The sequence below is a fragment of the Xenopus laevis genome, chromosome 8S (genome assembly GCF_017654675.1).
Source record: "Xenopus laevis strain J_2021 chromosome 8S, Xenopus_laevis_v10.1, whole genome shotgun sequence".
Classification (NCBI taxonomy): domain Eukaryota; kingdom Metazoa; phylum Chordata; class Amphibia; order Anura; family Pipidae; genus Xenopus; species Xenopus laevis.
Window position 1 is genome coordinate 66,394,665 of NC_054386.1, and position 215,621 is coordinate 66,610,285.

A 215,621-nucleotide genomic window follows, 5' to 3' on the forward strand; every position below is an offset into this window, starting at 1 on the left:
GGCAAATGACCATTGGCATTTACAGCAGAATGTCACGACTGGCACCCAATACCAGAACAAGTGCCAAGGACCCTGGTCTCGGCTCGGCTTCACCAGTAGTGTGACCACCTTTGGGCTTCGGGAGGAGCACTCAGTTTAATTGGGTGCCACCTGGACTTAACAAGGGGTACAAGGCGAGGTGTTCTGGCTGGCAAAGGGGCACGACCGGATAGCAAGAGTCTTAGGGCAGAAGGTCAAGGACAAGGCGTCTGGTGGAAACAGAACAGACCGGATCAGGACAGGCAGATAACAGAATCGTCAGGCAGGCAAGGGGTCAAAACCAGATAATCAGACAGACTGGATAAGGCAGGAGGATGGTCAGACAGGCTGGATCGAGGCTGGCGGATATCAGAATCGTCAGGCAGGCAAGCGTCGAACCAGGTTGTCAATCAAGCGGTTAAGCAGGAAGAGTTGTTGTAGGCAGGCAAGGGTCAGGATACAGAATGCAGAATAGTCAGGAACAGGCAGGATCAAACACGGATAATCAGTCAGGATAGCAATTCAGGAACAGGTAGCACAAAGCTCAGGAAACCACAGGAAAAGATCCTATAACGGGCACTGGCTACAGGTCTGAATGGGCCTTAAATATAGTCAAAGTTTGGTTTACTTGTTGTTGCATTTGAAGCATTAGACAATTTTTTCTGCCTCTGCGTAAGAAGCCTACCCTGGTGGTCTAGTGGGCAGCGGGGTCCACACCGCTTCCTCGGCGTGGATGCCTGCTGCGCTGCTCCTGTCCTCCCCTTGCCGGCGCCATCTTTGATTCCTAGGGCACGCACGGCGCGCCTCTTAAAGGTACAGGCGCGCTGTATCTTTAAGAGGCGCACAGGCGCGCCCTAGGAATCAAAGATGTCGCCGGCAAGGGGAGGACAGGACGGCGCAGCGGGCGTCCATGCTGAGGACGCGGTGTGGACCCCACTGCCCACTAGACCACCAGGGTAGGCTTCTTACACAGAGGCAGAAAAAATTGTCTAATGCTTAAATGCAACAACAAGTAAACCAAACACCCATTGCCTTAGAACTATAAGTTTTTATGGTCTCACTCCCATTAGAGATGGCATATGGGGAGATTTTAGGCATTTTGACACCCACATGTGTTGATTGGGGGTCAGGGCTGCCATCAGAAACCCATTTTCAGGTGATACCCTGTATAAGTGTAATATCTAGGTATCTGTATCCAATTACTGGTAATACTGAGTTTATTTGAATATATGTTCAGTGCCTCTCAACAGGCTGCAGTCCCTGTGTACAATTGCAGAAATTTCAAATGTTTAGAAAGTAATACCCAGAGAGCACAATGTATCTTATACAATCAAAGTGTATTTATTGCAGGAATGTAATGCCAAGTTGCCTTAAATTACCCCCCCATTCCTGCTTGTCACACAGATGCCATTTGGAACAGTTTCATGACAAGCAGCTCCCCAAGCAATTACATTGGTAGGCAGTGGGGCAATTTTGGGAGCGATGGCCCCACTACCCAAGCTACTCTAAATGATGAGTGACAAAACACCCGAAATTGCCCTTTGTATCATCTTAATATGCCCCCCTGTTCCCCGTGTATGGATCTGCTGCACTTACCTCTGAATCCAGAAATGAAATAACGGTCATCAAAAAAGCCATTAAATCACCTTCCTTGCAGCTTTCAGCCAATCAGAGCTGAGCTGGGAGTGATGTCACCGAGATAAGGCATGATATCCCAGTAACTGACAGCCAATCGCATACATATCAAACTTGCACATTCTGAAACAACACTAATAAACTATAAATATAAGCAGCTTTAGAACCAGGGCCCCCATCAGATCTCCTGGGACCCCTGACTGGACCCCGACCCCATTTAATGATGGCCCTGCTTAGATCTCTGTCTGTAACTGAACTACAGCTCAGCTACTAGTTATCATGGGGACAGCTGGGTAGTTTAGCAATGGCTAGAGACATACAGAGATCTCTGAGGCAGTAACGGGTGCCCCCACTGAGGGGGTACAGGGGGTTCTGCATTTAGTGTAGGAAGTGTAACTTTAGTACCAAATGTCACATATAAAACAAAAAGTTTGATCCTGTTGTGGCACTTCCACATATTCCTGCACTAACAGGGAGGATGCTGGTAGTTGTATGCTCCAGTATCTGAAATAACATTTTTTCTATCATATTCTTGCATACTAGTTTAGTTATTACCACATTTGACTTTACATGTCTAGCGGAAGGCTGTGCCCTTACTTATTTTGTCAGGGTCAGGCTGGGGCTCCGGGGCCCACCAGGATTACTGTCTCAGGTCCCTGCCCCTGCCGTACCGCCCCCCCAGTGTTAGCAGCTGTCAGTGAGCTTTGGAGAGACACATAGGTACAGAGGTTGAACACTGCACGGGTCTGTTCTGAAGCACTCACTGAAGCACTTAGATACTCATGTCTAGAGAGAGTCGCTGACTAAAGGTGGCCATACACTATTAAAGGTCGCCAAACGAGTGAACCTTAACCCGATATGCCCACTAACGGCTGGGTGATATCAGGTTAATCCGAACATTCGGCCCTGGGGCCGAACGAGCAGATTACAATGCTGTGAATGGGCACCGACGGGTCACAGGACCGCATCAACTAGCCGATACGATCCTGGACCAAAGAAAAAAAATCAAACTTGCTCGATCTATATTTGCCCAATTTTTGGCCTGATACCGTTGGGAGTCCGCACACATGGGCAGATATGATGCCGAATCGGTCTAAAGGACCCATAACAGCAGCTTTAATCTGGCCGTGTTTGGCCAATTTAACTCAGAGTTGGAGAGCTGAAAAGCAGGAAGTTGGGTTCTGTTCTATTCTGTTCGACATCCAATCACTCCAGCCTTTATACATTACATTTTTGGCTAACTATATTGAAAACATTTTTAGTGTTTTAATTTTACACTGAACTGTTTCTTAAATATATATGCTCACAATATTACCCCCAAAGCTGTCTGAAAGAAAAGAAACAGACATTTGAACTGCAGATGCTTAAAAAAAAAAAAGCTTAGGTGCTTTAGGTCATCCATGTGAAGCTGACTTCTGGTTCAGCACACAGAGGAATTCAAGCGGCCGTCACCTTTCACATTCTGTTATGAAGCACTTTGGAAGTCAGATTGAAGCTCAAGATTTAAAAAGAAAACCAAAGGGGAGACTAAGCCTGACTTATGTAGAAGTTTGGGGGGAATTAAGTGTTAAGCTAAATTGGTGTTACTGGTCCTTTAAAAAGGTTTAGGGGCAACGATCCTCTCCTTAAATAGAAGCCCCTCTCATGACCGTTATCCCATGTTCTATTACGTGACTGGACGCTCCATATTTTCCGTCAGCTCATGAAACACCAAGGCAACAGTTTCTATACAATTTATTGTTCCCAAGTTGTCCATGACATTATTCTCCATTAAGGGAGACTTTCAGTGCATGGCGGAAAAGCAAAGCTGTTTATGGTTAATGAATATAATATTATTATAGCTGTGTCAGTATGTCTTGCCTTTCATTTTTATCTTGCTATTTTTGCACCGTAATTGTGTGATAGTAATGGTAAAAAAAAACCCAGCTCCAACAACAACAATATTGTAGCTGCATTTGGGTGTCTAAATATTGAATAGAGTCTACCTGACATTAATCCACTGTGATCCCCGTCACCCCACAGAAATTCAGAGGCAGTGATCCCTTCAATCCCTACAAACATCCAGCGACACAATGAACTGCCCCAAAACCTGAGGTAGAGGTTACAACCTGTGCTAAACCTACAATACAAGTTGGCAAACCTGGGAATTTAGTTTAGGGTTGCCACCTTTTCCCCAAAAAAATTCCGGATGGTGGGGGCGGGTACAAAAGGGGGCGTGACATGACATCAAAGGGGGCTGGGTTATGCCACAAAGGGGCGGGCCACGGCGCGGCCAGGACAAGAACCGAAGGACAAGGTAAGTTTTACAAGGGATTGGGGGCTGGCTGAGGGGGTCTTTTTAAGGGTATTACAAATTTACCGGCAGCTACATTGCCGGTAAATTTGTAATACCGGCCCCGGCCTTGGCAGGTGTTTTACCGGCTAGGCCGGTAAAATACCGGCCGGGAGGCAACCTTAATTTAGTTGCAGGTCCTGTCAAGAGTCCCCAGCCCGCCACTAGAACCCATTAACACTTTCCCATGTTTGAATTTGCCTCTCAGGAATAGGTAAGCCGCAGTGGAGCGGTCAAATGGTAGGATCACATGACCGTGATGTCAGCTCCTTTCCTAGGATAAAAACTAGCCGCTACCATTAGCCCAGAAGCAGAATGTGCCACTTGCCTTAACTTGTGATACTTTTACCTACTCGCCCCCCCCCAAAAATTGTCACGCCCATTATTCTGCCACTTTATTTCAAGAGCCCGAATCAAAACTAAAGCAAACGCTGCATTTATGAGCACTTATATTTATGAATATCTTTAAAACCACTGCATTTCTTGTTGCACGGCGTGTAAAAAAGAAAAAGCTGGTTTCATGGGCGCAAATGACTATGATCCGCTAAGTAAAACGCTCTATGGCGCAGTGGAAGCTGCTTAAAACCAGACGCTGACAGCATCCCACTATAAATACAACTCTCTCTCTCACACACGACTGCTAAATTGTATGGCCATAGTGAAATTAAAAAAAAAACTACAACTCCCATAATGCCGGTGACAAAATTGCTCTTTTGGACCAATGAGAAGTTCGGAGTGTGACAAAGCCCTGCCCATTAATCTGGTCACATGATGCTGTCTGGTCCGACCCCCTTCGGAGAGGTAAGCGGCGGCTACAGAACTTCCTGTCAGGCTCGGCGGCCTTGGAGGCGGATCTGTCCCGCTTAGGTAGGCAGAAGAACGGTGCTGGGTCGGGAGGGAGGAATTGGGTTTGTTAGTTAAACTTGAGGCTAATTTGTCTGTACGCACAGAGTACAGTTGTAAGGAATCCAGGCAGAGCAGCGAGGTGTGTCCGTCAGAGCTGACTGCTGGGGCCGCACCTGTCTCATCCCGGGTACCCTCTTCCCTATCGGTGTTAGATTTCTGCCTCAGCTGCGTCTGTCCGGAGCAGGGAATGGGGCAAGTCAGCAGGACATAAATAGAAACGTAAACAGTTCATTTGGCTGGCTATAGGGGCTAGTAACCCTGCTAGTCTGCCCATAAATGTCCTGTACTTCATGCTTTTTTATCTTGTGGGGGTTCTCTCTGTATAGTCTTGTATATTCCTTCACCGGTGTGTTATAACCACAACTGTATTGTGTGTGTGTGTGATTCCTTGCTTGTATCACCAGTGCTCCACTATTGCTTTATATTATATGTATATCTCTTACTATGGTCATATGGTGTCCCAGTGGAGCTTACAGTCTACATCATATATGCATGAGCCAGTTGGTCTGTTTGTATGTTTTTGGAGTGTTGAAGAAAACCCATAATGATGTCGTTTTTATTTCACAATGACACTGTTTATGCTGCAAATAATTTAATATACCATGCAAGGCTTCCTTCCTAAACCAACAATTATATTTATTTTAGTTTGAATACTGATGTGTAGGCAGCCATCTCGGGTCATTTTGACTGGACATGTGCTTTCAGAAAAAGCCAGCACTTCGGGATGGTACTGCTTTCAGACAGGCTGTTGTTTCTCCTACTCAATGTAACTGGAGTCACAGTGGGACATGGATTTTTACTATTGAGTGCTGTTCTTATATCTACCAGAGAGCTGTTCAGTGGCATAACTGTGTGTTACTGGGCCCCACATCAAATTAATTTAAGAGCCCCACAATATATCCAGAGGTTGCCCTGTTTTGCCAATATATATTGAAATTGCTAATTAATTAGGGCCTCATGGGGCCCCTGTATATCCTGGGCCTCCGCAGGGTCTTCTTCCTCTGTAGTTAAGCCCCTGGACCTGTTATCTGGTTACATTCCCATTGTTCTGCTGATGGGCTGCTGGGGGCAGCGGGCTGATATCACTCTAACTTGGAGTGCAGCAGTAAAGAGTGACTGAAGTTTATCAGATCACAAGTCACATTACACCTGGGAAACTAACTATGTCTAGCCTCATGTCAGATTTCAAATTGAAATATTTCTTGAAAAATTGATTTCAGTGCAGAAGTCTGCTGGAGCAGCACTATTAACTGATGCATCCCTGCCTTCCCCCTTCACAGTCTTACCCCAGAATTCTGCCCCCTCTTGAAATAGTGACCGCACATGTAGAGTGAGAGCAGCGGAGCTCACAGGCGCCATCTTCTGTATTCTTCCTCCCCTTCGGCAATTTCCGTCTCTTTCGGCGCATGTGCAGTTGTCGCGAACCCAGAAGATTGCTCCAACTGCACATTCGCCATTACGCTCCCTTCACAAAAATTACAGAAGAGAAGAAGATGGCCCCCTTGAGCTCCGCTGCGTTTGCTCTGCATGTGCGGTCCCAATTTCAAGAGGGAACAGAATCCTCAGGGAGGGGGGCCAATATCGGGGGGGCCAGTGGTGACTTAACATCACTGGGGGGTGATTTAGTTCTCCTTTAAGGTTCAGTATTTCCTACTGTTTCTGACTGGTGCGGTCTGAGGAGGGATAAGGACTAGGCAATTTCTGTCCATACATTTGGTTTACCTTTCAGTAGTATTTTCTGTATGAACAAAAGCTTCCCATCGTGGGTAACATGAAGAATGAACTGTAGAATTGTCCCGGGATAAAAGTTCCCAGGTCTAGTAACTTATAAGAAATAATTAAACCGCTCTGGGTTACTATACCATGACAAAAAAATGTAACCCAGTTATTCATCAAAACCCTTTTATTATTATTATTATTATTATTATTATTATTATTATTATTGTGTGTTTATTTGAATATGAAGAGATGATGACTCACACCTTAAGATTCTTCAGCGATTGTCATGATTTTCATTTACAGAACTTAATTATTCATTCTTAACACTTTCACAAATAATGACATACATTTTGGTGTGCTTCTGACACAGAATATGTTCTAGAACAAGTGCTTCTTGCTCTTTTGTAATAACCGCAGCTAATATGTCTCATCCGGCTGTTTCTGCACTTCATACTACCACGCTTGGCTGAGCTCAGCCATTTTATCTGATATTATTCTTTTTTTTCGTGGCCTTGTTGTTTTTCTGGGCAACTTTGGACATCATTTGCGCATGGGGCAAAGATTCTTCCAGCGAGCACCACAGAATGATAGTTTTTCTGATTCTTCTTTCTTCTCGCGGCTGTGCATGCTCAGTAGAACGAAAAACCGCCTATTTGGCTCTACTGCACATGTGTCTGCCCCTGGAAATTTGAAGAAAGAAGAAGCAGGAAGAAGATTGCTCTGATTTGCTTGCTGGAAGATTTTTGGGCCTTATAAGACCGGCCCAAGGTGTCGGGTAAGTAAATATGATCACTTGTACGTGCCTAACTTTTGGCCCCACCAAGTAAAAAGGACTTTCCTTCTCCTATAAGGGGAAACTAGGGGACTTGCCCAAACTATAACATGCACATTTTTGTTCTAAACAGTGTTCTTCTGGCATTCACCATATTCAGACTTGTCTTATACATGGGGTAGTGTGTTTCATTCCTCCAGAGAACAGATTTTATTGGTGCTGACAGTTGCATGCTCAGCCAATGCTTGGCATAATGCATGGTGATAGACTTTTGTACAGCTGCTCACCTACTGAAGCCCATATTGTTAAGTAAATGATGAATATTTCTTGTACCCGATTGCTTACATAGACCATCTGGAATGTGTATGTGTTCCAGCTGAGGAGATAAGATTGTTTTTGGTGCTACAACCTTTAGCATTTGTGCAGGCTACTTCTTTGCAACAGTTGCTCCTAGACATTTCCACATAACAATTGCTTTATATTCAGTTAATGCAGCAGCTCTAGCTGACTTTAGCAAGGGTGGATCCTTTGCCACTGGTGCCACTGAGCTTGTCAGTACAACCCATTCTACAGCTAATGTATGTTGCTGGAGATTACATGGCTTTGCATTTAATTGAGCTTTGGGTATATCTTAAATAGTCAATTTCACTAATTAGAAGCATGTGCAGGAACTAGTGTCCTAAAGTAGGGATAATGCAAATCATTTTGCGTGATTCCTGTCTACTTATTCTGTCTTGATGTCTTTTACAACTTTGAGTAAAGAATTAACCAGGTTTTTGTTTTTTTAATTGAAAGCTTTTCATAGCCATAGAGTTTTGCTCACACAGTTACACATCCACGCTTACAAAATTGTAAGAATGTATAATCAATAAAAAGCATTTCTACAGTTACAAGATATCTTGTGTGTGTACGTTTCGTTAGCACATATGGGGTTCAACCAGAGCACAGTATACAGGTTAAATGAGGTCTAAAAGCCATTGGTGGTGGATTAACTGCATTATGAGGGAAAACAAATCTATTGCTGCTGCCACTTGCATTACAAGGTTTTGTGGCATGCTGTTTTCACCTAATGTCCCTTCCATTTGTTTTGTGTGTGTAGTACAACCTTTAATTAAAACTTTAGAGAACTTTAGTATCAGTTCATTTATGCGACATTCTCAGTTTCTGTATGTGTGGGAACAGAAAGAGAAATGGTTTTGGTACCTGTCTGTAAGTGTTTTTGTTTAAATTGTAGTCATTTTGGTCTGTGCGACAGGTAGGGTCCAGATACAACCCTCTGGTAAAAAGGTTTGGGGGGGCAGTTGGAGCCCAGGAAATTGTGTTGCCATTTCCACAATTATACTTTGCTCAGGAAGTATATTTTATGTTTAGAAGAGATTAGCACACAATTGCTACCTGTTTAGAAATGTTTTTAAATGTTCTGTGGGACTAGAGCAGCGTGGTTTTCTGTTTAGTTTAGTTGAAGGCCCCATTTATGGCCCAGCATTTTTAAGTTAAGTTGAAAAAAGACACACGTCCATCAAGTTCAACTTTTATTATTTAAAGTTTGTTTTTATTAACAATTTTCAATATACATACAAAAGTACAGAAAAAGAAAAGTAAAAGATTGTCTTACTACAGGTCATATATCATGTTCAGAGAGTTTCAATTCAGCACTATTTAGAAGATTATTTACATTTAATTTACAGTATACACATCAGCACTAGACAATAAACGGGATTGTAATTACGGGGCAATTGTTTCTGGCAGCTTAAACCTGGGGCCCCATATAGCTTGAAATTTATCCTGACACCCTCAAGCCATATAAACTGCCTTCTGGTGAGGGAGTATTTCATTTATCAATACCTTCCACCAGCCCAGTGTAGGGGGACTTGTGTCTTTCCAAATTAGTAATATAGTTTTTTTTGTGCGTAGAACAGCATTTGTAACAAAAATAGCCTCTGGTATCTGGGGAAGGTGTGAGGCTCAGTATATCCCATTAAGCAGAGCTCAGGGGAGTGTATATTTGGTAATGCGAACCTGGTATGGATAAAATTTTTGTAAGTCAGGTTTCCTTAGATAGCAATCAAGAGTACATTGGCTTAAGTCTAAAGGCCAGACCTGAAACTGGGCCTGAAAGGCATTACATAGTTGCAAAAATCAAACATCATTCGGGATGGAAGTTGATGCTCCATTCTCGGAGTTTGAAAGGGTTCAAGTTGCCCGTTCTCCACTATTTGTGTGAAGTATTTAATCCCCATAGAAGCCCAAATCTCCGACTCTGTAACCATTCAATCATTGTACAGAGAGTACATGCACAGCACCAAGTGTTCAAAAGGGGCACATTTATTAACATTAGAAACAAACATCCCGGTGATGTTACCCATAGCAACCAATCAGATCTTTGCTTTTGTTTTCTAACTTATGGGAACTGTTAAAATCTAATGACTGGTTGCTATAGGCAACATCATCAATGATGTTTGTCTCTACGGTGAGTGATATCTGTCCCTCAGATATCACTCACTGTAAACAACACCACCTTTCATTCCACCACACAGGCACGCTGCCTAGGAGTTATCTTAGACTCACATCTGTCTTTTTCACCACACATTCAAACACTTGCAAAATCTTGCCGTATTCAACTGCGCAACATTGCTCGAATACGACCATATCTCAGAATCAACTAAAACACTGATTCAGTCTCTCATCATCTCCCACCTTGGTTACTGCAACTTACTCTTTACAGGTATTCCAACAAGTCACCTTTCACAACTCCAATCTGTTCTAAACGCGGCCGCTAGCATCTAGCACGCCGCTCAACATCAGCTGCTCCCATATGCATGTCCCTTCACTGGCTCCCAATCTCTTCTAGAATCAAATTACTTACACTCACATTCAAGGCCCTTAATAATGAAAACCCTCCCTATATTTCATCTCTAATCTCCAAATACTCTACTTCACGAAACCTTCGCCCTGCTTCTGATCTTCGCCTCACTTCTCCTCTGATCACTTCTGCCCATTCTCGTCTACAAGACTTCTCTCGGGCTTCTGCTTTTCTCTGGAACTCTCTGCCACAAGCTGTCAGACTTTCTCCTTCTTTCCAAACTTTCAAGCGCTCCTTAAAGACCCATCTGTTTAAAGAGGCTTATTCGATGTACCTTAAATAATCATTGCTGTATCAAAAATGACAAAATGTTTATATAATCGTAATGTCTCAATTGTACCCTAACCTTTTAGTTTGTAAACTCTAATCTCTAGGTCCTTCTAACCCTATTGTATTCTGTAATCCGTGTTTGTTATCCACCATTTATTCCCTGTTTGCTATAACTGCAGTAAAGCACTGCGTATCTTGACAGCGCTATATAAATAAATGATGATGATGATGATGATGTTTGTCTCCAGTGTTAAACAATATGCCCCTAAGTCTCAGCCTAACTGACCATTTAAAGGGAAAATATACTTATTTTTAACATAAAATACAGGCATCTGATTCAGTGTAAAAATAAAGGATTTTGGCAAATTCTGAAAACTGCAGAAAGTGTATTCAGGCAAATTCTGCATTTGGTTTGTCCATAATTCACAGGATGCTACATACTAATATTGGAGGGTTCACCAGAGTCAAAATTGTCAAAACTGTGATATATCTAACACAGGTCTTTGTTACTTAACAAAAGTTACCCTGTTTTTTTCCATTTTATTTTTTCAATATCTCTTTTTAATGGAGTGTTATCGGTCACAAGGTTTGCTCTCCATGCAGCAGTGTAGTAAATGTAAGTCGAACATTCAGGTAAAAGGTTAGTTGATCCTGCTATATTTCTCGTAAGGCACTTGTTCTGACCCAGTGCATAGAATTTTAGCCATAAAACAAATAGGGTTACTTTTTTTTTTTTGCCATTAGGGAAGTAGACAATAAATACCAAGAAATACACTTCCCCTCATATGCTTAGAATAGGGCCCTGCCTTTTTTCAGAACTAATTTCTTCCCTCCAAATCTGCACTTATTTATTCAATATTTCATCCTTATGTTGATCATAAGTTAAATGGTCAGTAATTTCAAAAATGAAAGGGCACCATGCGCATTTAATCATCCTGTGCTGTTACTCAATACTTAAATCTAAAGCAACACACAATTTATATTATCACCCTTGTCTGGCTTTAATCATCCTGTGCTGTTACTCAATACTTAAATCTAAAGCAACACACAATTTATATTATCACCCTTGTCTGGCTAAATGCTAAAATTAGCTTATTTGCACCTATGTTGGCCCACTAGGGCTGTAGGACCCTAAATATACTGTATATTTTTAAGGAAATGATTTATTTAGGTGAAACAGTGTATTACATAGAAGCTGTTTTATGAGATGTAGTTTATAGTACGGTTGCCACCAGTACAGTTTTCACCCAGATAGCCTGGTATTTGGAACGACAGGACATTGAAGTTAATGGCGTGGCCAATCATGCTTGCTAAGTCATAACCCCGCCCCCTCAACATCATTTGTCTGTCCCGACGTCACCCGGACCCTGTTCAAGGTTGATCTACCAAAAAGGTGGCAGCCCTATTTTATAGAGACCTGCAATGTTCAGGGGTACAATTTGGTGGAAGAGTTTATATGCCAAGGACTTTCCCACACCAGTCAGTAGAACTGAAGAAGCTGCTCGGATGAGTAGTGAAACGTCTTCAATGATTACTCCGCAAGTCCAGTTGTTTTAGAATTACTTTAACTAGCTGTACCATGACCTGGATGAATGAAAATCTTCATATTCACATGAAAAAAGACCCCATCTGACTTTATCTGATTCAACATTACAGCTATGTGGGATCAGATTTTGTAGAATCCTACAAAATCTCGTGCAGTTGCGTGGTGATGCATGGCGAGATCAGATAAAATGTGACCCACAAAATCTGATCAAAATCTCCTGTGTAGTTTAGCCCATATAGTAGGAAACATTTCTTTTATAAGACTATACTGATGATATCAAAAACTGTTTGTAAATTGCTAGAGACAGATATTAACAAGTGTATGTCAAGTATTTTCAGTTTTTTTGTGTTACTGTTCCTTTAACCGTTTTTATGATTATTGTATTCCTTTAATATAAATCTGTGGACAGAGCCTTTCATAACCATACTTCATTATAGGCAGAGGTCTGCCATATCAATAGCACTCCATGCCAGAATAGGAGGGTGGCACAAAAGAAGGCATTACAGTTGAAAGTTGCATTTGAAATTGAATAAAAAGGGATGCTGATCAAAATGTAAAGATGATATAAACTTTCTAGCCAAAGCTCATATAGCAAAAATACTGCCCGTATAAATAGTCCATACCTTTTTTCCCCTTGATTTTCTTCTCTAATAAAAACATTTTCATGTTAAAGAAATCAGGTTCATTGCTCTCTTATAAAAATATTGGAGAACAAAAAAAAAATCAAGTTTTTACAGTACAAAAATGAACTGTAATCTATTAAAAGCATCCTTATCAGGTAATTTTGTGCCACCCCCCCCATCTACAGCTGGCTGGAAGAAGTTAATGGAAACCAGCTTTAGTGTAAGGATTAAAGTCTGATGGATTAAATTTAAAAATGACCTACATAATCACAAAGCAGAATATATGTGGGTATTTATGGATGTGTGTGTGTGTGTGTGTGTGTGTGTGTGTGTGTATATATATATATATATATATATATATATATATATATATATATATATATATATATATATATATAATTTTTTTTTTTCCGCATGTATGAGAATGTAGGATGCCCAATGTGAAACTCTGAACAAATTTTGCAGAGTCCTGTCCTGCTCACCTTGCCTCGCATTGGTAATGTGATGTCACAACTAGCACAGTCACCATGGTAACTGGTGACATCAGTTCATACATATATATGCATAGATTAATAATTGTAAAGGGACTTACATTTTGTGGTATCATATTTCCACTAATTGATTTTGCATCTGTTGCATTTGCAATTTTTGCAATTTTATTTCTAGCCATGCTGGGAACAATTGGATTTCAGCAAGTGTAAGTAATGGAAACGGATTCTCAAAGCCTGATGTGGGGGGTCCGATTTAACAAATGACACCCCGTGCCATTGATTTGCAAGTATGCATTGCATCCACAACTGTCGGTTGTATAGCCATCTGCTTTTCAAGCCTAGTGTTTAGATATGCCAGTGTCTGCAACCTACCCACTTGTGTTTGCCACAGCCTGTTCAGACACAGTTGTTCAGACATTTGTCAGGTTTTAGGCAAATAAATCATGGTTCTAATTGGTAGACCTGTATAAATAACAGTTATGGGATTTAGCAGAAGGCACTTGAGGGACTGGGGGAAAACAGCCTGTTATAATTGCAGCAGAAACAATGGATTGTTCACTAGAAGAGTGCTTAAAATATTAATAGAGAGTCCAGTATAAAACAAACGGTATACTTTATCTGTAAAATCCGCAGCAATCATGCAGGTGGCTTGGTATTTTTACCAGTGCTTCTGGGGATGGTGGGAGATTTATTCCTCTGTTTTATAGGTGCCAGCAAATCGTTCTGCACAAGCAGCTTACAGCAAAAGGAAAGTTAGGACAAGCCACACTTTATGCCTTTTATATTTCATTTCATGTCTGCTGCTCTTTTTGGGTTTCCCTAGAGGAGCATAAAGTTCTTAGCAGTTGGCAGATGGCACTGTATATATAGTGAGCTGCAATTATTTGCAGCCCAGGATTCTTTCGTCTTCCCCTAGGAGATTAGCAAAACTAAATCCTAATCGGCTGGTTAAACTTTTAGAACAATCATTTTAATTAAAGCTAGCTTGTTATCTTCAAGATTGCACCTCTATTTGTGAAAATGTAGGTTTTAGGGTTCAGAACCAGTTCTGCCTACCCCAAGGATTCAACCTGAGCCTACATTTACAGCATCCTGGGATCTCGTGGTTTTCTGATTTAAAAACGTGCTTCAACTAATATAACCGAGGCTACCTTCAATTTGTGTGCTGGAATTGAGAGGAAAATATATTTAAAATGCTTTTTTTATTTCATGTGGTAGACAATGCAGTGTTCAGCAGTATACCCCATGGGGCAAATTTACTTACCTTCGAAAATCCGCCAGCGTTGGCTTTATGCACATCGCAACACTTCGCCAGATGTAAATTCGCCTGGACAACGCTAATTCACGAAGATCCAAAGTTGTGCACAGGGTACCGAACACTTGCAAAATTGCGCTGGCGATAATACGATCAGCAGGTCGAAGTTACACTAGCGTTGGCTAATTTGCATACGGCGTGCAGTTAAAATACGTATGTTGGACGTATATGTTGTAGCAAATACATTACACTACACAAGGCCAGGGAACCTTAATAAAATAGAGGTGTTATATTGCCCTACACATGTGCCCACTGTATAGTTTATGTGCCATATGTAAGGAAATGTAGGGGGGGAGCCAGGTACCCTAAAAAAAGTACGCATTTTTGAAGGCTATCACTATGAAAAAAGTGAGACGCCAGTGTTTTTTGGGACTTAGAAAAATTTTCAACAATTTCAAGTAAGTCCTATCTACTCCATTGCACTGCGCCTGGTCTGAGGAGGCAAGTCTGGCGATAGAGGTAACGGTCAGTAAAATCAAAAACGTAGTGAATTTGCATAGTAACACACTTTTGCCAGAGCGAAAATTCGCCTGGCATTAGAGTGCGAATTTGCGCCACAGTCTATCTCCTTCGCTAGTGAAATTAAACCAGCGACCGTTAGTAAATAGGCAAAGTGCCGAAATGACGTCAGATTAGTTAGCCACTTCGCCCTTTAGTAAATTTCCCCCCATGAGTTCAATGCTAGGGCTTGTGTAGAATGTACTTTTTGCCTATTGTTTTGATCATTAAAATCTGTTTTTGTTGTTGAGCTAAACAGGATAAAAGGAGATTAAAGCTACTTCGTTTAGTCCTTGCAAGTTAATTATATCACCACTGTACAGATATTCTTGCATAATTGACTTCTGCTTACAAAACAGTCTCAACAAATAGTAAATGATGGAAGTCGTATACTTGTATAATTATCTACCTCTCAAAGACCAAATAGTTTACTGTAAAAGTGGGCTTCTTCGAGCCTCACTACATAGCGTGTGATTTACTTGCCTGTTATGATTTTCCGTGGCAGAGCTATTGGAAGTGTCCACACTAGGCAGAGTTTTCCCGTGCTTTGCTCTTGGAAGTTACAACAGGCAGACCTTTCATATGTTTAAATTCTGAGGTTTGGGTCATCCTACTGTAATATGCATTCTATGCATTGGTGGACTATGCTTAAGTCTGAACACCAACCTTGTATCCATATGAATGTTCTTTTTTTACATTTATAGAAACAACCTGAAAATAACCATTTTATCTTTGAGCCAAGGCTACTGCCAGGTTTTGTTGACCTGTAAAGCTCCCATAGTTATACTGGCATGCCTAGCGCAGTGGTTTATTTTCCATTATATGCATTACCTTCCTCTCTGCACAGCCATTGTCCCTTTTATTTGACATGTCATGGCCAGTCCACTGAGTTTTCTAGCAGAGCTTTGCAAGGTTACAAATCTTTTCTTGCAGTACATTATATTTCTTTTTTAATGGTCACTTGCCAGAAAGACACAAATTTGATTTTCCTCTTCCCGCAAACACACGCTTGTTCCATTTGAACTTCTCCTGTTATTGCTTATGCAGTTAGCCTGTTATACTCCATTGCGCTGCTGTTATCAATGTGCCATAGGGAATTCTTGAATCTTAAATTTGTTCTCTCAAGTCTAGGGGAGTTTTGAAATCAAATTATATCCATTTGTACTCTGTCTGGAATGATAAACTGTTTTTTAATAAGCCCCGGGCTGTTTTTTCATCTTACTGAAACATTGCTGTCTTGACATCATATTTGTGACACTGTCAGAATGATTGTGCTATGTTTGTGTAGTTTGTTTTCCTTGAGATGCAACAATAATATTTTGTGTGAGTGTTTGCATGTGATCTTAAAACAAGAAATAATGTTTTCATATTCTTACTAGCAGTCCTTTCATTTACACTCTCCCTATTTAGGGATGATATTTGCCAAGGTGTAAATTTTCATTTATATTCTTTACAGTGCTAAGGAATATGCTGACTCTTTGTATAGTAGTACATTCTATAGTAATGATATAAATGTTTTGTTGCTAGTCCCAATAATTTATTTCTTTGTTTGTTTTACAGCAATAATGGCCACGTCCTCCACGCCAAAGTATAATTCAAATTCATTAGAAAATTCTGTCCGAAGGGTAAGTTTTCTTTGCAGTGTGTGTTTACTTTTGTCTTTGTTGCGCCCATTCTTTCAATAATCTTTCTCAGACTAAAGCTGGCCATAGACATTAAGATTTTTAAAAGTTCTTTTTGTTATCATAGGACCAAACTTATTCTGAAATGGAAAACTGTGGGTAGCGTCCTGCTTGGACTTGGACAATGGATACATTTCACTGTTAACAATGAAAAGTTTTCTAACCTGACCGATCGATTTTCTGATTGATGTCGGATAAAAAATTGTTAGATTCACGATCATTCGGTGCCTACTAACCTCACGATAATGTCGGATAACACTAAAAATCAGTCGAATCTATCCCAATGTCTATGACCGACGTTAGTTTTTCCGCATATGTTTTACCACCGGTGATTCACCGTTTGCAAAGCATCTCTAGAAGCTTTGTCGCCAGCAGTAGAGGAGATTTGTCCTGAACAACTAATTTCATTGTGTCATTGTCCTAAAGTTTGTTTTTGCTGCTCATGCATCCGTTTGCTGATCCCTTTAGCAGGGATGGTAATTGTTTGAAAAGTCATTGCATTTCTTTATTTCGCATAATAAAAGTTGGTAGCCTGTATGGAACAAACCACTAGCCTGCTTTAGAAATCTACCCAAATATCATTCTAATATCTATCAGACAAGACTAAAAATTCCCTCAATTGAAGACTGTTGCTGCAGTTCTCTCCCAGCAGGCCTCCCTAGACCCCTTATTCTGATTATATGCCTGGATTGCCCCATAATATTGGTAGCCAAATCAAGTCAATACTGTAGCCTAAGGTGGGGAAAGCTTCCTTTTAAAGAAACTCTTACAAATAATGCATACAGTAGTATACTAATTAATTGTTTGTGTTTTGTTTTTGTAATGAGTAAACTTTTCTTGTGCACAGCTCTGCTCCACTGAAATTTCAGTTGCAGACTGGGTGCTATGGTCCCTCCTACCCTAGCAATAGAACCAGTGGTTTGTAAGTCAGGACAGCCTCAAAAGAAATAAAATCATCAGCCTTACAGGGTCACAAGGCCAATAAATAACAACCAGCATTTTACACTGGAAGATGGAGCAGGCAAAATGTCACATCCCATATTCCAAACCCAGAACAAACACCAAGGCTCATGTAACGGCTCATGCTTCTTACTATGACAGCCACCTTTCACATTGGGAAGGGCCCTTCACTACTCGGATGCCACCAGGTCTTAAAGTGAGAGAACCAAGGCAAGGGTTATGTGCCGGCAGGGGAACCGGAATGTGTGTCAGGAAGGATAGGGAAAGAGAAAGCGGTTTTGTAGGACAGACTGGGGTTAATACTAATTCAAAGCAGTGCGGTATCGGTAACCAGAAGCGTAGTCAAGGCCAGGGTCAAGCCAATCTGTAATCGCAGTACAAAGAGGAATAGTTTGTATCATGCAAAGGTCCGTACAGGTGGCGAATCAGCAGAGGTCAGGTACAGGCAAGGGTCAAGAACAAGAAATCAAACTATAAGCACACAAGGAACTATCTCACAATAGACTTATGTTGGGTGATGAGAATTCAGTTGTGGTGCCTTTAAATATCCTAATTTCTCACCAAATATGATGGCGTCATGTGGTGTGCCAAAAATAAAAGGATGTGTGCATCAAATGGAATAAGAAGATGGAAGTGGGCTTCCCCGACGGTCCACTAGACCACCAGCTATTCTTACACAAAATAGGAAGCCATATAACTCCAAAAATAAATCAGCATTGCAGTATAGCTTGACTTGTGAAATTGCTAGGGCCATAATGCATACATTCCATATTTTCCACATGAGTTGGTGCCCTTAAAGTGGTTCTCACATCTTGGAAATTTTATATTTTGTTAGTTTGACTTAAATATCTTACATTTTAAAATGTAAATCTTACGTTAAAATTTTTTAAATGAAAAGAAAACACATTTTTATTACCCGACCATGCTGGCTCTTGTTGACTTTAAGTGAATATTGCCCCTTTAAGTGAAGAAAACCTAAATTTAAAGTACTTGGCTAGAAAAATGAGAAGGAAAAATATGCAGGGAATCTGTTTGCCTGTTTTATGTCTTGGTCATGTTGCTTGCTACACAAACAGTGCTTCTGTTGCTCAGTAACCAGGCTGTCTACAGTCTGTTGAGAAAATCAATTTATTGTGTGTCTTGGGGGCCCCCTGAGAGTACATACTCACATAGTGAGTACTTTGTTACATGGCTCTCCACAGTTTAGTTTTTAGAATTATTGTTCTCTTATTGGAAGAAATAAATATTTTCTTAAACGACTGAGCAGACCATGTTGACGCGCACCTTTAGTATAGTTCTTTGAACACTATCTTCAGCAACTGGTTTTATAAGTAACTAAAGGTAAAAGGGGTGTAATTGAGACCAGCTTTTCATCTTCTTTCCCTCAATTAGAATAGGCAAGCTATCATTTGTGTTTTTTAACATCTCTAATACTCTAATACAATTTGAGATTTATTCAGTGGTAGGAAAGCTTTTCGAAGGGTTAATGAAGGATAAGATACTGGACTTCATTGCAAATCATAATACTATAAGTTTGTGCAAGCATGGTTTTATGTGTAATATATCTTGCCAGACTAACTTAATTTCTTTTTATAAGAAGGTAAGCAGGAACCTCGATTCTGTGATGGCATTGGATGTGATTTACTTAGACTTTGTTAAAGCACTTGATACAGTGCCACACAGAAGCTACTGATTAAATTAAGGAATGTTGACCTGGAACATAGTATTTGTACCTGGATAGAGAACTGGCTAAAAAATGAGAGATTACAAAGATTGTTGTATCCTGGAAAACAGGGCAGCAAACTGGAAAATGAGGGTCAGTGTTGATAAATGCAAGGTTATGCACTTTGGCAGAAATAATATAAATGCAAGGTATACACTAAATGGCAGTGTGTTGGCATTTTCCTTAACTGAGAAGGATCTAGGGTTTTTGTGTGGATAACAAGCTGTCTAATTCCAGGCAGTATCATTCTGTGGCTACTAAAGCAAATAAAGTGTCTTTCTTAAAAAAAGGCATAAATTCAAGGGATGAAAACATATTTGTGCCTCTTTATAGGTCCCTGGTAAAGCATCAAGTATGGAGTATGCAGAGATGTGCAACTAAACTGGTTAGGCAGATGGGAACCTTAAATTATGAGGGTAGACTCTCATGGTTGAAGTTGTTTTCTCTGGAAAAAAGAGGCTTGTGAGGGGACATAATTACAATTTACAAGTACATTATTATTCTAGACAAATAGCAGGGGACATTTTTTTTTTTTTTTTAAAGCTTTTATTTTTGCATTAACAATAAAACAAAGCATACATTGGGAAAGAAATTAAAAAGAAAAGAAAAAAAGGAGGGGGGAAAATAAAAGGTAGGGGGAGGGGGAATTGGTGGTAGGGCCACCTGTTGGGCAGTCCAGGAGACATATCATGCCAAAAGAGCTAGTCCATGTCTGTAGTAGTGTCCTGACAAGTGGTCCAGGGATTCCAAATTTTAGCAAATTTTTCTGGGCAACCTCTACTCAGATAGGTCAGTCGGTACATAGGAAGGGCCTCATTAACCAATTTCTTCCACAATGGTACTGTAGGGGGGTCCCTGAGCTTCCACTTTAGTGCAATAACCTTCCGTGCATAAAAGAGTAGTAAACGGAACATTTGTCGTGCAGCTTGTTGCGGAATTAAATGGTCTAAATGACCTAGTAGAAAAATTTCAGGCACCAGAACCGGAGGAAAGTCCAGATAGGTTTGTAAATATAAGGCAAGGTTCTTCCAGTAAGCATTGATAACCGTACAGGACCAAAAAGCATGCATAAAGGTACCTGGTACTAGACCACACTTATAACACAAATTATCTGGGATCAATCTCATATGGAACAAGCGTACTGGGGTAAAATACAACCTATGAATCATTTTATGCTGTATAAGCCTATCCCCGCTACTAATCACCGTGGAAACAAAGGTCGAAGTGATGTCATCCCAATCATCTAAGTCTAAGGTAGGGATATCTTGGGCCCATTTACCATAACATTTTGCATACGGGTTACCTCTTTGAGAATTTAACAGATTATACACATTAGACAGTCGTTTCTTCTTTTCAGGTACCTTAAGCAAAGCTTCCAAGGCTGGGGTTTCCAGTAAAGGTGCATCAGAGAATTGGGCATTCAAAGCATGTCGAACCTGGAGATACCTGTAGAACATAGTACGTGGTAACTGAAATTCTTGGGACAAGTCAGTAAATGACTTAAGTGTCTGGTTGTGATACAATTGGCCCAAATATTTGATGTTATAGGTCGCCCATAATTGCGGATCCGGTATCGTTCTTAAGTGTGGCAGGGATGGATTCAGCCACAATGGCATATTGGGTGATACTTGTGGGTTGGTGGGTTTACGTAAAGCTGAAGCCTTTTTCCAAGCAAGTATGCCTGTACGAAATGTGGAAAGTGGCCATCCGTTTTGAGAGATGCCACGGAAGGGCAGATTAGCCAGTGACTCAAAGGAACCCGCCACCGCAGCAGCAGTAATGCTAGCAGTGTCCTCAGCTGAAGGGTTGAGCCACCCTGCCACATGAGTAAGTTGAGATGCTAGATAGTAGATAAAAAAGTGAGGCAGAGCCAGACCCCCAAGTGCCTCAGGTGCAGTTAGCGATGCTAGTTTAATTCGAGGTTGTTTGTTTGCCCAAATAAATGATCCAACCTTGAAAACAGTGCTGCCGGCATAACAGTAGGTGCATTCTGGAACATATACAACAACTTAGGAAGGATAATCATTTTTATCATTAACCCTGCCTATCAGATTAAGTGGGAGTGGGGACCATAGAGAGAATTTGTTACCAGTATCGGCTACTACGGGGTCTACGTTTAGGGCGGTATATCGGGAGAGGTCCGGATGAATGACTATACCTAGGTATTTGAAGTGATCTACCTGCATTAATGCCTGGGCCTGAAGTAGAGGTCGCTGCAGGGATGTACCCAGGTGTAAAAGTGTGGATTTGGACCAGTTAACTGTGAGACCCGATGCTTTCCCAAACTGGTCAACAACCTGAAGCATTCTATCAAGTGAGTGGCGTGTATCTTGTAAATAGATTAGGGTATCGTCAGCATATAGAGAAATGTTCTCTTCCAATGCCTCTACTTTCCAACCACGAATACCCGGGTCATCACGAATCAGGCCAGCTAATGGTTCTATGGCGATAGCAAATAAATATGGGGACAAGGGACAGCCCTGCCTCGTACCTCTGCTCAGCTTCAAGGAGGGGGATATCCTACGGTTAGTTTGAATTCGAGCTGTGGGATTGGTATATAATAGTTTAATCCAATTGAGGAAATTGGGTCCAAAGCCCATGTGTTCCATAGTTGCCCAGAGGAAGTCCCAGTGTAGTGAGTCAAAGGCTTTCCTGATGTCTAAAGCGACAACTGCTCCATGATTTTTGGTTAGGGCTAAATACTCCATATTAGTGTAGAGCCTACGTATGTTGATGGATGTGGCCTTCCCGGGCATAAACCCAGTTTGGTCTGGATGAATCAACGTCTCTATTACTCGTACTAATCGCAGCGCTAGAATTTTAGCTAATATCTTGTTATCGCATGTGAGTAAGGAGATAGGCCTATAGGCAGCACAATCCTCAACATCCCCGCCAGGTTTTGGGATTAGGACAATTAATGCTTCCTGGGTCGTTGGTGGGAGGTGACCTTTAAGAAGAGCCTCTTGGTACATGTTTAGCAACCTGGTTGCCATACTATCCAGTTGGGTTTTGTACAGCTCAATAGGAATCCCGTCTAGCCCTGGGGTCTTTCCAGAAGGGAATGCAGAAATTGCTACCTTGATCTCTTCTAAAGAGATAGGACTTTCCAGTAATTGTTGTTCAGTAGCGGATAGATTGGAAAGTTTAGCATTGCTAAGAATTTGCAGCGGGCAAGTATCATGGGTGGGAAGTGCTGGGTTATAGAGTTGAGTATAGAATTCTCTAAAGGCATCGTTGATACCTGTAGGGGAGTCAACGAGATTGCCATTGGCTTGCCGAACCCTAGGGATAACTGTTATCGGTTTTTGTTCTCTGGAGAGGTACGCTAAGAGTTTGCCAGCTTTATTGCCTTTCTCAAACACGACCTGCGAGGTACATAATAACTTTTTTTTGGTTTTGTCAAGAATGTGAAGTTGGAGATCTCTTTGGGCTTGGGCAACCTTAGCATAAACGGCAGGGGATGGAGCTGTCGTGAATTGAGCTTGCGCTGCTGCGACCTCTGCATTCAGATTATTCAGTTCTGTATCTAACTGGCGTCTATACACCGCTATGTTGCCAATAAAGGATCCCCTAAGACAGGCTTTTGAGGCCTCCCAAACAATTAGAGGGTCTGCGGAGTTTACATTCTCCAACCAGTAACTCTCCTGATCTTGTGCCACCCTATCAGACACTTCAGGCACAGTAAGCCACTTAGGATTGAGGCGCCACATAGGCGTAGCACAGTCATGATCTGACCTGATGGATATGGAAAGTGGGGCATGGTCTGAAATACCCCCCGGTAAGTAAACGGGCATTAGTAATTTTGGCTTGCAGAATTGGCGATGCCAGTGCTAAATCTATTCGCGATGCCGTCTTATGGGTGGCTGAATGGCAAGAGTATGCTCGTCCTACCGGATGGGCCTGCCTCCAGATGTCGACAAAGTTATAAGCGTGACACCAATTAAGCAAGGGGGTCGAGCCTGGGTTACCTGGGGGGCAACGGTCTATCTCAGGATTCAAAACCATATTGAGATCACCCATCAGCAGTGTGGGGGCTGGAGCCATATTCAATAATTTCCCCATGACCTCATCAAGTATGGCGATGTCGGCCGGTGGGGGCAAATACACACAAACCAAATTAAGCAACTGCTGTTGCATTGAGCATTGCACAACAATATATCTACCAAGTCGATCAGTATGTAACTCTACTATAGTGAGATTCGTTTTTTTACTCACTAGAATTGCCACTCCTCTAGAGTAATTTGAAAGCTCAGTGTGATACACTCTAGCAACCCACGCTTTTTTCAAAGCTAGAATACGGCCACCTGTAAGATGCGTGTGGGGTGTGGGCGGTACTTTTTGAGATATTGGAATACCAGGCCCCTTTTAATCTTGGAATTGAGGCCTCTGGTATTCCAAGAAATTACATCGATCGACTCCATATCGTGAATTTGGGAAGATAAACAGGTATACGTAAGGTAACATGCTTAACCCTAGGCGGCCCAATGGGGAAGGGTGGGGGTGGGGAAAATAAAAGAAAACATACAATTCTAGTAAAATACACTCGCATTATATAACAATACACAAATCAAACAATAACCCTCCCTCCCTGTCTATCCTTAAAACTAGGTAGACCTATTACCCGTAAATACCAACTGTGGGGTGTAGTCCAAGCCCCGGAAGATCAAGTATTGCGTCTTCTAGATCCTGAGAAGACTCCGCCAACGGACTCTGCATAATGAGCCCATATATAGTGAAATCGCCCAATAAATGGCGTTGTAGTGACCTCGATAGGAAGCCAAAAAAATGGGGACAAACCATCATTGATTAGTGCCCAGGGCTGTTGCGTGGGTTCGGCTGGTGTTTACCGTCAAGCCAGGATGCAGCCTCCTCTGGAGGATTGAAAAAGTAGGACTGAGTGCCATCCACGATCTTGAGCTTGGCCGGATATAAGACAGCATACTTGTACTGTAAATCCCGCAGACGTTTCTTGACAGCAATAAAAGTGCTCCTTTTCTTTTGTAAAGCCGTGGAGTAGTCTGGGAACAACATAATTTTGGCCCCGTCATGTTGTATTTCAGCCTTGTGTTGTGCCGCATTCAGTATGGCATCTCTATCCCGGAAATTTAGCAGACGTAGCAGGAAGGGCCGCGGTGGGGCACCAGGTCGAGGGGTTCTCCCCGGCACACGATGAGCCCGTTCCACCACGAAGTGGTGCGACAGGATGTCAGGCCCAAATTTGTCACGGAGCCATGGTTCAATAAAAATCACCGGATTATCACCTTCAGCTCGTTCAGGTAAGCCAACAATCCGAATGTTATTGCGGCGCTGTCGGTTTTCGTAATCCTCAAGGAGCTCTGCTTGTTGCTTAATTTGCTGCGTCAGGCTGCTGAGTTGGGCTGGAATTGGGCCTTGTACGTCCTCCATGATGGAGGTCCGGTTCTCCATTTCCCTCTGCCTTTCGCGGATCGCTTGGACATCTGCACGCAGCAGCGAGAAGTCTACCTTCAGCTCCTCAATTTGGGTAGAGAGGGCAGCTCGGGATTCGGCAATAGCCGCCAGGAGTATTTGGAGTCCTGGGTCTGGTTGCTGCAACTCGGGCGGGTCTGCGTCACCATCATCACTGGTAGGCCGCGGTGGAGTGCCACTGGGTTGATCACCTTTTTTGGCAAAGTGTTCAATAGTTTTCTGCTTCGGTCCAGATTTCCCCATGCTCAGAACGTTCAGGAGACCGAGGATAGTCCCAGACCGTCGATTCAGAAGGGCTCAGGATGATATCAGGAGAAATTATGGCGGAGCTCACAGTCCCCCAGCAGGGGACATTTTTACCCGTAAAGAGGATCACCACACCAGAGACCACCCCTTCAGACTAGAGGAAAAGAACTTTCATTTGAAGCAGCATTGCTGGTTTTTCACATATATATATGGTTTTTTCCAGTAAAACCTAAGATTTCAGCTTTCAAAATATACTAGAATTTTGTGTAATTCCACTTCTGTAATCCCACTTCTGTAATCCCATATTGGTTTACATATATAGGTTTGCCATAATACAAAAACATTTATCAGAAATATAATTTATTTTATGTATGAGAACACAGCAGATTTGGAAAGTGCTATGTCTCCTGAACATGCCAATACCAAATATATATAGTTTTATGTAGATCAAAATTTACAGCATGTTATCTCACACATACTATTAGTTACCAAGATAAAACACCCTAAATATGAAAGCCTGGGTAGACTCCAAAATCTACCTTGTGCATACTTATTTGATGGCTTACATTTACACTAATTTATAACCACTGCCAGTTTTATGCGTGATAAAAGCTACAAAAAATTATGGTGACCCTAAAAACCAATATATTTTTGGAAAGTAAACATTCTGACCGATCCAATAAATGGGTAATTGTCTTTCTACTCCAAACTACACAACTGAGAAGCTACGCTTAAGGCAGCTGTTTTTATGACATTTCTGAAAATCGCCTAAAAATATTACAATTGGTCACATTTATCTCCCCTAATTTCTTACATACAATTGGAAAACACCCTAAATATTGATGCTATTGGTCTACTGAACAGTTTGATGCCGAATATATATATATATATATATATATATATATATATATATATATATATATATATATATATATATATATATATATATATATATATATATATATATATATATATATATATATATACACTAAAGCAGCTGGCAATGAGGACTCCAATTGAAAAACATGCACAATAATTTTTACGCTGCCGACTGTGTATTACGTGCTGTAAGAACCCCTAACTATAGAAAGGCCCCCAGAAAACCATATATTTTTGGAAAGTACACCTTCTGATGAATCCAACAAAGATAAAGACTTCTTTCTACACCAAACTACCAAACTGCAAAGATTTTCTAAACGTAGAGGTTTTTACAATACAAAGAAAAATCAACCTATACATAAATGTTAGAGGTCTACTGAATAGTTTGATTCCCAAAATGCAAAGATTTAGCAAAAGTATGTGGTATGTACGGACCCCAAATCAAAAACTTGCATATAAATTTTCACAACTGCCAACTCAGCTGCTGAAAACAGAGCCCCCTGACTGTGCATTATGTGCCGTAAGACCACTTAATGTACAAAGACCCCAAGAAAATATATTTTTTGAAAGTACATATTCTGACGAATCAAACAAGGGAAGTACACCTTACCATACTAAAGCCTAGAACAGCATAGCTATACTAAATATACATAAGGAAAAATAATGCATGGATAAAATTGAAAGAAAACGACAAAAAATGTACAAATCAATGAAATAATAAAATAACTGATCCAACAGCATAATTTGTGGCCAAAATATATGATGCAATAGTCACGCTGCCAAAATAAAAATTTTTAGGGGGTAAACAAAACACAAAATGGTAAAACGAATAAGTTAAAAAAACCCTCTTTGTGAGTTTTTTTGTGTATACACGTGTGTGCACTTCTAAAAGTTGTGTGACAAGCGTGTAAGTGTGTTTATAAGTGTGCAAAATAAAAAAGCAAAAGAAAGAAGTCTTTACTAAAATGTGTGTGTAAGAGTGTAAATAACCTGCAGTTGTTATATTTCTGGCTGTAAACAGGGTGTTCACATGATGTATATAATTTGTTTGCAGTCTCCAGGAGATGGCATTAACCATGAACAAAACGATGAAATATCACGTCTACCAGGAGAGACCTTAATTACCGGTAACTGGTTTTTTTTTTTTATTAAAATGCAAACTAAAAATACTGTCCTCAACATAAAACTTTACTTTCATTTTAACAGTCACATAGCTACAAGAAACAGCAGCCCTGTTATGTGGTGACATTTTTTTATACATGTAGAATAGTAGCCTCAAGACACCTATGGCAAATATATTAAATGCAATGGCAGGTTATATAAAGTTCTAGTGAGCAGAACTGCTCAGAGCTGTGACTACTCCTTCCAGCCACTAGTCTAGCAGTAGTAGCTGGTTAAATGGTAAAATGACTGTTCTGAGGAAATTGTTGACATAATGAGTACCGTATATACTCGAGTATAAGCCGACCCGAGTATAAGCCGTGGTACCTAATTTTACCTACGAAAACTGGGAAAACTTATTGACTCGAGTATAAGCCTAGACACAACTACAGCCCTGTCTCCCAGCAGCGCACATTCCACCAAAGCGACCCCCCCCAGCGATCAACCGGACTTCTTTGCAATGTTGATGGCGCAATGTTGATGGCGACAGAGAATTTCCAAACGGATTACTGTGTGCATTGTCCCACTACCATGTGCAGAGGGTGCTGTGTGATACTGTCATCACTGTTAATCTTTCGTATAACCAACAGAGGGCGCACTGTTATTCTTTCATATAACCAACAGATGGCACTGTGTGATATTACAGTCACTGTTATTCTTTCATATAACCAACAGAGGGCGCACTGTTATTCTTTCATATAACCAACAGAGGGTGCTGTGTGATATTGCAGTCACTGTTATTCTTTCATATAACCAACAGAGGGCGCACTGTTATTCTTTCATATAACCAACAGAGGGTGCTGTGTAATATTGCAGTCACTGTTATTCTTTGATATAACCAACAGATGGCGCTGTGTGATATTGCAGTCACTGTTATTCTTTCATATTACCAACAGAGGGTGCACTGTTATTCTTTCATATAACCAACAGAGGGTGCTGTGTGATATTGCAGTCTCTCCCCAAGCGAACTGTTGGTATAGGAATGATTAAAAGTGACTGCAATCTCAGCTACTGCCCGCTGACCCAAGTATAAGCCGAGGTAGACTTTTTCAGCACATTTTGGATGCTGAAAAACTCGGCTTATACTCTAGTATATACGGTAAGCAGTCTAATGCTGCCCCACCTCATTCTCCCAAATATTTGCCATGAACTTGTACAACTTTTTGACCTACACTAATACATTGAGAGCAGTGTGCTCCTGTTACCAAAGAGCGGTAAGGATAGGTTTAGGGGTGTTGTCTTAGCATTTTAAAAAAAAAAAAAAGTTTGGGTGAGGTAGGATCCTAGACCTACAGTTTATCTTGAAATTTATTTTATCTTTAAATTATTTTTAGTAGCACAAGTTTTACATGGGGCCTTGTGGAACAACTGGAATTGTGGCTAGTAGATATCTGCAGGGCGAGCCAAATCTGTGTCTAAACAAGTATTTATAACCACAGTTACAATGTCCTGCAGAAAGGCTGTGATGATGGCTGATTATATCAGAACCTTGGGCCCTGAATTGTAAATGGATTTCTGTCTAGCCAAGGACTTTCCGTTGTTATTATTGACCTATTTGATTTGCATATGCATAGTCTTTTGAAATATAAAGTGATAGGTCTCAGTGAGAAGTATTGGTTTTTGTGTTTAACCTTTATTTGCTTTTTGGCAGACAAAGAAGTAATCTACATGTGTCCATTTTATGGTCCTGTCAAGGGGAGAATATATGTTACAAATTATAAACTGTACTTCAAAGGTGAGGAGATGGTAAGTTAAGATTTTGGGTATTTTGTTATCTGAAAAAGTAATGTCTCCACTTAAAAATATTGACTTTGTATTCTGTATTTTATCATGATGCCTGGTGGCAACTGAACAGTTTGAAAGCTAGGCAAGCTGTAGTGTCACCGTTTACTCATATCGGCTTATTTTCAGAATAGGCATTGTGACGAATTCCAGGTTTTAAAAGTTACTTTACTTCTAACCTTTGCCTTCTCTGCACATCGCCTTGTCACATTCACAACTGCAAGACTTCTCTCAAGTTTCTGTATGTCTCTGGAACTCGCTGCTAACAACAGACTATTTCCTTTCTCTAAACATTTGCCTGTTTAGAGAAGTGTATTTAGCCTACCCTTATTAAGCAGAATTCAACTTAAGACAATGTCAAAGAATCAACAGTTCATTTCAAGATCCTTATGTCTCAATTGTTCCTCAACCTTTAGATTGTAAACTCTAGGCAGGGCCCTTTGATCCCATTCTTATACTGTTACCGCTGTTACACCACTAATTCATTTGATTTAGACATAATTCTACTATATACTGAGGGAATAACGATATTCATATGCTTTGCTTTATATTATTTATTAATTTTTCTTCTATTATTTTAGGAGCCACTGATAACTTTCGCTGTTCCACTTGGTGTCATTGCAAGGATAGAGAAGATGGGGGGTGCATCAAGTAGAGGAGAAAATTCATATGGTCTGGATATAACCTGCAAAGTAAGCTTTAAACAGTTCACTCCTTAATATTCATTCACTTTGGTGATTTCATACAAGAACAATTGCTGAGAAACAAACACAGTTACTAAACTCTTAGTAAACTATCCTTGTCTTTGAAATACATAATTAAGTTTACTGTAAGTCATTAAATCCAGTATACAGATAGGAAGCATATTTAGAAAAATTCCAAACTTCAAAGAAATGTTTATTTTTTTTGTTTGTTATTTTTAAATGTGAAGTTTTTGAAAAAGCGACTAAAGTGCTCTGCTGCTAGCTAGTTATTATTTAACTGATTATTATTTAATAGAACCCCTGTTTGATGGCTGTAAAATGTTTCTACTTAGGATATGAGGAATTTGAGATTTGCTCTGAAACAAGAAGTGCACAGTAGAAAACAGATATTTGAAGATCTTACAAAGTATGCCTTTCCCCTGTCACATGGCTTGGTAAGCAAATGCAAAATGGTAAACTGTTTGCCTTAGTTGTCTTAAGGACACTGTTTTATTTGCACTCTATATGGTTTTTTTAACCCTTGCTACACAATCTTATACAGTCATATGAAAACGTTTGGGAACCCCCTTTTAATTCTTTGGTGTTTTGTTTATCATTGGGTGAGCTTTCAAAGTAACCACTTCCTTTTAATCTATAACGTGCCTTATGGAAACAGTAGTATTTCAGCAGTGGCATGAAGTTTATTAGATTAATAGAAAATATGCAATATGCATCATAACAAAATTAAACATGTGCATAAATTCTGGCACCCCAACCGAGATATTACATCAATACTTAGTTGAGCCTCCTTTTGCAAACGTAACAGCCTCTAGACGGCTCCTATAACCTTTGATGAGTGTCTGGATGGCTGTTTTTTTGACCATTCGTCCATACAAAATTTCTCAGTTCAGTTAAATTTGATGGCTGCCGAGCATGGACATACAAATTAGCAACATTACAAGGGTAGCCCAATTTTTGCACAGGCAGTTTTTCACATTTGATTTAATTCCATACAACTGAATACTGCTTCACTAAAAATGGTTGTACAGAAAACACCCCAGTACTCAGATGTTCCTGGGAAATTAAATAAATACCATTATGTTTTTTGTTGAAAGTTTAGGAAATTATTTTGCAGGGTGAGAGGGGTTCCCAAACTTTTTCATATGTATTTGCTTTGGTTTCCACCTGCAGCAGACTGATTAAATATAATTATTGATTGGTTTATATGGGTTACTGCACTATTATTAATAATACAGGTATGGGACCTGCTACTCAGAATGCACAAGACCTGGTGTTTTCTGGATAATGGATCTTCATACCTTCAGTCTACTAGAAAATCATGTAAACATTAAATAAACCCACAAGGATGGTTTTGCTTCCAATAAGGATTAATTATATCTTGGTTTGGATCAAATAAAAGGTATGTTTGTTACAGAGAAAAAGAAAATCAACTTAAAAAATTATGATTTGGATAAAATGGTGTCTATGGGACAACCTTGATGTAATTTGGAGATTTATGGATAAAGGGTTTACTGATAATGGATCGCATATGTCTACTGTGTTATTTAAGACTTGTGTGTTTAAATTGTAGAAGCTTAGTTTTTAGGCCATACATGAATATACAACCTTTAACTGTGAATTATAACTCCGCATATAAAAGAACAGAAAAGCACCATTCAATCTAGTGGATATTCTAACAAGTCATGTTGAACTGTTTTAACCTGAATGCACCATTGTAACCCGCTGTATCTGTGTATCTAGATATCTTCAGATTCAGTTCTTTGCACTAATTTAGCAAGGAGATGCTTAATAAAATTGTAGAGTAGAACAGAAAAAATGTGCAAAGGTTAACTACTACAATGCTCAGTTTATGAGAAACCTGTAATTTTATGTAAACTGAACTATTACACAGTTCTGCATAAGCCTTTCTCAAATTGTATCCGGTAATAAAATAGTATGATAATTGTGTCAGTCAGAAAGCCAAGTAATATTTTCCTTTGGAAGGTGAATTTACTTTTTGTTTGGATGGCCTTTCATTTATATATAAACAGTGACTGCAGTGATTTTTTCCCCAGAAGAAGACATATAACCTTTAAGACATTGTTTAAAAAATGATGTTGATTTTCCATAATCTTCTTCAGCCTTTATCTCTCTTTCTACATTGGTTAATGTTAATGCTTATGTCATGCTGGACAGCTCCTTAGAAGCAATTAAACACTGATGAAATTGTTTTGAAGGCAAGCCAACAATTTTAGCCCAAGATCAGATAGCTTAGTTATTGTTACTTGCATGCCATTCAGTTAGTCTCGCAGCCACATAGAGTAGCACGAATGCAAAAGATTACAAATAAATATCTTTAGTGCGCCAATGTTTTATGTCACAAAAACTCTATACATTAAATGAGATCTAAAGTCCTTAGATTTGGGCTGCTGCTTTCCACATTCAACAGTTCTGTGCAACAGGTAAATGTTTCCCTTCCTTACCTTTAAGCATCAGAACCATCTTATCCCATGTTCTCTCTGGTTCACATTATTCGTAAATTCAGTCAGATTAAGGTATTTGTATGATTGGGTAAAAAAGTTTCAGATTTACGTTCACACATTTTGAATTTTTCTGACGTCAGAACGCGCCATACTCCCTACTGAAATTTAAAGATATTAGAAGTCACCTCAGAGTTATGTGACCTGTATAGTCACATAACTCCTACTCCTCTGTGAAATAATATCTTTATAAATTACAGTAGGGGGTACTTTATCCGAGAGAGAGAATGAATAATGTACCCCCTACTGTAATTTATAAAGATATTATGTCACCGTATGTGACCATATAAAAGCATGAGGCCGAAGGCTGCGTGCTTTTATACAGGTCACATAACTCGAGGTGACTTATAATATCTTTATAAATTTCAGTAGGGGGTACATAATGCATTATAATCTACATTTTGTGTGAAATGTCGGGAGGGGGGGTCGGCATTTAATTCGAACATGGCAGTGTTAAATTCGGACACGCGGCGTCAAATTCGGGGGCGGGGGACCCCTTTTATAAACGCGCTTTCTGACATCCTTATTATCCTTAATAAGGATATAATTTACAGTCTGGTCCCATAGGTGTAGATAACACCCCTTCTACAGTCTCCTTTCCATTGCTGGGTTGAAAGACTTATTGACAATTTCAATGTTTTTGGAAGCGGTGTCAGAACATGATTTCTGGCAGCAACATGGTTTATTTGTATGCGTTGGCAGCTGCACAAAAAGCACAACATGACTGCACAATACCAAGTATTGGTTGGACGGGTGTACGGTTTGCTGCTATTGGACCCAGGAACAGATGAAAGTGGAGTGATTCATTACTCTTCACAAACTGACAGTTTGATGGACAATTTTGGATGCCAAGAGAGGCTACTGGCCTAAATATATAATGCTGACTGTAGTTTGCTGAAGGAGAAATAATGGTCTGGGACTCGTTATCATTACTTCTGGTTAGGGCCCCTGTTTCCAGGAAAAGTAAAGTCGCATAAAATCATATATTTGATAATACTGTGCTTTTTGCTTTAAGATTGAATTGCAGGACATGCAGTTGTATCGTATAAATACTTTTGGTAATATGGTGTGCTTGTGTGTGTGACGGTTATTGTCATGCAGATTCATAGCTTTGCTGAATTCATAAGGACGGTACATGGTACAACTGCAGGGAATACCCTTTTTCAGCTCCTGGTGTTTAACTTGCTCCAGATTTGTAGAATTCACAGAAGTGTTTTCATGTACATTTCACAAAGCAGAATGTGCTGCACTGGTAATTCTCTCCTTTGCCACTTTTTCCTTTTATATATTGGTTATTTCCATCTATTTTGCTGTTAATTATATGATTACCAATCATGTCTCTATGATGTACAGTATTAAATACAGAATGGCAACATAAGTGCTCCTTTTAGGCAAGGTTTGGGGACTGTACTTACTTCAGCAGACTGCACTGAATTCTGTTTGAGTCAGCATTATAGACACTCCTAAATAAACAGCACTGCAGTGTCGACCAAAATAATATTGCAGAGGTGTGTGGTGTTGTCTTTTTCTGTAAGGAAAGCAACAAATCTGTTTAAAGGGGCCCGTCACCCCAAAAAAATATTCCTATTTTATCATGTTAGGCAAGCAAAATGAACGTCAACTACACTGTATAAATTATTTGAAACTTGTTTCCTTTGTTCTGGGAACTAATAGTTATAGCAAGCAGGCAGGAGCCATTTTGTGGACACTTATTAAGGCAAGCCTTGCATCATCTCAGAATCTTGTTTGTGCACCAGAATGGGGGACCCGATGTCCATCCCCATTCACTGGATACACAATTAAATGGTTAAGAGACATGGGGGAATGTGGGGAGAGCAGTGACATCTAGGAAGTGCTGAATGGAAAGGCATACAGGAGGGGCAGACAATATTTGATTGACAGCTGAGATTTTTAATTGAGTTTACAACAGCTATGAATGCTTTAATAAAAAAAAAGAATTTGGATTTCATGTTTAACTTAAAGGACTTTTATTAAATAGCTTTTTATGTCTGGGTGACAGGACAAGAGGTTGACGAGAGCAATTAAGAACATTAATTTTATAAGCTGAGTTTCCATGTTCTGTAATTTTTCTTGCTGTAATTGTGAGGGGTTATTTTGAGATGAATCTTGCTATTACTTCTAGCTGCATCAAAATATAAAACGAGCACACAATTAGCAGTTTGGTAGATATTCATGATAGTTTCACTTGTACAACAAACTGGATTGTTGAAGGTTTTGCCTGCACATAAAAAAGGTCAGCTGTTGGGGGTCAGAACCAGAAAATCAAATTGGCATAAAGTTTAACTATTTTTTTTCTTTGTTTAAAAAAAAATTATGGTGAGCCAAGACCTGTGGTTTTTTTTCTCTGCCAGTATATTTCAGCCAGCATTCAATACCTCTTTGTGCCATCTAATGAATAAAGGGTTTTGTGCGCCATTGGTCCAAGTGTACACTTTTTTTCCCTCACTTATATAAAGAGAATAATTAATTTGGGATATATGTATTAACTGGGCATAATTTATGATATTTTATTCCGGTAATTCTCTTGATAAAGGTGGTTTGATTCTATCCTTTGTGTTTATAATAGAATTTTCCCTTTGCATCCTCTTTCTAATACATCAGCTTGTAAATCTTATTCTTCAGCCTGAACTCTTCACCTAGACTCATAACTGTTTTTTTTTTATTATTGTTATTGTCTGGCGGAACAGAAAGGCTTGCATACTATGGGATGAACAAAATATATAATTAAAGATTTTAGTATAATCACAGCAGTGCCTTGGTCTCCAGACTTTACTAAAAATGATATTGGCCAATTTACTGAAATACTAATACCCCGAACAAACTGTTTATGAAACGCTCCAAGTATTCATATTTCCCTAAATCTCAGGATTTCTCTGTGTAATGTGTAATATGTAGTTGTGCTTGAAAGTTTGTGAACCCTTCATAATTTTCTATATTTTTATATGAATGTGATCTAAAACATCATCTGTTATTCAGAGTCCTAAAAAACTAATTCAGTGATTGATATGACCCCCTTGTGCAGCAATAACAAAAAGTAAACATTTGCAGTAACTGTTGATCACTCCTGCACATCATATTTTAACCCATTACTCCCATACAGAACAGCTTCAGCTTTTGGATGTTGGTGGGTTTCCTCCTGTTTTAAAGTAACACAAATATAATGTAATGTTGCACTGCATTGGTAAAAACTCTTTGGATAACCGGTTTCTGGAAAACAGATCTCATTTTATTTTATGGTCTGGAAGTGTAGAAAGACAGGATTGTTACTTTGCATAAAGCTTACTACTGATAAAAAGCAAATGGGGATTTTTATAGCTCCACATGCCCACCAAGGCCCTCATTGTTGGTCCTGATTTGTTGCCTGGAACCAATAGTCTAAAGTAAGAGAAAAGAATAACTGTTGTGTTTAAGTGTTTGTGCAGTGAAAGTGGCAGGCATTTTGTTGAATAGAAGGTTGGTGATTTATAACCCAGAGAACAGATGAAGCCAGCCAGTCAGAAACAGAAAATCCTTTGTAAGCAAGGATCGGGGCTGTTTGCAGGTGTTCCTTCAATGCTTTCTTTTGTTTTCAGTCTAGGCTGTGCAGTGATGGGCTCTCGCTGAATACGTACCATACATCTTAACTATGCCGGCGCTCTCGGGTGCTTGCATTTTTGATCATCTGCTGTAATCATTACTTATGCGTAATTACTGGTGTGGATTTGAAAAAAATAAGACAAGCTCCAATAATGATAATGAGGGCTGAGCATACAGTACATTTCAGACAACTGTAAAGAAAAGCTTTTAAGGAAAGGAGTTGTGTAATGTATTCTCCTGGACATTGTATACACAGGGTCTGTTTAAATACAGGTATAGGATCTGTTATCTGGAAAAACGTTATCCAGAATGCCTGAATTACGGAAATGCCGTCCTCCATAGATTCCATTTTATCCAAATAATCACTTTTTTTTTTTTTTAATTATTCCCTTTTTCTCTGTAATAATAAAACAATACCTTGTACTTGATCCAAAGTAATTAATCTTTGTTGGAATCAAAACCAGTCTATTGGGTTTATTTAATGTTTACATGATTTTCTAGTAAACTTAAGCTGGCCATAGACGCAAAGATCTGATCGTACGAATTGAGGATTCGTACGATTTTCGGACCGTGTATGCAGTCCCGGCATTTTTCGTCCGGCGGAGATCAGTCGATCGGACAGGTAAAAAGATATCTGTCGGCTGCCGATAATATCTCTGCATGTATTGCCGATCGTACGATTTTCAGAGGAAGACTGTCACTAGCTTTTGTCGGACATAACTGTTGTACGATTGCCGTCAGGGGCAGAACATCGGCTGATCTGTTCTTTTGTAATTTATTTGATCGGAATGGTTAGTGGCAGGTCAGGAGATGGGGAAGTCCGATCGTACGATAATTCGTAAGATCGGATCTTTGTGTCTATGGCCAGCTTTAAGGTATGAAAATTACAGAAAGATCAGTTATCTGGAAAACCCCAGGTCCTGAGCATTCTGGATAACAGGTCCCACACCTGTACATCACACAAGTACCCTTGTTTACAACCTTTATTTTACTTTTTTTTTTTTATAAAAAATTGTAATGCTAACAATCCATGATATTGAAGTATCCCAAAATGAGCCACCATTCATGCAGACATGCTACGTTACATTTGCCAGTGAGCGGACAAAGGTCTTTTTTTCTCCCACGCTTCCTTTTAGAGGCCCATTCTGAAGTTCAGTTAGGGTTGGATTTGGCCAAAATACCTGATCCTTGAAGCTCAGCCCCGGAGTGCCCATACTTTACTAACAACAATTCCTTATGTAACCGCAACATAATAAATATCTAAATGAAAAGCATGAAATAGGAAGGGGATTTAGACAAGCTGTTTGTTGACACTGACTTGAGCTCTACTGATCACCGGCTAAAAGTCTACTGCTAGATCCCGATCTTCCTTTTGGACACCCCTGGCTTAAGATCACTGTAACACAGGGTTGTTTCTGGCACTTTATTTAAGCCAAATACATGGTATTAAAATGCCAATAACAACCCCCTGTAACCTAAAGCTAAAATGACAAACAACAAATGTTCGTGTCAGTGCTTGTCTGGCAATAGCTGCCTGAATCACACACATGATTTTCAGCCTATTGGCCCAAAGGCAGAACAATTACAAACTCTGATTTGGTAACATACATTCCTGCCTAAGGAAAGTGCCAGATGGGATGTTTGTAACCCACACTTATTGTCCTACAGCGCAGGCCGAAAACGCTGTAAACTACATACCTATTAGGATTCAAGTAAATCTCTGGTTGCAAACCATCTGCATCAAATAGCTTTACGATGCAACTACGTGATGCAGAAGTTTGAACCTTGGCAGTGTCAGGCAAACTGCACAGACATACTGTTCTGTGTTTGGCGAGCTTGAGATGGGGTGTGTTGTTCACTGGAAATTTGATCTCCCACAGGAAAAAAAACTTCTCAAAATACATTTCCACCTGTGTGAATTTAGCCACTTAAAACAATTTACATGCAGCAAATTGCCATAATTACACAAATGTCAATGAAGGCATTTTTGCTTGCTGTGTGAGGGTGCCATTACCCTTATCAATATTTCTCATTCAGGAGATATGCACAAGTGCAATACTTGAGACTCCTTATGGCAAACAGAACAGTTTCTTTAGATTTCAGGGCTTGGTGCAGCGGCCCAAAGGAGAAAATATCAGGCACTCATAGATCCCACAAACAGGCTTGTAAAAAGACACAGAATTTCATTTTAGGCCACAAAGTAAATTAATATATAGCCTTACGCGTTTCGTGCCTGTGGGCACTTAATCATAGGTTTGGTGCAGTCGGCTCCTCTGATTTAAATATCTCTAATGATAATGATTTATAAGAAGGGGGGCACTGAATAAAGATACAACCATGTTTAAAAGAGACAAAAGTTGAGAATGAAAAATTCTGTGATGGTCACCAACCATACCTTAATGGTTAAATGGTTAATGGTAAATACATTGGAATCTCACTTTTACTTTATTTTAGAGACCAGGATAAAAATATTGTAAACTGTGGGAAAATCTACATTTTGGGAATTTAATATCAATTTATGAGACCTTTAATAGTGTAAAAGGAAGGTAAGATGTAGAATATATATGTAAAACTAAGATTTCACAGTATACCGTCAAGTTTGCTAAGAAAACGATAAAGCTCATTGATAAACTCAAAAGGAAACTTGCTCTATGCATTGAACACTTCTTTGGTAAATGAGCCCTTGTGTCCTTGTGATTCATACTGCTTTCTTATTTGTTTAAGATGAATATTATGGAAATAGCGGTAAGCCAAATTATGTAATATTGTTCTAGTATATTATTCATAATGAACATATTCAGCATTCCTCTAGTAAAAAATATCTAACATTCAGCATTCCAAGTAGTAAAATAAAAAAATAAAACAGGATATTTAAGCTAGACTTGAGTGCCCAGTGCAACTTCAGTGCGCCTACAGCAAATTCATATCTGCAGAGCAGGGTTTTGACTTGATTTATGTTCTTACCCTCCAGCTTTTTTTCGCCTTTCAAAATGAGGAGAAATTTCCAGAGAATGGCTGGGCAGTGTATGATGCAATGACTGAGTTCCGCAGACAGGTATGTCAGCCAAATGATTATTATTATTATTAGACACAGTAACGCTTGGTAAGACATGAACAGCCTTTGTTTATTACATTTCCCCCTTCAGTGCTCATTTAATCAGCTGTGCAATAGAGGACAAGTGTACAACTAAAATAATTTCATTTTCATTATAGCATGTGTAATCTCTTGATAATATTCTTGGATTATCAAATACAGGCTGCTGGATAATGAGGCATATGGAGTTGAGTTTAGTTTATTTTCTCTGCTCCCACCAATCACTTTTTGGTTTAGTATTGCTGCATCAAAACACTGCATGTTACATGGCACTCATCTCTGCTAAATGTTTTAGGAGTTTGCCTTTCTCCTATTTGTGTGGAGGGAATTCTACTTCTCCTATTTGTGTGGAGGGAATTCTATTTGTGTGGAGGGAATTCTACTTCTGCATAGCAGATAGAGCAGGATAAGTAGAACAGTATCACTACAGTGACACTACTTATGTTACCACCTTTGCATTAATCTGCCAGTGAAGTTCAATAGACACTTTAGGGTAGGACCAGATGATATGGATTCTCTGCAGGAGGGGAATCCACTGCCCGGCTACTCCGCATCTCTTCTGCAGGCAGGGTGGATTTCGGTGCAATATGTCGCTTTTCGGGCCAAAGTCCCCTATGTCTGCCTGTACCAAAGTGGAGACAATGTTTCCAGATGCAGAGCAGGAGCAGTGGGGAGAGAGTTCTCTGCTTGCGTTTCTCCCAGATGCCCAGGTACCTTTGCTGAAATACCTAGCAGGAAAACCTTTGGGAAATAAATCTCCTACAATGCAGTTATCATCTACAGTAACCTATGAAGTAGAGTCCTGCATCAGGTCGGGTACCCGGGGAATACCTGCAAAGTTGTCAGGTTTCGGGCAAAATATCCCTAATTCCATGGCCGTGTGGGTAGTTCCACAGGTAAAACGGCTGGGTACCCGACAAAGGTGTGGGCTTGATCTTTTTTTTTTGTGAAGATTTTGCTGGTCCAATGTGACATCACTTCCGGTTTCACGTGTCCTCCCGGGTCAGAAGGTTAGTTGGCCTATTGTGGGTTGGGTAGCGGATCAGTGGGGAAATTGTGGTTTGCGGGTCGCAGGTATGGGTATCGGAAAATAAACCAGGACTCTACTACGAAGCTTGCAAGGAGTGTGTGCGACGTACAGGTATAGGACCTGTTATCCAGAATGCTCGGGTTTTCTGGATAATGAATCTTTCCATAATGCTTTAGAAATTCATGTAAACATTAAATTAATCCAATAAACTGGTTTTGTTTATAATAAGGATTATTTATATCTACATTTGGATCAAGTACAAGGTACTGTTTTATTATTACCGAGAAAAATGAAATCTTTTTTAAAAAATTGGATTATTTGGATAAAATGAGTCTATAGGAGACAGCCTTTCCATAATTTGGAGCTTTCTGGATATCAATTTTCTGGATAACAGATCCCATATGTATATAAAGTTAGGCATGTATTGGGCATTAACATTAAGGATGGTAATAAACCTGCAAAGCTATATCTCACTGAGGGTTTACAAAACAGGCAATAGGAATAGGAATGAAATCTAAACAAGAGGTTGGATAGAGGTGAATATATATTACAAGCACCCTGGTATTTGGCAGGTCTGGAATGAGATTCAGAATAGTCCCTATCTTTTCAGTTCTACAGAGGCCCAAACAGCACCTCACAAATCTTCTAAATATGGCATTTTCTAAGGATACTCCTGAACTGTCACCTGTACTTGCCACCCCGCAGAGAATATGGGCACTGGCCCGCAAGGTGGTCACCAAAAGCAATCCTAAACCCTCACCAAATGCTCCACAATGGAGGAACTCCAATTTCCAACACCTTTGCCATCTCCTAGATTTGCAGTACTGGCCAGGAATAGGGGCCCGCCACTTAAAGGATTTGCTAGTAAATGACACTTCCTCACTCTGGACCAACTTCGGGATAGACTGAATCAGCCCAGGATCCAGATATATCGATACTTTCAGCTGCAACACGCTTTTACAGCCCAATTTGAGTCCCAAACTGTTACCACCATGCTCCCAGTTTATGAAAGTAGATTATGGGATCCTAATCCCAAAAAGATGATATCTGACCACTATAAATCCCTACTCCCCAGCCTACATAACCTTTTTGAGAAGACACAAACTAAGTGGACTAAGATATTCCTCTTCTTAATGATGAGATGTGGGCAGAGGTAGTAGAAGCAGTGTATGAATATCTGATTTCTACGAAGGACAAAATAGTCCAATATTGGATAATGCATAGGACATACATCACCCCAGTAAGGCTCAAAGCAATGGTTACCAACCCAAATGCCACGTGTCCTAAATGTCATTCCCCGGACACCGGGTTCTTTCATGTAATATAGAAATGCCCACTAGTATACCAGTTCTGGTCTAAAGTGGAGGAGTATATTGAAAGCCAAGTATTATTACCGGCCCCGGAGGTGTGCTTATTAGGTCTGGTAGAGGATTTAGTTTCCCTAAATAAAACCAGGACTCTACTAAAAACCCTGTACTTCTATGCTAAGAAACTAGTAGCAATGAAGTGGATGAGCCCCCAGTCACCAACCACTCAACAGTGGGTACAGCTAATAAATAGCAAACTACCAGTTATTAACATGACATATATATAGCTATGCAATGTCTCATTTTACAGCAGCCCCTCTGGCATTTGCCAGAATCCACAGATTGCCAGTCCGGCCGTGGCATATTGTACTAGGCTTTTTAACTACATCACTAATATAGATGCTACACATGGTAAAACTGGTGCACAACAATGAATGAAGTGGAGAATACAAAACAGAATTTTCGGATACAAAGACTACTGTATTTTCCAACTATGAACAAAGAGGGGTAAGAAATCCTCTCACATTTATTTACAGAACCTGCTTCTCACTGGTTTCTCAGCAAAGCACTAGGTGTGAAGCAGCAAGTGATTATTGCTGGTTATATCTAGCTGGCATAAAAACATGGATATTATACAAGTAGCTTTTATGTCAGTCCTCAGGGATTCCCAGACAGATAAATGGTATCTCTACATAAATTCAGGAGGTTCACAAAAATAAATAAGCCTATGCTTATCTCCTAATAACACATGAGCCCAATGTGATTCCACAGATTATGATTATATTGTATTACTAATTATATACATTAGTCTCCACAGAATTTTTTTTTAAACTTACTGCCTTGAGGACCCCACATGTAGACAGACATTGGCTTTTACCTTTGTCAGCTTGGCACATGTAGGGCTCAAAATATTTGCGTTCCAACAACAATATCTGATCCCTTCTCATTCAAATATCAGGCCAGCAATGCTTGTGTCTGGCTGTGGATAGAGTGGGGCTCATTTATCAACACTGGGCAAATTTGCCCCTGGGCAGTTACCTATAGCAACCAATCAGTGATTAGCTTTTTAAAGCCAGCTGCAAGTACAACAATGAATGCAGCAATCTGATTGGTTGCCATGGGTTACTGCCCATGGGCAAATTTGGACAGTTGATAAATGACCCTGTGCGTGATTGTTGACTCTATATGTAACATGGATTTATTTTTAGTAAAGTACAATTACATAGCTATAAACTTTCATGGTGTCAAAATCACATTCATTAAATGCAGTTTGTCCTAGTTGAGACAATGTGTAACATCGCAGCATGGGGTTTATCAGCATTTAGCAGCCTCAGCTGTTCCCTGGAAATGGAATGGAAACTAGAGCCATTGCATTTTAGGAAAGTGGAATTGTTACGACTATAGAATGACTGCACATTTGACAGCCATTTATGCTTTCAGGAGATCCTTTGCCTTAGATGCTAACTGCCATGTTGTTTATCCTGGGTGCTTTTCCCAGAGGAAAGTTGTGGCTGCACTGACTAATCTCCTGATGTTATATTGGCCTAAAGTTTAAACTAAAGTTTAACTAAAGAAGTAGAAATGTTGTACATTATGTTTTGGGCTTTTGTACCAGCCCAAGGCAGGGAAGATCTGTGTCTCCAAAGATGCCCCGGTAGCTTCCCATCTTCTTTTCTGCTGATTCACTGCACATGCTCTGTGCTGCTGTCACTTACTGAGCTTAGAGAATGACTTAAAATATATAGTACAAATACAATATAAATGTCACAATATAAGATTGATTAGTAATTAATACAGATAACTACTACATGGCAGCACAGAAACCAGTGCAATTAGCATCAGATTCTAATTATAAGCTTTGTAACATCAGCTTATATCACAGGCCAACCTCATTTTTTGCTTGATAATTTATGACGACCCCTAAGCTTAGCTTCTCAACAGCTGCTCAGAGCCCACTGAGCATGTGAGTGTCGCAGACACTTTCCAACATGGTGACACCCTGAGACAAGTTTGGATCATTGCTGCTATTAAGAATCTGAAACTTTAGGCTGGTGTGATAATTTCAGTATATAAAATGACATATTTAGCCATATTAATTTTAATGATTTATTTCTCCTTTAAGTACAATACATTCACTCTCTTTTGAGCATATTCAGTTAGAGATTTTGAGGCTGAGGACAATTGAGAATGTAGGCTCATTAGTCTAGCCCCACTCTCTGCAAGGTTTTGGTATTGCTATATTCTGCATGAAACCAATTTCTAAGACCCGAACCCGCGACCCGAACCGCAACCCGCATATTTACCCGCTTTGATCCAGTACCCAACCCGGGCCCGCAACTGCCTTATGCGCAACTCGACCCGCAACCCGCCGACCACCATCAAACAGGAAGTGATGGTGCTGCAAACAGGAAGTGACGTCATCAAAAGTGGGCACAGACAGTTTTGTAAAACTTTAAAAGGAGTAAAATATGGACAATATTACATAAGAAATTTAGATAAGATCCGCAACCTGACCTGCGACTCCGCAAACATGCGGGTATACCCGCACCTGAAAATCCTCCCCTCATTCTGCAGGGTGTCTGCTTTTGTTGCGGGTAACCCACGCGTACCCGACCAGCTGCGGGACTCTACCATGTTTAAGTTCCCTGTGATGCACACAAACTGTTTTGAAACAAAGTAGCTATGGTTTCAATAGCCCAGCAGAGTATTTGTATTTTTCTCTTCTTCCCATGCAACCCAATAACTAATACTTTGTTCCTTTACAGAGCCTTTATACCACCTTAATCTCTTAATCAGTACTCACAGAGCACTACGTTATATCAAATGATTTTCCAATTCCATCCTTGTACTATGAGAGACCATTTCCAGGCAGCTTGCCCAGGTTGAGTCAGCCTGTTAGTGTAACAGCTGCCATGCCAATGACCAATCAGCCTATCTTACATAGTTAATCGTTGTGCAATTAACAAGATTACAACCATTTCTTGTGTAGAAAAAGCCTTTATATATCATCACTTGGCTTTTTTGTGCTTGGCGTGTCGTTCCTCTTTGGTTAATGTTTCCAACCACAATAGTTGTTCTTCTGGGATTTTATCACCACCAAGTGGCCTTATACCCACAGTGCATGTTTTACAGAGAAACAGAACATTGGAATAGGCATTTATTTTTCTTTTTTTAACTCTGTTCCCAAGGGCTTGCCTAATGATCAGTGGAGAATAACATTTATTAATAGGAATTATGAGCTTTGTGATACCTATCCTCCACTATTAGTGGTTCCATACAGCGCTTCTGAAGAGGATCTTAAAAGAGTTGCTGCTTTCAGGTCTAGGAACAGGATTCCGGTAAGTGTTTTGAAGGGTCCAGAAAAACAAAATCTCTTCTGTTGTCCCCAAAAGTTAAACTATGCCCTTTTAAATATCAAGTCTATGTTTATTTTAAGTTTTTTAAACACTTAACAAAACTAGGGATGCACCGAATCCACGATTCGGCCAGGATTCTGCCTTTTTCAGCAGGATTCGGACGAATCTTTCTGGCCGAACCGAATCCCAATTTGCATATGCAAATTAGGGACGGGGAGGGAAATCACGTGACTTTTTGTCACAAAAATAAGTAAAAAATGATTTCCCTTTCTCACCCCTAATTTACATATGCAAATTTGGATTCGGTTCGGTATTCAGCCATATCTTTAGAGAAGGATTCGGGGGTTCGGCTGAATCCAAAATAATGGATTCGGTGCATCCCTAAACAAAACATATTGTAATTTCATTGATGCAGAGTCTTATTACATTATACATATGTATGCCTATTAATGAATAATTGTTTAGTAAAGTGATTACCTTACTGGTGTCGGAGGGCCTGACAAATAATTGGAATTTTTCACTAGGTCCTGGGAGGTAGAGCTAATGAGGTGCCACCTACACAGTGTGAGACTTGGTGAAAATCAAGTTGAGATTTGAAAGGAGGCAGTGTTCTACAGGTTGGCACAGTGTTACCACTGCCGTATAAAGAACAGTTTCGTTCAGCTGTGTTGCCAGTCTTGCTCACAAATATGCCAAACTACACTTGTAAGGTCACATGAGCCAGTTAACAAACAGAGTTCTGTCTATTTCTTCCACACTTATTCCTTTTACAGTTAGAGTTGTAGTATTTCTGGTCAGGTAATCTTTGAGGCAGCACACAGACCATCACAAAATCGTGGTTCAAAGCAAGAGATGTAAAAGGGCAATATTTACTTACCAGTTTGATAAGATTCTTTAATATGCCACTTAATATGACATAAACTATCCGTTTCTCAAGTATTCATTTTGGGAGTATAGTTTTTCTTTAAACCTCCAATGCTAGGGCTTGAGTTTGCTCCTCTCACCCTCCCTTTTCCCCTTCCCTCCCTGCTGTAATCTGAGCCCAGAGCTATGAGTGAGCAGGGAGAGACTCGGACAGGAAGTGGTCACACCAAGCTAATATGGTAGCTGCTATCCTAAACAAACCGAGAGCTTCTAGAGCTGTTTACTCAGGTATGGTAAAGAATTCTACAGAACAGATATAGTGTTATAGCTTGCACTATGATGGCTAATCTATATGCAATAAACTGCTTTGGTAGCTTTCTTTCTCCTTTAAGAAACTTGCTGCCTGGATTTCTTTACAACAGAACTTAATCATCTCCTTCAGGTTTTGTCTTGGCTGCATCCAGAGAATCAATCTGCCATTATGCGTTGCAGTCAGCCTCTTGTGGGTATGAGTGGCAAACGTAATAAAGATGATGAGAGGTATCTGGATATTATCAGGGAAACAAATGGCCAAACATCCAAGTTGACGATCTACGATGCCAGGCCTAATGTTAACGCTGTAGCAAATAAGGTAAGCTGATTGTAGTTTAGCATTTGTGAATCTGAAAGCTTATTTATAATGTATCAAAATGATTTTTTTATAGGCTTTAACTGGTACCATAAGTCTAAACATACCATGTTTATTATATAATGTATTTGTATAATCCACTTTCTTTAAATTTGAAGCTGCTCAACCATTGAGAGGCATTCTTAAGCTGGCAATAGATGTAAAGCTTTTTAAAAGATCCAATCATTATCGTAAGACCACGATTATCTCTAAATGATCATTTATATGTACGATGTGTCCATCAACTAAAAAGACCATTTTAAGCGATATGGCCAGGAAAACTGAAGGGTAACTGCCTGCTTGGCCCTGCAAACATAGATAGATTGCACTGGGAACAATAAAGATTTTTTAACCTAGTCGATCAATTTTCTGACAGATGTCGGACGAAAAATCGTAAGATGTACGATCGTTTGAATCCCACTAACTTCACGATAATTTGACGAATTGGTCGAACTTCGCTAAAATCGGTCGTTCGGCAAAGAAAAATCTTTGCGTCTATGGGGACCTTTAGTTATAAAGGAATGGCTACAGAACTCACATTCGTCATCATCACTTTATCAAGCTATGCAATCTATCCTAAATGTAGTCATCATTTGTATTCCTTTTGGATTGAGGGTGAAAGCTAGAAATGAAATGGTAGTGGTTGAGCGATAGTAATAATATACGTAGCTGATGTAGTTGTATTGTCTTGTAGGCCACTGGAGGAGGATATGAGAACGAGGATGCCTACCCTAATGCAGAACTAGTTTTCCTTGATATTCATAACATCCATGTCATGAGAGAATCCCTAAAAAAACTCAAAGATATCGTCTATCCAAATGTAGAGGAATCGCATTGGCTTTCAAGTTTAGAATCAACCCACTGGTTAGAACATATCAAGGTAAGTAAAATCGTTAAATTGTGAATGCTAGAGTAGAATGCAAATTGAAAAGCTGCTGAATAAAAAGCTAAATAACTCAAAATCCTTTGATAATGCAAATTATCTCAGAATATCATTCTCTACATCATACTAAAAGTTCAAAGGTGAACAACCCCTTTAAGGGAGCATATTTATCAAGGGTCGAATTTCGAATTGAAAAAACGTCGAAATTTGTATTCAAAAAGACCAACCGAAATTTAGTCCGTTTTTTTTTTTTGTGTGCGAATAGGTCAGTTTCCGAATTCGAATCGTATGACTCAAAGGAATATCGCATTCAATCGAATTTGATTCAAAGTTTTTCCCAAAAAAAGTAAATTTTTCAAAGTCCACCAATTGAATGGGTTCTATGAGGTCCCCCTTAGGCTAAAACAGCAATTTGGCAGGTTTAACATGGTGAATGGTCAAAGTGAAATTATTAGAGACCATACATGATGAATTTCAATATTCGAATTTTCTAATTTCTTTCAAGTATGAATCGAATTTGGACTATTCCCTAGTCGAAGTACACAAACAATAGCTTGAAATTCGAATTTTTTATTTTTTTATTCGAAAATTCACCTCAACCTTTGATAAATCTGCCCCTAAATGAACAACATGTTATTATGTATAAGGGAAGGTAGGGCAGTGGTTAGCATTGTTGCCTTGCAGCTTCAATACCAACCAAGTAACTATCTACAAGTTTACATGTTCTCTCTGTCTCTGCTTGGGTTTTGTCTGGGGGCTTAGATATTTTCCCACACTTAAACTTTGACCATAATGTGTATTATTGAGATCTTAGATTGTAAACTGTACTAATGCAGAGATGTGCAATGATGTACAATCTTTGTAAAGTGCTTTGGATTATATCAAATGCTGCTTTCTTTGTTGGATACTTGGATAACCAAAACACTGGAGGTGTACAAACTGGAAAATGGCAAAAAGAAGAGCATAACTTTATAGGAAATAACTGGAAACTTTATCAAGGGAAAGTATTTTCAGTACTCATCCCTTCATACAACTTCTGTTTCTGGAATTGACATTAAGAGCACAGTTGGCAGATGTTTCAACAGCAATAAAAATACAAGATTTTTATGATGACTATCTTCAAAGTAACAAAGCACTTAAAGGGGTAGTTCACCGTTAAGGAAACTGTTATTATGTTATAGAACGGCCAATTCTAAGCAACTTTTCAATTGTTTTTCATTGTTTATTTAATTTAGTTTTATAGTTATTTACTTTTTCTTCTGGCAGCTTCACTGACTCCCTTCTAAAAAACAAATGCTCTGCAAGGCTACAAGTGCATTGTTATTGTTACTTTTTATTACCGATCCCTCTATTCAGACTCTCTCATATTCATATTCCAGTCTCTTATTCAAATCAATGCATGGTTGCTAGGGTAATTCGGACCATATTTACCAGATTTCTTAAAATGCAAATTGAAGAGCTGCTGAATAAAAAGCTAAATAACTCAAAAACCTTCAATAATAAAAAATGAAAACCAATTGCAAATTGTCTCAGAATATCACTCTCTACATCAGGGGTCAGCAACCTTTACTATCAAAAGAGCCATTTTGCCCCCCTCTTGCCCTGAAGAGAAATAGTCTGAAGCTGCAAAACATAACACGGCTTATAAACTTTTAGAAGTTTTAACCTTTTTTTAATTGTAACTGTTACAACAACAGAATACAACAAACAGAAGTGCAGTGTGTATGTGTAGGCATACTTAGAAATAAATTAAACACTAAATAGCCCTATTAAATGCTAGTGTTCTCATCTGTTTAATGTAACTTTTGTTTCTGAAGCTGATCTTCCCTCTCTTGTCTTGAGTATGTGACCGCGGTAAGGACCAAGTAAGCACCTGCTTGCGGCTTCCTGAGTGTGCGACCGCGGTTAGCTAACCATGGTCGCACACTCAAGAAGCCTCCATCAAGTGCGAGGGCTGTATAGACAACATGACAGGCAAAGCGGTAAGACTGAGCCGCAGCAAGCACGATGAAGAGCCGCATGAGGCTCCAGAGCCGTGGGTTGCCTACCCCTGCTCTACATCATACTAAATGTTATCTCAAAGTTGAACAACCCCTTTAAAGAGCCTATAATCTATAATTTGGTATTTTGTTTTTTTCTTGCTTTTATGAAAGGGGGTATAAGTGATCTAGATGGTCTAAATCTGCTATCTTTGGGACGTGGCTGGGCCTTAACTGAGAAACATTCTATAACTAGGGCAGCAATGTCAGTATGAGTATTTCCTTATATCTATACAAAGTACTATTCAACTAGAACTGTAAGGTTTTAAGGCTGTGCAAAGAGATGTATGCTGCCTGTTTAATGTCTGTTCTTCTACTCTTGTTTGCAAAGAGGATTTATTTTCTATGGCCCGATATGAATGGGAACAGGGTTTATACTAGGCCACTTCTGAGTTTCTCAGTTGAGCTCACCAAATACATTCTCCAATTTTAGGATTTCTCTGAACATTAAACTCTGTTTTCCTGGTAATGGATGTATGGTCTGATTAAAGCAGTGTCCATAAAAGCAGGGTCTCATAATGCCAAATGATATCACTTGATAACCTATGAATTGCCATTGTCTCAAATTCAAAATTATTCTAACTTCTATTTGTTCCATTCTTGTCCCTCTACTTCCACTAGTAAGCCCTTCCCTTCATTTTTCTGTACTATTCCATGCTAAATTTGATATATTTCTGTTTTTCTTTATTCACTTTGAAAAAACTATGTATTTCTTCATGTACTGTATGTCAAATAACAGAATAGTGTGATTATTTTCGATGACTAACTGTATAATGCAAGCCTTTTAGATGTATGCACAGTTATTTTTTCGGTTGTTATCCTGTTTATGTCCTACCAATGCATCTCAGTCTCTTCTTCTGTTTCTTGATGTTGTCTCTTTTTTTCTTTTCATTAATTTGGTTTAACTTTTTCCATTCTAAATGAAGACTGTTGCCCATCCACTCCTGTCTCTGCTAGAAGAAAAAGCCATTAGTTTGCTCTCTGTAAGAAAAATCAGGCAAAAATATTTCTTCATTCTAACAATGTTTTTGTTCTGCCAGCTTGTCTTGACAGGGGCAATCCAGGTGGCAGATAAGGTGGCGTCTGGGAAGAGTTCTGTTGTAGTGCACTGCAGTGATGGGTGGGATCGAACAGCACAGCTTACATCATTGGCCATGCTCATGTTGGACAGCTACTACAGAACTATTGTTGGCTTTGAAGTTCTGGTGCAGAAGGAGTGGATTAGTTTTGGACACAAGTTTTCATCAGTAAGTATTGCCTTTTGTGTTTGTCTTTCACATAGGAAGGCCGGTCAAACACAATGATTAGTTAAAGCGTTTTTATAGAATCAGATAAGACACTTTAGGTGGCCATACAGGGGTAGATTTTGTTGGGCAAAACAACATATCTTCGCACAATCCAATAAATGGATGGATGATTCTATAGTTCCAACAAAATCATCATGACCATCGATCGGACTGGTCTAGAAATTTTCATTGTGAAACGATGAAATCTTCAGTTTGAAGCAAGGGTAGAGAATAACAAGCACATTTACAACTTCTATATGGAGCATTCCTTGATTGCTGGCTAAAGGGGCTATACATGGACCAACACATACAATATCATACAAAGCAGTGGCTCCTCTTTACATCCTTTATGGCAATCAACATTAAATTTCTGTCAAGACCAAAAATCCTCAGTCCATAAAATGATTGGTCTAAACCATCCTCCAACTGGCAATACATGCCCAGGTGTTTGGGAAGTATAGTTGGTACTGTCTGCCCAAATATCTGCATGCGTCTCCTGCTGTAGTGTCTGATTTTGTTCATCTGCTGGACAAGGGAATGTGTTTTTATAGTGGTTGTAAATTCTTATGTGCATGCACAATGCTTTAATAAATTACATTATATTGGGTAATAGGAGGGTCATTTTCTTATCCAACTTTCAAAAATCTATGTACATATTTACCCTTTAAAAAAAAAAGTGTGTGCATTTTAAAGTATATGGATGGAATGTAATTCTGTTGTTTGTCAGTTCTTTTTGTTGGCAGCTATTACACTTGTAAAACATCTTCTATTAAAGAGATTGAACCTAGTTACCATCCTCCATTATGATACTGTATATATTGTGCTCTAACCATTTCAGAGAATAGGACACGGTGATAAGAATCACGCGGATGCCGACAGATCGCCTATCTTCCTTCAGTTTATTGATTGTGTTTGGCAGATGTCAAAGCAGGTAAAAAACTTTTAAGTTAAGATGTGTATATATTTAGCTTTCCTACCAATTTTTGAGTGTGTAGAAGCAAAATAACTATATAGAATTATTTTGTGTGTTTTTAGCCTTCTCCTCTCACCCGTTATGTGACCAATTTTATTTCTAGTTTCCAACAGCGTTTGAATTCAACGAGCATTTTTTGATCACAATATTGGATCACCTTTATAGCTGCCGGTTTGGAACTTTCTTGTACAATTGTGAAACCATCAGAGATAAAGAAGTAAGTAAGAATAATGTAGTATTTACAGAATAGTTTGCTTGTTAGTGGAGACAAATGAGCTTTTTCAACATTGTCTGACTCAAATTCACTCACCTCCCCAATTGGAACTGGATACTTGAGGCATTCAGTAGATCAGTAGCACCTGGAAAGGAACAAGAAAAAAAACCTGACCAGCAATAAGAACCATAAAGGTCCAGCTGATTTCCGCTCACGTGAATGGAAAGGCAATTTGGAGCTTTTGCTTCCAAAGAGATGGCACATAAAGCAAATAGCCTTTAAAAATCAAAATATATTACCTACCAGCTGCTTAGAAGAGGATCATCATCATTTATTTATATAGCGCCGACAAGATACACAGGATTTATATAGTAACATTTCTTGTAATGCTTTATGGTTGACAGCTTTGACATTGTGTTGCGCTCATTATTGTGATACTCCCTGTGATGTATATGTATAAGTATTCCCTACTGTTCATTTTAAGTATATGACACTGATGAGTTTTGTCACCAGCCTTAATGCATTTACACAGGTAGTAGAAACCACAGACTTCCAGGATAAGTGCGTTCTAGTGTATTCTAGTATTAGGATGAACTGGCTGTTTGAAGTTAGATGATCAATCAGTTTGTGGGCTCCATCATTTATACTGGTCATAGAATTCAAAATGTTCTGTTGTCCATCCTGCAGTTGCCTAAACACCCAGCCTTGCTGAAAGGAGGATTTTTTAATTCATCAGCAGTTGCAGGATGTCAAAATGGACGTCCCTCTCTCAATGGGGGGATACTGTTTTCATTTTAAAACACTATTGATGTCACAGTAATGAGGGATCACTGCTGTGAGAGCCTAATGTCCTGTATTCTTAACACACTAGAAACCCATTTCTGATTTGACATTATTCAACTATGTGCCTCGATCACACCACATCAGCGATTTGCTTTTTCTTCCATGCAGAAAGTGAGAGAAAAAACACCGTCTTTGTGGTCTTTGATAAGCAGCGAAAAATCAAAATACACAAATCCTTTCTACACCAAGGAGCTGAATCGGGTATTATATCCTGTTGCTAGTATGCGTCACCTGGAACTTTGGGTGAATTACTATATTAGATGGAATCCAAGGATCAGGCAGCAAGTAAGTTGGTCATCTCCCTGTCTCTGTGAGCAGCTGTATCCAAAAGAATAACATAGACGAGCTGTGTTTATTGGGAGCAGCTATTAGCAAGGCATCTTATTGCATGTCTTTTATGGATCCCGGCCAATATATTTGCTCATTCTAAACAGTGGGCCAAGATCTTAAACAGAGTGTTACATGTTGCAGAGCAGAGGCCCTAATGAAGATCATTGTGCAATAACCCACATGCAGTTTGGATTACAAACATTAAACAAACCATTAAGTATTAATGTTAAATGTGTGCAATGACTCAAAACACTAGCCTATTAATCAAGAGACCAGCCATTCCTGGGAGGTGCCACAAACATGCTTTATTAAGAAGTGGCACCGTTTGTATAACGCAACACTAGTTCTTCTTTGTGCTACAGGCAAAGCCACCCATTGACTAGCTTTTGGATTAATAATAGGGATGCACCGAATCCACTATTTTGGATTCGGCCGAACCCCCCAATCCTTCGCAAAAGATTCGGCTGAATCGAATCCTAATTTGATTATGCAAATTAGGGCTGGGAAGGGGAAACATTTTTTACTTCCTGGTTTTGTGACAAAAAGTAATGCGATTTCCCTCCCCGCCCCTAATTTGCATATGCAAATTAGGAATTGGATCGGCCGGGTACAAAGATTTGGCCGAATCTGAATCCTGCTGAAAAAGGCCGAATCCCGAACCGAATCCTGGATTCGGTGCATCCCTAATTAATAATATTCCACCAATCAGCTGCTTTCTGTAGTTTAGCAATTTATACACAAGTGTGCTAGCATTATAAAAAAAAATTTGTATTTAGGAAACATGAAAAAAGAAATTTTGAATCTTGTATATTCAAAGGTAGTACAAGTCATTTGTTTAATATACAAAACCACATTGTTCTTTCTCCCTGTTTTGCTAATTTCTTGTAGCAGCCAAACCCTGTGGAGCAGCGTTACATGGAGTTGCTAGCTTTGAGAGATGACTACGTCAGGAGACTCGAGGAGCTCCAAATCAGTAATTCACCAAAGATTAACCGCTCCACCACCTCACCTTCTTCCCCATCACAGATGATGCCCCAAGTGCAGACACCATTTTGATCAAAGTCTGGTTCCTTTTTAATGTAAAGTCACTATTTTTATGAAAGGCCATTTTGAATGATTCCCCCCCCCCCCACTGAGTCTTTGTTTCGCCTGGTTGAAATGAAATGTGCCTTCTTAAGAGTATTGTATTAACATTTGGGAATATCTGCTTTTTTTTTAATATAATGACCTTTTGAAGAACAAGATGTAGGAAGGATGCCATTGTTTTGCACCCAATCATGTTGGAGGTCAGAGTTGGTGGAAGAGGCTCTTCTTGTATTAATTGCTTGATGTTTCAGTGTAAGGTTGAGGTCCCTGTTCAATGAACAGATTGGATTTACCTCTGCAAGGTGCTTTAATATTTTTATTCCATTGTCTGATGCCTATGCCATCCTTTTTTTAAAATAGCAGTTTCTCCCGGAGGAGTCGCATTGTGCTTGATCGGTATTACATTTCTGGTGCTGCTCACACAAAGCCCCTGATGTGCAGTGTCCGCTTACATTTAATTTCCCATTTGCCATTTTGGATGAAATGAAGCCACCCGTAGAGCAGTGCAGAGCAGATTTTAATCAACCTTGTGTCCATAGCCCATTTATTTTAATACTTAAATATTGTAATCAATATTGTAATCAAACTTTTGACTGAAGAGCGCTGTCAAACTAAGAACACTAAAGCGCTTGTAACCTTTTAACTCCCAATACGATCAGATTTGTGGGTTTAGGCACAGTTGTTGGCCGTCCACTTAATGGCTTCATGTCTTTGTTTATGGTATAAACTGCCTTGGTGTTAAGTGGACAAATGACCGTATAACACAGAGCCTTTGTACAGATGCTTAAGCCCCTCAAAATTTTGTCTGTTACAGTCATTAAAAATAGTACATATCTTCAGGGAAAATACGGCCTCATAATTCATTCTAAACAAAAACTCCAGAGATGCATCATTTGTCTTTTTTCTGAAATTGTGTTCAGTCACATAGGTGAAAGATCCAAAGGGTTGGGAGGATAGACCACACATTGCAACAAACATTGCAACAAACATTGTTCCTGTAGCTGTCCCTTTATTGTCCCTGTATTGTGGTGTCCTACAGATCAGGCACGGCACAAGCTTAGCAGCACTGGCCTTTATTTGTAATAATGCTACTGCCATGGTGTCTGTAAGAGCCAAAGCTTTGTTGTGGAACATTTAATACCCTGGATGGCAACGTATCCTGAGCCTAGAGATTTAAATATTATATGGAAAGTCAAGAAGATGGTTTCATGGTTCACACTAGTCAGCAGCAGATTGTATTTTAAAGGAGAACTACATCTTAACTAAAGAAGTAGGCTAGAAATATTTTACATTATGTTTTGGGTATCTATATCAGCCCTAGGGAACCAGAGCCCTTTAGCAGTAAAAATCTGTGCCCCCAAATATGTCCCAGTTCACACTAGTCAGCAGCAGTTTGTATTTTAAAGGAGAACTAAAGCTTAGCTAAAGAAGTAGACTAGAAATGTTATACATTATGTTTTGGGCTTCTGTACCAGCCCAAGGCAACCACAGCCCTTTAGCAGTAAAGAGCTGTGTCTCCAAAGATGCCCCAGTAGCTCCCCATCTTCTTTTCTGTTGAATTACTGCACATGTTCTGTGCTACTGTCACTTACTGAGATTAGGGACCCACTCACAATATACAGTACACATCGAATATAAATGTCACAATATAAGGCTGATTAGTAATTAATACAGATAATTACTAAGTTTCAGCACAGAAACCATAGCAGTTAACATCAGAATTTAATAATGCGCATTGTAGCATCAGCTTATACTGTATCACAGGCCAGTCTCATTTTATGCTTGATAATTTGCGATGACCCCTAAGCTTAGCTTCTCGATAGCTGCTCAGAGACTATTGAGCATGAGAGTCGCAGACACTTTCTAAGATGGTGACCCCATGTGACAAGTTTGAAGTCGAGAAGCTGAAACTTCAGGCTGGTGCAATAACTTCAGTATATTAAATATGGCATTTTTAGCCATGTTCTTTTTTTAGGGTTGAGTTCTCCTTTAAAGCTGATATATAACAGTGAGTAGTAGCATAATAGGTGCATTTTGCTGCTGGCAATAACCATCTCATAGAAACTGTATATTTAAATAAAATTACACCTTCTGCTGTGTTTTTAATATTTCACCAAGTCGATTTCCACTTGATGTATTTCATCATTCACATAATTCCTTGCACTCACACAGACATTTTATCCAAATAATCCACATTTTTAAAAATGATTTCCTTTTTCTTTGCAATAATAAAACAGTAGCTTGTACTTGATCTAAACTAAGAAATGGCTAATCCTTATTGGAAGCAAAATCAGCCTATTGGGTTGATTTAATGTTTACATGATTTTATAATAGACTTAAGGTATAAAGAATAGCCTTGTCGCACTGCAGCTCAGTAGTGATGTGCTGGTCGACAAAAATTGACCCACACCAGGCCGGCACCTCCATTTATAGATCTGCATCCACCCCCTCTGATATTACGAAAGGGGACTGGGCAGGTGTGTGCCAATACACGGAGGCTACTGGAGCTGAAAGGTCGTGGGCAGTAGAGTGACACGCAAGATGTGTGTGGAAGCCAGCCTGAACCCACAGGTATCTGGCCGGCCCTCACATCACAACAACTAGGTTTTGTTATCTTCTTTGTGGGTTATAACCCACTAAGAGGCCTAGGGGTTGGTAAAATGGTTGTGGTCAGCTTGAGAGTGACTGCTTATAGGAGAACTAAAATTTAGCTAAAGAAGTAGCTAGAAATGTTGTACATTATGTTTTGGGCTGCTGTACCAGCCCAAGGCAACCACAGTTCTTTAGCAGTAAAGATCTGTGTCTCCAAAGATGCCCCAGTAGCTCCCCATCTTCTTTTCTGCTGATTCACTGCACATGCTCTGTGCTGCTGTCACTTACTGAGTTTAGGGACCCACTCACAATATACTGTACACATGGAATAGAAATGTCACAATATAAGGATTAGTAATTAATACAGATAATTACTACATGGCAGCACAAACCCCAGTGCAATTAGCATCAGAATTTAATAATTAGTCCTGTAGCATCAGCTGATATTACAGATAAACCTAATTTTTCTGCTTGATAATTTGTAACAACCCCTAAGCTTAGCTTCTCAACCGCTTCTCAGAGCCCACTGAGTATGTGAGTGTCACAGGCGTCATGTTACAAAATGGTGACCCCCTGTGACAGGGTTGAAGTCCCAGATCATTGCTGCTATTGAGAAGCTGAAACTTTAGACTGGTGCAATAAGTTCAGTATATTAATTATGGCATTTTTAGCCATATTCATTTTTATGGTTTAGTTCTCCTTTAAGCAAAGCTGAAACTAGAAGATGAATCATTTTAAGGCATATTCTAGGCTTTTACAGCCAGAATTCCCTGAAAGCCTGATGTTTATTACAATGGTGCTATTATTATGGAAAATCAACCTCATTGTCTCTAAAGCAAATGAAAAAAAACTTTTTCTGGTGAACAATCTGAAAACCCCAAAACTGAAAGAAAAGTGTTTGGAAGGTGAACAACCCCTTTAAATGCCAGTTACGTGTGTTTCAACCATAACCTGCATCTGTGTAAATTGTAGCCAAACTATGATGCTTTCAAAACCGTTTCCTTACAATTTGTCCTCATATTTTTCTCCGCCTGCTTCTGATAATTCCCGGTTTCATTTTTGTTTGGATTAACTTTCGAGAGGTCATTCAAAACTTCACTGAAGTTTTTGAAGGGATTGTTGAGATTATGTTTTGTAAATTATTGTAAACATGACAGTTTAGAGAGTACCACGTTCTTTATGCCATACAATAGTATGTTGTAAAGAAAAGTGATCATTCACAGCTTTTGTATATAATTTCTGTATTCATTCATAAAACCCAGTAGCGAAATATTGTTGGAAGCAATAGACTGCTAAATCAAACAGTATTTTTACTCAGAACAAAATGTAAGTAGTGGTTTGGGTCTTTTTGTGTATGTGAAACTGTTATTAACCCTCTTTCGCTGCTGGAATTGCTTCAGTCTTGAATATTAGGCCCAAGACAGAAAATAGTCTAACCACTGGGGTGGTTCACTTTTCAGTTAATTTTTAGTATGTTCTAAAATGGCCAGTTATAAGCAACTTTTCAATTGGTCTTTATTATTTATTTTTTAAAATATTTGCCTTTTTCTTCTGATTCTTTCCAGCTTTCAAATGGACCCCATCTAAAAACAAATGCCGTGTAAAGCTACAAATGTATTCTATTCAGGCCTCTCCTGTTCATATTCCTGCCTCTTATTTAAATCAGTGCATGGTTGGTAGGTTGATTTGGACCCTAGCAACCAAATTGTTGAAATAGCAAATTAGAGAGCTGCCGAATAAAAAGCAAAATCACTGGAAAAACTCAAATAATAAAAAATGAAGACCAATGGCAAATTGTCTCAGAATATCACTCTCTACATGATACTAAAAGTTAATTTAAAGGTGAACACCCCCTTTGATACTATTGTGTCAAAACCTGCATTCACACAGATGTGTTTAGGGGGAAGGGGGACTTAGTGGTCAGATAAATACATTGAGTTCCCTTCACATTTGGCCTATTTTTATTTTGCAGCGGTATAATGCATTTATTTTTTAATCAAAGGCAAAAGTGCCTTAAAATAAAGGATTAAGAGTCCTGAAGGAATATATCTTTATAAGTCTGTAGCACTATGTGAAGTGGATAAATACAATTAGAGGAGGGAGTAGTAAATATTCTATTTTACTAAAATATTTTAACAACATTGGGTACAGTTCACTATGCATGTAGAGTAAAAACGGCTGAACAGAAATGGCCTTTCTTATGGAATACATATTTGTATAACATATCCACCAATGGTTGTATAAAAATTATTTTGTGGAAAAAAAAAAGATGTATACTGCTATTGTTTGAGAACAAAATCCAACATAACGATAAACTAAAATAAAACTGTAAATATTACACAAGGTCTGTGTTTTGAATTATTTGAACAAACTGATTATAGGATTGAGCATCTTGAATGTTTTCACACCAAAGTAAGGAAAGCTTTGCACATATACTGTATTTCTAATATGACTTTGTTTGAGAATACAATCACTTTAACTATCATTGGCTACAATAAAAGTATATTTCATCAGCGAAAAATAGGGAATTTAAATATGTTATAAGGTGGCCATACATGTGCTGATGATACCGTCAGCTTTTTCAGAATATATCAGCAGCTTATCTATTTGGCCTAACAAATATCTGCCTAAAATTGGGCAGATTAGAAATCAACCTGTTGATGCAGCAGTCCTTTCCTAATAACACTCTGTAGACCCACATTATGGTCAGGTTGTTGGCTTATGAAGTATTAAATGCAATGAATGAAAAAGAAAATTAGTGCATGTTATAATTGTACGCCTTTATCTTGTATTTCCCTATAAGTAAAATGTAAAGCAATATACCCGTATATACTCGCGTATAAGCCGAGATTTTCAGCACCCAAAATGTTCTTGAAAATCCTACCTCGGCTTATACGCGGGTCAGCTGCCTTACCGGTAAATTTGTAGCGATGAATCCCCCTCCCAGCCGCGAAGAAAGAGCAACAGCGCAAGTGTCATCTAGGCATAATAAGGCAAACCCCGCCTCTGCCTGCCCCACGTGACAGCTTTGTTGAACTGCGCTTGCGCGTCTCCTCCTCCATTCCGTGATTCGCAAGTGCGCGCACCGTCTTCTCTAGTCCCGTGCGCGCAAACCAGTTTCCTTGCCATGGGTCAGGGCAGCCGGAATCCAGGTTTCCCAGCGCCTTAAGCAGCGACCATCATGTTGAGCAGCGAATCACAGAGCCGCCGTTGAGTGATCCTCCTGGGCCAAAGCCCTAACACCTTCCCCCGGAGGAGCCATGGCTGAGCAGACTTACTCCTGGTAAGCGAGGCTGCGGGTGAGGAGGATGAGGGGGGAGGGAACAGGCCAGTTGAGACGCGCTGTGTTTGTTATGGGCACTTGCAGGGATGCCATGTTTGCGGCCCTCCATCTGTTGTCCAGCTATCACTTTCACCAGCGCATTCACGGCTCCTGCATGTTGTAGTGAGGCATCCCAGCCGCACGCTGACGTCATCAGCTCAGCGCCGGCTGCAGGAAGCAGTATCCCCGGCTCTCCCCTTCTTATACACGAGTACCGTATATACGGTATATCTCTCAGTCTGAATTGAACTTGAACTTGTTAAGGGTTATTTTAAGGGTTATTGCCTGCTTCGTTTGCTCATTTCTCGGGCCAGGTAATACATTTCAGTGATGCAGTGATCATGGCTTGATTTTTAACATTAAACCGACTGTTTGATATTTCTGAGAATTTTCTGAGTTGTGTCTAGGCTTATACGCGAGTCAATAAGTTTTTCTGGTTTTCATAGGTAAAATTAGGTACCTCGGCTTATACGCGGGTCGGCTTATACACGAGTATATACGGTAATGCATCCTGTTGATGGTACATTTATTCTATACAAGCAGCTAAATTATGTTAGTGTAAGGAATAAGTTATGCATCTGTAAAAAGTGACCATATAATTTAAAAAAATAATAATTGTAATATGAGATCCTTTTCAAAGCATGGTATCTTAACCTGGTTAAGAATCCCTGCCTTAAGGGTTTGATACAGACCCAAATCCAGTAGTAAGACCCAGGAACTCTCTTCCTCCACTATACAGCTTTACATTTTCTTTTGCTTCATTCTGTTTCTCTTTATTCCACTAAACTAATGTACAGGTTTTTCACAGAGTAGTTCTGACCCACAGCCTTTGCCAGCTCTTAAAGGAACCGTAACACCAAAAAATTAAAATGTTTTAAAGAAATGAAAATATAATGTAGTGTAGCCCCGCACAGATAAATCTTATGTGTTTGCTTCATAAAGGCTACTATAGTTTATATAAACAAGCTGCTGTGTAGCCATTCAAGCTGGAAAAAAAAAGGAGAAAAGGCACAGGATACCCAGCAGATAACAGATAAGGTCTGTAGTATACAATGGGATTCTTTAGACTTTATCTACTATGTATCCTGAATGTCTGCCTCCATGGCTACACGGTTGCTTGTTTATATCATAAAGCAAACCAATGCAGGGCTACAGCACATTATATTGTCATTCCATTAAATCACTTTAGTTTTTTTGATATTAGTATTCCTTTAGTGCCCAGATACATGCTTAAAGGAAAACTAAATCCCCAATAAGAAAAGCCCCATCCGCTACCCCCCCATAATTGCGTATGTAATTGAAAGACGGTGGTATGCAAGACCAGAACTAGGGGTAGGTAAAAGAGGCACATGCCTAGGGAGGAATGGTGAAGAGGGCACCCGGCCTGTACCCGGCCTGTAGGGGGCAAATTTACTAAAGGACGAAGTGACTAACGCTGGCGATAATTCACCTTTGCTGGCGCAACTTCGCTAGTGAAGGAGATAGACTCTAGCAGTACTTTGCTCCCTAACGCCATACAAATTTGAGCTCTGGTGAATGGACGGAACTACTCAAATTCACTAAGATGCGGATTTTACTGAACGTTACTTCACGTTACGCCAAGCTTGCCTTCGCCACCTCAGACTAGGCAAAGTGCAATAGAGTTATGGTTGCCACTTGGCTGGTATTTTACCGGCCTGGCTGGTAAGAATGATGGCAGATCCAAATTTTCGGAGGTTAGTAAATTTGCCCCTAGGCTTCTCGACAAATCCAGGCCTGGACTGGCAATCTGTGGTTTTTGGCAAATGCCAGAGGATCTGCTATAAGGTCCCATAGAAAGTCAGTATTTAGTGGGCTGGTGGGGGCTGTTTGGGCCTCTGTGTACCTGAAATGCCAGGGCCTATTTTGATTCTCAGTCCAGGCCTGCTGGGCTCATGGATGGTAGGAGCAGCCCTGGGGTAGGGTGTGGATTGAGTTTTTTTCCTGAGCTGCACATCCCTAATCTCAGGGTTTTACCTTTCAACCAATGGCATTTCTAAGTATTTTGTGGATATAGGGCGGATGTTCCAGGACAGTGACAAGTTTTCAATTTGGGGAGCAGTGTGATAAAGATAACAACCTCCAATTATCCTGATGAGCCATCCCTTCCCTGGAAGTCAGTCCAGCTATTAGTTATCAGCTGTCACGTGTTTGTACATGATTTTATTCGCTTACTATCATCCGCGGGGAAGGAAAGCAGTCATTAGGCAAAAGCAGTCATTAGGCAAGAGCTAGACAAGGCGGGAGCTATAAAGCAATGGTCACTTATTATTGCACCCACCAGTGTCACCACTTCCCTAAAATAGTTTCCAAAAAAGACCGCAAAACAAACTTTGCATAATTGAGACACACAACTCTGCCGCTGTAGTTTAGCAGCAGTGCATTGTGGGACTCAGTAGCTTTTCGTGCCACCGCGGTGCATGATGGGCGTAGGGCCGATTGACAGTCCATGGCGGCTGTGTGAGTCACTGGGTCTCCCTCCCCCGTGCAGGAAGCCGGCAGGAAGAGCGGCCTGCAATCCGGCTTTTCCTGTGCGATAAACAGGCTAAGAGGGGTCAGCGGCCATCCGAATATCCGGAGAGGAGGGAGGGGTGGAAAGGAAGAGCCCATGGACAAGCTGACGGGTCTGGAGACTGTGCCTGTAGGGGGTGTAGGCGCTGCGGGTGCGACGGCTGCTGCCAGAAAGCCTCCCCGACCGTCCGCGCCCCCTTCCCTGCCCACCTCTCGCCAGACCAGCGTCGAGACTTTGGACAGGTACAGTATCTGGCAAAGCAGCGACTCTCAGTGAGGTCTGAGTAGGAGCATCAGGGGCAAGTAATAACCAAAACGAAGAGGGGGATGAAAGTGGGTAAATAATGCAGTGCAGGCAGCAGGATGGTACAGTCCGTAGCATCATTGTATCAGTGCTACTGTGGAGAGAAGGTTGTTGATGCTGAGACTTCTGTTTCTTCAGAAGTAAAACTCCCAGTGTGTCACCTATCAAGACTCCTCGTGTGTTTATATTGTCATGTCCAAAACAGAGGGATGTATTCTGGGATACACTGTCTTTTGTGGATCTCTGCTAAAGCTTTTTGTAAATGATGGCTTGTTTTACGCAATGGTACCTTCAACATAGTGTGATTTGTACTGGACTGTGCTCTCCTGCAAAGCTTTGTGCTTATGCCTCAGTGTTTGCCTGACTGCTCTTTATGTGTCACTGGCAGGATTCCATTGGTGATCCAGTGTCCAGATGATCAGTTCAGCCCAGTCACCCTCCAGCTGGCTAACCAAATCAGTTGACATCCCTATATGAGCAGATCTTTTCATATATGACTACATTTCACCCATATCATTTGTCAGTGTTGTTTAAAGGGGTGGTTAACTTTTAGTATGTTATAGAATGGCCAATTCTAAGCAACTTTTCAATTGTTCTTCATTATTTATTTGTTATAGTTCTTCTCCTAACTTTTTCTAGCTTTCAAAAGGGGGTCATCGACCCTCTCCTCTCTAAAGCTCCACATTTATTGTTATTGCTACTTTTTATTACTAATCTTTCTTTTCCAACCCTCCATATTCATATTCCATATTCTCATTCAAATCAATGCATAGTTGCTAATGTCATTTGGACCCTAGCAACCAGATTGCTGAGACTGCAAACTGTAGAGCTGCTGAATAAAAAGCTAAATAACTCAAAAACCCACAAATAATAAAAAATGAAAAACAATTGCAAATTGTCTCAGAATATCACTCTACATCAGTGGTCACCAACCAGTAGCTTGCGAGCAACATTGTTGCTCACCAACCCCTTGGATTTTGGGGTTGGTGGTCTCAAAGTAGGTGCTTATTGTTGAATTCCTGGTTTGGAGGCAAGTTTTGGTTGCATAAAAACCAGGCATACTGTCAAACAGAACCTCCTGTAGGTTGTCAGTTCACATAGGGGCTACCAAACAGCCAATAACAGGCCTTATTTGAAATCCCCATGGACTTTTTCATGCCTGTGTTGCTCCCCAACTGTTTTTTTACATTTAAATGTGGCTCACATGTAGAAAAGGTTGGGGACCCCTTAAGGGTCAGGCCACACTGGGCATTTTGGGGAGATTTGGTCACCTGGCGACTAATCGCCTCGTTTTTGCAGTGACCAATCTCCCTTAACGCCTTCCCTGACTCTGCGCAGGCTAAAATGAAAAACCGCCGGCAATTTGTTTTCTGAAGTCGCCCGAATTTTTACTTCGGGGACTTCGGAAAATGAACCCCCGTGTGTTTCACTTAGGGTGACTTCGGAAAACGAACTGCCGCGTGTGACTAGCGCCAGCGTTTTTCATTTTAGCCGGGGTCAGGGAAGGCGTTTGGGGAGATTGGTACCCACAAAAACGAGGCGATTAGTCGCCAGGCTACCAAATCTCCCCAAAACGCCCAGTGTGGATTTACCCTTAAGGACTATTTGTACAAACATTTGCTGAATTGCAGATCTTTGTTATAAAAACAAACATTTGTGAACATCTAGTAATAAACAAAAGATAAATCCTAAAAAGATAAATCTTATGTACACTGAAACCTAAAGCAAGATGATTTTGAACAGTATTTTTGGAATTTGTCACCTTGCAAAAAGGGTTGTTTCTCTCCGAAACGGACTTGCTATTATTATCATCACCCAAAAGTGAAAAGCTGCTAAGATTCCCTTGAAGTGGCAACACTGCAGACTTTGTATGGATCCTCTTTCTGGCACTCTACTGTCTATTGTGTAGATTTAGAAGCATATTTGGTAGTTACTGTCTATTGTGTAGATTTAGAAGCATATTTGGTAGTTGCAACTTTAACAATCAGAATCCAAAATAATGTGACTAAAATGTTCTATCTTATATTTTTGGCATCCTGTAATGGGTCATTTCTCATCCACTCTTCTTGTGTGAGCCCCTAGATACTGGGTGGAGGTTGAATGGTTTACAAAGAGCAGAGTTTAGGATTTTTTTCCTCCGTGCTTCGATTTATTCTGGACAAGGATATGCTTGATACTCTGAAGCAATAGTATACATGTTTTTGTTTGTTTAAGCAACAGAGAAGCAATGATGTGCAGTTTACTGGCAAAAGCATTACTCTGATCTGTTTGCTTAGCTCTTATTATTTTCCATTCTTTACTAAACCCTGGCTCATGGAGCAAGGAAAACTGGCTGGAATTTATAGTCTTTCTTTGTCAGCAAAAGGAAAATTTCAAATCTGAATTATACGCTTCTTGCAAGGAAATCCTAAAGCTTGCACGTACGCATTGTTTAGTGCTGTGGTTTCACCATGAACGGTAGCCAGAAAATGAAGCCAATCTGATCTTAATGCAATAGTATCATTATCAATTTATCCAGATCAGGTTATAGCCCTATACAATAAATGATTGACCGCACTTATTATGTGATTGCATATTACTAATTGACTCCCTGTGAATTGCATTGCAGATGTGTCACTTTAATAGCCAATGCTGTATGGATTGCTGAACAGTTAGCCATTTAAAGGAAAACTAAACCCCAAAAATCAATATGGCTAAAAATGCAATATTTTATATAATGAACTTACTGCACCATCCAAAAGTTACAGCATCTCATTGACAGCAATGATCCAGGACTTCAAACTTGTCACAGGGGGTCACCATCTTGGAAAGTGTCCACTCACTCAGTGGGTTTTAAGCAGCTGTTGAGAAGCTAAGCTTAGGGGTCGTAGTAAATTATGAAGCAGAAAATGAGGTTGGCCTGTAATATAAGCTGATGTGAAAGGGGTGATTATTAAATTCTGATGCTAATTGCACTGGTTTCTGGGCTGCTATGTAGTAATTATCTGTATTAATTGCTAATCAGCCTTATATTGTGACATTTATATTCTATGTGTACTGTATATTGTGAGTCGGCCCTATACTGAATAACTGACAGCAGCACAAAGCATGTTCAGTGAATCAGCAGAAAAGAAGATAGGGAGCTACTGGGGCATCTGTGTGGGTACTCCCCAGTAAATTCAGTTAATAACTGTATTCTATAGGCTATCACTCCTATTTGGGAAGGATTTCACCACCCAGGGCATTTCTCAAGCAGCATGGTGAAGTCCTTTTGCTTGGAGAAAGGGATGGGGTGGGGGGTTCATTCTTGTCTTGGACTTATCTTGAGGCCTAGAGTTAACTCCGTATGGCATTAGCCTAAGATTGTGGTTACTTGCCTTCCAGCTTATTTTCAACAGTTTGAGCATCTTTTTAAGTAGTACTTGCTCCTTATTTAAACTTTTTAGGGGCATAGATATAAAGATGTGTTGTAAAATGATGGCGTATTTCATGGCATTAGGAACCTTTACAAATCAGCCACGTGTGGAATTATTTCACATACAAAAACCTTTAACCTTTTTTGGCATAAAATATTTGTTCACTTTTATAAATATGCCCCTTTATGAATAATGTTCCCACTTGCCTGCATATTAATTTTCTCTCTCTCTCTCGCCCTCCCCTCTACACAGGTGAATATTTATCTATTGTTTGTAAATGATCCCCTCTATATCTCTTATCTCTGCCACTAATTGTTTTGCCCTTCCCTGCAGCCCTACAGGATCACACGTGGAGTGGTGCAAGCAGCTAATTGCAGCTACAATATCCAGCCAGATTTCGGGCCCTGTTGCCTCCGAAAATGTATCCAGAGATTACAAAGTAAGTGAATGGAAAACATGTGGATTCATATTTTAAACCTGTAAATATTTATCTCGAGTCATAAATGTATTAAGCCAACTGTATGGAAATATTTTAATGTGCATACCTGTGCCCAGAACTCATGCAGATATTTTTATTTCATCCACCAGCTCTGTTACAAACATGGTCTATACCAGAGTTTTAAACCTATTTTATAACCAAATACTCCAGAAGTAATATGCCCACCCTATGCAGCAGAAGATTCTGTTTGACCTGTATGGTTCTTACTTCTTGGGAACAACAAATATGTTTACTTATATTTTGCAGTAGTCCATAGAAATGCAATTTGCAATGAGGGCAGATTTCTTAAAGTTGTTGTTACCCACTGAATATATAGCACTGTTAATATAGTATGTATTGTAATTTGCAGGTTATATCACGCAAAAGCATTTATAGAATTTGCATGTAATCTGTAGAAATTACTCAAAGCAGTTCAACACATTTGGATGAAATGCTTAATTAATCTGCTTTAAAGAAATGTTAGTTCAGTAAAACCCTACACCATTTTTCTTCTGACCTGCCCATCTCTATTGAGCAGATACAGTGCATTAACTTCCAACACGTTAACATGAAATGATTTACAGAGGTTTCATCATTGTTGATAATATTGTGCATTTTAACAGGTATACAAGAGGCCTGATCTCAGGGTAAGATATTTTGGCTTCCTGCAAGTTGGCCTCTCTGTATGTCTTCTGTGTTGTGTTGAAAGTCTTTACTAGGCAGTGATCAGAATCTCATTTTCTAATTAGATCAAACCTTGTTAGTGCACGAGCATCTGATATGGTCAAAGTGCATTTCTTTTGTTAAGTTTTGTGTTTATTTACCTGCTTCTGAGATTTAGTTCTCCATTGTGACTTTTGTCTTTGTCAAAGAGCTACAAGTGTGTCTGCATTTTGCTTTCATTTATTCTGCTGCCATGTTTTTGTGAACTGTTTGTGGGTTGTCCTACTTTGAGATTCTTCTTGACTGATTTGGCATTCAAAATATACAACTGCCAATGCTGATACACTTAGGACACATGAAGTTGCAGACAACAATGCCTTTCCATTAAAAACTGCTGCTGGTATATCGGTAAAAGCTTGTAATCCTCTGAGAATTCCCACACTGTCACAAATTTAAGCACTTTTTCTGACATGCAAAGGAATTTTTAACGTGCCTCAATGGAAGGTCATTGCTTTGCCCAGTGGCATAAAATTAACTGCTTCATTGTCTTAAAATATGCTTTGCTTTTCTGATATTTATTAAATGTTTTCTTCCTGATTCATGAGGCCAGAGTACTCAACGTATGGAACGAGACAAAATTTTGGCATGATTAGATCATCATAACAATAAGAGACTTAGTCTGTGAATATGCTTTCTAGTTGCTGGATGTCTCTTAACCTGGCAATCATATGACATTTTAAATTTTAAGTTAGAGGATACAGAATCCAAAGTCAAATAATTAAAAAATACAGAAAAAAAATAGAAAATAAAGACCAGTTGCGAACAATGTTAAAATATCAATGGGTACAGGTAAATTTTTTTATCTTACAATAGACATTTAGTTTTTTGGAGGTATTGTTGCACTTTAATATTAAAAGAAAATGTTATTACTGGGCATTACCTAATCTGTATTTGGTTTTGCTGGTACAGGCATGGGAAAGTTCTGAATTACGGAATGGCCATCTACAATAGCCATCTACAATAGACTCCATTTTATCCAAATAATATACATTTTTAAAAATGATTTTCTTTTTCTCTGTAATAATAAGACAGTACCTTGTACTTGATCCAAACTAAGATATAATTAAACCTTACTGGAAGCGAAACCAGCCTATTGGGTTTAATAAAAATGTTTATATGATTTTCTAGTAGAGTTAAGGTATGAAAATCCAAATTACTGAAAGATCCATTATCCGGGAAAACGCCAGGTCCTGAGCATGCTGGATAAGCGGTCCCATACCTGTATCACAAAGGAGATCTTGTCCAAATTAACATGTTTTTCCAAACTGCTTGCCCTTAATAAATGGAATTTTAGAAGAAAATGTGTTTGTTTAATGTCTTTGCATGATGTTTTGCCAAACTGCATGTTGGTTATGCTTTGAGTAATGCTGCTTCTGCAATATTGGCCCCCGAACAATTCCTCAGCCCAAGCATGCAGCTTGTTAGGATACCCCGATGTTACATAGAAAGTGTTGGGTAAGTAAAAAAGTGTCAAACACAAAATGACAAATATTGGGAGGAAACTCTTGTCCCACCTCCAAAAGTTGCAGGTGTACGGAGTGGATTTTGGTGTTTGCCTAAGGCTAGTGTCACATGGGGCTGACAGTCGGCCTGCTAAAAGAAGAAAACAACTGTCCAGGAATCAGCCCCTTACTTTGCCTGCACCCGGATCCAGTGTATCGGTCTGATTGCAGGTGCATGTTGCAGATATTGACACAGAAATGCAAGATTTTGTATTTCGGTGCCAAAATCCACCACTTGTGCCTGCACCTGGGCCAATGGAATGGATCCAAGAGCAGGTAAGGTAAGTAGCTGATTCCAGTGTTGGGGCTGATTCTTAGCCTGCATTTTTTAGCAGGCCCGGTTTCAGCCCATGTGACATTAGTCTTATAAGCAATAACTCAGTATGGTGAGGTCTTCTTAATGAGTGACTCTTTATGCAAATGTCATTTCGGCTGCTGAGATCAGTAGACAGCCCACTTGGCCTGTTGCCCAATTGTAATAATATAATGGCAATACCATTTAAGACCCTTCGCACTATATCATCTGTCCGTCGGCAAATTAGAACCTTGTTAGCCTCATATGGCTGCCTATGGATAGGCCCGTTTGGTTTGCTGTGTGGGAATGTTCTATTGTACTTATCAGAGCTATGAGAGTCGGGACAGTTGGATTAGTGAACATTTTTTTGTTTTAGCATTTGTTCTGCAGCACCTTCTTTCTTGCATGTGTTTTTCCTCAGGTATTTTGCATACGCAATGTAATCACTTGTTTTTAAAAAGACAGTACACACTTTCTGTTAAATGCCTGCTGGTTTATTTGTTTTGCATTTTTGTTCCAGTGTTCACATAATTGCTAGAACTGCACTCTGCTTTAAATGAAGAATTATGTGCATGTATTTTATTTTGAAACTCAAGAATTTTTGTTACCTGGCAAAGCTTCTAAAGAGCAAAGGGTTTATTTAAAAAAATTATTCCAAGTCAGTGAATGGTTTGGTCTGGACAGTATCCTATCCAATAAATGATCTGCATAAAAAACAAAGATAAAATAATGCAGGCACCCATGTGCTCCTTGTTGCACATTCTTCTCTGGCAAACACTGGCAGTTATCAGTCAACTGCAAAAGATGGAGCAAGACACAACTGAAAGAAATAGGCAATTTTAGCTTACTATATACTTAACACTAATTTTAAGGATGTGGAGCCTAGCCCACGCAACCAAACTTCTGGAGGCATTTTTAATTTTCACTTCACCAACTGCATGCAAAAAAAACCATTAAAGCAAAGTCTTAATGAAAATGCCTTTGAGAAAGTGAAAGTTTTTACTGTCTCTTTAAATTGTGTATTCCATGTGCTTTGTATTGTTGTTGTGTGCATGATTATTTCTCTCTTGTTGCCTCTGTTTTTGTCCATCGCTGCCTCTCGCTGTGCAGGATATTCAGGACGAGCACAATGGCTTTCATTCTGAGTCGGAGACTGAGCAGGTGGCAAGTTCTTTTTTTTTCCCTCTCTTGTATGTTTCAGCTAAACTTAGTGCATGCCTCTAGCTACTATTTTGTACCTTTGTAGCTTACCTTGTTTGTTTAGCTAAATATAGCAACGGTGGAGATGTTGTCAGTCTGAGAATACAAAACCTTAAATAGCAAGCAAAAAAGGCCAGCAGATTCATTTGGTACCAGTTGTAGATAGGAAGGGCTTCAGCTGTTTACTATATACCTATCCTTTCCAATATCGAACCTCTAACCCTGGTTTGATTCCCTTTGACAAGTACTTATAACCCTGGACGAGTCACTTAAAGGAGAACAAAAGCTTAACTAAATAATTTGGTACCACAATTTGGGAACCACAGGCCTTTAGCAGGGAAGATCTGTACCTCCAAAGATGCCCCAGTAGCTCCTCATCTTCTTTTCTACTGAGTTCACTGCACATGCTCTGTGCTGCTGTCCCTTACTGAGCTTAGGGACCCACTCACAAGATACCGAATATATATCATATAAACATTACAGTATAAGGCTGATAATTAAATTATTCAGATTATTGGTAGCCATCAGCCATATTGCACCAACTTATATACCAGGCAAACCTAATTTTCTGCTTTATGATTTGCAACAGCCCCTAAGGTTATCTTTCTAACAGCTGCTTAAAGGATACCTGTGACAAGTTTTGAAGGCCTGGATCATAACTACTATAGAGATGCTGAAGCTTTAGGCTGGTACAATAAGTTTAGTATATAAATTGTGGCATTTATAACCATATTTTTTGAGTTTTTAGTTCTCGTTTTAAGCCCTGGTTTTCTGTACAGTTGTGTCTTGGTGTCTTTTCCTGGGGCTGCACTTGACATAACAACTGCTCATATGTGCTTTAAACACAGTAATTGTCTTTAACGCTTTTAAGAGGTAATTCTTATTGTTTTTACAACCCTAATGTCTGTATCTGTGCTGGCAGGCTAGATAGGTTGAGAGGTATGAAAAGAAATTAGAAGGGTACTGCTTTTATTTATTCCACTGGACTACTTGTTGGTGCAGCACATCTGTCAGTCTGCATTCAATAGGCTTGCAAGAGCGTTGAACGGGCACAGGTAGTGCCAATTTAGAATTATATTTTGTATAGAGCCATATTTATCAGAGAGTGAAACTAAACCTTGCTGCTCTCTTCACATGTAGGATTTGTAGGGTGAAGTTTCGCTGCTCTCATCACATATAGGATTTATTTGTGATATACCAGTATTTATCAAAAGTGAAATCAAAATTAAAAGTTCACCCTTTGAAAAATATTCCCATACAAGTAAATAGAAAGTGACAGAATTTCACTCAAATTGGTCTAGTTTCACTGTTTTATAAATATGCCCAATATGATGTTACATATATTTTCTAACATTATAGGTTTCATTTGATTCTTGCAAATCTTTAATTTAAACTAATTGCAGTATAAATATTCTGTCTGCCATTCAGTTAAGTTATCTGTTTGTATTGTGGCTGCAGGGGCTGGTTCATCAACGTAAAGGGGGTTTTGGGGCTTTCCAACCAGTCAGAATGGGATGGAACGGTTAAACACTGCAGAAATTTGACTTTGATGAACCCACCTCATTTTATGTTTCATTTTCATCCTGATGTCATTTGCCACATAGATTGTGCTTCCTTTTGTGGTGTTGTCTAGAAGGTTGCAAGGGCGAAAATACTGTTTTTTTGAGTTCTGTTAGCATTTTAAATTACAGTATGCTATTGCACATAGACTGCACCCACATTTCCCTGTGGGGTTTTCCATTCTTTATATCAATTTGTTATGACTGCTTTCTTGAAGACGTTTATTTGACCATCCCGTTTTGTACACACTGCCACCAATGTGGCTACTGAGCTTCCACACTCCTAGTATATGATATAGAACTGTAGCCGCTATCTCAGGTCCTCTTGCAGCTAACCAGACAGAGAAGTATATCATTTAAGCCAGGAATAACTGTAACTTGCCAGCAGCTGCTATGGCATATGCATAAAAGGCGCAGATGCTTTAGGTGGGACTGTGACATCAAAGCTTCCATTGAACTGGGCATGGTTAGGTTTGCCTTTACTTGAGATATCGAGTGATTACTGTTGCCTTGAAAATGCTTACAATTGCTTCGTCCTTGCCAGTATTAGTGTCTTATATGAATATTCACTTGTACTAACAATGTTATTCAAATGTTAGTCTAAGGGTAGGTAGTTTGGCTGTTCTGTTGGCTGTCTAGGTGCTTGATTTTGATGTGAGTTAAAATGCACAGTGTGCCATTGCCCTAAACATTATCTTGCAGGCACAATTAAGGTATTTAAAAAATAATCTGCAAGGTTTGTGTCAGGTCTATTAATCCATAGCAACAGATCAGATGGTAGCTTTTAAACAGGTAGCCAGTAAATGCTACCTTTACTAGGAAGGTGAATGTCCGGTTCGATGAATGACCTTATATTTCCATAAATTAAAACATTTGATAGATTTTGGGGCATATTTATATTTTATATTTTTATTACTCATATTTCTATTCAGGCTTCTCCTATTCATATTCCAGTCTCTTATTCAAATCAGTGCATGGTTGCTAGGGTAATTTGAAACCTAGCAGCCAGATTACTGAAACTGGAGAGCTGCTGAATAAAAAGTGAAATAACTCAAAAACCTTAAATAATAAAAAAATTAAAACCAATTGCAAATTGTCTCAGAATATCCCTCTCTACATCATACTAAAAGTTAATTTAAAGGTGAACAACCCCTTTCATTCTGATAAATATACCCCATAGTTTTTACTTAGGGCTTGGCGCACCTGCACTAACTGTGCTTTTTCCCCTAGCATTTAGGAATTCTGAAATAATTTGATTATGATTGCATCAGGCAGGCTGCAAATAAGCCATCTACTGACTTAGAACTTCCTTTTGCTTTGCTACAACTAAACCGATGCAGATAGCAGGGACAACATTGGTTTTCTTCAAGTAACTATGAGAGAAAGAGTTTGACCTTGTGTCAGAAATGCACAGATGGGAAACTGGATTTATTTGTTGCCATTTATTATTTGCCAGGCCCTGAGAGATGGAAATAAGCTGGCACAGATGGAAGAGGCACCACTGTTTCCTGGCGAGTCTATCAAGGCAATTGGTGAGAACAAAAACCTTCATCCGTAAGACTTGTCCCACACAGAACACTGTGACTCGCTAATGACTTTTGTGCCCTACAAGGTTGCTGCGTTCTCCAAGAAGGGCCTGTGTGCAAAGGGCCTGTGTTTACACTAGCTAATGGGATTAAAGTTTAATTGAAATGTTGCTATCCCTGATAAAATGTTTTCATGCACTGCACCACTGTGTATAACCACTCACTAACAATAATGCTTTGCCCCAGCTTCTGGAATGGCAAAAAAACAAAACCAAAACCAAGAGTGTCTTTAATGTTTGTGGATTTTCTTGTAAGAAGGACAGACTATATTGTTCATAGTGTTTGTCTGGCTCCTGTTAAAATGCAGTAGAGGGAGACTAGAGATAGTTCACTACAAGTCTAGATAGATAAGACACATTAAAACCATGCAGCAGCTGCTGTATTGTGCCACAAAGTAGGAAGCATAGTAAGAAGAAATGTCATTGTATGGTATAGACTTAAAGTTTGCCTTAAAGGGGATAGTATACTCCCCTTCTTAACATTAGCCAAATGAATAAGGCATAACATACTTTTTTGCCTGTTGTTTTAAGTAATATCTATATTTTCCATTGTTTCTGGCACAAAACAAGAAGGTCTTGTCATTTCTGGTCCTAAAGAACTTGAAAGGAGCCGATAAAACAAATTACCAGTCAACTGAGAAGCCCCTGATAAACTGTTCAAAGGCTACTGCTTAGATCAGGGAGACAGTTGTTTCTTTAAAGGTAGAGAGGGATTTCTGAACAAATTGGAAGGGAAAGGTTCTGTGAACTTTGCACAAATTTCAAAATTTGGCAAAAAAACATAGTGAAACGTGAGTTTTTAAATTGATCCTGTTATCGGAAAACGTTTTTTTCAAAACGCATCAGTTAATAGTGCTACTCCAGCAGAATTCTGCACTGAAATCAATTTTTCAAAAAAGCAAACAGATTTTTTTATTTTCAATTTTGAAATCTGACATGGGGCTAGACATTTTGTCAATTTCCCAGTTGCCCCCAGTCATGTGACTTGTGCCTGCACTTTAGGAGAGAAATACTTTCTGGCAGGCTGCTGTTTTTCCTTCTCAATGTTACTCAATGTGTCTCAGTGGGACATGGGTTTTTACTATTGAGTGTTGTTCTTTGATCTACCAGACAGCTGTTATCTTGTGTTAGGGAGCTGCTATCTGGTTACCTTCCCATTGTTCTTTTGTTTGGGTGCTGGGGGGGAAAAGGGAGGGGGTGATATCACTCTAACTTGCAGTACAGCAGTAAAGAGTGATTGAAGTTTATCAGAGCACAAGTCACATGACTTGGGGCAGCTGGGAAATTGACAATATGTCTAGCCCCATGTCAGATTTCAAAATTGAATGTAAAAAAATCTGTTTGCTCTTTTGAGAAATGGATTTCAGTGCAGAATTCTGCTGGAGCAGCACTATTAACTGATTCATTTTGGAAAAACTGTTTTTTCCCATGACAGTATCCCTTTAAAACTGAAACGATAGGCTGAATGTAATTTCAATACAAAGTCCTTTTAGTGTGCTTATTTTTAGCAAAAGTATTTTTCAGTGTATGCTGTCCCATTTTATTCTAATTGGGGCCCTTCCTGAAAACATTAGAAGCAACCCCAGCTATTAATCCCATTCCGCTGGGCTTTACAGTCTGCATTATGCATTTAGACATGCAAGGTTCTTTTGGTATGTGCGAAACCCAGACATGTTTGACATTTTGAAGGAACAAAATGTTGAATTTTGACTAATTCAGTAGTCATAATAATAGTAGTAATATATATGCTTCATTATGTTATTGGTACAGTAGGTACTCATTAAAAATTAAGAAACCACAAATCTTAAGGATAAGTTAAATATACAGGAGCATTCATTATGAAATGAATACAGGTTTATATACAAATAATGCAGCCTTTTTTTACAGCAGATCTTTAATAAACCTTCATATTTTAATTTCTCGGCAGTTCTCACTGAACTGGTAGGGCTGCATGAGCTCTGTAGCTCACATTCTACATACTACAGTAGCATTATTTTATCCCTAGCCTCTTATAAGCACAGCAGAAATTGTAGAATTGTTCCTCTATAAGCAGGTAATGATGTCAAAGCTTGAATATGCTCATCCAATATTCTCTCTGATAAACAAAGAATATAAAGGATAAATCAGGCCCCCAGTTCTTTAATGGTTATGTGAGTTAAAACAAAAACAAGAAAAATGCCTTGTGGTGGGATTTTCAAATCATTCTCGTATCATACGTTATCTAACATGAACACTGTCCATTTCCACAGCTAAGGACGTTATGTACATCTGCCCATTTTGGGGAGCAGTGAGTGGGACTTTGACAGTCACGGATTTCAAGATGTACTTCAAAAATGTAGAAAGGGTAAGTTTGGCTTCTGTTTCATTCATGCAGTTGGAGTATTCTCAAAAGGCAATACATACTGATAAAATAAGGTCGACAGCAGGGGTCTTCAACTTTTTTTTTTTTTTTACCCGTGAGCCACATTCAAATATAAAAAAAGTTAGAGAGCAATATAAACATGCAAAAAGTTTCTGTGGGTACCAAATATGGGCTGTGATTGGCTATTGGTAGCTCCTATGTGGACTGGCAGCCTACAGGAGACTCTGTTTGGCAGTACACCTAGTTTTTATGCAACCAAGCCTGGAATTCAAAAATAAGCACCTGCTTTGAGTCCACTAGGAGAAACATCAAGTGGGTTGGTTGAGCAACATGCTTGTGAGCCACTGGTTGGGGATCACTGGTCTAGAGGGTCTATAGAATGGATTATACATGAAAAAAAAACATTATATGCAAATAAGGAGGGCCTTTCTCATCAGAACTTACAGCATGCATCAGATGTTATGTAGAGCTACAGTGTCGAATTGGCCCGGCGGGACACCGGGAAAAAACCCTGTGGGCCCCGACCCTTGGGCCAGACCCCCTCTCCCCATATTGGGATACCAAAAAAAAAAAAAAAAAAATGTCAGTGGCGCACCACATGCGCTTTGCACCGAGTGCTCCTTCATGCGTGCGCGCCCTGGACAGCGAGGGCCCTAGACAGCGGTTCCGGTGGGCCCTGTGCCCTCCAGTCCGACCCTGTAGAGCTACTGCTGGAACTGACATTTCTGACAGATGATCAGACATATTATTTCACACATGAGGTTCCATAATAGCACTAATTGATACAAATATTTGCCTATGTATTCACAATTATAATGTCAATGTATTTGTGTTGCACATCAGGACCCTCCTTTTATCTTGGATGTTCCACTTGGTGTTATAAGCAGAGTGGAGAAGATTGGTGTGCAGAGCCAAGGAAGCCATTCTTGTGGCATAGAGATTGTGTGCAAGGTACTACTATTGAGCTTACAGACAGAAACATTTATTTAACCCATACAAGTTTGTGTGCAATGAGAATAATATGCATGTTATACAGAACTTAATAATATGGTGTGGGATCCATTATCCGGAAACCGGTTATCCAGAAAGCTCTGAATTACATAATGGGTGTCTCCCATAGACTCCATTTGATCAACATAATCCAAATTTTTAAAAATTGTTTCATTTTTCTCTAATTATACAGTAACAGTACCTTCTACTTGATCCAAATTAAGATATAATTGATCCTTATTGGATGCAAAACCGGTTTATTTAATGTTTACATAATTTTATAGTAGATTAAAGTTGTGAAGATCCGTTATCCGGAAAGTACCAGGTCCCGAATATTGTGGTAACAGGTCCCATACTTGTATAAGGACTCAAAATTATTTTAATTGGGTGACTGGGGTGCACCCAGGGGCTCCAGTTTCCTCGCAACCTATAGGTGCCATGTTTAGAGTGATATAATGTGTAGTCTCTCTATAAGCGTATGTAAGGGGCATGTCAAACAATAGGCCAACTAACAAACATATAAATATGTGCTTTACACATTCATAACGGCAGTCCTAGTTGGTTAGCTTTCTTCTGATGTCAGAATGTGCAAATGCCCATGCAAAAAACAACTATAGAACTCTTTGAATGTAGAAATAGCAAAATGAAGAAATTGCGCAGATGCAGAACTGCTAATTTTCCATTTTATACTTTCGACAGGATATGTTTTGGCATTAAAAAGGACAGGTGATGTCTGGAAGGAGTACATATGCACAACAGCAATTATAATGGGTCTCTCCCTTCTTATAGCTATTGGATGCTTGGAGCACCAAGGGAGTGGACACTACAGAATGCTAGCTATTTAGGAGTTGGTACAATTATTTCTGTGTGTAGGACTGAGTCAATAAGTTTTACTTTTACACATGGTTACCTATATGTGCTATATTTGGAAAGAGAAAAATAACATTTACATTTTTTTTTTATTATTTACATTTTTATTAATTTTCATTGAATACAGTAGGGAATTCAAAAATGGTTTAACATAGAAACAGCTGCATACTTATTGTCAATGAGTATATTTTCATAGTTCAACATATAGTTCGATCTCTGTGGGCTGACTATTTCCACTGAAGATCTGTTATATCTTTAAAATGGCATAGGGGAAAAACAGGGGGGGGGGGAGAACAGGAACGAAAAGTAGCAGAAGAGGGGGAGGAGAGTTAAGGAAAACGAAAGTAATGAGTTTCTTCAACTTTCTGCGCACATCAACTGGGGGCTCAGTTCCTTGCATGTTCTGTGTGTGGTTCCTTATGTTACGGTAATTGTCCCCGTCTGAAGGCTTTCCAGGTGTTGGGCCCATGGGTGCCACTCTAGCTCTCCCTCGTAGCTTCTGTCCAAAAATCTCTCATGTATTCCATTGCCCTGATCCAATTTACCATGGCGATCAGTGTTTGCATTCCTAGTATTTGTGTTTTTTCCCAGTTTGCTGCTAGCTGAGATCTTGCTGCTGTTAGAATGTCTGTGGCTTACTTGTGTGATCTCTGGGGGTATATGGCTCTGATTTCCATAAGGAATGTGTGGGGGGCTGCTTTTATGGTGCAATGGAGAATCTCGGAGAGCAGAGTCGCTACCTTCTCTAGAATACCTGGGCTACTGTACAGGTCAACCAAGTGTGTTGGAAGGATCCCTGTTCCCCGCACCCACTAACACATGTAGCATGTTCCACATTACTGCTAAATTTGCAGAAGAGTACCACTGAAATATAGTTAGTTTCATAGTTAAATCGGGTTGAAAAAAAGACAAAGTCCATCAAGTTCAACCCTTCCAAATGAAAACCCAGCATCCATACACACACCCCTCCCTACTTTCACATAAATTCTATATATCCATACCTATACTAACTATAGAGTTTAATATCACAATAGCCTTTGATATTATGTCTGTCCAAGAAATCATCCAAGCCATTCTTAAAGGCATTAATATGATCTTATATGCTCTCTCGTTAGAGACTGCACATATAGATGTTTTTTGGCCGTGTCCCAATGTATGACCAGGATTTTTCGGAGATTGTAAGGCCTAGATCTTGCTCCCATTTCTTTATGTAGGGTTGGTGTATATCTGTAGTTTCTGATGTTAGACTTCTATATAGGCTGGAAATCAGGTGGGTCAGGTAGGATTGGTTTTGGCAAGTGGTTTCAAAGTAGGTTAGTGTGTGATTTGTTCTGGTTTTGAGTGCAGCTTCCACATAGTGTCTAATTTGTAAATATCGGAAAAGAACTGTGAATGTGGGATGTTGTGTTAGCTGTAATGGGGTTGTGCAGTGGTTTTTAAATTTCCTTCCATGGCTCGCTGGTTGGGACACATTTACATTTCTTTAAGAAAAAAAAAAAACAGTTTTCTCCATCCACACTTCTCATGCATATTCAGAACCTTGTATAACACAATGCTGGCTGTTTATTTCCATATGGAATGCATGGTATTGATAAATCATTAGTGTGAGATAAATGGGGACTGCAAGGCTTGTGTTTCATTCATGTATGTCTGGCTTTGATAAATGAGCAGATGAACATCTAAAGCATTTGTATAATTGCCAGTTGCATGATGATTTTCAATTTATAGAATACTGGCTACCCTTAACATTCAGATATATCCCTTTGCATTCTATTCAAAGGCCACTATGTAATGTAATCAGTCAATGTCCTGACTTAATACCGCATTATTATTTTGTAAATGTGATTAGAAAGTTAATGTACTTATTTCTGTATGGCTGCAAAATGGTTAACCCCCTCTAACTTTCATTTGGCCTTTCACATGGGTCTTGATGCACTTCCTCTTGTAACTCAATCCTTTGTTTATTGCTTGAAAGGATATCAGAAACTTGCGGCTGGCCTACAAACAGGAAGAGCAGAACAAATTGGAAATATTTGAAAATCTCATTAAAAATGCATTTCCTCTTTCTAATGGGCTGGTGAGTGGACACTTGTTTATTTCCCCTTTGTGAATCATTAAGAAGTTTACAAGAATATAGTGTAAATGTAGTGGAATGATGCTTTGTTGATGTGACATGGTATTTCTCTCTGATACTATGTTAAAGGGGCGGTTCACCTTATTTTTTAGTTATACATTGTCCTATTCCTAGTTTTTTTGCAATTGATCTTCTTCATTATTTATTTAGTATAGTTTTTACATTATTTGCCTTTCTCTTCTACCTCTTTCCATCTTTTAAGTGGGGGTCTTGGACCCTGGCAGTCAAAAAAAAACTATTGCTCTGTAAGCTTACAATTGTATTATTATTGTTACTTATTGCTTATAATTTTATTCAGGCCCTTCCTATACATTTTCCACTCTCTCAATCAAACCATTGCCTGGTTGCTATGGTAAACAAAATCCTAGAGACCAGATGGCTGCTGAAATTCCAAACTGGAGAGCTGCTGAACAAAATGCTAAATAACTGAACAACTACAAACTCCCACAGTGCTTTCATGCTTAATCATAGGCCTTTTGTTGGTGGCTTCTACATTGTTTCACTTATTAGAAACACCATTTCACAGAACAGCAAGGCAGAGAAAAATACTGAATTCAATAGCAGATGTATTATATAAAACTGGCCGTACATTATAAGACCTGCTAGTTTGGTAAAGACTTATAGCACTTATTTTGCACCCCCAGCAACAATTGTCATGTTGTTTTGCTCCCCAACTCTTTTTACACCGGAATGTTGCTCACAAATAAAAAAAAAAATTTGTAGACTCCCATTTTGATTGGTTACCAGTCAATGACTAATTGGTGACTTGAAGGGGGCCATATGGAGCATAACTGGTCAATTTGTTTGCTTTTGGCTAACCAACTATGTTGAACAATTTTTTTTTAATTTCACGCAGCCTATCTATTTACCCAGTTTTACTTTTAAACTTATAGGTTCCTTTAAGTTTGACCACTGAAAATTAAATGCACATACCTTGTATTGGAAAGTTGCTTGGAAATATTAATTTTTTTCTCATTAGGCAAAATTTTATTTAAAAATTTTTTTTTATTTTTCTTTAAAGGAAAACTATACCCCTTAAACAATGTAGGTATCTATAAAAATATATTGCATAAAACGGCTCATATGCAAAAACCTGCTTCATGTAAATAAACCATTTTCATAATATTTTATAGCATTACCATTGGGTAATCCTAAATATAAAATTGCCATTTTAAAAAATAAGGGCAGCCCCCTAGGATTGTATGATTCACAGTGCACACAAACATACAAAACAAACTCTACTTGTTAGGTCACATGAGCCAATTAACAGACAGAGTTCTGTCTTTTGCTTCCACACTTCTTACTGTTAAGGTGGCCATTCACGGAGAGATCTGCTCGTTTGGCGATGTCGTCAAACAACTGGATCTCGGCCCAACGATCGGATCCTAGCGAATAGTAACGGGCGGTCGGATCGCGGGACTGCATCAACGAACAGATGCTGCCGTGATCCAACGGGATTTTTAGTCCCATCCGATCGAGATTTGCCCGACCAGATCTGGATCGGGGAAGCCTGTCGGGGGGGCCCCATACACGGCCCAATAAGTTGCAGACTCGGTCTGTCTGCAGATTTTATTGGCCCATGTATGGCCACCTTTACAGTTAGAGTTGTAGTAATTCTGGTCAGGTGATCTCTGAGGCAGCAAACAGACCATCACAAAATTGTTCAAGGCAAGAGATATTTACTTAAATATATATTCCAGTTTGATAAGATTATTTAATTTGATATAAACTATCTGTTGATCAAATATTCATTTTGGGGGTATAGCAAGAGGTGAGAGACAGTTAGTGAGAGCAGCAAGCTGGAATAAACAAGTGCTTAAAAACCTGTGAGCAGCATTTATTGATGCTTTTTGGGCAAGGTTCATTGTCCACATATATGTTTGCAGATCTTGTGCCTTCAGGCTTGTGAGGTGTGAATACTTCTTGTTTCTCATTTCACATACTGTATGTCACCTGTACTGAAGAAGATAATCCTTTAGGTGCTTGTCACATTTTAAGCAGCTCAGCTGGGCCCCTGTAACAGGACAGAACAGAACTATACATTGCTCACAAGCCTGCAGAATTACAAATGTACTACCTTTGTACCAACAGTGCCCCCCTTGCCTTTCTCCTGCGTTATAGTTGCACAGCGTGAAACACTGTTCTAACTGTCTCTTCTCTTCTGAAGCCCCTTTTTGCATTCAGTTATAAAGAAAAATTCTCTGTCAATGGCTGGAAAGTTTATGACCCAACAGCAGAATACAAAAGACAGGTAAGATCAAATAGAAAAAATGTTTTAATTGTTTTTTTTTTCTCACTATTTTTTGTCTTCATGCTATTTACAGTTACTCTTATTCGTTTGTTTTTAAACCAACCCAATTTGGGTTAATACTAGTTGACAAATTCTGTATTTTGTTGAGAACACTCTGCTAACATCTTGAAAAATGTCAGGGCTGCAAAGTTTCCATTCTTCAGGGCAAAAGACTAAAATGAAAGTTCTTTCCAGCTTCCTTGTTCTTACTAGCAACTGTGTGTGGAGGGGAAGGTCCATGGTTAAACCTTCTGTACAATGAAAGATGGCAACTGAGGGAATGATGGGGTTTGATTTCACAGAGCTGATTATTTTCCATTTAAACAGACTCCTGAGTGTAGGGCTAGAGAGCAGGCGGTAGTAATTGTTAAAAACAATTATCCATTAGAGCATTATATCTTTTTTTGAAAGAATATGAATACATGTTCAGCAGTTGCCCTATTAATTGTGTTAGTCTTAACCAGATGCCATAAGCCAAATGCTTTGACCAAGCACAAGTAGAGCTATTAACTGCAGTGTGTGCTATTCCTGCTCCCAGTTTCAATAAGGTACATAATTGGGCTTATTTATGACTTGCAACCGCAGTTGCTGTCATGCTAAAACTGCCACAGCTATTAAAGGGATACTGTCAAGGGAAAAAATGTTTTCCAAACACATCAGTTAATAGTGCTGCTCCAGCAGAATTCTGCACTGAAATCCATTTCTCAAAAGAGCAAAGAGATTTTTTTTATATTTAATTTTGAAATCTGACATGGGGATTTTATTGGAAATAAAACAATATACAAAATCAATCATTACAGAAAAAAAATCAAACAAAACTCATAGCATCAATTAATAAAGCATCAATCATGACCTTAACCCTTCACATGTCATTTCTCAATTTCCCATGTTTTGCTACCAACTACAGAACTACTTTGTTCAGAAAACACCCCAGTACTCCCCACCCCAGATGTTCCTGGGAAATGAAAGATATACCACTATTATCTTTTTTTTGTTGAAAGTGGAGTAAATTATTATGCAGGCTGAGAGGGGTTCCCAAACTTTTTCATTTGACTGTATATAAACATTGCATTTACATCACCAGCTCAGAAACTGATAACATTTACTGCAAACATTAATTATTTATGGACTGATGCTTTTTTATATTTTTTCTTGAAAGTATTCAGCCCCCCTGGCTTTCTTAACTTGAACCCTTGCCCCTAAACCCACTTCTTCACTGACTTCCATTAGTTCCCCTTCATCAAGTGACTCCCATTCTAAGTCCTGAGACTGCTGCTCCTGATGTTTCTTTCTTTTCTTTCTACTCTCCCCAGCAGGAACATTCTCCTTCTCCAGCTCCTCTGGTTCCTCCTCCATCAGTTCCCTCCATAAAACCTTCCCTAGCACCGAGAACCTGTTCTCACTCTCAATTGTCAGTTTCCCACTGGGCTCCTTTTTCTTTTTCCTTTCTCTACTTTCTAGTCCTCCCCTCCTCTGCCTTTATCCCTAATATAAACCTCCCTCCTTGGCCTCTCCTGCCCCTCCTGGGGCAACACAGAACCTTCTGTAGAAGTGCTTGGACTGGCCGTGTCCTGCACTGACTCACTCTCACCAAGCTCTGCTCATCAGCTCCTCTATATTGGGGCAATATTTCCTCATGTTCTTCCAAGCCTCGGGGCAGTTCTTATAGGCATGGTCTGACTCCAGACATAAATTGCACTGGAATCTGACATGGGGTGAGACATATTGTCAGTTTCCTAGCTGCCTCCAGTCATGTGACTTGTGCTCTGATAAACTTCAGTCACACTTTTCCACTCATTAAAGAAACTTCTACCCAAAAACGCTCCTTGCACTAAAGTGTTATGGTGCCCCACCATATATGTTTGGATGACTCTTCTGCTAGTGGGGCAATTGACATTGGGGATTCTTGGAGTTACTGCCACCTTGAAAGTGTGTCAAAACGCACAGCCAAAAAATCAGGTGCAGGTGTCCTGTTAATGCAGAGTCCTGGTAATGATGGCATTTACACAGCACAAATTGCACACTGCACCCTGCACTGTAAATGAGCCCTTGAAGATTTGCAGGCTCAGTGAGGCATTCCATTGTGTTATCATGAAGAGGCCAGAGCAGGAAGCCAGATTTCCTGCAGACAGCTGCTGCATGCGCGAGCTTAAGAGCAGCTTGTCAGCCAACTGGCTGAAAGCGAGAAGAAGGAAGCATGATTTTATAGTCACGCGCTGTGACTTTCTTGGTTTCTAGAGATTCTGGGTTAATTCAAGAGCAGTCATAGTAAATAGACAGAGCTTTGGGATCAGCATGTACCATATTGTTAATAACCCCAGCGTGCAGTTTCCAGTAGCTTCACAAAGGATGGGCAATTGCCTGAAAAGGCTTTTGCAAGAGGTAGTCAGGTAGTCGCTTTAAAACAGACAATTAACATAGCAGACAAAGGGAGGTAAGGAGGCCACTTTTCAAGCTACTACAACTAGTACCTGACAAAGAGCTTCCATCCTTTACTTTCCTCCTGGTAGGTGCCCTTGCTTCCACTCTGTTTCCACCAAAGCCTGTTCATTTACCGAAGGAATAAGATCCCATATTGCTTCAGTCCCTTTCTAAGGGCAGGATGGATGCCTTATATAAATAACAGGACAATGGAAACCTAATTTTCTCTGAGGTACCAAAATGTTTGACATCCCCCAGATAGATTGTTAAACTTGTTTTTCTCTGCTTCTGAAGAAGCTCCACGTCACCATCTTACCTGTTCCTCTCTGACCTGAGCATGTCTAAAATTATTCAGTGTTGCCGTACAGTGCAACATAAGAGGTAAGATGGCAGTGCGGCAGTTCTTAATGTCCCTAGGCTGGTGCAGAAAAAACGTAGCAATCTAATTTACCTCTCAGTTTTACTAGATACATCTAACATAATCATATGAAAGACCATAACTATTTGCCATTGATTGATTTTTAAGTTTGCATAGCCTCCATGCCTGTAAGCAATAACCCAGTCAAAAGAGCAAAATTAGATCATGTAATGAAACTGGATTACCAAATTACAGGTAAAGATGTTACTGAATAAAGAATCAAGTCCTGGTTTCTGTTTAATACTGCAAAACTGGTTTAGATAATATAGGCTTTTACCCTGCATCTCTTTCAGAACTTTGTATATATTATTATTTTACATTATTTTATTTTTAATTGTGCACTCAGGGTCTGCCAAATGAGAGCTGGAAGATTTCCAAGATTAATAACACCTATGAGCTGTGCGACACATACCCTGCAGTCTTTGTTGTACCAACCAGTGTGGTAGATGAGGATTTTTCAAGAGTTGCGGCTTTTAGAGCCAAAGGACGAATACCGGTAAGTAGCAATTAAACAAATGCACAATGTAGCCATTGTCAATCAGAAATAGTTAGGCTAAAGGCAGACAAAACGTTTTCTTTGCAAGTACGGAAAAATTTCATCCACTTGATGCCCTCAAGTGTTTTAAGCCCAAAATCTGCTTTGTGTTTACAGTGACAGGCAGATTCCATTCCTGTTACAGCTCAAAAAAGATGGGGTGGCATCCATCTCTGGTGGAGAAAACACTTCATCTGACATGAACCTTATATTTGCCTGGTTTTCCTCTTGGTGTTCCAGAAACTGTCAGTGAAGATGAGTGCTTACACTTTATGCTTTGTTTTCAGGTTTTGTCATGGATTCATCCAGAAAGCCAGGCAACGATAACCCGCTGCAGCCAGCCGCTTGTTGGACCAAATGACAAACGCTGTAAAGAGGATGAGAAATACTTGCAGACAATAATGGATGCCAATGCCCAGTCACACAAGCTTGTTATATTTGATGCCAGACAAAACAGTGTTGCTGACACTAACAAGGTAATGTGTGTGTGGTGGGGGTGGGTGTGGTTTGAGCTGACAAGTCGCCATGCGATGAAACACATGCAACGTGTCAGATGCCCTGAAGATACAAGTAGGAAAGGAGAAATCGCAGGTAAGAACTACATTTAGTAAGACTTTTTACTAAGCAAAGGTCCCAAAATTATTATTACCAGGCCAAAAAAGTCAGGGTGTCCACAAAAACAATATAAATTTTAGGGAAGTCATAAGAGCTACATTTAGCCGACTGTCGTATGAAGACGCAGCGTTTTCATCCGACATTCAGATAAATGTAGTTCTTACCTGTGATTTCCCCTTCGCTTCCTGCATCTCCAGGACATCCGACACGTTGCATTCGTTTCATCGTATGGCGACGTGTCAACTGGTATCTCATGGTTCTTTTTAAGACATTGATGTTTTGTCTGAAAAATCAGTCACACAACCAAAGAGTAAATGTTGAGATCAGCCTAAGTTAAAGAAGAATTCAACCCTAAAGTTAAAAAACTCCAACCCCCAGCCTAACATTTATTTACCCCTTAGTGCAGATTCAGATATCAGAGTTCATGGGCGCCATCTTCTTCTCTTCGGAATGAGACAGAGTTAGAGTTTTTTAAAAATTTGTCTTTTTCTTCTGATTCTTTCTATTTGTGAAATGGGGGTCACTGCTTTTTATTACTTGTCTTTTCTGTTCAGGCCTCTCCTACTAATATTGCAATATATAGAAATCATAATTTGGACCCTAGCAACCAGATTGCTGAAATTACAAACTTGAGAGCTGCTGAATAAAAAGCTAAATGACACAAAAACCACAAATAATAAAAAATGAAAACCAATTGCAAATTGTCTCAGAATATCACTCTCTGCATCATACTAAAAGTTGACTCAAAGGTAAACAACCCCTTTAAGGAGTTAGGGATAAGGTTGTGGCTATATTTATAAAAATAAACTGCAAGAGCAGGTGTTACTCTGTCTGAAATGCATGGAGATTCTGTTCTCAGCAGTGTATCTTTATAGCAGTAATAAATCTGTAGTTTAGGGTCTGCAAGTAGAAATTGATAACTCACCACACCAGGGAAGAGGCCCAGGTGCGCCACCCTGAGCCCTCAGCACGGGGAGCGGACAAACCGAAAAAAAACTTTTGGAGCAGGCACTCAATGAAGGCAATCTTCCACTAGGCTACTTTACAGCTCTGCCTTGGGCAGGCACTCCAAAGACTCCTCGGACGCAGTGTAAGATCAAACGGATAATCTTTATTCCACAAGTAACACCTGTCTTCCACCAGGCAGATAAATTCAAAGTGAAGAGTTTGTGTCCACAGCCTTGCGCGTTTCGTGATAAACACTTAATCATAGGCTATCTTTACAGAGCCATATGCACCAATCAAAACAATGCACCAATTAGAACAAAAGAGAGAACTTTACCCAGGGGCAGCAATCACTGTTCAGTTTAGATAGGAGTGGTTGGTTAGTGATTACCACCTTGACTCCAATTAGGAGCCATATTGGTACACCATAGAAGAGTAAAGTGTTGGTACACCCGAGATTAAAAGTGACACTGTGCCATATAAATACACAAATGATAGAAAAAGTTGAGTGCCTGCTCCAAAAGTTTTTTTTCTATCAGTGTATGGTGTCAGAAAGCTGCAGTGTGCTAAGAAATGTCTCTATTATCTATTCTTGCTACACTTTAGACCAAAGGAGGAGGATATGAGAACGAGAGTGCATACCCAAATGCAGAGCTAATCTTCCTGGAAATACATAACATTCATGTGATGCGGGAGTCCCTGCGCAAGTTGAAGGAAATAGTTTATCCAGCAATAGACGAGGCCCGCTGGCTGTCCAATGTCGATGGCACACACTGGTTAGAGTACATAAGGGTAAGTGTGACTCTCAACTATTTAACCACTTAACTCCATATATGAGCAGATCTGTCCTTATGATGGGATGGTGCTAGTCGGATTCATGCTCATAAAAGAGAGGGCTGTGATTTATTTATTTTTGCAATTATCCTGTTGCTTGACATTGAATTCTTGTGTATTTTTTTCTTGTCTCCCAGATGCTGCTTGCTGGATCAGTGAGAATAGCTGATAGGGTTGAATCCAGTAAAACATCAGTCGTGGTACATTGCAGTGATGGGTGGGATCGGACAGCTCAGTTGACCTCTTTGGCTATGCTAATGTTGGATAGCTACTACAGAACCATTAAAGGATTTGAGGTTCTGATAGAGAAAGAGTGGATCAGCTTTGGCCACAGATTTGCCATGGTAAGTTTGCAAGTATGTGGGTCTTGTCATCCAGAATGTGATTGGATAATGTATTTCTGTGAGAGATGTGTCTAAAGTCTGTTATTGGTATGGTCCAGTGAATGATATATTTAAGCAGTGTGATTTTCTTCTGGTCTGTGCAGAGAGTGGGTCATGGAGATGATAACCATGCAGATGCTGATCGATCCCCAATTTTCCTCCAGTTCATTGACTGTGTTTGGCAAATGACAAATCAGGTAAGCTGTTTACTGTAGCTCTCTTTAGAACATACAGTATACACGCAAGCCTTGGGGCTTTGTACTTTTTAAGGGCTTTGAGACTCTTCAGTTTTATTTCTCCTTTTGTAATTTTCTTTCTGCCCCACAAAATAATCCTTTGACAACCTCTAGAACACTGCATAATGTGCAAGCCAAGGCACAATTCTCTATTGGTTTATGGCATTTTTTTAAAGGCTTTATTTAAGCAATTAATTAATAAAAAAAAAAAGAGATAAGCAATGTTGTTACATAAAGTTACATAAGTACAGATTGATGAGGTAGCACAGTGCACAATGAAAAATTAAGCTCAATTCCAATTTACAATCTTTTTGAGGCGTTTATGTATGGATAGAAATGTTCTCTAGGGAATATCTCAAACCCAATCTTGAAGTATATATTTAGGAACAACAAATAGCCTCCTTAAAGCCACAAAATGTGCTAATACTTTAATCCCGATGACCTGGGTGTACATACCCCAGCTCCCCCGCTTCAAGGCTCACACACACTTTTTCAATGTATAAAGGTTTAGGGAAAAACTGCACTCGCCAAAGTAGACGAGTGGCCCGGGTGCATCGGCCGAACCCGTAGCTATAGGTGATGTGCATTCAAAACCAGAAAATTGGCAAGCGCTACGTAGTCCACTCGTAGGGTAAAAAACCATACGAATGGACTACAGAGTGCTTGCCAATTTTCTGGTTTTGAAAGCATGGTACACAGGTCATACAAGCATGAATTTGGGGTCAAGTTAAAGTCTAGGGATGGGCGAATTTGACCCGTTTCGTTTTGCCAAAAATTAGCCGCCGGCGAACTGTCGTCGACGCCCATTAAAGTCTATGGGCGTCAAAAAAAATGTTGCTGCGTGGTGACTTTTTTTTTTTTTTTGTCTCGCGCAGCCATACAAGTCTATGGGCGTCAATTCTGCGCCAAAACAAGGCGAAAGGATTCGCCCATCCCTATTAAAGTCACATTCACAGTTTGTTTAACCACATACTTAACTCAGTAGAGTGTGAGTGTTGGTGTTTATCGCTTCTAGTACCTTATGTGTAAGATTCTTCCCATGGTTGCCAGACACTTCTGTACTTTTGGGGGCAGTCTCTAGACAAGTAGGTACGTTTAATAAGCGGCAGTACTGTTGCTACTGATGGTGGTGTGTTAGACAGCCACCTGACCTTTCGTGCGTAATATAGAATGGTTGGAAACATAGCACTTTGATTGTTATGGGGGACCATGCCATTAATAATTGCCGTTAGGCAACCATCAGGGGTGGTTTATGGCATTTCTGAAGCTGTTTTGTTAATTATCCCTTGTCATTATTCTCAGTATTTGCTTATAGTAAAGATAGGCACAATAATAATGTTGTGGAAGCTGCTTCCCTCAAGCATTTGCATTGCAATACTAATTACAAGTTGGATACCACCTCTGCCGATATCTTTTCTTTTAATCACTTTACTGTACTTTTTTTTCTTTCTTCTGTCGGTATCCATGATAACACTAGGGGCACTTTCTTAGATTTGCTTTCAGTTCTGGCCACACACACGTCAATTTCCTGAACATTTACAGAAAAATTAACAGAAATTCGGTTTTTAATTTGGCATAGGTTTAACGTTTCACATTTTGTCCAGTTTCCTGCAGCTTTTGAGTTTAATGAGCTTTTTCTCATTACCATACTGGATCACCTGTACAGCTGTCTGTTTGGAACATTTTTGTACAACAGTGAACAGCAAAGAATGAAAGAGGTGAGTTCCGGCTTTAACCAAGCACTGTATTTATTTTCTGCCTTTAGCATTTTGTTTGCCTTTCTAATTGAAAAAGGCTTGTTTATTGTTTGCCACGACGAGAATATTGTATTGTAATACTATCTGTTACTGTAGGTCTTAGGAAATAATCCCTCATTTTAGCCACAAGATGGCACCCGTAGCATGTTGAGTTTTATTCAGTGTTTTTGTCCATGCTACCTCCTCCTCCTGAATCTCTGCATAGGGGAGGAGAGAAATGCTTCATAATGTGCTTTAGCCTTCTGGAAAGCTGGAAAGTTACTTCAGATATGGAGTATGCTCTGTTTTATCTCCAGCACCATTGCGATACTAGGAATTGATCCTTCACCAACTCTCCCTTCTTCCCTCTCTAGGAAATCCAAACAAAGACATTATCTCTGTGGTCTTACATTAATAGCCATGTGGATGAGTTTACCAACCCCTTTTATGTCGATTATGAACACCACGTGCTGTATCCAGTTGCCAGCCTTAGCCATTTAGAACTCTGGGTGAATTATTATGTTAGATGGAACCCTCGGACAAGACCTCAGGTGAGTTACACCATTTCTATGTCTCCAGAAACTCTTTGCTTGTCATTGGTCTCCCAGTAGTACAACATGGGCACATAGTGTCTGCATTGTAAATTTGCAACTCCTTTTAAAGGGGAACTATCATGAAAATGAAAACTTCATATAAACTTTATCATGCTGAAATAAGAAACTTTCTAAATACAATCTGAAATAATCAAGTTTTTATTCTCTATCCCTCTCTCAGCATCTGTTTCTCTTCATTCTGTCATCATGCAGGTAGTTTCAATATATCTTATAGGGGGGCTTCCTTTCCTAGCAGATGTATTAAAGCTCATTCTACTGGTTCCAGTACAAACAAAATAACTGCTTTTTGCACAAATCCTGCATGTAGAGAGACATGATGTCTGGTGATTTTAATATATAATACATCTTCTTGGCAAAAGGAGCCCCCTTATCAGATATATTGTCATTTAATACCTGACCCCCAACTGCTGCATGAAGAGTGAATGAAGAGAAACAGATGCTGAGAGAGGAATAGTGAAGATATTTCAGAAATTGTACACAATATTTAATTGATTGTATTTAGTAAGTTTCTTATTTCAGTATGCTGAAGCTTGTATTAATTTTATATATTACATTTCCCAATAGCTTTCCCTTTAATAAAGAATGCTATGCATTTGTTTCTTTAGACTACTACTTCTACTACTACTACTACTATTACTACTACTACTTGGACTGGGCTACTTGGTTATGAAATATGTTTGTGTTCTCCAATGTTACTTTTTGACATGCATGCGAATGGAACTACATTTAACATTTTAAAGACTCCCTGCTGTTAGTTTTTTTAGTTCATGTTGAAGTAAACATTGAGAGAACATTGGGAGGGGAACTGCAGAGACATAGAGAACTCGGCTTCTTAAGAAGCAATACTCAAACCAATCAAAACTGTAAGTCACTTTGTTCATGGTAACAGCAGTAATGCCATGTTAGTGGTAAGCTTTAATGGTATTATTCCCTAGTTATAGGGTAGGGTTTATTTTGTTGTCACTCGAATGTTCAGAATAGCAGAGGGGTGCAGGTTATTCAGCACCGCATTGTATCTGCATTCTTGTGTTTATTCCTGTTCATGGGAGTGTGCCATGTCCCTTGTTCTTACACGAAATGGTCTCATTCACTGAATCGAATGATACACAACCCTTCTGAAGCCCACTAATTGTTCCAGTGGTAGATTTGCTTGTTGATTATACAGAGCAGTTGAGCTGGCTCCATTTCTATTCACATGCCGACATATAACTAAATGATCAGAAGTGAGACCCTGAAAGTGGCCAGTGCCAGGGGATACTTGGGCCAGCAAGGCCTTAAGTTTGATAGTCCAGGTCTAAATGATTCTTTCTTGTTTGCAGTTATTAGTGGGGCCAAGATTACAGATATATCAGCAGCATTGTAATTCCATATCCTTTATTCGTCACATCCCAGTCTCTGCCCCAGTGGAACATAGACTCAGGGCCCTATCACCCCCACTTATCACATGTTAACCAAATGAGAATTAAAACAAAAGCTTTTCCCCAAACTCAGTTGGAATGAGAAGCTCATGGCTTATGCTGGCCATACACGCTTGAATTACCATCTTTGTCACGACCATTGACCATAAGAAAGATCTTTATTCCACACTACTAATGTTAAAGGATTTTCATTCATCCAGGTCATGGTATATCTAGTATAGGTAAATCTAAAAACAACTGGACTTGCTGAGTAATCTCATTCCAGCTCAGTTTGGGGAAAAGCCTTTGTTTTTATTCTCATTTGGTTAACATGTGATAAGTGGGGGAGATAGGGACCCTGAGTCTAGGTTCCACTGGGGCAGAGACTGGGATGTTAAAGGAGAACTTAAACCCTAAAAATGAATATAGCTAAAACTGCCATATTTTATATAATGACCTTATTGCACCAGCCCAAAGTTTCAGCTTCTCAATAGCCGTAATGAACCAGGACTTCAAACTTGTCACAGGGGGTCACCATCTTGGAAAGTGTCTGTGGGCTCTGAGCAGCTGATGAGAAGCTAAGCTTAGGGGTCGTCACTAATTATCAAGGAGAAAATTAGGTTGGTCTGTAATATAAGCTGATGCTACAAGGCTGATTATTCAATTCTGATGCTGTTTGCTCTGGTTTATGTGCTGCCACTTAGTAATTATCCATATTAATTACTAATCAGCCTTATATTGTGACATTTATATTCTATGTGTACTGTATATTGTGAGTGGGTCCCTTAGCTCAGTAAGTGACAGCAGCACAGAGTATGTGAAGTGCATCAGCAGAAAAGAAGATTGGGAGCTACTGGGGCATCTTTGGAGACACAGATCTTCCCTGCTAAAGGGCTGTGGTTGCCTTGGGCTGGTACAGAAGCCAAAACATCATGCACAACATTTCTAGTCTACTTCTTTAGTTAAGCTTTACTTCTCCTTTTAGAGCTGAATTGTCGGATATACAGGTACAAACAATAATAATACTTTATCTCTATCTGATGATTCGGCATTAATGTTACGACGGTCAAAGTTTTCAGTCCTGCCTGAGACGACAGATATCTCAGGATTTTTACCAATATCTGCCTCCTTGTCTCCCACCACACGCACTGATTATTGTACAAAAGATTTTTCCTATGATAACACTGATGCATGTATGACCACCTTTACCTGGGCCAATGGGCTTTCTGGGTTTTATTTTATTTTTTACAAAATAAGGAAAATGTAGTGAAATTTGCAGAGTCCCTTCGGTAAAGCTGTGTGTTTGTTCTAATGAGTCTAATGAGACTGCATAGCTAAAGTTCCCTGAAGATTTGCAGATACATGCTAATTGTCCCTGTTGCAGCCTTTCATATGGTTAAATAATGCTTTTTATTGGCTGCTTTCAGCTGGTCGGATTGTGTATTGTGAATGCACTGTGACATGCTGTGGCTGAGCTGAGAGATTAGCATTAATATCAGTGTGACCTGTCCATGGCCACTTGCTGTTGCACAGGGCTACCAGGCGCACACACTCCATCAGTAGAAAACAAGTGAATCACTTAACTATCTCCAGGCAAATGTGTGTCCTTGAGTGAATAATACAGTGAGCATTACATACTGAGGCACGTAATACAAGTAGTCTTTGTCTATGTCCTTGGAAATATGCCCTCCAGCCCCATTCTACTGATTCAACACAAGGAGCCATTGCTACTCCCATTCTGCTTCTTCAGGCCAAGAAGCCACTTGTTATGTTGTGTTTGTACTATCTGCAGTTAAATACAGGCTATGGGCCCATCGAGCGTACGCTGCATATTTTTGCTGAGAGAAGCGGATCCTCTCCATGATCCATCTCATTTGATTTGAACTAGATCCACCCGCATGTTCTCACACACACACACAGCAGAGCAGATTAGGAGCCTAAATCTGTGAAAGGAGTAAACTTTGGGTGGAAACCCACTCCTCCGCGTATGATTTAACACAAGCAGAAGAGGCTCCGATGAATGGCGCAGGAGCACAGTGTGGATCGGCTTCTCTCAGCCAGCATATTTTGGCAGCGGAGCTTACACTCTGTGTGCCCATGGCTTAGAGTTTTATGATTTGCAGATCATTTTCTTTTTATTTACATATTCCATAATGTTCCCACTATTCTGGAAACAGAGTTTTACTGTCAGTTGGGTTCTGGCAATATTTGTCTACTGAATCCTGACTGAATGTTGCTGCACTAATTCCCTTGTGTTTCCAACAAACCTCAGATGCCAATTCATCAGAACCTCAAGGATCTCCTGGCCCTTAGAGCGGAGCTTCAGAAGAAAGTGGAGGAGCTGCAACGCGAGGCCGCGACAAGGTCTGTCTCTTCATCCTCCGACCGGGGCTCCTCCCCTTCACATTCTGCCACCCCCGTACACACAGCTGTGTAACCACTGGGACTTGAACTTGTGTCAATGTGAGACCAGGACTGGGTGCCATCACCTGTTGGACAACCAGCTCTGGGCTGAAATGGCAGCACCCAAACACTTTCCCAGAGTTCTCCTTGTCCTGCCAGTGTAACCTGTAAGTCACTCACCTGCTGCAACGTGTCACCAACGTCTTATGCTGGAACATGTCCTGTCACAATCTCCGCATAGCTAGGAAACATTGTTTACATGCTTTTTATTATTTTAATGATTATGTTGTGATCTCCCCTCCTTGGGGGTTTACTTTATATCTGTTACCTTTTATAAGACTCTGAAAGTGATAATCTGTGAATTAACCTTCTATGTATGAAGACCTGCCTATCAGCAGTGTAAAGGGAACAAATTGTATTTATATTAGAAACCCCTACATATAGCGTATGGTTTAGTCCAGTGCAGAGGGGTGCTACCTCCCTATGAGTGGGTGGAGCTATTGAGGAGCAAATAGTCTTTAAAAGAGGTGTGTTTTCTGCCCATTTTCTTTAAACAACCAACAAAGAGATGCTCTTGTTAGCACAGTCCCCACCATATATGTGTGTCTGTGTATAATGTGTATGTCTGTGTGTAACATGTGTCTGTGTGTGTGTTGTCTGTGTATAACGTGTCTGTGTATAATGTGTGTGTCTGTGTATGATTTGTGTGTCTGTGTATAACGTGTGTGTGTTGTGTGTGTATAACGTGTGACTGTGTATAACGTGTGACTGTGTATAACGTGTGTCTGTCTGTGTATAATGTGTGTGTCTGTGTACAACGTGTGCGTGTATAACGTGTGTGTGTCTGTCTGTGTATAACGTATGTGTCTGTCTGTGTGTTTAACATGTGTGTGTGTCTGTCTGTGTATAATGTGTGTGTATAACGGGTGTGTGTGTGTGTGTGCTGCACTAGCAGTATGGGTAGGTTTATCTCTTCTCAGAGGCAGCCCATATCATAAAAATGTCACTTATATATATATATATATATATATATATATATATTTATATACATTTGTGCTTATTCCAACTGTGACCATGTTTGTGCTCCCACAGTGAGAGTATTTGGCACATTAGGGACCACATGTTTCATCCCTGGGTGGGAATATGGTGATGTGTTTGCTGAGGGCTCAACCATAGAAACATATTGTTTTATACCGTTTCACTGAAGGAAAGAATTACTGTATTTGTTTTAGTGGGCTGTGGGGTTTTAATGTTGTGCTGGCTGATAGGCAGCTGCACATAATATACTGTAAAACAGGCATGTCCAAAGTCAGGCCGGGGGCCAAATGCAGCCCGTTTTCAAATTTACACCAGCCCTCAGCCTCCATCATTAAATTAATAATAATTCGGCCCGACAGCAAAGTGCAATCAGGAATCACGTAGATGTAGCAGTAATATTTGGGCACATGAGTGAAATGATCTGCCACTTGGTCTATACTGCTGCCTGTGTGCTGAAGGTGTTAGCAATAGACACAGTAAACTAAAGAGAGCGGCGCGTCTATACGTGCCAGTACATGTCTATTGCTAACATCTTCAGCACACAGGCAGCAGTATAGACCAAGTGGCAGATCATTTCACTCATGTGCCCAAATATTACTGCTACATCTACGTGATTCCTTGTTTAAATGAGTTAAATGGTGTTAATGGTTGGCTGAATGGCCGGCCCCCACACATTTTCACCTCGCTAAATCTGGCCCTCATTGCAAAAAGTTTGGCCACCCCTGCTGTAAAGTCTTTTACTACAATGTACATCATACACGAGAAGGAGCCATTGTGTGACTGTAGCTGCCCATCAGTATCGCTCTCAGGTTATTGTATCTTATTTATTACATGCAGTGAGACGTTGTACATTAACTGGCCTGTACCATTGCCAGCGTCCAGCACCGCACTGAATACTTTGTCAAGATTGGGGCCCATCACAGCATGGAGTGTGCAACTGTGTGTTGTGTGAGTGCTGATTGGAATTTGTGTGGATTCAAAATCTTCACACATTGTGCAATTACATGTGTGCACAGTGTTAAGTATGAGGATTAATGGAGACTGTGCTACACTGAACAACATGGAGCCTCAATGTAAAGGCTACACACCTGTGCCTCAGACTCCATTGCTGTTGCTGGCAGCTCATATTGGATCCCTCTCTGGTTTCTGTGCAGTCAATGGAACAGCAAAACTTGTGCTGAATTAGTGGAAAACTATGTTGGCAATAACTATATAACTATATATGGGCCCCATGTTCTGCTTCTCATTGTCAATTCACTTTTTAGTGCAACAATGAGCAAAACCAGGGACGTTTCCTAAATAAAATAACAGTCTGGTCAGCACAAAGCTCACTTCATTAAAAAGAGAAGGCGTCCTGGCCCTTTAAGTCATGGTTTGTTACAGCTGGAATGTGTTCCAATGGGAGGATGGGGCAGAAGGGGGGTATGAAGTGTCCTTGCCATGTACCCTGGGATGTGGTGTTGGCATCTCAACCTCACCCTAATATTCACTGCTCAAAAGGACCAGTAACAGTTCCCTTTAGGGTAAGGTCACACTGGGTTGATTTGGGGAGATTTAGTCGCCTGGCGACTAATCGTCTCGTCTTTGTGGTGAGTTGGAAACTTCAGGCGACTTCAGAATACGAAGCGGCGCGTGTGCCATGCCGCAGGCGATTTTTCATTTTAGCTGGCACAAGACAGAGGTAAGGCATTTGGGCAGATTGGTCGCCGCAAAGACGAGGCGATTAGTCGTGTGACTTTACCCTTAAACTGCCATAATCACTGTGAAAATCTTCTTGTGAAAGATAAACAAAGAGAGGCTGAACTAGAGGTGGGAACATGATCTCTTGGTATATTCCATGTGCTGCGCATGTTTGTGATCCTGTAAGTGATGAGATGTCCCACCTGAATCCCAACCCTCCCTGTGAGCGACTGCTGAATCCAATTACTGTTCTGAGGTAAATATGTCATTAGTCAGGGGATGTTTTACTGTAATTCACTCACATTCCTTTGGCTCCTGCTACAGTTCCTTCTCTTTTCTAATGAGATTTTACTCATTAATTGCTATGAAATTGGTGCACTTAACCTTTTCCCTGCCAGCTGGGCAAAGTCGAAATCACCAACACAAAACAAAAGGCAGCAAGTGTGTATATTGTGATCTGTCATTCTAATGAATGGGGAAAATGTATTGCTAGGCAACAAGTCCCACAATCCATCAGTTCACAGTGGAACAAGATGAAGGAGGGGCGGGGGAAATGGTTTGTATGAGTATGATGGTTTCATTTTGTGGAATCCGTTATGTCTGGGGAAATATATGGAGAGATTTATTTATGGCAGTTTAGATCATGTTTTTTTTTTTCAACTTTTCTACATACGCCCAACTGAATGAGCTTGTTAGGGCAGAGACGCTGCAATTCGGGGAGATTAGTCGCCTGCTGACAAATCTCCTCTTCTTCGGGCGACTAATTTCCCCGATCTCCACCGGCTAGAATGAAAATTGCCGTCAGGATGGCGCTCGGATCGATTCAATTTCAGAAAAGTTTCCTTGTGATGTGACTTAGGAAAACAAAGCGCTCAGAGTGCCATCCCATTAGTGATTTAGATTCTAGCCAGCGGGAAGGCAGTTCGGGGAGATTAGTCGCCCGCAAGAAGATGAGATTTGTCGCCGGGCGCGTCTCTGCCCTTACGGTTTATCTTCCCTTTGTGTTCACTCTAGAGACAATTGTAGAGGGCTGGATTCATCCCTGTAACCCTTTCCCTGCCAGTGGCCAGAACTTGTTAGGCACAATTAACGTTTACTATCAGAACTGCCCTTTCCTAGCAACTTTGCAATTGGTTCTGGTTCCTAAATTATTTTCCTTCATCTCCTCCCACTTTTAAGCTTTTGAGAGAGGGTCACTGACCCCGGCAGCCGAAAACGATTACTCTTTGAGACTACAATTTTGTTAGTTTTTATTACCTATCTTTCTACTCAGACCCTCTTCATATTCCAGTCACTGCTTGGTATCTAGCGTAAATAAGGCCTTAGCAACCAGCTACTGAAATACCAAACTGGAGAGCTGCTGAGCAAAAAGCAAAATAACTAAAAAAAACTCTTAAAAAAAATGAAGATTAATTGCAAATTAGTCTTAGAATATCAATGAGTACATAATACTAAAAGCTACTTTAAAGGTGAAAAACTCCATTCAAACATGGAAGTGTAGGTGCCACATTGCTGGTAGGCTGTGTTTGCTGATGACGATGTAGAACTTGTGCTGTTGGCAGACTAAGGCCCATCTAAGTGTATTTTGTATTAATGCTCAGAAATCTGTGTAGTCTGCAGCATATGTAAGTAATCAACATTATTTATATGGGATTTGTTTGTAATGTGCTGTGGAATGTAAACAAAAATTTCTTCATCTGAAGCAAACTCCTTAGGGCAGAGACACCCTCAGAATCGGGGAGATAAGTCGCCCAGTGACAAATCTCCTCTTCTTCGGGCGACTAATCTCCCCGAACTGCCTTCCCACCGGCTACAATGTAAATCGCCGGCGGAATGGCAATCGGTGCGCTTTATTTTCCGAAGTTGCCTCACGCTGAAATGTCGGGCGACTTCAGAAAACGAATCGATCCGAGTGCCATCCCACTGGCGATTTAGACTCTAGTCGGCGGGAGGCAGTTTGTGGAAATTAGTCGCCCCGAAGAAGAGGCAATTTATCACTGGGCGACTAAATCTCTCCAAATCTGATTGTGTGTCTCTGCCCTAAAGTATTGTACCTTGCCAGTCTCACGTGTAGGGGTTTCTCTATGTGCCTTTATTTTAGCAACTGAGCTTAGTGACGTCTCCTTGTGACAAACAGCATGTCCCTCCCTCCTGGCCATTTATTCCATGGTGAGTGTCCCGTTATTAAGTATAGATATTAAGAGAATAGACACCAGTGCATGTCCGGCCGTTGGATATGTCCTATTCGCTGACACGTAGGTATATACTGCTCGGATGTAGAGATATTACTTGCCTGCTATACGGATGCTATTGTGCTTTTATTTTTGTACATGGAATGGAAGAGTATTTATAGCTGTTAGGTATCTGTGAGCACAAAGATGTTTATTCCAGTGTATATACTGTAAAGTGAATCTGTAGTGACTTCTTTTCTGACATTCAGGTATGTATCTGTTCAAAAGTGTTGAAATAAAAGCCTTTTTATTATACACCTTGTCACCTCTCATCCTTTTCTGTGCGGCCTTCGGGCAAGGCTTGGCAATGAAATGTGCAGCAGCTTCTCATTGGTGTTCGTAAGTGCCAATAGGATTAGGTCCTCAGGGATATGACTATAATGCAGACTTCCCCGTGCAAAAAAAAATAGTTGTTGGGTGGAGTTCCCCTTTAATTTGTACAACGTTTTAACAGCATTTGTTCAGTTTGTTTGCCAGGCCAGAGCTACACGGATACGTTCTCTATAGTGTCTCTTCAGTAAGTAAATTAAATCTCAAATTTCTTCATGGCTTACTGTGATTGGCTGTCCCACCTTATTATTATTAACATGTATTTGTACAGTGCCAACATATTAGAGAAGAGGCGCTTAAGGGGTGATATGATGACTATGTATAAATATATAAGGGGATCATATAATAATCTCTCTAATGCTTTATTTACCAGTAGGTATTTCCAGCTGATACAAGGTCACCCATTCCGATTAGAAGAAAAGAGGTTCCGCCTAAATATTCGGAAGGGTTTTTTACAGTGAGAGCTGTGAAGATGTGGAATTCTCTCCCTGAATCAGATGTACAGGCTGATACATTAGATAGCTTTAAGAAGGGGTTGGATAGCTTTTTAGCAAGTGAGGGAATACAGGGTTATGGGAGATAGCTCATAGTACAAGTTGATCCAGGGACCAGTCCCATTGTCATTTTGGAGTCAGAAAGAAATTGTTTTCCCCTCTGAGGCAAATTGGAGAGGCTTCAGATGGGGGTTTTTGCCTTCCTTCCTTACAGACGAGCGTTTTTACCTGCGCTCCCCTGCGTTCAGTTTTTCTGCGTTCAGCCGCAGGGGAGCGCAGGGATAGACGCATTACATTTTTTCCAATGGGGCTGTACTCACACAGGCGCGTGTAGGCGCCGAACGCAGGAAAAATGCAGCATGTTGCGTCTCAACCCGCGTTCGGCGCCTACACACGCCTGTGTGAGTACAGCCCGATTGGAAAAATGTAATGCATCTATTCCTGCGCTCCCCTGCGGCTGAACGCTGAAAAACGGAACGCAGGGGAGCGCAGGAAAAAACGCTTGTCAGTAAGAGCCTTAAGTCAACTGACTTAAAAAAAGTTAAAAGGTTGAACTTGATGGACGTGTGTCTTTTTTCAACTTTACTTACTATGTTACACAGTTGTCCTAATGCCAGTGTACACTGACAGCTGTCCCATAGGAAGCAAAAGTTCTATCAGCAGAAATACAAAACAAACCTACATGTATAGCCCATAGTAACAGCAGGGTATGGCTCTATTGTCACTGAGTCAGCAGGTTCCAATACAGAGAGAAAGATGGAGGTTTGAGCGCAGGACAGAGAGAAGAGCAAACTGCCCCATTCCTTACCATGGTTACCATAGTGTGTGTATAAGGAAAGTGAGAGAAAGCTTTGATTGTGGTTTTATTTAGTGAACATGATATTTCCACACAATTACCGACTGCAACACAATCACCCAAGTCCCAAGGTATTTCATTCTAAGCAAATGTGTTTTATCCCCCCTATTATCCCCCCCTAGCCTATTAGTGCAATAAGAGTCCAATGAAAAGAGGAAATCTCTAAGGATGATGCAACGGGGGGTGAACAGGGGACACAATTCTACAACAGGGAGACCTTCTTTATACAGTAACGGGGTTGTGATTTGTCACAATTTTTTTTTTTCTGCAACTGTCATCCAAAAACAAAAGCTGTGTAACAGGCGCCCTCTTTCTTTCCTTGGCCCATTCCAGAACTCCTCTAACCCCCCCCCCTCCTAAGACTTTATTTGCAATTGGTTTTAATTGTTATTTGTGGTTTTTGAGTTATTTAGCTTTTTATTCAGCAGTTCTCCAGTTTGCAATTTTAGCAGTCTGGTTGCTAGGGTCCAATTGACCCTAGCAACCATGCATTGACTTGAATAAGAGACTGGAATAGGAGAGGCCAGGATAGAAAGATGAGTAATAAAGATAATAAATGTGTAGCCTTACAGATCATTTGTTTTTAAGATGGGGTAAGCGACCCCCATTTGACAGCTGGAAAGAGTCAGAAGAAAAAGGTAAATAATTCAAAAACTGTAAAAAAAAAAAAAAATAATGAAGGTCAGTTGAAAAGTTGCTTAGAATTCTACAACAAAATAAAAGTTAACTTACAGGTGAATTATTAAGTCACTGTGATGAGGATCCATTTCATAATACAACTGGAACAAAATACTTCATTCAAGGCTGCCATGGAATCACAAAAAATGTATTTAAAGGGGAAGTAAAGTCTAAAATAGAACAAGGCTAGAAATGCTGTATTTTGTATACTAAATATAAACATAAACTTACTGCACCACAAGCCAAATCAAACAAATAATTTATGCTTTCTAAGTTGGCTACAGGGGGTCACCATCTTGTAACTTTGTTAAACATCTTTGCAAGACCAAAACTATGCACAAGCTCAGTGTGGTCTGGGCTGCTTAGGGATTGTGATAAATTATCAAAACAGCGCAAGTCAAATAATATCTGCCAGAAGCCAATACAGCAAGACAGATTAATAATCAGAATATGCAGACTGCACTGGGTCCTGTGTTGTCATGTAATCTAATGTGGATTTTATAGTTTTTGTATTGTTTAATACAAACATTCTCCAACTCTCCAGAACCAGTGGCTGCAGCAAAATAATAGAATCCCAGTTTATCTGTTTAAATCTGGCTCCATGTCCCTGCAGCTGGAGTTGGAAACATTAAGGGCAGAGACACATGCTGCTATTTCGGGAGATTAGTCCGGTGGGAAGGCATTTTGGGGAGATTAGTAGCCCGAAGAAGAAGCGATTTGTCGCTGGGCGACTAATCTCCCGAAATAGCAGCGTGTGCCTCTGCCCTAAAGGGGTTGTAAATCCAAAATAAAATCCAATACAAATCTCTACACAGTCGCTGACTGCTCTACAGGGAAACAAAAAAAGCTGCTTGAGTTCTGCATGGCTGGGAAGTAAGGCGGGGGCTCCCCCTGCTGTTCATAAGTATGATTGTTTCCCTGCTCAGCAGTTAGGGACCGTCTGACAATTCCTATCCACAGCAGTAAATGAAGGGAGAATTTCACTGCATACAGTCAGGTTTCTTATAAAAACGGTACACATTGTTTAATTAAAGTATATTGGAGATAGGTTTCTTTGTCATTAAAGAAAGTAAATAGTGGATTTTATTTTGTTTTGCCTTTACATGCCCTTTAAAGGGGAATAGATAGAACTTTTGGTATGGAGTGGTATTAGGGTGACAATCAAATGTAATGTTTTATAACTCTCTATTTAGTATTGTTATTGCTATTTGGTTGGTAGGGTCACTTGCCTTAGTAACCAGCAGTAAAAAAACATAATTCAAAATGAACAGTTGAATGGAGCTCATTGATCTGCACCTTGTCCCCTGTAACGACCCCAATGTGATGTGATGTGTTGTCCATGAAGAGGCGGTTTCTATAAACTGACAATTTGGGTGGCAGATGACTTCCAATATCAGAAAACAAGCTAATGTCTCATATTGTTTTAAAGTAGCGATGCACCAAATCCAGAATTCGGTTCAGGATTCTGCATTTTTCAGCAGGATTTGGAGGAATCCAAATCCTGCTGAAATGTGGATTTTATAGTTTTTGTATTGTTTAATACAAACATTCTCCAACTCTCCAGAACCAGGCTGAACTGAATGTGGATCGTAAAGATCTTGTGATTTTTCATCATCCCCACAAGGAAGGAAAACATTTTTTAGCTGCACGCTGCGTGCATTGTTCTGTTTCACCCCTTGTTTCCTTAATTACAGATGAAAATTAGGATTTGGTAATCTTTTGCGAAGGATTCGGGATTTAGCAGAACCCTAAAATAGTGGATTTGGTTCATCCCTAGTTAAAAGAGGTACAGTTTGTCAGGAGGAGAGGGCTATTAAATGCTATGGATACTCTTGCTTAGGAGCTGGGTACTTAGTATAACTATAGAAGGGAGCCATGCGATTCTTCAGCAGAATCTTGCAGATGATACAAGGGCACTGAATGCACTGAATCCAGGATTCGGTTTGGGATGTGGCCTTTTTCAGCAGGATTCGCCCGAATCCTTTTGCCAGGCCGAACTGAATCTGAATCCTAATTTGCATATGCAAATTAGGGACAGTGAGGGAAATTGCGTGACTTTTTGTAAAAAAATAAATAAAAAATTAATTTTTCCCCCCTTCCCACCCCTAATTTGCATATGCAAATTCAGATTCGGTATTCGGCCAAATTTTTCGCAAAGGAATTTGGCGGTTCGGCCGAATCCAAAATAGTGTATTTGGTGCATCCCTATTAGGAAGCAGCGGGATGCTATCAATAAGGTTAGTAGAAAGTTGATCCAGGGACTGGTCCGGATGGAGTTGTTAGCCCAGTATAAGACTGTTTATAAAATGGTATCAAGGCATCCGCTTTAGTAAAACCTCGTGGTTTGTGGGACACCATGATGCCAAAACAACATTCACAACACAACACAAACTAAATACCTACACTAACATGTAAACAAAGAACTCGTTAAAGCTGCAATCAACAACCTTTGGCTGATGAGTTCTACTGAGCTACAAAGCTTCAGTTCATTATTATTATTATTATTATTAATAACATGTATTTCTAATAAAGTACCAATATACTGTGCAATAAAAGGGTGTAAACAACAAGCATATAAAAGCATCTCTGTACACACTGTCACTGCCCAATAGAGAGTTAATTAGGGCCCAGCTCATTAGAGCTGACATTGCTAAAAGCTGAAGTTCAGTTAGAGCCCTAGGCTGAAAATACCAGTTTTTCTTTAGCCACAAAGCTTAGGAGCCTCAGTGGCCAGTTAATGAAACACATGCAGGCTTCTGAGACAGTGTACAACTGCCATAGACTTGTGCTGCCTCCCTGGACCGGACATCACACCTTTGCAGCTTCTTCTGTTAGTGGAGCCGCCGACTGAGATTCCAGAGCAGAATATTTCACTGCAAGACAACAATGCATATGGTTACCATCTGTAAGTGCCCTCTTATAGGCAACTAAACACCCCTTAAACTTCTAATATAATGAATTTGAAACACCAAATCCCCTTCTATTTGTCAGTCATTGGAAAACAGTTGCTGAGCACAGAAGCATCTCCTGACACCTCTTTGCTCAGTTCTATTGCTCAGCTGGTAATGACTGATAGGACTGAATTGTCAGGAAAACGTTTTCTGCTCAATTAACTATTTTTCTGACAGGTGTTGGCCAAACTGAGCAGCAGGGGGCACCACTGTTTATAATTCTATAGGTATGGGATCTGTTATCCGGAAACCTGTTATCCAGAAAGCTCAGAACTATGGAAAGGCCATGTTAGACTCTATTTTATACAAATAATGTAATTTTACAAATGATTTCCTTTTTCTCTGTAATAATAAAACAGTGCCTTGTACTTGATCCAAACTAAGATATAATGAATCCTTATTGGAAGCAAAACCAGCCTATTGGGTTTATTTAATGTTTACATGATTTTCTAGTAGACTTAAAGGGGTTGTTCACCTTTGAGATAAATATGATGTAGAGAGTGATATTCTGAGACAATTTGCGATTTGTTTTCATTTTTTATTATTTGTGTTTTTTTAATTATTTAGCTTTTTATTCAGCAGCTCTTCAATTTATATCTTAAGCAATCTGGTAACTAGGGTCCAAATTACCCTAGCAACCATGCACTGATTTGAATAAGAGACTGGAATAGGAGAGGCCTGAATAGAAGGATCAGTAATAAAAAGTAACATTAACAATACATTTGTAGCCTAACAGAGCATTTGTTTTTTAGGGCTCTTACAGGCTAGCGGTTTTACCTGCGCTCCCCTGCGTTGCGCTTTCTTCAGTTCAGCCGCAGGGGAGAAGACGCACTGAATTATTGTCAATGGGGCTGTACTTACACAGACGCATCTAAGCGCCATACGCAAGTTGGAACGCAGCATGTTGCATGTTACCTGCATTCAGCGCATACATGAGTCTGTCCATTGACAATAATTCAGTGCGTCTGAATTATGATCTAAATTACAGAAAGATCCGTTATCTAGAAAACCCCAGGTCCTGAGCATTCTGTATAAAAAGCCCCAAACCTGTACAGTATTAAGTGTCAAGTTGGCAATGATCTAGTTCTATAAAATATGACTTTGGCAAGTAAAGGAGCAAGAGGTTTGAGTAGGTAACAGTCTGGAAAACAGAAGGAACAATAAACAGATCAGCAATAAAGTGACATTTCTTACCTTGTGGCTCTTCACACATTACAGCCTCCATATTTTCCCCTTTCACATACTGAGCATTAAGACCTTCTGTGAAGCAAATAGAAATGAAAGGCACAATTATTGGGAGGGTTCTGTCAGGTTAGACTGCAGACATAAACACAGACACACGAGGCACATTTTACTAATGGGTGGGGGTCCCAGCAGCAGTGTGTCTGGGGGCAGCATTGTGCATAATACATTTACTGCTTCTTTCCACTACAAAACAGGTGAGTGCAGGAAGAATAGGGGGCTCAGCACTGGTGGCTCTCCGTCATTTAACAGACACGTCTGAAGTTCTAACTCTTTGTCCTAGAGCAAGAACTGTTTGTTCTTCATGGCTCATTGGGTATTTCTATTATAAGGATAAAGTGATGTTATGCAGGAGAGGGAAGCAGCCAGTGCTTTTCCTTATTCATCTCTGTTGTGTCTCTTGTGAATAAATATGGGAGCTGAGGGATAGAAGGTGCATTAGAACAATAAAAAACATGGGGTAATAGATACCAACATCAGACCCCACCGTAACCAATAGTCACATCATCTCTTCTCCCCTAATAAATCCATACCTGCCTTCACTTCCAGAGCAGCTTTTCACTGGAGAATTCAGTTTACCCCCCACCTCAAGAGGAGCTGCTTGAAAAAGCTGTATTAGCAGTTTAAATGTGAGTATATTTACTTCAATATGTCCAGAGGGTTTGTGAAAACACAAAATAATGATTTGTCCCCAAGGAGAGAACTGTCTTAAAAGAAAGGAGAGCTTCAGCCCATGGCAAATATTTCCAGACCAATGCGGGCTCTTAAAATTGTTGTCTGCTTCAGTTATGTGACATCTTTACTAGGATTTAACTTATTCCCCTTATCTTTCATTTATAGCCACAGGCAGATGTGCTGCCTCTCCTCCTGTCATCAGCACTTGACTCTCAAGGGACCTGAGTCTGTTCATCTCTGTTTCCAGCTAAACTGTCTCCATTCCCCTAGGAGGTGCTCAAGTACTGCCTGACTTATTGATAGGTAGAAGGATGGCTCCTGACAGTCAATAGTCCTATGGGCAATAAAGCATTTAACAGATGGGTATTCAATGTATTACTGCAGCCTAACATGTTCCTGAACACAAACAGGGGCCCTCCCTTTAAAAAAAATGTCAGCCTGATACGATCACTTCTATGTTTCCATATATATAAGCCATGGAGAACCTGTTAAATATATAGGTATGGGACCTGTTCTCTAGAAAGTTTGGGACCTGGGGTATTCCAGATACAGGATCTTTCTGTAATTTGGAAACCCATACCTTAAATCTATGGAAGATGGCCTTCCCTGTAATTTAGAGCTTTCTGGATACTGGGTTTCCCGATAACAGATGCCACAACTATATCATAAACAGTGCTTGAGCTTGATGAAAATACCATGGCATTACACCTTTATGACCTCTAATATCCTTATATGATACCAAGGACTATAGAATTCCCTCGAATACTAACACGAATTATAAAGTAGAGTCAGGGTGTTTAGCTTGGCATTGTATTTTAGTGACCCTGTTCTTTCTGATTTGCTTTAATTTTTGTAAAACCAACAAACAGGGATCAGATGCCAAATTACATAACTGTGCTTATGTCGGGTATTATAACATCACAACTGAGCTATTTCCCAACAGCTAAATAGCCGCTGTAAAAGCTCAACTATGTTATAAAGCATACATACACAAATGCATTTGCTTCCCCACCTTAAATGCACATAGAAAGGGTTAAAACAAGGCAAATGTGACAGATTATGATGTCAATGATTAATAAATGAAGTTGCACACTGCTATGGCAGGTGAAAGGAGAAACCCTCTTAATGCTCTTTTAATGGATGAATTGCTGATCCCTTCCATTCTGTTGCACCTCTGTTAGGAGTGTTCTGCTTCATTCATCTCCCCCATGGGAAAACGCTGTATTCACAGGGGAAGTAGCAAGGGGGTGAATCAACTCGCTTTCCTGTAACATTACTAAGAGACATAGCATCACCCTTGAAATAAGTCACAATAAACTATATCTGGCTCTGAGCAGCTGTTGAGAAGCTAAACTTAGGGGAAAATAAGGTTGGCCTGTAATAAAAGCTGAAGTTACAAGGCTGATGCTAATTGCACTGGTTTATGTGCTCCCATTTAGTAATTATCTGTATTAATTAGTATTTATCAGCCTTATACTGACATTTATATTCTATGTGCAGTGTCGGACTGGCCCGGCAGGACACTGGGAAAATACCCGGTGGTCCCCGACCCTTAATGGGCCCCCGCCGGGCCAGACCCTTCTCCAGATCTCCGGGAATATGTTTTTCTTAGGCATCGTGCAGCGCCATCTACGCATCCGCTTGGCACCAAACACCCAGGGGCGCCTTCACGCTGGTGCGTCTGGGTGGCGCCTTCATGTGCACGCACTCGGCACGTCACAATAGGGGGGGGGGGTCCCTGGACAGTAGTCCCCGTGGGCCCCACAGTCCGACCCCGTGGGCCCCGCAGTACTGTATATTGTGAGTGGGTCCCTAAGCTCATTAAGTGACAGCAGTACAGCATGTGCAGTGAATCAGCAGAAAAGAAGATGGGGAACTACTGGGGCATCTTCAGAGGCACAGATCTTCCCTACTAAAGGGCTCTGGTTGCCTTGGGCTGGTACAGAAGCCCAACACATAGGGGCAGATTTATCAAAGGTCGAAGTGAAAATCAAAGTAAAAAAATTATAATTTCAAGCTATTTTTGTGTACTTCGATTAGGGAATAGACCAAATTCGATTCAAATTTGAATACAGAAATGTATCATGTACTGTCTCTTTAAAACTTTGATGTCAACCATTCGCCATCTAAAACCTGCAGAATTGCTGTTTTAGCCTATGGGGGACTTCCTATTAGGAGTCAATTGGTGGACTATGAAAAATCTAAGGTTTTTTTTTTGGTTTTTTTTTAAATACCTGTACTTCGATTCGAACAATCGAACAGCCTATTCACAAAAAAAAATAGATTTCTTTAATAAATTTCGGTTGGTCTTTTTTTATTCAAATTTTGGGAGTTCAAAAAAACTCCCATTACTTCGAAATGATAAATATGCCCCCCAATGTACATTTCTAGCTACTTCTTTAGTTAAGTTAAGTTCTCATTTAAATCTGCTCAATAAACTAAAATACTGTAAAATGAAGTGTCATATCAGAAAGTACCAGCCACTAGGCATTTAGTTGTTAGAAGTGTAAGGCGTATATTTACCTTGTATACTGAAGCAGAACTTCTTCTTTTGGTATGAAATGTAGCTCGATACTGCACCAATTAATGCCATTCCCAAAGCACTTGCAATTCCAGCAATAGTCCCAGTCTCTGCTTGACTGCCTGTCATTAGAAGAGATGCTCTGTAAGTAAATGCAAAGCAAGAAACCCGGGGGAAACACATCTCCTGTAACAGGCACAGAACCCCAGAGATAGAGTGTATCCTCAGAGCCTGGGATTTGGGTTCAGGCAATATTTGGAAATAATTTTGGAAATAAGTAATAGACTGACTGATAGGACTGGGCAAACACACAGTCCCTAATAACACATGCCTGCTTAAAGGGTGTTATCTTTTATGTTGATGGGGAAAAAGAAAATCAGGTTTAAAGGGGTTGTTCACATTTGTGTTAACTTTAGTATGATGTAGAGAGTGATATTCTGAGATAATTTGCAATTTTTTATTATTTGTAGTTTTTGAGTTATTTTGCCTGCTATTCAGTAACTCTTCCACTTGCAGTTTCAGCAATCTGGTTGCCAGGGTCCAAATTACCCTAGCAACCATGCATTGATTTGAGTAAGAGACTGGAATATGAATAGGGTCTGTCTGAACAGAAATGTGAGTAATAAAAAGTAGTAATTGCAATAAGGCCCAGAGCATTTGATTTTTATATATGGGGTCAGTGACCCCCCCCCCCATTTAAAAGTTGAAAAGAGTCAGAAGAAGAAGAGGTAAATCATGAAAAACGTGTAAAAAAATAAATAATGAGGACCAATTGAAAAGTTAGATAACCTATAGATTCTATAACCTGCTAAATGTTAACTTAAAGATGAACCAGCCATTTAAATTCCTTTTTATAGCTGAAATATCTGTCAAGTGATACTATTAGAAATAATCGGATAAGCCCGATATTGCCCTCAAGGTGGAGGTCACCAAGCAGATCATTATGTATACACAGTGTGACATCATCAGTGAATATAACCAATGTATATAGAGTGTAGTGAGAATAAAAGTAGTGAAACACTTTAAGCACCACTTCAAGTAACAGTTCAGTGTGAAAATAAAAACTCTGTAAATAGATAGGCTGTGCAAAATAAAAAATGTTTCTAATATAGTTAGTTAGCCAAAAATGTAATGTATAAAGACTGGAGTGACTGGATGTCTAACATAATAGCCAGAACACTACTTCCTGCTTTTCAGCTCTATAACTCTGAGTTAGTCAGCGACTTGAAGGGGGGCCACATGGTACATTTCTGTTCAGTGAGTTTGCAATTGATCCTCAGCATTCAGCTCAGATTCAAAAGCAGCAGTTATGACCCATGTGCCCCCCCCCCCAAGTCACTGATTGATTACTGTCTGGTAACCAATCAGTGGAAACCAAGAGAGCTGAAAAGCAGGAAGTAGTGTTCTGACTATTATGTTACACATCCAGTCACTCCAGCCTTTACATTACATTTTTGGCTAACTAACTATATTGGAAACATTTTTTATTTTGCACAGCCTATTTATATACCCAGTTTTTATACTGAACAATCCCTTTATATTGTACATGATGTGATAGGGTGTCATAACCATCCCCCTGGCCCCAAACCCCTCCCAGTGGCTGCCAATTTGAAATAAACATTGATATTCCACTCGGGAAGTGACAAGCTGAACATGCATCAGTAGACTCACTGCTAGCTGTGTCACTAGCCAGCAAGTTAGGAAGACTTCTTTTTCTATTCTCTGGCCATTTATACAAGTTAAGACGTAGGAAAGTCATGTTCAACTGGGAAAAGACTAACCAAACATTTGTTACATACGTGACAAATATCAAAATTGTTACATTAAATTGATACATTCTTATTAACATTCTTTCAACACTACAATTACCTTCACATAGCATATACATTGTATCAAGATTATTACAGAGAGAAAAGAAAACATTTTTTAAAATTTAGATTATTTGGATAAAATGGAGTCTATGGGAGACAGCCATTCCGTAATTCGGAGATTTCTAGATAATGATAGTCCCATATGTGGTGCACTCCAGAATAATCATCATATGCCTGGGTGCTGTCTCAAACTTCACCCATAAAGATTCCAATGAAAGATGCACTCCAGGACTTCATAATGTGGTGAAATTAAATTAGAAACTTATTGTCACTGTCGCTAAGCCCATATTAAAGGAATTGTTCAGTATAAAAATAAAAACTAGGTAGATATACAGACTGTGCAAAATAAAAAAATGTTTCTCATATAGTTAGTAAACCAAAAATGTAATGTATAAAGACTGGAGAGACTGGGTGTGTGCCCCAAAACGTTGCACTGCATTAATAAAATTGCAAGGGCTTGCCCTGCTTAACCAAACTCCTGTGTGCCGGTGATCCTTCTACGTGTAACATAATAGCCAAAACACTACTTCCTGCTTTTCAGCTCTCTTGGTTTCCACTGATTGGTTACCAGGCAGTAACCAATCAGTGACTTGAGGGGGGGGGCACATGGGCCATAACTGTTTGCTTTTGAATCTGAGCTGAATTATTATTATTATTAACATGTATTTATATAGCGCCAACATATTGCGTAACACTGTAAAGTAAATGTGATCATACAACTACATCACATGGATTACATACATAGAATATATGGAGTAACAAACATCACAATCAATACAGGTACAAAAAGGTGAGGGAGGCCCTATGCATAGGCATACAGGGAAGGGAGTAATACACAAGGTGTGGGAGTGGGCAAGATCGAATTAAGTGGGTAAGAAATGTGGTATTGTATGTGGTGTTGCGTTTGGTAGTTAAGCAGAGTGAGGGTAGGCTTCTCGAAAGAAGTGCGTTTTCAGAGATTTCTTGAAAGCAGAAAGGTTGGGAGAAAGTCGGACAGACCGTGGGAGAGAGTTCCAGAGGAGGGGTGCAGCCCTTGCAAAGTCTTGAATGCGAGCATGTGAGGAGGTAATGAGAGAAGAGTTGAGTAGCAGGTCAGTAGAGGAGCGTAGTAAGCGATTGGGTGAATGCTGAGGATCAAATGCAAACTCATTTATGTACCATGTGGCCCCCCCTCAAGTCACTGACTAACTCAGAGTTAGAGAGCTGAAAAGAGGAAGTTGGATTCTGGCCATTATGTTAGACATCTGTTCACTCCAGACTTTATGGATTACATTTTTGGCTAACTATATTAGATACACAGCCTATCTATTTAGACAGTTTTTATTTTTACACTGAACTGTTCCTTTAACAAGAATCATGAAAATGGCAGCACTTTGTGCAGACAGTCTGTCTGTGGAACTGTTTTGCCTGTCCCCTACCTGCTGCTTCGAGCAGTTCCCCCACATTATATATATTGCAAATGAAGTGATTTAGCACCTCAAACCAATAAAAAAAACAACACATTTGAACAATCAAAGCTCTGCTTCCCCTTGCCTAAGATGTCACAGTAGAAGAAATCAAAATGTAGCTCTGCAACATCGATTGATTGTTTAAAAACAATTATTTTTATTTATCCACATTAAATAGTATGCAGAGTGTGTCGCATTTCCGTCTTTAATCATAGGCTAAGCTTATGATTACGGGCGGAAACGCCAGAAACATGTCAGGCTAAGCCCATGATTAAGAGCAGAAGCACCTGAAACACGTCAACCTAAGGGCGGAAAATCCCGAAACGCGCCAGGTGACACACTCTGCATGTTATTTTAATGTGGATAAATAAAAATAATTGTTTTTAAACAACCAATCGATGTTGCGCAGCTCCATTTCGATTTCTTCTATTTGATGCAGCATGAGACGCCAAGGGACTCCAGCACTCGTTGATTGTAATCACGGACCATGCAATTTGAACATTACAACTGGGCGGTGAGTTGGAGCAGTTACTATTTGCTTTAAGATGTCACAGTGTTGACCCAGGGGCCAAGAATCATACGCAGACTAACAGAAACCTGTCCAAAATGGACACCATCAGGGTCAGTCAAGGTCTCCTGAGGGCTCCATACACAGGACAATAGGCTGCTGACACGTTCTGGTCTATATACTTTTAAAATACACTGCATAAACATTAGGAAGTGCCAAGCTGAAAAGATTTCTGAATGGCTCAGTGTATATGATTTACAGGAGAAGTATAAGCAGCATTTCAGATTTGAAACTGCACTATGCAGGGTGTCTGGGGTGGGGTGGGAAAAAAAGCACAGAAAAATAACCACTTTGAAGGAAAGCCAATGACACAGTACTGGGATTATAAGGGGGACTCAACAAATCTCACCAAATCCAGAATCAGAGCTGTCATTATCTCCCTGACCTGCGGCTCTGCCTCCACCTCCACCACCACCTGAACAAAGAAAACATCATTAGTGTTTGAATGTAAAAAGTACATCTTGTTCTAGGAAATGTGCTAATCCTCCCACTGTGGTGATAATCCAGTCACAGAGATACAGTCCTGCAGACCCAGCGATGAACAGTGAGCAAATAGACAATGGCAAACGTACCAGGGACAGTAAATGTTCTCACTTGTTTCAATGTGCATGCTTGTTCCATATACTTATTCCAACAAGGAGAGGGCTATTCAATGCAAGGAGGCAAACATCATGTACACCAGGTCTGGACTGGGACTCAAAATAGGCTCTGGCATTTTAAAGGGATACTCTTGTTTCTCAAAAGAGCAAACAGTTTTTTTTATATTTAATTTTGAAATCAGGGGCTAGACATATTGTCAGTTTCCCAGCTGCCCCTAGTCATGTGACTTGTGCTCTGATAAACTTCAGTCACTCTTTACTGCTGCACTGCAAGTTGGGGTGATATCACCCTCCCCCCAGCAGCCTAACAACAAAACAATGGGAAGGTAACATAGCAGCTCCCTAACACACGATAACAGCTGCCTGGTAGATCTAAGAACAGTACTTAATTAGTAAAATCCAGGTCTCACTGCAATACATTCAGTTACATTGAGTAGGAGAAACAACAGCCTGCCAGAAAGCAGTTCCATCCTAAAGTGCTGGCTCTTTCTGAAAGCACATGACCTGAGATGGCTGCCTACACACCAATATTGCAACTAAATAAAAATGCACTTGCTGGTTCAGGAATTAAATTTTATATTGTAGAGTTAATTATTTGCAGCGTAAACAGTGTAATTTAGAAATAAAAACGACATCATAAAAATCATGACAGAATCCCTTTAATTTCAAAGAGGCCCAACAGCCCCCCACCAGCCCACTAAATAGTGACTGTCTATGGCATCGTACAGCAGCCCCTCTGCCATTTGCCAGAACACACAGATTGCCATTCCGGGCCTGATGTACACTATAAGCATAACCTGAGAGTAAATAGAAACTAATGTGCAAGGCTAAAGCTGACTACAGATCATGTACTAATATATCAGAATATACTAATATATCCATTCCATTCAGATTGATCAGTTGGGTATTACTGATATTTAGCTACACAGAGAGATGAGCAAACAGCAAGCCTAAAATATATTACATATAGGCTGACTCAAACCACTGGCAGCAGTGTGGCTGGAATGTTGATTCAGGTTGAAGACTAGTAGTTCCATTCAATCTCATTTTTCATTTTGGCCAATCAATGCAGGTGTAACTGCACAAAAGACTAATTTGCCAAATTAATTGTTTTGGAGGCCCACATACATGCAGACAATCATACAATTTAGTTGAAAACGGTCTATATAGGAAGCAAGCTTAAGGGATAACTTAGTTTAATAGCACAAGGCCATACCATAGGAACCAGCAGGAACCCAATGCAGGACTCTTCCATAGTGTGTGTGGGTGTGATAGGGACCCCTAAATTCCACTAGGGCAGGGACTGACATGAGTGACCTATAATCTTTGTAAAACTCTGCAGAATATGTAATCGTAATATAAAAAATAATAATAATAAGTGGGGGTTGCTTAAGCTGCATAGACCTGCTGGCTGTGGCCAACAAAAATTAAGACTCAAAAGTAAGAGTGAAGGGCACCAAGAAGAAAGAGATGCAAGTAGTGAAAGTTCAGGCACTGCCTCTGGATCACTGTACCTTTTTTCTTGTCCGGGTTATATCCATCATTGAAAATATCATCTAAATCTGAATCTGAAATGTCTGAAAATACAGATATTTAATTAAACAAAGGCTAATGATTAGGCTGAAACTTCTTTGAATAAGCCATCTCACTAGTAACCTATTGAGTGAAGACAATGGCCGGTGCCATATTTTGTATGGAGAAGTCATAAAAATAAATATGCAAACAAATGCTAAACATCATTATCCATTATTATTATTATTATTATTAATGGCAATCATTGTTTCTTTAGGTACAGGTAGAACCAGGCCAAGTCGTATTATTGCCCAATGCAAGATTGTATTACTTGCCTAGCATAGGTCATTATATTTTCTATATATATTATATTATCTATGCCTCTGCCCTCAGGTGGAGAACACTGGCAGATTAATACACTTTGTGAACAGGTCCATCAGTTCCCACTCTATGTCCATTCAATAGTCATTCAGTAGTATAACAAGAGGTAGGGACTGGTGACAGGTTGAGAGGAGCATCTGTTCTCCACCTGAAGGCAGAGGTTGTTGCTTTTTGCTTTCACAAGGCCAATAAATAGAAGATATGGGGTGAACATTTTCTCTTCTGTCTTAGATACTCCTGGGCTATGTAACAATGACTATGTTGTCCAACAGTTATCTTATGATGTGAGGGAGTTCCATACCAATGTTGGACTACAAAGCAAAAAGTGGTAAGAGCACAAAAAAAAAAAAACTTACTATAGTTTTCCTCATAGCAAGCCCCAATTAATTGCTTAAAGGGGTTGTAAACCATCCATAAACTGCCCACTGTACCTTCTAGTTCTCAATAAAAGTAGACCAAATACTTAATTACAGATGCAAGAGAATGCTGCTTACCAGGGCTATGTCAGTCAACATGCTTTTATTTTATAATCAGAATAGTGTCTCATTTTTAGCTCCATTATATTAAACTGGAATTAAACACGGTGCTGAAATACACAATCATTTTATGGAACACAAGGATAATAACATGATAACAAGAAACATGAAAACACTGGGATTTCAATCAGAACCCGCATGCTAAGGGTGAAAAAGAGTGGTTAGAACCCAAGAGCAAAAGAGCCTTGTAGTACAAACTGCACAGAGATATTAGAGCACCACAGCAGAAAACCAAAAGCCCCAGCTAAAATCTAATGTAAAACTATCCCATAATAAAACCCAAGGCATCTAATAAAAAGCACCATTCTAATCAATTACAAGTACAGTATATATTTATAGAAGAATAGGCATGGGGACATGTATTAAATATGCACATTTGAGGAACAAACCTGTATTTTCTATTATTTATAAAGATGTAAAAATAATATTTTCCCCATGCACATTATAGCAATGAAAGAGGCTTCACTTCCAATACAGAAGTAGAATAAAACCCACACGCCTTTATTTATTATTAAAAGGGCATGGTAAACCCCTGTATGCCACATATATTATTGGAGTAGGATTTGGCATAGCACAGTAGGGTGGCACCTTAATTTTCTCCTCTAGCATTTTAGATCCAAACCAAGACCAAGGCAATTTTGGAAAGATGGGTAAGAACTAAGGGTTTCTTTTTGGTTTAACATTTAACAACATGTAAACCCCCCTCAGTCACTTAGAAATCATTCTCCTCTAACCCACTCAGCCCCTTCCCTCAGGAATTTACTTTGGCTGTTGGCTCATGAGCATGCTCAGTTTTTCTCAGCTCAGATTACTAAACAAACCCACTAGTCTAACAGCCAATGAAGAGATAGCATTGCTGGTTCCCATAGAAACTGTAGCTGTCTGATCCTATTTTTTTCTCCTAACCACCTAAACCATTACAGTGCTCAATCCCAGCAGAATTTTTTATCAAAGTATGTTGTGCCTGTGTAACCTGCATTCTGCATTGCATGAACTTTACAGCATACATGTCCTGTTTGCACATGTCAGTGTATTAGGAAAATGTGATGGCGTTGGCAAATGGAGGGGGTATATGCATTACAAATGATGTGGGGAAGATATGTCAAACTTATATATGGTAAGAAAATGTAGGCTTTACATGTCCTTTAAGGGGGTTGTCTATTATGTTCTGTCAGAGCTTATACATAGTTTAGAGATAGGTTCCCTTAAACATGATTCAGTCTTCTAAGCAGTCCAATAATTCCTATACATACAAACAGAATAGAGCCTGCATTCAAATGAATGGATTAAAGATATCTCATCATGCAGCCTGACACAAAATAGCCCAGAAGAACCAGCACAGTATAGTTAGAGGCCAGTAAGCTAAAGAGGTGCATATAGTTGGCACTTGAGAGTTAGAAAGCAACTTCTTACCATGCTGTCTACCTCCTGAGGATTTACCACTATCCTTCGAACCTAAAGTCATAAAAATGCCAACCATATATTGTTTAAAACAGTTAAAAAAGTATCTCCAGAAAAACAAAAAATGTCTAAGAGCGTCATCAACTGTAGCCAAAATATTGTTGTTTTATACCTTTCCCTTCCTCTCAGTTCCATAGGTATAATGCGAAATTTGCTCAAATTCCAGCAACCTACTAATAACCAATTAGTAGGTAGCATTTGCTAGTCTCTGCAAGAGGCTTTGCATCTAATATTACATTACGTCCTAGGTTCCCTATCTCTGTTGCCTAGCGGTATCACTTCACTCTATTCCTGCTTTGCAACATCTGACTCTTTGAGCATTCATTCTGCCAGCTCTTTCCCTCTGTTCTTGCTGTCACCTCTCCTGCAGCTGGATACGTAGTACCATGATTGAGCTTTCTTGAAAATGAGACACAAGAGCACCCTAAGCATGATACAGTGTACTGGGCCGAAACATAAAAATAGCAGGTATTCCCTCTCCTATTAAAACATTCTGTTTATATTAATGCTATCTGCTCCTCATACGAAACTGCAGCAGCAGACTAACCACAGCTGAACACATGACATACAAAATATACAAAAACCTGAAGCACATGCATACCATCTTTCCTGTCGTTCTTTCCATCCAAGGCATCTGACAAGTCAAAGTCATTTGAATCTTTAACAGAAAAAAAACACATCAAATAAAAAGCAAATAGTGATGAACTGCATGAAGCAATTAGTCCCATTAAACTACAGGGCACTGCTTCGATGAAAACATACTGGCATGGGACTGATTTCTTCATACAGAGCTGTGCACTTGAACCCTCGAGGAAGGTGCAGCATGGAATCCAAATGATTTTGGGTATGTACACTGTTACATAATCATAATATATAAAGGACACATCTGTGTATAATGTATATGTGTGTGTGTGTCTCTCACTAAATCACTATTAATATTTCCTTTTAAACTTGTGGGAGGGTTGCACTGTTTTGTGCAACCATTTGCGCATGAAATCTATGATCTAGGTGAAAAGGAGAGCAAACTTATGCCAAGTCATTAAATAGATTACTTTATACCATGTAACTTTCAACATGTTATTTAAAAGCTTTACTTATCTATATTTAAATAGAATTCAAAAGTAAATAATATAATATCATAAGATATAGTAAGAATTTAAATAATGGGCTGCATTTCACTCCTGATCTGCATTACGTTATATACTGTACCTGGTTTCTTGGGGGGTTTCTTGGGACTCTTTGTGGTGGTGGAAAACCAAAGGTCTAAGAGAGCCATGGAAATATCAAATAAAAGAGTAAATCAGTGCAATTCCCAATTGATTAGCAGTAAACAGCTTTCTGCTTTTATAAGCTCTCATGGGGAAAATCCCTTGTGATACCAGCACTTCTTCCCATTAGAAAGAAATGGAAAATAACATTGACTTCAGCAACCAGATGAGGTTATCTTCAATGAATGTCTGATATCCAAAAAAGAACTGCAGCTAAGAGCTTTAAAAATGTCATTTCAAGTCAGAGCCCTGCTTTTATAAGGATCCTCACCCTTGGCTCCCCTTGATTTTCTCTTAGAATTATGGTACAGAATGTGATTCCTAGGATTTTGCCACCTGCATGATTTTCAGCTTGTTGGGCAAGCAGAAAAAGACTGGGCATTGGCCCTCCATGAAATGTAATCGACTCAACCTTGCTGGAGCACTTATTCCATGTTTCAATTGCAGGATTATCTATGGCAGTGCCCCTCACCCATAATTTGCCATACATGCTCAAATTACATGAGCAGATCTATCAAGTGTTTACTTCCCTTTAGGACTAATAAACCGGTAATTCGGGATTCTCTAAATCTGATAATCCCAGTTGTAGTAGTTTTTGTGAATTAATTGCACTGGGCAAATGAAAAAAATGTGTTTAGGGCTGGTGCATTCGAATTTTGAAAAAAAAAAAAAAAAAACATGGATTTGATTGAGTATAGGGGCAAACCCTTTAGCAGAGGATCTGGTCTACGGCTGAATTCCAAAAAACTACATTCAATACATCCATAATATTACTATCCTGAGAGGAATGCATATTCCCATCTCTCAACCCCCATTATAAAAATATGATTATATGTATGGAACAGCTTTATTTTATCTTTTCCTTTACCCTGGCAACCCAAGGAGAATTACCTGGCTGTTTTGGTGGTGGTTTTGTGACTCTTCTTGGTGACTTGGTTGTTGTCTTTACTGGAGTATCAAAAAAATCACTTAAATCCAGGTCACCTACACAAACCATAACATGGAAAATTATGTGTTAGAGCTCAGGTAGCTGTAGTCTCCACAATGACCAACTGCATCAATGGCACAATATCCATCCAAGCCTATCAATGCTGTGTTTGTAGAGCAGGTAGATTGGGTGGGCCCTTGTTTATTGAATAAATTAAACGTGACTGAACACAGCAGACACAGCAAAATAAAAAACACGGCATCTGCTGTATAATATAAAAATATTTTAACATGTACATGACAGGAAATAAATTGTGGAGTCAAATTAATACATTTGTCTTAAAGGGGAACAATCATGACAATCCATGATTAAAAACCAAATAAGATTAAAATGATCCCAGTAATTGGAAAGCATGTATAGCTTATATTTACTCAGAAAAAGCATTGTTGTCCACTGCTGTTTTAAAACTGCATTCAGGCTTCAGCAGAGTGGGCATGCCTTCCCCTAGCTATAAGTTCATCCAATCAACACCCACAATTCAGCCCCTCATCCTCCCTGTGCTACATGAGTCTGTTAGTAATGTATTTTAATATGGTGTCCAACTGTTCAGCCACTCTCGACTCCACTATTCCTCCTCCCCAACAAGTCATTGTACCTCTAGCCTGCACATCCCTTATTCTCTTTCCTGCTCCCTCACCCCTACATCTATTGCCGCAACCCTTCTGAGGTTAACCTTTTTTAGCTGTCAATCATACTCCATAAGTCACCTTCTTCAGTTTTTCAACTTTTCCACATGGGTCACATGTGTGAAATATCATCCTGGCTCTATCCCCATAATTTATCACCCACCCTCCGATCCCTCCGGGAAGGGAACATGAAGTTGTGTGGATACAAACTGAGGTTTGAGCTGTCTGACAGGGAGAACGCACTGTTAAATTTCTGGGGGGGGGGGACTTGGTCCTTGATGGAGTAGCAGCGTGCTATCAGAGCTCCTGCACACTAAGGTTCTATTTGCAGGAGATTGGCCCTAGAAAGACGCTTCCCTTGTGCTTAGTGCCAGCCCAACACAAGATGCCTCCCATGAAGCTCACAAGATGGCGCTGCCTCGTGTTCCAAGTCACAAGCCTCTACACCTGAGCCAACAGGCCTGGAGTGCACCCAAAAAGCACAGACACCCGAAACAACCACTGGCACAACGCTGTCGCTCCCCATACTCAAAGAAATGTTGGCAGAGTTCAGATCAGACGTCATATCTGACAGAAGCAGTAAGGGAACTCAAATAACAGCTCCGCTCCATTGGAGAGCGCACCAACCATCTGGAGGGTAAGATGTCGAACTGGTCACAGCGCAATAGTGGGCATAAGCCACGCGCTGGAGGATAAAGTCGATGGACTATAGGCAAAGCTGGCAGACCTGGAAGACCGCAGCAGGGGCAACAAATTGCTTCATAGAAATATCGGAGTCAATTAAACAAGACGGCATGGAAGAGTCCCTTCAAGGCTTCTTCTGGACACTGCTACCTTAAATAGAGTGCAACACAATGCCCCACAGATCCCGGAACCCTACCAAGACCTTAAAATATTTGCGGATCTTTCCACCCATACAATCCAACAGAGGAAAAAATTTCAACTGATCACTGCATCCTTATGTAGTCACATGTTTTTCTACAGGTGGGGATTCCCCACAAGCTCATTATCCTAAGGGCTATTCCACACGGGGAGATAGAGACGCGTTTGCGGTCGCGGCGACAAAGCGCCGCGACCGGCGCAGGCGACAGTTTTGTATGGGCGCCTATGTAAAAACGCCTGTGCTAACCACACGAGGCGATGCGCTTTTCAACAGTCGCCTGAAAATGCCTCGCCAGGCTTTTTCAGGCGACTGTTGAAAAGCGCATCGCCTCGTGTGGTTAGCACAGGCGTTTTTACATAGGCGCCCATACAAAACTGTCGCCTGCGCCGGTCGCGGTGCTTTGTCGCCGCGACCGCAAACGCGTTGCTATCTCCCCGTGTGGACTAGCCCTAAAAGGTTACAAGGCCCACTTTCAACAGCAACAGCCATGCTACAGGAACCTAGCCGCACCAAACACACCGAGATGCTCACCACTGCGAGTTGCCAAAAGTTGGCAAACCTCACCATCACGGAACCCGTAAGAACCCCACAACCAGTACTCCAGTAGGTCAACTGAACGAGACCGGTTTGAACATTGTATCCACATCTTTGGAAGAAAACTTGTTTACCCCCAGCCAAACCAGAACACTGAGATGTACAAAATCCACCCAAACGCATTTCTCCCCACTAACTACACATCCCATCAAAAGGCCATAAGTAGGGACTACGATGCTCCCCATATCAGTCCAATCAGCTGCCAGACAACTACCTGGGTAAAGGCCGGAGTGTCCCAGAATCAAAGGGAAACAGGTTACCTTAACCATTTTAAGATTTAATGTAGGCTCTGAAGGCACCTCAGATTTCTATGAATATCTTGACTACATCTGCTCAAGTGTTATTTGTATATATCATTATTTGTATATTATATATACTATGTGTGGGAGCCTAAGCAACCATAAAGGTCACCCCTCTATCTCAGCTAGCACCCCAAACTAGAAAACACTTTAAATGTATGGCACTTAACGTAAGGGGCCTAATTCCCCCTTACAAAGATCCAAACTCTAAAACCAGATCTAATATGGAGACTCCCTTTAGAAAAAAAGACCCGATGCAACTCCATACCCAACATACCCCACTGTATGAGTAACCTCCGAGCAGACCAAAACCACCGGAGTTGCTATCCTAGCTAAACATGATCTCAACCTAGTAGTCATTAAGGAGTGGTGAGACCCAAATGAAGAGTGGTGTGACCTTATATTGGTATGTAGTGTCAATAATGTCACATATACTATGTTGAATGTTCATGCCCCAAATGAAGGTCCAATTTCCTTTCCATATCCTGTTTTTTTAAGATTGAGCCTGATGAAACAAGGGTTACTCATAGTAGGGTGATTTTAACCTCCCCCCCAGACCCAGTTATAGATACCACTAACACTGCATACCTTACACAAGTCACTAAACCTTACTACAAAAGAAAACTAGCCAAAGCCACTAAGCTCAGGAAAATACTTCACACGGAATGACACATGGCGAACCCTGTACACATCAGCCAGGGACTACACCTACTACACCCCAACCTTCAAAGCATACTCCAGGATAGATATGTTTCTCACAGACGCTACTCTTCTACAACAGGTGTCAGGCTCAATCTCGTGGTCAGACCACAATTATTGAGAAGGCATAAAGAACTAAATCCTGGAGGTTAGTACTGGCATTCTTAACTGACCCAGACTTCCACAAAGTGATCCAGACAGCTATACAGGCTTTTTTGGGGAAATGATACCCCAAATATCACACAGGCCACTAAATTAGGACTACTAATCCAGCATAATGTCCCCCTCAAAAAGCAACGGGCGCACATCAAAAAAGACCCTTAGCAAGAAAAACCACACAACACAGAGGGCAAACCAAATACAAGACCTTAGAGAGCAACTGAAATGAATAGATATAGCCAAATGTGAAGCTTCCCTCTGATCCCTAAAACTGAAACACTACTATAAAAGTAACTGGGTCACAGACTATTTAGCCAAACAGGACAAAAAACAAAAAGCCAAAACCACAATAGTCAAACTCACCCAAAACAAAACAACCCTCTACAACCCAAGAGACATTGCCAATTCATTTGCAGACTATTACACATTCCTTTACAATCTGAAGGAGAATAGAACCATACCACAGCCCCTCCCTGGAACTATAAAGCAATTTTTAGACCCAGTAAACTTCCCCAAATTGACTGTAGAGCAACAGAACCTAATGAATGCACCCCTCTCTCTCACATAAATACAGGATGCAATCAAAGACCTGCCCCTGCTCAAAGAAGACCGGCCCTGATGGGCCACACCCCCTTGTGTGGCTCCCACATGAAAGTCTGCTTGTGTAAGATTTAAAAGGTATCACTACTGAGATTAACTGCCCCCTGCATACTCAGCCTGCCATATGCTCCCTGTGTGTGCCATACTCTGTCTGCCCTATGCTCCCTGTGTGTGCCATACTCTGCCTGCCCTATGCTCCCTGTGTGTGTCATACACTGTCTGCCCTTTGCTCCCTGTGTGTGCCATATTCTGCCTGCCCTATCCTCCCTGTGTGTCATGCTCTACTTGCCCTATGCTGCCTGTGTGTGCCATACTCTGCCTGTAGTAGTTTGGGGCTCCTAAGATGTTTCATGTGCTGGGGTGAGTGCAGTATTATCCACAGGGGAGGAGGAGGCATATGGATTTACGGGTATGTTTTAATTAAATTTTTCACATGATGAGTGATATCCCGGCAGTGAGCACCAACCATTTGTTTTTTTGGTGTGCTACTACCATTAATGTGGACATGGTCTTAAAAGTCCTTTTTGGTAACATGGGTGTGGTTTAAAAACAGGGAGTGATCAACACTGGCTTCCATTATTGGCCCTCCATCACTTAGTCCCAAAAAAATTCTGGCCCTCAGTACCACAAAAGTTCTGATCTATATTATATACAACTTACCTGAGTCTCGTGTGGGGTTTTTCGGTGGTTTAGGCTTTGGTTTAGCTGTGAATATAACAAAAACACATGGTTACAAAAATTGTATCACTGTTGAGAGAAATGTTACAGCTGGCGAATTACATAGATAAGATGTGGATGACATTAAGAAGAGCTAAATTAAGCAGATTCTGTTACAATAAAGAATAAATCATTTCTTTGTAAAACAAACACTGGAGCAGGAGCTGATGGAAAATGGTGCTATGTAACAGCCTCTAGACGCCTCCTATAGCCTTTGAGGAGTGTCTGGATTCTGGGTGGCGGTATTTTTGACCATTCGTCCATACAAAATCTCTCCTGTTCAGTTGAATTTAATGGCTGCCGAGCATGGACAGCCTGCTTCAAATCATCCCATTGATTTTCCATGATATTCAAGTCAGTGGACTGTGAAACCCATTCCAGAATATTGTACTTCTCCCTCTGCATGAATGCCTTCGTAGATTTCGAAGTGTGTCTTGTTGGAATATCCAACCCCTGTGTAATTTCAACTTTGTGATTCATGATTGAACATTATCCTGAAGAATTTGTTCATATTAAGTCGAATTTATCCGACCCTCAACTTTAACAAGGGCCCCAGTCCCTGAACAAGCCACACAGCCCCACAGCCCCACAGCATGATGGAACCTCCACCAAGTTTGACAGAAGGTAGCAGATGTTTTTCTTGGAATGCGGTGTTCTTCCGCCATGCAAAGCACTTTTTGTTATGACCAAATAACTACATTTTTGTCTCATCAGTCCAAAGCACTTTGTTACAAAATGACTGTGGCTTGCACAATCCTCCGCATGTGCCGCTCCGGTCATTTTCTTGGCCTGCCAGACCTGGGTTTTACAGCAACTGTGCCTGTGGCCTTCCATTTCCTGATTACATTCCTTACAGTTGAAATTGACAGTTTTAACATCTGAGATAGCTTTTTGTAGCATTCCCAGAAGAAAGGCAAACAGAAGCACAACTTGCAATTGGCCACCTTAAATACCTTTTCTCATGATTGCCTATGAAGTTCAAGGCTTAACGATCTAATCCAATTTGGTGTTGCCAGTAATCAGTATTGAACATTTGCATGCATTCAAACTAGCAAAATTTTTGCACAGCCAGTTTTTCACATTTGATTTAATTACATACAACTGAATACTGCTTCACTTGAAATCTTTGTTCAGAAAACACCCCAGTACTCAGATGTTCCTGGGAAATGAATGACATACTACTGTTATCTTGTTTGTTGAAAGTGGAGTAAATTATTATGCAGGCTGAGAGAGGTTCCCAAATGTTTTCATATGACTGTAAGTATATAAAAAACAAACCTCTAAAAAAACAACACTATTAAAGAAGAAGGAAAGGCTAAACTAAGTAAGTTTATCAGAAAGGTCTATATAAATACACCAGTAAACCCTCAAAGTAATGCTGCTCTGAGTCTGAGTCAAAAGAAACACAGCATTTCTTTCCTTCTATTGTGTACACATGGACACAGACTTCCTGTTTTCAGCATAAACCTAAAGGGATAGGGCTTGAGCATGCTCAGTTTGCTCCTCTCCCTCCTCACCTCCCTTCTCCTTCCTCCCTGTTGTAATCTGAGCCTAGAACTATGAGAGACTCAGGCAGGTAATGTCACACCAAGCTAATATAGCAGCTGTATCCTAACAATCACCTATAGCTTCTCTAGCTGTTTTCTCAGGTATGGTAAAGCACTCTACAGAATCAATATAGTTTTCTAGCTTGCATTATTGTGTATAATCTATTGGCAATTAACTGTCTCTGTAGGTTTCCTTCTCCTTTATGGCCTGTGTGATGTCAATAATTCAACTGTATATTAATAAAAGGGAATTACAATCTGATTAATGTATTCCTTTAATCACAAAATATGAGTTGGGCTGTAAGAGGATACATTTTACTTTGTCTAGTTAATGTTATGTGCGCCAGTACAGGTACTATGATAATTTCCATTACTTATAACTAAACGAGGAGCAGATAATTTCTAGGTACAATGAGCACATTATGTGGACAATTCTGTCATTCGAGTCTACCTAACAGACAACTCCTGTACTTCGAATTATGCCACTTTTTTCAGCCCTTTCCCCATTCCATTTGAAACTGAAGATTGACAAAATGATCTTAGACTTTGGTCTGTAAGTGCTTGCTTTTCTATAAAGAGCTGCTTAGCACAGCTAGGGACTTTTAAATTGTTGTAAAGTATATATTATTGAGGCTTAAATTGCTGCCTGTACTGTTTCAAAAAGGTAGTAAGTACACGTTGGTTAAGATCTATGTAGAGACTGCATGAAGACAATTTTTTAAAATATGAACTAGTTCATAGTTTGCAATGCAGCAAATAACTCTGGTTCAATGGACATACAATGTCTTCACTGGACACCTTCCATCTGTAAAGCCTGAGGAAGAGGGCTATCACATAAACAAAAATTAAGGTTTAGTACATTTTTTTTAATTACTACCCATTCACACTGGACTGGTCCTTTCTCTGTAGGTCAGACTGCTTCCTCAATTTGAAGAACTGCATATCACTCACCTACTAAATATGGTGCAATATGCTTTGTTGAAATGTCAGTAATATAAAAAAAAATGAAATACTACTTATATGTGGGTTTTAGTTGCCCTTCCATAAGCAACTGAACAGGTCAGTGCTGGAGTTATTTGTGTCAGCTGGAATATGAACACAAAAATTGGAGACACTGTACACTGTAGATAATGATCCAGTTTAAGAAACTGACAAAATATATAATCGTACGCTTTATGTGAAGTGGGGGCAGCTTTATATTTATACAAAGAAAGCATTATAATTTAGGAAAGACGATGACCTTACGGACCCTTATGAAGGTTTTCAGTCCTCCACAATCTCTGTATAAAGTGAAAACTCATTTTTCATCCCCTGATTTTAACTTTTTTTCTCTTTTAACACAATTTCTGTGGTCCCACCAATATATAATGCATCTCTCTTACTTTACATTTTCCTGGACTAAAAAACTGTACTAATGTAGTTACTCATGTTGCCTCTATCATTAACCCTCTCCAGCTGAATACAGACACGTTTTTAACACCATAAAGTGTTCTGGTGCCTTGAAAATGGAATTAGATAAAAGAAAATGATAATAAGGCTATGTAATACAGGTATAGGATCTATTATTAAAAATACTTGGACTTGGGATTTTCCATTTTTCTGTAATTTCGGTTCACCATACCTTAAGATGACTAAGAACATGTAAACCTTAAATAAACCCAATAGGGTTGTTTTGCCACCAATATGGATTCATGCAGTTTAGATACCATCAAGTGCAATCTACTTTTTTATTATTACAAAGAAAAAGGAAATCATTTTTTAAAATAATATTTTGCTTAAAATGCACTCTAAGGGGATGGCCTTCCCGTAATTTGGAGCTTTCTGGTTTCCTGATAAGAGATCCCATGCCTGTTCAAGGGAAAATGTTTGTACCAGTTTTTGTAACCCATAGCAACCAATAAGATGTTTGCTATTTAACATGTGGCCAGTAAATGTTACCTGGTGATTAGATGCTACAATGACTAGACCTGAAGCAAACGTTGTACCTTTTATTACATAAATCCATAGACCTGTTGCTGATGCTATATAAAACCAATGCACACAGAAGGACCTGTTTTATGTAAAGCTAATCACAAGCTTCATTGTTTAACATTATGTTTAGATTGAAGTCATTCTGTGCAAAACATGGTAGGTACCTGGTCACCAACCTTAGACCTACTCCAGTTAGGGTAGTTAATGTAACTTCACTAATTCTCATTTGGTTTCTTCTCCATCTGTGACATGCAGTTTCATATGCCATAAATATGCCATGAAAACAAACTTGTTGGGCAATTTCATGGCCATAACATTGTGTTTAGGTGCATTTTAGTAAGCTTGTCATAATATTATTAGACTCTAGTTTTACTTCTTACGTACAATGTACCTATTCCAAAGATTTGTAATACTTACGTTTCTCAGTTGGATCACCTAGCGCATCATACAAGTCAAAATCTTGCGCGTATGCTGGAAAACAAAGATAAAAAAGCAAGTTTAATTGTAGCAGATTTTGTCAGCCGAGCAAATCTTCAAGCTGCTAAAATAATGTTTTGCCACATGTTACTGCTGGTTTCTTACCACTGTTAGAGGGACAGCCCGTCTAAGAACTCATTTAGAGTTAATTAAACATAAAAACATTTGAAGTAAAATCTTCCATATTGACGGTTATTGGCAAAATAATCCTTATTATTGGTAAACTAATTAGACATGGCATGGGGGGGTGCAGTTTTCTTTTGAAAAGCAGATCAGTGATAAGGGGAACAAATGGGTAACCTTTTATTAAAAAGACATGTGATATATACCTGCTTTTATAATAATTCCATTTCATTTTTGTACAGCCTTTAAGCCCTATGTCACACAGGAAGACTGGTAGCTGCTTTTAGAAAGTTTCCAGAGAACATAATTACCTTCCAGTCACATGGCAAAATTGTAACCTATTTCTAGCCACCTACAAAGAGCGGTACATTCTCTGTGCGGCACTGTTATGATGCTCTAATGGCTTTGCCTTACTTGCAATTCGCATTTCAGATTTCAGTGAGTTTAATGCAAAATCAAAACATACAAAAAAAAAAATCAAAACACTGTCTACACCATACTAAAAGTTAATATTGATGTGTACTACTCCTTCAAGAAAATCAAGTCTAGCATGAAAAAATGCATGTCAGGGTTTGGCTCTCAAGTTAGCTCCATGTGACCTCATACAAATTAGAGAGCAAATTAGAGTATTTAATCAATTGTCCACTATTACAGTCAATCAGATATTGGTAGGATTTGGCTGCACACTGGCACAAATACACTGCACAGACCAAATAGGCCAGTTGGGAGGCAGAAGTGCAGATCCATACATTTCTATACTAACTAATGACCCCACTGAAATGCTGAACTGTATCACTGATCAGTCCAGTTTTTAAATTTGGAATAATTGGCCAAGTCACACCAGGTCATCTGTTGGCATTTAGTAGTGACTATAAAATATAAATACAAATATGTGGCACTGTTTTAAATTACATTTTATTATGGGGAGAGTCCAATGTTCCAGAGAAAATTTTCATATGTTAAATGCTGTTATAAAGGTTGGTACTAGAAATTCCATGGACTGGAAGTGAGAGGAAAGAGACCCACTTTATAAATGCCAGGAGAGGTCTCCAACCTTGCACAGATTTGTCCCATGCAAGCCCAGGGAGATCTCTGGTAGCAATATACAGAAACATAAGGGCTTATTTACAAGTGCATAATTGCAAGCATTTAAGGGTACCGTAATCAAAATGTACCTATAAATGTAGCTTGCATATCAATATACTGCTTCAGTCTGCTCATGTGACTGGAAGCTTTTGCCATGGTGTTTCACAATTTACAAAACATCCTTTCCCCTAATAACCAATAAATGATTATGCTTAAGGCAAAACTCATAAGACAATGGGATATAGGGAGATTTAGACCATTTTATCAGTCAATATGGGTGAGCAACAAATACTCAGGATTGATCACCATTCATTTCTATGCCAAATACCTGCAACTGCTGGAGCACTCACAGATATAATGTTAAGATATATATGTCTTTGAACTGTGAAGGGCAGACTAATTAAGAAAGGGTGCAAATATTTCCCTGTGTTTGGTTAAAGCTGATGGCTAATTTGAAACTCCTTAGCCAGAGACTGAATGGCACCTAAGGGGCAGACATTGGCTTGACTGTATGTATGCTAACTGATCCCATGGGAAGAAATGGGATCTAATATTTCAAGGGACAGGCTGACTCAGAGTTCACACTTGAGATGAGATAGAGTGCAAGCATACCAGCACATTCAGGCAAATGCCTGTAAACCAATCATAGTTGCAGAATCTCAGCATAAGCTTTCAGGGGACAACCCTTTTCTCCCTCCATTTTGCGGAAGTGCTCAACCCCCTTAACCGGGAGCTTCTACCCCTGTTTGGACACATGCTTGCACATAATTAGGGGCACATTTATCAATTTATTTATTTATTTAATTAACCCTCGAATTTAAATCCTTCGAATTCGAAGGATTTAGAGCAAATCCTGCGATCGATCAAAGCAAAAATCATTCGATCTAACGATAAAATTCTTTGAATTTCGATCAAAAGAAGGTTAAAAAAGTTATGGGGAAGGTCCCCATAGGCTAGTAAGTATGTATTTTTTAAAGAGACAGTACTTCGACTATCGAATGGTCGAATAGTCTAACAATTTTTACTTCGATTTATTCGAATCGAAGCTCGTAGTAACCTATTCGATGGTCGAAGTACCCAAAAAAATGCTTTGAAATTTGAAGTTTTTTTCATTCGAATCCTTAACTCGAGCTTAGTAAATGTGCCCCTTAGTGTAGGGGTCAGAACACTTACTAGGGTACTTTTTCTTAAAAAAATATTATTAAACCTTTTTGAGACCTGTCAAACACAGGGAAGTTGTAATTTTATGTGGGCTTTGGGGCAGCATAAAGTACAGATAGAATGGAGGACAAACATACAATATACAGTGAATCAGCCTATCTGTACTTTGCAAAGACACCCAGGCCCAACTTCAATTACACTTCCCTGTGCTTTAAGTAGTAGCTGAGAGCTAGGAAGTAGGCAGGGTGCACTTTTCATATGCAATATTAGTGCCGGGCACCTTTATGAAGGCATAATGAAACGTCCCAGTTTAAAGTTGCCCAGATTTTCAATACAAATCTTATTTAGCCACATAAATTATACACAAGTGTTTATTGGCACATAATGTGTTTAAATGCTACATAAAAAAAACTTTAAAACTACGCCTTTTCTCAAAACATAAAGTCACACTAAATTCCTACTCCCACGGAGCATTCTGTAGTTGCACACAAACAGCACTGGAACTGCAGCCTACTCACTCATACTCCAAGTACTTGAAGGACTCTCATTTATGTAAGCAGGACTGTAAGGTTCCTAAATTCCACTAGATTTTGGAGATTATATACTAATGAGGTACAGTCATAAAATTGGTTTATTTTTTTCTTAAATGTTATAATTTATATACTGTAAATGTTTAGGTTAATTACAGGAATAAAGTGGATGTATACTCTTCTGAGGCACCTACAGCACCTTATTCTTTGGGCTACACAGTATAGAAAAGTAAAAAAAATATTTATTCACATGCCATTTGTATGCAACGTTTTGGTCCCCCTTAAAGGAATTGTTTTATTTATTTATTTGTAAAAAAAAAATACCTGAATAAATAGATTGTATGTGCAAGGGGTGGAGTGATCGGATGTCTAACATAAAAGAACAAAACACTACTTCCTGCTTTGCAGCTCTCTTGGGGACATATTTACTAACCAACGACAATTCGCCAGCGTCTACTTCACACCCAGTACAACACTTCGCCAGTCGAAAAGACTATGCTAATTCACTAAAATGCATAGTTTCGTTGTGGGTGCCGAACTCTGGCGACTTTTCGGTAGCGTTACTTCAACATTGCGAGCATTTCTGTCTAGCGAAACTTTGCTAGGGATCTTGCACTCAGGTCAATTTGCATAGGGTGGGAAATTTAAAGTTGTATTTATGTTAAATGTTGGCGCATATACTTACAAATTACACTTTTTAAAACACACGTCCAGGGAACTTTAATAAAGACAATAGAGTTGTTATAATGCCCTACACATGAGCTCAGTGTAAAGTTAATGTTCCATATGTTCGAAAATATATGGAGGTTACCAAAAACCAAAACAAAAATTTAAGGTCTTTTGCAGCCAATCACTCTGAAATAAGGAAAAGACGCCAGCGTTTTTTGAACTTTGATGCATTTCCCACTCGCATAATATGATGTAAGTGACAGAAGAAAGATGTATGTACTCCATTGCACTTCGCCTGGTCTGACGAAAGCGGTAACGTTCAGTAAAATCCGCATTTTAGTGAATTTGCTGAGTAAAGTCCAGTAACGTCCGTTCACCAGAGCAAATTGTCACTTGGCGATAGAGTGTGAATGACCATTAGCGCTTGTATCTTTCGCTAGTGAATTGTCGCCTGCACCCATTAGTAAATTGTCGATGTCCCTGCGGGCGGTAACGTTAGCGAATTGACGCTAGCGTTAGCCACTTTGCCTTTTGGTAAATCTGACCCCAAGTTTTCACTGGATTGGTCTGTAGCCGCTGATGCAGTATACTTAACAAAGGCTCATTAGATCTAATGTGGCAGGTAATTGATCAGGCAAGTAAAGAACTGCACAGGATATAAACAAATTAGTTTAATCAGCTTCAAATAAAGGTGCAGGTCACCACATCACCAAGGTATAATTTATCTGCATACTCAGTATAGGGGTGTAAACTAAAAAAACTGTACCTGGACTGGATAAAGAAACCAGGAGTGGAAATTTACCACATCAAACCACCAATCTTACCAATTAGTACAGAGGACTTAAAGTAAGAAAATGGCTTCTGTTTTGTCAAATTTCAAGAAAAAAAACACGTTTTGAAAAAGATTTTTTTAGTACAAGATTCTGCTCAAGAAGTGCTATTAGCGGAAAAAAAGTCTCCCATGTCACAGAATCAAATACATTTGCAATTGTTTTATTGTTATTTGTTAATGTAATTGTTACTTAAGGGGTTGTTCGTCTTACAACACTTTTTCAGTGTAGTTGTTTTAAGATAGTTCACCAGAAATAAAGCCTTTCTATTTGTGACTGTTTTTCTAATACAGGTATTGGATCCATTATAAGGAAACCCTAAGTACCGAATTATGGAAAGGCCGTCTCCTATCAACTTTTATTCCAATAATCAAAACTTTTCAAAATGAGTTCCCTTTTCTCTGTTATAAAAAAAACTACATTATACATAATCCAAACAGATATAATTAATCCCTATTAGAAGTAGAACCAGTCTATTGAGTTTATTTAATATATGATTTTCTAGTAGACTTAAAGGAGTGGTTCACCTTTAGGATAACTTTTAGTATGTTATAGAATGGCCAAACTAAGCAACTTTTTAATTAGACTTCTTTATTTATTTTTATCGTTTTTTATAATTATTTGCCTTTTTCTGACTTTTTCTTTGCCTTTTTTGCAGATTTCAAATGGCCCCATCTAAAAACAAATGTTCTGTAGGGTTACTAAGTTACCTTTACTTTTTTCTCTTTCCTTTTAACAGTTGTTATAATTGATACAACAGTTGCGATTACACAGATACGGCTGAGAAATGTGTCAACTGATGTAGCAAACTGTAACATTTCTGAAATTGCCCCAGGCCTACTGAGCTGCCAACATAGAGAAAAAGAAGAAAAATTGATGCACATTCCCTGGTCCCCTGTCATATCAGTAATCTATGCAGATGCATGTATTTACAAACACAGTGGTTTTTTCGTTACAAAATTATGATCATAAGATTGATAACCTTTGAAGGCTAATGTCAGGGGAGGACTAAGCCCTATGACTAAAACCAATGCCCAGGTCGTGAGACCTTATTTCAGGTAATGCTCTTATGCTGGGATGCTTTAGCATTTGATATTATGACCAGTGGCAAATAGTTAGGGTCCGCCATTTGGGTTTTACCTTGACATGGTATGGTGGCTTATCAATCTTATGATCATAATTTTGTAACGAAAAAAACCCTGTTTTGTAAATACATGCATCTGCATAGATTACTTATATGACGGGACCAGGGAATGTGCATTGATCAATTTTTCTTCTTTTTCTCTGTTTGGAGTTAATTTGGCCAGATCAGTAGCACTTCCATTGTATTTTAGTACATTTTTATTAAGCCATGGAGTGCTCCCATAACCTTTCCTTTCTACTGAGCTGCCAGACTGAAACATCAGACAGGAACATTACACCTTAAAATTCAATTTTGGAAAAACTGTAAAAATATCAAATTTGAAGAGCAGCTGAAAAAGGTCTTTATTTCAGGTAAACAATCTGAAAACATAAGAGTTTAGAAGATGAAAAACCCCATTGGGGTCACCATGAAGGCTCACAAATGGGGCTTAAACAATGGTTTTTATGCACTAATTAAAAATAAAATGTAAGTTCTTCCTGGCAAATCAAATGTTGTGCCAAATATAAAAAATATGATAGTGCTTGTTAGGGTTGAAAAAGCTCCTGGTAAGGAAACCATCTGCTGTCACTTCTATTAGAGTCCTGCAGCGGGTACCCGCAAAAAACCTGCGGTACCCTGCGGGTTGCAGGTATAAGTTCCGGATGCGGGTATAGACACGGGTCGGCGGTTCTGCGGGTCACGGGTCGGCCCGCGGGTCTTCTCAATAGCAATATTTCCTCCTTTTTTCTGGTCATGTCTACTTCCGATGACATCACTTTCGGTTTACGACAGCACTTCCTGTTTTACTCCTTTTTTTCTGATCACGTCTACGTCCGACGATGTCGGGTCCAAGCGGGTAAGAATGTGGGTTGCTGCTCCGGGTTGTGGATTGCAGGTTGCGGGTACTGGTCCCAAAAAATGGACCCGCACAGGACTCTAACTTGTATCACAGCAGCAGCAAAGAAACAGAGTATTAACCTTACTCTTCTTTTAGCAGAACTAAAAGAGGAAAGTAATTAATTCATTTTTTACAGCCTTTGCTCACAGGAAAATTTCCCCATATTCAATACTATGCTTGCATGTTATTTGGTTCCCTTTGCAGGAATGAGCCAGTGACCATATAAGGGCTGCATAGGGAAACTATACCTTTAATTTGCATTTTCCTTTGTATCTGTTTAATGAAAACATTGAATGTATAATGAAGTCCCTCTTGCTTTTAGCCTTTAACAACTTTCTTTACCATCTCCAAAATATTGCTCTTGTGGTTCTTCCATCCTAAAAATAAATCCAACAGACAGAAATCAAGGAGCTTGGTCTGCCTACAATGGGGGTATGATCAATCAATAAGGGCCTTAATTGGACATTTTTGTAGCCGGACCTGCCTCTATACCATACATCTATGCTAGTATAGGGGAATTATTTAGACAGAGGCTTCTCAATGGGATGTTTAACCTTTTACATTAGGACCCAGGCAAAGTTGTTTGTCCAGCACAAGCCCTCTTCATGTTGATAAAGTATACTGTTCCTTTAAAACTAGTCTTTGAATTTGTCTAGAGCATATGTCACAAGGTGCCTTGCCAAAAAGGTGAGTGTGGTATGACAGGTGACACTGGGTATATGGTTACAAATGAATATGCCATTCGTGCTTACTTCACACAATACAGAGTGTATGTTACCTTATCCATTTGTGATATACTGCATCATTAAGGACCACAGCCCTAAAAGAAAATTTCAACTTATTTAAAAGACAACACATGCAGGGCCTTTATTTGTCCCATTTTTAATTTATGGTTTAAAAGTATTTATTTATTTATTTATTACATTACTAGTACACAATAGCAGTCAATGCTGTTTAACAAGCTGAGGGAAGCAAAGTTCCTTTTACTCAGCATACAGGAACCCATGCCACACTTGCCATAGAAAACTGTTGTCTATGGGGCTAATTTATTATTTTTTCACATTTGTTTTCCTCAGTTGTGATGCGGCAGGTTAAATGTTAATTTGAGTTGAAAAAAAAAACAAAGTTCTTTAAATTCAAGCCCTCCAAATGAAACCAAGGGTACATACAGACACACACTTGCCCCTCCCCCCCCATACACTTACATAAACTGTATATACCCATATCTATATTAATTGTAGATTTTAGTATCACAATGGCCTTGAATATTATGCTTGTCCAAGAAATCATACAAGCCCCTTTTAAAGGCATCAGCCATCACAAGAACATTTTGTCAGGGTATTCCACTACTTCACTCTCCTCACTTTGAAGAACCATCTATGTTGCTTCTAATGAAAGTTCTTTTCATCTAGTCTGAAGGGGTGGCCTCTGGTGCGGTGATCCTTTTTAAAGGAAAAACTATACCAGCAAAATGAACACTTAAAGGAATACTGTCATGGGGCAAAAAAAATTTCACGCATCAGTTTCGAAAAAGAGCAAACAGATTCTTCTATATATAATTTTGAAATCTGACATGGGGCTAGACATATTGTCAGCTTTCCTGCTGCCCCCAATCATGTGATTTGTGCTCTGATAAACTTCAGTCACTCTTTACTGCTGTACTGTAAGTTGGAGTTATATCACCCCCCCCCCCCCCAGAAGCCTAACAACAGAACAATGGGAAGGTAACCAGATAACAGCTCCCTAATACAAGATAACAGCTGCCCGGTAGATATAAGAACAGCACTTAATAGTAAAAATCCAGGTCCCATTGTGACACATACAGTTACTTTGAGTAGGAGAAACAGGGCAGATCTTTTTTCCCTTAAAGAAAAATTTATCCCCCCTGAACAATGTAAGTCTCTATAAATAATATATTGCATAAAACAGCTCATATGTAAAACCCTGCTTCATATAAATAAACCATTATTATAATAATATACTTTTTTTAGTAGTATAGGCAGTCCCCAGGCTATGTATGAGATAGGGTCTGTTCTTAAAGGAGACGGAAAGGTTAAAATTAAATAAGCTTTATCAGAAAAGTCTATATAAATACACCAGTAAACCCTCAAAGTAATGCTGCTCTGAGTCCTGAGTCAAAAGAAACACTGCATTTCTTTGCCCCGGGCGTGAGCATGCTCAGTTTGCTCCTCTTCCCCCCCCCCTTTTCTGCTGTAATCTGAGCCCAGAGTTATGAGTGAGCAAGGAGAGACTCAGGCAGGAAGTGATGTCACACCAAGCTAATATTACAGCTGCTTTCCTTAATAAACAGAAAGTTTTAAGAGCGTTTTACTCAGGTATGGTAAAGCATTCTACAGAATAAATATAGCATTCTAGCTTGCACTATTGCAGCTAATCTATTGGCAATAAAATGCCTCCGTAGCTTTTCTTCACCTTTAAGACTTTTCAAATCCTGCCACAGAATAATTAATGTCACTTGGGAAGGACTAGGAATGAACATTTTCTTTCAGCCATTATAAATAGAATAGAACTGGTTATATATGCCCAGATTTAAGGTGGCCATTCACAGGCCGATAAAAGCTGCTGACAGAGTTGGTAGCTTATGGGCCAGTGTGTAGGGACCTCCGAGGGGCTTTCCCGATCGATATCTGGCTGAAAGTCTGCCAGATGTAGATTGGGCAGGGTTAAAAACCGTGTGGCGCATCTATTCGTTGATGCAGTCCCGCGATCAGAACGCCTGTATTGGATACATTTTGATCCGATCGTTGGGCCCTAGTCCCCACGATCGGATCAGACTGATACTGCCCACCTCAATGTGGGCATATCGGGGAGAAATCCACTCATTTGGCGAAATCATTTATGGCCACATTTAGTTAGGAAGCTTGGACCATTTTAACCTTATATATTACATTATCGTGGTGTGTTGTTATACCTTAAAGCAATGTCATAAATCCAATTAAAGTAAAAAAAAAAAAAACAAAAACTATTATTCAGTTAAGTTCAGAATGATATAAAGTGGTCATAGCCCAGAAAACCCCCAGTCCAAGGGTTAAACATCATTTGGTAAACCAAATCAAAAACAAAAAATTGAGAATTACCTACTGTGAAAAAGTAGCCCAAATATTTTTTTTAAAGTAAAAAATCTTTATTAGGACATACATTAGCCCAGTGATCCCCAACCAGTAGCTCGCGAGCAACATGTTGCTCCCCAACCCCTTGGATGTTGCTCTCAGTGGCCTCAAAGCAGGTGCTTATTTTTTAATTCCTGGCTTGGAAGCAAGTTTTGGTTGCATGAAAACCAGATGTACTGCCAACCAGAACCTCATGTAGGCTGTCAGTCCACATAGTGGCTACCAATAGCCAATCACAGCCCTTATTTGGCAGCACCCAGGAACATTTTTCATGCTTGTGTTGCTCCCCAACACTTTTTACATCTGAATGTTGCTCACGGGTGAAAAAGGTTGGGGACCCCTGCATTAGCCTAACGTATTTCATACAAGGGTGGGCACTTACTCACAGGCCCATTTCAACCTTACTGCATTAACATCTGGGCATATACGTCACAATCCACAAGCAGGTGGGGAGATACCATATTGCAATCCAGTCTGGTTGTATTTGGCAATCCCTGTGCCAAACAAATGTATAGCAATGCTATCTGCAAAGAGTTATGTTCTATTCCAGGTCTGCATGGCTCGCCTCCAGGTACTTCCATTTCCAGAGCACCCAAGTTTCCACACTCAAAGCAAACATCACACATACAGGCTCCTGATGATATTGACAATAATGTGGTCAATTGTGATAGGGACTTGAATTGTAAACTCCACTGGGTCATGGACTGGTGTGAATACCATATAATCTCTGTAAAGCATTGGAATATGTTTCTGCTATTTAAAGATAATAAAATATAGTTATAATATTCTTCCACAGTATACATTTGTATGGCTCATAGGCCAGGGTATAGCCATTTTTAGGGTAAGTATTCACAAATGTTATTTTGTGTTGTTGTCATGTAATAAGTTTCTCTGAACAGCATCTACCAATTCAACTGCATCCCCATCGGTATTGGTCCATAGATAGGACTGTGGCAATTACTAGATGTATTGTTTTTTGTAGAAAGTGTTATGGCTCATGCAGCATTTATATAGCATATATCAAGACTCTGCTTCAATCGATACGATTAGGCAGGTTTAAAAATCCAATGGATGAGGAACGCATCGGCTCCTGTTGTGATCTGATTTTTTGGTCCCTGGGGGCCAAATGATCGGCTCAGCCGATATTGCCGACCTCAAGGTAGCCATATCAAGGAAAAATGTGCTGCTTTGGTGACCTCAGTGATGTTCAGTCAGTTCTGACATGTAATTGGCTGGTCCAGTGCATCACTAGCTGCATTATTCCCTTGAATGATAGGTTGTGTTGAGAACATACAGTACACGTTATATTAAAATGGTACAGGTATGGGACCTGCTATCCAGAATGCTTTGGACCTGGGGCTTTCCGGATAATCAATCTGTACTGTTGCTCTGCACTGGTACAACTGGTGTGTTTACTATAGAAACACAATAATGATGTGCGGGTCAGGTAAAACTGACCCGCACTCGCCCTCCGACAACCTGCGCCCGCCTGCATTCAATTTACGGGTTCCTTAAATCCCTTTCAGACACTTTCATTTTTTGGTGTTACTGTTCCTTTAAGTCTACTAGAAATTCATGTAAACAATAAGGATTAAGCAATAAGGATTAATTATATCTTAGTTGGGATCAAGTACAAGGTACTGTTTTGTTATTACAGAAAAAAGGAAATCAATTTTAAAAATTTGTATTATTTGGATAAAATGGAGTCTATGAGAGTCGGCCTTTCCATAATTCAGGGCTTTCAGGATAACGGGTTTCCTTTGGATACCTGTATTATCAACCCAATGTGAGATGTAGCGCAAGACAATGAATCAGGATTACTTTATTGATTGAAAAAAGGATGAAAAAGTTGCCAGGGGGACTGGTGTACACAGATTTACTGGAGGTTTTACTAGTACAAGTGATGAAGACATGAGTGTCCTCAGGGAAGGTAACACCTTGGGAACTGCACCGTAGAGTTTGCATAGAATTTTCAAGGCTGACAACCATAAGCTTTCCCTGCCAAACCACACATTATCTGAAAATAGCCATTTCCAAGAAATGCAAGTGGTAAATGCAAGTGGTGTCTGTGTAAGCAAAAGTACAAAACAAAAGCATTCCTAAATTTTGTATTACAAAATTTAGGAAATGTATATCAAAGTTTACAAACATGAATGCCACAGCTGTCTGATTAATTTGAAATCACATTTGCATTTGAAATGATGTAATTGTAAACAGGAACCCCTAAATAGGCATTGGCTACATTATGTATTATAAAAGCATCAAATAGTAAGATGACCACCAAAAACCAGAGGTCTCATGTAGGACCCGAAAGTGCAGTGGCCTCAGTCTTTGTGCAAAAAAGAATGTCATTCATTAAAGGTACTTACATCAAACACTGTAAGAAAATCAAGCAGAAGTGAGCCAACAGAAACTGAGGAGTTATTGTGCTATGACCACTCCTGAAGGTGCATATTTAGCGTTTCTGCATCTAAATCTCATTAAGGGAGAGGCAAAATACCTGCTTTTCTCTTCTTATTTTAACTTTCTCAAATATGTAAGTGCAACCAATTTAGTGAGAGAGAGCATATGTCATTTGTGGTCCAAAAACAAAGTGTCTGCATGTAATCAAATAAACCTGGATGTAGGATAAATTAGGAAGAAAGCAAGAAAATTAAAAGTGTGCCAGGAACTGAAGCCCAGATCTTCATCTGGAGTGTTGAAAGGTAAATTGAGAAATCCAGGATCTCCATTCGATGTTGCATAACAAATCTTATTTTTTCCTCAACACTTGCACTTCATCAACTGCTGAATAGATGCAGGCTGGACATCATCAGCGTGAAGACAGAATATATCAAATATTGATTTTGTATATTAAATACCCTTTAAACTTGTTCTTAACTTCCCTCCTACAAATGGCCTTTTCAATGCTGGGGATCTAGGCAAATGCTCTTTCTGCCCTTCCCCAAAACCGGCCATAGAATGTGCTATATACATCCTAACAAAAGAACAAAGCATTTATTATCCAAATCATCTATATTACCCTAACAATAGCTATAGAGTGATACAGATGTAATCCAACTGTTATTAAGGGACTAAGGATTAGCCAATTCTTTTGCAGAGGATCATTTGATACAAAAAACTTCCGACAGTACAGAATGCCTACACACTAGTGAACAATACCTTTTTGTTATTTTACTTTTCACAAATTCCCAAAATATCATACTTTGGTTCTTTAGTAGAATGTAAATGGTTTACTGGATAACTGTTTGTGATGATAGTTGTTATTTACAGTTCATGGATAATAATGTTAAACTATAAATACTTGACAATCTAAAAGTTCTGTGACTGAGGTCTCCAAAGGCCACTAAAGGGGATTTACAGCTTAAGCCGCCCACTATTATGCCACAATGCATATACTGTACAAATGTGCTGTAAAGGCAAAATTAAATATTGACATGGGCACTTTTTGATACTTCCTGACTTGATGGTGCTTCTGCCCAGCTGATCATATGCCAAAAGAAGTTGGCAAATTGAGCTTGCTCCTGTTGCTGAGGTAAAGTATAACCATAATGGCATACAGGGCGTTTTTCCTGTTGCTGCTGTCAAGCGAAAAACAAAATGGCTTACTGCTCAATATTATTTAATAAAAACCGTCCTGGCTGACACACAGAGCGGTGTCAGGCAAATTTCGTCAAAGTGCTTGTTGAGTCGTTTATCAAGGGAGTTTATAATTAAATAAGATTAGGAGCAGGCGTAGAGGGGCACTGGAGGTAGTCAAATAACCCCATGTACCACTTCACCCATTACACTGGGTGGCAGTTGTGGACAAAACAGAGCTTGTGCCATTACCCAAAGGTGCCTCCTCTGGGGCAGATTGTGGTGTGAAAATGCATACTTTAGCATTTCCCCTGCAAAATCCACCTTGTTTTGTGCTTTGACAGACCGCCTCTCATACACAAAATGGGAGCGGAAGTCAGTTAATCGCCTTTTACTCCGCCTACCGCCAAATGTGAAGTGATTACAACCCTTCTTCTCCAATTAGGCGGATCCTCTAAAACACAAAAATGGGGGTTCAGGCCAAGACACAATTTTTTGGGGTCCCACAGTGCAGAAGAAAAGAATGTCCATTGCGTCCCACACACTGCAACCACGGGATAGTTTAGTAAGACATTTTTAGCAATATCTAGCTGTTACTCTCAGCATCAATTGTCAAGAGGAACATCTGAAAGCTTTTTTTCTGTATAACACAGGCATATACAGTAGCCACATGAACAGGGCTCTTGACTTACAACTGTAACACCTAAATGTCACATTACATTCAGCAAATCATAACTGCCACTTTCTGTTTCTCTCATGCCCCTTTTAAATATTCACCAAAACACAGTTTAGAATGCCTAATACACATTAACATTGGCCATAGATAAATTAGTCCAAATTGCTGTTGATAAACTGCAGCAGTTCTGGGACATATAGTTGGCAGCACACAGTCACAACACGTAGCATACACAAAAGCATCTGACAATATTTAGCAGTCGTGTTCTAGGACTGTCCCTCAAGTCATTTGTACTACATACTAATAGATTTCATACCGGCCATTGTCCTGCTGCAGTACAGCTACTGTATCCCCTAAAGCAAACACAAATTGGTACTTGCCTTTCCAGCCCATAGCTAAGAAGGCCAGGGTCAAGACGAGGGGTGAGCTCCATTTGGCCATGTTGTAGGGGGGGAACCAAAGTAAGAACGTCGCCGGCCTGCTGCTTTCCACTCTGAGGGACAACTCCCTGCATCGGCCTCAGCGATGAGACTACAAGAGGGCGGAGAGAGCAGATTTGTAGTGTTAAGGGTAGGGGGTGCTCTCTGTGAAACCCGCCCACTATGCTGGCGTTGCAAAGCCCCTTCACACTGTGACTTGCGCTACAGTGACCCGACCTTCCCGTGATGCACTTCGCCCGCCTTACAGCGCGTAGTAGCAGCGCCTGGTCTTTTGGGATGGGCGCATGAATCCACTTATGCGCAGACGGTATTGGTTGTACTGACCCTGTTCCTTTTTGTGTAGAGATTTCCAAAGTGAGGGGATGGGATATTGGGGGGGAGGGGAGGAAAGCAAAGTGCAAAGGGGAAAAGATGGCATGGGGTGGGAATGGGATAGGGTGACAGGTGAGCAGTAGCATTATATCTGTGAAATGTGTAATGGTACCAAGTTTTTGCTGTGCTGCCATGTAAAGTTAGCACCACACTGGCAAATTGTATCACCACCCTGCGAATAACGTTGCTAAACCATAGTTTTAATAAATGATTCATCCACAAATGGCTAATAATATACAAGTAGACTTTTGTTGTGTCTTTGTCTTGTAGTTCCACCTGCGTTGCGCCTGTGTGGGTACAGCACAATAGAGAAATACAGACTGCGATCCACTCTGTGGTGGAACACGGGAAAACTGACTGCAGGGGAATGCCCTGGCGAAATGGCCATTAGTAAGAGCCCTGAAGGTGGCCATAGACATAATATGCACATTGAAGTGGGCGATATCAGGCTGATTCGATCATGGGCCCCAATGATTGGATCATAATGCAGGAGAACCGGGCAGTCAGATCGCGGGATTGCATACACAGAGATCCGACAGTATTTTTTAACCCGCCCAATCGAGATATCGATCGGTAAAGCCCGTCGGATGGCCCCACACACATAGTTACATAGTTACATAGTTAAATTGGGTTGAAAAAAGACAAAGTCCATCAAGTTCAACCCCTCCAAATGAAAACCCAGCATCCCTACACACACCCCTCCCTACTTTTAATTAAAATTCTATATACCCATACCTATATTAACTATAGAGTTTAGTATCACAATAGCCTTTAATATTATGTCTGTCCAAAAAATCATCCAAGCCATTCTTAAAGGCATTAACTGAATCAGCCATCACAACATCACCCGGCAGTGCATTCCACAACCTCACTGTCCTGACTGTGAAGAACCCTCTACGTTGCTTCAAATGAAAGTTCTTTTCTTCTAGTCTAAAGGGGTGGCCTCTGGTACGGTGATCCACTTTATGGGTAAAAAGGTCCCCTGCCATTTGTCTATAATGTCCTCTAATGTACTTGTAAAGTGTAATCATGTCCCCTCGCAAGCGCCTTTTTTCCAGAGAAAACAACCCCAACCTTGACAGTCTACCCTCATAATTTAAGTCTTCCGTCCCTCTAACCAATTTAGTTGCACGTCTCTGCACTCTCTCCAGCTCATTTATATCCCTCTTAAGGACTGGAGTCCAAAACTGAACTGCATACTCCAGATGAGGCCTTACCAGGGACCTATAAAGAGGCATAATTATGTTTTCATCCCTTGAGTTAATGCCCTTTTTTATGCAAGACAGAACTTTATTTGCTTTAGTAGCCACAGAATGACACTGCCCAGAATTAGACAACGTGTTATCTACAAAGACCCCTAGATCCTTTTCATTTAAGGAAACTCCCAACACATTGCCATTTAGTGTATAACTTGCATTTATATTATTTTTGCCAAAGTGCATAACCTTGCATTTATCAACATTGAACCTCATTTTCCAGTTTGCTGCCCAGTTTTCCAGTTTAGACAGATCACTTTGCAAAGTGGCAGCATCCTGCATGGAACCTATAGTTCTGCACAATTTAGTATCATCTGCAAAAATAGAAACAGTACTTTCAATGCCCACCTCCAGGTCATTAATAAACAAGTTGAAAAGCAAGGGACCTAGTACAGAGCCCTGCGGTACTCCACTAACAACACTGGTCCAATTAGAAAATGTTCCATTTACCACCACTCTTTGTAGTCTATCTTTTAGCCAGTTCGCTATCCAGGTACAAATACTATGTTCCAGGCCAACATTCCTTAATTTAACCAGTAACCTTTTGTGTGGCACTGTATCAAATGCTTTAGCAAAGTCTAAGTAAATCACATCCACTGCCAATAGACTGCCGATTAGGCAGCTTTTATTTGCCCGTCTATGGGGGCCTTAAGCCATGCGCAGTGAAGACTTGTTTGACAATGATTATCTGATTGTCCACAGAATGATTTCATTGTCTCAGAACTAACATTTTGAAACCTGTCTGATACACTATTGGGATGATGTTGCTAGAACAATAGTACATTTTACAATTGTTTGAACCCCCTTAATGTAATTATAAGTAGATGATTTTACTAGATCCAGGTCCAGATTTGTGGGAAGGCCTGGACCTAGGGAGGCATGCTGCCCAACCACACCCGCATTGGTTCGGAAGTACTGGGGATTCGCAGTAGATACCATAATTTTGAAACTTTTATGTGCACCAATCCCCAATACTCCGGACTAGTGATGTGCGAGCCGACCCGATACCTGCGGGTTCGGGTCGACCTCGCACTGCGGGTTGAGCTCTTCTCCTGCTCTCCCCGCCCGCCAACTTCAGGGTTCCGGCTTTATAGTCTTGATGTCCCGTCTGCTCGGGACATCAAGGGCGGGGCGGCGCGGGTATATAAAAGGACTCCAGAAGTGCGGGTGTGGGCAGGCACGGGCTGGTGCAGGGCAAGTTAGGGTCAGGTGCGGGTCAGGAAAACCCTGACCCGCACATCACTAGTCCGGACCCAATGCTGAAAATTTGCACATGTGCACAAAAGGGCCCTCACTAGATCATGCTAGGAAACTGTACAGAGCAGACAATTGTAGGGAGAATTGTGTCTCCTTTGCCTTTTTTTCCATGGTTGCATTTATTCTCCTGGAAGGGGCTGTGAACACTTATAATAGTGTATAGGTTGCGAGCAGGGGGCATGTAAAGTAAGGCACAATGGTATCAGTAAAGGCTGTAGGGTTCATGTATGAGTAGCAAAGTGCAGTAAGTAGTTCAGTGCCAGAGTTAGGGGGAGGCAGAAGAGGCATGTGCCTTGAGTGCAATGGTTGCACTGGGTACCTCTTCTACCTTTGCTTCCCTAGATAAGAAACTGGAGTATCTCTAATGCCGGCAATGATTTTCCTGAACTATTACCTCCTGCACACACACACAGTCATGCATCGGAGGGAACACACACAGTTGAGGACAGTTTGTTTAGGGTGCTCACCTAACATGGCCCAGTTGCTTTGTTTTTTGGTTTTTTTTTACAAGAAATGCTGTTTTTCCACCCATAAATCACACAACATTGTAGACACGCCACAACTTACAGCTGCAGCTTGGCATCCCCTTTGATAAATCACATGCAAGCTGTGGTGTATGATTTTCTTGATGCATATACAGTATATGCATATGGTGACAGAGAACACATCACCAAAAACACTTCTGGACGCTAACATTCAATTCCGTGGCTGCTAGTCGATTAAAGAGATACAGTACTGTCTGGGTGCACATTATTTTTCAAAATGAACAGTTAATAGTGCGTCTCAATCATAATCCTGTGCTTCACAAAACAAAAACTGGTACTATGTTAGCCAGTGGCAGATATAACTAATAAAAAACACAATTCTGTTTAACCCTTGTCTGTACAGCGCTTTTGTATCAGACTCTGCCATGGTTTTCCCTGTTTGCCCACAGCAGAAAGTTCCAGAACCATGAAAGGGTCATTGGTAAAAACCATTCCCCGGCAGGGGTAGCAGTCCCAGGGTTCCTGCCTCTCAAAACATGATAACATTAAATAAAAAACAGGCGCATTTTAGAATTGCTAGGCAGGGGGGCTGAATCTACAAAGAATCTTTGGGCTACCGCTTCACAGCAGAAACGGGTGGGAAGCTCTGTGGGTGAAGGGGTGGGTTCTCGACTGTGATTTTGTGGCTGGGATAGAATCTTAACCTCCATTTAAATCTAAAACTAATTGAATACGGCTACTTTGGTTGTTTATCTTTGGGCTACCGCTTCACAGCAGAAACGGGCGGGAAGCTCTGTGGGTGAAGGGGTGGGTTCTCGACGGTGATTTTGTGGCTGGGATAGAATCTTTACCTCCATTCAAATCTAAAACTAATTGAATACGGCTACTTTGGTTGCTTACTTTGGAAAAGGGGAGGGGGCGCTTGAGGGTGAAGGGGTGGTGCACCAGACATGATTGCGCTTTGTGTTAATCCCTATCTCAGTCTATGGCTTATAACTGAACTCTGCTGCCTACCAGCACTCGCATGCCAGGGTTGGCAGTTTATGTATTTAATTTACCTGATTTAATTCAGGGTTAATCGACATACAGCCATAATACACTGGCTTCTCTCTCTTTGGCTATGGGAGGGTGTGCTTGAGGGTGAAGGGGTGGTGGATATTTTAAAGCCTAAAAGCCATCATACAAGGTTTACCCCGACTTATGGCTGATTAAATGATTGTATGTGACTTACCAGTATTTACATTTGTAGGCTCGTGGGTTACTCTTTGACATCCCAAACACCCACTGTATGCTGTGTACTTTTTTGACCATTTGAATTCGGGTTCTTTGCCTCCCTGTCCCTAACCTTATTTTAAACGCTCCTCTGGACTTACGGTTTTAATTTATTTATTAAAAGTTACGTTTTATTGCTCCTTGAGTCCTCGGATTTAAAGATGGGGTGGTGCAACTTTAAGGGTTAATCTTTTTCTCTTTTGTGCTACTATTTATCCATATAACCCTGCACACCATTTGTCTGTTTCTCTTTGATTTAGGGGTGGTGCTCCCTTATTCAGGCTTACTTACATTTAAATAAAAACCACTGGTGCTGCTGAATGAGATTCTTCCTGTCCTGCTTGGCCCCCACTGGATGCAGTCTACAGAGCCATTACTAGGATAGTTTTTCCATTTCAGCTGGGGCTTGAATGTGGATAGAATCAAGAGGTCAGGGAGCCCTGTAAAGAATGAAAAGGTGTTCCAGACATGCCCACCCTGCTGAGGAATTTCTTTGTAACTGCATCCTCTTGACATTGACAAGTAAAAAGAAGGAGTCTGCTGGCAGCTCCCTGTCCCCCTTGTTTCTACTCCCACTCTAGCGAATGCTGGGGTCGGACAAGTGTGGCAGCTCCAACATTTACAACTGGAACACCCCTAGATTTTACCTGGATGTTACAAAGAGGGTGCAACTGTTCATTCTTCCCTCAGGGGACTATACTCATGCCAGCAAAAGCCAACTGAACCTGTCCAGACCAATTTGGCAGCTTATTTGCCTATGTATGGACCCCTCTGACATAACTGCCTGACAAAAGGACAGATATCTATTGGGAATGTTAAAAGATCTCAGTGGACTGTATCAGCTTCCGCAAGGTCTCTGGAGGCCCACAGAATGATCAAATCATTGCTCAGAGAGCCAAACAATTGTATTAGCTTGACCTGACCTAGCTCATGTAGAGCCACTCATTCGCAAAGAATATTTAAAATAAAACTGATCCTGCAGTGACAAATGAGCTTTCTACATCTCTACTAACACTTTTTATTTGCAAACTGCTCCAGTTCTCTCAGATTTGAAGGACTCCTTCTTTCAATGGCAGTATCTGTCTTTAGCTCTCTCTACAATCATTTCTAATAATAATCTGCACTAATTTCTGGACACTCCAGAACAGTCCAGAATTTTATTTCCAATCTTGGATTCATTTTAAGTGTGTTTTGGGTAATTGTTCTGCTAAAAGACCCATGATCTGTGACAGAGACCCAGCTTTCTGACTCAGGGTGTATTAGTGAGCTCCAAAATTCATGGTTTAAGTTGAACCTGTTGTAGTGAACGTCAGTTTTAAGTTGTCTGGCAGTTGATGGACATTCCTGTATCACAATTCGAACAATTGTTTTCTGCAATCTTTAATCAGTTTTTCACTTTAGCCCACAATCAGGTAGATTTGCTACAGTATTGGGGGGTGGGGTTTGTAGGAGCACTTCAGGGCTAAGTAAAATTTACAAAGCAAGTACAACTGATCTGCCCAGAATTCTTACAAACCAGAAGAAGTTGATCAATGCACATTCCCTGGTCCCCCGTTTCACTAGTAATAAAACAATGGTTTTATATTACAATATTATGATCATAAAATTGATACGCCACCATACCCCACCAAGATAAACCCCATATTGTGCTCCTGACTATTAACCTATGGTTTGATTTTTTTCATAGGTTGTCACCTCCCTGCGTACTAGCATATCTTGGGATAATTATCTCCTGACCAAGGTACTGGTCTAACTGGGCTTGATGCTACAGTGACATGGATATCAAACTTATTGATTGCATTGTGTATGGTATAGGTAGCAACACAGGTCTCTGGAGATGGACTTGTAGCATTGGGATTGTCAGGGCTTCCTACAATTTTTTGTCTCAACTCCTCAGATAGTTCTTGAATTTCCTTTTTCTATGTTCAGTGTGATGCACCCAGACAATTCACAATAAATCACATCCACTGCCACCCCAATGTCTAGCTTTCTGCTCACCTTCTCATGAAGGCAATTCAGTTTGTCTGGCAAGATCTTTTGCACATAAAAGCATGTTGGTACAAACTCATAGTATTGTTATTTGCAATGTATTTAAGTAGCTTATTAATTATAACCCCCAAACAAAAGCTATACCACCACCAATGACAAGCTAACTGGCCTATATTCTTCCAGCTAAGAAAGGGATCAATTTTTAAACAATGGCACCACATTAGCAATTTGCCAATCAAACCATGAGAGTTTGAGTTTTCCTGCATTTTAAAGGCAAATCCTGATTTTAAGTTCCCTCATTTTTACATTTCATTTTTTCAGTCCCCTGGAAATAAAATTGGTGTTGATTGTTTTATAAACAATCACTGCAATTCCTTTTTCGTTCTCTATTTTAGCTTGTCTGAACCATAATGATTTTGATTTGCTATGTCTTCCCTTGCTTACTAGATGAATATACTGACAGGTGAATTTGTCAAGCACCATATACTAAATATAATACAGTGCAGATATGCACTTATGCTGTCAAAGTTTGGACGTTTATAATATACATTTATAATATAGTTACTCACTTATTCAGTTGTTTCTGCAACATAATCTCAAAGTAGACAGTGTAATCATTACTGTTTTCTAAATGTTCACCCACACTAGGACTAGAGCTAAATAGCATCTTTTCTAGTATATTTTCTGAACTACCCCATATATAAAGTTGTCATTTAGCATTTTAACAAGCCCCTTTACTGCAGTCAATGTCTGGATAATTGCAGTCACCAACTGTTTGATGTAGTTGTGTTTCTTCCATTTGTGAAAGTAGATGAGGTTCATTAGCCTCCTAATCCTATTCCTAGGTGCTTTGTAACAAGCACTGATTTTCTTAGTCCAGCCGAATTCTCTACCTATAAGGCTTCCACCTGACCAGTAATGACAAGTACCATACATAGGAACAATAGAAACATCAATATCTGTATGATTATTCAGGCAACTATCAACTGACAAGTGTTGGTTTGATTGTCAGGCAATTTCACTGTTAAGATGGCTATACAGATTTAAAGGGATACTGTCATGATTTTTATGGTGTAGTTTTTATTTCTAAATTACACTGTTTACTTTGCGAATAATTCACTCTACCATGTAAATTTTAATTCCTGAACCAACAAGTATACTGTATATATTTTTACCTGTAATATTGGTGTGCAGGCAGCCATCTCAGGTAATTTTGCCTGGTCCTGTGCTTTCAGAAAGAGACAGTGCTGCACTATGGAACTGTTTTCTGGCAGTCTATTGTATCTCCTACTCAATGTAACTGAAGGAGTCGCAGTGGAACATGGATTTTTACTATTGAGTGCTGTCAGGGGTGCCTCGCTAATGAGGCGAGTTGAGGCTGTCGCCTCAGGCGGCAGCACCCCACTAGGTACCAGGGGCAGCAAAAATGCTGCTCCTGGTACTTTAAGAGCGAATTTCTGGGGGAGGGGGGGCAGCAGCAACTGCTGTTCTTATATCTACCAAGGAGCAATTATCTTGTGTCAGGGAGTTGTTATCTGGTTACCTTCCCATTGTTCCATTGTTAGGCTGCTGAGGGGTGGAGGAAGGAGGTTAATATCACTCCAAATTGCAGTGCAGCAGTAATGAGTAATGAGAGCACAAGTCACATTACTGGGGGCACCAGTGAAACTGGCTAGCCCCATGTCAGATTTTAAAATTAAACATAAAAAAAAAATCTGTTTGCTCTTTTGAAAAACAATTTCAGTGCAGAATTCTGCTGAAGCAGCACTATTAACTGATGCATTTTGAATAAAATACATTTTCCCATGACGGAATCCCTTTAAGCTGCCAATTCAGCCCCTTTAAACACATGAACTAAAGTTGCCATGTTTGGATCACATCATGTACAAGAGCTGGACAAGCAGTAAATCTGTTCCTTTCTAAAGTAAAAACACATTTTATTGCAATACTTTAAACATAATTATAGAAGTGCATAGTAGGACAGGGAGAACATCAGATTTAATGAGCTTTTTGGCTAAACAACACCACTTCTACAGAAACCTTCTTAATTGATCCAGACATGCCAATTTGAGTTCATCTGTTTGAAGTTTCTTGTACTAGTTGGTAAAAATTACCGGCAAACAGGGACCCTATGCAAGCGGGGAAACACCTGCGTGTTTATTGAGTAGTAACGTTTCGGGGGCACGCCCCTTCATCAGACATACACAATTGTGGGAGTGCAAACTTTAAAGGCAAAGCAATTAACATAATTCAATAGACACTAACCAATGTAAATTATAATTCTCTACCAAAAAGAAAAAATCAAAAAATAATTTAAAAAACTAAGTCCATCAACCAGAGTGATCCCAATCCCGAAACAGGGAGAGGAGAAAAAAATCAAGTGCAAATTCCAAAAGGATCTTAAGTCCCATAGTCCAATAGTAGTTACATCCAACTAACCTGTGAAATAAACAGTTGAAACAAATGTATTGCACCAAAAGGCATGGAACTCTAACTTATCTTAATGCTACAAAGCCACAATGTTGCAGTTTTCTTTACCTTTCCCTTGTCAAGTAATGTTTAAATTTTCATATCTGCAACGTAAAGGGAAAGAATAACATATTAACCATTAATTAATTGAACCAGACAGTGCTTCCTTCTTAACTGGGATGATTGGTTACAGCTGGCTCTTGTGAACCAGCCTGAACTACACAAAAGTGAAATTGCTGTTTTGTAAGCTTTGTTAGTTCTAATATTAGCTGGTTCCTTCTTTCAGATGGAAGTTTCCAGTTATCTATGCTGCCAGTTGTTTAGCCCACTTTGGACTCAGAAGAACAGACTTTGGAGTTTGTTTAGTTACAAAACTCCAAAGAATTAAGAGGGGTTCCCAAACGTTTTCATATGACTGTAAATAGAGGATGAAGGACTGTATATAGAATATAAAGGATGAATAAATGTGTTCTCTTTTTGTCTACATCCTTTAAGATCAAGCGTATTAATGCCAAACTTGTCCTAACTCTGGAACCTTTTTCAATTCCAGTTGATATTCTCCAATACATTTGGCTAATGGTCTGAAATTCTTTCTTACGTATTGTGCACCAAAGATTATATTGATAAACAGATAAATATACATATTAGCAAGTAGACAACATAAGAAGCTCTACAACTGCCATAACTAGTGATGTCAAATTTCTGTCTGATAACAAAACAAAACAGAATTCTCAATGATCTTTGTAATACCTTTTATCTATTCCTTCCCCACATACTTTCAAATTAACCACTGGTTATAAAGAGATTGCATTTTACAAAATCCTCAGGACTGAAATAACCCCCCACTTAAATGGATACTGTCATGGGAAAAAAAATGTTTTTCAAAATGAATCAGTTAATAGTGCTGATCCAGCAGAATTTTGCACTGAAATCCATTTCTCAAAAGAGCAAACAGATTTTTTTATATTCCATTTTGAAATTTGACACGGGGCTAGACATATTGTCAATTTCCCAGCTGCCCCAAGTCATGTGACTGGTGCTCTGATAAACTTCAATCACTCTTTACTGCTGTACTGCAAGTTGGAGTGATATCACCCCCCTCCCTTTTTCCCCCAGCAGCCAAACAAAAGAACAATGGGAAGGTAACCAGATAGCAGCTCCCTAACACAAGATAACAGCTGCCTGGTAGATATAAGAACAGCACTCAATAGTAAAAACCCATGTCCCACTGAGACACATTCAGTTACATTGAGTAGGAAAAACAGCAGCCTGCCAAAAAGCATTTCTCTCCTAAAGTGCAGGCACAAGTCACATGACCAGGGGCAGCTGGGAAATTGACAAAATGTCTAGCCCCATGTGAGATTTCAAAATTGAATATAAAAAAATCTGTTTGCTCTTTTGAGAAATGAATTTCAGTGTAGAATTCTGTTGGAGCAGCACTATTAACTGATTCATTTTGAAAAAATGTTTTTTCCCATGACAGTATCCCTTTAACACAGGCACTTAAAGCCATGCTCAATACGTCAGACATGCCCCAAGATTTTACAATGGCTCGCATAATACTATTACCAAAACCCGGAAAAGACCTCACTAATGTAGCCTCATACAGACCTATCTCTCTGTTAAATACGGATTACAAAGTTCTGAGCAAGTTATTTGCAGACAGGCTCAAACAGCTTCTACCCAAACTTATCTCCCCAGAGCAAACTGGTTTTGTTCAGGGCAGATATTCCACACAGAACATCAGAAACTTTATAGCTGCAGTACTCAAATATAGGGATTTTCCAAACCACACAGCGGCGGCAATTAGTCTCGATGCAGAAAAGGCTTTCGTCCGAGTTACATGGCCATACCTACTTAGAACACTGACACACCAAAACTTTGGTCCTGGCTTTATCAATTTTATTAAAACAATATACAAGGCCCCGCAAGCTATCATCTCCACACAAGGATCGAATTCTAACCCAATTACTATATACAAAGGTACTAAGCAAGGCTGCCCTTTGTCGCCACTGCTGTTCAACCTGGCACTAGACCCGCTGTTATGCAACTTAAACCAGTTACAATATTTTAATGGGATAAAAATAGGCACAGCAGAAATGAAACTGTCTGCATATGCAGACGATATCATGCTCTTTGTAGCCAACCCAACTACTGCAATCCCACATATAATAGATGTGATACAAGATTTCGGGACCATATCAGGATTCAGAGCTAACTTAGACAAATCCAAACTATTGTGGCTGGGAGTCCCCCGGATGACAAAACAAAAGCAACAGCTACTATGTTTCAACAAACCAACTCATACTTAAAATACCAGCAAATATAGCACAGCTATACACACTGAACATAACAGAAACCATAGAAAAAGCCCTACAAGACTTCCAGAGCTGGGAAAACCTGCCAATTAATTACATAGGTAGGGTTAACCTTTTCAAAATGGTCATCTCCCCGAGAATACACTATAAAGTGCAAGTGCTACCGATCTTATTAAAATCTACAGATGTCAATAAACTTAACAAAAGACTACAAGCCGTCATATGGAAACATAAAAAACCCAGAATAGCACTAAAACATCTAAATTAGCCCAACCTAAAGATAATGGAGGACTTAACCTGCCGCTAATAAAATACTATAACCTAGCTATCTTAACACGCATCGCCACAGATTGGATTAATCAAACAAACTCATACACCGATGTACACAGAGACCAAAACTTTGCGCCGACCCTCTCCCTCTCCAATTTATTGCATGGCTTACCTTCAGACATCCCTCCCCATTGCCAGACAAATCCACTGATCTATAATACAATCAAAGCCTGGCAATTGATCAGAACCAAATTATTTGGCACATACAAATTCTCACTTTTTCTCCCTCTATTGAATAATAAGCAGTTTCAGGATGCCGAAGCGGACCCCGGCTTCCAAATTTGGCACTCTAAAGGCCTAACAACGATCGGGTAACTCCTTAATCCGACTACCAACACGATAGTTAAATTTCCAGACATTCAATCTAAATATGGACTCCCTAATAGCCACATCTTTTGCATACAAGTTAAAAGCTATGTGGAGCGGGTACTTCGGAGCATAAAGCCACAATTAGGGATGTAGCGAACGTCGGAAAAAAAGTTCGCGAACATATTCGCGAACTTGCGTCAAAAATGCGAACGGTTCGCGAACGTCGCGAACCCCATAGACTTCAATGGGAAGGCGAATTTTAAAAGCTAGAAAAGACATTTCTGGCCAGAAAAATGATTTTAAAGTTGTTTAAAGGGTGCAACGACCTGGACAGTGGCATGTCAGAGGGGGATCAAGGGCAAAAATGTTTCTAAAAAATCCATTGTTGACACAGCGCTGCGTTTTGTGCTGTAAAGGGCAGAAATCACACTACATTTCTAAACCTGTGTAATAAAATGCTTTAAAACGTCCGGCGTCTACATGCCAATCAAGTCGTGTAAAGGTTACAGCCTGTTCACACGCAAAGACGAAACGCGGTGCTTACTGCAACGCAAAAAGACGCAAAGAGCTTTAATGAATGATACCGTCAAGTGAGCAAATAATAGTTTTTAATTACTAGTTGCTTGTCACCTCCAGGATGTTCGTCCTGTTGGTGGCAATATTTCTGTAGTGGTGTGTTTAGCAGTCACCGTGCTTGTGCGCACGTGCACGGTCAGGCAGAGGTAATTCAATGTACAGTGAAGTGAACCAAAAAACACTGATTCTGCAGTGTGGGCCCAGTTTTGGTCTACTTTATTGATCACCTGCGGTGACCATAAAAGATGCGATTTTGCCACTGTTGCAGAACCCTGAAAAATTAGGCATGTGTACTTTCCTGAAAAATTGTTTTTTTTGTCGCAGCCACTGAACCAGAAGTCCAGAAACAATATGCCATATAAATGCTGAAAATATTAATTTTTTTTTGTGGCAGCCACTGCAGCACAGAGGCCAGAAAAAATATGCCATATAAATGCAAACAATATTAATTTTTTTTTGTCGCAGCCACTGCAGCACAGAGGCCAGAAAAAAATATGCCATATAAATGCAAACAATATTCATTTTTTTTTGTCGCAGCCACTGCAGCACAGAGTCCAGGAAAAATATGCCATATAAATGCTAACAATATAAAAAAAATTTTGTCGCAGACACTGAAGCACAGAGGCCAGAAAAAATATGCCATATAAATGCTGAAAATATTCAATTTTTTTGGTCGCAGCCACTGAAGCACAGAGGCCAGAAAAAATATGCCATATAAATGCTTAAAATATTCTGTTTTTTTGGTCGCAGCCACTGCAGCACAGAGGCCAGAAAAAATATGCCATATAAATGCAAACAATATTAATTTTTTTTTGTCGCAGCCACTGCAGCACAGAGGCCAGGAAAAATATGCCATATAAATGCTAACAATATAAAAAAAATTTTGTCGCAGACACTGAAGCACAGAGGCCAGAAAAAATATGCCATATAAATGCTGAAAATATTCAATTTTTTTGGTCGCAGCCACTGAAGCACAGAGGCCAGAAAAAATATGCCATATAAATGCTGAAAATATTCAGTTTTTTTTGGTCGCAGCCACTGAAGCACAGAGGCCAGAAAAAATATGCCATATAAATGCTGAAAATATTCATTTTTTTGTCACAGCCACTGAAGCACAGAGGCCAGAAAAAATATGCCATATAAATGCTGAAAATATTCTGTTTTTTTGGTCGCAGCCACTGAAGCACAGAGGCCAGAAAAAATATGCCATATAAATGCTGAAAATATTCATTTATTTTTGTCGCAGCCACTGAAGCACAGAGGCCGAAACAATATGCCATATAAATGCTGAAAATATTAATTTTTTTGTCACAGCCACTGAAGCACAGAGGCCAGAAAAAATATGCCATATAAATGCTGAAAATATTCTGGTTTTTTTGGTCGCAGCCACTGAAGCACAGAGGCCAGAAAAAATATGCCATATAAATGCTGAAAATATTCATTTATTTTTGTCGCAGCCACTGAAGCACAGAGGCCGAAACAATATGCCATATAAATGCTGAAAATATTAATTTTTTTGTCACAGCCACTGAAGCACAGAGGCCAGAAAAAATATGCCATATAAATGCTGAAAATATTCTGGTTTTTTTGGTCGCAGCCACTGAAGCACAGAGGCCAGAAAAAATATGCCATATAAATGCTGAAAATATTCTGTTTTTTTTGGTCGCAGCCACTGAAGCACAGAGGCCAGAAAAAATATGCCATATAAATGCTGAAAATATTCATTTTTTGTCACAGCCACTGAAGCACAGAGGCCAGAAAAAATATGCCATATAAATGCTGAAAATATTCTGTTTTTTTTGGTCGCAGCCACTGCAGCACAGAGGCCAGAAAAAATATGCCATATAAATGCTGAAAATATTCATTTTTTTGTCACAGCCACTGAAGCACAGAGGCCAGAAAAAATATGCCATATAAATGCTGAAAATATTCTGTTTTTTTTGGTCGCAGCCACTGAAGCACAGAGGCCAGAAAAAATATGCCATATAAATGCTGAAAATATTCATTTATTTTTGTCGCAGCCACTGAAGCACAGAGGCCGAAACAATATGCCATATAAATGCTGAAAATATTCATTTTTTTGTCACAGCCACTGAAGCACAGAGGCCAGAAAAAATATGCCATATAAATGCTGAAAATATTCTGGTTTTTTTGGTCGCAGCCACTGAAGCACAGAGGCCAGAAAAAATATGCCATATAAATGCTGAAAATATTCTGTTTTTTTTGGTCGCAGCCACTGAAGCACAGAGGCCAGAAAAAATATGCCATATAAATGCTGAAAATATTCATTTTTTTGTCACAGCCACTGAAGCACAGAGGCCAGAAAAAATATGCCATATAAATGCTGAAAATATTCTGTTTTTTTTGGTCGCAGCCACTGCAGCACAGAGGCCAGAAAAAATATGCCATATAAATGCTGAAAATATTCATTTTTTTTGTCACAGCCACTGAAGCACAGAGGCCAGAAAAAATATGCCATATAAATGCTGAAAATATTCTGTTTTTTTTGGTCGCAGCCACTGAAGCACAGAGGCCAGAAAAAATATGCCATATAAATGCTGAAAATATTCATTTTTTTGTCACAGCCACTGAAGCACAGAGGCCAGAAAAAATATGCCATATAAATGCTGAAAATATTCTGTTTTTTTTGGTCGCAGCCACTGAAGCACAGAGGCCAGAAAAAATATGCCATATAAATGCTGAAAATATTCATTTTTTTTGTCACAGCCACTGAAGCACAGAGGCCAGAAAAAATATGCCATATAAATGCTGAAAATATTCTGTTTTTTTTGGTCGCAGCCACTGAAGCACAGAGGCCAGAAAAAATATGCCATATAAATGCTGAAAATATTCATTTTTTTTGTCACAGCCACTGAAGCACAGAGGCCAGAAAAAATATGCCATATAAATGCTGAAAATATTCTGTTTTTTTTTGGTCGCAGCCACTGAAGCACAGAGGCCAGAAAAAATATGCCATATAAATGCTGAAAATATTCATTTTTTTTGTCACAGCCACTGAAGCACAGAGGCCAGAAAAAATATGCCATATAAATGCTGAAAATATTCTGTTTTTTTTGGTCGCAGCCACTGAAGCACAGAGGCCAGAAAAACTCAGGATTTACCTGGATTCAAATTAAACCAGTAGGGTTTGCACCCTAGTTTGTAACGGTGGTGGAGGGAGGAGGACGCTAAAGGACAGCTGTATGTGGAGTCATGAGGCGTGCAGAGAAGGACAGCTGCATGGGGAGTCAGAATCAGAAACTCAGAACAAGTCTTCCCTCCGAGATCCACCCCTCATTCATTTTAATAAAGGTCAGGTAATCCACACTTTTGTGACCTAGGCGAGTTCTCTTCTCAGTTACAATCCCTCCTGCTGCACTGAAGGTCCTTTCTGAGAGGACACTTGAGGCGGGGCAAGACAAGAGGTTCATGGCAAATTGTGACAGCTCTGGCCACAGATCAAGCCTGCGCACCCAGTAGTCCAGGGGTTCATCACTCCACAGAGTGTCGATATCTGCAGTTAATGCCAGGTAGTCCGCTACCTGCCGGTCGAGGCGTTCTTTGAGGGTGGATCCAGAAGGGTTCTGCCGCTGCCTTGGACAAAAAAACATTTGCATGTCTGACGTTACAGACTGGCCAAAGTGCTTTGTCCTTGCAGGTGTGCTCGTGGCAGGATTACTGGCACCTCTGCCCCTGGAATGTTGATGAGTTCCTGAAGTGACATCACCCTTAAAAGCATTGTACAACATGTTTTGCAGGCTGGTTTGTAAATGCAGCATCCTTTCAGACTTGTGGTATGTTGGTAACATTTCTGCCACTTTATGCTTGTACCGAGGGTCTAGTAGAGTCGCGACCCAGTACAGGTCCTTCTCCTTAAGCCTCTTGATACGGGGGTCCTTCAACAGGCATGACAGCATGAAAGACCCCATTCTCACAAGGTTGGATGCAGAGGTATCCATCTCCGCTTCCTCGTTATCAAGGACTGCATCATCCACGGTCTCCTCCCCCCAGCCACGTACAAGACCAGGGGTCCCCAAAAGGTCACCACTAGCCCCCTGGGAAGCCTGCTCCTGTTGGTCCTCCTCCTCCACAAAGCCACCTTCCTCCTCTGACTCCACTTCTGACACCTCTCCCTGCGTTGCAGCAGGTGCCTGGGTTCATTCTGGTGATTCCGACCAGAAATCGTGCGCTTCCTGCTCCTCGTCACGCTGGTCTACAGCCTCATCTGTCACTCGTCGCACGGCACGCTCCAGGAAGAAAGCAAAGGGTATTAGGTCGCTGATGGTGCCTTCGGTGCGACTGACCATAATTGTAACCTCTTCAAAAGGGCGCATGAGCCTGCAGGCATCGCGCATAAGCACCCAGTAACGGGGGAAAAAAATCCCCAGCTCTGCAGATCCAGTCCTACCACCCAGTTCAAACAGGTATTCGTTGACGGCTCTTTGTTGTTGCAGCAGACGTTCCAACATGAGGAGCGTTGAATTCCAGCGAGTCTGGCTGTCGCAAATCAAACGCCTGACTGGCATGTTGTACCGCTGCTGAATGTCAGCAAGGCGTGCCATGGCTGTATAGGAACGTCTGAAATGGGCCGACACCTTCCTGGACTGCCTGAGAACGTCCTGGAATCCTGGGTACTTTGAGACAAAACGTTGTACTATTAAATTCAGAACATGTGCCATGCAGGGCACATGTGTTAAATTGCCCAGTCTCAGTGCTGCCAACAGATTGCTTCCATTGTCACACACCACTTTTCCGATCTTCAGTTGGTGTGGGGTCAGCCACCGATCGGCCTGTGACTGCAGAGATGACAGGAGTACAGATCCGGTATGGTTTTTGCTTTCCAGGCACGTCATCCCCAAGACAGCATGACAACGGCGTACCTGGCACGTCGAATAGCCTAGGGGGAGCTGGGGGTGCACAGGTGTGGAGGAGGAGGACTCAGCAGCAGAGGACAAAGAAGAGGAAGAAGACGAGGTAGAGAGCGAAGGAGGAGTAGAGGTGGTGGCAGAACCGCGTGCAATCCGTGGCGGTGACACCAACTCCACTGTCGTTGTTGAGCCACACATTTCCTGCTTCCCAGCCATGACCAAGTTCACCCAGTGGGCAGTGTAGGTGACATACCTGCCCTGACCATGCTTGGAGGACCATGCGTCAGTAGTCATATGGACCTTTGGCCCAACACTAAGTGACAGAGATGCGGTGACTTGGCTCTGCACATGGTGGTACAGGTGTGGTATTCCCTTTTTTGAAAAAAAATTGCGGCTGGGTACCTTCCACTGCGGTGTCCCAATTGCTACAAATTTGCGGAAGGCCTCAGAGTCCACCAGCTGGTATGGTAAAAGCTGGCGGGCTAAGAGTGCAGACAAGCCAGCTGTCAGACGCCGGGCAAGGGGGTGACTCGCAGACATTGGCTTCTTACGCTCAAACATGGCCCTCACAGAAACTTGGCTGGGGGCAGATGACTGGGAATGGGAACTGGTGGTCAAGGTGGAAGGCGGAGTGGAGGGTGGTTCAGACGGGTCAAGGACAGCAGAGGTAGAGCAGTAAGATGCTGGACCAGAAGGAGGGTGGCTTTTAGTTTGCCTGTTGCCTTTGAGGTGTTGCTCCCAAAGTGCTTTGTGCTTGCCGTTCATGTGCCTTCGCATAGAAGTTGTACCTATGTGGCTGTTGGGCTTCCCAAGACTCAGTTTCTGACTGCACTCATTGCAAATTACAACGCTTTTGTCAGAGGCACACACATTAAAAAAATCCCACACTGCTGACCTTTTTGAAGCTGGCAATCTGGCGGTAACAGTAGAAGTTGGCGGCGTTGGCGGCAATGGCGGGTGCGTTGGCCGGCTGACCACAGGTGCCGATACATGTTGTTGCCCTACTGTTCCCTGCGAGCTGTCCTCCCTGCTTCTTCTAAGTCTTATTCTCCTCCTGCCTCTCTGACTCTCCGTCTCTCCATCTGAACTATCCTCCTCTTGCTCTCTTCTACTGGGCACCCACAAAACATCAATCTCCTCATCATCATTCTCCTCAGATGCATCAATTTCTTCTAACAGCTCACAGAAGGAAGCAGCAGCGGGGACCTCCTCGTCATCACTCATTATGTCCATCTCTGTTGTGTTCTCTGCCAGAATTAAATCTGGTGTAACGTCCTCATCTCCTTCATCTTCTTCTGCCAATAATGGTTGCGCATCACTCAGTTCAAGAAACTCATGTGAAAATAACTCCTCTGACTCCAGTGAAGAAGGGGCGCCGGTGGTGGAGGAAGTGTTACGTGGGGTGCCCATAGCAGTGGAGGATGAGGAGGATGTTGTGGTAAAGTTAGAAACGGTAGAGGATGGGGTGTGCTGTGTAAGCCAGTCAACTACCTCTTCAGCATTTTGGGAGTTCAGGGTCATTGCCTTTTTAAAACTGGGCAATTTCCTAGGGCCACAGGATAGCATAGCAGCACGGCCCCTAGTGCCTCTGCGTGGCGGCCTGCCTTTGCCTGGCATTATTTTTAAAACAAAAACAACAACAACTCAGGTGGTGTTTCTGGAGACGGTATTATTATTGATATTTAGACAGAATGTGAACAAGCTCACACAGCTAGATGGCAGTGGTTTGAAAATGAAGAACACACTGGGCAAATAATGCCTACAAGGTCAACGTATACACTACAGCAGTGGTGGATACGGAATATATTATTGCTGCTTGAAAAACGTCACTCAGGTGGTGTTTCTGGAGACGGTATTATTATTGATATTTAGACAGAATGTGAAAAAGCTCACACAGCTAAGTGGCAGTGGTTTGAAAATGAAGAACACACTGGGCAAAAAATGCCTGCAAGGTCAACGTATACACTACAGCAGTGGTGGATACGGAATATATTATTGCTGCTTGAAAAACGTCACTCAGGTGGTGTTTCTGGAGACGGTATTATTATTGATATTTAGACAGAATGTGAAAAAGCTCACACAGCTAAGTGGCAGTGGTTTGAAAATGAAGAACACACTGGGCAAATAATGCCTGCAAGGTCAACGTATACACTACAGCAGTGGTGGATACGGTATATATTATTGCTGCTTGAAAAACGTCACTCAGGTGGTGTTTCTGGAGACGGTATTATTATTGATATTTAGACAGAATGTGAAAAAGCTCACACAGCTAAGTGGCAGTGGTTTGAAAATGAAGAACACACTGGGCAAATAATGCCTGCAAGGTCAACGTATACACTACAGCAGTGGTGGATACGGAATATATTATTGCTGCTTGAAAAACGTCACTCAGGTGGTGTTTCTGGAGACGGTATTATTATTGATATTTAGACAGAATGTGAAAAAGCTCACACAGCTAAGTGGCAGTGGTTTGAAAATGAAGAACCCACTGGGCAAATAATGCCTGCAAGGTCAACGTATACACTACAGCAGTGGTGGATAAGGAATATATTATTGCTGCTTGAAAAACGTCACTCAGGTGGTGTTTCTGGAGACGGTATTATTATTGATATTTAGACAGAATGTGAAAAAGCTCACACAGCTAGATGGCCACTGGGCAAATAATGCCTGCAAGTGCACTACTATTGGTGCGCTACTATGAAGAACAGCAAACAGCACTGGACACCTTAAAGAACAGTAAGATAAGTAAAATAAAAAAAAAATTATATGTATATTAAAAAAAAAAAATATTCTCGGGTTGGTGCTGCTGAACTACTAGGAGCAGCACAGTAGCACACCAGTCCCAATCCCCAACACTGCTAGACTAATAGCACTTGGCTGTTAAAGTAGCAAAGTAAAACAACAAAAAAGAAAATAAAAGCAGTCCTTACAAGGACTATTGGGTTATTACAGCAGTCAGCAGATGAGATCAGAAGAGATCAGTGCCCACAGCAGGCAGCTACATACAGAGCACTGCAGTAGAAGGTAGATTACTAGCCAGCAAAGCTACCCTAAAATGTCCCTCAAATCCCTGCAGACTTCTGTCCCTCCAATACAGAGCAGTATCAAGTAGATTACTAGCCAGCAAACTTACTATCAACTGTCCCTCAAAGAAATCAGTGAAATCAGTAACAGCTCTCTCCCTACACTAGCTCTTGCAAGCACACACAGGCAGAATGAAAAAACGCTGCAGGGCTTCAGTTTATATATGGAAGGGGAGTGGTCCAGGGGGTGTGGGGGTGGTCCAGGAGGGAGAGCTTCCTGATTGGCTGCCATGTATCTGCTGGTCTGGGGTGAGAGGTCAAAAAAAAGCGCCAGGTAAGGCGAACCCAAAATGGCGAACGTCGCGCGACGTTCGCGAACATTCGGCGAGCGCGAACAGCCGATGTTCGCGTGAACAAGTTCGCCGGCGAACAGTCCGCGACATCCCTAGCCACAATTGGCGAGGAATCCAGTAGATATTCTGATAAAAGCAAATAAGCGACAACTCCTCACGGCATCTGCAGTATACGCCATTATTAGACCCACTATAGATTATAACTTACACGTAGAGGGCATATCGAGATGGTTAAGTATCATACCAAATATCAGGTCTGGACTGAGAATTAAAATAGGCCCTGGCATTTCAGGTACACAGAGGCCCAATCAGCCCACACAGAGGCCCAAACAGCCCCCACCAGCCCACTAAATACTGACTTTCTATGGCACCTTATAGCAGCCCCTCTGGCATTTGCCAGAACCCACAGATTGCCAGACCGGGCCTGCCAAATATCACGGCAACACAGATCACTGCAGCATAAGCAAAACGTACAAAAAATTTACAGGATGCCATGCACTTTGGACGCACAAAACAATTTGTGGATCTGCGGCTAATGCAACATATTCAATGAGAGAGCTTTTTATATTATGTACATATTTACAGTACCATAATGCATACATTCTGCATGGCTATTTGATTTATCACTTCTGTAATATTTGTCTGTTTTGTTTCTTGTTATTTTTATGAAAAAAAATCATTATGAATAATAAAACAGTTTATACAAAAAATAAAGAGATTGCAAGGAACCGTTTTTTAACTGTGGCCATTTGCAACCACCACAGATTTTAGTAAGAAAGCAGTCCTTGAAACATGAATTTCTTTCCTAAAATACTTTACTATCCCATAAAGACATATTCCTGAAACATGTCTCAGGTGGAATAATCATTATATGTCGATATATGACGCTTCAGTACAGTAAATGGAAGTGCACTCTGATAATGGTTTTACAAAAGAAATTGACTTATATTTGTCCTTTTACTCTATTTACTTCCAGAGTACCTCAGAACAAATTATTCAATTCCAACCCACAAATTAACGGTACTATAAAAAGTCAACATGATCACCATCCCAAATAAAAGTCTAATTATCAGTAAAAATAATATGTAAATACTGCACACTCCAAGGGTTCATCATTTTAATAGATATGGCACTTCTATCAATTCTGTAGACTTAGTCCATGAAGCTAAAGATAGAAAGAATGTTACAATGCTAACTAAACAACTGATTCTAAGCCTCAATACCTCATATTTAACATTTCCAGACCTATACTGTGTCCTTCTGAAGAAAAAACAAGCACACTTACCCAGTCAGCTTAACGAGGACCCGGAAGATGGATGCCGTGAAGCCCGCTGCCAGAATCTGCGCCGAGGGGAAGTATAAAGTGTGGGGCATTTCCCCTAGGAGGCAGTTAGCCTGGAGGTAGGGGAGTTCAGGGTTTTTTCTACAGGGTTTCCTTCTACTTTAAGAGGGAATCTGTTTAACCTCAATTGAAATCCTTAGCATGGCTGCCTGTTAAGCAAATGATAGCATATAAAATCCTTCTGCAAACATTTAAAGGAGGCATATGAAAAAAACAGGAATGTCTCAGTGCAATTTACTGTTTTAGATATAGAATGAATGTTCTTGAAAAAGTTGTGTTTCTGGTTACTTTACTGTAAATTTCTGCAAAATCCCTAGTTGTCCCACCCATCTGTTCCCCTTCCTTCTCTCTGAATTCTTTGGCTGTACAGGTGAGCCGGCAGCACTCTGCACTGTAAGATAGGAACTAATCAGCAGCTAGGCTGACCTGATAGGGAACTGAAGCCTGTCTTTGCTTGTGTGACTGCAGGGCTGTGATTGGCTATCCCATTCCTACTGTGTTTCTGGCAGGGACCGTTAGGATTTCACTTCTGGAGGAGCCCTCCACTACTCGGATGCTGCCAGGACTTAGTGTGAGAAGACCAAGGAGTGAATTTTGGGTGAGCAAGGGAACTGTACGTGCAACAGGAATGGAGCGTGGTCACAGGACAGGCCGAGTCAAAACCAAAGTCAGGAAGTGCAGTATTAAATCGAAAGACAAAGCGTAGTCAGGGTCACAAGACAGGTCAGAACACCAAAGTAGCGGGTTCTAGACATGATCGAAGAGAATGATTAAAGTACAGGCTAGGGTCAGAAGACAAGGCCGGAACAGGGACAGGCAGAGTCAAAAACAGAAGATACACCCTAGAAACGCACCCAGGAACTACTAGAAATAGACGTACATTGTGCACCAGCCTACACGCTGGTGCACGTCAAACAAGGAAGCGCACGTGTAAAGGAAGCAGAGTACACTTGGCATGCCGGATTCAAGACTGTAGGCGTCCCCGGGAGCAGCATGTCGGGGGTCCCTGCCACCCTGCTAGACCACTAGGGACAGGTAGCTTCCTTACAGACACCATCCACTGCCGCATTTCTTCTTAAACATTCTATTTTTCTGTTCTTTACCTCTGGAGTCCCATCTCTGAATCCCTTCGTAAGGGGTGCTTTCTCAATCTCTTCAAGAAAAAACTAAGAGTAATTTTGCAACTTTGAGCGACTTCGGAAAATGAAGCGGTGTGTGTGCTTTAGCGCAGGCGACTTTTCATTACAGCGGACAGGAAGGCACGCAAAGGCAGTTCGGGAGATTGTCGCCCAGGAGAAGTGGAGATTAGTCGCCAGGCGACTAAATCCCCCCAAATCTGCCTGTGTGTCACAAGCCTAAAGGAGAACTAAAGAAGTAGGCTACAATGTTGTACATTATGTTTTGGGCTTCAGTACCAGCCCAACCACAGGCCATTAGCAGTAAAGACCTGTGCCTCTGAAGATGCCTCAAGTAGCCCCACATCTTCCTTTCTGCTGATTCACTGCACAAGCTCTGTGCTGCTGTCACTTGCTGAGCTTAGGGGCCAACTCAAAATATACAGTATACCTAGAATATAAATGTCACAATATAAAAAGTTGACACCAAATGTACTACATCTATACGTGTGTATATATTTTTTCAACAATTTTGGCTAATTTGACCAGTGCCAGGGGAAGGCAGCAGAATCAGAACATGGGCAATAGGACCCTAGACACAAATCTCTGTGCTGGATTAAATATTGCTCTAAAATCATGCATTTGTACACAATGTTGACATCAAAAAACACTAACATTTATGGAGCACACAGAAAAGTTGTAAGCATGTAATTAGAATGTGCACAAAATATTGTTTGGCTGGATACAAGTAAACACAGGGGTTATCCCTGGATGGCATTCAACCCATGTGCTAAAATTCTTTTGTATTGTTAAATATGTGGGGGTGCCATCCTCATATACTCCTGTAGCAATGAGGTTTACCCATTTTGAGAGGCCAGGTGTGCATTTTTGGATGCACCGAATCCACTATTTTGGATTCGGCCGAACCCCCGAATCCATCATAAATTAATTGGCCGAATACCGAAACTAATCCTAATTTGCATATGCAAATAAGAAGTGGAAAGAGGAAAACATTTTTTACTTCCTTGTTTTGTGATAAAAAGTCACAGGATTTGCCTCCCTGCCCCTAACTTGCAAATGCAAATTAGGATTCAGTTCGTCCAGGTTGTAGGATTCTCTGAATCCTGCTGAAAAAGGTTGAATCCTGGATTCAGTGCATCCCTAGTGCATTTTGTTATACTTTGGAATAGGGTTGCCACCTTTTGCTGCCATATGGGGTCAGGGGTCGGATAGGTAACATCTCACAGGGTGGGTTGGTGATGTCATCTGGCAATACGGATGACATCACAGGACAATGCTTTGACATGGTTATTATTAGCCATTCGTAACGTCAACAAATTTGAAAAACCAGGTAGGCAGTTTTGACCTGGAAAGCCCTTCCAAAATCTGGGCTGTTGGGGTCAAAACCAGAGAAGTGGCAGCTCTACTTTGAAATTACCCATGTCAGGCTAATCCAACCAATCTGCTCCTGGGCAAAAAAAAATTGTGGAACCAAATCTACAGCTCTACACATCCCAATCGATATTTGAATAGAGTTGCCACTTTTTCTGAAAAAAATACTGTCATTCCTACATTTTGCATCTGTTTGCTCTATTAATAACATTACCATCAAGCATCATTTTTACCAGTAAAATGCCTGCAAGTCAGTAACCCTGTATACAGTATGGTCTCAAATCAGATATTGGTCAGGAAGAGGTTATTGTCAGCCCAACTATAAGCTAAAAAAACAGTGCTGTGTAGATTTGAAGTATAAGCACTAAATATATATCTACTAAAACACTGTTTGTGCACATGGTATGTAAAGAATGTAATAGAATTTTTTTTCCTTTGAAATTATTAGGTGATGGTTTCATTATACCTGTAGAGAGCATGCCAAATTAAAATACTACACAACAATATTACTAGATAATTTAAATATCTAATAGATAATCATAAAGTAATTTGCACACAAACCATTATGTGGGTGATATAATTGTATAATTGAATTCACAAACTGAAATGGATAATTGCTGCGACTGAACAGTCTGTGTACTGTGAAACATATTCAAGAAAAGAAAAAAGACACAAATCCTCCATTCACAGACTGGTTTCTAGCAAAAGGTCTTCCTTTTAATCATGCAATTCAACATTGTTAATGAAATGTCCACAGTCTGTATTTCTAGTCGTATACAAATTGTAATCATGTTAAATTTAAGAGAAAGTTCCCCATTTTTAGGTGTTACCTTCCCTTTATGTTTCTTCAGAAAAATATTGCAGCATACATTTAAAGGAGACATATAGGATAAATGAAAAACACGCTAATTTTGTAGGCAGTTATAAGTAAAATATGGTGTTGCTTTTACATGGTACTAAAAATTAATATTATCTTTAACAATAGCCCCTTTATTGGAGCTCCCTAACGATGGTCTCTGGTCCCTGACGGTGTTGCAAATGAGGGGTGGGTGTGTTCTAACGGTCCCTGCAAAAAGTACAGTAGGAGGGGGACAGCCAATCACAGTCCTGCAGTCACACAAGCACAGACAGGCTTCAGTTCCCTATCAAGTCCTGCTAGCTGCTGATTGGTTCCTGTCCTACAGTGCAGTGAGCTGAGAGCTGCCAGCTCCCCTGCACAGCCTGGGAATTCAGGGAGCAGGAAGGGAAGGGAAATCAGCCGGAAACACTAGTTTTTTAAGCACAATTCTTCTAAATCTAAATGAGTATAATGCACTGGTACATTCTTATTTTTTACACAAAATGTCTCCTTTAGGTGTAGTTTATATTCACGTTTTTTCTTCAAATGCTTGTAAAAATACATGTGCGTTGCAAAACTAGTAGAGCTTACCAGAAACTGGATGGGTTTCTGTATTGACCTCTACATTGACTAGACCTGCTCAAGATACAGATGAAGTGTCAGTTATCCCAAAATTAAACTAGTTACAAACATGACAGCTTGTGTTATCTTGCATCATCTCACTGCAGTGTCAGGGGGAGAAAGGCCGTCTAAGATTGTAGTTCTGTTTTCAGACAGCAGGCGGTGCCAGAAAAGAAACATGAACTTGCACATTAGGGGGTCAGCTTTAGTTTGATACTAAGTTTCTCCTACCTTACCTCTTTGGTTTTTTTTTCTGAAGTGTGGAAGAGTGATTAAGATGACATAACAGTAAATAGAACAATACCTTCTGCTGTAGACTAATTACACACTAGGTTGTTTCTAAGCCTGTTCTTCGCTCACATCTGCTCTTTTCTGCACTTGGAAGCACTGTGTCTGCCTGTGTGCAGACACATAAAGTAGAATTTGGGGCAAAAATTTGTACTTGTGAGTTTCATAAAATCTGCTGCATGTGTCTCCTCCCAGGCCTACACAGTGTCTCCAGGTACAGACACAGAGGAGAGCTGATCGGCCCCAGATTTACAATAACTGCACCCTATGCCAGCCTCTGTACACTGTCTACAACCCCCTACACATGCCATGTTATTTCTTACGCACACGTAAGGCCCTCCTCGCTTCCACATACGCAATTATTCCTCCTCAGACTCGTAAATTGGCCTACAAAATACTTAAATGCTGCTCACTCATTACTCAATGCTCCAGCTGGGAGCAACATTCCACCACTAAAATCTTGCTGCCTTAGGAGCAGGGCTTTGTAGCCGTCTCACAGCCTGGAGCTGATATAAACAGAAGTATTTTCTTGCCCTGCACTTATATGCAGGCTGAGAAACAGCCCAGTGTGGCATGAGCCTTAGGTCATTTGTAAAATCTGAAAAAGGAATCTGGATGGCTTGGAGGGAATACTGAAATGAAATATTTTCTTGAGAAATACAACAGCGTGAGCTCAATTAGTTTATTTGTAACATTTCTCAGACTTCTACTACATCATAATAATTTTTATTTCATGATAAATTTTACATCCAAAGCTAGGGAACAGTCAAGGTAAAGGCGTGTGCTCCCACATATATAAATGTGTTCCTAGGGTTTTGGGAGGAGACAATAGTGTCTGTCTAGCAAGACTATCTCCATGAATAACTTTGCCTAATTTGCTAAGTCGCATATCTAGGTAATCTTAAAAAATATAGACTTCTGCCAGCATTGTCCCTCTATGTGACTTTGACAAAGCCAGTTTGCAAAATGAATGTCAGGCACCTGAATTTGTGTGTTTTTTCCCTTGCTCTCTTCACACATTTTCCTCAGTAGTTTAAATAATTCCAAGACCCCTGCAAGGAATAAGTTATAACTAGTTATATTGTTGTGTAGTATTTTAATTTGGCATACTCTCTACAGGTATAATGAAACCATCACCTAATAATCAGTAGTTTAAATAACTCCAAGACCCCTGCAAGGAATAAGTTATATTTTAGTTGAAATAAAGTAAGGTACTGTTTTATTATTACAAAAAAAGAATAAATAATGTTTAAAAATTAGAATTATTTGCTTAAAAGAACTAAGGGTAGAATATGCACAGAGAAATCTACACAGTGTGGCCGGCACCCAATCCTGCTTCTGAGGCATCCATTTGCACAATGAACTCTTTTTGAAAATCTGGTCTTATCAACCCCGGTTGCCGACAGGGCCAATTTTCAAGTTCTATAAAAGCCTTTTCAGACTTGGCCAACCATTTACATTGCTGGGCTCTGTAAGATCCGTAAGGGAAGATGCAATGGAAGCAAAATTAGGCGCAAATCTACAATAGTAGTCTACTATCACCAGGAAGTCTCTCATTTGTTTCTTGGTGATGGGTTGTGGCTTTATATTTCCCCCACTTTTTTATTTGAGGCTGTACTACACCTCTTCTAATTACATAGAATAAGTATTTGGCTTCTTCCATTTCTATAGAACATATATATATATATATATACCCCTTTTCCAATATGAACAGTCTTACCAGGATTTTCCTGAAGTCTCTGAGGTACTGTGAGGAGGTTCCCTCTCCTAGGTAGCATTCAGTAGCTATGTACCTCTTTACAAGTTCCACCATCTGGGTCATATCCTGGGGTTCCGCCTGTCCAACCCATCACTAGATATCTTGTGGAAGAGCTTTCCAGTACCGTTTTACAAAGATCCTTTCCACCACTTGATCGGCCATGTAACTGTTGACATCAGGTTGCAGCCACTTTTTGGTTAGACTCAGAAGGTTGTGCATTTGCACAAATGCAGATTGCCTTTGTTGTAAACCCAGTCATTGAATCGTTTGGCATACACCGCCAACGTGACCCTGAGGTGGGCCATGATTTCATCTTAAACTTATTATAGTTATTAGAGTCCTGTTCTCTTAGGTCATAGTACACCTTTTGAGGTTCACCTGTCAAGTAAGGTGCTATCACCTCAGCCCATTCCCTTGGGGGTAACTTTTGTTGCCAGACAGCCAGGTATGCCTGAACATTGTCTGCTGGAGTCAGCGTTTGCAGAGATCTTTGCACTGCCTTGTGGATATTTATTGGTGCCTGCACCAGGGTCGCACTACAATGTAATTTCTTAGCAAGTGCTTGCATCTCCTGCTGCAAATGCAGGTTAGCACACTGGGTAACTTTACTGGCTTCTGCTTGGGCATGCAGCAGCTGATACACACAACATTAGAAAAACATTTCTATGAACTGAGACACATGGTCAGTCAAATTAGATGGCAAATACATACAAGTAATGGTAATTTGCCCAGCTGGTAATGTACAGTTTTCTTACTATTTACATAAACATAAAAGTGGACATGGACTTTAAAATGAATTATAAATGGACTGAACACCCCTACACTAATAATGTAATGGAGGTGTTTTTTTTTACAGTGAATATAAGGATTTGTTTGGCTCACTTGTGCAACCTGATGATGGGAGGTGTAGACACCCCTGAAACGTTGTTCTATACTTTGTGTGGTAAATCTGGCTAAATAAAGAAATAATTCTAAAGCAAGAAGTGGTGAATTGCTATGATTTTCCTTTGAGTACCACCACCATGTATATCAGCACCAAAGAAGTGTGAGCAGTGCTCCCTGCATATCTGTATTTGTGGGTTAAAAGGGGACTATAAGGACAAAGTAGGGTAAAACCTTGCCGGTGAACCACCATATATTCAGGACAAGGAACCAGCTGTGGGAGCCTAGGGAAAATCTGAGGTGTATTGGGGAGAGAAGCCAGAAGCCCAGCGTTTCAGTTGCCACCAGAGGATGCCCCTCTTCAGAATTTCCCCAAGGGAATCAGTAACGTAACTAGAGGGGGGCGGGCCCTGGCACGGGACATGCAGCAGGGCCCCCTGCCTACCCCGTACCCCCAGAATTACTGAAGAAGTCAGTGGCGCGCAAGCTGCCGAGGGTCCCTGGGGGGGTGCGGGCCCTGGCCCAATCGCACCCCCTACTCCCTCGGTAGTTACGCCACTGAAGGGAATCGACCAATTGCAGTAGCCCATGGCAGGGGCCCTGTGGAGAAAAGCCATCAGCCGACCCCTCAGTTCCCTCTGGTGGCTGCTCGTCTCTGAAGGTCAACCTCTTCATTAGCATAGAAGCCAAATGTCACACTGAGGAACATACATAGCACAGTTACATAGCAGATAACAGATACGCTCTGTAGAATAAGATGGTGTTTCACAAGGCTTATCTGTTATCCCCTATGTAACCTGTGCCTTTTCTCCTTTTTCCAGCTTAAATGGAAGCCCACTTGGATGCTCAGCAGATTGTTGATTTAAACTTCCATGTGTATGTGTAGTGTGCCGGGAGAATTACTCTTTCTGTGTATACACGCCATATAACTTGGCCACCTACACAAGGAGCACCCTCCTGGTATGAGTAGCCATTGTTTCCCTCAACAGGAGAGCAAACTCTATAACCAGTACCTCTGGTGTGGGAAGCAACATTTTGGGGGTAACAGGTACCTTTTAAAGATGTGGCTGTGTGCTGGCTGTTGAGAAACAGCAGCCCTATGTCAGGATAATAATGAAACAAGCCATTGTTTTTATGGGTCTGTACTTGCAGTTTAACTTATCATAAGCAGTGATGCTAGCAGGATAAATTATTTGCTCATTTCATATGTATTTATTGCTTTAATAAACCCATTTCCTCTGGTGATCTCATAGACGGCTTAAGCACAGTTAATAATGTCTAAGATACAGAGCAGGCATTCAGTAAGGGGGTTAAAAATGGACATAGAACCTATCTAGTTATGAATCACTGTGAGTAGTAGTATCCACAAACCCGACCAGGCCTCTCTTCTGTATTTGTGGTTATGGATGGCTGTGAGTTCTATGAGAGTTTAGTTACAACAGTCTTTTATGGGAAAACATGTAGAATATGCCGCTAAGGTATCTTATTTGCAGCTTCTGCAGTAATGTAACTCACACAGTTCTTATACTTAAAAAAGGTCAAAACCGTCTTTCACTATGCAAGCATATTGTTTGCTAGGCATGGAAATAGTATCATTGCTACAGAAAGCCACTCCACTCTCTCTTTCTAAATAAAGACCAAGCCTTGCAGATTCTGCTGTAATGCTACTGAGCTGCTGATTAACAGGAATGCACAATAAAATCCTGCAACATGTGTTGTACCCGCACGGTCCTTGCCATGTAGTACAGAGGCTTGCAGATAATCAAATGCAAATGCCTTTTTTAGCATAGTAATTCAGCAGGGACATTTCTGTGAAATATGCACAATTTCCGACCAGGGGCATGAAGGGAGATGATATCAAAAGAGGAATTTGTAAACATGCGTTTCCAAGATTGCATCCATAAAGCATGGGCAGACAGCATTGCAATTAGACAACAGGAATATATTGTTTGTCTGCCCTTTGGCTAATTCATTATGGCTGCTGAAGACGATGTTTGCAGCATGCTAATTGAAAGCAAGGTTGTTTACAAGTGTAAGAAGCAGTATATAATAAAGCTTGCTTCAATGCAGCACAGCGCTGTTTGTTCCTTGTGTGCTGAAGTAATCACTTTATTAAATACCTGTGTCAGCTCCAGAATAAACAGCACATTTTCATCTTTGTATCTATACATAGGGAGTTATCCAGTATATCAAAGTATTGTGATCTCTAAAGGGTTCAAACATACTGATAGCTAGGGATGTAGCGAACGTCGGAAAAAAAGTTCGCGAACATATTCGCGAACTTGCGCAAAAAATGCGAGCGGTTCGCGAACGGTTCGCGAACCCCATAGACTTCAATGGGAAGGCGAACTTTAACATCTAAAAAAAAAATTTCTGGCCAGAAAAATGATTTTAAAGTTGTTTAAAGGGTGCAACGACCTGGACAGTGGCATGCCAGAGAGGGATCAAGGGCAAAAATGTATCTGAAAAATCTGCCTGTGTGTGCTTGGAAGAGATAGTGTAGGGGGAGAGCTGTTAGTGATTTCAGGGACAGATGATAGTAAGTTTGCTGGCTAGTAATCTGCTTGATACTGCTCTGTATTGGAGGGACAGAAGTCTGCAGGGATTTGAGGGACATTTTAGCTTAGGTAGCTTTGCTGGCTAGTAATCTACTGTTCTCTTTAAACAACTGCCATACGTTGACCTTGTAGGCATTGTTTGCCCAGTTTTTTTGGACGCAGCCACTGAAGCACAGTTGCCAGAAAAAATATGCCATATAAATGCTGAAAATAGTCATTTTTCGCCATACGTTGACCTTGTAGACATTGTTTGCCCAGTTTTTTTGGTTGCAGCCACTGAAGCACAGTTGCCAGAAAAAATATGCCATATAAATGCTGAAAATAGTCATTTTTCGCCATACGTTGACCTTGTAGACATTGTTTGCCCAGTTTTTTTGGTTGCAGCCACTGAAGCACAGTTGCCAGAAAAAATATGCCATATAAATGCTGAAAATAGTCATTTTTTGCCATACGTTGACCTTGTAGGCATTGTTTGCCCAGTTTTTTTGGTCGCAGCCACTGAAGCACAGTTGCCAGAAAAAATATGCCATATAAATGCTGAAAATAGTCATTTTTTGCCATATACGTTGAGTCAACGTATGGCAAAAAATGACTATTTTCAGCATTTATATGGCATATTTTTTCTGGCCTCTGTGCTTCAGTGGCTGCGGCCAAAAAAACTGGGCAAACAATGCCTACAAGGTCAACGTATACACTACTACAGCGGTGGATACGGATTACGTAAAATATATTATGGCTGCTTGAAAAAAGTCACTCCGGTGTTTTTTCTGGAGACGGTAATATTATGGATATTTAGACAGAATGTGAACAAGGTCACACAGCTAGATGGCGGGTTGAAGAAAACACTGTGCAAATAATGCCTACAAGGTCAACGTATACACTACTACAGCGGTGGATACGGATTACGTAAAATATATTATGGCTGCTTGAAAAAAGTCACTCCGGTGTTTTTTCTGGAGACGGTAATATTATGGATATTTAGACAGAATGTGAACAAGGTCACACAGCTAGATGGCGGGTTGAAGAAAACACTGTGCAAATAATGCCTACAAGGTCAACGTATACACTACTACAGCGGTGGATACGGATTACGTAAAATATATTATGGCTGCTTGAAAAAAGTCACTCCGGTGTTTTTTCTGGAGACGGTAATATTATGGATATTTAGACAGAATGTGAACAAGGTCACACAGCTAGATGGCGGGTTGAAGAAAACACTGTGCAAATAATGCCTACAAGGTCAACGTATACACTACTACAGCGGTGGATACGGATTACGTAAAATATATTATGGCTGCTTGAAAAAAGTCACTCCGGTGTTTTTTCTGGAGACGGTAATATTATGGATATTTAGACAGAATGTGAACAAGGTCACACAGCTAGATGGCGGGTTGAAGAAAACAGTGTGCAAATAATGCCTACAGGGCAAATAATGCCTAAAAGGTCAACTTATACACTACTACAGCGGTAGTAAAATAAAAAAAAGTAAAATAAAAAAAAAATGAATATTAAAAAAAAAAAATTAAAGTTGGTGCTGCTGAACTACTAGGAGCAGCAGATTAGCACACCAGTCCCACTCCCCAACACTGCTAGACTAATAGCACTGGGCTCTTATAGTAGTAGTAGTAGTAGTAGTAGTAAAACAACAAAAAAATAAATAAAAGCAGTCCTTACAAGGACTACTGTTATTGCAGCAGTCAGCAGATGAGATCAGAAGCAGGACAGCTGCCCACTGCAGCTACATACAGAGCACTGCAGTAGAAGGTAGATTACTAGCCAGCAAAGCTACCTAAGCTTAAATGTCCCTCAAACCCCTGCAGACTTCTGTCCCTCCAATAACAGAGCAGTATCAAAACGATTACTAGCCAGCAAACTTTCAACTGTCCCTGAAATCACTAACAGGCAGCAGCTCTCTCCCTACACTATCTCTTCAGCACACACAGGCAGAGTGAAAAAACGCTGCAGGGCTTCGGTTTTTATAGGGAAGGGGAGTGGTCCAGGGGAGAGCTTCCTGATTGGCTGCCATGTACCTGCTGGTCTGGGGTGAGAGGGCAAAAAAAAGCGCCAACAATGGCGAACCCAAAATGGCGAACGTCGCGCGACGTTCGCGAACTTCCGGCGAGCGCGAACACCCGATGTTCGCGCGAACAAGTTCGCCGGCGAACAGTTCGCGACATCTCTACTGATAGCATTAACAGCACATCATTTTCTATACCATAGGTGAGCATATTGTGAGGAATAACATAGGGGGACCCTTTTCTGGGCAGGGCATCACTAAGCGAATTCCATATTGTGGTGCCTAATGCCACGATCATTTATGTATTGTATTTGTTCCAAGCATACACAGCGTCGGACTGGGGGGCCCAGGGCTCATCAGGCCTGCAGCCTCAGGAACCCCCCACACTGTCCCCCAGGCTCCCCCAGCCACAAAGTCGACTCCCCCCAGGCGCGAGTGTAACTTTTTTTAGTGCTTGACTTTGCAAGTGCTGCCGATGTCTTAAAGGCTGGTTAGGATATGGAGTGCAGGGACCTGGTCTGGGCCGGCGGGGCTCCCGCAGGCCCAGTCCGACCCATAGCATACAGCAAGTATATACGGTGCTGAAACTGAGCTCACACAAATGAAGATCATAGAAACTACCATAGGGGCATTCTGTGGAGATGTTAAGTACATCCAAACAGTGCCATGGTGGCAAAGGGTCTTTATATTTTATGTGCACCATCTCAGTAGCAAGAAAACATGTTGCTCACTCTAGCACTCTCAGTTGAAGTTGTCATAATGACCCTTTATGGATGCAAAAGTAATAAATATATAACACTTGTTTCATCATTAGGTGATAGTAATTACTCCAGCAGGGTTACAAAGGCCATGGAGGATATTGGCACAGACATAGTACAGAGCCCCTCAAGTTCCTTATGCTCAGTGTTACTAGAAAATATCATAAGCTGACCTTACATTATACTACATCTCACTGAACAAATTTCAGAAATGTTCATGGGCCCCAGATCACCTGCACCTGGAACTTTTGCACTGAATCTACCCAGTAATGCACCGTATTGTACCCAGTAGAGTATAAAAAAAAGTATATCGGGCCTACAGTATATTTTTAATTGCTCAGAATCTTGGCAAAAATGGATACTGATACACAACACAGAGCAAGCAGGGGCAAATTACCAAAAACTATGGGGATAATTCACGATGACAGCTTTATTACAGTTTGAAATTATTCAATGTATAAAAATACTAAGAAGATTCACTTGTATTCAGGCACACATTTATCATCACCATCCGGATTAAAGACACAAAACATAAGTGATGAATTGCACCTCATGAAGAACACCCCACACTCATAGAGGCTTCTGGACTGGTCAGGGTGCTGCATAGTTGTTATTCACCACACAAACAGAATAGAAATATGGGTCAACTGCATTACACAGTTCATGTATGCTGGAAAAAACGTGCAACAGTGAGGCAAACTTGTCTTAATCATGGCAAAGTTTATCGTTTGATTCTTGTGCAAATTGCAAACATTTTTTTGCTTTTTTACCCATACTTTCTCAGCAAGCAAGGAATCTCCATGATCACAATATCCAAGGGGCTGGTGAGCAACATGTTGTACTCCAGTTGGGGACCACTGCTCTATGCCATTAGACTTATTAAAGTTATGTAGTCTGTTTACAAGAGAGGTTTCACATTCATGTTATGTCTTAATGAATGTTTTGCATAACATTTTCTCTTAAACAATGTATTATGTACAATGTTAAACTGGCCTTCCTGAGTACAATAGGATCTCCTGGTTATCCCTGACCCTATTGTGCCCCAGCCATGTCTATCTAAATGTTAGCAGAGTGAGCCCTCCACATCAAATTCTCTGGTGGCCCTTAGAGACCAAACATTATGTGAACAAAGTCATATTTATCATTTTAGTTGCTTCATACCTTGACTTCCCTCATGTCATGAAATGACTAACAGCCAACAACTGAATTGCTTTAACATTCCATGATTAATCAGAATAATTTTACATTAAAGGAAAATATAAAGTTACTATACAGTTACTTACAAAGTACCGTAAGCAAATACCTATGACAGGCAAAATATATAAGCTCATGTGCAGCATCATAGCTCCTTCCATTTTGTGAGTCTTACACTTCCTATTGGTATTCCTACTGATATTTATATAATATCCCCAAGCAACAATATGCACTAATGGGTAACTGAGCATTAAAGCAATGCTTATTATCCTTTAGGATATGAGGTTTGAATGTGCGTCTATTGAAATGGTATGTGAGTGGCATTGTGGACTGCTATAGTGAGCAAAATGTTTTCTGTGCCTAAGATCTTGTGAGGTTGTGCACATAAAATACAAGGTCCATTTGTCACCATTTGAATGTACTGCACATCTTCACGGTATGTACCTGTTGTAGTTCCCTTTCTTCTCCTTTTGTCAACTTAGATTCAGCATCTTGTATATCTGCTGTATGCCTGGAACAAATGCAATACATAAATAATCATGCAATTGGCACCATAATATGGCATTTATTTTTTCAATGTTTTTCCTGCTGCTTAAGCACAAAAAATGCAGCATGTCGCCTTTAAAAAAAAGCAATTAAATGCATATGCAATAAAACACAACTCTGAACGCTCATGAGTAATACCTAGGTAGGTAGAATAACATCAGGGTTGGACTGGAGCATTGGGGTCTCCCCGGGGCTGCAAAACAAAGGGCCCTCCTGACAGTCCCCGGGGGCCCCCTGCCGATCTATAAAAGTGTGTGCATGCACGTAAAACGTGGCGTGTCGTGCATGTGCAATGCACATGGCGCTCCAGTATGAGCAATAGAATCTGCACCGCAGGCATGTGCAAAACGATGCTGCGCAACAACTGACCATCAACTTGGGGGCCCACGAGGGCCGGGGCCCACCGGGTTTTTTCCCCATGGCCGGATTTACATAGTGGGCGCACCTAGGCCCACTACCATTCGTCGCCCCTGTCCTCTCCAGGCTTGGGCCTAGGTGGCCTTTCCACAAATCCGGGCCTGTTTTTCCCGGTGCCCCGCCGGCCCAATCCAAACCCTGAATAACATTGAATCAATTAAGGTATGTGCTTAGGACTCTTACGCAGTGATTTTGTGATCTCTGAATGCAAGTCAAGCTCAAGATAATGCAACATGCTATGTCTAATCAAAAGCAAATTGAGTAAGAAGCATCTCAGAACGCTCATGAGTACAGGCAGGCAGAATATAATGGAATCAATTAGCACATGTGTTTAGGTGCACTCAAGCCAGCGTCTCAAACGCATGTTAAACACATTAAAGGCAGAAAAAAATGCCCATGTGTAAGAGCCTGTAGATACACTCAAACCTGCATCTCAAATGCACATTAATATCACTCAAAAATGCCCAAATGTAAAATCCCTAAAAGGTTGGTAAGCTGAAAAATTTCTTCTGTCCATAAAAACAACAGCCTGCACTGAGCGAGAAAAATAAAGGCACAATGATTCTTAATGGCAAGTTGCCTTTAATTAAGGGAAAATTAAAATTGCTCCCCATAACCAAGAACCATATAGATGTGAAATATGTGTGAAGTGTGTGTTACCTAATCATTTCATGGTGACTGCCTAGAATAAGGGTTTTACTTAGTTCAGCAACTGACCAGCAGAGATATGTCCTATATACTGTTTGAAGTATATTGAACTGTTTTCAATCAGTGTGACATTTATTGAAACTGAACTGACTGTTTACTGCTCAGAAAATGTTACTTTAAATCAATTTTTTTTTTGGATTTTCATACAGCTTACATTAGAGCAACCATTGTCTGAATTCCCATGCCAATCTGAAATCTAAATTTGAGAAATAATAAAAATACTAATAAAATAATACAAAATACAGATATGTTCAGGACATGAGGTTTTCCGGATAAGGGGTATTTCCATAATTTGGATCAAAATTTTTAAGTCTGCTAAAAAATAATTGAATGGAGATCTAAAGCTTAACCAAAGAAGTATGCTAGAAATGTTGTACATTGTGTTTTGGGTTTCTATACCAGCCCAAGGCAACCACAACCATTTAGCAGAGAAGATCTGTGCCTCTGAAGATGCCCCAGTAGCCCCCCATCTTCTTTTCTGCTGATTCACCTTGCTCTGGGCTGATGTCAGGTACTGAGTTTAGGGACTGACTCAAAATATACAGTACACATAGAATATAAATGTCACAATATAAGGCTGATAAGTAATTAATACAGATAATTACTACATGGCAGCACAGAAACCAGTGCAACTAGCATCATAATTTAATAATCAGCCTTGTAGTATTAGTTAAAATTACAGGACAACCTCCTTTTGTGTTTGCTAATTAATGATGATCCCTAAGCTTAGTTTCTCAACAGCTGCTCAGAGCGCACTGAGCATGTGAGTGTCGCAGACACTTTCAAAGATGGTGAGCTCCTGTGATAAGTTTGAAGTCCTGTATCATTGCTGCTATTAAGAAGCTGAAACGTTGGGCTGGTACAATAAGTTCTGTATAAAAAATGGCATTTTTAGCCACATTCATTTATCGGGTTTAGTTCTCCTTTAAACATTTATTAAACCCAATACGATGGTTTTGCCTCAAGTAAAGATTAACTATATCTTAGGGTCAAGTACAAGGTACTGTTTTATTATTACAGAGAAAAATGAAATCATGTTTCAACATTTTAATTATTTGCTATTGAGTCTATGGCCTTCCCATAATTCAGACCCTTTTGCATAATGCACTTGATTATTTCCCAACTGATCCTCCAAAAAGCTTTTTATCAGTCTCTTCAACAGTTTAGTAGAGTAGCCATCTCTACATTCGTATCATATAAAATGAAAGAAATCTGGAGAGCCTTCCAGTGTGAATTAATGTAGTCTTATTAAAGCACTACATGTTTCAGACCACATGGGTCCATCCTCTGGACCCGTTTGGTCCGAAACATGTAGTGCTTCAATAAAACGACATTAATTCACACTGGAAGGCTCTCCAGATTTCTTTCATTTTATACTTTCTGCATAATGGGTTTCCGGTTAATGGATCCCCTACTTGATCAACTTGATTGGCGCATTTAAACATATTTGTTAATAAGTTTATGATGAACACTCATGTGATAATAAAAGATTAACTTATGTGTTTCCGCCATAAAATGCTTATGTGTATGACTCCTAATACCAGGTTGCAACATGAGCATATTTTTACCCAGTCGTGCATTGGTGGGCCAAAGTGTACTAATTTGAGCATTCAAGTACCAGTCAAACAATGGGATCACATCTGAATGCACTGATTATAGACTGATAATATAAAATTGATTATATAAAATAATACAAATACCATATTTAAAACAGTCAGGACACATTTCAGGATAAATTAAGTTTTCTTTATTACCTCCAATTTAAGAGCTAATTATACATAGAAGAGATTGCTGGAAAGGTAAATGCTTGTCTACTGTTGCTCCTCCAGTATACAGCAGTGCCAAACCCCATTTGCAAAGTAAAACTAGTTACTAAGGGCACAAGGTGCATCTTGCAGGTAATAAAGTACATTGTGGGCAAAACCTAAACTTAGAGTGGCCACAGACATTACAATTACGATTTTTCCTGGAAAATATCTTTGCAAGAAGCATCATTCGTTTCAATACACACGTATAGAACTGAATCGTCAGATATAGAGATAGAAACAATAGAATTCTACCTGTATCTGATGATTCAGCATTGGCTGATATCTGGGTGCCCGATCAAAATGTTCTGGCTGGCCCAATCAATGAGCCAACCTATATCCAATTTTTTTTTACAATATCGGTCTTCTCGTCTCCCGCCATACACGCATTGAATATCGTACGAAAATTTGTTTTGTACGATATTATCTGTGCCTCTATGGCCACCTTTAGGGGCAGTTTTACTAAAGGGCGAAGTGGCTAACGCTGCAGGGACATCACCAATTCACTAACAGGTGCCAGTTTGCTATCAAACGGGACTGTCGATATCGTTCATTCGCACTCTATCGGCAGGCGACGTTTTGCTCTGGTAAATGACCGTTACCAGGTGGAGTGCTTAAAAGAAGCAAGATCACATCATATTCTGGGTGCCGAAAATGCATTAATGTTCCAAAATCACTGGCGACTTTTCCTTTTGAAGCGGAATTGCCTGCAAATGTCCTGACTTTTTTTGGCTGACAAACTTTTTTTGGGTTACCGGTTTTCTCCACACATTTCATAACATATGGAACATTCATTTTACAGTGGGCTCATGTGTATGGCATTATATTAACTCTCTTTTCTTTATTAAGGTTCCCTGGACATGTATAAGAAAAAGTGGTAACTTCAAACAACATTTAGAATAAAGACCAACAAACAACTTTAAATAACCCGCCGTATGCAAACTGACCATAAGCGCAAGATCACTAATGAATTTTCAATAGGCACAAACGAACGCTATTGCATCTTCGCTATGAAATACTTGCACTGCCAAAGTAATGCTAGCGAAAAGACGCCAGTGTTTGGCACCCAGGGCACAACTTCGCATATTAGTGAATTAGCGTAGTAGTAGGGAATTTGGGCTTGGCAAAGTTGCTGTCGACAATTCGCCCTTTAGAAAATCTTCCCCATAGTCTTTAAACTCCTAAATTATGGGTTTTTTTGTTTTTGCATTTTGAGCGATGGGAGAATTGCTTTTCTATCTACTGTATGGCTTTTGGGGGGGGACAGTGTCTGGCTTGCCATTTATCTGCAGATGAATACATGGGTTTCTATTGTCCCAACTAACTGCTAATGCTGCTGAAGATCACTTACTAAATATGTAGGCTTGGTCTCAGCTCAGTAACAATAGGTTAAGCCTCTCTTACTGAAGTATGCTGCCCTTCATTTGAATATTCACAGGGGTAATTGTAGAAGTGAATGGTGCAGTTTGTTATGGAATTTCTTCACAATTAGAGCAATGTTTTTGGCATCTTTGTCTTACAAATTCTTGTGGCAAAAATACAGAAAAAAAACCTGTACACACAATAATCAGTGAGTTATTCAGCAAAATGCATTTCCCTGTAACAATGTTATTGGCCCGGCCTACACAATCAATTGTACCTCTCTGCTGGAATGATTTCACTTGTGTTATTTTCTCAGTACTGGCATTTTGTAAATGTCCTCCATTGTACAGGACTGCAGAATGTGTTGGAGTTTCATACAAAGCACACACCTCCCAATTAGAAACTGTTTTTCTTTTGATTAGTATTCACCTTAAATATAATCTGAACTATGTATGTCCAGCTTCTAAGTCATTTTTAATACTTTCCAAATATTAGGAGTCACAATGTTGTGTATGTCAGCAATGGTTTTTCATGGGGATTAATATTATTGCTTGAAAATAGAAGTAAAGATGTAATTGATATTTATGCCAGTTTGTCATGCTTGCAGGGATTTCCACTGAATATGATAGAAAGAGACCCACAACAATTTCCCTACTTTTTGTTTTTCCCCAGTATACAGAAAGCCTACTGTATATCACTCTTGATAAGAAAGGCATATTCTTCCCTAAAATACATTAGAGCTTGAAGTATGAGGACATATAATGTGAGCTGAACATTTATTCACTGCATATTTTCTTTACTCAATAAGTGGCAGCTATCACATTGCTAGTTTCAGCATTATATACAGTATATATGGTGACTTTGCTACTGCTGCCTTTAAGGAATGGCTCTGTTAAAGGAAGTTGTATGGCAGTTCCTACTCAAATATACAAATCAAAATACATAAAAAAAGAATGATAAACATAATGGTAATAAGATCGAGCCAGCCATTGTTCTACATGGCATAGAGAATCCATTTAGCAATTTTTAGTTTTGCCTTTAGATTCCCCTTTATAATAATAATAATAATAATAATAATAAATCCTGCCTGTCTGTGCCTCATATGCTTGTGACATAATTTTGAGCACCAATTTATTCATTAGAGAAAAGAAACAAGATACAGTTGATGGTACTTTCATGGCAGGTAAGAAAGAGAGAGACATGGTTCATTTTAAAATCACTGTACAGGATGGAAGCGGATGGTAAGCAGGGGTGATTCGCTAATGAGGTGAGTTGAGGCTGTCGCCTCTGGTGGCAGCACCCCACTAGGTACCAGGGGCAGCAAAAATGCTGCTCCTGGTACTTTAAGAGTGAATTTCCAGGGGAGGGGGGGCAGCAGCAACTGCTGCTGCCTCAGGCAGCGGAGGGGCCAGGATCGCCCCTGATGGTAAGTACTGGTCTCCTGTAGTTAGGGGTGTTTTATGGGACACCTACATGGTCACTAGTGATAAGCGATTTTTTTTTCGCCAGGCATGGTTTCAAGGTAAATTCCACATTTCACCATCTGCAAATTTTTTTTGTGAAAAAATTTTACCTACAAAAAAGTCACTATAAGAAAAAAACGCCCATTTACTTTAATGCATTTGGACAAAAAAGTGGTCAAATTAAAAAAGTTGCTGAGACGAAATAATGTCCTTGTACTTTAATGCATTTGGAGTCAGAAAAAAATGTTGCGCGTAAAAATTTGTCACACGTAAAAAAAATGTAAACACTCATTGACTTTTGCAAATTTTTCAACAAGTGAAAGCGCTCATCGCTAGTGGTCACCCAACAGCTCATCCCTAATAAATACTGTGCCAGGAAGTATGGGTTCTGGTGTTCCATTCCGGGATAGGGTGCACAGCTTGTGCCTGCTTTTTTTTTCACTGTTTGTAAATTAATCATCTTCTTTAAAGCTTTAAGAATGAGGGGGCCCTAACTAAAATTATTTTGCAGTGGGCTTGTGTAATTACTTCTTTTGCCACTTTTGTTACATTCAGAGCTAAATCACACAACTTTAAAGCTAAAAAAAACCCCTATTTTTTTGCTTCCAGAGCCCGATGTAACCACCCTCCTGCTAGATATTTCAATGCTGTCATTTCTGTGACACATTAAAGTAGAAAAGCATGCCTTCAGTGAAGATTACATTTCTACAGTCAGTCTATGGTTATGTTTCATGCTGAGAGCACACGAGCATGTGCCGATTTCAGTCTCCACCAGTACTGAAGCCTTAATCATTGCCACTCAACAATAAGCAAGTCCATGGTTCACGCTTATAGCACTGACACAGCCAATACATGCAGTCACTTTGCCTGTTCTCTGCCTCTGAAGATTTAAGAAGCTGCATTTCTTATCCTTCCATTAGAAAATGCAACCTCTCCGCATAGCAATAGCTAGAGAGGGGAGCTAAATCAAAGCCTTCGTTCCCACTTAGAAAGAACGTTAGTAAATGTGAGCCAGCTGCCTGTCTTTAGAGAAGAGTTATTTTGAAGTGACTTCTTTGGGAAAAAAAGACAAGAAAAAAGTGTGTTGAAGATGTTATTTGAGAGCAGGGATGCTATTAAAATCTTTATGATATCTTGGGCCAGCCATCTTTGTTTCATAGAACAATATATTTGGCTTGATCTCTGGTTCCTGCATGGTGCAAAGCAGTAAAGGGTTATACTGCCTGTACCTCAGTGGCCACCAGAACAGAAGCAATAAATTCAAGCTACACATTTTGAATACTGAATGAGATTTTTACCACTTAGCTGTATTTCATTCACAGCAAGAGGACACTTGAAGTCATCTTTAAGCGGTTAAGCATTTTTTCCCTTCACTATTACAATATAAATAGTATTACCTGCTATCATTCAGTTGGCATGACAAGTTTCATTTTCCTTTTTTAAGTCTACTAACAGAAGGCACTGCAATGTATTTCAGACAATCACTACTTTAATAAACGTGATAGCCTTTACACACTAGTCACAATTCATTAAAAGATCCTTCTATTCTACTCATAACATGTTAAATGATGGGGATGCCTCCCACAAAACAGTTGATAAGGGGGCCCAGACTGAAGACTATTTAGGAGGAGAATTGATATACAGTAAAGGCTCACGGAAGACCAGCCTATAGGGCAATGTGTAGGATTTAGGCCTATGGCACGCTAGACTTTTTCCCCTCTATGTAAATATTCTGGCAAAGAAAAGGCTGAGTTTTGCATTTTATTGGTGCAAGAATGCATACATCAGAATTTCCAAGCTGGAATGGAGTGGCCTTTTTCTGTTTGTTCTTTTAAGTGCCCTTGGACTATACCAGGGAAATTGAATTACTAACTTGTTTTTAGGTAAGGGGTCATGTTGGCATGATCAGACTGAGATTCAAAATATGTCAGAGGACCACATTTCATCATAGGCCCAATAAAAATTGCCACTCTATTTCAGGTTACAGGAGCCCCTGTGGCATTTACTTGAATATACAGTTTGTCAGTCCTGCCCTGCATGTTGGTTGAAAGGTAAAACACCTATTTGGGCAATATATGGCATTTTACAGCTGTTGGTAGATTTATCTTGGTGTTTTTAAACAAGGACAACACTAAGACATAGGGGCAAATTCACTAAGCGTCCGAAAAATCCGAAGTTGCGCTCAGGGAGGTGAAAGGCAGCGAAGTTGCGCTAGCGTTAATTCGTCAAGCAAAGCGAAGTTACGTTTAATTATGCCTAATTTGCATACGGCCACAAGTTAAAGTACAATGGACGTATATGTAGCAGCAAATACTGTACATTACACTACACAAGCCTGGGAAAGCTTATTTTGCCCTATACATGTCACCACTGTATAGTTTAGGTGCCAAATGTAGGGGGAAAGGAGGGTTGCACCAAAAAAATTTACCATCTTTTTCAGCCTATCACTCAGTAAAAGACGCCAGCGTTTTTTGGGACTTTTTTTTAAACAAGCCCTATCTACTCTATTGCACTTCGCTTGGTCTGAGGTGGAGAACGCAAGTCTGGCACAAGAGGTAAAGTTCAGTAAAATGCGCAAGTTAGTGAATTAGCGTAGTTATGTCCCTTCGCCATACCGCAACTTCGCCTGGCGTAAGCGTATGAAGTAGCGCTAGAGTAGGTCCACTTCTCTAGCGAATTTATGCCAACGCCCGTTAATAAATTGGCAAAGTATGAAATGACATCACGCTGTTGAATTTTCACTAGCGTTAGCCACTTCGCCCTTTAGTAAATTTGCCCCATAGTTACTGTTGGCTAAATCTAGATTTAAATCTACATATAGATGAATCTATGAACAGTAAGTCTACAGTATGTAAATGTTAATCTAAAAGAGAGTATAGCAGCATAATCATGTTATGGTTAAAAATGTTTCACTGGTTTGTAATAGTAGAGGAATTAGCAACAGGAAGATAATGAGCTATTGCCTCATTATACATCTCAGGGTGGTTTGCCACTTGAAATATTGCATCTTGTTTGTTATTTACAGGAAGGCAGGCATTGATTAAAGGGTACATTCTGCACCCAGCTGGCAATACTTGTTCTAGTTGTGCCTTTTTAATATATAGTGAGGCCAGATGTGAAAGCTGATCTGACTGCAGAACACCTATAACATGCCCCATAGTTAAGCCCACCAAGAGGTGAAACTCATGCTCTTCATTCTCTGGTACAATCGCTATGAATCTTATGAATGTTATTTTCTGTAGGCCATGTGCCATATTTGTAGCCTTGAGTCTTCTATGGGCAAGATCTAATTGGCAACCTTAAAGCTCAAGTGTTGCAACTATGTTAGGTTGCTTTGTTCTTTATTCTGCTATTCACGCTAGTGACTGCAACTGTGCTACATTAGAGGGACAACTGCTATTAATGGAAGACCACTGTCTAGCCATTCATCTTGAAGTAGATTCAACATTCTATTGCAGAGGTCTGCAGTCTGACCTCTTATCATCCACAGCACAGCTGTCCGTTCTGCAGTTAATTTCTAGCTTTGTCTGGACTATATTTCCCATCATCCCTGGCTTGCCAAAAGCTGTTGTTGGGAATAGCTGGCTGGGCCATCCATCTTTATGTAGATTTGACATTTTACTGCAGAGATCTGCACTGTGACCTCTTAATCTATCTCCCATAGAACAGATGTCCATCCTGCAGTTAGTTACATGTATCTGAACTATTATTGCTAGCATTTTCTGACTGCCAAAAACTGAGGATTGTAGTTTAACAAAGGTTCGACCTGCTTTTTTAATGCTGTCCAGGGAAAGAAGGCAAGAGGAAGTAGTAACTGGCTATATTTAATGCTGCTTAGCTAAACAAGGAAATACCAACCATTTAGGTGTTGGGTTTTAAATATTCAGCTAATTCATTCTGCGCAAGACGTATTTGCCAGCTGTACATTGTGCTCTTCTCAGGAAATTGATACAGTACTCACAGATACAATTATTCTGGACTTCTGCAATGTCAGACAGTCTCTTGTCAGGACAAGATAAATAAGATAAACTAGTATCACAAAAGGCAGTGTGTATTGTTTCTGTCTGAGATCTATGTGGCTAGCACGTAAACACATAGTTCCTAGTGCTACAAACCCCAGGCAATTCTTCCACAGCTACATTTATATTTAAATAAAGAGTCCATCATCTGTGGACATGATAGCAAGGATGTGAAATAATTCTTCCAGCCATAAATGCTACTGAATATGACTACTGGGTCATATTTACAGTAGGTAACCTTATAAAAAAGGTGCTTCATTCCCATGCATCACATTTTGTATTCTCTAAATAAGACACTCATTACCTCCTTTACAGTCAATATTTATATCTAATGTGTATGTGTGCTGACATGGGTATGCCCTTCTATAGTACAATGCTGTAGAATATGTTGTTGCTTTATAAATACATTATTATTTTATAATACCACCTTTCATTAGTTCTTCTGTACATTATATGTATTATACTCCCGACTTCAGAGGGACACATTTTGTTCTATATTTTAGTTGTAACATCACTAATATAGTTTGACACACATTGGCAACTTTTATAATGTTGTTATTTTGAGACAAATGTATGATTTTTGGGGCAACGTCATGGGCCTCAAACTGGCAAAACACAAAAACAGTCAATATAAAGATATATATTTATAGAAGATTCATAAGATGATTAGGCTAATAACTAACCATGCAGTTCTCTGTCTGTTTTGAACTACAGCCCCCAGTGTCCTTTGAAAGTGAAAGTCACAGGTGGGAGTAATAATAATGAATATACCTATATTAGAAGGTTACTGCAATGCGCACTCAGTGGCCCAGCTGTGTATTCTATATATATATTTTTAACATCTTCTAGCCTAAGGTACTGGGAATTGTAGGTTGAAGGTTGCAGGCTGAACATCATAAACCAATTATCTAAACTACAGCTTCAGGCTAAGAAGTTTGCCAAAAATCTACCTCCTAATGATAATATAATGTTAAAAGTCACATATGAATCCAGTTATCTATATTAAAGCCTATTGTGACCAAGGATTCTATTCCCTTAAAGGAATTGTTCAGTGTAAAAATAAAAACTGGTTAAACAGATAGGCTGTGCAAAATAAAAAATGTTTTGAATATAGTTAGTTATCCAAAAATGTAATGTATAAAGGCTGGAGTGACTGGATGTCTAACATAATAGCCAGAACACTACTTCCTGTTTTAAATCTGCATATCTCCAGTGTTTTGGAATGCATTCAGATGCAGCTGGACAGCATGCTGAATTCTCCCGTCCTAGGCCCTGGCCTTTGTGGCCTTTCCACCAATCTGGGCATGATGATTGGGGGGTGCAGCTACCTCTTCTGCCTACCCCTAGACCGGACTCACCTGGCACTCGACTTACGCGTATGTGAGCATGTCGTCACTGTGCGTGACATCACTGCGCATTTGCTTACACCCGTGACGAGGGAAGTGGGGACAACTGGCCAGCTGGGTTGCCTAGGGCCGGCCTGGCCCACCTCTGACTGCACTGCTATGACATGAATGTCAGCACTTTAGAGTTTATACAGTACAGAAATGGTTTAAACTACGTAGGTCCTTTTCTTTGTGTACACATTAAATCTTTTAATAGCACCTACTCTATAAATACTAAAAACTGCAATGGCAGAAAGCTAAGGTTCCCCCCTCAACCCGAACAGTTTGTATTTACTTAAAGAACTAAACCCCCCATATAATAAAACCCACTAGCCCCTACCATCCATAGTCCCCCCTCCCTGCTCCTTCCCACACAGGTGATAACTCCAGTAATTGCCCCTACCCCTCGTTGCAGAGTAAACGCAGTGGAGCTCATGGGCGCCATCTTCTTCTCTTCTGTAATCTTCGGACATTAAGCTGAAGGGAAGGAAGAATACCTGAATATTATCGAAGAGAAGAAGATGGCTTCCGTGAGCTCCGCTGTGCTAACTCTGCAACGAGGGGTACATATGCACACAAAAGCCATGAATATCTTGTAATGATACCCTTATAAACAGTGAGTGATGTCATCAGTTATAAACAGTGAGTAGTGATGTCATTTGTGTCACATGACTCACTAAAACTCGTGTATTATAATAAATAAATATCAGGATATTAGAAGTAACCTTGGAGTTCCATGGCCTGTTCAAAAACACTCAGCCTTTTGCTTTTATATGGTCATGTAACTCCTCTGTGATTTATGATATCCTTAGGGCTAGTCCACACGGGGAGATAGCCACGCGTTTGCGGTCGCGGCGACAAAGCGCCGCGCCAGTCGCCGCGACCGGCGCAGGCGACAGTTTTGTATGGGCGCCTATGTAAAAACGCCTGTGCTAACCACACGAGGCGATGCGCTTTTCAACAGTCGCCTGAAAATGCCTCGCCAGGCTTTTTCAGGCGACTGTTGAAAAGCGCATCGCCTCGTGTGGTTAGCACAGGCGTTTTTACATAGGCGCCCATACAAAACTGTCGCCTGCGCCGGTCGCGGCGACTGGCGCGGCGCTTTGTCGCCGCGACCGCAAACGCGTGGCTATCTCCCCGTGTGGAATAGCCCTTATATTTTACAATATGGGGTACTTTATTTACACTATTTATATATATATATAAATCCCAAAGAACTATACAAAGCTACCAGACTATGCAAGAATCTGCCAGGTGTAACAAAGGACCGTAAAGGCCTTATTTGTTTAAGATTTCTATTTGCATGAATTCTCCTTTCCATAGATTTTCTACAGCAACTCTCTTCACTTTTCCTTTTTTTCCCCCCCAGGCGGGTGTTCTTTTTGAATGAATGACGTCGACGGCCGCCTCAGCCAATCAAGACGCCCCCGGGCACGGCGAATTATTCATGAGTCCTAGACCCAATGACCGGAGCGGGAGGTTGTTTTAAACAGGGGGGAGAGGCGTGCGGCCAATCAGGAAGCTCTCGTAGTAAGCTAGCGCGAGGCAGCGAGCCAGGCTTTTAGCTCAGAGCGGCGTGCGCACGGGGGGACACCACACTTAGCGAACAATACAGGTAACGTCCTACAGCTTCTGTCTGCCTTTCTGGCACCCCCTCCTTTTTCCTAAACTTTCCGCTTGGTCCCGCCGGCCTTATCTCTTCCTATTCCGTTGGTTTCCCTCTGTCGTATTGTGTATGTGTGTCTATACCTGTGCCGCTTGCTTCACTTTCCCTTTCAGTAATATATATATATGCGTGTGTGTGCCGTCTGCACATTCGCTTCAGTGTATAGATATGTATGTGATTGTTAGTATTTTGCCATTGCTTCGTACGTTCCATTGCTAGAACCCGTTGGGAGAACTACAACTCCCATCATCCCTTTATCCGCAGAGCTGACGCGCTGTGCTGGGACTTGTAGTCGTGTAAAAAAGATGGGCTACTGTCGCTGATGCCTGTGTGTTTGGGGCATTGCAATAGCTCTGCAATAACATGGCTGTCCCTGTCATCCTCTGCCTTGTTGTTTCTCTGTCTTAGGAGGAAGAAGAGGGAGGAGGGGTGGGGAGGGTAAATCCCCCCACTTCTATTTACCCCGTTTTTTAGGTATAACGTTTATTTAGTAGCCCTCAGTTAGTGCCCTGTATGTTCCTCTGCAGCTTTGCTCTGCGCCTCCCATTAATAACACTGGGAAAAACCTGCGCTCGTTTGATCCCCGCTCTTTAAACTGCTCCCGCGGGCCAGGGGAAGTATTATAAACCCCCCAAAATACCTCAACTCTTGCCCCGACTCTTCCCTGTCCAGTGCTGTCGGTTTTTTCCTACTTTCCCTCGTCGTTTCTCCGTTTTTCTACTTTTTATACCGCGCCCCCTACCCCGTGTCTCCCTCCCTTTGACTGTAATGGCTGAACGCGGCTCTTTGTTAAACAGGGTATTGCGCTAAGTCTCGGCGTGTAGGGATGGGGGGGCACCGTAAATCGCCTCCCCGCCGCTCCGTGCCGCCTCGTTCGTGAATATAAACGTCAGATTCGGTGAGAGGAGAGTCTGCTCTTTCCAGCCGTGCCTTTTGTGTCTTTATCCCGCTCTCCGCTGCTGAAAGAGGCGAGTCCGTATGCGCGGGGAAGGAATGCAGTGAGTGTATAGCAGTGTCTATGCACACAGAGAGAAGCCATTTTAGTGAATGGAGAGCCCATTGCAAACAACAGCTTGGGCTTCTCTATATACTCCATAGCAAGGCTATATACTCATACACGAACCGCCGGCACCGCAGATTAATCCCAAATTCCCCCACAAACCTCCAGCCCACATTCAAATCACAACTAAAGGGTTTCTGAGGGCTGCATTTTAGGGGGACTTTCTTTCATGAAGAAGCATTTCACAAAATGGAAGATGAATTATTGGTGTCTTGTTGACCCGCCGTCTTTTCTTTTTCCCTCGCAGTGCAGCTCTATGCAGGGGCTGTGCCTGCAACTCCAGCCAGCAATAGGGGCACATTTATTCACACACGCTTTTTAGCAGTTTTTTCTTCTCCTTTCTCATAATAATGACCTTGGCTGTGGGGAAACATGAAGATGGCAGGGCTTTGTGTTTTGTTTTTTTTATGCTTCCATGTTTTGAAGTTATAACATGCCTTACTTCACCTTTATTTTATTATTTTTATGTTATCACATACTTCACCTTTATCATTTTTATAATTTTTTTTTATTTTATCACACTTAACCTTTATTCATTTTATCTTTTTTTTAATGTTATGTTATTTTATAACTAATTCTTTTTATGTTTTGCACTTTTTTTAAAAAAAAAATAAATATAAATTTTTTATTTTTCATGCTTTGTTTTTACCTGACATTTCAGTCTTTATGTGGGGGCGGGTTATTTTAGTTAAAGAATTCTATTTTGCTAATTATTTATTTATTTATTTTTTTATATTTAGACGTTTGTCCTGCCATAATTGGCTCAGTGGTGAAAGCCAAAGAGGAGAAATTGCTGATTTTTAACCAGTAGTTGCAAAGATTTCAAAGTCCTCTAAATACAGAAGGCCAGTTGAGATCCCATGGATCCCCAGCATAAACCTAACTAGCCCATAGTAAAGTACAGTTGAAGGTTTAAACCTAAAATCTGTTACAATTGCCTAGTACCGTGGGTCAGGTTTGTTTATGCTGGGGATAGTTGTGACACCTGACTAGTGTATATAAATATCTTTTTATAATGCAATAGGTTTATAAACAATATTTCAAAGGGGTGGTTCACCTTCTGAACACTTTTTATTTTTTTATTTTTTTTCAGTTGTTACCCAGAATGACTCTCTTCAGTTACTTTCCATTATTTATTTTTTACTGTGTTTCCAAAATCTAAGATTAACGTTCCGGTCCTGTCTCTGGTGTTTTGAGTCTGACAGCTCAGTAATTCAGGTGCAGACTCTAAACTGTTAAAATTTGGCAGCATTTAGTTGATCCATTTCTCAGCAGCATCTCTGGAGCATTAGCAACTATTGTATCAATTCTAACAGTTGCCTGTAATGAAACCCAGAGATTCTGCTCAGCAGGGACAAAGAAAACAAATGGATCAACTAAATGGTATCAATTTAGAAATGTTTAGTGGTTGGCAACCCCCCCCCCCAAGCTTCTTTAGAAGTTGAAAAAACTCACTTTACACTTCAATATTAGAAAAATTTTGACACATAGAAAATAGAAAGTAATTGGAAAAAGTTATTTCTGGTGATCTATCCGGAAAACAATTAGTTGTTTGAAGGTGAACAACCCCTTTTAAGGAATAGTTGGTTAGTTGCCACACTTTTTTTTTTTTTTACATGGGTCTTAATTTTTTTTTGTTCATTTTTGCAGCCTGTGTTTAGAGTGGTGGTGTGTGTAATGGCACAACAAAGTCCAGCTTATGTAGCCAACATCTTCAATGCTGAGCGCAGTCTACACAAAGTGTAGGGGGTAAGGGGATTCTGAAAGTTGTAGTTCAGCATTTGAACTGCTAAGGGTTAATTGTACAGAGTCTACAGACCCCTTTAACATTTTTCCTCCAGTGTTAATCGTTGTTTGAAACTTCTGTGCGATGTCCGTAAAACACTAATGCGTGTATCTTGTTTTTTTTTTTTGTTAAGAGTAAAGATGGCTAAACGTGACCCTAAGAAGCCGAAAGGCAAGATGTCTGCTTACGCATATTTTGTGCAGACATGCCGCGAAGAACACAAAAAGAAAAATCCTGAAATCCCTGTCAACTTTGCAGAGTTTTCCAAGAAATGCTCTGAGAGATGGAGGGTATGTTGTCTGATAATAATGGGTTGTGTTCATCTTTAAGATAATCCATGCCTATTAAAACAAATGGCTTTTGTATTATGCAGTCCATGTCGGGTAAAGAGAAGTCAAAGTTTGAAGACCTGGCGAAGGCAGACAAAGTGCGGTATGACAGAGAAATGAAAGATTTTGGACCTGTAAAGAAAGGCAAGAGGAATAAAGACCCAAATGCCCCTAAAAGGCCACCGTAAGTACCAAGTTTGCTGGGTGGTTGTAGTTTGTTGTTTTTGTTTGTATAAGCTGCTAATTGTGACTTACCCCCCCCCCCCCCCCCCCCCCCCCACAGATCTGGCTTTTTCCTTTTCTGCTCAGAATTCCGTCCAAAAATAAAATCTACAAACCCTGGTATTTCCATTGGTGATATTGCAAAGAAACTGGGTGAAATGTGGAATAACCTAAGTGATGGTGAGAAGCAGCCATACAACAATAAGGCAGCTAAACTTAAGGAAAAGTATGAAAAGGTAATACTGAATTGAACATTTTTACTTATAGTATGCATTCCCCGGAAACTGCTTTTTTTAATTTTTTTTTAATTTGCTACTTTTAAAGGATGTTGCTGACTACAAATCTAAAGGAAAGTTTGATGGTGCTAAAGGAGCCCCAAAATTAGCACGGAAAAAAGAGGAAGATTATGACGACGACGAAGAAGAGGAGGAGGATGAAGAGGACGAAGAAGAAGATGATGAATAAAGTTGTACATTCTGTCCATGTGAATACCATAGAGTAGGGGAACCGCAGTCAATGACTCCATCTTAAATAAGGTGGTCAACTTGCCCTCATTAGGTTTAATTGCAAAAATTTGATGTAAACTGTTTCATAATGTTGCTCTTGGAATTGTAACTGGTTTACATTAAGTAGCAGTGCGTGGTAACATGAGCAATATGAAACTGTCAAATCTGTACATATTTCTAAACTTTTTTTTAAAGAAAAGGCACTCTAGTGTTCTCCTCACTCTGTGCACTTTCCTGTTAGTGTAACAAAGCATTTAAAAATGTTTCAAGCATTTTTTATTTAAGGTGTTACTTAATGGTTATTGATTAGAAAATCCTGGGTTATGGATTGTACATATGGATCTGTAAACTAGACAAATTCCTATGGTGCATATTTCTTGGAGCTCTTGGTACCTCAGGGACTACAAACTCCCCTGGACTAGGATCCCCCTTTTCAAGGGGCTGCCCTTCTAGCCCAAAGCATGCACACAAAATCAATTTACACTACATTTGGCGTCTATTTAGCTTAAAGTTGTCTTTCTGTATATAGTGAGATTAGCATTCTGCCATTAGTTGTTGAGGGGTTCAGCTGGCATGAGAAACATTTATGGGTTTATTTTTTAGTTAAGTGCGGTAGTTTTTAAACAGACTGTAGACACTACTTTACTGACTGAAGTGAAGAGCGAGTGAGTACGGTATCTGCGAGTTCAAAAACGTTCTGTACTTAAAATTTGCATTTTTTTTATGTTTAGAATGCTGAAATGTTTTTGAAGCAAAATAAAACAGTATTACATTTTTTAAGACTGTTCTTGAGAAACGTTCTGCATGCTCCACTTATTTCCAGGATCCAAGTTTGAACAAATGTATTCATCAGGTTTGATTTTATGCCTGTGCTGTCTGCTAAAAATGTTGGTGGGAGGGTTTTATACTATTAACAAGAATCTATAAAGTGCCAATTTATCCCATAGCACTATGCAAAGAAGGGTGATCATTGAATATAAATTATATGCAGAAGATCTGATCCAAAGGGTGTGGCTCTAAAAATCCAATTTCAGTTAAAATGTTAAAGCTGTGGGTTAAGGTTTCACTTCATTGTATAGTAGTAGTAGTTAAAGTCACTCGCTTCACTGTTGTACAGTCTTAAATATTCCATAAGCTGTTAATTGAAAGGCAATCAACCAGTTTTTTGTGAAATGTTCTTAATTTTAAATTAATTCCACACTTAAACTGGCACTTCTCAACCCAACCCCCCCCCACAAGAAAGGGGAAGAAAAGATGACCGTATTCTAATCCACATGCACTGCAGGAAGTCATTTCCATCCTTACAATCTTCCAAGTTAAAGGGTAAGGAAACCTTAACCAGTGTTCCCCCAACCAGTAACTTGTAAGCAACATTTTGCTCACCAACCCCCTTAGCTGTTGTTCCCAGTGGCATTGAAGCAGGTGCTTCTTTGCGAGTTCCAGGTCTGGAAACAAGTTTTGGCTGCGTAAAACCCAGGTGTACTGCCAAATAGCGCTCTATAGGCTGTCCGTCCACATAGGGATTACCAAATAATTCTAGAATGTATGGCCCGCTCGCACACCCTGGCCTTCTGTAATTCTCGCCTGGTTCATGGTGATGGAGGGATCGGCACCCTCCCATACTTGACAAAGGGGTACAACTCTGAAACGTTGCACAAACTGCAAATAAACATGCAAGGGTTTATCCGTGCCAGTGACTTCTTGGAATTATCAAATAAAACATGGCTCTTGTTTGGCATCTCCAGGAACTTATTCATGCTTGTGTTGCTTTTTGACTATTTACATTTGTCTGTTGCACACAAGTTAAAAAAAACAAAAAACATTAAAAACATTTGCAGTCTTTTTTTTTTTTTTCAGCTAAAGGTTTTTATTAAACTGCCAATTTAATGAATTTTTTTTTTAACTGCCACTGACAGGTTGGTTCCTGTAACTGTACAATCAGTCAGAGCCATCAAAAAGGAAAGTGTGAAGTGTTCAGCTATTGCTCTGCTCCGGAAAGAGATTAGAAGCCTCTAATGCCCTTTTATAATTTCTTTATATAGCACCAACAAATTCTGCAGCACTTTACATTAATTTATAATGGCCAAGGTTTTTACAAAAAATTTAAGTGTTTACACAGAAGAATAGTGTTAGAGGACCATTTTCTCATCTACTTCCTAAGCAAAACAGCATCAGAAACACTTGTCCTTCTAAAGGTAAATCTTTTGAGTGTACTGTTGTAGGAATTGACCAGCAGGTGGTGCAAACTTAGCTCTGAAATGGAAAGATACATCATTTGAATCACAAAACTGCTTAGCAAAGCACCCTTACCAATTTGACTTATTTTTTAAGGTTTACTTATTCTTTAATCACTGGGCTGATCTAGTCTTACGCCGTATTTTGAACGTCTTATTGCAATACACAATGTTGTTTTAGGGCTATGACACATGGTTCTACATGTAACTAGCTACTTGTGGCTACAAAACACCAGCAAATACCCTGCAATAGACAATTCTGAGACTTGTCTCTTAGCAGAGACAATTAATGGTATTGTCTATTTTGTAGCCAGAAGTAGCTCTGTCATTGCCCTTATAGAGCTCATTATCTCTTGGTAAATTAAGCTAATTCAACTACACTACACACTTACAAAAACTCACACATTTTGCACTAACACACATTTACACTTGCACACATCAGGGGGCTTTCACACATTCACAGCACACACACATAACACGCAGTTTACCCAGTATACACACGCACACATGCATTTCCATAATTTTCTGGATTTTTTAAGTCTCAATGTCTTTTTTTTTTTACCTGAAATTATTATCTATTGCCTTTGTGAATGGCATATTTGTTTACTGCATTGTACAATAGCTTTTGTATGTTATATAAAATTGTTGGTGCATTTTAGCTATTTTATTGCATTTTCAGTTCTGCGTAGATGTTCACTCGTTTCTGTCCATGAAACCTATTTGGCCAATCCAAAATAATCAGACTGCTGATAACACTAGTCAAAACAAAAATTGTTGATTTTTAAGGTTTTATTGGATTTTGTTACTTGATTTTGCCTATGGAAATTTTGATCTCTATATATCAATTTGTGCACCTCTTAGCACCACATAGTTTGGTAAATCATATTTAGGATGTTTTTTGTTAGTATATAATGGAGTAAAATGCAAGATTTGTGCCAATTTTCAGATATTTCATAAAAACTGCTATGTTCAGCATGGCTTTGCAGTTTGGTAGTTTGCATTAGAAAGACATATTTACTCATTTTGGATTCGTCAGAATGTGTACTTAACAAAAATATAGGATTTTCTTGGGTCTCCATTAGACCAAATTTTCCAGTTGTTTTTGGTTTTGGAATATAACGTATGCTGTATTCAGCTTTGACAATTCGGTAATTTACTGCTCAGAGTTTTTGATTTATAGATGTCCGAAATCTCAATGAAACTATACATATCTGGTATTGGCACGTTCGAGACATTTGAGGCTTTCAAAATCAGTTGAATATTTGTGCATAAAATACATCTGTCTGGTATAAAGCCTTATAACCTGAAAAATTTGCATTTTTGGAGTTCTAAATCTTGTTCCAGAAGTGGAAATATACAAAAACTCAGCCAGATTTAGAAAGCTCAGGGTCTCCCGAAAAAAAAAAAAAGTATAGTTTTCCTAGGTAAATTAACCCCCCCCCCCCAAGGAAATGTCCCTAAAATGAGAAAGCACTAAGGTGGTTATGTAATAAAAGGTACTAAGTTTACCCAGGGGCAGCAACTCATAGCAACCAATCAGCAGGAAGCATTTACAGGTCACCTATTTATATGCAAACATCTTATTGGTTGCTAGAGGTTACTGCTCCTGGGCAAACTTAGCGCCTTATATTACATAGGGGGGTAAATGTCAAAAAAGGTCTGACATTGAGTGCAAATGAGATGCAAAATTCTGCGTGCACTTAAAGGGTTAAAAAGTATCTGTCACTCCAAAATAGTTTCCCCCACTGAAGGTTCAGGCTGAAGAAGCCTGTGCTCCAGTTGTGGTAAACAATAGTTTCTTTATGTTTTTTTTTATTTTTTTCAAATACCAATGTATATGTGCCAGGACATTAGTAACTATGATCAATATATTGCTCACCAAGAGCTATTCATATTCCAGCCTCTTTTTCAAGTCAACTCATGGTTGCTAGGTCAATTAGGATCTATCAGATTGCTAAAATTGCAAAATGCTGAGTTGCTGAATAAAAAGCTAAATAACTGAAACCCACAAATTAGGACAAATGAAAACCAATTGCAAATTGTCTCAGAACACCACTCCCTACACCATACTAAAAATGAACTCAACGGTGTATAGGTCCTTTGAAAACAAGTAATTAAGTAAATGCTGTAACAGGAAAAGAACAGTTCTACATATGCTGGGTAATGCTTTCAAGAAACAATTCATGCTGCCAGTCTGATATTTGGAATGCAAATGATCAAGCTCATATGTTATGAACCAACATAAAAATAATTGGGTCTGTTGTTTTTATGGGTCTGTTGTTTTCACTTATCTCTCACTGCACCTTGTTGAGCAAGTGGCCACAGCTAATCCATTGGATGCCTCAACCCATGAAATTGCTTAGCTTGTGTATTTGCACAATATACAGTCTCCACTGGGATTATCCTTTTTTGAAACTTATGGTGAGTTTACTGGGTCCCTTGAACCTGCTCTAATAAATTACAAGCAAGTACATGGATTGACACAAGGGAACCCTGGAATTACTGTCAGCCTTGACCTGCAGGTAATATTTAGGGTTCCCTTACTGAGTTACATCAGAAGCTGCTGACTTGTGTCAGTTAAATTAGTACTTCATACTGGAAGGGATGCCAAAATGGACGCAACTTTGTGTCCTTATTGGTGCATTTAGTGGACACACTTTATTATGCACCTGCAATTATGCTGGAATTCTGTGAAAAAAATGGATGTGGGTAAACAATATGGTGCTTTACATCTGAACAATGCACTTTGCACAAATGTCAATTAATGAGCCTTCTGGTCTTGAACAAATGCATTAAAACGGGGCATGATGGATAAAGATAGCATCATGGATTACATTCTCATGTGTTGTCTAAAGGTGGCCATAGATGTAGAGATCCGGATGGCTCCACACATGGGCCAATGAGCTGCCGACTCGGTCTGTCGGCAGCTTTTATCGGCCGATGTATGGGGCCTTAAGAAAATCCTTTGTTCCAATAAATAACTTCACAAACTTTTTTCTCTTTAGCACTGTATGTTCAAAAGGCTTGCAGTTATTGTACAATATATGAAGACACTTTTTCTTAGTTAAGCGTCATTAAGCTTGTATCCCGTTGGAACGGATCAGTCTGCAGAGCACACATTCATGGAAAGCTAACTATTTACTGCCATACACAGAATATTAATGTTATTCTGCCACCTTCAGGTGCTGAATGAAACTGCAACAACTTTTTTTACAGTTCTGTTTTAAGTTTAATTTTGATGGTACTACACAAGTATTTGTAGGCATAGTGCCACAGTGAATCCAAAACATGATCAAGGTGAAACCCCCCCCCAAGCCTGGCTTTGCATTCACTCATTCACATTCATTTTTCTGTTGGTCTGCAGAAAAAAGAGCTGGCAACTCTCCTGGTGATCTGGGGAAAAGTGTAGCATTTTGATCACTGTCACAAGTTGCATGTGCCATGTTTATAAAGTAAATCAAGTTATTTATCCACCCATTATTTCATTAACAACTGAAACCAAGGCTCACTGACTGCCTCCTAGCAATCTCCAACTGGATGAACCAGCTCCACCTCAAACTAAACCTAATAAAAACGGAAATAATCATCTTTCCACCTAAACCTGGTTCTACTCCCCCATTTACTACTGTATCTCAATTGATAGCATGCTCATTAACCCTGTCAACTCAGTTCACTGTCTGGAGGTAATCTTTGACTCCTCTCTTTCTCGGATCATATTAACACCACTGTCAAAACATGTTACTTTTTCTTAAGCAATATTGCTAAAACCCGTCCCTTTCTTTCTCATCCTACGGCCAAGATGTGCATGCATGCTCTCATCCTATCCCGACTAGATTACTGTAACCTCTAACTAACTGGCCTCCCTAACGCCCATTTCTCTCCTCTACAGTCTGTATTAAATACTGCTGCGAGAATTCTCCTCCCATCATGCAAAAGGGTACAAGCCTCTCCCCTGCTGAAGTCCTTATCATGGCTTCCAATAAAACAAAGAAAAACTTCCAAACTTCTCCTCATAACTCCTCATTACAAACTCCTCCTCATGTACAGTGCTTTAACCTCAAGGAGAGCTATACAAATAAAAATATATATACATACAAATCTTTGTTTGGCTACATATTATAAAATACTGGTAAAACAATTGTTCCACACCTAAATATACTGTATACATTATCTTATAGAAATACTGGAATAAGATCTATTATTTGGATAAGTGGACTTTCTGAAATCTGGATCTCCATACTTTAAATCTTCTTAAAATCATTTAAGTGTAAAATTAAGTCCACAAAGGCCTTCTCCCCTTTGTAGATATACAATAGCAATTTTTCAGTGGCACACTCTCTAGGGGATAGCACTAATCTTAGTGTAATTAGCAGTCAGGTTTTCAGATACAATTTCATCTGTTAAACACCTGTCCTCCTCTGCAGCAAAGCAGCACGACAACAGAGGGGGAAGAAAACAAATACTGAAGAAATCTCACAAAAAGGTTCAAAGAACAGGATAATACTACACTGGAGACATAACAGAGGGCAGAAAATGCCATATACAGTTGTTTTTAGAATAATAGCAGTACGACATCACTAACCTGATCAATCACTGTTTTTGGTAGAAATTATATTTCTACATGGCAAATAATTTACAAGTAGGCGTAGTAGAGTAAAAGAAAACCAACAGTCATGACATGCATACTGCTAATTCTGTGTAATGGATCATTTATTAAGGCTTGTTCAAAATAATAGCAGTGTTCTAAATAATAACAGCTTGTTCCAAATAATAGCAGTCTGGAGTTTAATTAGTGAGGTCATGGGAAAAAACAGGTGTCAATTATGGCCTTAATTTAAGGAAGGAAGGAAGGCAGCAAATGCATGATTAAAAAGTTGGTTGGAGAGGGGAAACATATAAGGGTAAGATCACAGTGGGCGTTTTGGGGAGATTTAGTCGCCTGGCGACTAATCGCCTCGTCTTTGCGGTGACCAATCTCCCCAAACGCCTTCCCTCACTCTGCGCTGGCTAAAATGAAAAATCACCGTTGCTAATCACACGCGGCGATTCGTTTTCCAAAGTCGCCCGAAGTTTCCTCATGAGAACTAGTGTAACCTTACCCTTAAGAAGTGCAGAAAATGATATGCTGCTCAGCTAAAAATGGCAACCAACAACTGAAAGACACCTGAAGAAAATGGAAAACGACCATTCGAATGGATAGAAGACTAACCAAAATGGCTCAGCCAAGGAACAGCTTGTGAAAGATCAAAGGAGGTCTAACATAACCTGTGAGTACTGTTACAATTAGATGACACCTTTGTGAAGCCAAGCTATCTGCAAGAAGTCCCATTGTTGAAAAAAAGACATGCTGAAGAGGTTACAATTTGTTAAAGAACACATTGACCTAAAGAGAAATGGTGCAACATTTTGTGGACTGATAAAAGCAAGATTGTTCTTTTTGGGCATAGGGGCCGCAGACAGTTTGTCAGACGACCCCAAACACTGATTTCAAGCCACAGTACACTGTGAAGACAGTAAAGCAAGGTGTCACACGCACCATATGGGGGTGTTTCTCATACTACTATGAGCCCATTTATCACATACCAGGAATCATAGATCAGTTTCAATACATCAAAATACTTGAAGGGGTCATGTTGCCTTATTCCAAAGAGTGAATGCCCTTAAAATGGGTGTTTCAACAAGACAATGACCCCAAACACACCAGTAAACCCTCAGTTCCAGACCAACAAGATTGACGTTCTGTAACCAGCCCAATCCCTGGACCTTAATCCAATATAAAACTTGAGGGGCAACTTTAAAAATGCTGTTTCTGAGGCAAAACCAAGAAATGCAGGAGAATTGTGGAATGTAACAGGGGCCAGAAGTTTCAGTGAAGAATTCAATTTTTGAAATGTATGTACTAGCCCTTTAAGAATTCTAATTCGACTATTCACCACCTTAAACCGAATTGCTGTTTAAGCCTATGGACATCCTGGGATGAATTTGAGTTGTTTGCAGCCTTCCTGAAAATCATGTTTTTTTGGAGAAAAAACTCGAATTCGATTCGAGTTTGCCGGTCAATCCCATTCACCCAAATTTTAAATGCAGACACTGCTGTTATTTTTGGAACAACCTAATATTCCCTTATCTTCACTTTCTGTAAAGATATAACACAAATTTGATCAATTTTATTTCATGGTTTGATTTGGAATAGAATGTGCAGTGTTCCCAATGCATTTGCATGTATGGAAATAAAAACTATTATAAGGATTTTAAGATATATTCACTTTTTTATACACCCTGCTATTATTCCGATTACAACTGTAATATGAATATGAATAAAATAAATACTAGTAGTGTCACACAGCAGGTTTTCTCTGCTGGTGGAGAAAAGGCTTAACAATACTGTACCCATCCTATACAAAGTTCAAGGAATGACTAGCACAAAGGAAGCAAAAAAAAAAAAAGACACTCAGATGAGATATTAAAGGGGACCTGTCAAATAGAAAAAAAAAAAAGAAATAGATTATTTTCTTTGTGTTTGTCAAGCAAAATACATTTTACTTACAATATATAAATTATGTAAATCTTGTTTTTTCAGACTTGGAATTACACAGTCACAGAAAGCAGATAGGGGCCATTTTGTGGACACTGTTAATAAGGAAAGCTTTGCATGATGCCAACATCTTATTATGTTTATTTGCCAGAATGGGACCTAATATTCATGCACTGGCTACATAATTAGATTGTGAGCAGGAAGGGCGACTGTGAGGAGTGCATTGATAGAAAGATTCGGCAGGCAGATGCGACAGGAGATTTGGCAGGGAGCAGATCTAGGCCGGCCAGAAAAAACCCGGTGGACCCCCGGCTCTTGTGGGTCCCGTCGACCCAGTCCGCCCCTGTCTGAAACTGTCTGCCTTAGGCATAGAGGTGTGGCAGGCAATATTCAATTGACAGCTAAGATTTTTAAATACCTTTATAATGGGTATGTATGTGTTATTAAAAAATGTGGGTTTCATGTTTGATTAGAAAATGACTTTTGGGTGACGGGTACCCTTTAAGCAGAAACATTTCCCCATGCATTGCATAGTAGAAACTTGCAAAATGCATATGTAGGGGTCTGGTAAATTAGCCCCCTTAATAATATTGGCAGGCAAATCCCCAGTGGTATAGACACCTAAATGGGTCCTAACAGTGGACCTATTTCATTATTCTGTTTTATGCTATGCCCCTGATGTTCTCAATAGTGACCAGTGAGTAGATGGCACTATGCTAAAGTATAAAACCCTTTGTAGCCATGCTCTCAGGGACCATTCTGTGCTAGCTCTAGCCTGCGCAGGCAGACAGAGCTCTTGTGGAACCTAAATAAGTCAGGCCTAGTAAGGATTAGGTTACTCACCTTAAGGGCTAGTCCACACGGGGAGATAGCGACGCGTTTGCGGTCGCGGCGACAAAGCGCCGCGACAGTCGCCGCGACCGGCGCAGGCGACAGTTTTGTATGGGCGCCTATGTAAAAACGCCTGTGCTAACCACACGAGGCGATGCGCTTTTCAACAGTCGCCTGAAAAAGCCTGGCGAGGCATTTTCAGGCGACTGTTGAAAAGCGCATCGCCTCGTGTGGTTAGCACAGGCGTTTTTACATAGGCGCCCATACAAAACTGTCGCCTGCGCCGGTCGCGGCGACTGTCGCGGCGCTTTGTCGCCGCGACCGCAAACGCGTCGCTATCTCCCCGTGTGGAATAGCCCTAAGAGGTCACTCTAGGAGTGACAGATAGATAGGTTATCTAGTCAAGCAGCTTGAGGCTCCTACGAGGAGAGTCAGAGGGATTAAGATCCCGTGTACTTATTTCCCAGAAGTAGGGACTAAGTGAACAGACCTAGGGATGTAGTGATTCCCCTGGGTTCCCCTTAGGGAAAATGCTGAAAGCTTAGTGTACCTTCATTGCTGCGGCATATGTTCTCTTCCCTGTGGGGATTAACACTGACCAAAGGTGCTGTGAGTATATGCCTATCCACTGTTAATGTATGATCCTGCTTGCTCTTATGTACACTCCATTGAAGATTGTATTGTTCAATAAATCTGCTCATGGTTAAGTTATAACCTCTGTCGCCCAATTATTATACCCTTCTTCAAGTTACAGTTGCACTACACCCTGCATCCACACTGTTTGTTTGGGCTCACTCCCTAAGATTTAAGGTCTCATCCGGGGCTCATAGATAAAGAACGGGGTACTCCATTTACTAAAGTGCTACACATATATGGGGCATGTTTATTATAGGCTAGGTGTAGGCTAGGGGAAGACCATTTTCCTCTAACATTTTATCACCAGTGAGAAGATTATAGTTTACCAAAGTCAATGTGAGTTCATTGTTTGACGTGGTCCTCAATATCATGAATCAAAAGATAACGGTAGCTTCTGTATTACACTCCCCTCTGTTTTGGCTTCAAAGTTGAATAGACTAACTAAGAAGTTCAAAAAGTGAATATAGTGCAGAATATTAGTGTATAAATGGAATTTTTTTTTTTTTAAAGTGACAGCATGCGATAAGTGCTTCTGGTGGATCCTCCTCCAACAATGCAGTGAGTCAACATCAAGAATTAGAATACACACCTGACTATAAGGGTCCTTAGAGCTCAAAGTATATGACCAAACATCACACAAGTCAAATACAACAGGATTTTAAAGGCAGAATTTCCCTTTTTAGGGCTTCCCTGGGTTTGTGCGAATAGAGACAAAGACAGAACTTGGTCCATTAATTGTCTCATGTGACATAACTTGTATGGTTTGTGTGATTTGTTTGAGTGCATCGAGAACTGTAGGATCCCAGGATACCCAATGGCACATACTACTAAAAAAGTATATTATTATGAAAATGGTTTATTTACATGAAGCGGGGTTTACATATAAGCTGTTTCATGCAATATATTTTATAGAGACTTACATTGTTCAGGGATATAGTTTTCCTTTAATGGTGGTTTACTGGAGTGCAGACAAATTACTCAGTAAAGCCCAGACCTTATTAAATTTTTTGAATTTTGATATGGCAACAAACAAATAACTAGAACTTGAACACAAGGGGTTTGTGCGAGCAAATGGTAAACTGAAATAAGGTCTTAATAATGGGGTATGGGGTTATATGACATCTCCATGACAGGAGGAGCCGTCTCACTTCTCATATAGAGCGGTTAAACAAATGGATTGTCTGCAGTGGATTTGCAATAATAGCCTTTCATCAGAAAGCTTCTCATTTGCTTCCTCCACCACGGCATCTATTTCTTCTATTATTACTTTCCCCAGTAACCCCTCCTTTCCTATGCTTTAGAGCCAATATCCTGAGTATATTTAGTTTTAATTATGAATTAACCTGACACAGATTCTATGCAAGGGAATATCATCAGCGATGTGGGTTAACCTGGGAATCTGGCCCAGACGGAACTTGAGTTTGAACTTGACTTTACATGTAAACCCTGTGTCATCCTTACAAAGTCACTTTAAAAGGGTGGTTTATTAATTCTGCATAAAGACAATCAGAAAAAGTAAACATTACTTGTGCTGAATGTAACTGGATGTTTTTATTTCCACTGGGAAAACCCATCTTACAACTAGTATGTACAGCTGGCGTCTGTATCAGCCATTAACTGTTTCTGTAATTGGATTCAGAGCTTTGGCCACAAATTGCTATACCGAGTCTTGCATTATTTTAGAGGTGCATAAAGCAAATTAAATGGCATGTGCACAGCTTGATATATCCCATTACTACACATCAACAGATACAATCTTTTCTGATGAACAAACACAAATCACATGCTGGTGTGCTATGCTCAATCGGAGTAACCAGTGGAGGAGTTTATTAGATAATTAATACTTTTTGTTATGTGCCTCTCTTTCCCTTGGTTGGCACTTTAACCACTTCACAGTCAGACACAGCTGGCTACAGCCTCATGAGCAAACCAGCATTTTAATGGTAATTATTTGGATCTGTCAAACAGAAATATCAAATGGTAAATGTACAATGGTTTCCCCTTTACTTTTATTTGCCATCATCTAAGAAGGTGTTACTGACTAAAGCTGGCCAAAGACGCAAAGATCCGATCGTACAAATCAACATACTATTGGCCTTCCCGATTTCCCGATCTGCCACTAACCATTCTGATCAAATAAAGTACAAAAGAACAGATCAGCCGATGGTCTGCCCCTGACAGTAATCGTACGAAAGTTATGCCCTACCAAAGCTAGTGACCGTCTCCCTCTGAAAATCGTACGATCGGCAATACATGCAGAGATATTACCCGCAGCCGACAGAAATCTTTTAACCTGCACCATCGACCAAACGACTGATCTCCGCCGGATGAAAAATGTTGGGACTCTCCACAAACGGTCTGAAAATTGTACGAATCCTCGATTCGTACGATCAGATCTTTGCTTCTTTGCCCAGCTTAATATTTAGCCTTGTCTAAGCTGCCATTGTCTCTTGCTGGCCACACCATTCCTTATGACCCTCCTGTTTTTTCCAAGACCCCGTACAAGAGGCTATATCAGCGTGAATGTGTTCTGAAGTCAGAAGAAGGTTTAGTATTCCAAAATTAAATAATCCATAGTGGCTAGGTTTTCTAATAACAGACCATTCTATTAGTGCCAGGCCAAGTTACATGGGCACCCCAGGCAATCAGTGCACTCCCCTGCCACCTCCCATGCATTGCATGCAATCACATACACGCCCCAACAAGTGGCAGAAGGGAGATAGGGAATTGTTAAAATTGCCGCCATTTGTGATGCTCCAGAGCCTGAACTAGGGGAGTGTAGGCAGAAAAGGTACTTGACCAGTGTCCTCCACACTGTTGCAAGCCTCTTCTGCCTACCGCCTACGTCCCCCCTAGCAGAATTTACAGTAAATATAGTGTTTATCCATTAACTATTCACACTTTCCTAAAGGTAGACACCCTCATATTTTCTTACTGCAAACACACAAAAAGGCAAACTGGGGATGAGTGTGCCAATATACTGTATTTGCCTAATTGCTAAAGGATCTTTTTTAGCAGCACCAACATCTTAGGCCTTAGGGCAATGAATGACACACCAGGAGATTAATCTCCCATAATAAATCTTTGCTACAGCAGGTGACTAATATTCTGCAAATGCTTTCCCGCTGGCAATAGTGTAAATTGCAGCACTTCATTTTTTTTAGAAGTTGCCTTAAGTTTCCTTGTGATGATGCCTAGCTTAGCTGTATGAATGTGCAGTGTAGTCAAATTTGAATCTGAATGCTTTCCAGAGCATTTCATGCCATAAAAGTACCCACTCCTGCACTACTGGCAATTTCTTCTGAATTGGAGCAGGAGGTGATCACAGTGTGTCTATAGCCTTAGGGGAATACTATAAAGGAAACATTCACATTTTAATAAGAGTGATATTCTAAGACAATTTGAAGGTTATCCTCATTGTTACAGAATCCATGATGAACAGAAATAAAAAAAACATCTATAGCCTCACAACAAATCTGATTTCTGGGTGACTGATCCTATTAACCTATTCTGATAACCTGTTGGTTCCATCCTTCTGCAAGTATCCTTGTCGCAACTTGAGTCCAACGTACTTGGTGACTGCTCAAAGTTATAAAATAAGGGGAAAGTCGGGACTGCTCTGATTTTAAAAATAAAAATCAATGTTAGAGTGAGATTTTTGCATAGAATTGTGTATGTTTTATTAAATGAGACAACAGCATTTCATAGAGACATTGTAGTCCTTACTATGCTGCACCTGCAGACACCACCTGTTAGGGTTCATTGTTTAGGAGGGGAGGCATCTGATGAATGCATAGACAGGCACGCTTTGACATTAGAGAGCCACAATTTAATTGCCTTGGTTTATGCAAGCTTATAATTAGTGATACAGTTCAAAGGAACTAATTGACTGAAATAAGCACAGACTTTGTGTTCTGTGTAAAAGACTTAACTTTGGCAGCGTACATATCGCAAATAATTGTAAACCATTACTGTATTATTGCCCATGAGGTACTCGTTACAAACTTACTTATCCATGCTATCCTCTTGCTTGCAAAAATATAGTTTTAGGCCAGACTTTAAAGCTCCATAACCAAAGAAAGACTCTTTCCAGATGCTGATACAGAACATAGTGGAGAGGCACAGTTTCATGTTAACAGAACAATAAGACCTTCTTCTCTCAACAAAAATGTGTTATTATCAGACAGAGCAGTTTTCTCCAAGGACAAAAGCTGACTTTTGTAAGTTAACCAAGTTGTCTCTTTAAAGGGGAAGTAAAATCTAAAATAGAATAAGGCAAGAAAAGCTGTATTTTCTATACTAAACATAAACATGAACTCACTGCACCACAAGATTAATTAAACAAATGATTTATGCTTTCAAAGTTGGCCACAGGGGGTCACCATCTTGTAACTCTGCTAAACATCTTTGCAAGACCAAGACTGTGCACATGCTCAGTGTGGTCTGGGCTGCTTTGGGATCTTCATCAATTATCAAAACAGCACAAGTCAAATAATATCTGCCAGAAGCCGATACAGCAAGACTGATTAATAATCAGAATAGTCTGAAGTCTGAAGTGAGTGAATGGTTTTATAGACCATGGGGGTTATGTAATAAAAGGCACTAAGTTTGCCAAGGAGAAGTAACCCATAGCAACCAATTAGCAGGTAGCATTTTCTGGTCACCTGTTTAAAAGCAAACATCTCATTGGTTGCTGTGGGTTACTGCTCCTGGGAAAATTGAGTGACTTTTATTATATATAGGGGCATATCACACTAGGTCGATCTTCTTACACAAAGGATTTTATTTGTTGACTGTAAATTGACTGATTATTATCAGGGTCTTGATTATTCTGGACCACATTACAGGTCAACAGGCTGCCTGTGTGGACACCTCTACTAAGATGCAGCTTTCTGTAAATTATATGATGATACACAATTGTAATAGTCTCAGAAATACAAATTTGTGCCCAATCTGCCTGGCTGTAAGTGGTAATGAATAAACAGTTCAAATACACTCACAATACTTTGAATAACTTGTGAACTATAGGCTCGGCGTGTGTCCCAGTCACGTGACCCAGCGTGATATCCTAAGGCTGTAAGTGTTTTCCAGACTTGATTTGGTTCAAGTCTCTCTTTGATATCCAGCGTCTTTGATGTCCAGCATATACCGAACAACCGCAAGACAGGGTTGATAAAGCACATATCAAAGCAGTCATATACACCATATGGCAACAAGGTTCTTATTGGCAGACCTAATTTATTCAAAGAGCAATGGTACATGCAGTAATTTCCGGCAATTTGATGCAACATTTTAGTGATGAAAAAGATGGCAGAGAAAGCACCCAAAATAGCTCTATGTATGTGTTTGATGTCTTCAAGCATACAGAAATTAGTTGGACATCACTTGCTGCTGCTAATGCTTCCCTACTTATCACCACTTTTGCTAGTATTTCAATTATTTGAAATCCGAAAAAAGAACACTCCAACTGCGCTGTGTTACTTCAGTCCCCTGTTTGTTGTTAGGTGCTTCCGTATAGGAGTGCTGGTTACAAATAAAGTAACATGAATCAAATTGAGAAGTGTGTAAACCGCACCTCCATTAAAAACGTATCCTTTATTATGAATATTAGATCAAAGACCCCATCATTGCCTGACACGTTTCAGTATGAAATAATAAAGGATACGTTTTTTTAAGGAGGCTTACACTCTTCTCAATTTAATTATTTGGGTTCAGGGTGTGGCAGTGAAAATAAAAATTGCTTGCACGTTAGTGGCACATCTTGAACAGAATCGGTTACTGTGCATTTGGTTCTGCATATATATATATATATATATATATATATATATATATATATATATCCCTATATAACATAATAAAGATCATTTTTATGGTGGCCCACAATCTGAAGAACACAGACCGTGTCGTAAACAAATTCAAAAACGAGTGCATAATACCAAGACTATAAGTGACATTAAAACGGCTGAGCTTGCTGTGCAGAATTAGCAATGTGAATTTATCTGTGTATATATTTATAGAAATTATAACATCAATATAAAGTTTATCGATTTCGCTTAAATCTTATGATGGCTGCATATTGGCCAATATCGTGGCCAGTTTAGGAGTTATCAATAAGGCTGACCTTACTGATACTCACAGTCTCTGCCTGTCAACAACCTAAGTGCTTATGGATGTGGCCCTGGACAAATGGCTTTTAGGGCCCACTCAGGTGATCAATTTATATCACTGACTAGGTAACGCGTTAGCCCGTTGAGAAAGTTACAGGGAAGAATTTTTGATATGAAGCATAACAAAAGTGGTGTAAAGGTGATACCTTTATTGACTAACTAAGATGATAATCACAGCAAGCTTTCAGAACATTGCAATTCCTTCTTTAAAGCTGATTACCTTCAGCTTCAGCTTTGAAGAAGGAACTGCAATGCTCTGAAAGCTTGCTGTGATTATCATCTTAGTTAGCCAATAAGGTATCACCTTTACACCACTTTTGTTATGCTTCATATCAAAAATTCTTCCCTGTAACTATCACTGACTGCTACTTCTTCTAAAGCAAGGCACTGTAGGGCATTCAACCCTTACTGTTACTCATTATTGTTTATATAGAGCAGTGATCCCCAACCAGTAGCTCATAAGCAACATGTTGCTCTCCAACCCCTTGGATGTTGCTCCCAGTGGCCTCAAAGCAGGTGCTTATTTTTTGAATTCCTGACTTAAAGGCAAGTTTTGGATTCATAAAAACCAGGTGTACTGCCAAACAGAGCCTTAATGTAGGTTGACAATCCACATAGGGGCTACCAAATGGGCAATCACAGCCCTTATTTGGCACCCCAAGAACATTTTTCATGCTAGTATTGCTCCCCTACTCCTTTTACTTCTGAATGTTGCTCAAGGGTTCAAAAGGATGGGGATCCCTGATATCGAGCAATTGTCGTCCTCAAAAGAGTATACAAAGCAATGTGTAAATCTATGTAAGTTATTCTATTATACATCTTATTACCCATGCTTCATTATAGAGAGCAGCTCTTATAATACAGCGATGCAGAATATATTGGTAATAAATTCTAATACTAATACTGTACTCTTACAAGCTGCAGGCATTGTGGTATTCTAAAAATATATGTAAACAAATAAATGCTGTAGAGAAAACAGTGTTTAGTCATCTTACATGTAATGTCTAAGCTAACCACTTGATGGTGGTATGGCACCACTCTTATATATTATGTAATAAGCTGTTGTACTGTTGTAGCTTTGCATATAAGTTATATACCATGGTGTTTTCACCTTATTATTATCTGAAGAGCATAAATACCACATGGCTCAGTTTAGTGTACATAAAGTATGATATCTGTTCTTCAGCATGTAACAACATACATTTAGTTTGTTTTCATATTAACTTGTTCTTCATAAACTACACATGTAGCCTTTTTATTTGCAGAAATGTCTGCAAATAACTCTATTGTCTGTTTCTGTTGACATAAAATATAAAATATATTAGCACAAATTAATGTAATGAGACTGTCATGGAAGGCTCTAACATTACCTAGGAGACTCTGAGTAGCTGGAAAGAGAGCTGGGCAAGGTTTATCTTCGAATAAGAAGGTATGTGGTGGCAACTCTGGATACAGGTGACATTTACAGACAATGGGTGATATGTATAATTGCAAAGTTGAGTAAATCTGGGGAAAATTATTCTCAATAGCTAGTAAAATAGAAGGCACAAGGTTTACAAAGGTTCAGTTATCCATAGTAACCAATCAGATGTTTGTTTTCAAGCATGTGACCTTCTTTATACATTTGCATTCACTTAATTGTCTCAAATGATTAATTAAAATACATTGCCATATATTTTCTTTGCAAAGTCTTAACTGTCTTTATTGTATTTATTGTTATTATGTGGGGCATCAATGCTTGATCTAATGAGGAAACCTCATCACCAGGCTGTAATGAAAATTGCCCTCTAGTGGCCAAATTAATTAGAGGAATTGTTATAATGCTTGCTTGGATTTACAAAACAATATCTATTGCCCTATATACTCTGTTCTGTCTTCTCCAGTAGATTTGCAGACAATAAGTCTGTCCTACATAGAACAAGTGCATTCTCATGATCACAACATACCTATTATTTTTATATTAATTCTAATATGTCTCTAAATGCTTTATTCTTATATCTGTGATTGTAAATATCACTAGTAGCAATTTTATAAAAAGTATAAGCTTGCATTTGTATATAGTGCTTAAATCTATATACCATCCAGGCATTACATCCCAAAATACATTTCTTGCCCCTAGAGGGTAAATGTTCATCTTTTTGGATTATTCAGCATTTTTATTTTGTCCTAGAAAGAGTACAGAGGACATTATTATATTTTTTTCTGCAGTCACAGGTCTCCAGTTTACTGAACTGCTGTGTCACAACCTCAGATTAATTACGTGATTGATCCTGATTTTTTTCCCCCTTGATGTATTGAACGCAGACAGAAAAGGAATATATACATCCATTCATAGTGCAAGGCAGCATTTTCTATCAGGAGCAAAGGTGATGTCCTTGGCCTGCTGCATGAACACACGATACCCATAGCACTTCCAACTAGTGACTTATCAGTCACATTACTCCACAACTGAGGGGATTTAATTAACTATTACCGGATAAACCGTCCCAAGAATGTTATTTCCTGTTATCTCTGCTACATAGATATTCACTATTTAACCAGTACCAGCATGAGAAGTCTAATAAATATCTACTTACTACAGTTATTGTGATCAATACATTTTAATCCATATTTTTTTCCATTGTCGCCATATGCACAACGGTTGTAACAAAATAATCTGTTTATAATGCAAACTGTCAATAATGGTTTACTAAGGCAGGATCCTCTGCCTTAGTGGGAATCTGTTCTTTTAGATACTACTGGAAGTTCATTGATGAGATCAGTTAGGGTGTTACTTGGAATGAACACTTATTTTCTATATCTAGTAGAAGTAAATCTAGACCCACTTGGACTTGCTGCAGGCACAGTTGCTCTAGATTTACTTCTGCTAGAAATACAATGTCCTGGAGGAATGAAAATTGTTTGCTATCTTATCCATTCTTGGAACAATGAATGAATCACTGATATTAGAATGTTTTCCTATATCTGTAGCCTTATTATAAATCAAGGGCTTGTCTGACCAAATGTTGGACCTCCAAGTGGGGCTTTAACAGAAAAAGCCCGACAACCACACACAGTAAAATAAAAATAAAATGTTTTGGTTATGTGGTAATGTTAATTAGATGCAGTTAGTTAAATCAACTTTCTTTAAAAAAAAAAGGTAAACATAGTGTTGATCAGAAGTAGGGATGTAGCGAACGGCGGAAAAAATGTTCGCGAACATATTCGCGAACTTGCGTCAAAAATGCGAACGGTTCGCGAACGTCGCGAACCCCATAGACTTCAATGGGAAGGCGAATTTTAAAAGCTAGAAAAGACATTTCTGGCCAGAAAAATGATTTTAAAGTTGTTTAAAGGGTGCAACGACCTGGACAGTGGCATGCCAGAGGGGGATCAAGGGCAAAAATGTATCTGAAAAATACATTGTTGACACAGCGCTGCGTTTGGTGCTGTAAAGGGCAGAAATCACACTACGTCACTCAGGTGATGTTTCTGGACACGGAATGTGAAAAAGCTCACACAGCTAGGTGGCACTTGGTTAAAGACTAGGCAAACAATGCCTGCAAGGGCAACGTATACAGTAGTGGATACGGAATATATTATTGCTGCTGTAAAAACATCACTCAGGTGATGTTTACGGACACGGAATTATTATTGTTATTTAGACAGAATGTGAAAAAGCTCACACAGCTAGATGGCACTTGCATACCTCCCAACTGTCCCTCTTTTGACCACTCAACCCCCTGTCCCTCTTTTGTACTGGAAAGTCCCTCTTTTCTCTGCACTGAACAGCCAGAAAAAAAACAGTTTCTAACTTAATTAGCTTTTGGCAGAGAGCTCAGAACAGCTA

The 215,621-nt window shown here is 40.0% G+C and overlaps 4 protein-coding genes across 13 annotated transcripts; 3 read left to right on the forward strand and 1 right to left on the reverse strand.

The window, feature by feature from the left end:
- Nucleotides 1–3,858: 3,858 nt before the first annotated feature.
- Nucleotides 3,859–55,778, forward strand: mtm1.S (myotubularin 1 S homeolog). 4 transcript variants are annotated; one of them, XM_018232119.2, is made up of 15 exons: nucleotides 3,859–3,949; nucleotides 16,549–16,613; nucleotides 26,981–27,053; nucleotides 28,739–28,833; nucleotides 29,451–29,561; nucleotides 29,906–30,007; nucleotides 38,661–38,744; nucleotides 44,309–44,458; nucleotides 45,783–45,971; nucleotides 46,702–46,887; nucleotides 49,970–50,176; nucleotides 51,054–51,146; nucleotides 51,292–51,405; nucleotides 52,354–52,530; nucleotides 53,464–54,989. In XM_018232119.2, exons 1-15 carry the CDS (start codon nucleotides 3,874–3,876, stop codon nucleotides 53,629–53,631), a joined length of 1,890 nt encoding a protein of 629 aa, XP_018087608.2. In that variant the 5' UTR covers nucleotides 3,859–3,873; the 3' UTR covers nucleotides 53,632–54,989.
- A 6,210-nt stretch (nucleotides 55,779–61,988) lies between these two features.
- mtmr1.S (myotubularin related protein 1 S homeolog) lies at nucleotides 61,989–94,528 on the forward strand. 4 transcript variants are annotated; one of them, XM_018233019.2, is made up of 17 exons: nucleotides 61,989–62,347; nucleotides 66,137–66,242; nucleotides 66,905–66,928; nucleotides 69,912–69,962; nucleotides 73,017–73,092; nucleotides 75,395–75,489; nucleotides 76,351–76,458; nucleotides 79,343–79,444; nucleotides 81,669–81,752; nucleotides 84,977–85,126; nucleotides 85,453–85,641; nucleotides 87,332–87,517; nucleotides 87,697–87,903; nucleotides 88,047–88,139; nucleotides 89,783–89,896; nucleotides 90,289–90,465; nucleotides 94,198–94,528. In XM_018233019.2, exons 1-17 carry the CDS (start codon nucleotides 62,202–62,204, stop codon nucleotides 94,360–94,362), a joined length of 2,073 nt encoding a protein of 690 aa, XP_018088508.1. In that variant the 5' UTR covers nucleotides 61,989–62,201; the 3' UTR covers nucleotides 94,363–94,528. The 4 variants fall into 4 exon arrangements, with proteins under 4 accessions (XP_018088508.1, XP_018088510.1, XP_018088509.1 ...); XM_018233021.2 differs by lacking the exon at nucleotides 69,912–69,962; XM_018233020.2 differs by lacking the exon at nucleotides 66,905–66,928.
- A 9,215-nt stretch (nucleotides 94,529–103,743) lies between these two features.
- Nucleotides 103,744–142,727, reverse strand: cd99l2.S (CD99 molecule like 2 S homeolog). Of its 3 annotated transcripts, XM_018233023.2 has the most exons (12): nucleotides 142,415–142,727; nucleotides 128,169–128,222; nucleotides 124,177–124,221; nucleotides 119,560–119,652; nucleotides 118,610–118,663; nucleotides 118,002–118,058; nucleotides 117,353–117,394; nucleotides 115,025–115,087; nucleotides 113,261–113,326; nucleotides 109,027–109,146; nucleotides 105,781–105,846; nucleotides 103,744–104,508 (listed from the first exon to the last, which is right to left on the reverse strand). In XM_018233023.2, exons 1-12 carry the CDS (start codon nucleotides 142,473–142,475, stop codon nucleotides 104,444–104,446), a joined length of 786 nt encoding a protein of 261 aa, XP_018088512.1. In that variant the 5' UTR covers nucleotides 142,476–142,727; the 3' UTR covers nucleotides 103,744–104,443. The 3 variants fall into 3 exon arrangements, with proteins under 3 accessions (XP_018088512.1, XP_018088513.1, XP_041430739.1); XM_018233024.2 differs by lacking the exon at nucleotides 117,353–117,394 and having other exon boundaries at nucleotides 142,415–142,726; XM_041574805.1 differs by lacking the exons at nucleotides 117,353–117,394; nucleotides 118,002–118,058.
- A 48,632-nt stretch (nucleotides 142,728–191,359) lies between these two features.
- On the forward strand, nucleotides 191,360–196,164 carry hmgb3.S (high mobility group box 3 S homeolog). 2 transcript variants are annotated; one of them, XM_041574315.1, is made up of 6 exons: nucleotides 191,375–191,435; nucleotides 194,197–194,295; nucleotides 194,466–194,622; nucleotides 194,706–194,845; nucleotides 194,945–195,119; nucleotides 195,208–196,164. In XM_041574315.1, exons 2-6 carry the CDS (start codon nucleotides 194,264–194,266, stop codon nucleotides 195,346–195,348), a joined length of 645 nt encoding a protein of 214 aa, XP_041430249.1. In that variant the 5' UTR covers nucleotides 191,375–191,435; nucleotides 194,197–194,263; the 3' UTR covers nucleotides 195,349–196,164.
- The last annotated feature ends 19,457 nt before the right edge of the window (nucleotides 196,165–215,621 follow it).

Bases quoted from the DNA above. Each gene is read 5' to 3' on its own strand.
- cd99l2.S (XM_018233023.2), bottom strand. From the start codon at position 142,475: ATGGCCAAATGGAGCTCACCCCTCGTCTTGACCCTGGCCTTCTTAGCT. The intron at 117,395-118,001 runs GTATGCATGTGC...TTATGACTTTAG, and splicing joins AAAGAACGACAGGAAAGATG to GTTCGAAGGATAGTGGTAAA. The intron at 104,509-105,780 runs GTAAGAAATGTC...GTTGTCTTGCAG, and splicing joins AATGTGTGAAGAGCCACAAG to TGAAATATTCTGCTCTGGAA.
- hmgb3.S (XM_041574315.1), top strand. From the start codon at position 194,264: ATGCTGAGCGCAGTCTACACAAAGTGTAGGGG. The intron at 194,623-194,705 runs GTATGTTGTCTG...TGTATTATGCAG, and splicing joins AATGCTCTGAGAGATGGAGG to TCCATGTCGGGTAAAGAGAA. The intron at 195,120-195,207 runs GTAATACTGAAT...CTACTTTTAAAG, and splicing joins TTAAGGAAAAGTATGAAAAG to GATGTTGCTGACTACAAATC.
- mtm1.S (XM_018232119.2), top strand. From the start codon at position 3,874: ATGACATCAAAGGGGGCTGGGTTATGCCACAAAGGGGCGGGCCACGGC. The intron at 44,459-45,782 runs GTAAGTGTTTTG...CATCTCCTTCAG, and splicing joins GGTCTAGGAACAGGATTCCG to GTTTTGTCTTGGCTGCATCC. The intron at 52,531-53,463 runs GTAAGTTGGTCA...AATTTCTTGTAG, and splicing joins ATCCAAGGATCAGGCAGCAA to CAGCCAAACCCTGTGGAGCA.
- mtmr1.S (XM_018233019.2), top strand. From the start codon at position 62,202: ATGGACAAGCTGACGGGTCTGGAGACTGTGCCTGTAGGGGGTGTAGGC. The intron at 85,642-87,331 runs GTAATGTGTGTG...GCTACACTTTAG, and splicing joins GTGTTGCTGACACTAACAAG to ACCAAAGGAGGAGGATATGA. The intron at 88,140-89,782 runs GTAAGCTGTTTA...CATTTTGTCCAG, and splicing joins TTTGGCAAATGACAAATCAG to TTTCCTGCAGCTTTTGAGTT.